General features: G+C 36.8%; 13 protein-coding genes and 1 long non-coding RNA gene across 35 annotated transcripts; 5 read left to right on the top strand and 9 right to left on the bottom strand.

The window, feature by feature from the left end:
* Positions 1-6,759: 6,759 nt before the first annotated feature.
* gdf7 (growth differentiation factor 7) lies at positions 6,760-15,586 on the bottom strand. The gene is made up of 2 exons (XM_048191544.1): positions 13,217-15,586; positions 6,760-9,331 (listed from the first exon to the last, which is right to left on the bottom strand). Exons 1-2 carry the CDS (start codon positions 13,524-13,526, stop codon positions 8,361-8,363), a joined length of 1,281 nt encoding a protein of 426 aa, XP_048047501.1. The 5' UTR covers positions 13,527-15,586; the 3' UTR covers positions 6,760-8,360.
* A 158-nt stretch (positions 15,587-15,744) lies between these two features.
* Positions 15,745-24,781, top strand: tpp1 (tripeptidyl peptidase I). Of its 2 annotated transcripts, none has more exons than XM_048191543.1 (13): positions 15,745-15,862; positions 16,158-16,229; positions 17,201-17,340; positions 17,419-17,569; positions 17,742-17,863; positions 18,986-19,164; positions 19,312-19,510; positions 19,933-20,121; positions 20,241-20,313; positions 20,410-20,530; positions 22,422-22,580; positions 23,276-23,401; positions 23,798-24,781. In XM_048191543.1, exons 1-13 carry the CDS (start codon positions 15,858-15,860, stop codon positions 23,933-23,935), a joined length of 1,674 nt encoding a protein of 557 aa, XP_048047500.1. In that variant the 5' UTR covers positions 15,745-15,857; the 3' UTR covers positions 23,936-24,781. The 2 variants fall into 2 exon arrangements, with proteins under 2 accessions (XP_048047500.1, XP_048047499.1); XM_048191542.1 differs by lacking the exon at positions 15,745-15,862 and adding an exon at positions 15,939-15,979.
* Positions 24,782-25,320: 539 nt separating this feature from the next.
* yy1a (YY1 transcription factor a) lies at positions 25,321-30,497 on the bottom strand. Its single transcript, XM_048191545.1, has 5 exons — positions 29,824-30,497; positions 28,215-28,377; positions 27,376-27,436; positions 27,018-27,176; positions 25,321-26,900 (listed from the first exon to the last, which is right to left on the bottom strand). The coding sequence occupies exons 1-5, from the start codon at positions 30,329-30,331 to the stop codon at positions 26,718-26,720; spliced, it is 1,074 nt and encodes a 357-aa protein (XP_048047502.1). The 5' UTR covers positions 30,332-30,497; the 3' UTR covers positions 25,321-26,717.
* Positions 30,498-32,945: 2,448 nt separating this feature from the next.
* Positions 32,946-39,479, top strand: degs2 (delta(4)-desaturase, sphingolipid 2). Its single transcript, XM_048191565.1, has 3 exons — positions 32,946-33,278; positions 36,969-37,711; positions 38,667-39,479. Exons 1-3 carry the CDS (start codon positions 33,197-33,199, stop codon positions 38,808-38,810), a joined length of 969 nt encoding a protein of 322 aa, XP_048047522.1. The 5' UTR covers positions 32,946-33,196; the 3' UTR covers positions 38,811-39,479.
* Positions 39,480-40,124: 645 nt separating this feature from the next.
* On the bottom strand, positions 40,125-83,296 carry evla (Enah/Vasp-like a). Of its 8 annotated transcripts, XM_048191557.1 has the most exons (15): positions 82,663-83,296; positions 70,981-71,025; positions 59,197-59,365; positions 58,737-58,914; positions 52,497-52,554; positions 51,751-51,812; positions 49,861-50,649; positions 47,812-48,056; positions 47,600-47,703; positions 47,467-47,503; positions 47,304-47,346; positions 43,378-43,438; positions 40,992-41,052; positions 40,838-40,895; positions 40,125-40,743 (listed from the first exon to the last, which is right to left on the bottom strand). In XM_048191557.1, the coding sequence occupies exons 2-15, from the start codon at positions 70,998-71,000 to the stop codon at positions 40,706-40,708; spliced, it is 1,923 nt and encodes a 640-aa protein (XP_048047514.1). In that variant the 5' UTR covers positions 71,001-71,025; positions 82,663-83,296; the 3' UTR covers positions 40,125-40,705. The 8 variants fall into 8 exon arrangements, with proteins under 8 accessions (XP_048047514.1, XP_048047518.1, XP_048047516.1 ...); XM_048191561.1 differs by lacking the exon at positions 70,981-71,025; XM_048191559.1 differs by lacking the exons at positions 70,981-71,025; positions 82,663-83,296 and adding an exon at positions 77,355-77,389.
* Positions 83,297-83,644: 348 nt separating this feature from the next.
* On the bottom strand, positions 83,645-148,502 carry eml1 (EMAP like 1). 9 transcript variants are annotated; one of them, XM_048191548.1, is made up of 24 exons: positions 148,340-148,502; positions 115,807-115,989; positions 115,448-115,501; positions 111,156-111,285; positions 106,384-106,518; positions 106,226-106,254; positions 105,050-105,076; positions 101,149-101,278; positions 100,153-100,302; positions 93,775-93,844; positions 93,445-93,552; positions 93,161-93,256; positions 92,914-93,048; positions 91,853-91,952; positions 91,385-91,536; positions 91,168-91,293; positions 89,640-89,771; positions 89,368-89,435; positions 88,994-89,082; positions 88,767-88,864; positions 87,685-87,772; positions 85,235-85,330; positions 84,908-85,038; positions 83,645-84,702 (listed from the first exon to the last, which is right to left on the bottom strand). In XM_048191548.1, exons 1-24 carry the CDS (start codon positions 148,494-148,496, stop codon positions 84,577-84,579), a joined length of 2,610 nt encoding a protein of 869 aa, XP_048047505.1. In that variant the 5' UTR covers positions 148,497-148,502; the 3' UTR covers positions 83,645-84,576. The 9 variants fall into 9 exon arrangements, with proteins under 9 accessions (XP_048047505.1, XP_048047503.1, XP_048047512.1 ...); XM_048191546.1 differs by having other exon boundaries at positions 93,445-93,555; XM_048191555.1 differs by lacking the exon at positions 148,340-148,502 and adding an exon at positions 145,580-145,706 and having other exon boundaries at positions 93,445-93,555.
* On the bottom strand, positions 139,084-142,988 carry LOC125268915. Its single transcript, XR_007185000.1, has 3 exons — positions 142,567-142,988; positions 142,422-142,480; positions 139,084-140,517 (listed from the first exon to the last, which is right to left on the bottom strand). It is a non-coding gene; the product is annotated as an uncharacterized LOC125268915 (long non-coding RNA).
* A 9,225-nt stretch (positions 148,503-157,727) lies between the features above and the next one.
* pkdccb (protein kinase domain containing, cytoplasmic b) lies at positions 157,728-164,141 on the bottom strand. The gene is made up of 7 exons (XM_048191566.1): positions 163,033-164,141; positions 162,781-162,897; positions 161,092-161,363; positions 160,756-160,835; positions 160,562-160,669; positions 159,780-159,956; positions 157,728-158,699 (listed from the first exon to the last, which is right to left on the bottom strand). The coding sequence occupies exons 1-7, from the start codon at positions 163,582-163,584 to the stop codon at positions 158,596-158,598; spliced, it is 1,410 nt and encodes a 469-aa protein (XP_048047523.1). The 5' UTR covers positions 163,585-164,141; the 3' UTR covers positions 157,728-158,595.
* An 8,379-nt stretch (positions 164,142-172,520) lies between these two features.
* Positions 172,521-187,235, top strand: disp2 (dispatched homolog 2 (Drosophila)). Of its 2 annotated transcripts, XM_048191568.1 has the most exons (9): positions 172,521-173,017; positions 178,115-178,528; positions 178,631-178,660; positions 178,791-178,844; positions 178,959-179,082; positions 181,590-181,717; positions 181,846-181,943; positions 182,048-182,145; positions 182,488-187,235. In XM_048191568.1, exons 1-9 carry the CDS (start codon positions 172,926-172,928, stop codon positions 185,959-185,961), a joined length of 4,512 nt encoding a protein of 1,503 aa, XP_048047525.1. In that variant the 5' UTR covers positions 172,521-172,925; the 3' UTR covers positions 185,962-187,235. The 2 variants fall into 2 exon arrangements, with proteins under 2 accessions (XP_048047525.1, XP_048047526.1); XM_048191569.1 differs by lacking the exon at positions 178,791-178,844 and having other exon boundaries at positions 172,522-173,017.
* A 213-nt stretch (positions 187,236-187,448) lies between these two features.
* rpusd2 (RNA pseudouridine synthase domain containing 2) lies at positions 187,449-191,790 on the bottom strand. The gene is made up of 3 exons (XM_048191570.1): positions 190,880-191,790; positions 190,497-190,793; positions 187,449-188,605 (listed from the first exon to the last, which is right to left on the bottom strand). The coding sequence occupies exons 1-3, from the start codon at positions 191,549-191,551 to the stop codon at positions 187,784-187,786; spliced, it is 1,791 nt and encodes a 596-aa protein (XP_048047527.1). The 5' UTR covers positions 191,552-191,790; the 3' UTR covers positions 187,449-187,783.
* Positions 191,791-191,930: 140 nt separating this feature from the next.
* pcmtl (l-isoaspartyl protein carboxyl methyltransferase, like) lies at positions 191,931-195,345 on the bottom strand. Of its 3 annotated transcripts, none has more exons than XM_048191571.1 (10): positions 195,257-195,345; positions 194,956-195,035; positions 194,438-194,572; positions 194,180-194,284; positions 194,035-194,066; positions 193,838-193,942; positions 193,135-193,255; positions 192,927-193,012; positions 192,680-192,849; positions 191,931-192,539 (listed from the first exon to the last, which is right to left on the bottom strand). In XM_048191571.1, the coding sequence occupies exons 3-10, from the start codon at positions 194,553-194,555 to the stop codon at positions 192,497-192,499; spliced, it is 780 nt and encodes a 259-aa protein (XP_048047528.1). In that variant the 5' UTR covers positions 194,556-194,572; positions 194,956-195,035; positions 195,257-195,345; the 3' UTR covers positions 191,931-192,496. The 3 variants fall into 3 exon arrangements, with proteins under 3 accessions (XP_048047528.1, XP_048047530.1, XP_048047529.1); XM_048191573.1 differs by having other exon boundaries at positions 191,931-192,575; XM_048191572.1 differs by lacking the exon at positions 194,956-195,035 and having other exon boundaries at positions 195,257-195,279.
* ccdc32 (coiled-coil domain containing 32) lies at positions 195,329-204,571 on the top strand. Its single transcript, XM_048191574.1, has 4 exons — positions 195,329-195,534; positions 195,774-196,000; positions 196,088-196,241; positions 203,755-204,571. The coding sequence occupies exons 2-4, from the start codon at positions 195,781-195,783 to the stop codon at positions 203,918-203,920; spliced, it is 540 nt and encodes a 179-aa protein (XP_048047531.1). The 5' UTR covers positions 195,329-195,534; positions 195,774-195,780; the 3' UTR covers positions 203,921-204,571.
* A 2,220-nt stretch (positions 204,572-206,791) lies between these two features.
* prlh2r (prolactin releasing hormone 2 receptor) lies at positions 206,792-212,772 on the top strand. Its single transcript, XM_048191576.1, has one exon. The coding sequence runs from the start codon at positions 208,281-208,283 to the stop codon at positions 209,385-209,387; it is 1,107 nt and encodes a 368-aa protein (XP_048047533.1). The 5' UTR covers positions 206,792-208,280; the 3' UTR covers positions 209,388-212,772.
* A 15,117-nt stretch (positions 212,773-227,889) lies between these two features.
* bahd1 (bromo adjacent homology domain containing 1) lies at positions 227,890-266,092 on the bottom strand. Of its 3 annotated transcripts, none has more exons than XM_048191577.1 (7): positions 265,799-266,092; positions 239,538-241,109; positions 234,221-234,594; positions 232,399-232,558; positions 231,001-231,080; positions 230,529-230,620; positions 227,890-230,434 (listed from the first exon to the last, which is right to left on the bottom strand). In XM_048191577.1, the coding sequence occupies exons 2-7, from the start codon at positions 241,087-241,089 to the stop codon at positions 230,251-230,253; spliced, it is 2,442 nt and encodes an 813-aa protein (XP_048047534.1). In that variant the 5' UTR covers positions 241,090-241,109; positions 265,799-266,092; the 3' UTR covers positions 227,890-230,250. The 3 variants fall into 3 exon arrangements, with proteins under 3 accessions (XP_048047534.1, XP_048047536.1, XP_048047535.1); XM_048191579.1 differs by lacking the exon at positions 265,799-266,092 and adding an exon at positions 244,528-245,447; XM_048191578.1 differs by lacking the exon at positions 265,799-266,092 and adding an exon at positions 244,368-244,519.
* Positions 266,093-270,354: the final 4,262 nt, after the last annotated feature.

Consider the following 270,354-nt stretch of genomic DNA (forward strand, 5'->3'; position numbering starts at 1 on the left):
TGAAATCACGTGACTTTGGTAGTTTGATACATTCTCCGAACCACTGATTCGAAACAAAAGATTCGTAAAGCTTCGAACCACTGTAGTCACATGAACTGTTTTAAATATGTCTTTAGTAGCTTTCTGGGCATCTGAAAGTGTTAATTATCTTGCTGTTAATGGAGGCCTCACTGAGCCATCGGATTTTATCAAAAATACCTTAATATGTGTTCCGAAGATGAACGAAGGTCTTACGGGTGTGGAACGACATGAGGGTGAGTCATTAATGACAGAACTTTCATTTTTGGGTGAACTAACCCTTTAAAGTCAGCATGAAACGGAAGTTGTGATGGTGTTTTCTTCCTTATTGTGACATATATTCGAGAGAAACGGCTTCTCGAACAAGTACAATTGTAGGGCGGAACTTGGTTTTGTCCATGGGGAATTGATTGGATTGTTGTGGTTTGCTATTGGTTGATCTTATTTGGGTGACAGATTGTCCCGCCCTTTCACCAGTAAACGCATCAACAGAAAAGAGAAGAGATGTCGCTGCAAGAGGGTGGGGAAGTTACTTTGATTGGCACATGAATTAAAAAAATAAAAAATAACGATGTGCACGGATTGAGCATTTATAATAAATAGCCTTCTGCAATATTCCATTAAAAAAAAATAAGAATTGTCCATTTTGATTTCCTGCTAAAAAGTAGTGGTGCAATGGTCAAAAATGCCAGTTAAGCACATTAAAAACATTAATGAAAAAGACAATGATGTGGAACACAAAGTCACATTATGTACATTCCAGCTCTTTTTTGGCATTTTGGAGCTTTCATTATATGGGAAAAAGTGGCAAGAACATTCTTCAGAAATTCACATTCAAGGTAACTAATTGATGACAGAATTTTTCATTTTTTTAGGTGAGATATTCCTTTAGAAAAGGGGAAAATAGGCTTTGGCACAACACCACACAGATCCTCGTCGAGTACTGACGCGTGGCCCATCCACACCAACTTGTTCAGTTGATTTGAAATCTGTCTTTCTCAGTACCAGGACGTCCTGTTTGTGGACCATTCCGGCAGTAATTGGTGCATCTTGTTGCCGAGCGGCTCAGCAAACTGAGAGTAAATATTTCCAGCTGATCTGTTTCCCGTTCTCTCTGAGAGTCGGGACTCTCCGTGTAAGCCCAGGTCTCTTTAATCTTCCTTTCCAGGCTTCTCAAAAAGAATGACAAAGCCCCTTAATTTGCTTATCCTTGATTTAAACCAGGAGGCAGGGCTAGTTCATAGAAGGAAATGGAGTAATCCTGCCCGGGTGGATTGAATTGTGGCAAAGCAAACAAGCTTTACTGTTTTACGTCTCCAGAGTGGTTTGGGTTCTCTTGTGGTGATGAAGAATCGTTCCAAAGACACTCTGGTATTTTCCTGCCAAATATCATCTGCAATAGATCATTTTCTTTTTCCCTGGTCTTTGTTATGTTTTGTTTTGACATTGCAATAGTTGCTCTTTGTTCCCCTCTCTCCCAATTTTTGTACCAACTTAACATCATCTGATATACGCTCTGATCTGGGGTTAAAATTGAAATCTTTTCTACTATAAGTTAACCTACTGTATTTGGTGCTGTTCTGAGATTTGTCTTCCAAAAAGGACTTTTCTTATTATAGCAGCGCAGATTCTATAGCTATTAACTATTCATATATATATAAATCAGGTCCTACATTCTCCTTCAATGACACAAACTGTGAGTGTAGGAAAAGCAAACAGTGCATCCCATCCCACAAGTCTGCTCTCACAGGAGTATTGAAAATGTTTTTCAGGTTGTGTAACTTACAGAGAGCCAGAATTGTCCCCCACGGTGGCCCATCATTGATTCGGTTTATAGGGGAATTAGATCAGTTTAAACATAGTATTTACATTAACATCAGAGTGTAATAGTGGAATCATGTGCTTTAAGAAGAAGTGAAGTGAAATACAATGAGCAGAAATGTATGAAAATCTTAATGGGAAAAACACACTAAAAGTCAAGCCAGCCAACCCTGAGTTTGATGCAATGAAACCTGCCTTTGCATTCAGCTATATTAAAGTGCTGATAACCATGTGCATGAAACCAGTTACTACTTTATGAGTCTTTAGTATTTTTTGGGCACCAGTTTCGTAATTACGTTCGGTGTAATGCTGTATAATACGTATCGTACATTCAGAAGGGACACATGAAACAGGTGTGACAAATTTGGCAAGCTGATTGCCCGTGCTGGAAAAGCTTTATGAAATAGTAAATGCCCAATTTTTTGAGAAAAGTCGTGAATTTTATTATGCAGTTCTAGTTTAAGTGCAAACCAAAATGTGTCCTGTTAGAGAACTGTTAGATGAATGGATGCAAACATTTATTTATTTAGTTGTTTGTTTGATATGTACTGTTACAACATGCACTGACACTATTATACACTAAAATATATTTCAATAAAAAATCATTTTAAAAGGATAAATGACATACAGTATAGGAATGCTGTCACTTATTAGCTAACTAAAAATGATATAAATGTCTTTTTTGTTTTAAAATTTTATTGTATCATACTGTATTTTGTATATTTTACAGTTTTTATTTTTTTTTCAGTGTTTTATTTTTGTATTTCAATTAAAAAAATAAAAATTTTTATTTATCGTGTTTTTTTATATTTCAATAAAAAGTTACAAAAATATTTGAGAAAATGTGTAGCAAAAGATTAGATGACTAAAACAATGTTGTGTTTATTTATAATATTTATTTTATTAATAAATGTAGCATATTTTATTTCTTTTATATCATTTTATGCATTCATCTTTAAAAATAGCATTGATACCCACTGTCAAGTGTCTAAATGAAAGATTCAGGCCAGTTGTTCCACAGAATCTGACTATATTTGTCCCAAGAAAACATTTGGTTGACAGCCTCATCATTTCCTCCATCTCAAACTGTTTATCAACTTTTTGACCTGAATGAGATTTTATATGGGCCAAAGTGGCTCTCAGGAAAAGACATCTGGACCGATGTCAAAGTCTGGACACTGCAGTGCTTTTTTTTTTTTTTTGGTCTCAGTTGTGATTCTTCGACATGATTCAATAAAAAAGAAACAAGCATGTTTAAAAAGATCTTTCCTCTCTTAAAGAAAAACTGTATCCCCTCTAGTCATTGACTCCAGGCAGTTGTTCAAATATGTGGGGGTCAGTGTTCATTTAAAACCATTCCTAAAAAATGGACTTGGTGAGGGGCCACCTATTCTCTGTCTCTAATAATTGTTTGATATACTGTATTATTGCAGCATCTGTAGACTCAACAAAGGAAATATTAGCGACCTTGATTCAGATTAGTTTCGCTATCCATCAAAAACAGATTAACAGACGGCATATACGTCTTTGAATAAGTTATCTCTGTTACTCCTTTTTAAATATTGGAGGTATTGTAATAAAAGTGAGTGATGATCCGTCTCCTCCGGTTGCTCTTGCATCATAACCTTCTCTGGACAAGTGCTCAATGGCAGGGCACAGTCATTCATTTCGTTAAAAAAAATACCTCCACAGGGACCCTCCACACATTAGCGTTTCCTGAAGTTCAGCACACAATGCCGCACGGCTCCCCTACCAGCTCTGGACAATAACGTATCCCCCTCTTCATCTTGTGTTGTGTGGAATTTAGAATCACCTGGAAACTTCCTGAATACTTTCTGGCAAAAAAATGAGACAAAATACAAACCCAATAATGATTCCGGAACCGTGGGTGAGTCAGACAGTCACCGAAGGTTCACTTTCATGTGGATGTCTGGGAAAGAAGATTTGCTGCGGGAGTGCGGGAGTGTTTTTTTTTTTTCCCATCAATACTTTTTATACAGTATATAAAATCATCTATACAAAAATGACAATGCGATATAGAAGTATGAAAAGATGCTAAGTGTGTTTACTTTTTACTTTTTAAATTTAAATTTGTTTATATATATTATACATATACTAATAAACATTGTTCAAAAAAAAAAGAAAAAAGAAAAAGAATCAATATATTGCAGATAATTTACAATTGAATTATGTACACGTCCTTATCTAACAGTATACATACTCTTACATACACAGTGCATTTACAATGGAAAGTCAATAATAACAACAACAAAAAAGACATTCTCCCTTTTTAAGACAGTTTTGGACATTATTCTTGGTTTGTACTTTAAAATGATCATTTTCGCAGCCAGTTAAATACATAACACTAAATGCATTAAATTAAGAAAAAAGTTTTTGGCATGTGTACAATAATTTACATTTATATTTTAAGCCTTTGTTCTAGTAATAAAAAAAAAAAAAAACTAGATCACGGCTTATTGTTCCCTCCATTTTTTTTTTTTTTGAGCAACATATATTTTACCAGCTTACAGTAAAATAAATCATATCAGTGAAGGTAAGTTAACATTGCTTAGCACTGATCAGAAAGTATATTCGAGGGGTGCCAAACCCCTCTACTGAACCATGACAATCCTGCAGGCTTTGCATTCATTTCTCTGAGAGCACTTGGCATGCTGAACTGAAACTCCTTCTCTACTAAATGTCTCCTAAGGCTTTTCACTTTAGTAAAATAGCGAGGCACAGCTGAAGTAACCCATGCAGCGCTTAAGCTGATAACCTCCAGACCTCCGAACAACAGAAGAGGCAACGGCACTCTTCATGCCTCTTTATCTCCTTGAAGCAAAGATGGCGTCCCGTAAAGTTAATCTGTTCCAGCTAGGTGTGCTATCGTGATCGTGTCAATAGTGAAAGAAAGACTGCTTATAAAAAGAATCAAATTGTTTGGAGAAACTGCCTTGAGAGGAATTAGATTAAGGAGCAAGCACATACAGTTGGGAATGTTTACAATGAAAGGAGATAGAGACTTCGAAAGAGGGATATCGCTTGAACTATCCTTGACTGGCCAGATGAAATTAATTTGTTTTTAAAGGTTTGAAATAGATTTTGCTTTATCTTTTCAAACAATCCTGAGTTCATTCTTGCAGTCTGCAGAACAAGATTTTGCCTCAGAACAAAAACAGATCAGCATGATTTGAATGGGAAGTGAAGAAATATTGTGAGGGATGCAACTTTTTTCCGACTTAATTTAACAAGAAACGGTAACTTGAAAGTTAGGAACATATTTCTGCCAAAGTACTTAAAAACAATCAAAACAACAAACTAGTACACCAACAGTCACGACAATAATGTACCATAAAACCACACAGGAAGTTTCCTTGAGAGTCGCACAGATTTCGTGCCATTATATTGTTCTGAACTGCACAGATGCTCTGGCTAATTTTTCTGTGGTCCGTTGATTTAGGAATGTAACTTTCATAATGCCACCGTGGACAATTTAGGTGATTATCATTCCCATTCAGTGAGACCAACATTGATTGAGGGGAATTACCATGGAGAAATGTCAAAAAAAAAGAAAAACAGTTGCTGTTATGAATTAAAATCTGCTTTGTATTTCTTCATAGAGGAAACAGTTGTTATATAAACAGTAAGCAGGCAAATATTTCTGCCTTGACACTGAGATTAATGAACACTGGAAGCTTTATTTTGATTTTGTTCTTATGACTTGATGTCATCTAAAAGTGGTTCTATATAAAACTTTCATATAAACTGAACTAAAATGAGTTTACAGGAATAGTTCATCCAAACTTTCTTTCTTCTGTGAAACATTAAAGATATTTCTGGCCAAACAATGGAAGTCAATGGTAACCAAAACTATTAGGTTACCAACGTTCTTCAAAACTTCTTCGTTTATGTTACGCTGAAGAAAGAAATTCATGCAGATTTGGAACGATTTTGGAAAGGTGAACTATCCCTTTAAATCTTTTAAGTTGGGCATAAATTAGGTCCTTTTTTGGTTTTTTGTTATACTTATGGTACAAGGCACTTTTTTTTACCTTGTGGCTTTCATTCATACATAAATGATTTAAATCAAACATTTGAGAAAATACTGCAGATTTGTATGATCATCCATAATAAGGCATGACATTAAAGCATAAAAGTAATCTAATCTCATTACCAGAGCAAGTAAACAAATCCTCTCAGTAAATGTAGGTGAACACTGAAAGTAGATCCTCAAACAGCCAAATCTAGTGTCAGGATAAAACGAAACAATCATTTTGATTTTGGCTCCACAGCGCCTTTCACAAAATAAGGTCTGAGGTCGCTCAAAGCAATGAAGTCATTTATCTTGCACATATTGCACACATCATGTACTATACTGCAGCATTATCATCCGACCGAAGCCAAATGTAGTGTCATCAACCTTTTTTTTTTTATTAAACACCTGGTTGTTTCTTCTCATTAAAAAGCTTAATTTTAGTTTGAATGTAAAATGATGTACTAAACCAAAGACTATAGAATAACACAAGACGTGTCACTCGTATTGTTTTGAATGGGAGAAAGTGTAACGCGCAATATGGCGGAATAAGTCCCGCCTTCTAAATAAGAGCCAATCGCCGACTGGTAAAGTCATCGCGTCACTTCAGCGGCCGTTAGAATCACCGGTTTCTATAGAAACAGTCAGACGCGCTTCCGAAGAGACGCGCATTTAGGTCTGCGCATGCGCATTAGCTTGATCCAGCATGAAAAAATAGTTTTTTTTGTCATGATTCGAGCGTTTAGAAACTAAATTTATGAGCCGGTTGTTGTTAGATTTCATTGGTGATTTCAAATATGAAATTTAATCGTAAGGTTGGCAAACAGTTTTGGAGAATTTGATGTTTCCCCATTCAAAGAGATTGCATGATGCCGAGGATGCCCGAGAGGCGTTTCAAAGATGGCCACCGAGTGAAATGACTTGTCTTAAAGGGACTTTGACTAAACACAATGCTATCTCACGACCAGTTTGTACGTATTTTACGAGGTGGCTAATTCGTACGAATTCACACGACCTCACTCATACCAATTCATGCGATTTGTCTAAACCCCAGTGACGGGTAGGTTTAGGGGCGGGGTTAGGGGTAGGTCATTCGTACGAATTCATAAGAATTTGGCAACTCGTAAAATACGTACAATTTAGCAAAAAACATATGAATTTGTACGAGTGAGGTCGTACGAATTCGTACGAATTAGCCACCTTGTAAAATACGTACGAATTGCTGGGAGATCGGGTTGGCTAAACAATGGCTAAACATAATCCTTTTTTTTTTTATGTGGGTCAATATAGAAAAAAGAAGCCTGATTTCCACCTTTGTACATCAAGTGTTGGTGGGTTGTCTTGATATAAAATTCAGAACTGTCGTGCTCAATTATTACATGTGTCTATTGGTTCTAGAAGCATCTAAAGTTCAAAAAAGGAAAACCGTACTGTGTATATATGATTAAGGAGGTCTAGGTACTAGGAGAAAGCTGTCAGTTAGTATGACAAGGCCTCTTAGAAGTATGCAATTTTAAATCTTTGTTCTGGACCCATAGTTTTTGAGCCAATCTCTTGAGCCATAAATGCCATGTGACTAATCACTCTAAAGCTGCAGGAAAATGATGTCATGACAATGTGACAAAGTGACTGATGGGATCACACATGCACAGTCCCAAATCCTTTACTAGTGATTATCCTAAAAATTGCCAGTTTTACACTTTAAAAAGTTTGGTATAACACCTGCTTTAATATAAATAAAGGTCTGTCATTTAAATGTTGCTTTTAAAAATGTGTTCAATTAGAATGTACAGCTTTTTTGAATGGCCGACAATTAAGAAAGCTGTTTTTGCAGCCACATAGTGTAATTATGACATCTACCAGCAGGAGCTAATGAGGCCATGCTAACCAGCTACACTTTGACCCCTTAGATTTAGAATGGAGTCAAAAGTTTTAACTTTCACTCAGTCAATGCCATATTTGATTAAGGCCACTAGACTCCTCAGAGAAACATTTTCAGAGGTACCATCGAAATCTTCAGAGCTTCATCTTGAATATAAGCTGACTGTCATGAGAAGCACCTTTACTGTTATATACTTTATAGCTGCGTGCTACCGCTGACAGATTCTCCGACTCTGAGTCTTAACGGGGCCAACATTTCTACGCCTGCTGCAAGGATACTTCAACACTCTATCACTGAGTTTACATTAACAGGATGTAAAATAATTTCTGGAAAGCCTAGGTTTTCACTCATTTTCTGTTGAGGAGTTGTTTATTTGGTGTTGTAAGGGAATTTGGAGCTGTTCGGCACACATGTCCTCCGCTCGCTTCTAAAACACAACTCAATGTCTTATCACCATCTGAACATACACACATGCTCTTTGTCACACATTTACACACCAGCTCTGACTGCTTCATCTTGCCCACAATGCAGTGCTTGGCCTCTGCGTATGAGGCAGCGGCAGCTTTCGGATAGGGTCCAGGGGTAGCTCACCCCTCGCTCACACTGCTACCTGCAACCACAACTCTCCACCACCATGTCCTCATACTGTTTATAAACTACGTTATTCCCCGAGTCAATGTACAGGATGCTGATGGGACTGAGTTTAGAAGGAACACAACAGCTCGGAGGGGTGGACTCTGGGTCCATGGAGTTCATGAGAGTCTGGATGATGGCGTGGTTGGTCGGTTCCAGGTGTGAGCGCAACGGGAAGTCACACAAACCCTCACAGTGATAAGCTTCGTAATCTAGTGGCGCAATAATCCAGTCGTCCCAACCCAGTTCTTTGAAGTTCACATGAAGTGGCTTCCGGCTGCAGCGCGTTCTCCGTCTGCCACCTCCCTTTCCTCCGCCGCCGCCACCGCCACCCCCAGTACCAGGTCCTACACCAGGACGGCCTGCTAGTGCTGTCCGTCTCCTCCGCCGATGCCTTGGATGACTTTTAATATCATGCTCCGGTGCAGGAAATTTACGACTTTTCATGGCCCTTATCTTCTCGCGAATCTCCCTAAAGAGGTTCTCCTTCCTCCGAGCTCGAGAAAAGGCTACCAGTAAGGCTCTTTCATGGGTCTGCTGATCCTCATGGCTCAGACCCAGCATTCCGGGATGCACAGCTTCATTATTTGAATCAGAAACGGCGGATATGCTGAAACACAATGGCCTGCTGCCTTCCACGGTCCTGTGCAACTTGAGATGGGTCTTCACGCTCACACCGACTTCAAACACATCCCATGTGGCTGAAGCGGTATCTAGAAGATCAATGGTCCTAGAGGTGAGGAGCAGAGGTTGGTGAAAGGATCCCGGGAGGGAGCAGGTGTGAAGGAGAAGTCGGTACAGGTTCCCACCACGGGAGAGTAAACTTAAGACATCAGGCGGTGGCCTCCTCAGAACCCGCAGCTCCACCTCCATCAGTTCGTCCAGTCTTGAGAGACTAGACAGGTCGAATGTGTACTGCTGATTGAACTTTAGGGAAGGCTCGTCTGAAGGTATAAGACAAAGAATGGATTAGCATTGAAATATGAAATATAAGTAAGAATTAATGCAGCAAGCTTACATGAGGCAAACACTAATGCCTTTCCTCACCTTACTATGAACAATCTTACATATGGCTTTTGTGAAAATGGCATAGACAAGCTGTCATTCCTTCAACTCAATGAGAATAACATTCAAGGGCCCGAATGATTTCTCCAAACACGAGGTGCAGCATGCTCACGGAGACCAGGTGGAGAGCATTTGGCTGACCTGTCAGACTGTGAAGGCCTTTGGCAGCATCTGCTAATTACACTGATTGAGTGAGAAGAAGGTTTGGCAGGACATTGGAAATGCTCAGCTCTCAGAGAAGCCCTCCTCCTTCCCCTATATGTCCTCAGGAGGATGTAGTAAATTTGAAAGGTGGGTGGCTTAAGGGTGTAATTAAATGTTAGGTAACATTTCAAGCTGAGGTGGACCTCAGTTTTCTGTGGCCACCATGAACTGGTCTTTCATTATTCGCACAGCTAACCTGAAATCGCTGCGGGGAAGAAAATCTCTGTCTGCAAGATGTTGTCCTCTCTTTTTCTTTGTCTGGAGGAAGAAATTAGCTAAAAGAATACATCCAATACTCAGTCTTATCCGTGACTGAGATGATGCAGAACCAAACTTTGCTAAGAGAGACCAGACTTTGCGCTCAGAGTAAAACAAGCTTCGATGTTGACGTCTTGACATACAGTTCAAAAATGGAACCCAGAGTACCATGCAACCTGATACAGAGACTGCAGTTTCATGGGTTACACATGAAGAGGATTCTTCCAATATGAGGTGGCTGCACAGAAACCCAAGGCCAGATTGGGACATGTCATATTGACGCTACACTATGAGAGAGGCCTTCAGAATGATAATTGCAAACTGTTTAAAGCTAGCAGACTTTTGGGGACTGGCCACAAATAATGTACCTGCCCTATGTTGCTACAAGAGTGCAAGGAGCACGCAAAAAGAGGTGTTCTGAAAGAAAAGCACTATACATTTATCTCCTGTCTGAGACAAAGGAATGCTATAAAAATGAAAGGTGAACAGAGGGGAGGGGTGTAGAGTAAAGCATCCTCCTCTGAGCTAATATCCGCTTGCCAGACTAAACAATGACATAACCTGGAAAATGAGCTGAGGCAGTCAGGGACTCAAGTTCCAGTACCTTGGGGTCTACAAATATTATCTGAATTTGCTCTTTTAAGTTTTTGGCTTCAGACAATGCAGAGTCATATTTGGGTTATACCTTTAATACTTTTGGTTTCATTACATAAATCATTTTGTTTGTTGGCATCATTTATTATGGGAACAGGTGGGACAATCTTCACAACGAGGCATGCTGCACTCCCAGGCCAGATTTGATGCAGAAACTCCACATATTCAAACCAACAAATCACAGTTGATGATTAGACCTGGTTTATGCACTTATACATACCAACAAAATTCCAAAAGCATCAGATGTGCATGTAATGTAAATATAAATTTAAATACACAAGTTCATTTTAGCACTTGAATTGGTCAGCAAGAATAATTGCTGCCTCATATCACTGTGTAACTTAGTTTTATGTCAGAAAAAGCGCTATTGAAAATGTGGTTTAAATGACTTTTGGGCATTACTGCTTAAAGGGTTAGTTCACCCAAAAATTCTGTCATTAATTACTCATCCTCATGTCGTTCCACACCCATAAGACCTTTGTTCATATTGATAAAATCTGATGGCTCAGTAAGGCCTGCATCGCCAGCAATAACACTCCCTTTTTCAATGCCCAGAAAGCTTCTAAAAACATATTTAAAACAGTTCATGTGACTACAGTGGTTAAACTTTAAAATTATAAAGCGACGAGAATACTTTTTGTGCACTAAAAATGACAAAATATTGACTTTATTCCACAATGTCTAGTGATAGGCGATTTCACTGCTTCATGAAGCGTCGGAGCTTTACGAATCTTTTGTTTCGATTCAGTGGTTCGAAGCGTGAATCAAACTGCCAAAGTCACGTGAACTATTGAAATTTCAAAACACTTATGACGTAACGAAGCCTCATTTACTGAAATCATGTGATTTTGGCACTCTGAACTACTAATTTGAAACAAATGATTCTAAAATCACATGATTTCAGTAAACGAAGGCTTTGTTACGTCATAAGTGTTTTGAAACTTCAATAGTTCACGTGACTTTGGCAGTTTGATTCACGCTTCGAACCACTGATTCGAAACAAAAGATTCGTAAAGCTTCGAAGCTTCATGAAGCAGTGTTTTGAAATCGCCCATCACTAGATATTGTTGAATAAAGTCGATATTTTGTTATTTTTGGCACACAAAAAGTATTCTCGTCACTTCATAACATTAAGGTTGAACCACTGTAGTCACATGAAAAAGGGACGCTGGCGATGCAGGCCTCACTGAGCCATCAGAATTCATCAAAAATATCTCAATTTGTGTTCCGAAGATGAACGAAGGTCTTACGGGTGTGGAACGACATGAGGATGAGTAATAAATGACATAATTTTCATATTTGGGTGAACTAACCCTTTAATTATTATTTATGATCTGTGCATTCGCCATTTCGTGACATCATCTTCACCACGGTCCCCCGATATTTTTTTAAAACAAAGAGACGCCCATTGTTTTTTATTTACTTTGTAAGAACACTGAGAGATCAAATCAAATTAGTTCACTCTTCATTTTTCACAAAATGTGGGAAAATATAAGGTGGAAATGTGATGCTTTGAATTATTACCCTCAATACCCTTAAACAAATGTGACATTGGGCACTTTTTTATTATTCAAAGGCTGTGGCCTCAAATGTAATAACTAGCCTGACAATGTATGATTGTGAATTCAATATATAGAACATTCAAGAACAGAAGAACCTCTTCAACTATACTAAAAAAAATGTTTTCACGCATATCTCCATTTGGTCGGGCGGAGAGCTGACACGCTGCATTTCACAAATTCTGTATTTTACGTGACAATCTTTATTGGAACATAAGTTTTAAATTAAAATGTTTCTCTATCTTTATCAGCAACACCTGGAGGAGAGAACGCGTGCCCTGTTTTAGATACTTTAGCTTAAGGTGCTGCTGAAGTTTATTTGTCACAGATGTTGGAAATTTGAGACATTTGACTTCATATTTCTTTTTTGGTATTATGTATTTCGAAAATATTATCGGAAAGTAGATGTTCATAAACAAAAAATGTAACTTGAGCTCCAAAAACATGGGATCACGCATGCGTAAACTACACATGTATAGTATAGCAATCCAAATCATATCACATTTAAAACCGAATCCAAATCACTGTAGCAGAGTATTTACTAAATTATTAATGTTCTTTTCAAGGTTAATTTCGCGTAACTCTAACACACGCAGAGCTGCGCATTTCTCTAATTAATTTATGCATAAACCAAATATATTTTAGTGCAATCAGTAATAATAATGTTTGTGGTTCGTAATTATAATAATTAAAAAATATTATTATTATTATTATTATTATTATTGTTAATCGGCAAAAAATTATCTGACATTATGAGCCAAAGCATCAGATTATTTCAAGGCTATATATCATGGGTGAAATATACCATTGGCCTACCGTCTTAATATATAAACTCTCAGTCATAGTCACAACGAGATCAATCATCTTACAGTGTCAGCTGTCATTTAGCCTTTAAGCTACGGCATGATTTATTACTGCAGCGTGTACCTTATACAATGCATTACAATTTTACGTGCCAAGTATAATATATCAAAATAAACAGACCAGGCTCAATCTGAATGTATGAAATCCGCACCAATGGCCTGAATGAGATCATCTTACACTCATCTATCTATCTGTCAGTCTCCCCGGCGGATCAATCACACTCACCTTGTCCCAGGTCCATGAAGCTGGTCACTGTGTTGGCATATCTCCTGGAGCGCGTCTGGCTGCCGTTGCCTCCCCGTCGGTCCAGTTCCGATAGAGTCCTGTACAGAGAGATCATGTAAGACGGAACATGAACAGATGTGGAGTCGTTCCGGGAGCTCGTGCTGGCTTCTGCAGGACCGCGCGCATCCAGATGTGAGTGAAGCCCGTTATCAGAGGGGTACTCCACCGATCCCAGCACCACTGCCTCAATAATATTCCCAAAGCAAAAGGAAAACCATAGGAAGGGAGCGGCAGTCTTCTTGGGAGTCATTTTCAGTGGTCTCTGGCCGAAAATGGCAAAGTTGGATGGACTTGATGACTTTGGAAACTCCCCTTTGCTCTTTAGATAGTGTTAATATCTTGTATGTGAGTAACACTGAATGCCTGTTGCTTAGTATTCAAAGAGCGCCCCCAGTTGGAAAGATATTTCGAAGCGGTAACGTTTGTTTCAAATCCCCAACACCAATGTCTGTGGACTAATATTATTGCCAGAATGCCATTTAATATAAATAAATTATGCAAAACCGAATGAGCTTAACTAACATTAAACAATGAAAGGTGTCCACTTATTCTGTTTTGCTAAGAATTTTCTTAGCAAAATTGTATTGTTATTTTTTTTTTATATGACAATGACAAATAGTCTTCTTCTAAATAAGAATAATAACATAAATAGACGAATTGGTGGTCAATAAGACCATTTTGATTTGAAGTTGGTTTTCATGCTGTACCATCTTTTGCACAATGGTCCCCCATTTAATGCGCGCGCACTGCCATCTACTGTTGAAAAGACCTCAAATGCTGTAAGTTTATGCAAAGTTATATTGCAACACAGTAGCCCTACTTTAACATGCTAAAAGTAAAATTAATTTTCACTATGCAGAAATAGTAGTCCATGCAGTTTGCTACAAATACTGCCCTTTTGCTTATACATTTAGGGGAGATTGAGGCTAGTTGTCCCTCATCTTACTCCAGTCAATAGCCTAATTCTCAGTGTAGTTTTCTTTTTGAACATGAACTTCTGTGTAAACACAAAAATATCAAATAATTGTTTTGGCCAAAAATACAACCTACGAAAAGATGACTATAAAGCTACTAAAGACATTCACTATGATATATGATAGTCCCTCAGCTGTGCAACCCATTAGTGAATGCATTCATGTAGATTATGAGATTTAGATCTGTTTCTTTCTTAATGCTATCCATTTTTCTACTAATTTACACCTTGTCATCTACCAAAAAATAAAGACTATCATATGCATCATCAGTCAAGCATATGGTTCTTTTCACTTGCCACTTACTGGAATCAAAGAGGGAACATAACAATCCATTATTATTTCATCACAGCCAACATGTGCTCAAGTTCTTAAGATGAAAATTGTATTTCAAAATGTCTAGCCTAAATTGTGGCATTCCATGGAGATTCAATCTTGGAGGTAAAAGCATATTTCCAATGTTACAACCTGAACACTTAATTTATATAACTTTACACTGCTGTACTGGGCCTGAAATAGATCATCCATGTCAACATGCAGCTGATTGTGTGTTGATTTGCTGTCTGGTTTAACCAACGCTAGGCTATAATATATAGGGATATCAGATTAAACTCTGGAAGTTTTGCCAGGAAGTACAATACTCATTCCTTTCCGACCTCATCCATATCTGTCACTAAAGTTCAGTAAAGACAACAAAGTAAATACATTCTAGTAGCCAAAGAAACATTTATTAAGCTCATGGTATGAGCTGTGTTGTCTTCATTCTGCATTTTGCACTCTTCCCATGACTGCTCAGTCAGATAAACAGATGTTATTCCATTAATGGCCTGAAAAGGGAGCCATGCTATCACAAAGAGGTGGACTGGAAAGTATTTTGGTGACAAAACCTTATTCTTACCCCTCAAAACAATGGAAATGTGTCAACATCCATAGTATGTACAATACAGTATTTTTCCACTCAACCATTTCTTGACTTGTGATCTAAACACCAGATACAGATCTTTTCTCATTTATGTCAACTTGCTGACGAGATTTGTCTGTGTAAATTTGTATTTTAAGAAGGAATGGACATGCTACAATGAGCAAACAGTGCAATTTTAAAGTTCAAAACATGTAACTACATCTATGTCCTCGTGATTATATATTTTAAAGTTGTTATATATTTATACATTAAAGATTATAGCCTCCCCGCCGCCTCCCAAACACACTGTGTAGAGGATCTTTATCCCCTCATAAGTAAATAAATTTCCCTCAACTCCATCAACCAATAACATCAACATCTATTAATGGGCAATATTTGCCAATGCATGACATTATATGGGGATAAACAAACAAATATGGGCGTTACTCCTAAAATACAATTATTCAAAATAATCAGTCTGCTCTTTTTTAATGCATTGTAACCAACTTAAACGTCTAGGTCTGAACCGACAAGAAAATAAGGCAAATAACACGTTGTAATGACACTTACTGAACATTAACTTCCTCAATCAAAATAAAAGATCAGCTGATGGTCACGTGACTATCACATGATCAGCACATAAAAACACAGGCATTGGCGTGGAGGTGATTTTCAGAATCAGATATCATAGTGCGTGAACGTGAAAACAATGCGGTGAGTACTTTGTTGTTTACCAAATGTTATTTTACCGTAGTCATAGTTTATTGATCGCATTTGCAGAGACTGTTTGTAAGTCTCACAGACTATGGTTCACCTCGACGAGGTCAGATGGTCAGTAAACGTGTTTCTTTGTTGGTTTGCTTTCTAACGTTAATTGTTTAAGTTGACTGTTGGAGTTGAAAAGACAAAAGTCAGTAAAAGTAACCTCTTGCTCTTGTGCATTGACCATAAAATTAATTGACTGTGCATCAGAGTGCGTTCTTAAAGTGACAGTGTTCTATTTTTACAGGAGTGCTGTTTTTGTGCTGAGCTTAATTTGGCTGGTCAGTGGGGAGCTGCTTGAAGCTGACCAAGATGCTTCGTAAGTCTAAACTATGAACTGCATTGGCCATTTTTTGTGACTTTTAAGTGACTGATATAAATGCAATATCTACATATTGCTTTACAATAGAAACAAGCCTTTAACAATAGCTGTTTCCATCTATCTCAGGGGTGTCCAATCCTGCTCCTGGAGGGCCACTGTCCTGCAGAGTTTCGCTCTAAGCCCAGTTAAACACCCCTGCTAATCAAGGTCTACTAAGCATACTAGAAACGTCCAGTCAGGTGTGTTGAGGCAAGTTGGAGCTAAACTTTGAAGGACAATGGCCCTCCAGGACCGAGTTTGGACACCCCGATCTACCTATTTTTATATGCATTTTAGGAAATCGCATACAAAACGCCGGATAGAGATGCAAAGATGCGCAAATTCTAAAAATGTTTTAAAAACTTGTGCGTTTTTTTTTTTTTTTATCTGATTAGAAGACGTGCATAAACCATGATGGAAACGCATGTACCGAATATATCCTCCGATGTGTAACAAAAACTCACTTGACTTTCCCTCAGCAGTGGATGTGATTGGATAACTGGACTAACTAGCAGATCAGTTTCTTTGCACATCATCTCAAATGTCGGTTTGGTCATTCTGAAGTGCCTGAGCCAAAGTCTGGCATCAGAATGATTTGGTATAATGAGCTCCCAGAAGTGTCTCTCATGATTGTTCCCAAACACCAGCATCCAAACGCCAGATAACATGACAGCGTTTAGTGCGGTTAGTCTACGTGTTCTAAGATGCAAGTCATTTATGATTTAGGAAAAAAAAGCCACAGTGACTTCCCTTTTTATTACAGATATTTTGCGCCAATTTCCCAGGAAGTGATTATTTGTTCTCTTGAACACATGGGATGGAAACACTGCTTTATTTGCAAATGTTATATGCGATATTTCAATTTTGTGCACAAGTTAAATTCAAAACTTTGGATGGAAACATGGCTAATGTTATTCCCAATGTTTTAGTGTGCCTGAGGACTGGCTTCTAGTTGAACGGGTTGGACCTTTGGAGGAAGTGGAACTTACATTTGCACTAAAGCAACAGAATGTTAACCAGATGGAAGAGTTACTGAAACTAGTGTCGGACCCAGATTCACATCAATATGGTATTGAGCTTCTCATTTGTTATAATGAAAAATGATCAAATAAAGAAATCAGTTCTCATTTTCTCATTTATATTTTAGGGAAGCATCTGAGTTTGGAAGAAGTAGCTGATCTTGTACAGCCATCTCAGCTGACGGAGAAAGTTGTGCAGAATTGGCTCCAGAGTCATGGGGTCAAAAACTGTCACACAGTTGTAACACGGGACTTTCTTCAGTGTGTCATGACTGTACAGTAAGCACAATTTGTGTGAACTTTACCATATAAATAGAAAAAAACCCACAAAAAAAATACTCTTTTCAGAAATTGTAAAAAATAAAATCTAGTTTGTTCTTCTTTTAATAAAGCATGGTCCAGTTCTTCTATATATTTACTTTTGATCTATCCATCCATCTATCTATCTTAGGGTGGCTGAAGCATTACTCCCCGGCTCTAAATTTCACCGCTACAGAAGAAATTCACAAACTCTTTTGAGGTCAACATCCCTATACTCCGTTCATGAAGATGTGCATCAGCATCTAGACTTTGGTGAGCAGCTGACACCATTCATCTCCATCTTCAGTCCCATAAGCCTACTGTATCATATTTGATCCATGAATTTCTAAGGCCTTTAAATTATGAACATTATTAAAACAAATATCTCACTGCATGCCTTCTGCTATCTGATTGGTTTTTAAGTGTAATTGTAAAGATGTCCTCCTTTAGGTTGTGGTACACGTCTTTTTGATGCAAAATTCTTAATGATTTTTAGTAAAGTAAACTTGAGAATAGCTTTGTTTTTAAACTGTTCTTAATATTTCAACATACACATTTATGGTACTGAAGCAACTTAGGTGTACTTTATTATCTATACATATTTTTTTATAAAATCATGATAAAATGTATGTATCAAATCTGATACAACAGGCTTTTTTTTTTTTTTTTTTTACGAATGTTTATTTGTACAATTTTCAGTGATCGTTGTATTGCATTTCATTACATGGTTTGCCCCCCCCCACACACATAAAACTAAGCATTTAAATATCTTACTAAGACATTATTAGGAGATATAGAGTGACAAATGATTTAATATGCATTTTTGTAAGTAGTCTGCTATACTGTTAAAAAGATTTCTTTGATTTACATTTCATCAGAATTTCAACTTATGTTTTGGTTATGTAAATATCAGCTAAAGCATCAAATTGCTTATTTTTGGTCAGTTTGGGCAAAAAATTTTTTTTTTTTTTTTTCCTCCTCGAGTGTGAGCTCCATAATCTCACTATTATTATGCTATATGGGTCATAAAAGCCTGATGTGTGAATTATGATACAAAACATAAAACTCTGCAAACTTTTTTTTATGTAGATATTTAGATATTTTAATTTTTTTGTAATAATTTTTGTAATAAGGTTCAATAAACTTTTTTTTTAAACTTCAATTTTTTTTTTCCCAGTATTATTTCATATGTATGGATTTACAGGGTTATAAGGACTTTAACAATAATCTGCATTCAACAATACTACATTATGTTTTGCATTACTTTTTAGTGACATGCATTATTTTATCCTAATGAACATGCACCTAGTATTAATGTTGCTAATGGAAAATCTTTGGTGTAATCACTCTCACATCTACGAAATGAAGCCTATTTATCATCTTTTTATTTTTTAGTGGGTGGTGTTCACCGTTTTCCACCAAAAGGAAAGGATATCAGTAAAGGCTGGGAAGGAGCAAGACAAGCAGCATTAGGCTTTCACTTGGGTGTCACCCCCTCAGTCATTAGGAGTCGCTACAACCTTACAGCAAAAGATGTGGGCACTGCCACTAACAACAGTCAGGCAGTGGCACAGGTACATTTCTCATACTCTCTACTTTACTGTTGAGATTTCACTGACTATGGTGTTAAAACTGTTAACTGTCATCATATGAATATTATTCTGTAATGTTCTTCATGGTTGTCGAGTATCTCCATTAACTTGAGGCTGTAAACTGGTTAGTTCTTGGAGCAGTACTACCATCCCGCTGACTTGGCTGAGTTTATGAGTCTGTTTGCTGGAGGATTCACGCACATGTCAGCTGTAGAGCGGGTCGTGGGCACTCAGGGAGGTGGGAAAGCTGGCATTGAGGCCAGTCTGGATGTGGAGTACATCATGAGCAGTGGAGCAAACATTTCTACATGGGTCTTCACAAATCCAGGTATGTGATCCTTGTCTGTGTTAATTAAGTATCCTTCAGATGCTATTCTACTTTTTATTAATATTTTTTTAAATTAGTTTTTTTTTTTTTCCTGTTTATTTTAATTGTAGTTAAAGTTGTAGTAATTTTGTCTTCTTTTTTTGTCATTTTTAATAGTTTACAGTTTGTTACTTTAGTATATGAGAAATATATTCAGACTATTTTAGACCAGGCAAGACGACAACCGCTGCAGAGTAGCCCAGTATCTTCGTGACTTGCCGTTTATATAAACAGAGAGAAGTAGCTCCAGCTACAATGTTTTTCCACAAGATGCATGCAGTTTTGTTTATTAACTGCTAGTGTGGCATTTTCATTGTGACTTAAAGGACCATGTGTTCTATGCATTGTAAAGATCACAAACTTTATTATGGTCTCTTCAACAGGTCGTCATGAGTCCCAGGAGCCATTCCTTCAGTGGATGCTGCTGCTCAGCAACATGTCTGCGGTTCCTTGGGTCCACACCATCAGCTATGGAGATGATGAGGACAGTCTTTCTGATGCCTATATGAACCGCATCAACAATGAGTTCATGAAGGCTGGCCTCAGAGGGATATCTATGCTCTTTGCATCCGGTAAGATACCTAAAGTCAAGAAATATGATTAACTGTTGGTTCCATCTCAATGGTACAAGATCTCAAAGAAGGCAACACTCTTTAATTAGATCTGTGTTTTTGTTTTTTGCTTTATTCAGGTGACAGTGGAGCAGGCTGTAGACACTTGACCAAGGAAAGAAATACTTTTAGGCCAAGTTTTCCTGCTTCCAGGTAGACATTGCTCTCTGGATAATCTGTGTAGTACTGATGTCTTTTAAATTGAAAATAACTGATGTGTGAATTTGAATGAATCTCTTGCCTATCTAGTCCCTATGTGACCACTGTGGGTGGAACTTCTTTCAAGGACCCCTTCAAACTCAGCTATGAGGTCACAGATTACATCAGTGGAGGTGGCTTCAGTAATGTGTTTGCAATGCCAGATTATCAGGTAACAATCCACAAGTCTGTACCCTTTGCTATGTTCTGAATGAAATACTGACTTGCTGCTTAATGAAAACAGCTCAGAATATGCTGTATACTGTATTATTTGCTCCGGATTAATATTGTTGGTGTTACAGGGCTTGAATTTCGGCGTGGGATTGCACGTATTGCGTATAATTTTACTCAGATTTAGCGCATAATTACCACAGATTTGGTGCTCACGCCCAAAGTGCACGCACATAAAGCCGCCTCTCAGCACTTAATCGAGTTCTTTTTTTCGCTGCTTGCTTAAAGGTGCCCAAGAATGCTTTTTCACAAGATGTAATATAAGTCTAAGGAGTCCCCTGAATGTGTCTGTGAAGTTTCAGCTCAAAATACCCCATAGATTTTTTTAAATTAAATTTTTTTAACTGCCTATTTTGGGGCATCATTAACTATGCACTGATTTTTTTCAGCGCACCGCCCCTTTAATTCGCGTGCTCCCTGCCACAGGAGCTCTCGATTATATTACAGCGCATTTACAAAGTTCACACAGCTAATATAACCCTCAAATGGATCTTTACAAGATGTTCGTCATGCATGCTGTATGCATGCTTCGAATTATGTGAGTAAAGTATTTATTTGGATGTTTATATTTGATTCTCTATGAGTTTGAGGCTATATACTCTGTGGCTAACGGCTAATGCTACACTGTTGGAGAGATTTATAAAGAATGAAGTTGTGTTTATGAATTATACAGACTGCAAGTGTTTAAAAATTAAAATAGCGACGGCTCTTGTCTCCGTGAATTCAGTAAGAAACGATGGTAACTTTAACCACATTTAACAGTACATTAGCAACATGTTAACGAAACATTTAGAAAGACAATTTACAAATATCACTAAAAATATCATGGATCATGTCAGTTATTATTGCTCCATCTGCCATTTTTCACTGTTGTTCTTGCTTGCTTACCTAGTCTGTTGATTCAGCTCTGCACAGATCCAGACGTTACTGCCTGCCCTTGTCTAATGCCTTTCATAATGTTGGGAACATGGGCCGGCATATGCAAATATTGGGGCGTACACCCCAACTGTTACGTAACAGTCGGTGTTGTGTTGAGATTCGCCTGTTCTTCGGAGGTCTTTTAAACAAATGAGATTTATATAAGAAGAAGGAAACAATGGAGTTTGAGACTCACTGTATATCTTTTCCATGTACTGAACTCTTGTTATTTAACTATGCCAAGATAAATTCAAATTTTGAATCTAGGGCACCTTTAAACAAAATAATGTCAAAATGCTGGTCTTGTCGAGTATTCACGTAAACACAGTCAGTTATGTTTGTAAAGTTATGTAAGTAAACCAAAACAGAGAAAGAAAATATATTTGTACTGTATAATGGGTTTGTGCATTAGGTCTTAAAGTGACAGCAGCCTAATATGACTGCTGCCAAATTGGCAGTTTTTCCCCTATCGATATCAAAATTGTGTCCAGTGAAAATGCTTTGTGGTTAGTAACTTTGGAAAACCACTTGCCACAGTGTCTGGTGAGGGAACTTTACAGTTGGTCTCATGACTTTACAGTTTTTGTCCCATGACCTTATGTCAGCAACTGGTGTGCAGTTATGATCTTGTGAATAGTTTATTTACAGTTTAGGAAGTATTCTGTTCTCAGTCAGAGATGTCTGTGTCAAAGTAATGTCCATATGGCAGTAATATACAGCTATAAGGCAAAAAAAATGTAGGTAAAAAATGCTATCATTTGGCATAATGATTTAAGAAAGAGATCATGGTTAAAAAAATAATTGCTTCTTTTACATATCACACTGGAAACCCATTTCCCATGCACTGTGGGATTCTGTATTCTGGGCAGTGCTGAATTGTCTTGACAAACAAGGTTGTGTTTTGTTCTCTATAGGTTGGTGCTGTTGGAAAGTATTTGAAGAGTGTTCAGCCTCTGCCTCCTCAGACATATTTCAACACCACTGGAAGAGCCTACCCAGACTTGGCAGCCCTGTCTGACAACTACTGGGTAGTCACCAACCGTGTGCCTGTACCATGGGTTTCTGGAACTTCGGTTAGTAAATAATAGATATAATGATATTACATTGTTGCTCATATTTATGATTTTTAATACAGAGAAACTGCAGTGTATAATACTAAGAATTTATATTGACTTAAAAAAATAATAGACTACACACTACCATTCAAAAGTTGGGGGTCAGCTAGATTTTTTTTTTTTTTTTTTTAAGAAATGTATTATTCAGTAAGGATATTAAATTGATCAAAAGTGACAGTAAGGACACTTATAAATTTATAGATGCTTTCTTTGTCAAATAAATGTCTTTTCTTTTTTGTTGTTGTTATTTTGAACTCTATTCATCAAAGATCCTTAATGTATCATGGTTTCCACAAAAATAATTAAGCTGCACACATTTTCATCATTTATTTGTTAAGAAATGTTAGGATGATTTCTGAAGGATCATGTGACACTCAGTTCTTGTCTGCCATTACAGGAATAAATTTCATTTCAAAATATATAAAAACGGACTAAGGCTATTGTTAAATTGTAATATTTCACAATGTTACTGTTTGTACTGTATTTTTGTTCAAATTAATACAAGCTGGGTGAGCACAACATTAAAAAATGTTACCAACCCCAAACTTTCGAACAGTAGTGTACAGTAGAAAATGCAAAAAATAAAAAAGTAACTTTTTATAGTACAGTACCCAGTGAAGTCTGACATTTTGCAATCTGGATGTTTTTCCAAGGCATCAACCCCAGTAGTGGGTGGAATTCTCTCCCTCATAAATGACAAGCGCTTCCTGAAGGGCCTTCCATCCTTAGGATTCATCAACCCTCGCCTTTACAAACTGCAAGGCAAAGGTCTTTATGATGTAAGTTTTATGAACAACTTTTTTTTTCTTTTTTTTTTTTTGGATGTTTGATAATAGTCACTCTCTTAGCCCTTAGCCTGTGTTCAGCTCATTTCTTTCTTCTAGTGGAAGTCTCAGAACTGAACTCAGGACACATCAGGACTGTTACACCATCAATATCCATATTTACAGTGTCAATGAAGTGATGTTTTAAAGTACAGTACATTAATAACTGAAAAGATCATTAAAAGCACTGTAGTGCCCCTTGTGGCACACTTTTCATAATGCAACAAATGTGTGAAATTGGGCTTGTGTAACTAGAAGGCAAAATAATTAACATTTAGTTCCCCTTTTCTAGTAACCATATCCTCGAAGCAATTTGTTGATTTTAATGGTGTTTTCTCCTCCTGCTTTTAGGTGACTGAGGGATGTCATCTGAGTTGTCTGGATGATAAAGTTGAAGGGAAAGGGTTCTGTGCCTCTCCTTCATGGGATCCAGTAACAGGATGGGGAACACCCAATTATCCTGTTCTTCTTGCATCTCTCATGGATTGAGCTGCAGCTGCTTTGTATTCCGAGAAACACACCGACATTGGTTTTTCCATTATTTTGCTGAAGCCTTTAAATGACAATGAATTATATAATCATATCAAGATTTCAGAGATGTCAATCATCTAAGAATCATTCTTGCAAAACAAAGTCGTTTCAATGTAAACTCAACCTTTGATGCCTGGTTGATTAACCTGTCCAACAGGTCATATCGCTTCAGTTCTTTCAGATGAGGTTGATTTGTCCCAGATGAGTTAAGGATCTGTGGATTCCAGGTATAGACCACAACCAAATGTTTAATAAGCTTCTTTGATTTAAACAAAACAGTTTGACAGAGAAAATATCTGTAATTTTATCTACTTCATATACCAAATGGATTTTTTTTTTTTTTTTTCCCCTAGAGATTGGTCAGTGAAGTGCAATAATCCCTAATAGTTCATTTCCTCTCTATGAATGCCAGTTCCTTTTAAAATACAATTTAAACAGGTCATTTTATCATAAACATTAGGTTTAAATGTAGCATGTAATGAAACCAGCCTAAATATTGAACATACTTGAGAGCTGCATAAACCTGTTTTTGTCGTCTTCTTTTTTTAAATGGGTTGAATTCAGTTATTAATGAGGTCCTCAGGGAATTAATTACTGAATAGATTTGTTCTGGAATTACTTGGTCACTGGAGAGATTTTTCTTCTAGACATCTTGTGCACTGAATGTTGTTTGAACAACTGGTCAAACTTGTTTTTTGAAAGATGCATTGCTTCCAGGATTCCCTCTGAAAAGTACATTAATATTTTGAAGATGATGTTTCTTTGCTGAAAAAATACAAATTAAAGGTTTTATTTTGAAATAAATGCTACCCTTGTGTACTTAAGTGTTGGATTCAAGTAGATTCAGATATTGTTCAAAAAAATACACCACAAATTGAGAAGGAATTACAAAAGCTTTAACTCTTGGAATTGGCATTTTAAGTTGAGATTTCTCAGGTCAATTAGATGAGCTCACAAAATATACATGGGGGGAAAAAACATATTCTGTTAATTTTTTTTTTTTTTTTTGGACATTGTTTAAATGCAAGCAAACATAAATTTAAAGGGACATTGCACCCAAAAATATAAATTGTCATATACTCACCCTCAAGTTGTTCCAAACCCGTATGAATTTTTCTTCTGCTGAACACAAAAGATATTTAGAATAATTTCAGTAACCAAACAGTTGATGGGACCCCACTGACGTCCTTATCAACCGTCTGGTTACCAACATTCTTCGAAATATCTTTTGTTCAACAGAAATAAATTCATACAGGTTTGTAACAACTTGAGTGAGTAAATGAAGTTTTCATTTTTGGGTGAACTATCCCTTTAAATCTATAGGGTGTAAGTGAGAAAATATGTTCAGATTAATAAAGTTTAATAAAATGATTTTTAGGGTTCTGCAAGGATCGCTAGTCTGTGATACACTGCAAATATTGGCAAAAGCAAGCAATCTTCATCACCAATAGCATACTAGTACATACAAATATTTAAAAAAGCATACATGTGTAACTTTATACAATTTATAACTGAATATTGTGCATATATTCATATACAAATTCCGAATATGGGACATCATACTTAGCCTCACGTTCACTCACTATTATTCTAAGTTAGGATGTTTTAATATTAGCTTGCAGTAATGCAATGTTAGAGCTGTGCTTTTTTTTTTTTGTTACTGCAACTCATAATTGTTAGGTACATGTTATGATTGATTTAAAAAAAAAAAATACATTTTCAAATTGTACATTCACTGCTGCTTGTAACTTGTCTACTAGATGCAGTAATACTTTTTACCATGAACCAGACCCATATCACTTTCAAGTGGTCATTTGTGAAATCAAATTAAAACAATTTTAAAAGCAAGGATTGTGCAGCTTTAAGTCAATTGAGGGCATTTAGCATACAACAGCATGATAAATTCAGGCTCTTGGCAACTGCACAAGGGAGTTTAGCTTTATTCCATATCATCAAATAAATTAGAGAATTCGATGGAAAATTGTATTTTCACATACTGAGTAGATTGTTACCGTGTTACAAAAGAAGGCATGTGTATGTAGTAGTACTTCCTGAAGCTGGATAAAACTTTTAATTGGTTAAACACAATCTAATCAACATATCTATTATCTACATGATTTCAAAACATTTATACAGGTCAGGTATACAAAATGAGATACCTGCACAGGATACCTCTCACAAAGAAAAGCTGTATTTACATTAAGAAAAAAAAAAAAGCTGAACGCCAACTCATTCTCCTTGAAGAAAAGCATTCACAGATTTTAAGTCTCAGGGACAACACACACACACACACACACACACACACATGCGCACGCACGCACACACACACACATTATGACAGCTCTACGCTCTAAAAAGTGTACAATATGCACACTTTGAAGACATCTAAAAAGCAGTCTTTGTCTTTGCAAACCGGTAGAAACAGACACACTGATGGACAATTTGCTTCTTTGGGCTCAGGATAATGAGCATCTTGTATGTGAATGAGGGTCCACAAAAACAATCACATCTTCGAAAGAAGAAACTCTCATAACCGGGAAGTTATTTAATTCAGGTCTATACCATGAGAAGGTTGACGGGATAGTTTGGTATCAGGTCCTCATTCACATTTCAAATCCCATCAAAATGTGTGCTGAGATTCTCTTAGAAAAGAATGGTTCTAGAAACGACATACAAAGTGGGTTTTGGAGCAGGAAGCTGTTGTCGGAGTCTTTAGGGAAACTTTCCTCAGCGAGCGATCTCACTGATTGTTTTTAGCTTTTGCGTGTGTCAAAATGTGAGACTTCAGGTTGGTGGACTGAGCAAATTTCTTGTTACAGCCATCAAACGGGCAAACATATGGTCTGTCTCCAGTGTGAATCCGCACATGTGTGCGCAAGTTAAAGTCCAAAGAAAAGCGCTTTCCACATCCTTCGAAAGTGCACTGTGGAGGAAAAGATGATAAAACATTAGGACATTTATTATTTATATTTCATGCAGTTCCACACTATTCTGAATAGCATCATCCATTTTTTTAAGCATTAACAAAAAATAATCTTACCTGGAAAGGTTTTTCACCAGTATGAACCAACTGATGTCGTTTTAGCTTGGAACTTTCCACAAACGCCTTCCCACATTCAGCACAGACATGAACCCGTGGCCCATGGGTGTGCAAGTGCTTTCTCATAGCGGAATTGTCCCGAAACATTTTTGTGCAACCCTATGATAAAGACAATGATGATAAACAACTAAAATCCTAAAAATCAAGATAAACTAGACATGAAATCATTAATAAATATTAAACAGTGATTCCATCTTGAAACTGAAGCACAATATCCTAAATCAGCACTTCTGCTACAGAAATTTAACAATTCTCACAAATGCTAAAAAAGAAAAAAGAAAAAAAAAGGCACACTCACTTTGTGGGGGCAGGCTATCGTCCTTGGAGAATCGTCTTCTTTTATTTTCCTCGGCTTCATTCTGTATTGTGAAAAATATTAAGGGCAATCATTTGCATGCGTGTTGTTTAATCTAGGAGTTCGGTAATAAAGGACATACATAAGTAGGGATGTGCACCGATTAATCATTTGCAAAATAAAAGTCTGTGTTTACGTAATATATGTGTGTTCTGTGTATAATAATTATGTATATATAAATACACACACATACATGTATAAATTTAAGAAATATATGCATGTTTAAATAAATATATATATTTATATAGATTTTATATTACATATATATATATATATATATATATATATATATATATATATATATATATATATTAACATTTTTCTTAAATATATACATGTATGTGTATGTATTTATATATACTGTATATATACATAATTATTATTCACAGAACACACATATATTACATAAACAGACTTATTTTGCAAACGATTAATCGCAATTAATCGTTGCACATCCCTATACGCAAGTAAAAAACTAAAATATAATATTGTATCTAAAACAACAGACTGAATTCGGAATTTAAACTTGTGATATCAGTTATATGTTTTTTTCAAACCACTACATAAAAATCAAATCAATGTAACAATAATGCAAACATACAATGAATTGATTTATTTGCTGGACCAATCGGTTTTAAAATCTGCAAACATAAATTCTCTCATGCATGACTGCTACTTATATAAGCTCGTACTGATGATTGACAGGACTGAATGATTAGGCTCCTACCAAACCTACATTTGAAATCTCATATAAATTTTCAATCTTTTTGCTGAATGCCCACCTTGCAAACTCTGCCAGCTGTTTTGGGTCTGAAAGGTCAATACCAGGTATGCCACCAGGGGGCAGTTTTTTGCCTGTCATATACTCGGAGTAATCAGGAGGAGAGTTTTCCCCAATGATCTGCTCCTCCACCACTGTTTCGTGATCGACATCTTTCTTATCATCTGTCAAAACACAAGATGAAACGTTTAACAAAGTACTTAATCAAATCACACACACACTGTATTCATAATGAGAAAAACGTTATAAGGACAGATATAGCAAACAAAAGCTAAATGCACTGATGACAGTCAACACTCTAGTCATGAATGATTCATCTTCAGGGTAAAATAAGTTATCTCTCCATTTTCATGAGCAATCAATATGCTGATTATACTATTGTGGTGTACTTTATATTTCAGTCAGGTATTCCGCACCCAAATATGATAATTTTGAGAATACAGAAATACAATGAAGTGCGCATTTCATGTCTTTTTCCCCCCGGTTAAGTACTGCGTTGTGTAAAACTGATGTTTCAAATAAACAGACGCCTGACGCGCATGCGCACTGTGATGGATTACCGCACACTTGTGAACGAACAAACACTTGAATCTGCACCCTATGCTCATGTTCTTTACTTTAATATTTAAGTAATGCTAAACATTTTGGTCGTTAGAGGCCAGACTCCCATAAAACGACGCACCAAAGTGTAAAACTTAAAAAACTAATGCATAATACCCACAACAACAATAACGAATATTACTAATGTAATGCAACATCCTGTAAAGCCGCTAGGCTCCAAACGTCGACGTAAAAGAACTGAAGTACTAGTAGTTTAAATATTTGCACGTGTTTCAGTATTTAAACAACACATTTTATTAAACTATTCCAAGTTCAAAGAGATTACATCTTTCTACACAAGTTCACACTGTCAATTACAATCGCCAAGATTTCACAGCTACAATAAATACTTCTACACAACTTGCTTTCCACCATAAATATATGAATATGTATTAGTAATAATAAATACGCAGCATCTTAAACATTAAATAGCATTTTAAAAATCAATGCGCAAAATGAACCTGTTTGTTAAACGCGTACTAATGCTAATCACGTCTTATTAAACTAAACTGAGGATTATCGGCACAAGAAACAGATAGCTAGATGTATCCTAATTTGTCAGTTACAACATTTAAATACGCGGTAACATTTGTTTATTGAGGGAATTAAGCGCCGTGAGACATAGTTTGCAGGCAAGCAGCAGATCGTGTGACTAGGTCCCTCCCCTTCTTCAAAATGAGCTGCGCCATTGCGGCCTGCAGCAGCGCGGCGGACTCACAGCGCCTCTCTCCGCTCCGGCCGCCATCTTTCCCCGCTCACACAACCGCCATGTTTCGGGGCCGCCGCCATAATGGTCTGGAGGAATATGGCGGCGCCCATCCACACTTAAAACATGGCTTCCCATCAAAACAAAAACATTTAGACCGGGGCCATCCTTATAAGTGGCTTTTCGGTCAGAAAATCGTTTCTGGCACTGGGCTATCTGGCAGCTTTATAACAGGCTCGAGAGGAAGAGGGCCCACACGAGGCCTTCGCGAGAACAAAGCACTTGATGTGATGTCAAAACTTACCAGATGCCCACATAGTGACGGAAAACTCCCCCTCCAGTGTTTTGATCTGCACTTGCTTCTGCTCCCATTTGCGTCCGCTCGCCTCGGCGGAGTTAAGGAAGCTCTTTTTGACCACTCTTTTCCCGCTGCCTCCTCCTTTCTTCATCCTACCCGACGGGTTCTTGCCAGACACGGTCACCAAAGTCTGCTCGATATATTCCTCCTCTGCCACCGGAACAGGGACGGGAATGAGGATCTGGTCCTCGAAGCTGTCGTCTGCGTGGAGGTCTGAATCATCGCAGCCAACGACCTCCTCGCGAGTTTGTACCAAAATCACCTCCTGATGGTTAACGTGGTTAGGATCGTCTGTAACCAGAGGCTGCAGAGCGATCATCGGCTGGTGCTCGTCGTCGTCTCCACCGACCACTGTAGTCTCGATGGTCTCAACTTCGATTTCGTGCAGCTCGACGATCTCGGCCGGCATCTCCGAGCCGTCGGTTTCAATGTACAGTGTCTCACCCGACGCCATTCTTGGCTCTCTTGCTCTCCGAACTGATTTCAAGCAAGCCCTGTGTCAAATCAACGACCCGCTCTCCCCCTCCTTCTCCACTAAACAACAGACAAAACTCCGTCCCACATTGACTGACTCCGTTCACGGACTCTGCCTGAGAGGATCAGCCAAGCGAAATCTCGCGAGATCTTGTTCTTCGTTTGACCTCATTCTCACCACTAAACTTTTGTAAATTAGTGATGTTTAGTTTTTAAATCTTCATTGGCACATAGTTTGAAGAACAGCTGATCAACTGCAATAATAAAATAAGTTTATTTTGTTCTGAAACGCGTAGTTTTAAGTTCAACATTGGTTACTCAAGTAGGCATATTTCTTTCATGGAAACTTTTTCATTGTATATATAAGCAAATATATTTTGGATTGACATAAAGAGGATTTATGTCAATAAACCTATAGATTTACAACTAAGTGGAAGTGATATACAATAAGGTGGAAGTGATATACTAAGTTCCATATATTCATTTTATACATAGCCTACAATGAAATGGATAGCCTACAAATATTTTACTTTAATGTATTGTTTTGTATTTGTTATGTAATGTAAAAGCAAAGAAATGTGATGAGAGCATGCAATGTTATTATTAGGTATTAATAGTGAAATGGCATACTTTTCATAATTTTGTTGTTATATATATATATATATATATATATATATATATATATATTTACAGTATATATACAGTATATACATATGCACAGCACAGCATAAATGAGTACACCCCCTCTGAACAAATACAAAAGATGTATTTTTTTATGATCACTAATACAATTCATGGATTGATGGCAAAGCTAAAATGTATTAAACATATACATAATAAAAACTGAGAAATATGTCATTAATAGCCATAAAATAGGTAAATTAGCCAATTTTGTTTAAATTAAGGATTGCAGAAATGAGTACACCCTAGATTTAATTCAACAAATGTATAATATTCTAGCACTTAGTATTCCCCTTCATAATTTTGAAAATACTGCTCTGACCTTTCTTGGCACGGAGTGTACAAGTTCATGACAAATTGTCACATCTGTCCTGTTTAACTCCTGGATGATGAGCTCTTTAAATGCCCTGATCTTTAATGGGGAGTGTTGCTCAACTCATCTCTACAGAATCCCCCACAGGCGCTCAAGAGTGTTATGATTGAGTGCAATACATGTCCACAGAAGGTTTTTCACCTTGGGAGAATGTATATCCTTATTGTCATGTTGAAAAAATGCCCAATAATGCAGGGAATGAGGAACGGGTAACATCTTCTGTTTCAAGTTTGTGCATTAAATTACACAGTGGTGTGGGAATTCATGACAGCATTGATAAAGCACAACTCCCTCACACCTTCAGCATTCATTCATCCCTATATAAGAGATTTACTACCACTGAACTTTACTGCAGGCACTTCTCACTGTACTCCTCCTCTAGCAACACAGTAACATTTTGGATGCTGTTAGATCCAAAATGATTGATTTGGTCTCATGAGACCAGCGTATTATTTCCCATAATCTATATTTTGTAAATATGGGCTTTGCAAATGGCTACATGACTTTATTGTGCTTTGGCTACAGTAGGTAGTTCCAGTGAGAACAACAACCATGCATGTCATTTCTGCAGGCTGCATCTTACTCTGTGAGATAAACAGTTACTCTTTTCATAGCTTTTCTGGCTCTGAGACACTTGCTTGGTATTTCTTCTGCTCTTTGTCTAACAAAAAAAAATCCCTCATCACTAAAAGAAAGCTTAAAATGAAAGCCTGATTATTTCAGGGGCCTTGTCACAAGTCCATTGTTTTTAAATTTCTATGTTACTTTTGCTATATTTTCACACTTAAAACAATGATTTGGTGATCCTCTTGTAGCACTGTCCTCTTTTGTGCTAAGAAATAAGTCTCCTGACAGTTCTCTCCCAAGTGCTTCCATTGTTGTCAGCATTAAGTCTGAGAATGAATTCAGTGGGCTATATAACTCTTATAATTACTTCTCTTTAAATGTTTTGGTTCAACATACTTACCTGTTGATCAAACATTGCCTTAAACTTACACCAGAAATTTTTTATTTAGTTTTATTTACTAACTTTTAAGTGGGTGTACTCATTTCTGCTACACAACATTTTATCACCTGGATAAGAAAATCTTATTTTCCTGAATCATTTTGACATGCTTCTTTGGTAATTGATTAAGCAGACTTGCTGGAACATTTTATTTCTAAAGAACCCTAACATGTCTTCTAAGTAACTGAGTAATTGCTGACTTAAGTGTATATCTGTATTTCGTTTTTTTTTTTTTTTTTTTTTTTTTCGTTTCTCTCATTAGGCCTTACTACATTAAATGAAACAAGCATCACATTACATCTAAATTTGTCTGTTATTAAATGCTCCTTAGACTATTTGATGGAGTAATAATATTAATAAACGCCCCCTCGCGGTAAGGTGACGTAAACCTGTCTAGACCAGAATTACAGGACTGTGACACAAGCTGAAGTATTTTATAAAGGGAAAAGAAAAAAAAAACTTTAAACTAACCTTTACTGTACAATACATATATTGCCACGCGTATATTTTAAATCAAATTGCCAAACATTCCACAGTTAACCGATTTGCGTCTGTGTGGCAAAATGTAATATTCTTATTGGGACAGAGCAAACTGTATGGGCTAGGTTGACAGCTTGATCTCGTCACTTCGTTAGGGTTTCGGTTGAAGTTAGTTACCGTTGGTAGGCTATAGACTCTCAGGCACACCTTCCATACCTGCCTTATCTAAGAGGGCGTGTCCGAAACGAGTCTAGTAAGCGAGGAATCACCTGAGCGCATTACAACAGCAGCACACAGGTGTGAAAATGGGGAAAGCAGTTGGACGCTGGGACTTTGAATGGGTTTATAATGAACAACCGCACACATGGAGAAGAAAAGAAATATTAGGTAAGTGTAAATCAAATAACAGAAATACAACTGTCAGTCAGCAGAATTCGTTAAACATGCTGTAGAAGTCATGTGGTTTTGGCTAGCCGACTGACTTAAATTGAGTTTAAATATCACTTAACCATTTGGGAGCGTGTTAAATTTTGTTATCTGGTTGAATAACTTGTGTTGACAAAGATATATATATATATATATATATATATATATATATATATATATATATATATAGCTCAAATGTGTACCAAGAAGCACTGTATCTCATCATGACTGCCTATCACGGCATAAATCAAAATAATCACTGATTATACAGAATCCGAACTAGTTTAACATTCTAAAAAGTATATTTGAAGTATTGTCAAATATAAGAAAAAAAAAAAAATCTCATATCTTCCCCGGAAGAGTGAGCGTGTGCCGGTGAGCCAGTGTGATTATGGGTGTGATTGTATGTATAAAGTGAGAATTTTCCAATTTTTTTATTTATCTCCCCCCCCCCTCCCCCCTTTACATACTCTGTCGTCTTGTGTTATATGCAAAATATTCTACTTGTATTTGAGGTCAAACACTGGCTGTATGTTTAGTTTAATGTAGCCTAGTTAGACAAGACAGCCTAGGTGTAGACAGGTGAAACATATAAATGTGTTTTTCCTGGATCTAACAGACAATGGCTTCAGGGGATGGTAATTTGTGTAAACTGATTCCAGGCATTATTGCCTCTATGGCAATGGGTCTTACTTGATGACAACATTCTAGTCTTATGACCATAACAGTAAAGATATCATGTCACAAGCTCAGTTCCCCTATAAAACACATTTATGAACAGCTTGGAGATTTCAACACAAAAATATAAATGCAAAAGGGATTTTTTTTTTTTTTTTTTGCACAGAAATAGGGAATTAAAAAGTTGATGCTTTTTCAACATACCTCATTGAACTGTAAGAACCTCCCCTTCACTGTAATTCTCCATCATTATCCCCCCCCAAAACACCTCTTGATATTGATAAGATATTGTGAAGTCACACGGATAGCTTTACACCTCAAGCTCTTTAAATATTAATAGTGTATTCTTCTATCATCTTTGGACCATTTCAGAAGGGATGATGACTCGGATACTATTTACAAACTTATATAAATATTTGATATATTTTCAGTAACATGAAATACTTTTAAAATATTATATAATATTTCTAATATTGTATACTGTACATTATTTTTATACAATATATTTAAAGCTGCAGTTCGTAACTTTTTTTGTGTTCAAAATTTACAAAAATTATATAATGAGAAAGTACAACATGAATCCATTTTCCAAGCCGTGTTTTTGTCTTACCCTGAATCATTATGGTACACTTATAATAAGTGTTTATATTCAGACTATTTCAGACCGGACTGGTAGGACCCGCCGCAGAGTATCACAGTAACTGCGTGACTCGCCAGAGACATACATGGAGAAAAGTAGCTCCGGCTACAATGTTCTTCCACAAGACGCGTGCAGTTCTGATTATTAACTGCTAGAGGGCCAAAATCATGGACTGCAGCTTTAAGTAACAGACAAATTTGGTGTTAAAAATTATTGGTGTCAGTGCAATGCAAATCCGTTTTTAAATTATTCTTGTTTTGCTTCAAGACCATTTAGTTATTTTTTTAATGCCAAAACGTGACTTTGGATTGTAATAGCATCTGGGAGTGGAGTTTGTGGTACCTTTATTTACACATTTTATGGTATCTGGTTATTCATTACATGGATGAACTTGTCCAATGTTCAGAAACACTGAATTCAGGTTTGAATACTTGAGGCTTGAATACGACTTACAGAAGCCAAAACACAAACACTTTGTTCAAAATAAACCTGTTTGTTCATTTATGTGACAATAAGCCATGACAGGTGTGATCTTGTTCAGATTACAGCAGAGACTCCAGGGGCAGGAAAAGGCGAATCCATCAATCTTTAACTGCATGTGTACACCTGCATGCTTTGTGAGCGCCATTTGTTTGACATATGTAAAATGCAAAGGCAAAACAAATACACAGATAATTTGACATGTGGAACTGAATCCAAGAACATGTCCATGTTTAATGGTGCCCATTTCATGATTATCACTGCTTGTGACTGTATTAGCCCTAGATAAAAAAACAAAAACAAAATATGATTCACATGTTACCATTCACTCGAGCATAAACCAGTTGAAAACCTAGCAATATGAACAGTTTGCATACAGACATTATGCAAATTGCATGGAAAAAAAAAAAGGTGTTATGTCAGATTTGCATGCAGGTCACATGTAATTGTACAGGTGAAAGTGGTCACTTTGAAATAGATGTTTGTAGAACTTAAATATTCTGCAGCAGTGGATGATAAACAGAACATTAGTAGGGTAAACAAATCTACTAATTAAAAAGGCACACTGTCGGGGGAGCATCTCCCGTGTGGGGAGAATTGGTAATAAGTTGACTACCTACGCAACATAGTGCCTTAACATGTTTAATAGGTTACCACTAGCAACTGTAATAGTCATAATATTTTTTGCAATGCTAAGTATAAATAACATGACCTTTTAAGATGTTTGTTAATAACATCGAATTAAGATGTTACTATAATAATATCTTAATTAAAAAAAGAATCAGCTTCAAAAGTGATGCAAGCATAATTATTTCAAGTGTTAATTTAATGAGGTTGTGAAGGCTTAATTTCAAGTACAACACATCCTTAAACATGAATAAGACTTCAATAAAAATCTATAATAATCCCTGTAACAAGAAACTAATTTCAAGAGCTCAAACAACAGTTTATATCCTTTGAAGGATTTTTTCTCTATTGCTGTCAATATAGGGACTGTAATGGAAAAGGATGTTGCTTGTGTTTTTTAGAAGAAAAAAAATCCTCATATTTTTAATGTTAAAGGGTTAGTTCACCCAAAAATGAAAATTCTGTCATTAATTACTCTCCCTCATGTCGTTCCTCACCCGTAAGACCTTCGTTCATCTTCAGAACACAAATTAAGATATTTTTAGAAAATACGATGGCTCAGTGAGGCCTGCATCGCCAACAAGAACAATTTTTCAATGCCCTGAAAGCTACTAAAAAGATATTTAAAACAGTTCATGAGACTACAGTGGTTCAACTTTAATATTATAAAGCGACAAGAATACTTTTTGTGCCAAAAATAACAAAATAGTGACTTTATTCCACAATATCTAGTGATGGGTGATTTCAAAACACTGCTTCATGAAGCTTCGAAGCTTTACTAATCTTTTGTTTCGAATCAGTGGTTCAGAGCGCCAAAATCACATGATTTCAGTAAACAAGGCTTCGTTACGTCATAAGTGTTTCGAAATTTCAATGGTTCATGTGACTTTGGCAGTTTGATTCACGCTCTGAAACACTGATTCGAAACAAATGAGTAATGACAATGTTAATTTTTGGGTGAACTAACCCTTTAACAAGACCCTGGTAGTTTTATGTCTCTCATATCACTCTGTGGTCTCTTTCTGCTGACATTATAAAAAATTCCCTCAGAGATGTATTTTTGTGGCCATTTGGTCATTTCAAATCTCTTTAGTGATACAATTCAGATCATATGTGTGTATATATATACACACACACACGTTTGTGTATATAAATGATAATAATAAAAAATGTAGCTTTTTTACTGTTTAAACTATTTTTATCTTGACATTGTTCTCTCTCTTCAGCAAAGTATCCTGAAATCAAGTCTTTGATGGGTCATGACCCCCAGCTGAAGTGGGTGGTGTCAGGGATGGTACTCACCCAGCTGCTGGCCTGTTACATGGTTCACGAGCTCTCCTGGAAGTGGGTGGTGTTTTGGGCGTATGCATTCGGTGGCTGCATCAACCACTCTCTGACCCTCGCCATCCATGACATTTCACACAACGTGGCCTTTGGCACTAAAAAGGCGCGCTGGAACCGCTGGTTTGCCATGTTCGCCAATCTCCCCATTGGCTTGCCTTACTCGGCATCCTTCAAGAAGTACCACATCGACCACCATCGGTATCTTGGAGGAGATGGCTTGGACGTGGATATTCCGACCGACCTTGAGGGCTGGTTCTTCTGCACCCCAGCCAGGAAGGTGCTCTGGCTCTTTCTCCAGCCTTTGTTCTACGCGCTCCGTCCCTTGGTCGTGAACCCCAAGCCTGTGACCAGGTTGGAAATGCTGAATGCAGTCGTGCAGTTTGTGGTAGATATTATCATCTACTATTTTTGGGGTCTCAAGCCTATAGTCTATCTTATTGCTGGCTCTATACTGTGCATGGGCCTGCATCCCATCTCTGGACATTTCATTGCTGAACACTACATGTTTATGAAAGGTCATGAAACCTACTCTTATTACGGCCCTCTCAACTTGATAACCTTCAATGTGGGATACCATATGGAGCACCATGATTTCCCCAGCATTCCTGGCAGCAAATTACCTGAGGTACGAGTCTGGCTGTATTCCATTATTTTTAGGCATGCACAATATTAAAATGATGATATAAGCTGATAATTATGGTAGAGATATTAAAATGTATACTTTTTTACGTCGCTTTTGCACTCTAAAAGTCAAATTCGCAACATTATAATGTACACAATGAAAATCATTCATGAATATTCAATATTGAATATTAATTCTGTGTTTTAAAGATGAAGGTTAGATGATGGCAAAGGTGATATAAATATAAAAACGAAGGAAATTCAATATCCAATACTGACTGATATTGTAAAAGATGCCAATATTGGCTGATAACCAATATTGTATTTAAATTGACACTTATCCAATAGGCATATACTGTATATAGAGTTGCTGCCTTGGTTTTTCTCACTCATGTAAGAGATTCTTATATGATATTCTTCACGCATAAGCTTATAGATGTGGTCCACTATGAAAATAAGCTGCCATTAACAGAAGGAGACCAGATTTTTAAATCTAAGTAAGTTTACTTTTCAGGCTAGTGCTCAAGTGGAGACGTCATGGAAATGTAATGCTCTGTATTGATTTTGACAGTTACTGATTAAGAGGAAGAATCTAACTTTTGGCATTTTGATACTAACTAGAAAGACAAATATTTGCTAAACTCTTTTTCATTCTTCATCAGTGTCCATAAAGACAATTTGATTGCGTTCATAGCTTACAGAAATCACACTTTCAGTGAAAAAGAACCAAGGCATGTCTGTAAACTGATTGCTTATGCATTACATTGTGTCTGTTAATGTTTAAACCATGTTAGCACTAGAGACAGGAAACCAGCGCTTCATCTACACTTTACAGTCTAGCTGCATTATTCTTCATTCATATTTCTTGGTTCACATAATGCATTGTCATACAAAGTATATAAATAGAAATTTTGTAAGTAATATTTATGATTTATTTATGCATCTTTCTCATTTTACAGGTCAAGAGGATTGCAGCAGAGTACTATGACTCACTCCCTCAACACACTTCCTGGATGCGAGTGCTCTGGGACTTTGTATTTGATGACACCATCGGCCCCTATGCCAGAATCAAGAGACAATACAAACTTGGCAAAAAGGAATAAATTGGGTATTAGACTACTGATCTAACCAAAGAGTACTACACAGATCTGCAAATGAAACATAACTGGCACTTGCAGGCAAAGGAACAAACCTTTTCACACATGAACCTGCAAACCTCTTCATTCTGTCACGGCATTTCATCATAGAGATCCATCTGAACAATATCCAAACTATTACTTCACATTCCCTGCAATTGGGACCATGTTACATGATTTGTAATTTACTGTTTCGGTGTATCAAAGCCCAGTTAACCATAAATTCATTCCTACCCAAGACGTGAAACTTTGTATTCGATTCTGATGTTGATCTTATGGTATATATATATATGAACAAAATGAATGCAGTTGTTTTGTGTATCATTGCCACTCAAGTCACTCAAATATACTCAACTTCTGAGATGCCAGTTAAGATGTACCTGAGGAAAGAAGTGCTGAGATGAAATGTGAGTTTAAGCAGATATGAAATTCCTTTTCATCAGTGAGGCCTTTTTGAAAATCTAATATTTTGTGCAATGTTGTGTAACTAGAAGAGTCTTTAAATTGTGTTTCATATGTTCTGTCGTTTGCACTGTGACAGTTTAACTCTGAACACCACTGTGATAAATATGCTGTGGAATATATTTGTTCAGCACACTGTAGTTCAATAAAATTCTCTTACAAGATGAATCTGAATAATGGCAGACGGATTTGTTGAATTTTCAATGAAAATGCAACATTTTTATAGAAGCATGAGACAAGACTTTTTTTTAAAAGGGGGGAAAGCTTTTAAAGTTCTTTTAATTCCATCAATCTCACACTCTCACCATGTGATTAATTTAATTGTAATTTTTGTGAAATATCAACATCAACTTTTAAAATCAGGATCAACCTAATTAAACCAGGATACATTGCACAATCAAACATTTCACCCAATTCTTTCAATTCATCTCACATTGTTGTTTGTGTATATATATATTTTTTTTCCATGTCCATCTCTTGAGCTCATCAAAAGAGTGTCTATATTTAACCTCATACCTCCGAATTAGTTTAAAACAAAGTTCTAGTGAACTTCTGGGGCCTCATTTATAAAATGTTGCATAGAAACCATCCTACGTTTAATCTAAGATCATTCTCAAATGTGCGTACGTGTGATTCAGAGAACGTACGCACAATATTACTATTAGCGCCTGCTTAGAACCTGATGGGGCGCTAAGCACTTTTCCACGTCAAAGACCGTTTATATAAATCTGCGAATGTTGGTGTGGATTTAAGCGTACGCACATTTTATAAATGATGCTCCAGCTTTGGCCAAAAAAACAACAACAACAACCACCAAAATGTCTCAAACTCTTTTAACTATAGTAGTTTGCTGACAGTTCACTAGCACAAATGTGCAGAGTTTGTACTTATTAAACCCAATGATTAAGAGCAGTAATATAAAATATAAAAGGCTGACAATAACTGTCGTGCAACTTTGTCTCTCTCTCATTTAATATAATACAATTCTTAACAATAATAACAATGACCGATGAAACAATATAAACTTAGAAAACAAAAATATCTTCATTAATTTCCAACTTGTTGACTTTAAGACTTGAAAGAGCGAGCGCAGTAAGCTGCACAGTGGACTGTCTCAACGTTCATACTGGAGGAAATAGAAAATTCAGTGTGAAGGTCTATATTTCCATCTGCTCATCCATACACACACTCACTCACTCACTAAATCCATCACTCCAATTCCTTCTGTTTCTCAGCTTTCCCTTGTCCTTCTCAGTAATTCCTTGTTTCTGCACAACATTTCTGCAACTGAATTTTCCGTACCATTGCAGACATGCTGCGAGAAGGTTTTCAAGTGCGCGTTCCTGTACTTCCCCGAACCTTCAGTCATTATCAGTCGTCGTCATTAAAATTTCATAAGACTATGTGGAGCCAATTCTCAGCAGTTCCCTTCTAATGGCTAAAAGAAAGAGAAAAACATGTAAATATACTGGAAAGATATGTACACGTTTGTTTTAAATGATCATGCATCTCACTGTTCCCCCGAAACTTACCATCAATGATTTCTTCTTTTACTTTCTGCAATTCTCGCACAACCTCCTCCAAGATCTCCTTTTGAACACAACAGATTTTATAATAGTTAGCAGACCAGTCCGTCTTCATTTTTTGCACAGTAATAATACTTTCTGAATGATATTCTGAACTAACCTGTTTCATTCTGTCAAAGTCAAATGATTCTGCATCACTGGTGCTTCCGATTGGTTTTGCCCTGTATAATGTCCATCATAAATATTTAAATACATTTTGAATGATCAAAATTTTACCTGAAAGTCATGTTTGCTGTAAAAAAAAATTCTGGATGTATTAAATATTAACATGGCTTTCTGATGTAATCTCAGTTTTTATAAAGGGTTCATTTTCAGAGTTCAAAGAGGTAATTTTGTGTGTGTTTACACAAACACTCAATGCTAGCTTACACAAAACATAAAACCTGCATTTTGCAGTTTTCAGAAAGCAAGCAGAACCGGCTTTGTTTGCATTTAGGTCATTCCAAGCTCAGGTTGCCCCGTGCTTTACTTCCTTAACATGAACATTTGTGTTGACAACCGAGGCATTTACTCACGTATGCAAACCCTAAACTTGATAAACTCATTCATTTCAGTGCTCTGGTGCAATCCGTCTTGGAATGCCTCAACGAATGTCAATATTAAAAGGAACCGCATGTTATAAAATAACAAGAAATGGTAACACTTTACAATATGGTTCATTAGTTAACTACATTAGTTAACATGAACTAATAATGAACTGCACTTATACAGAATGTATTAATCTTTGTTAATGTTAATTTCAACATTTACTAATATATACTTAAAATCTTGTTAACATTAGTTAAAGGCAGGGTAGGTAAGAAATTTTGTTCCAAATTTGTTTAAACTTTCTATATATATACATGCATAATTAAAATGTAAGAACTCTGGTAAAAAGAGTATAAAAATCGATGACTCTAGACCGTTTAATCTGTATTAAACACAGCTCATTATTTCCATCCGGGACGAAACATAGGATTGGCTTAGGCGGCTGTCACTCTCTCGCAACCATGGCAAACCACCCTTTTGCCACACATGACCTGCCCACTTGCGCGCGCACGTTTGATTTGGGGAATCCAAGAGGCACGGATCCTAGGAATACCAAAACAATGGCAGAGAAACAGCAAGCTAAATTCACAGTATCGGCCTATGCAGTTAGTGAAGGCAAACCAGGCAAAAAAAGGAAGACAGTAACAGTACAAGAAAAGGCAATGAACAAAAAGTCTTTGGATAAACAAAGAAATAAAACGCGAGTTAATATCGGCGTGGCTTTCCAGCGATGGCGAGAACTGAGGGAACTCAAGGGGCTGAAAAGTGACTCCTTGATGGCTTTATTTCTGCTGGACAGGTAAATCTTTCTTTTTGTATTTTGATCATACATATTTTTTTGTTTATTTTTTCATGAAGCATGTGTCATTAGCACACGTAGCTGCGTAATATAGCTAACATAACATTACTTAGCGAGCCGTAGTAGAGACGATAAATAATGATAGCTATAGTGTTGAATTGTGCATAATTTTACCCTCTGTCTAAGTCTTTTACCATGTTCACCTGCAAGTTTACCTGCACGTTTTTTTCGCCTTTGTTTTGTTTTTATATTCTCTACCTATGTTTACTGATGTCTTTATCTTGTATCTGTGTGTGTCGTAAATTTGTTGTATGTGTGTGTTATTATTTTGTGTCTGCAATGCAGTTGTGAGTTGAATTTGAGTGTATGTTACTCTGTTGATCTGTAGAACAACTTATGTTATGAATCTTACAGAAATTCTCTTCATCACAGTGTAAATGATGGTAATGGAAAAACTTATCATGCAACCTGTTTTTAGCTTTGCCTTATAGATAACTAGTCGTTGCGAATCAAAAAATATATATTTTAAACTTTACCAATATCAATATGCTAGCTTGATAGTGAGTACTAAAATACATCTTGTTTGTTTATCTTCATAATTTTAAAGTTATTTTTATTACATGTGATTCTGACATGATGTCACTACATCACTGTGCTCCTTCCTCTCCGCTCGTCTCAGGAAATAATGCTCTTCCAGCTCAGTGGTCGGAGTCACACGTTCATGCGTTTTGGGGGCGTGGCTTTGGAAGGAGCCCAGAAGGGAGGGGGTGGAGTGAATGGAAATAATGGCTGTCTTTAAAACAGTGTGAGAGGTTCAGACACTCGATTTTTATACTTTCTTTTTCAGAGTACTTACATTTTAATTATGTATTGATATATAAATAAAGTTTAACAAATTTTGAAAAAAAGTTTTTTATACATTTTTTTGCCTACCCTGCCTTTAATGCACTGTGAACTAACATGAACAAACAATGAACAACTGTATTTCCATTAACTAACATTAACAAAGATTAGTAAATACAGTAACAAATGTATTTCTCATGGTTAGTTCATGTTTAACTAATGAACCTTATTGTAAAGTGTTACCCAAGAAACTTTACAAGTCAGGAGACAAAGAAGAATTAAATGTTTACTGCACCATAAATCTGTTAAAACATACCTTGACACAGCTGAAGACTTGTCTGCAGAGTTTGCTCGTTCCCATGGCTTCTTCACAGGATCTAGGAAGAACATTTAAATAATGGATGATTCTTTTGCTCACCAAACCTCTATACACCTTATAATATATTTTTATATGTTAATTTTCTTTACAATTTTCTCTTTACAAATACATGCGGGTCAGTAGGATTTATTTTGAAAGAAATTAATACTTTTATTCAGCAACAACACATTCAATTGATCAAAGGCCCTGTTTACACCTGTTATTAAGATGCGTTTCGGTCGATCGGATCAAGTGTAAGACGCCAAATACAGGTGTAAACTAAAACGTTTTGAGCTTGTCCACTTTCGACCACATTATTTGACGACCACGTCATTTGATGACGCCAAATACAGGTGTAAACTAAAACGTTTTGAGCTTGTCCACTTTTGACCACTTCCAGAGGTAGTCGAAAACACATTAGACCGGATTAACTTTCTGTTAAACAAATTTTTTTACCGTAACATTTTTACAGTATTTTACCATTAAAATCACAATCATTTTTATAGACCGCCTAGGCGCCTACTCTCTGCCTGCTGACCTAATGTGTAAACATTATGGAAATCTTGCTAGCCAGACAGGATATAGACTGTCAGCTGGAGACCCAAGATTGGTCACCACGTTCAGCGTGGTCTTTGCGAATATTAGAGCATAAATGAATGCTGCTGCTCTCTGTATGTTTTTCTGTGTTTCGGTCGTGTTCATATGTAAACTGCGTAAGCTTATTTTGTCCATCAGATCGAAAGATCTGAAAAATCTCATACAATTACCCACCCATAGACCCACCCCTCGAAGAAATCAGGACAGAAGTGGTCGAAAGTAGATGAAAGAGATGGATTAAAACACCAGGTGTAAACGGGTATATGTCTCCCTCATTTACTTGTGATCCGATTGACAAAAACACATCTTAATACCAGGTGTAAACAGGACAAAAATTGACAGTACAACTAAATACAGTGCTTTTGAACTTTCTATTCTTCAAAAAAGATTTCCTCAAAACATGAAGCAGCACTCTGTTTTCAACGATAATGATAATAAAATGTTTGTTGAGGATGGTATCAGACCTGCGTGAAGTTGGCCCCCCACCCAACGCAAAACGTTGACAAAATAGTCTCAGTCGTTTGTGCTCCAAATTCACCCCAAATAGTCTTGTTTGTTTGTGCTTCGTTTGTGCTGGTAAAAGTTTTGTTTGTGCTGCTTTGGTTTTTAAAATTTTAAAAGAAAATGTATAGGTCATTCTGGGGTCACTCAGCCCCCCACATGCTCCAAATTCACCCCAAATAGTCTTGTTTGTTTGTGCTTCGTTTGTGCTGGTTTGTGCGGGTGAAATTGTCGTTTGTCCTTAGCCTGTAATCTTGCTGCTTGTCTTTTCAAATGTGATTATCTATCTGTCTTAGTTCATGCTGTGAGCGCTGCTCCACCTTTATAGTTTTCACAGCTTTCTTATTAGAAAATTATTTGAAGAATCAGAAATTATTTAGGCTATTTTAAGTCTTCAAGTAAAAGGTTAAAGAAATGTTTACTTTTAGCCTACTTACTTTACACTTGTGTATATAAAACACTTAGCTAAAAACGAAATAAGATTGATTAAATAAAAAACATCCGACTCTTTTATCTCATAATATATAAAGCCATAACAGTTTCATATTTAAAAGAAATATGGAATCATCACAGAAAATCACGCAGTTCATCTGATGTACTCTGCAAATTAGTTTTTTTGCAAATTAGTATTTTTTCTGTTTGGTTGTTTTATAAATTTCTTGCCAATGTACATTTCGTGCAGAGCACAACAACACACTTCTCTTGTCCGCGGAGGCGCCGGCGCGATCCCTTCCATTGTTTTCTGATATTTTGGGTTTTTCCCATGAAACACAAATTCTGTTGTTTAATTATTTATTTATTTATTTATTTTTATTCTGCTTGTAATAGTGAGTGAAACGTTGCATCTGAGGTTTTTCTTAAATAGGCCTTTTAAGAATAAAATAATTACAAAAGAAAAAATTTAAAAAAAATTCCTCAATGTTGTTTTAGATCACATAAAGCCAAAAGGGGTATTTTAGGGGCTGCCAACACATTCAAAACAAATATTAAAGCATAAACTAATGTTTTACCCAAGAACCAAAAATACAAAAAAACTCTTAAAGGGATAGTTCACCCAAAAATGAAAATTTGATGTTTATCTGCTTACCCCCAGCGCATCCAAGATGTAGGTGACTTTGTTTCTTTAGTAGAACACAAATGATGATTTTTAACTCCAACCGTTGCCGTCTGACAGTCTTATAATGCCAGTGAATGGTAACACAATTTATAAGAGTCAAAAAATATGCACAGACAAATCCAAATTAAACCCTGCGGCTCGTGACGGCACATTGATGACCTAAGACACGAAACGATCGGTTTGTGCAAGAAACCGAACATTATTTATATCATTTTTACCTCTAATACACCACTATGTTCAACTGCGTTCAGCACTCGCTTAGTGAGGTCTGATCACGCTCTGACAACGGCAGTGATGTCTTGCGCTTATACTTCAATGAGTGCTAGACATCACTTCTGTTGTCAGAGCGCGATCAGACCTCACTAAGCGAGTGCTGAACGAAAGTCACCTACATCTTGGATGCCCTGGGGATAAGCAGATAAACATCAAATTTTCATTTTTGGGTGAACTATCCCTTTAAGGCTAATTTTTCAGTTTTTTATATACAAAAAATATATAATATATTTCTTTTTAAGAAGAAAATCAAATTAAACGAATATCTTTATTTGTTTTTTCCTTTTGGTTTTGTTAGACAATGAAATAAGTATTTTTTTCCAAATGTAGGCTAATTAATTGAAGAAATTACACGGATTGATGCTGCACAACCTTCCGTTTCTGACACGCGCTTGTCACTGAGAAGGAGGAAATCAAACAGAGACTGAATTTAAAATTATATTGCTCTTACTATTTCTGTTAAATGTATAGGCTTTGGTATAAAGCCTAATACTATGAGTAGGCTAATATGCTTGTTTGCAATTTGCATTTGCAGCCGTTCAGTGTCATTCAATTCAATGCAATCAATGTCTAATATTTTAAAAACCGAAGCAGCACAAACGAATGTTTTTACGGCACAAACGAAGAACAAACAAACAAGACTATTTGGGGTGAATCTGGAGCATGTGGTGGGCTGACTGACCTCAGAATGACCTATAAATGTTCTTTTAATATTTTAAAAACCGAAGCAGCACAAATGAAAATTTCACTGGCACAAACCAGCACAAACGAAGCACAAACAAGACTATTTGGGGTGAATTTAGAGCATGTGGGGGACTGAGTGACGTCATCGCCAAAGACTAATATTTTAAAATCGGAAGCAGCACAAACAAAACTTTTACCAGCACAAACCAGCACAAATGAAGCACAAACGATTGAGACTATTTCGGTTGAAAATGGAACATTTTGGGGGGTGGCTGGTAGACCTCAGAATGACCTATAAATATTTTTGTAATATCTAAAAAACCAAAGCAGCACAAACAAAATTTTTTACGGCACAAACGATTAGAGACTATTTTGCTGACGTTTTGCACTGGGTGGGGGGCCAACTTCACGCAGGTCCAAAACCATTAGAATGAACCATATTAGAATGATTTCTAAAGGATCCCATGACACTGAAGACTGGAGTAATGATGCTGAAAACTCAGCTTTGCCGTCGCAGAAATAAATTTGATTTTAAAAATATATTAAAACAGAAAAGAGTTATTTTAAATCTTAATACTATTTTACAATATTTCTCTTTTTACTGTATTTTTGATTCAAAAAGAAGCATTGTTTTAGTGTTTTAAAAACGTTAAAAAATCTTACTGACCCCAAAATCAACAAAAAATAGGTTTTGTAATAAAAGAAACACCACCTGAATTTTGTCCACGGGAGGAAGGGGATCCATTAGAATCCTCCTGCAAGAAGGAGATATCAGACTGATGTGATGTGATATAAGAATAATCACAGAATAATAACAATACAATAATCAAACATTAAGAATTATGCAATCAATGAATAGTGTACAAAAATCATACATTTTGACTGTCTTCTGGTTTCTCTGAAGCCTTCCTCCTACAGAATGACCATATTTAACAATCAAAATTTGTATAAACACATGCCATGCATCATTAGTTATGAAAAAGAGACAGGAAATGGATGTGGTCTGACCTCCTTGCTAAAAGGGCATTCATTTCCTGCATGAGACCCTCTCCACCTCCTCCACTGCCACCACTAGAGCGATTGGCATCGTTTTTGCTACTGCTTTCCTCTGGCTAGAGAAGATAAAACATGGATTAATCAGGACACCCTTATTGGACTTACTGCATAAAAAAAGAATTATGTGAAACATGTTCAGGTCCAGGAAAGTTTGGGATAGATACCCGCTGAACTTTACGCAGCTTGGCACCAGCCAGAGCTGCAGCCAGGCCTGCCGGAGCAGGACCTCCACCAGCCGGCAGTGGAGGTGGGGCAGGAGGGGGCCCTGTGGCGGGCGGTGGAGGCCCTGGTGGTGGTGGCCCAGGAGGGGGCGGAGGGGCTGGTGGACCCGCCATGGATGCTGAGGTAGGGGGGTGAATGGGAGGGGTGGATGAGAGCATGGAGGGATGACCCGGTGGGATGGGAGGACCTGTTGGAAGAAAGAAAAGAATTACTGTTGTATTCTAGACCGAGTGCTTAAATACATATTCATTTGAAATGAAATAGACTGCAACAGTGAACATTTGCGTTGACTTAAAGGTGAAGTGTTTACGTTGAAATTGTAGAAACCGGAATTGCAAACAGGTTTCTGGTTCCGACCATCTGCTATTGGTCAGAAAAACAGATAGCCCCGCCCCAAACTCGCACCAGAAGACGCTCAAACAAACACTGCAAATGTTCTGATAGCATCACAGTGTTTACAGTTTTTGGGGAAATACATCTATAAATAGACTCAGCAGTAGGGTTCGGCCAGTTCTTCCAAAAGAATGACAAATTCTTATTTTTAGCTGCAGGGTTTTTTGTTTGTTTGTTTTTTACATTTTTCATTAAATTATATATGTTTTCTTTAACAATATGTTTCTTCAACATACACTACTGTTCAAAAGTGAGGGGTCAGTAAGATTTTTTTGGAAATAAATAAATACTTTTATTCAGAAAGGATGCTTAAAATTGATTAAACATTACATAAGATTTTTTATTTCAAATAGATACTGTTCTTTTGAATGCATCAAAGAATTCTGAGTTTCCGTACAAAAATAAAAAAATAATAAAAAAATAAAAATCCACAGAAACACTAACCAGTGCAACTGTTTTCAACATCGATAATAATAAGAAATGTTTCTTCAGCAGAAAATCAGGCAATCAGAATGATTTCTGAAGGATCATGTGACACTGAAGAAAGTAATGATGCTGAAAATTCAGCTTTAAATTACAGGAATGTAACAGGAATAAATTACATTTTAAAATATATTTAAATTCTAATAATATTTCACAATATTACTTTTTGTAACTGTTTTTGATGAAATAAATGCAGCCTCTGTAAGCATAAGAGATTTAAAAAATATAAAAATAAAAATCTTACTGTCCCCCAACTTTCACATAGTGAATATTGTTTCTGTATGAAAATAATTTCATAAGCATATTCACAAACACACTGCTGAAAAACAATGGCATGCAATACAATTCTGATTGGTTTGTAGTTTTCAAAAAAACAAAAAAACAAATCTGATGCCTGCAAGGCATTTCTGCAAATTTGACTAAACTTTATTTATGTCAGCCAGCTAGATAATATTAACTTGACAAATCAACAGAATTTGAATTTTAATACATCACAGAAAACCAAGCATTTAAATTTGCAAAGTGGATGTACAACAATGAACATTCAGTGGAACAAAAGAAAGAACAAATGACTGGTCTGTCAAATGGCCCAATTCTCTCTTGTTGAGCCCCATTTTATTGTTAACCAACCGTTTTAACATCAAACAACTGACACATTTCACTTTTATGATCTGCAAAGAACAAAAGCTCTGAGGAAAAAAAGGAACATGGGGTTAGTTTAAAGTGTGACGCATCGCTTAAACAATACGAACAAATCACCTTTGAGCAAACACAGATGAACCTCACTGTGATGTAGATAACTGTTTACCTTAAAATCTTAAATCATCCTTCCTCTATTCAGAACAAAGAAGGTGAGGCAGCTGCCATTTGTTCAAATGAGCTGCTGTGATTTTGTCGTATAACACATGTACAAAAGTCAACAGCCTCACTGACAATGCTGATGGGCCATTATTTGCATATGGTTTCAGTACAAAGACTGTACTGTTCTCTTTGGACAGCTTTTGAGATCAGCATGTCATCAGCCCAATTCCACTGGACAGGTGTGTGAAGTCTTTTGGTGGTGGGCAACTAATTACGGAGGGGGCAGCTGATGGGAGGCAGTCTGAAATACTTACTGCTGGAAGCTGTGGCGTTCTGATAAACAGGCGAAGGAGACGTCTTGGGCGTGGTGTGAGAGGTGGGTGTGGTGTCGAAAGGGGGTGTGGCCTGGTATAGCTGCTGTGGGTGGAGGGCGGGGCCTTGGATGGGCTGGCCAATGATTGGGGGTAGGGGGCAGGACGATTCTTGCATGGGATACTGTGGGTGCAGTACTGCTCCGGAGGTGACCTGCGTAGGAGGGTTTTGGTATGGGTAGTACTCCTCTGCCTGGCCATTGGATGACTGCTGGTGGTGTGTTACAGGCACCAAGTGGGAAGAGTTAGCGGGAGCTTTGGGGCCACAGGTTGGGCCGTTGTTTAGGGGTGGCAGGGGGAGGGCGACAGGCAGGGCAGGTTGTTTGACTGGCACTGCCATTACAACGGGGGCCGATGTAGCGGGTAATGGGGCATACATGTGGGCCGAGGACCAAGTGGCGTGTTTGGGGTCCAGTTGGGCTGTTGGAGGAGAAAGAGGGATTTGCTTGACATTGCGAGGTGGAGGGGCGACACCTGGCTGTACGGGGGAGAAAGCAGAAGCCAGAGAGGTGGAAAGCTGGGAAAGCTGCTGGGCCTTTTTTTGAGGGGAGTCCACCGTACGGTAGCCGCTCTCCCGTTCCTGGGAGGAAGAGGAGGTGTGGGAGGAAGGTGGCGTGGGGTTAAGGTGAGCATAGGAAGGGGGGAGAGTGTTAGCCCGATACTGTCTGAGGTCATGCAGAGCGGTTTCGGACTGAGAGGCAGATGCTGACACTTTAAACTGAAGGGTGGAGACTAAGAAACAGAGAAAGAGACAAACGGTTCAACACAAATGACAAACGAAAAGAGAGAAAATGTGAGAGTGACGAAAATCAAGCATCAAACTGTACAAAGCAACTGAAAAAGAATGATGAAATGTGAGCAAAATATAAGATTTTTAAAGCACGTTATATGCTACAGGTGAATCTCACAAAAACATCTACATGTAGGTCAGATTTCAGAAAAATAAAAAATGGAGAAATAACAGAAAATTAAGCATATTTTATGACCAAGATTTTGTTTCATTGTAACTCTATATTCATGACAATTACTGTAAATACCCCCTCCAAAATTTTCATTACAATAATTAATGGATGTGTATATTTTACTTTTGAGATTTTTTTAACAATATTAGTTATTCTCAAAGGTCTCATTCTCATTACTGTGATACAAAAGTACTAAAATGAATAAAAGTACTGAGTACATAAATGACAGACATTATTTCACAATTTTAATAACTAAATAAATAATACTAAATAACATATATATATATATATATATATATATATATATATATATATATATATACATATACACACACACATATATATATATATATATATATATATATATATATATATATATATATATATATATATATATTGTTATTTTGCATTAATGAAAATTTAAAGTGAGATCTGGATTAATTATCATGAAATAATGAACAAAGAAATCTTAATTGTCCTACAAAAGGCTTAATTTTCTTCAAGCAAAATGATTTCAACATGTTCTTGACATGTTTCATGAGATTCACCAAAACAGAACTCACAAATGCTGCTTATGGCATAGTGAAAAACAACTGTCTTGAACTGATTAATGCTTAAGCAGGTGCTGAAACAGAAAGAGAGCGTGTGTGTATGATAGAGGATGGGCAGTGTGTGTGTTGTTTGGAATTAGGATCTATTCTCCGGCCAGGGAATTTGATATTTCTCAGTGTTAACATTTGTCCAAGCAGACAATAAAGCCTGCAGGGTAACTCTGTGGTGGTTTTGTGAGTGTGTGTGTGTATGTGTGTTTTAATTGCACAGTATGTAGTCTCATATCATATTTCACAGTGATGTGGCATCCTTAGCCTACCTGCAGAGCCAGAGGTTCGTCGTTCCCTTTCCATCTGCATCTGATGCTGGTCCATCATTTGTCTAGAAACAAATGTTAACTCACTTAAAAGTAAAGTGAAATCTAAACACTCTCAATCCACTGTATGAACTGCTTACTGACATGCGCACTGGAAAATAAACATTTATGTGTGCTCACGCTTGTCACGTTTTGCTCATTAAATTTTAAAAATGCTAGATTGCAGGTTTGCATTTGACCACTAGAGGGCACAATCTAGACTTCATGTCATGACAGCAGTTCAGAAGTGTACTCAATCTTCATGACAGCAATATGTGAAAAATACTGAGTGTAAATGAGTAATTTCTAAAACAGTAATACACTGAGCACACTTTGACCTGTAAAGTTAAAAGTAAAGTGTGTAATTTCATTGCCTGTAGTGGCACTAAATGAAAATTCAGTTTTGATTTAGTTTCCCAAACACTCCTCATCTGCAATTGGTTGGGCAAAGCGATAGTCCCGCCCCATACTCAATCCATTGGTTGAGCCACTATCACAATGGTTGGGATGCTTAAACAAACAGGAATATTTTGAAAGTGCCACAGAGAAACAGTGTTTACGCCTTTCAGGGAAACCAGAAAAACATTACAGGCTTCACTTTAAAAAAGGAGCATATTCTGTAATTCAGGCCAATGTCCAATGTTTAAAAGCTTAATTAACATGTGACAGATGTCTCAGAAAGAATAAATGTCATTAGAGACGTTCCACACCTCCTTTGAGCCTCGGCGTCATCTGTCACCGGTCCATTCTGACGATGTGCTGCTGGACCTGAAGAAAAAGAAAATAATTGTACCTCATCATTTAGATATTTTATTTAAATGTCTCAGGAACTGTAAAATGCCTCTGATTGACTTAATATATCTTGACACCTTATGGCAGACTTGATTATTACAGTATTTTTCAATTGGTTTTGTTTCAGGACACAGATTTTGCATTGGGCAGCTGGTTTATGTCATCTGACACATCTTGGATTCTTCATTATATAGTATCATTTGGAAATGAAACATTTGACATTGGTCGGTACAAACCATGCTGCAGTTGAATCTATATTTGATACAGTATTGGTCATGCTTTTAGTTTTATTAGTGATTTTCACAAATCAGGGTATGTCACAAAAACCGGTTCATGTTCATCTGCTTACTTTGACTAGCTTCTACTAATTGACAATAAGTTGAATAATGATGAATAAGTTTGAATAAATGAATAAGTTTGATTGGACACATGGCCAATCAACATCAAAACAAAACAACATCAAAAGAGATATATATATATATATATATATATATATATATATATATATATATATATATATATGTAAGTGATAACTAATCAAACAATTACAGTCCAATAAATCCATCAGAACAAGCCATATTATGCCAAAACAACTATAAACATCAATAATGTCATGTCACAATTGCCCTCATACCCAACACCTCATTACTGGTAGACTTAGCAGTCGTTCTGAAGCCTCCATAATTGTTCTGTTGAATTTGTTAGGGTGTGAAGGAGCTCTGCTAATAATGGCAAACATGGATCTCAGGTTACTGAGATGATGACTATTTACGTCATATGACATTCAGGAACTCAGTATGGGGCATGGAAGCTCAAGGGAGTAAGGAAGGCCCTTCTGTTCAGAGAAAGGTCCTTAGTGTGGGCATATCTAATGTGGTTGATAATCTTTGGTTACTAGGCACCATCAAACATAATTGAGTTTAGCTCTATCTACTATGAAATTTAAGGTGGTGAAATAATGAGCTGTTCACACAGCTAGAGTATGCAGGGGGTCGCAAATCTTACAAAAAAATAAATTAAAATAAAACGCTAAAAAAATGCAATAGCCTGTTGTATAGAGAAAAACAATGGCCGTTCACACCAACGACGATAACTATAACTATAAAAAGTTTTGAGTTTTAATAACCATATCAATTCTAAGAGAATAGGAGTCTACACCACAGCTGATGAATGATAAAAACTCTGACAGCCAATCAGAATCCACCTTACTTTAAAGATCTTGAGAATTTAAAGTGGTAGATGATATATAAGTGTGCACTTATGAGAAATATAATATAGTTATCTTTATAATTATCATTATTGGCGATAACCGGGCTTAAAGGTGCTAAAGAGGATGTTTTGTTTTATACATTTTTGCAATATTACTTGAAACTGTCTTTACTAACTGATAAAAGACTATTTATTAGGTGGACTGAAAGGAATAATATTAATATACATCATCTCTGCAGGAGGTAGGGCCTTAAAAACATCAGCCAATCGTTTACGCGATCATCGCGTAAACGATTGGCCCTCTGGCTTGTCAATCACTGCCATGATGTTCCTTGTGAGAGACGTGCGCGGCTGCGCGCTCCAGTAACTTTCCACACTCTACAGGCGCCGCATGCAATGTTTTTGTCAGGAGACAGGAGTAACAACTGCAGATTATGAGTTACCTGCAGTGAGTTCGACATAATGAATCCACTAACACGACACAGCGAATGCCGGTGGTAAACACTCGTGTTCCAATACGAGTGTTTACGAGTTTTGGGAGGCATTCCTTCGAAGGAGGGGGGTTGTTCTTACGCATGCGCTCATTTCAAAAACTCAGTAACAGTCTTTGGTTTCTCAGTCGACGAAAAAATCCTCTCTATCACCTTTAAAGCCACTTTTTTAATTTTGTCTATTCAGTGATCTGCCACAATAATGTCATGTATTAACATTATCTTCTCAATTATACTTGTCAGCAAATATTGATTATAAGTTACATCATGTAATTCGATAAATTAAAATTTTAAATTTTACACAAATACCCCAGCCAGCATTTCAACATTTATTCTCCCATGAATCAGTATCATGGATCAAGAAAGAATCACTTTGGAATTTTGAAAACTGAATCAACATCAGTGTCGCAACATTTTAATTTTAGTACAGATCTTCAAATTTCAACAATGATTTCTAAATAATTTGTTAACCTTTTTATAACCATTTATCATCAAACATTGTTTCATTGCTATATCAGCATTACTTCAGCACTGAAACAACTGACAATATTGTGACTGCTTATGTTTTCTATTTTATACCTAATGAGACTGAAAGAACCACTGCATTTAAAGAGTTAACAATAAGGCAGCACTTCAGATTATCATAAACAGCAACTCCTCCGCAGCGCATGAAATACATATAATAAATACAGTTCTGCTTGATGAATAAGTAAGGGAGTAACATATGCCGTTTCTTTGAACAGTTATTGCAGATTGAGTAAATAAGCATGACAAACGAGACAGCTCGAAGACCTTGGCATTAGCAGTTGTCAGCAGGCTCAGTCTGGGTCTAAACAAGCTGCAGATGAAGCAGATGACAGGTGCGATTCTGCTTCCACATTTAATGATTAAATGATCCATGTCCTTAAGGTGATTATGGGAGCTAAAGTCTCACTGAATCACTCGCATTATGCAGCGTCATATTCTAAAACGCTCTTGATGATTTCCAAAAAAACCCCTCCTTCAATTTAATTCAAGATCCATATTTTAATGAGAGTACAAAAATATTCGTCATAAATCTCGGTGTAATAAAATGTGCTTATTTAGAAAAAGGAATAGCTATAATAAAGTATGTACTCGTGCTGATTCTAAGAGGGAAAACAGCTTGTCGTTAGCAAAAAAAAAACAAAAAAACAAAACTGAATAACTGCAGCAGGGCTGAATATCAAGTCCCTCAAGCAACAGGAATGGGAATATATTCGTACGTCACACGAAAGCAGCATTTCACACAGTGTCGCAAACATGCAATCCACCTGAGGTCCTGTCTACAGCAGATAGTCCCATTTCATCTGTCCCTAAATCACTGATTGACATTATAACAGACTGACATTATAATATTGAAAAGAAACATCACATACATCTTAAACTATAGGAAAAACTTCAAGTTAGCCAACTTTATAATATAACAAATTTGTCAATATATGATCTCCATAAATGGACCAACAGCATAAAAATCAGAGGATCAAGCTTACTTAGAATAAAACAAATATACAATATAATTTCACTGACAGAGCCTTACTGAATAAGACTGCGTCAGTACTATGAGAAACTTTTTTATGATAGGCTAGAGGCAGCCAGGGTAAAGAGGAAATTCAACAGAATTATGTATAGAGATTTATGAAATCTCAATCCCAAACCCTGCTGAGCATTTTGGGTAATGCCACATTGTCTCACTTCACCAATGGGCAAATATGTAAGTATCTTTTCTCTTGAGTTTGGCCCAAAAAGTGAATGAAATATCTTAATATGGACACTTCTCTAACAAAATATAATTCTGTGTGCGATTCAATCATAATGCTTGATATCACAGATGTGCACTGTGTAACCAGACATCATATAAAGCAAAGATATTACTCCTGATCACATATCCATCTCTGCTGCAGGTCGTGGCAGCTTAATACACTGTGTGATTTATTTCATGAACTCGAATTGAATCCCTTGCAATAGCAACATGCTGATAAATGGCTGCAGTATGAGGGTATTAAAATGGTTGGTGCGACTCATGCTGAATAAAGTTAATGGATTCTTAGTTTTAAGTGCTTCCCGAGAGTCAAATCTGGAGCTCTGGATTTTATTGTGATATATGGTCCAAGCTCTGTAGGAAAAACACTAAAAAATCTTATGATTAATTTGTGATGAAGTTTTTGGACAAGCTTTTGAAGTAAAGTATAGTCAATATTTACAGTGCTTTATGACGCACATACCATATCATTTGGTGGCTGCGTGCAGCAGCAGAGTCACTTTGTACCAAATACACATACCCTGGTGATCACTGAGCTGAAATGATGATGTCCACTGAGATAACATGAAGTGGAAAGACAGATACAATCTGATTGGATGAGGGGAACTACTTGTTTGATAAACCCTGCCATTTGTTTATAACACACCACTTGCATAATATAAATCTGTAGAGTATTTTAAAATGTTAACATAAAAAATAAATAAAATTAAAACTAAATTTAAGTGTTATATCAGGTAGAAATAGCTCCTTAAGGTAACAACTGGTGGTTACGTTTTTTTTTTAACTTTGCATTCAATTACTGAAACTGATCTAACAAGACACTCTTTTAGCAAATACAAGTATCTTGCATCAAATGTGTTTCTTCTGTCCTTCCAGGGCTTACCAGAACTTTAACTGAACTGAATAAACACTGTTTGCACATACATTTTATTTGATTTTCATATGGGTTTAATAAATGTTTTTCCTCAATTTAGGAAATGTTGAGATTTTTTTTTAAATGTTTTTTCAAAAGCTTGACAATATATTCAATGAAAGGATATTTGTAAGCTGTTAAAATAATTTTTGAAAATTTAGCAAATAATTAAAGTAACTTAAGTAACAACAATTGTAATAATCTTATTTTTTTGTATTATTATCAATGATATTATTAGTATTGTTTTTGTTGTTTATCATTGTTATTATTATTTTTAATTCATTTGCCTTTAATGTGACTGATTAATTTTTTGCCATAGCCTGACAAAACAATCGTATTATGATAATAAAACTACCAACAATATTAATTATGTTATATTTGCACTAATGATAGTCAAAAAATAGTCACAACAAACACACTAGATCCCAAACCCTCACACACCTCATCACGAGCTTCTGACAGGCACTGTGCCAAAAACCACTGAGCAGCTTCCACAACCCCATCCTCCATCAAAGGCAGCACAATGGCCCATCTGAGGCATCGCATCACATTAACACATGCAACTGAAACCTCCAGCCCTTCCTCTTAACAATACTTACTGCTGAGTTTTATTACCGTGGAGCTGATCCGTCGGATTGGCCCCGGGGAAAACTCCGGTCCAAGCATGGCTCTACAGCCCTCTTAGGTGACTTTAATCTATGTACAGATATCTATAATGGTGCAGTTTGAGCTCCACTACCAGGTGGGAACTGGTAATAACAGTCAGGACTCAGGACAGGTGAGTTCAGGCAGGTGAACACCAGCTTCTCTCTTCTGAGCATGCTAAGGTGCGAGTAGCACTTCTAAAAACCTTTGCAACTCTGTCTAGAAACATGTAGCACTCGTGGTCTGAGACTGTTTGGCTCCATGGATATTTTAACCAGGGCTATGACCCCCCCACATACATCTTATAAGTAGCAGCAGCCTGAAACTAGAGAGGCCCATGTGCTGTTCTTAAATAAGAATTATACTACACTTAAGAGTACCACGTATAAGACCCAAACAACAATATTTTCAGTGTGAATTTACACTATATTACAGACTACTAGTTGCCATTTTTGCAAGGAATTACAGTGAAATGATTGTAACACAGTAATTTATTTGTATGTTCATAAATACTTAAGCGATAAACACTGCAAACTACTTTTAAAAGATAAATGGGGGGGGGGGGGGGGTTAAGATATTTTTGATGAGAGCTACGTTCAGAATGTCAGAACGCTGGCTTATTATTGTCCGTGAGCAGCACGACGCATGCTTGTGATACTGACGCAGGAGCCGGCCAATAATGAGTCAGCGTCCTGACGCTGAACGTAAACAGCGTATGAGAATAACACAGAAGAGAAGATGTTGAATAAAGTTGCACACAAAAGTATTCTCGTTGATTCATAAAATTAAGGTTGAACCACTGCAGTCATATCAACTATTTTAACAACGTCTTTAGTACCTTTCTGGATCTTGAAAGTGGTGGTTAAATTGCTGTTTATGGAGGATTTCATCAAAAATATCTTAATTTGTGTTCCAAAGATGTACAAAAGTCTTACGGGTGTGGAAATTTCAAAAACTTACTTTGAATGCCTTTAAATTTATTATTCATATCAAGCTGATCTCTAAAAATGATAATAAATGACAGAAATAATCCAAGTAACACCTAATCAAACACCACGCAAGAATAATGCAGCAGAGTGTGGCACAGAGTTAAAAAAAAATACAAGGTCATGTAAATTACCTGCATCCTGAGAGCTCAGGACATTGAGCGCAAAGAGCATGGCAGTGGAGAAGGTGGTGGCCTCCTCTTTGCTGGCAAAATTCAGCCCGTAAACTTGTCGCGCATCACGCCATTGGTGAAAAGTTGGCGTGGCCTGGTTATATTTCAGACCTTTCACAATGGAGTAATTTATAACGACCTGGAAGAGTGGCGATATGTGGTTATGTATCTGCATCTGTGACATTTTCTCTGTAATCAAACTATTTCAAATGCTCTTCAAGCAAAGGGTCAATTATACATTCACAAAAATGGTGTTTTGGGAAACTACAGAAACAGAATTAGATGTTAAGATGTAAAATGACACAAACCGAATGGAAAGTTCACTGAAAGTGACTGTAAAACTAAAGCACACACTGTGTACGGTAAGATCATATCACACAGTCTCTTCTTTTTGTGTTGTTGTGCCATGTTCGTATCTCACCTGCTGGTCCTGCAGTTTGACTCCCACCACACGGAAGCTATTGTTGACAGTATTGTGGTAGATGTTGATGCGGCTGAAGCCTTGCTGGCCCGGTTTGACTGGCACCCATTTTTTGCTGGTGTCATCATAGATCATCACAGAGGCTCGGGCTTGACATATACTCTGTTCACTGTGAGGAAAAAACAGGGACGCTGGTTAAAAATTCACTCTGCTCAACAACAAAAACCACAATGATAAATTACAAAATGAGACAATGAAATACAGATGTCAGACAGAAAGTGTCTCTTAGCAACTAACAATGTTGCAACTTGATTTGTGCATAATATTTAGACTGTCAAAGAGTCAATGACATTACATACAACCCGTCAGCTAGTTATCAAAAGAAAGAGTTTGAAGAAATCCTGTAAAAGAATGTTTATTCCAGAAGACAAAAACATCCAAACCCTTGACAACCCCTTCAGAAATGTCCTTCGCCCTTACTGTGGCATTATGGCACAGTAATTGCCCCACTGAATTTGTTTGAAGACACTGAGCAAGAAGCTGGTTTGTCATCTAAACTAATTATATAGTGCAATAGGCAGCTAACGAGCGAGGCAGGAATGTAACCGTGTTGACTGCTTGATTTAAGACCACATTTTAATTAAACAAATGAGGTTTTCTGCTTCTTTTCTGCTTCTGTTGTCAGGGTGAACAACTAACACAAATAGAGAGTAAAAAGTGTGTACTGTATGATCAGCTTTGATTTACCTTGCTAGCTTACACACACAAACATAATTATTCATTATCCCATATATATTAATGGTCACACTTTAGTTTAGGGTCCAATTCTCACTATTAACTATGACTTTTGCCTCAATAAACTCTTAATTACTGCTTATTAATAGTTAGTAAGGTAGTTGTTAAGTTTAGGTATTGGGTTGCAAAATGTGGTCATGCAGAATAAGGCATTAATATGTATTTTTTAAGTACTAATAAACAGCCAATATCCTAGTAATATGAATACTAATAAGCAACTAGCCTAGTTAACAGTGAGAGTTAACAGTTCTTGTATAATACCCATAATACACACACATACATACATACATATACATTATGTATAATGCATATATATGTGTATGTGTGTGAATATTATATATATATATATATATATATATATATATATATATATACACATACATATTTAACTACCTACATACATATATATGCATTTTGTGCACATTAGATTGTAACATTGTGATCAGCACCTATAAATTACTGTATATTCAAACCTTTCGCAAACTTCAAAAATCTGCAGACTGAAATTAAGTATAAAAAAATAAAAAATACTACAGCCTTCGAACGGTTCACACAAAGAAGATCGGTTTCCTGTTGGTGCCAAATTAAGCTAGGCAGATTTCCACCATGACTTCTATACACCCTAAAACATACTGTACCACCACACCCATCTCCCACAAAAACACCCAAACCCAGCCACACGCGCCTTAAACCCAGCTGTATAACTGGAAGAGCAGCAGCACATGACCAAAGCAACTCTTACTGACACCAAAACCAACCGATAAAATACAGCCATTTGAAAATTGCTCTGAGAATTAAAGTAAGATGAATCAGACTCACCTGTTTTGTGACATTATGCCAAAATAGAAAATTCAATGCATAAATAGACTTTATATAGAGTTGATTAGTGGGGGCTGGACTACCGAGGAGAGAGAACTTAAAGAAACAAGCATTTATGAGAAGTGAAATAAGTGAGTTTCTTTCCATTTTTTTTTAAAGGATGTGTTTGTACACACTCAACTCAATTAAATATGGCTTTATATCTGCACGTTTGATTTTCAAAATTTGTATGTTTTACCAAGTCATGGATAGAGGACATGAAGTACTTTTGGAATCGATATACTCTATCTATATCTATTTTAAACAGTATTTTGTATTCATGCAGCTTTAATGAGCTCATACTAATTGTATTAAATATTTGAAAAAAAAAAAAAAAGAAGTAAATCTATTAAGTATTTGTCACGCTACAGGACAAACTAGTATAGAGGAAAAAGGTGATTAAAACTGATTAAAAAACAATAAAAATGGCCGATATATTTTTTCCCCATAATATTATTTAAATTTATTACTATATATTTTAAACTTAAAACATGATGTTAAAAAATAAAATAATAACGCATCAGCCACCCTCATACAATGTTACTCTTTAAAGATCGAAACCGGACATTTGCACATTTCATGCTTTCGCAACAACATTTTCTGTCATTCACTACTCTCGGTTCTTCATTCTCCGCTCTTTCATGCTTGCCTTACGACAGAGCCTATTTCTAGCATCCATCTGGGGTTAGAGGGCGGCACGGTAGATTCTTCCGTGTCCTCTTGGTTTCATTTCTCCCCCCCTAGAGCAAGTCTGAAATAAAGTACACAGTCTCTCCTCCACCGATGATGCTTGGTTGTCATAAATTACATCGTGACGGCTCTTTGCTTCTATAAACATCCAATATATTTAGACACCGGACTATCTCGGTTTACTTGTTCTAATAACACATCATGCAAGGCCTCTCTCTCTCTCTCTGACTATTTATGCATAAAAACATGGAAAAATGTTGTCTCAAATGGAACAAGAATAATTATCAAATAGAATCAGTATAATAAGACTTTCCAAAAAACCTGCACTTCTAAAGGGTCAGTGTCAGTAATAGCAAGCTATAAATATCAGAGTCAGACACATTTAAAACTTAGAAAGCTTTATAGTTAGTCTGTCCCAGAACTACAAAGACAGTAACTGAGCAGAGTTTTGATGTTCAAAATGTGAAACTTTTGGGATCTACCAGAGTAGGATTTCAGGAGATTGGAGCATGCAAAAAAAAAAAAAAAAAATTATATATATATATTACATATTTTACATTGTTGCAGCACCTCTCTCCCTAGCTTGTCAGTAACACTCTGTTTAGTTCTGGTCTCTATGAAGGCCCTCTTTGCAAAAAGTGCAACATGCTCTGATTGGTCGGCTAGACCAGTGTGTTGTGATTGGTCAACTGCTTTGAGGGTGGTTAGGAAATGTCCTGGGCCTTACCATAATTGGGAGTTTCAACAAACTACTAACACAACTCAATAAGGTCTCGCCCACTTTATTTTTTGTATGTTTTGGCCAATAATTATTTAAATTAAGAATATTGTGATGTTTTCGTTCCCGGAAGTAAATTCATGACTAATAGAGGCATTTCAGAAACAGTGCTGCTTACTGATATAGAGAAAAACTCTTTGGAGTGGACTTTGTGCTTTGTAACTTTGCAGAACTTGTTCATACTCAAACAGCAACATTACACACTAAATAAAGTTGAAAAAGTAAAAAAGCTTAATAGGACCACTTTAAAATCTCATGGGGTACTTAAAGCAAATATTTTAGGTCAAAGAGGTTCCCAAAAAAGTTTGTGAATCCCTGATTTAAGGGCACAGGTTAGAGCTACAATTATTTACAATATATGTCAATTTCAAGCTTTTCATTGTGTCTGAAAATCTATAATATCTCTGCTATTTTTGAATGGCTGTTAATAAAGAAAAATGGTGTGGCTATAGCATCTACCTGCAAACTTTGATTTTTTTTTTTTATTAAAAAATTCTTGTTTGTCATTTTAAAGCTGTCTAAATTTAGAGCAAAGAAATGTTATGAGTAACATGCTGCATTAAAATGTTTGTGGCTGCTTTGGTTCACTCGTACAGTGTAATACATTATTACATTAGACACAACAAAACCTTGCCAAATGAGAGCAGATATTTGATCACTGATAAAAATGCACTAAACAATCATTTTGCACTTGAGTAAATCTGCTACAGTGCCCAACAGACATTTGTGGCTGAAAGGAGGCCATGCTGAGAGTCTGAATACCGCACAGATCTAATGCTATTACTCCATAAAGCACCACTATGGGGCAGGGACCTCCTGAGCCTTCCAGCTATGACCCCATTAGCTGAATGCTCTCCAATGTGGATGAATGTGAGTAAATGTGTGCAACTGTTAGTGTGTGATAGAAAAAGCCACATGAGCCTGACTTTGTAAGGACACTACAAGACATGGATGTATGGTTGAATCTATACATAGTACTCGCATGTCACAGGCACAATATACTGTAAGAATGTTTTCTGATGGCTCACGGTTGCCATAGGAAAGTTTGGGAGAGATGAGTGTTGCTAAGCGATGACAGGGTCAGGACCAGGCCAGACTCCACCGTTTGTCCATTACACAGCACTTTGGTGCATAAAGAGTATTATTTGCTTTTTTATTATGAAATTGTTTGTTGAGCTCTAGACTGTTCTGCACACCCTGTGCAAGTTTAATCTGCATACTTTTAGTTAGTGGGAATTGGGAATTGTTCCAAGGAAATGAAAGAAAATATTTTTAAAAATAATAATGCACAGTGACTAGGTGATTAGTATAATTGACTCATTTTATATATATATATATATATATATATATATATATATATATATATATATATATATATATATATATATATATATACATCATACATATATACACAACACATATAAAAAAAAAAAATACAAATTTAAATATATTATAAACACTTTATACATTTATTTATTAATTTAATGCTAGTTAATTATTAATATCTGTCACAGAATCTCTTTAAAACCAATCAATAGTTGACTACTCAATCAGGCAACTCACCAAATACATTGAAAATATGTAGTTTTGCACATTCCAAGCCAAGATTCTTTGAATTCTTTCAAGACGGTATAAGAGGAGGGCGAGAAAATCTGTTATCAGCCTTAGACTCCCATTTGATAAGCTGCCATAATTAATAAAAGCTGCGAAAAGCCTGGCATTTCCCATTTGGCTTCTGCCATCCTCATCACACCCTCAGTGAACCTGGTCTCCGAGAGAGAGCTTGACAGGGCTAGGCTCCTTTTAATCTCATATAAAAAAAACATTTTGTCTTAGCTCAAGGCCAAACACAAGGTCCAACTCTGCTTATGTCTGGTCATAAGATCTTCAGTGCCTCGTTTGCCCAGATTTCAGAGGAAAATAACAGAATGTGCCTGAATTGGCTCTAAGCCTATAGTGTGCTTGTCTAGGCTGTGCATCTGGATATATGCCTGGATGTTACACTCTTCACCATCATTTGATCATCATTTAATGAAGAGCTGCTGCCACGATTAACAGATGTACATAAACATCTCTTTTAAATTAAATTACTTTTACCACCTGCTTTCTGCGAGTGGTAACAGCGCAGCATTAAAGGGATAGTTCACCCAAAAATGAAAATTCTATCATCATTTACTCACCCTCAAGTTGTTCCAAATCTGTATAAATTTCTTTGTTCTGTTGAACACAAAAGAGGATATTTTGAAGAAAGTTTGTAACCAGGCCACTTTGGGGCACCAATGACTTCCATAGTAGGAAAAAAACTACTATGGAAGTCAATGGTGCCCCAAAACAGTTCAGTTTAACACATTCTTCAAAATATTTTCTTTTGTGTTCAACAGAACAAAGAAAATTATACAGATTTGGAACAACTTGAGGGTGAGTAAATGATGACAGAATTTTCATTTTTGGGTGAACCATCCCTTTAATTGCACATAGCAAGTTTTGTAATTGGCACAATCTATAATAAGCCTAATTTACATAGAAATAAGCAGAGTTTGACATATATGACACTGAATTAATTTAAATACTCAAATGTCAGTGCTACTTCAGTGCACATAGCACCTAGTCAGTGAATAAAACCTATTTTGTTTTTGTTTTTCTGTGTTTGAAATAACACGCACACACAAGTATTTACTGTGAGACATTTTTGACGGAATGAAACACTGAGAAGTACACACTTAAAATTACAGTTAGGGTTATTTTTAGCTTATAGCAAAAATGCTACACACAAATGAGCCCCTTAAATGTTTCTAAAGCAAGTAAAATATGGAAGTCCCCTGTTATTAGAGTGTGGGAGGATGGATTTGAAACAAATGAGAGTTTGTAGGAAACGGGGAGGCATTTTTTAGCTTGTAACCCAGTAATCATTTTGGGAAGGGTGGGAACCAAGCTAAATCTCTGCCTATGAGGGACACTTCCCACTCACAGGGCTTCTGAGGCCTAAGGAACTGCATTACAGGCTGACTTCCAGCAAGATCTGGATTTAACGTCTCCTGCAACACAGTAATCTACATCAAGCAAGTAAATGTCACAGAGCACAGAGGGAAACAAGGAACATAGTCGGCCCCTACATAATCAGACTAGGGCTAGAATCAGAGACTACAGAATAACACAAGACGTGTCACTCGTATTGTTTTGAATGGGAGAAAGTGTAACGCGCAATATGGCGGAATAAGTCCCGCCTTCTAAATAAGAGCCAATCGCCGACTGGTAAAGTCATCGCGTCACTTCAGCGGCCGTTAGAATCACCGGTTTCTATCCGCTTGTTTAGTCGTGACGTAAGGAACGCCGTTTCCGGGTCCAAGCCTCGACTCGTTTCACTTGAGAATGCCATCGACGGCCGTTTATGAGCGCTATTTGTTCATATTAAACATCAAACATTTTAAAAAGTTGAACATTTTAAATACTTACAGTTTACACAACAGTCTCCATGCTCACAGTGTCACAGACATTAATATTTTAACTTTTTATAAAAGTCGAATCATTGTCTGGCCATCTAGAATTCTGGTATGGAGATAAAGGTTATGATTATAATTTTTTTGTAGTATTACACCACATCGTGTGTGTATATTAGCACCATTTGTTGTTTTCTTGTGGTAGGAAATAGTATTAAAAACAGAATACCACTATCTGGTTGGAAGAGTCACATTTACATTTTCATTTAGCGATGACTGAAGCCTTTTAAGTCTGAGGCATGACTTCTTTTCGTTGTATGACTGAGGTGTGAGGAAGTCCAAATATGAACACCGTACAGGGGTTTAGGGAAGAACATAAACAGTGCATAATCGATTACATCGACGCACTGTTTTCAGCCCAAATCAGACTAATTGTAATAGTTTTTTAGTTATTTCATGGTATGCAACGATGATAACAATAACAAGCTACACTTTTGAAATAACATACATTTATTTTATCAACCAAACATGATATTTAGCCAGATAGCTAACAAATATTGTGTTAAACTGACTCTTTTGATTAAATAAAAATCTGGCAGCCATGAAGGAAAGTCTCTTATTATCACCAAGGCTGCATTTATTTAATCAAAAATACAGCAAAAACAGCAATAACATAAAATATTACAATTTAATAGATTTTTTTTTGTAACATTATAAATGTCTTTACTGTCAAACTGATCTCTAAGTGCAAGTTAGTAAAGAAATCAAAAATCACATACTATTAACAATCATGAGAACACACTTTCCTTTACAGTGAAAACAATCCCAGAATGCATTGTACCAAGCTAAGTGGAAAAATAAATCCAAGGTGGGGCGAGCAAATTCTGAGTAGCATACCATACTATTACTAAAGCCAGCAACTGGTCTCAGAAATTATGCTAATGTAAATATAATCTTTTTTTATTATCTATTTTTAATAATATTAAACATTATAAAATCATGAATAAATAAAAACATTTTAATAATTAGCCTGTTATACAACTGCTGGGCCATAATGACACTATTAATGCAAAAAAAAATTAATGTTATTTATTTATTATAAAATTTGAAAAATAAAGGCAGCAATGGCCATTTATCCATATATATGTGTCAGCTCCTAAAGAACATCACTTAACTTCAATGTATGTCAGATTTACCCTCCCCCCCAAAATCCACATCCATACACACAGGCTTCACTAAAGCTACAATGGTAGAAAGCAGTGCTGATGGCCTAATGGTCTTTTTTTGCTTCTGAATTAATGTGCTTAAGTGCTCAGCTAAATGTTTCAGGCAGGGCTATGAGGTTTATAATGCTAGATTTATCCTGAACATTGACTGGCATTATCTGTCATTCTCTAAGGCGCACGCTTTCAAAAAACTTACATTTCAAAAAAGCTAAGATTACATTCAAATCTTGCTAATTTCACATATGGCTTTTGAGGGGAAAATTAAAACCTACATGTCATATGAGGTTTTGACTGAGAAGAAGATAATATCTAAAGAATATTCTCAATAAAGCTGGATAAGGTTAGACTGAGAGCTGGTGCATGTCTTGTGTTTTACTGCTGGAGGTACTACAGAAACACTCACCACATCTTTTTAAAAGAGTCACTGGACCGAAAGTGAACATCTCCCCTAAAGCAACTCTTTCTTTAATAACTGCATAAATTAAATATGGGCCCTCACAGAACATCTTCACAGTGTTTCCACATAAACCAACCCTCAATAATAATTCATCAGTGAGCATCACTAGGTCTGCAATTGCTTGAAATGGTTCACACTGGTGGCTAGCAAGTTAGCAACCCAAAATTGGGTTGCAATTTTGTTCTTAAAAAAAACACACTTCTAAATAGATAATAATAATATAAATAAATAACAGAAATATAATATAAAAATATATAATAGAAATATAAATAATAAATATTACAATTAAATAAATTAAAATACATTTAAGCAAGAATATTTAGGACATCTTAAGTGCACATTTAGGACAGGGAAATAAATAGGCTTATTAACTTTAAAGGGGAGGGGAAAAAACACATCCCATATCTTTTTTGTTGACATCAAAGGATATGCCTCCAATCAAACACTACAGTATTTTCTTAAACTACTAAAATTAGACAGGCGTCAGTATGGATAGGTTGCATACAGTGTGACATCCTTGAAAAACTTAAAACTACAAAACTATTAAATGTGTTCACTTGGAACAAGGACATACACAATTATATTTTATTATATTATTAAATATTAGTTCATTTTAATGTTTGTTCTTAAGGACTTATTTGTGTACAAAACTGTTGTGTACAAAACCACTTGATGTTCTGAAGCATTCCAGATTCATGCTAAACAATCAGGTTCCTTCTGTTTCTTTGTGCCAAAACAAACATCTTCAGACATGTTCTTCAAACATTTTAAAATGTTTAATAAACCTCACATTAAGTAGCTGATGTGAACAGGAAATCACACTGACCTTATTTTGCATCCACTCTTATGAAGACCAGAGTCACTCTGACTCTGTGGTAGGCAGAACTGGACAGAATGAGCATCCATCTCTCAAATACATCCACAAAACACACCTGTACTGCTCAACAGTGGATGTGAACCCTTAACCAAACCTGCTTTAATGTATCTCAAACACATATGTAAAATAGACCTGTTGTAGTACAGAACAACAAATGCGTACTTCAAACCAAACAAGCTTTAAATCATCTAGAGAGCCGTTCCAAGATTAAATAAGCAGTTTTAAACGTCATAATCCCATCATATCCTCAAAAAAAAAAAAAAAAAAAAAAAACAGGCAAATGACAATCTGTAAGGTTGTATGATCTCAACTGATGTGACAAAGTCAAGAGAAAGTAAAGCAAGGAAGAGAAACGGGGTCAACAGTGAATGAGTGGTCAAAGTAGGGTCACACTATCTAGCACCCGGGTGTCACAGGATCAGGTTTTCCCCTGTAAGAGGACGGCCTGACAGTGGATGTGTGTTGTTTTGTCTAACCCTGAGGGGGATTACCTCATAACACCCAACCCCCCATCCAGCTGTGACCGAGGAATTGAAAACGAGACAGTGCTTCATGATGCTACTGCTGCCAGTATATTACACAGTATGTTTTATTTACTATTTGTAGTAGGGTTGTCACAGTACCAAACTTTCAGTAGTTGGTACCAATAGTAGTAAAATGTTGCAGGTACTAATTTCAGTACCAGAGCAAAAATTGTTGAATTAAGTACTTTAAAATATTGTCTCTTTCTTCTCGTCCGTTGGTTATCACTGTCAATCACTGCAGTTTCTGATTCAATTGCGCATTTAAAGTTGCCAAATTCAAAGCAGTTGTCAATCCAGAAACTTCGCAGTGTACTTGGCAGCATGAAAAACTAAACTTGTATTCAGATTGTGAATAAGTAATAAACAGACAGCAAGAGAAGAGCCCTCCCTTTATAATCACTAAGGCTGTCAATCTCTAAAGTACAAGCTCACTAAATTCTGCTCTATCACAAAAACTCCCGTTATAATAAAAAAAGGCTGTCTTAAAGGGATAGTTGACCCAAAAATGAAAATTTGATGTTTATCTGCTTACCCCCAGGGCATCCAAGATGTAGGTGACTTTGTTTCTTCAGTAGAACACAAATTATGATTTTTAACTCCAACCGTTGCCGTCTGTCAGCTGTATAATGCGTGTCAATGGGAACTCCATCTATAAGAGTAAAAAAAAAAACACGCACAGACAAATCCAAATTAAACCCTGCGGCTCGTGACGACACATTGATGTCCTAAGACACGATCGGTTTGTGTGAGAAACCGAACAGTATTTATATCATTTATTACCTCTAATACACCACTATGTTCAACTGCGTTCAGTATCCGGTTAGTGAGGTCAAAAAATGCGTTCTGATGACGGAAGTGATGTCTCGCGCTTTGCTTCAATGAGTGCGAGACATTACTTCCGTTGTCAGAGCGCGTTCAGACCTCACTAACCGGATGTGGAGGGCAGTTGAACAGTGGTGTTTTAGAGGTAAAAAATAATATAAATACTGTTCGGTTTCTCACACAAACCGATCGTTTCGTGTCTTAGGACATCAATGTGTCGTCACGAGCCGCAGGGTTTAATTTGGATTTGTCTATGCATGTTTTTTTTACTCTTATAGATGAAGTTCCCATTGACACGCATTATACGTCTGACAGACGGCAACGGTTGTAGTTAAAAATCATCATTTGTGTTCTACTGAAGAAACAAAGTCACCTACATCTTGGATGCCCTGGGGGTAAGCAGATAAACATCAAATTTTTATTTGTGGGTGAACTATCCCTTTAATTGTACAACGAATCTTTAATTTACATCGCGTTTTACATCGGCTCGTGTTGAACAAAACAAAAATGTGTGTTTTTAGCAATGTTAAGCGGATTCTGACTTACTGACTAGCACCTCTGATTGGCCATTGTGTTCACACGCTCAACAGATATGATTGTGATTGGCTATGATGCTCAATGCTTGTAAAACACACTGTAAATAGAAACCTTTGATGCTCAGTAAGCGCTCAAACAAACACAAACGAAAGTGTTTGAAAGCAACATGTACAACAACTTGTAGCAAAGATGGCATACAATTAAAAACTAATGATGCGCTGAAATTTTCAGTTTCGGCCAAAACAGGTTTGGAGGGCCGAAATCATTTATCGAAATGGTGACATTTAATTAGAGCTTCTCCAATGATGCATCTTGACTGTGTATCAGTGTCTATTTAGAGCAAATGACGAGGATAAGCTACAACAAGTAAACCTGTTAGCTGTGAAGACGCTAGGGCTTGGTTAACAATATAAATTTTTTGTTTTGTTTTTCATCAATCTTCATTTTGATGAACCGAGATATTTTAGTATGCTGCTTTTAGTTGATGCGTGAACAAAACTTTACTACACATTATTTGTAGAGCACCTACCATCCAATAATCATAAACTTTGTGCTTTGTTACTTATGATATGAAACAAAGTCTGAGCTTTCAAATTCTGCCAATTATATTCTGAAATTCAAAGAATAAATATGATTTGGTGCTCTTTAATGTGGCATGACAGATCGCTATAGCCCCTTCAGATCATGTGAACTGATTATCTCTTCCTCTTTACTACTAGTTATAGCACGAAATAAACATGAATGAACACCAGAAGGAATTTTGAAAGAGACAGTACAACTTACTGAAATGTATCATGTCTCATGTACTCGCCAAATCAGTGTTTCAACCTAAGGAAGACATCAATAAAACAGCTTATAGACAATGTCACGTAATGTTACATTTACCTCAGGAAAGCCATTCAATGTCTGTATTTAGTCAGCTACAAAAAATAACTCTCCTCTAGAGAAGAATTTTGCCAAACATATGCACTATATTACATAATCATTATATTTTTACTTAATCTGTTGTCCTCACTATTTTATGTAATTTTGAATAAATCTGTCGTGGAAAATGTCGTGGTTATTATTACAGCCACCTTTTAAATATTTATATTTCAATAACAAATTGAAGTAGAAACAGAATTGTATCCTTAAAAAGTTTATAAAAACTGCCTTATGTGCAGTTTAAATGTTTATAATTCAACAGTTTTTGAGTGTTCATACTACATTTGATAAATTAATTGATTATTAAATCAACTATTTTTGGTTTCGGCATAGGGTTTTTGGCGTTTCAGTGTGTCAGTAAAAAAATCATTCACCAAATCATTTTGGTGAATCACTATTAAAAAAACTACTTAACCAATTGGATATGTATATGAAGAGTTTGGTTCCAAAACGCAATAATTCCATTTTGATTAATTTGAGTAAAAAGGTGTTTTCTTTACCAAGAAAGTGGCAAGATGAAAACCACTATTTTCTGTTTCAAACTTTCACATAGCATCTTTTGGTTATAAAAACATTAAAAGTTCAAATCTACATTTTGATTTTAAAAAGTTTATTATAAAAACATGTTATTTTTTTCCCCCAAAATGCAATAAATCCATGATACTTTTTTTTCAAAATGCAATTAATCCATCAATATAAAAGTTATTTTTCAAATTGAAAATACACAACAAAGTAAGTTGATTCACACATATATGACAGAGTCTAAACTTTGCCAATATTTATCTTATGTACAGACATTTTACTAAAAATACATTCAGCCGTCGCTCCCAAAATGAATTCAACGGGTCATCTTGTTAATGTTATAAATTATTTGTCATTACCGATTAAAGAGTATCTTGCGCCACCGCACTGTTAAATAAACACATTTGCCAAGTACATTGTTATTAAAATCGGCTTTTTAAAAAGCCTTCAATGTTTACAGTGGGTGGAATGGTGCGCTGTGATTGGTTGAGAGAGGATATATCGCGTTTTGGAGAAAAAGGAGACTGGCGTTTGTCGCATTTTGGAAAGAAAGGGAGGGAACATGACAGAATAACACGACGGATATCGCATTTTGCGCAAAATTAATAAATGACTTTTCAATACTGACCATACACAATACTGATTTTGGCGGAAACTCGATTTTTCGGAAAATGGCGTTTATCGCGTTTTGGAACAAAACTCTTCATATATTCATTTATAAATGCCTGGCAAAGTGCTATATCAAAAAAGATAGCAACTGCTTAGTGAATAAGAGGCAGGTTTATGCATTGTAATGGAGATACTTTTTGTGAATTATCTGTTCAAAAATCTCACACAGAACAAATGAATCTGGTGAGAGAGGAATGACAGTTTTACAGTACATTTACTACTTACTAGAAATGTCTGTGGCAGGTCACAAAAAGGACAGTCAGCCAGACTGTCACTGACACATTTAAAGTGAAACCAGAGGATATGCTAGCCAACATACATTGGTCAGCATTTTATCACACAAGAGTGACTTTCAAAGAACTGACAAAATGAGAGGGTTGAGCACTGGAAAATAGCTGTCCACTTTAAATGATGACAACAGTTCTCCCATTTTTCAGTGATCTTAAAGTTTGACTTACTAAAGCTGGCCAGCATTAATTCCAGAATGTTGAGGCTAAATGAGATATGGAAATATGAGATAAGGAAAAGTGCTATATTGTATTAACCCAGAAGGAAGATTGGAAATGGGCCATAATGGAAAAACAAACATGGACTTATGCTTCATTTTAAGTCTTTATTTTATGTAAATCTCTTTAATCTTTACAAATATCAAAATGAGTAAATTTATTGTAGTTATGATTAAATTTACTTGTAGCATTTACGTTTTTAGTATTTAAATATAACATTGGCCATTTATCAGTTATCAATTATAAAATTAATACGACTGACTTATCGCATCAGCCAGAATTTTAATGTTGGTGCATCCCTTGTTATTTTAACGAGCAAAAATTCATAAGAGCATAAGAGCAATGCAAAAGAAATTATAGGTGCTATAGATGTTGTGCAGTGATATGGTGAATGTTTTGTGTCATAGAAGCTATATTGTGGATTTCTGCAAGAAAAACTGTATTGAACAATCAGAAGGCAGGACTGGAACAATCCCTTTTATAAATGGCCTATATGACTCTCTTTATTCTTTGCAACATAATATATGTCTCAATGTTTGTTTGTTTTGTTTTTTTGGAATGTTTGTTTTGTCCATGCAGTAGATGTCAATTGGCTCCAATGTTCCAATTTTTCTTCTTCTTCAAAAAAAAAGAATTCTTCCGTTAAGTCACACAGGCTTAGAACAGCATTTTTAGGTGAACTAGCCCTTTAACCTACACTCTAAAAAAAGCTGGATTAAAAACAACCCAACAAACCCAGCAGTTGGGTTAAATGTTTGCCCAATGTGCTGGGTAATTTTATTTAACTCAACTATTGTTTAAAAATTACTGTATTGCTTACTTAAAATTAACCCAAAATATGTTGAAAATTAACATTTATCAATATGTTTAATAAATGAACATGTATTAAAGGTGCCCTAGATTCAAAATTTGAATTTACCTTGGCATAGTTGAATAACAAGAGTTCAGTACATGGAAAAGACATACAGTGACTTTCAAACTCCATTGCTTTCTCTTTCTTATGTAAATCTCATTTGTTTAAAAGACTTCCAGAAAACACGCGGATCTCAACATAACACTGACTGTTACGTAACAGTCGGGGTGTACGCCCCAATATTTGCATATGCCAGCCCATGTTCCCAACATTATGAAAGGCATTAGACAAGGGCAGCCAGTAACGTCTGGATCTGCACAGGTGAATCAACAGACTAGGTAAGCAAGAACAACAGCGAAAATGGCAGATGGAGCAATAATAACTGACATGATCCATGATAGCATGATATTTTTAGTGATATTTGTAAATTGTCTTTCTAAATGTTTCGTTAGCATGTTGCTAATGTACTGTTAAATGAGGTTAAAGTTACCATCGTTTCTTACTGAATTCACGGAGACAAGAGCCGTCGCTATTTTCATTTTTAAACACTTGCAGTCTGTATAATTCATAAACACAACTTCATTCTTTATAAATCTCTCCAACAGTGTAGCATTAGCCGTTAGCCACGGAGCACAGCCTCAAACTCATAGAGAATCAAATATAAACATCAAAATAAATACTTTACTCACATAATTCGAAGCATGCATACAGCATGCATGACAAACATCTTGTAAAGATCCATTTGAGGGTTATATTAGCTGTGTGAACTTTGTAAATGTGCTGTAATATAATCGAGAGCTCGTGTGGCAGGGAGCACGCGAATTAAAGGGGCGGCGCGCTGAAAAAAATCAGTGCATAGTTAATGATGCCCCAAAATAGGCAGTTAAAAAATTTTTAAAAAAATCTATGGGGTATTTTGAGCTGAAGCTTCACAGACACAGTCAGGAGACACCTTAGACTTATATTACATCTTGTGAAAAAGCATTCTTGGGCACCTTTAATAAGTTTAATGAATATTAAACTATAAACATTTACTAAATTGTTTATTAATAAATGTTCACCTTTCGTATTATTATTGATGCCTCTAGTAATTATGTGTCTGATTTTTAATTTCCAAACTATTTTTGGTTCATTTTAAGCCAGTCATACTTAATTTTTAAACAATAGTTGGGTTAAATAAAACTGCCTATGCAGCACATTGGGCAAACATTTAACCCAACTGCTGGGTTTGTCCATTTTCAACCCAACTTGGGTTGTTTTTAACCCATATTTTAGAGTGTACGGTTAAAAAAGACATGACCCAGGATTAAGTGTAGTGAAGAGCCTTGGATACTGCCTTTGCGTTCAAGAGCACAAAGATCGGCACTTGAATGGCCTCTTGTAGGATTCAAACCTATAACCTGGTTACATACCCAGATCCCTTTACAACCATATCCCCACCATCATTCCTACTGTACGGAATTAAACTTTAAATTGCATTTTAATGGCATTTTCTCTGATCAGACAGTTATCCAATCATGAAAAGTCCAGGTGTCAATGCCCTGGTGCTTTCGAGACAAACCACTTCAGGAGGTGGTTTGGGATGCATTTCAGATGAAACTGGCAAAGTGTAAAAGCCATGTATGCAAATTTTACAATACCCAAAATGTTAGAAAACAAATGTGAGAGTGTTATACTAGATCCCGGTAGCCAGATATGACAACGCTACCGCAACACACCTCGCCACAGATATGGCCCAAATATCTTGTCTTTTTTCAGCAAGCAGACTGCCACAAATTAAATTCAATGTTTGGCTTCACATTCTGAATACATTCACTATATTCTCTCACTAATGCTGACACAGCTCTCTCTCCTATTGCAGTCTTTGATCTTGAAATAAGCTGATGTTAAATAAATTGCAGCGCATATCTGTTGCTTTCGGTGACATGAACTCTGTTGTATTTGCATATAGCATGGGAATTGAAGACACATGTGGCCAAGTATATAAACAGTTAAAATAAAACAGTTGTAACAAATCCAATTTCTATCAGTAAAAACACATTAAGTGGAAAGTGTAAATAGGCCCTTAAAGGGGAGTAAAAAGACAGGCTTTTATCACTTTTAATTGTCAAAGCAATTTCTATGAGCAGTGAGATATCTTATGCATTAGAGAAACAAATGCAGTTAACTAGAATTAACCATTGACATCAGACCTTGGTATTGAGTTAGGAAGCAGTTTCCTTGGTGATGAGACAAGTGAACAAATGGCCCACACCCTTCCCCCACCTTCTGGTCATAGTACACCAGGTGCTGGACACTCTAACTAATCCTTATCCTTAAAGGCAAATCATTTGAATAACTAGTGCGCTAGCAATCAGAAGTGAAAATAGGTTCATATTAGGTTACAATTTTTTAGGAGACAAATATAGAAAGAAAACAGTCAGCGGCAGACAGAGTGAAAGAGGAAGGAGCTTGTAGTCAGTCTAGTTTCAACAAATCTTCAAGGATTGTTTTGCCTTCACTGCTTACTAATAGGTCACCATGTGTACGTCCTGTAATACCATGAGTATAACTAAAAGATTGTCTCGTCACTGTCAGTACATTCTAACCTTGCTGTCTCTGACGCAAAACGAAGAGCTTTAGTGAAGGAATTGTATGACAAAATTGGCTCTGCTTTGGAACAAATGCTCAAAAAGATTTCAAATTCGGGCTCAACCACACTGTTGTCCCTACATGGCACATGGCTTCACTGCCTGGAGTTCTTCCCAGTTGTGGGACATCACATTTTCATTTCCTGTAAACTATCTTGCCTAACTCAGTTCTTTTCCAGTTTTACATCTCCATTAAGCCAAAAATACTCAACATTTTCTGTCTTGAATTTCGAAGAACATTTCTTCCACATGCTCATCCACAACATCCATATTTATTACTACAAAAATGGTGTGCTATACTGTATACACTGTAAAAAAGAGCATCTAGTCCTAAAACAGTATGCAGTACACAAGTTGCAGGATAAAACTCTCAATGCTATAAAAAAACAGACTGAAAATTCCAATCCAGTGTCCTGGTTTCTTATTTAAACCCATGTTTTTCCAAAATGCTAAATGACTCAACAGTAAAACATGGAGTGGGTTTGGGACTCCTGCACTGTAGCTATTGAACCCAAGCATGTTTTTAAAGATTAATCAGTGCGTTCCACTGAGGGAACAGCTGGTGGGGGGGGGGGATCACTAAGTTAACATACTAAAAGGCACTTGGATCATTCGAAACCATTATGAAGTAAACAGTAAAAGTTTTTTTTAAGGCGAAATGTCCGTTATTCCTCAGAGGAACTAAAAAAATAGGGTTGCATCAAAAACCACAGCGGAAAGATTCTTACCCATAGTCATCAAAAGAATACATATTGGGAAGCTGGAGCTCCGAAGAAACCAAGGAGAAAGAAAATTCCTTACAGCTGGATGAAACAAAAAGAAAACAGGGAAAAGGCGGGGGGATCAAAGCGAGAAAAGTCTGTGCCTATTTCATCCCTCATCCTCTCAGCTAGGTAAAACAAGAAGTGCACTCATTTCTAAGATTCAATAATGCAAAAACAGGCAGTGTGCGAAAGAAAAAAGATACGAGGGAGGGTAGGAGAAGAAAACGAGAGAGAAAGAGAGAGAGAGAGAAGGAGAGAGGGAGACATGTGACAGATATGGACCAGTCACCTTGTCCTGCTCACATCCATTCTTATCCACTCAAAGGATTGGAAGGCGGTCTGTGCCTTAAAGAAGTCTCTTTCCACAACAGAAATTACAGCCGAGATACGGCCACATGATCCCTAGACACACATACACATACTCTAATTCATGCAGTTTGCTAGAAGGAGTTTAAATCACAGTTTAGTCCAACAAGCTTAATCAAGCATGTACATAGGAAACTGTAATTATATACGTATATATATTTTATAACATACATACATACACACTGTGTATATATATATATATATATATATATATATATATATATATATAAATAAATAATGCATTCAATGTAACATATTTGATTGCTTTTTTAAAATATAAATAACTATATTAATATGTAACCAACGATTAGCCTATATGTTAAGATATGTGACACGGTTAGTACATACAGGTGCTGGTCATATAATTAGAATATCGTGAAAAAGTTCATTTTTTTATTGTAAATTATTTTAAAAAATGAAACTTTCATATATTCTAGATTCCCTACATGTAAAGTAAAACATTTCAAAAGTTTTTTTTTTTTTTTTTAATTTTGATGATTAGAGCGTACAGCTCATGAAAGTCCAAAATCCAGTATCTCAAAATATTAGAATATTTCCTAAGATCAATTAAAAAAACAGAAAAGTTCAAGTTCTTTAAAGTATGTTCATTTGTACACTCAATACTTGGTCGGCAGCACATATTACAGCAAATGACTTGCTCCTAGCACAAATTACAGCATCAGTGAAGTGTGGCATGGAAGTGATCAGCCTGTGGCACTGCTGAGGCACTATTGAGCCTTCAGATCATCTGTATATTGTTGGATCGACTGTTTCTCATCTTTCTCTTGAAAATATCCCATAGATTCAGGGGTCAGGCACGTTGGCTGGCCAATAAAACACAGTAATATCATGGTCAGCAAACCACTTGGAAGTGGTTTTTGCACTGTGGGCAGGTGCTAAAGTCCTGCTGGAAAAGGAAATCGGCATCTCCATAAAGCTTGTCAGCAGATGGAAGCATAACGTGCTCCAAAATCTCCTGGAAGATGGCTGCATTGACTTTGCACTTGATAAAACACAATGGACCAACACCAGCATATGTCACGGCCCCCCCAAATCATTACTGACTTCAGAAACTTCCCACTAGACTTCAAGCAGCTTGGATTCTGTGCCTCTCCAGTTATCCTTCAGACACTGGGACCATGATTTCAACATGAAATGCAAAATTTATTTTTATATGAAAAGAGGACTTTCGACCACTGTTCACTGTCCAGTTCTTTTTCTCCTTAGCCCAGGTAAGATGCTTCTGACATTGTTTCTGTTTCAGAAGTGGCTTGGTAGTCCTTTTCCTGAAGATGTCTGAGTGTGGTGACTCTTGATGCGCTGACTCCGGCTTCATTCGACTCATTGTGAAGCTCTCCCAAGTGTCTGAATCGGCTTTACTTGACAGTATTCTCAAGCTTGTGGTCATCCCTGTTGCTTGTGCACCTTTGCCTACCCAATTTCTTCCTTCTAGTCAACTTTGCATTTAATATGCTTTGATACATCACTCTATAAACAGCCACCCCATTCAGTAATGACAATCTGTGACTTACTCTCTTTGTGGAGGGTGTCAATGATTGCCTCCTGGACCACTGCCAAGTCAGCAGTCGTCCCCATTAGTGTGGTTTCAAAGAACAAGAGATACCCGGAATTTATACTGTAGGGATGGTCATTTAATGAAACTCAAATGTAAATATTCTAATATTTTGAGATACTGGATTTTGGACTTTCATTAGCTGTACGCTCTAATCAACAAATTTAAAAAAAAAAAAAACTTTTGAAATGTTTTACTTTACATGTAAGGAATCTAGTATAAATGAAAGTTTCATTTTTTAAAATAATTTACAATAAAAAAATGAACTTTTTCACGATATTCTAATTATATGACCAGCACCTGTATAACACGGTAGCAGTTAGCATGGCAGGAGGTTAATTTTGATTCGGACATGAGTTAAAGTTATCATGACTTACGGTTCAATACTGAGTCAGATTGAGTCAGAACTGCTCTGGAAGATTCAGTGAATGATTCATTAGAATAATTCAAACTAATACATGAGTCTATTGGACAAATATAATCACATAAGTACGGACCCCACACATTACATGCAGAAAACAATTGAGGTCACAAATGAATAGTTACTTTCTATGACATATTAATTCGTGGTCATGTTTTATGAAGTAGTTCCCTCATTTCTGTTAAACTGTTGCCACATTTGAATAATCCTTTCCCTTGTTTTATGTGAATAATGGCCACATTGTAATAAGGTGTTCCCTTGTTTTAATCAAATTGTGGCAATGATTCAACTAAAACGAGGGAACAAAGTAATAAGTTGAGAGAACCGGGAACAAATTCTTAAGTCATGACCACAACATGGTTGGTTTGGTGGTTTTTTGTTGTCATGTGCAGGGCTCTGTATATTAGATTAATTTGTTTGTGAATCTGACAACAATAGTTGCATCATAACAAAACCTCCCAGAAGGAGTGAGTGATTGTTTTTACTTCCCCTCTAGAGGCCGTGCTTGTACTCCACTGGGTGCAACGGACAAAAAAAAATTGCAGATAACTGATATTTTGAAAGTTGATAAAGAAACGCATATACACTGTGGCTCAATAAAATATAGTGCCATGCTGTAGTAAAAATGGTTTGTGCTTGAAAATGAGTCTCTTGGCTCCTAGTAAATGACAGAATGATTCATGACAGCTGGATTTGATACATCTTCGGGGTCTCAGATAAATTACGCAAGAGGAAACACTTCCAGGAAATACATTTGCTTTAGCTCCACAAGTCAAAAATAACGAAAAGACATAAACAACAGCAAATATATTAAGCATAACTAGCAACTAGCAAAGCTGGCATAAGTGTTTCAACCTGAAGAGACCATTGGCATTTGTATCATTCCAATGTTTATCCAAAAACAGGATCTTCTACCTACTGTTGAACTTAGATACACAAAAACGAACACAATCCATGTGTCCATATGGTTCAGCTAATCAACAGATATCATAGCCAGTGAGTATAAAGAGCTCATTTTATATACTGCCTGCTGACAAATCAGGGCCAGGTCTAAGTGGGGTCTAAGATTCTTCTTGTGCTCCCCTCCCCATCACCACAGGATTTTGGGGAAAAAATAGTTACATGCACAAATTACTAGGGATATCATGCGCTGTATTTCTCTAGCCCACCTCATGGTGTGCTCTTACAGCTCTCCCTTACAAACACGCTCAGCACTTTCTAGCATTCCTGAATTGGATCAAGTCTGTGAAGTGAATGCCCTAACCTCTCCATAATGGAGCACTAGTGTTAAAAATAGCCTATATTGTGAAGTAAAGACTTCAGCTCAGAGAGTCAGGGGTTGAATAAATCATTCCACTGAACCAGTTCCTCAGTTTCCTGCTGGCGAGAACGCAACTCAGTCCAGCACAATTTAAGACTTCCTTCTAGTCCAGACAGAGAGAGAAGAAAGGAAAGGGAAAGCAGACACACGATGAAGACTAAAGAATAAATGCACTTATATGAAGATAATGACAAACTTATGTACATCATGTTGATGTTGATATTCTGTATGAACTTACTGTACATGCTTACTGTACAAAGTTAGTGATTTCACAATATTTTAAGGGACTAAAATCAACTGTAGAAATCACATTTTTATTTAAAACATCATGCGAAATGTCTGCTCACTACAGTAAACTATTTTCCCCTATAATTAGTACCATTTCATTAATAACTAAAACTATAAACAGAAGTCTTTTCTTCATTTTGAGAATTACAATTGTGAAGTGACAAACATCATGCGCACTCACTGTTATTTGTGATTTGATTACAGATGCATTTGTTTCCAAAACACAACTAATCCTGAATACAAGAATCATTATTACCAGATATACTCTGAACACACCCAGTGAATATCCACTGCACGGGTGGAGACAAGCGTTTGTACTGCTCCGTTCATTTTATGAATGATAAAATACTTTGTGCGGTCACGTTTATTGAATGAAAATCATCATGGCCGTTGACATCAATAGCCTACTCTGCATCTCGGTACACCGAATAAGCGATACACACCCCAAATACTGTCGCTATCACGGCTGATGTCAGCAGAACAGAAAACAGGTGAATAATCTGCTCTCTCATAAAGGGCCTCACCTCGAGCTTTCAGTGGCTGTGTGCCAAATCCTATGAGCTGACTACCCAGAAAGCTTTTCTGTGGATCGACTCCTGGGTGTGTCCTAATGATGGCTAGTGCTGTTTGATTTGTGAACTCATCAAAAATTTGAATTAATCTTTTCAATCGCTTCATGAACTGATTCATATTTTTAAATGCGAATATAGGGGCGGTAATGGCAATCAACCTCGCATTTATTTCGTTGGACTTTCAGAAGGTATGCTACTCTTACCATATCTTTCTATGGCAGAATTGGTAAGAGTAGTACACTTGCTGTTCCGAAGCTGTTTGAATCTGAACTAAATTTTGACCAGCTGAGATCTGGTGAAGAGCTTATAATATGTGTAAAGGAGTCAAACGAAGATCTGCTGCGAGGAGTCGCGGGTCCGATGCCTGTACCGAACTGTAACGCGCAACATTGTGACTATAAAGATGGTATACTTGAGCATTCTACCCTTTTTTGAGTCACATCTTGTGACATTTTGTCCTGTTTTTGGTACATTTACATGTCTTTTGTCTATGTTGCGTTTATATTTTAGTCGAACTGCACTAGAGTTCATTTGGAAGCGGGCCGAGACCCATATCTTTTCATTGGACTCAGTCCACTTGTTTGGTGCGCACCAGGGTTCGGATTGGCAGATCCGTAGTCAATACTGTATTAAAGGTTTATAAAGATTTATTTTGACTGTGTATGATTTATCATTTTTAAAGAATCGGTTGAGTGAATAATTCAACGATTCACATAACACATATAAGGGCATTCGCTTGTCGCCGCCTACTGGCGAAACGGTGAAACTTCTTTAAAAAAAAGGTGACTGAACAAATGAGTGAACAAATCTTTTTTAGTGAACGGATAGATTCAAGTCACTGGGATGAATCAAAATCCTCTAAATCTATTTAGGCCACCCAAAATGCTGTCTAGATAGGGAACTCACACGATTTGAAACAAACCCAATTAATAGCTGTGATTAACAGTGTCAAGTGCTATAAAATACATAAATATCTATAGCAGTACATTTATTTATATACACCAATGCATTTTAATGTACAATTTAATTTATACATGCAGTGTCAACACAGCTTACCTCATTTTCTGATGATATCCCCACGAATATGGATGTAATAAATAATTAAAAAGGTGAAGGGGAAAAAAACTTAGCAAAGCCACAGAGGCGAGCTGCTCTATGTAAAGATATCAGCGCATAAATATGTATTTTACTGAGTATTAATACAACACGTGTACTATTCCATAAAACAATGGTCAGCTTGAATGTTCAATGCTCATCCAGCGATGCAAAGCCGGTCCTCTGATCAGAAGCAATGCAGATGTCTCGAAAGATCTACAGCATATCGCTCTATGTCACCACAGCTGAATAAAACATATCCCATGTTTAGCTCATGGTCGCGCCTACAACATCGATCTGAATCGCGGACTGCAAACGCGCACTGGAGTTGCCATTTTCCTCCTCCGTGTAATGACAATGAGAAAGGAGCTTATCGGGATAGTGTAAAAACAAATATGAAGAACAGCGACCACTGGTGGCCAATATGTAGCACTGCAACTTCCTCTGAGCCCTGCCTCATTGGGTTACTGTTATTCCTCCTCTTCCTGTTATTCATGCTCATTTGGCTCTGTTGTATAAACAGGCAAAAACAAATGACTTATGTTTGAAGATGAATTATGTTTATGAATGCGTGTGCTGCTGGTCAGGGCTTCACTGTTTAGAGTGCAAGAGTTTAACAAACAGATGTAGAAACCACCATTTGTGTTTTCATGACCCTCTTGCTTTACCTGAGTGGATGGTTTTACAGGACATTGTTTTTTCAAGGTGAAACAACGGATTCTTTTTCCTTACTTTTCCCATTTTATTATACATTCATATACCGTGATATTGTCATGTGGCTGTGGATTTCCATTATCCGTCACACCAACCTTGATCCAAAAAGCCTATTTGGTCAAAAACACAGCTTTCAGAAAAGAACTAGCATTTTCCCCCTCTATTTTCGTGGCTATGCCATATATCTGACAATGAATATGGAAAATATGTTAGACAGTTACAAACAAGCTTGTGCATGCTTAGTTTTATTAATAATACTACAGTCAGTTGACTGTAACTGTTTGTTTTCTCAAGCGGAGGTTATGAAAATGGAGCTTAACTCTAATGTAAATGTGCACTACATTATGACATCCACTTAAGCTAGTTGATGCACAAAACAGATTTGATGTCAGACTGAGGATTAAACTAAATCAGAGATTGATGGCTGTAGTGATTGAACAAGTGAAAGTCATTGAAGGCCTTAATCTGTTTAACTCTGCAGTACAGTCACTTTGTTTCCCAAACTCATGCTTTTTTTCCCTTGAGAAGATTTTGATGGCTGATTAAAGTAAAAAAAAAAAAACTTTTTACATTTTCAATTCATGGAACACAATAAATATTTGAATACAGCAGAGGATAGAATGAAATCAACCGTGGGAAGGTGGCTGCAGTACCGCGACATACCAGACAGTGGCAGCAGAGGTTAAAAAAGATTATGGAGGCAGATTTTTTTTTTTTTACAAAATGATGGTTAACGTGCAATTTATCAAAACACAGTCAGTGTGATAGAGTAAAATTGATGGTATTTTTTAAGACTCTAAATGATACCTTTGAAGTTACCATGTTACAGTGTTAGTGCTTTGATCACATATATTGGTCTTATATATACTGGACTGAACTATTCATTCCAAATATGTTCCTCCATGTGCTTTGGCATCACATTTAACTTTGACCTTTAGAGCAGATTCTTTAGTTTGTTATTCAAAGACATCTCTTTCATAGCCTAGGGAGTGTGTGAGACAGTCAAAACAGAGAGTCACTTCAAATATTGGCGTCCTGAGATAACAATTAAAGGCAAATAAAGTCGAGACTCCACTTCGGTCTGTAGTCGATGGCCCCACTTTTGATTTCCCAAGCCACTTGATCCCAGAAAAAAGAAAGTTTAGTGTGACAGTGGTAGTTCTACACCACACGCCACTGCATTACGCTCATGTCCTTCCCTCCTGTAGAGACTAAGTGGCTGTCGTCAAACAAGAAGTTAACGTTGGTGACGTGGCTGCTGTGTCCACCGTAGATGTGACTAGGAGCCTGCAGAGGTAGATAGAGAGAAATAAGACCATATTTTAACATTACTTGGTGCTAAAATGAATAATATCTATCCAGGGCTGTCGCTAGAGGGGCGGAAGGTGGTGTCGATTCTAGGGGCCCACTGTGATTTCAACCCCCACCCCCGATACCCCAGCTACGGCCCTGTATCTATCTGATGTCTAAAAGATTTAGTTCTGTTTCTTACTCGAGACTGAGAGCAGGGGAATGCGAAGAGATGAACTTTGCCAAAGTCGTCTCCGGTGGCGAGCAGTCTCTTTGCATATGAACTGCACACAGCATTGATGTCCGTACCATCTGAGCCATCTGGCCACAGTCCTAAAGAGTAACACAAACAACATACATGACATTTTCGTATAGATTTATTGCTGTACACTTACATTTATAAAAAATAACATTACAAAAATAACACTATTGTGCAGTTATGCACAATATTAAACTGTAATGTAGAAATGTAGCCTAATATTTTTTATTATTTCACACTGCCATCCATGACATAAAACATTAACCTTACCAAAAACATGGAAGCCCAGAGTACAGGTGAAAGTGGCCCATTCAATATCCCGGGTGGTCTCCACACTCACAACTTGCTTGCACACAGAGGGAATCCCTGAAAGACAACAATAAATCTATAGTATAAATGGATGGATTTAACAACCAGGAGGCCGGGGTCCACTAGGGGGCCTCAAGATGACTTAAAACACTGATGGGTCGCAGAGTGTTTAGTCAAAGAAACCACAACAAAAACAAAAAAGGTCATTTTAAATGTTTTTCTTTATTTTGAAAGATGTGCATGAAAGAAAGACTATTCTGTCAGATGAGAAAGCTGTTGATTCAGTATCTGCTGTCAGATGAGATGTTGTCACTTGTCAGGCTATATGTCAGTGTCATTATTCGTAACTTGAAATAAAAAGACTTGCACCTCAAAAAATGAACTGTCCTGTCCTGTCAGACGTTATACTGTGTTCGCACACAAATGCAGAGGAGTGTGGTATATATCACTTCACTATATATAAAGACCAAATTAAATAACAAGCATGCAACGTCGTAGTTACCTTGTCCATTAGTAAATCATGAAATTACCCAAAAGTACCAATAAATTACATTACTGGTATGTCGTGTAGCTGGAAAAGATTTGCATGCAGGTATAATGCTCATTTTATTCATCAAGGTCAGTGTCCATGTTAGTTTTGTGTATTTACCAGTGTAACTGCATAAAGGTGCCCTAGAACATTTTTTTAAAAGATGTAATATAAGTCTAAGGTGTCCCCTGAATGTGTCTGTGAAGTTTCAGCTCAAAATACCCCATAGATTTTTTTTAATTCATTTTTTTAACTGCCTATTTTGGGGCATAATTAGAAATGAGCTGATTCATTGTGTGTGGCCCTTTAAATCTCATGCTCGACGCCCCAAATGCTCGCGCTTGCCTTAAACAACATAAAAAAAGTTCAAACAGCTAATATAACCCTCAAAATGGATCTTTACAAAGTGTTCGTCATGGAGCATGTCTAATTGCGCAAGTACAGTGTTTATTTTGATTGAGTTTGAGGCTATGCTCCGTGGCTAACGGCTAATGCTACACTGTTGGAGAGATTTATAAAGAATGAAGTTGTGTTTATGAATTATACAGACTGCAAGTGTTTAAAAATGAAAATAACGACGGCTCTTGTTTCCGTGAATACAGTAAGAAACGATGGTAACTTTAACCACATTTAACAGTACATTAGCAACATGCTAACGAAACATTTAGAAAGACAATTTACAAATATCACTAAAAATATCATGTTATCATGGATCATGTCAGTTATTATTGCTCCATCTGCCATTTTTTGCTATTGTCCTTGCTTGCTTACCTAGTCTGTTGATTCAGCTGTGCACAGATCCAGACGTTCTGCCCTTGTCTAATGCCTTTCATAATGTTGGGAACATGGGCTGGCATTATGCAAATATTGGGGCGTACACCCCGACTGTTACGTAACAGTCTGTGTTATGTTGAGATTCGCCTGTTCTTCAGAGGTCTTTTAAACAAATTAGATTTATATAAGAAGGAGGAAACAATGGAGTTTGAGACTCACTGTATGTCTTTTCCATGTACTGAACTCTTGTTATTTAACTATGCCGAGGTAAATTCAATTTTTGAATCTAGGGCACCTTTAAACCAAAATACCACTTTATTTTCACTTTGTGTTATTTTCTATATTTTTGATGACTGTGGTGGATTATACCAATTTACTAACTTTATTGTATTAACAAAAACTAATTTGGGACTGCTATTTAATAGCCTTAGCTTATACTGTATATTCATCAGTGTTAGTAATAAGTAAAGTGGGGCGGCACTTTTGTGTGTGTGTCAACCATTTTTGAGGAATAAATATGCTTGGCTTGACAATGGGAAAATGTGGGTCTCATGGCCAAACCAGTTGAGAATCACTAACTTAAAATGATTAAAATAAGAAAAACATTATCGGATAGAAATCACAGGTAAAAATACTTGTAAAAACCCTTATTCAGTAAATCTTGACTGGAAATATCAAGTAAATTCATTGGGATCCCTAAAGAACATTCAGCTCTTAAAACTTCTGGAATTAATTATAATTATTTTAGTTGGTTATTTTAATCCATATTGACATACACACACGCAAACTTTACAGAAAACCTATCAGCCTATATAAGGGGGTCTTTAAATATCATTGTGTACAATGGGGGGCCCTTGAGTCAAAAAGGTTAAGAACCATTGATTGAAGTTTAATACTGAGTATTTTCATGTAACTGTGTTTGGTATTTTCAGCCATACTGTATTCAAATGTATTGATTAAATGAATGTAACTATGGTTGTGGTCAAGTAATGAAGGAAAATAACTATGCTGAATGGCTAATATTGTCCTGAACATGATCAATAACATCTAGAAAGATGCAAAAAAAAAGTAGAAATAAAGTATCAGTCCTCACTGTAAAGATACTTACAGTAAAGGATCTCATAGTCTCCTGAGTTGGACACCAAGTACTGAGAATCCACAGACCAATCCAGATGGGTGATGAAACTAGAATGACCCTGTGAGCAAGAACAGACAGTGAGTACAAACATAAAAAAACAACATTAATTTGAGGAGAGAGGTGTGTTTGTTTATATGTGAACAGAAAAAATATATAATACGGCAGTGTTTAAACTATTAAAAATCATTTTCATTAATCAAAAAGCTGAAATAAACAGAAAATATAAAAATATATAGAATATAAAAATATTAATAAATACTATAATACTATATACATTAGGGTGACCAAACATCCTGTTTTCCCAGGACATGTCCTGTTTTCACGTCCTGTCCTGGCCATCCTGGTTGTTTTTTATAAAGTGATGAAAATGTCCTGGTTTTCATTGTTTTTCATTGGGCCATTAAATTTACCGGTGTTACGAGATTTTCGGTTTCCGAAGGCGGAGCATACATGAATATTAATGAGTTAATATTCATATATTAATAATGCACGTGCAACTGAGAATATTAGTTCACATTGTATCTCAAGACATTAGTGGATTATTCCATAAAGGTTACTATTTTCTCAGCGTCGCGGCTGACTTATGCCTAAACTACAGTTGTTTACTTCTAGGTAACAGTTTATATGTTTTCATTAGTATGCACGATTTGTGCAGTCGTCTGTAACTGAATAACAGATACTTCGTGTAACAGCAGAGCAACCTTCAGCTATCGTCTACTATGAGTTCAGCTCGTTGTGCTCTTCCTTTGTACCTTGTGATGTAACAGCTGACAGGCCTATATATTATTTCATTATTTCATTATATATTATACATTATTTCATTCGTTATTTTTGAAACTTGTCATAATAAAACATGTTGAGTAACCACTGAGAAGCCTATCTGAATTTGTGTCTTTGGTTATAGATAGTATTTTGTAATATAACAATTTTCTATCCATACAGAGGAGGCATAGGCCTACTTTAAATGTATTGAAATTATAAGGCATCTTTGAGTAAATTTCGAGTATCATTTGAGTATCTCAATTCATATTTTTGCATAAACGCATACTTACTGAGCACTTTCCAACTCTACTGTATTTCTTTCCATTTTCTGCCACAGCATAAATGTAGATGTAGTTGTCATGTGACCCAACTGCAAGGAAATTACCATCTGGAAGAAAAAACCGAGGGGTTTCAACTTAATCAATTGCAGAGATTTTAATAAGTGCTAGTTTCTGGCTAACTTCCTAATGTTTTCCCAGCAAGCAGTGAAAAAGCTGCTAGGAGAATTAACCCTAACCTGGAGAAAAGCGCATAACCGACAGCTGCTCGTTCCCATCCGTGTGCACCGTGACGAGATCCTTCGATTCAGTATCGAGAACAAGCCACCTGCATAGATTGATAATGAGTGAAAGGACAATATTAAACACACAGGTCTGAAGAAACTGAAACATAATAAAAGGTTAGACTCCTAGATGAGGTCTTCATCCAAAGCCTTTATTAGGAAATCAAAGATGGCTGAAGAATGCCGCTGGGATGGTATTGTGCTCCTGTGTGGCATTAGCATAATAATAAGTGTTTGAGTCTTTCATGTAACACTCTATTAGACCACTTTCCTGAATTGTAATGATGTGTCAGGGACCCCCATTGATGAAAAGAAATGGCTTGCCTCACCTGCCCATCTGTGTTCCTATAGCAACCGTTGCCCCAGAAGGGTGGAAGCCGGCCGATTGAGCGGCGTCCTGTCCGTGAGGGAAACACACATACATGCTCAATCAAACATCCTGTCAACACAAATGCGGTTACATCTCAGCCTAAGGAACAGCACAGCTCTTTTCATTATAGTTGCAGTAGTGACTTGTTTTCAATAACAAGAAACCCATGTGCAAGCTGTGAGATGACACTTACACTAATGCAAGTGAAACCTACAGAGGCAGGTCGCTCACCTCCAATGTTTTGGTCCAGATGGGCTGATGGGAGACAGAGTCCCACAGGCAGACATGCTTGTCATAGCCACAGGTGAGGAACTGATGCTTCAGCGGGTGTACAGTCAGGCCCCAGAGCTCATCTGTGTGGCCCTAACAATCAAACGGATGCGAACATTAAGAAAGTTTAAAACATCAGTTATATTCTGTATTAGATCCACAAATTGAATTACTCTTTTACATTAAAAAGATTAATTTTGCTTCAACATACAAGGGAATAAATGTTAAATTAAATACAATACATTTTACATACAATAAATTACTATGCCTAAATCATTTTAAAATAAAACTTCAAAAACAAAAATCAGTTGTTTTATATGCTACAAGTGAAAGTCGGACGGCATCACAACATTATCATGTAATTTTGAGATTTGCTGAAGATTAATTTAATAACACAGTTTAATGTATGTATTTAAATATTTTAATAGTATAAATATTACATATGTAACAATTTTAGAATTTCAATGTATCATATTTTTTAATATTTAAAGGTCTCATCTAAATGTAAAAATAGGGAGAAATTAGCATAATAAATATCCAGTATCCAATATTTATCAAATATTGACCAATAAAGATAAATTATTTTGTCTAAATCATTTAATTAAAAAAAAAAAAAAAAAATCAAAAGAGACTTTAGGCATCACAACAGTCTAATGCACAGTATGGAAAATGGATATTAATTATGATATTTGTTAAAGATTACATTAAACTGTGTTATTAAATTATTTATTTAAATATTTTAATAGTATAAATTTTATATATAATAATTTTATAATTTCAATGTATTATATTTTTAAATATCAGCATGATAAATCTTCTTAGCATAATAAATATACAGTATCCAATATATATAAAATATTGACAAATACAGATAAATAATTTTGTCTAAATAATTTCATTTAAAAATGCATTTAATTTAAAAATAAAACATCAAAAACAAAAATCCAAAGTGAGTTTAGGCATTGCAACATTATAATGCACAGTTTGGAAAATGGATATTAATTTAATTTTGAGATTTCGTAATGATTTAACATTTATTGTTATTAATCATTAACTGTTATTACATTAATAATATTAATATTTTAATAATTTAAATATTTTATAAATATGTGTGTGATATTTAAATATATAATAAAATATGTAATATTTAATATTTAAATTATTAGTTTTATTTTAAAATATAAACTAATTATTTTATAAAAAATGTATTACTGATAAGACAAATTTTAATTGAGTATTTGATGACAGCAAAGGTCTGAGAAATGAGCATGATAAATACCCAGTCTCCAATATATATCCAATATTGACTAGTATAGACACATTCTTCTCTAATAATTATTTAAGTAAATAATTAGATGTTATGTATATAATATATATCTTCTCAACAAACCCACTGAAGTATTTTAAGGACCCCAGCAAGCCATGGAAAATCTCAATTTTACTCTATATCATTTACTGTTGGGTATTGTACCTATACTAGTAAACTTACCTGGGTGATGGGTATAAACTCCCCATCCAAACTGCCTTGTAGGACATAGTTTTTGGTGGTGCCAATAAGAACCGTTTCTCCCCGTCCTTCAGCCACTGTTCGAATAGGGCCATATAACTCGGGGACCTGAAAGTAACATACAAAATTGGATGTAAATTATGGCTAATTGCTTGATTATGCTAAAAATGCATCAATATTATGTCTATGTATGCCTTACCTCCACCGTTTGAATTTTTTGATAATTTTCATCCCATGAGATGAGTTTACGGTCCTTCCCACCTGAGACCAGCGTCCCATTTCTCAACATGCAAAGTGCAAAGACGCTCGCCTCATGTGCTCCCTGAATGGCCAAGCTAATACGATTAGATCCTGTGAACCATGACCAGAAAACAAACATTATATAAACGGAAATCAGTTTAACAATCAAAGGTGTTCACAACCTACATGAAGAGTCTTATTGATTTCTGTAAAAATGGAGCACAATCTCTCTTTTATCATCATTAAATAAAGAATGTTTTGTCGGCAGCAGCAGGGTCGCCCTTAGATAACACACAGCTGTTATGCTTTACAACATTCATTATTGTATTTCATAAAGAAGATATTTTACAAAGTTCAATGGAGGTAGGCTTTTACAAAACATACAAATAAATCAATGAATAACTCAATAAACCTTTTATTCTTTTACCTTTGCCCCACACAAGTATATTTCCACTTGAGTCTCCAGTGATGGCGTCGCCATTTTCTGAAAAAGTCACACACAATACAAACTTGGGCTTCTCTTGTTTCTGCAAGAAACATAAATATGACTTTATTTTTAAAGCAGAAATGCAAAAGATGTATCACACACACAAAAACAGTGATAATACATGTGTTGGATATATTCTACAACTACACAGTGAAATGTTTGGACACATTTGATTGATTGATGTTTAGATAAAGGCTTATTTTTGAATGCTGGAAATTAGTTTTGGAGACAAATATAACATTTATGAAAGAATTTAATACTTTTATTCACCAAGGACACATTAAATTGATTAAAAAGACAAAATATTTCTATTTCAAATAAATTCTTCTTGTGAACACTTTCATTCATCAAAGAATCCAGAAAAAAATGTATCATGGTTTCCACAAAAATATATATTAAAAAAAATCAGTTTTCAACATTTATAACAAAAAGAAATGTTTCAAATCAGCATATTAGAATGATTTTTGAAGGATCGTGTGACACTGAAGACTGGAGTAATGATGCTGAAAATTCAGCTTTGCCATCACAGAAATAAATTACATTTAGAAATATATTCAAATAGAAAACAGTTATTTTAAATTGCAATAATATTTCACAATAATACTGTTTTTACTGTATTTTTAATTAAATAAATACAGCCTTGGTGAACATAAGAGACTTCTTTCAAAAAAAAAAATTACAAAATCTTATCGACCCCAGAGTTTTGAATGGCACTGTATACATTTCTTTACAAAAGTAAAATTTTAGTTCATTTTTTAGTTTATGCACCAGATGAAGCTAAACTTCAACTTTTTTGGTTACTACATAATATAAATTCATATCCTTCCATTTGTGTTGTTTTATAGTTTTGATGTGTCTAAACTTTTGACTGCTAGTGTACATAATGCACATGTTTTACCATATCTAAACATGCATCACACTATCATTTATCAAAAAATGAAATTTAAACAATGAAATGGAAAAGTTTCATTGAATTTGACCACAAACTTATGGGAGATTACCTCAAAAAGACCCTGCTTTTTCACAAGAGACCCTTTTTCTAACGACCAGAAGTAAAGATGCGACTTTCCACACGTGACGATTATATTGGCATCTGTCGGGTGGAAATCAGCAGCAAAGACTGACTCGTTGGAGCACTGTGAGAGCAGAGAAAGAGAAGTCGTAAAGATGTTGCCCTCGTTGACATACAAGGTACACATAAAAATAGACACTGCTGTCTGTCAATACACCACATTAGGAAGCACTCACCTTGACTTCAGCTAGTCTTTCTTCCCTCTGCCAGTCCCACACAGAGAGAATGTGGTCATTGGAGTCATCCACAACACACAACCAGCTTCCACCATTCTGAATGTTTTAAAAGACATTTTTATCATTCTAAAGCTCTCTCTTATATTCAAAGAAGAGAAAATACAGAAAGTATCACCCATCCAGTGCTTTTTATTTCATAAGAAAGAAAGAGAGCTACAGGCTGTATTTTGCAGTAGCACATGAGAATGTTTGTCTGGTAACAATGTAGAGTGACTGGCTCTTACCGACTTTGAGAAGGAGAGGCAGACCAGAGCTCGATCAAAGAAACCGGTTCCAAGGATGTGCAACGTGTTCAAACTCACAGAGTCCCACACTCGCACGTGAGGAGCCAACTGCTGCCAGACACAGACAGACTTACTGAGCATATTAGACCAATTAAACTTCTATTTGAAGCATTTGGATTTGAGATTGCACATTTGTTATGACAGACCCCTGAGGCACGTGTGATAATTAGGATATATCGCTAGCTCAAGCCTGTTGTATATTAGCAGTAAGCTATTAATGTGTACGATTGATATCGGTTTACAATATCTGGGCTGAATAACTAATCTTACTTTTCCATCTGAGGATGTGCCAGCCACTTGTCCTGTTGCTATGGTGATTTTATCAGGATGGACAGCGAGGCTGTAGGGGAAGAGAAAAGAGGTGAAAGATGTAGACAGCTGGGACTGTTGAAGAGGCGATGACACAGCAGTGAGAGGACAACACACATTTATATCATGTGAGCCAATGCCGTCACAACGGAATGACTTTGAGCATTATGAGTCACAGGAAACAGATCTACATCTTAATCACAGGTTTTTGGTTTCTGTTTATGCTTTTCTTGCTCAAGGGCTTTGACTTATAATGAATAATTTTGACATTCTGTAAATTCCTATAGAGTTGAAAAAGTATGAAGTTTTATGTGTTTAGAACAAAGTTTTCTGACAGTAGTTGCTGTAGCTGTGTGTCTATCAGCTGGAGGTCAAGTGGTAAAGTACTCGCTTTGTCATGTTTTTCTTTGTCTGTTTTTAAGTTTGGGGTCCCAGAGATGGCATTAATACACAGTACCATTCAAAAGTTTGCGGTCAGAAACATTTTTAAATGTTTTCGAAAGAAGTGTCTTATGTTTACTAAGGTTAATACAGCAATGATGTGAAATGCTGCTGTTAAATGCTAAACTGTTTTTTATTTTAATATATTTTAAAATTAATTTATTCCTGTGATGGCAAAGCTGAATTTTCAGCATCATTACTCCAGTCTTCATGAACCTTCAGAAATCATACTAATATGCTGATTAAATGCTGAAGAACTGCACAGCAGAAAATTAAACAGCACGGCTCAGAAATCCTTTATTCAGCATAGTTTTGAAATATTAAACTGCACAATATGCGAATAATAATTTAAAAAGCATTATGTTCTTTAAATATGGCTGTTTATTAAAATATTTAAAAGATACTGTACTAGTCCAATGATGGTAACACTTTATTGTGTCATTGTTACACATTACATGTAGTTACAGTAGTAATAACTAGAAATTATGTATAGTTACATGCAATTAACCCTAAACCAAACCCTCACCCTAACCTTAAACCTATAGTAAGTACATGCAGTTAATTATTATTACTCAGTGCTTAAATGTACACTGCTCAAAAAATTTAAAGGAACACTTTTTAATCAGAGAATAGCATCAAGTCAGTTAAACTCCTGGGATATTGATCTGGTCAGTTAAGTAGCAGAGGGGGTTATTAATCAGTTTCAGTTGCTTTGGTGTTAATGAAATTAACAACACAGGTGCACTAGATGGGCAACAATGAGAAGACCCCCAAAACAGAAATGGTTTTACAGGTGGAGGTGCACTGACATTTTTTCCCCTACTCATCTTTTCTGACTGTTTTTCACTAGTTTTGCATTTGGCTAGGGTCAGTGTCACTACTGGTAGCATGAGGCGATACAGAGTTTGCACAGGCAGTCTAACTCCTCCAGGATGGCACATCAATACGTGCCTTTGCCAGAAGGTTTGCTGTATCTCCCAGCACAGTCTCAAGAGCATGGAGAAGATTCCAGGAGGCAGGCAGTTACTCTAGAAGAGCTGGACAGGGCTGTAGAAGGTCCTTAACCCATCAGCAGGACTGGTATCTACTCCTTTGTGCAAGGAGGAACAGGATGATCACTGCCAGAGCCCTCAAAATGACCACCAGCAGGCCACTGGTGTGAATGTCTCCGACCAAACAATCAGAAACAGACTTCATGAGGATGGCCCGAGGGCCCGATGTCCTCTAGTGGGCCCTGTGCTCACTGCCCAGCACCGTGGAGCTTGATTGGCTTTTGCCATTGAACACCAGCATGTGGAGGCCATACAAATTACTGAATACCATTTTGAGTTGCTGCAATGAAATTTCAGCAAAATGGACTAGCCTGCTGCATTATTTTTTCACTTTGATTTTCGGGTGTTTTTGAATTCAGTCCTCTGTAGGTTAATAATTTTCATTTCCATCAAACGATGTGGCATCCTTTGGATCCTAACACATTACCCAATCCATACCAGTATAGATATACAGCATGATATATTTTTTTCCCCCATTGAGATCTGATGTGTTTTCAAAGTGTTCCTTTAATTTTTTTGAGCAGTGTATAAATTACACTGTTATACTGATACCTTAAAGGTGCCCTAGAATCAAAAATTTAATTTACCTTGGCATAGTTAAATAACAAGAGTTCAGTACATGGAAATGACATAGAGTGAGTCTCAAACTCCATTGTTTCCTCCTCCTTATGTAAATCTCATTTGTTTAAAAGACCTCCGAAGAACAGGCGAATCTCAACATAACACCGTTCATTAATATGTTCATTAATATGTATGCCCCCAATATTTGCATATGCCAGCCCATGTTCAAGGCATTAGACAAGGGCAGCCAGTATTAACGTCTGGATCTGTGCACAGCTGATTCATCAGACTAGGTAAGCAAGCAAGAACTGTCACGGGTGCACAAGAACAAGATGTAACAGATCCAAGTGCAGCATAAGTATTTATTGGGGAGTCCAGAAACGTAATCCAAGGCAGGCAAGAGGTCAAAATCCAGGTAATCAGTCCACAAAACAACAAGCCAGAGATATAAACAGTGCACGTAACAAATACAACGAACCACCACCAGGGACAGACACAACTGAGATTAAATAGACAAACACTAATTAACAAACACAAAACAGCTGGGTGCAATGATGAATGGTAATTAGTCCAGGGAGTGTATATGGGAAATGTAGTTCATGAAATGAGTGAAACAATGAGTCCGGGAAGGAGTGCCCTCTAGAGGCTGAAGGCACTCTCACAGGTGATCGTGACATTACCCCCTCAAAGGAGCGGCTACCAGACGCTCCACCAGACAAAAAACAAAAACACAAAAAAAAAAAAAACTCAGGAGGGAGGTGGACAGGAGGAGGATCAGGGGGAGGGATGGTGGGCCAGATCCAGGGTCCCCAACTGATAGCCAGGGTGGTGCTGGAGGAACTGACCAGGCTGGTTCCAGCGGTTCTAGAGTCCTGGCTGGGTGCCAGGGTGGTGCTGGAGGAACTGACCAGGCTGGTGCCAGCGCCTCTGGAATCCTGGCTGAGTGCCAGGGCGGTGCTGGCGGAACTGACCAGGCGGGTTCCAACGGTTCCAACGGCCGGGGCAGTGGCAGCAGGGCAGGAAGCCTGGACGACGGTGGCAGGACAGACGGCTTGGTTGACGGCGGCAGGACAGAAGATCTGGGCGGTGGCGGCAGAGCAGAAGGCTTGGACGGCGGCAGGGCAGTAGGCCAAGGGTGCTTCATGGCCATATCAGGGAGAGCGGACAGCTCGGTGACGGCCTCCGTGGCCGTATCAGAGAGAGCGGACAGCTCGGTGACGGCCTCCGTGGCCGTATCAAGGGGAGCGGACAGCTCGGTAACGGTCTCCGTGGCCGTATCAGGGAGAGCGGAGGACTCAGGGACGGCAGCGGGCTCAGACTGGGGCTGCTCTGGGACGGCAGCGTGCCCAGGCTGGGGCTGCTCTGGGACGGCAGCGTGCTCAGGCTGGGGCTGCTCTGGGACGGCAGCGTGCTCAAGCTGGGGCTGCTCTGGGACGGCAGCGTGCTCTGTAGTAGACTCACTGGCTGGAGCGGGCTCTGTAGTAGACTCACTGGCTGGAGCGGGCTCTGTAGTAGACTCACTGGCTGGAGCGGGCTCTGTAGTAGACTCACTGGCTGGAGCGGGCTCTGGAGTGGACTCACTGGCTGGAGCGGGCTCTGTAGTGGACTCACTGGCTGGAGCGGGCTCAGTAGTAGAGCCACTGGCTGGAGCGGGCTCAGTAGTAGAGCCACTGGCTGGAGCGGGCTCAGTAGTAGAGCCACTGGCTGGAGCGGACTCACTGGCTGGAGCGGACTCACTGGCTGGAGCGGACTCACTGGCTGGAGCGGACTCACTGGCTGGAGCGGGCTCTGGAGTGGACTCACTGACTGGAGCGGGCTCTGGAGTGGACTCACTGACTGGAGCGGGCTCTGGAGTGGACTCACTGGCTGGAGCGGGCTCTGGAGTGGACTCACTGGCTGGAGCGGACTCACTGACTGAAGCGGGCTCTGGAATGGACTCACTGACTGAAGCGGGCTCTGGAATGGACTCACTGACTGAAGCGGACTCACTGGCTGGAGTGGACTCACTGGCTGGAGTGGACTCACTGGCTGGAGTGGACTCACTGGCTGGAGTGGACTCACTGGCTGGAGTGGACTCACTGGCTGGAGTGGACTCACTGGCTGGAGTGGACTCACTGGCTGGAGTGGACTCACTGGCTGGAGTGGACTCACTGGCTGGAGTGGACTCACTGGCTGGAGTGGACTCACTGGCTGGAGTGGACTCACTGGCTGGAGTGGACTCACTGGCTGAAGCGGGCTCGGGCTGTTCTGAGTGCATCCTCCAGGCACGCAAGACAGCCAAAATATAAAAAGTGAAGACAGCCCTCCTGGCCATCACGGGACTGACAGGGAGAGCATGCGAGACTGGAGTGGACTCACTGGCTGGAGCGGGCTCTGGAGTGGACTCACTGGCTGGAGCGGGCTCTGGAGTGGACTCACTGGCTGGAGCGGGCTCTGGAGTGGACTCACTGGCTGGAGCGGGCTCTGGAGTGGACTCACTGGCTGGAGCGGGCTCTGGAGTGGACTCACTGGCTGGAGCGGGCTCTGGAGTGGACTCACTGGCTGGAGCGGGCTCTGGAGTGGACTCACTGGCTGGAGCGGGCTCTGGAGTGGACTCACTGGCTGGAGCGGGCTCTGGAGTGGACTCACTGGCTGGAGCGGGCTCTGGAGTGGACTCACTGGCTGGAGCGGGCTCTGGAGTGGACTCACTGGCTGGAGCGGGCTCTGGAGTGGACTCACTGGCTGGAGCGGGCTCTGGAGTGGACTCACTGGCTGGAACGGGCTCTGGAGTGGACTCACTGGCTGGAGCGGGCTCTGGAGTGGACTCACTGGCTGGAGCGGGCACACGGGCTGGAGCGGGTGCTGGAGGTAGTCGAAGCGGCCCATTCCCACGCAGATGCAGGTAATTGGAGAAATTCCAAAAGTTTAACCCCCTTACCAGCTCCATCTCCCACTGCGGCAGAGGTCTATCCAGACAGTTATTAATAGTGTCTTTGAGGACCGTATCAGAGAGACCATACCCCTCCGCCCGTGACCAGAACTTCTGGACGAATGCCCGCACTCCCATTCTCCTCTGGCGGAGAGTCGCCAAAAGGGCCTGAGCCTCCTCAGCCCCCACTGATGACCGGAGTCTCCTGCTGCTGGATCCTTGCATAGTGGTGGTTCGTTCTGTCACGGGTGCACAAGAACAAGATGTAACAGATCCAAGTGCAGCATAAGTATTTATTGGGGAGTCCAGAAACGTAATCCAAGGCAGGCAAGAGGTCAAAATCCAGGTAATCAGTCCACAAAACAACAAGCCAGAGATATAAACAGTGCACGTAACAAATACAACGAACCACCACCAGGGACAGACACAACTGAGATTAAATAGACAAACACTAATTAACAAACACAAAACAGCTGGGTGCAATGATGAATGGTAATTAGTCCAGGGAGTGTATATGGGAAATGTAGTTCATGAAATGAGTGAAACAATGAGTCCGGGAAGGAGTGCCCTCTAGAGGCTGAAGGCACTCTCACAGGTGATCGTGACAAGAACAATAGCGAAAAATGGCAGATGGAGCAATAATAACTTTCATGATCCATGATATCATGATATTTTTAGTGATATTTGTAAATTGTCTTTCTAAATGTTTCGTTAGCATGTTGCTAATGTACTGTTAAATGTGGTTAACATTACCATCGTTTCTTACTGTATTCACGGAGACAAGAGAGCCATCGCTATTTTCATTTTTAAACACTTGCTGTCTGTATAATGCATAAACACAACTTCATTCTTTATAAATCTCTCCAACAGTGTGTAATGTTAGCTTTAGCCACGGAGCATACTATCAAACTCATTCAGAATCAAATGTAAACATCCAAATAAATACTATACTCACATGATCCGACGCATGCATGCAGTATGCATGACAACATTTTGTAAAGATCCATTTGAGGGTTATATTAGCTGTGTGAACTTTGTAAATGCACTGTATTATAGTCGAGAGCTCGGGGGGGGCAGGGAGCGCGTGATTTAAAGGGGCCGCAGCCTGAATTGGTGCATAGTCGTTAACTCGTCATTTGATGCTTTAAAATAGGCAGTTAAAAAAAATTAATTAAAAAAATCTATGGGGTATTTTGAGCTGAAACTTCAGACATATTCAGGGGACACCTTAGACTTATATTACATCTTGTAAAAACTGGTTCTAGGGCACCTTTAAAATAAAGTGTAACCCCAATGATCTTACAGAGTGTGAGATCAGTGCATGCTATAATGACCACATGGACAATGACATAATACATACAGAAGTTTAAGTCTTACCACTTGATATCATCAGTATGTCCAGTGTAGTGTCTTTGCAGTTGCTCATCCACATTATACAGCACGACCACAGAGGCAATGAAGTAAACCGTTTCCCCTGTCGGGAGCAAGTACAGGTTGGATCGACAGTCGCGGCCCCGGTAACCATAACTGGGTCATAGTTAAAGTCATCATGAAATTGACAATTCTTGTTTTTTATGGAATACTGCAGTATTTATTATAAAAGATGTATCCGTGCACATCACTCGTAATATTTAATCAAAGTAACTTCCCTTCCCTATTGCAGCGACATTTCTTCTCTTCTGTGATGACGTGTTTACAGGCATGAGGGCGGGACAACCTGTCACTCACAGCAATAGCAAACCACAACCATCCAATCAATTCCTGATGGACAAAATCAAGTCCCACCCTTTCCCCCCACTCTTGTTTGACAAGCCATTTCACTTGGATATGTGTAACAATAGGGAAGAAAAGACTATGGCAACTTCCGTTTCATGCCGACTTTACTCTATATGAGCTTAACAAAGAACAAACCTCAGCTCTGAAGGGCTTTTTCTGTGAAAGAGAAAAAGCTTTACATTTTTATTTTTGGTGAAGTTCCAGCTGACCACTAAATATTTTCTTTAATTGTTATGTTTCATAGATTTCTCAGTTCTGTCTAACAAAGTCCTTTTCAGAGAACGTACCAGTGCATTAAGATGTGCAGAAAATATCCCACTCTGACAGGCTGCAGTGCTCAGCAGAGCCAGAGAGAAACCAGGGTATAGACATCATTCATGCTTCAAAATTCAGCAACTTTGAAATGTGAATATGGAATTAGTACAACACAATGAATTATACCCCATACATTTTGACCATGACATTTTTTACCAGCTTTCTGTGCAATAATAAATCACAGTTTAATTCAATCTTACAGCAATGAGCGTTCAATACAAGAATCAATCCAAATGCAATTCCATTTCTATTTCTATTTCACATGCAGCAATAAAAGGATACACCCAGTCTAGTTTCAGTTTTTTTGGAGGCAAGTCAGCCTTTGTTTCCAGGCAATATGTGTCCACCAGGTCTTTGGGCATGTACATGGTGATGGGTCGTCCCTTCAAATACATTTTGACATACCCTTCATCTAGAAAAAGCAACACAGATTTTTAGAGCAAGAAAATGCATGGGTCTGTGAAGGATTGCTGTGATCTGTTGTGGTTAATGTCACAAGATTTTGATTGAGATAGAATAGTTAATTTGATTCAGATATAATGAAGACTACTGTTCAAAAGTTTGGGGTCAGGGACTTTTTTTTTTTGTTTTTTTGGAAGAACTATACTTTTATTCAGCAAGGATGCATTAAATTGATCAAAGTGACAATAAAGATATTTGTAATAATGTACATGTTTTAGCATCAACTAAAAAGCTTTAAAATGAACTTTGAACTTTCTATTCATCAAAGAATCCTGAAAAAATGTCTCATGGTTTTTACAAAAATATTAAGCAACACAACTGCTTATGTTTGATCAAATAAATGCAGCTTTGGTAAACATAAGAGACTTCTTTCAAACACATAAAAAAAATTGTACCGACCCCAAACTTTATTAAATGTTAATTCAAGATAAAATAATAGGAATTTTATCCCAAAAGGAGGATTAGAAGCAATTGCAACATAGTGTTTAGAATAATATATATTATGTTCTGAAAATAATAAAATAGGTCAGTGAGATTTAAAAGGAAATGCTTTGATACATTTTATTAAGTACAGTATTTGAGATACAGTCCATTTAAATGTAAAGACAATGCAAAGTCAAATGCAGAAGCAAGTGAATATAGCATTTTCATGGTTTGATAAATTAGTCATAGAGAAAATAAAGTCACAGATAGGCATGCATGCAAACACAAAGGAAAAGGAAATGTACAGTTAATAAAATGCACACTTAAACAAAACAAACCTATCCAAAAGCAAAAAGACAAAAGTGTGAACATGCAGCTTAACATAAAGACAATCAAAACAAAAAGAACAAAACAGAACAAAAGAATCATAAAGATCCTTAAAAACACCTGACTATGGCTAATATTACAGCTGTTTTGATCAGTAACAGATTTGAAAATACTGGCTGGGAGATTTGATCGGGCTCCTGTAAGTGGTCATATCTAAGGGCGTGTGGACTGACTGAGAAGTACACTTCCTCAGAGGAAGGGTAAACGGAGGGATCTTTTGGCTTCCAAGCCGGGCTGCTCTGTCAGGCAAAATCTTGGCCTCTGGTGGGGTGTTCGCAGACTGCGAGGGCACGGCTGACGTGGATTTGGGGGGCTCGGTAGATCCGGTCCTTTTTGACGGTCGGTGCAGGTAGATCTGCACGGTTACTAGGTGAAGTGGTCAAATTGGACAGGGCAGGTGCAGGGGAGGGTGGAGAGGTGAAGTATAATCATGATCAGACATGGTCCAACAGCTTTAGATTCCACCATACTAACAAGATGACAAGGCTTCCACAATACTAAGAAACCACACTGCAAAAAATTCTTTTTCAGAATCAGTATTTTTGTCTTGTTTTCCAGCAACATATCCAAGATCAATTTAGCAAATACGTGTAAGATAATTTTCAGACAATATCTCGAATTAAGAAGCTTATTACGGCAAATTATTATTTTTTCTTCTTGTTTTGAGAGAACAAGATAAGAAAAATAAATCAAAAAATTATTTAAAAAAATATATATTATTTTTGTATCTGGTTTTATAATATTATATATATATATATATATATATATATATATATATATATATATATATATTATTTTTTTTTTTTTTTTTTTATTCTTTCTGGAAAGCAAGCCAAAAATGCTGATTTACGAGAATGACTTTTACAGTGGGTAGGGGAGGCGCATGGGAATCTATTATCCTAGGGGAAAACCAGAAATACTGGAAACAAACTGATAAAACTTATTCTGAAGAAACATTACTCTAATGTCCTAATTATGGCATTTTAATTTGTTTGCCTTACAAGTTTTTTGTGACTTTAAAACACAATGAGTCATTCACCAGATGTTGCATCAACATCGAAGACTAGTTTGGGGAAAATAATTTCCACTTAGTGACACACTGCACACAGACCTGCATGTGTTTGACATTTAATTTCAGATTTCTGATAAACACCAAACACTACAGTTTCAGAGCGGGGAAAAAAAAAAAAAATAGAAGAGCTGGTTGGCGCAGAATGATAAATGCCCTTACCGGGACGGAAAGAACAAACAAGTGTGCGTGGAGCAAAAAGTGGCATTAAACTACTGGACTAAAAACCATCCAGCGAGCTGCTGTGTGACTGCAGGAAACTGTTGTGTTCCCATGGTGCATGTGGAAAAACAAGTGCCATGAGCAGTGAGCAAAACACCCAGGAGCTGTCAGAGCAGCGTAACTCAAGAGTTAACAGCTTGTGTTTTAGCACCACTGCAATCAACCACAGGTTGGCATCACTCAGAAGGGTTGTTACAGAGAGTGCGCATTAGTTTATTGGGAAGGGTGGCATTTCTGGAGCAAGGGTGGGAACTTCTATCACACACGCATTTGTCTAATCAATCCCTTTATGCAAGTCAGCTCTGTGGATGCTGATTCTTTCATAATATGAAGCCAGAGCTGTCAAAGTCAGACAGATTACTGTCCCATAGCAGTATAAACTGTATAAATGGACATTTTACAGCAGAAACAATCAATGTAAAAGAGTAAGAAATCTCTAAAAGACCCCTAAAAATCACAGGTTTGTGGCAAAAATCACTTAGTTTAAAAGACATATAACAAAAATGTACTCTTTTTATTAGTGTTGGAATCATATGGTTTTAAAAAAAAACATCTATCCCATTTTCAAAAACGTTTACATTAATGAAAAATATGTTCCTGAAGCCCAAAGTATAGTTCACTTTTTACACATACGGAAGGGTCTGCGTACAGTGCGCGTAACGCGAATTTCGTCATCGGAAGAGTACGCGCACCACCAGATTTTTGTAACTGTACGTACTTGTATGCGCAGGTAGCACATGCACATTTAATTTTTTATTTTTTTTCAGTAATTAGTTTATCCACAAGGTGGCAACCATGCCCTGGGGGCATCAATTCACAAGGTAGTTGAAGAAAAAACGCATAAACAGAACAGATCGGAACGCATGCAAGCTACAGTGAAAATGGAGGCCTACATAGATTAGAGATTGTGTGAAGAGGTTAGAAAAAAACTTTGTATGTACAACACTAGCATGAAAGAATACAAAGATGTTTACATGGCTGTAACTTGTGGCAAGAGATTGCTCAAAACTGCGCGTGCATCGAACGCCTGTGTATGAGTCAAATGAAGTATACTTAGCAAGGCTGTACATTCGACACTAGCGTACACGTTAAAAAAAACGAAGTATACCCAGGGCTTTAGACCTTATATACATGTGAGTGTGCACATCCTAATTATTATTTTCAAAATAGGTTTTAAATGTTTTTTCAGAGTAAATTTTTTTTTTTTTTTTTTTTACAAATAACATTAATAATCATAATTTGTTTGAGTTAAACCACATGACATTTTACCACCTGCACTAACCTTGCCTTGTCATAAAAAGCTCAAATTATCTAATATTTTAAGCAATTTACTGACCTTGACACACAGCCATGAGTCTGCAGATGCCCCCTCTATGATGTAATTTCCTGTCATATCAAACACTGGTTGTTCACGGGGTCTTTATTAAAATAATTTTACAGTATCTGGCACTTCATAAATAATTATTCTCCACTCCACCAGCTGTCATTGCATGTGTAAGCAGAGTTGTAATTGCCTTCTTTATTTGTTGAAGTGATATAAATAACTTCCCTCTGGCTTTGAGAACCAAGTTTTATCCACAGAGCTGCTCACACAAGGGGCAGTTGACAAACAGCGCCTACCTTTGCAGTGCGTCACACGTCGCATCCCTTTGTAAACGTACAGAGACAGAGACAATCATGTAAGATGGAAGAAGAAGGCTCATGGTAAGACAGATCCCTTTTCATAAGATCCCAGGTTGCCATGTCTGGGTAATTACTCTACAAGCTCCTCCAGGAAAGTTGTTTCATTTATCAAGCGCTCTATTTAACCAATCTCCACTGGTGTTTGATTAATTTGGTGTGCTGTATATTTAACATCTGGAATTGCTGTCTTGATGACTTCAATTAAATCACAGTATTTGGCACAGTTAAATACAGCAACTGGGTCAAATGTACAGTAAGGAACATGCAAATCCAGCCTTCAGGCAGAACAGCTAGTTTTATTTAGGACGCTCTGCTTTTACACTGACACCAAATCAAATTTGTTCTGACATTCCCAAGAACTGCTCCTGCTCCTTTGTATTCTTTAAAAAAAAAAATGAAGCCTGCACAGCTTCTGACCAGAACTGATGTATAATAGATAAACACAATGACTATAAACGGCTATTGGACCTTGAAGATTTCAAGCTTCTTTTGTTTGAAAAAGACCCTGTACTCTACAGAATTATGTTAATTACTCTCTCAGTGCAGTTTCTATGCATAATAACTATACTTACTACGGTAAAAAGTTTCTATTATTAAGTATTATTTTATTATAAATTTGACACTAAAAATAAAATTGAATAAATATAAAAACGCAAAATATAAGTACACAAACATAAAAATGAGAAAAAGTGAAAATGTTTTTGATAAGAGATGATGTTACTGATAAAATAATAGCAGGTAATTGAACTGTGAAATGAACTGAAAAAGACTGTACAGCACCATATAGACCAATGCAGTGACAGTGAACTTCATGAGCAATGACTGGAGAGCACGCAAGCAGAAGCAAGAAACCTTTTTTTCCCCTTCAATTCCTGTCCCTCATTACAACATCTGTCCACCTTCTAAATGAGCTGTATTGCTGCTAAACAAAAGAGCTTCTGGGTGGTCAGCCATTCATTTAATGGACATGTGGTTTACCAGAGCTAGCAAAGTCTGCACTTTTTGGAATGTCCAGTCAAAAAGAGAAATTACAGTATAACCGTTGCTTTGTTTGTGACTGATCCAGTCATGGTTCATACTCTATCACATTGGAACAGGGCACCCGACTCTTACCTGCGCTGAAAACAGGCTCCCTCTGTTTGCTGCAGGGAGTGAGAAAGGAAACAAAGTCACCCAAATGTGCTTGTCTATGTGTGTGTGCAATGTTTGATTGTTTGAGTCATTCCCATATCACATGGGTACAAAGTCAAAATATATATTCATTTCCATACTTTTCTGTGGCTTTCTTGCCACTGGAGTTGCTCCCTGTGGAACCAGTGCGTGTGCGGTTGTTTTTGGAGTCCACGCCACTGTCTTTCCTGTTGTTGGGGCCGACATGCTCAGATGAACTTGTTCTCTTCACAGTGCTATGGATGATAGAAAGCAAGATATTAACATAATTTTGGTCATTACCCAAGAAAAGGCACACCAAAACACCAACACTTGACAATGCTAAAATATTCCTGAAATGAAACATACTAGTGAATGGGAAAATAGGGTGTTTGCTTTTTTTAATATGACATACAAAATGTTAGATTTGAAGATACTGCTTGAATTATTCATTTTAGAATTTATTTTAGAATTGTTAAAAACACACACACACTAGTGTTAAAAAGTTTGGGGCAACAGTTATTTGATGAAAAATACAGGAAATAACCATTAAAACATTTTTACAAATTAAAATACCTGTTATTGCTGTGATGGCAAAGCATCCTTCAGAAATCACTCTATTATGCTGATTTGATTATTAATCTATGGCCTGGTTTCCAAAACAGACAGGGCTTCGATTAAGCCAGGATCAGGCCTTTTTCAATTAGGACATTTATGTAGCTTTTATAAATGTGCCTTAGAAAGAAACAACAATGGTACTGTTTATTTTAAGATATGTCTGTGCATTTTGTTTTCAGTTAAGACAGCTCAGACACGCATTTTAGTCTGGAACCAGGCTTAAGAAACCAGGGGTATATGTTTCCATCCAAAGTTGCAAATTTAACTTGTGTGCAAAATTGGATTATCGCATAAAACATTTGGGAATAAAGCAGCATTTCCATCCCATGTGTTAAAGAGAAAAAAAAAATTCTCACTTCCTGGGAAATTGGCGCAAAATATCTGTAATAAAAATGCAAGTTGCTGCAATCAGGGAAGAAACTGTGACTCTTGTTATCTTGCGTTTGGACGCTGGTGTTTGGGAACGCAATCATGGGAGACGCTTATGGGAGGTCATTATACCAAATCATTCTGATGACAGACTTTTGACAAATACTTTTGTCAGATAAATACCTTAACCAAGTTTAGAGTTTTGTTCTTCCCTCATATTTAGAATAACACGGTTTAATCAAACTTGTAGGTTCATTAAAAACAAATCCCCAAATATATATATATTTGTGTATTTGCAATATTTTACTTGTATCTAAATATCTTTTATAAAGCCTAATTTTCCTACATTAGCCTATACCTTAAAGAGAAACATTTACACAGAAAAAAATAAATAAATAGCAAAGTAGAAATAATACTAGCCAATCCCAGCCAATTATGACAGACACCCAGCAACGGCCATCCACAAAGACGCACAACAAACACATAAAAGACAAACAACCAAAAGAAATGTTTTTTATTTGTTTAATTTTTTTTTTTTTTTCCCTCTCTCTGTGATGTTCATGCCCTGATTTGCTATGTCTTTGTGCATTAGAAAGGAGTGAATTGAGCCTGGGTGCCCTTTAAAACTTGTCAACAAAAGAAAAGTCCCCATCAGCAGTCCACTGGTTGCCAGGCTCAAGTCTAATCCAGACAGCAGGGCTAAAGTTCATTTGGCCCAGCCATTGGCGGATGGTGTTATCCCATGTTAAATAGGCTGCAGGATCTTCATGCTTTGTGAAGCTTTTTGTCAATAATGGCACTTCAGGCATACAAGCAAGTGGGTATAGAGTTAGTCTATGGCCTGCACAGGGCTCTCGCTTCAAGGCATGATGGGAATAGAAGCTTTACAGGCTGCATTGAAAGAGAGCCTGAAGAGAAGCTAAGAGGAAAAAAAACACATGTCCAAGCCAAATAGTGCCCAGTTTCACAAGAATCAAAGCAAAGCTTATCTCCCAGTGCAGTGGTACTTCCTGTGGGATCCCCAAACTTTCACAGACTCAGTTTGCTAGGGTTTTAAGCCGTTCTCAAATAATGGTTTAAAAACAGGCCCTTAAAGCATTTTTGTTATACAATATCAGAAGCCCACAGCACTTTTGAGAAGATTGCAGATCCTTTTGGCAAAAAAAACCTCTCACCTGTAAGGTGGCCTTAGAAGAAACCTGGGCAGATGGGACAGACTAGAACATGCAACAGATAGGAAGAAGGGAAGGGGACAGAAAGGTCTCACAGGATGACAAATACATGTGACAGACAGTTGGCACTCACAAACAAAGACACTTAGGGGAAAGCAGCAGTCGTCAACTGGGTTGTGTCTCATAATAATAAACGTCTGTTTATTCATTAATTCGACTACACGATGTGGGTATTTATTAAACAAAGAAACATTGTTGTTGCACAGCTGGAGAATTCATGAGAGTGACTGTTTCACGAATACTGTTTTTATTGTCATTTTGATTACCATTCAAAAGTTTGGGGCCAGTACGCTGATTTCTTTTTTTGAAATAAATGAATACTTTTATTTATCAAGGTAGCATTAAAATTATCAAAAGTGACAGTAAAGACATGTATAGTGTTACAAAAGATTTCCATAAAAAAAAAAAAAAAAAAACTTTCTCTATCTGTTACCTAATTTAAACCTGTTCTTTATCATCTAAAACCGAGTTGCCCTGCATTCCTTCCTACATCAAAGATGACTCACTTGAGAACCAGTTTCCTTCAGGTTTAGCTTCTTTTTTATCATGAACTAATAAAGACATGAGCTGACCTTTATAAGACAAAACCATGCACTGTTATCTTTCTATTTGCATGCACTGGATGAAATGTCTATTATATTGAAAGCTCTGTACAGCAAAACAATACAGACAATTTCATCTCCACTAAAGTAAAAGGACTGATTTTAACAATTTTATCTTTATTTCTAAAATAAAAAGGAGCTTAAACTAAGCCTTAGGTCATTTATGGATTAACCAGACAAAGATAACACAAATATTTGTTGTTTGAGCAATGATGAATTGACTAGACGAAATGATTTGATGTGGTAGACATACAGAGGGGTCTGATAGACAAAGTAGTCCTGAGTCTTAGGTGCTAAAGAGGATGTTTTGTTGTATACATTTTTGCAATATTACTTGAAACTGTCTTTACTAACTTTACTAACTTACTAACTAGACTAAAAACACATCTCTTTGCTCTTGCATACACATAACACATTATCAATACATTAACATTTTTCAAATCCGTTAAAGGATTGTTACACTGCAATAATTAGGTCGGCCGGAACCGAGAACATTTCCTATAACACTAGATATACCTGTACATCAGAATAAGAATGGCATCTACGCTAATATCAGTCTCTCTGCTTATCCTGAGGTTTGCCGGGTGCTGGATCCAGGCCGTATCCAGATCAGATGGAGAACCTGTGTCTGGACCTGACTACAACGTAGCCCAGGAGACAATGGGCCTACAGATCCAGTTCTGGCTGCATCTATAATTCAGATTTTTAAATCTCCGTATCCGCTTACATATATTAATATATAATCTATTTTTAATATCTATAATAAAAATGTATAATTCAGATTTTGATCTCCATATCCATTTACATATATTATATATATCTTCCAAGGGGTTTTTTCCCTCCTAGGACTTTTTTCCCAGTGTTAGCACGCTGGGTTTTTCTCCTAGGGGTTTTTTTCCACCCCTGGGAGTCAGCCGACATTGGCTTAATGTAGCACCATCTTGTATATGTTACATATTACCACGCTTGCTTGTACAGCTTATTTTTAACCACTTCTCTTTTTTCTGTGCTCCTAATATGTAAAGCTGCTTTGAAACAATTACCAATTGTAAAAAGCGCTATATAAATAAATTTGACTTGACTTGACTTGACTAACTGATAAAAGACTATTTATCAGGTGCACTGAAAGGAATAATATTAATATACATCATCTGTGCACGAGGTAGGGCCTTAAAAACATCAGTGTTAATCTCAAGCCCTCTGGCTTGTCAATCACTGCCGTGACGTTCCTTGTGAGAGACGTGCGCGGATTGGCCCTCTGGCTTGTCAATCACTGCCATGACGTTCCTTGTGAGAGACGAGTGCGGCTGCGCGCTCCAGTAACTTTCCACACTCTACAGGCGCCGCATGCAATGTTTTTGTCAGGAGACAGGAGTAACAACTGCAGATTATGAGTTACCTGCGGTGAGTCCAACATAATGAATCCACTAACACGACACAGCGAATGCCGGTGGTAAACACTCGTGTTCCAATACTCATGCACGAGTTTTGGGAGGCGTTCCCACGAAAGCAGGGGGGGTTGTTCTTATGCATGCGCTCATTTCAAAAACTCAGTAACAGTCTTTGGTTTCTCAGTCGACGAAAAGATCCTCTTTAGCACCTTTAAGGCAGGAATACACTACACCATGTTTAAAATATGAACTGATTTCAAAACACTAGGCATCATACACTTGCTGACTTAATAGTTACAGAGAAAAGCTAGGCATCATACACTAAACAACTGAGGGTCACACACTACCAGATTTTCGAGTCATTCCGAACACACAAACTCATGCAGAAACATGCACCTCGCTGCTAGGAGACTCATGACAACTGAAAACAATGTTCTAATATCGTCTCAAAATATCAAGCATGTTTGATATCCTCCAACTGGATGAAATCAAAGTCTGAAGCTAGTCTGTGCCCATCATAAGTGATTTTTTGAGGAATCTGTCTACTCTTCACCCACTCAAAAGGTGCATGGAATAAATCAAATAAATACATTTTTTGCCAACTACATCAACTCCTCCAGACTGCAAATTGGGTTAGGGACAAAAATCTGGACAAAGTGTATTCCAGCCTTTAGTCTCTTACCTTTTGGTTGCTGGTGAGTTGTTGTCCTTCTTGGAGCCTGAGGGTGATGGCAGTGTGCCACCCTTCTTTGACAGGACAGTACCGTTATTGACCGTGGGTCTCAGGGGCAGGGCTGCAATCATCGGTCTAGCTGAAAGATGGAACGACACATGGGCAGAATTACACACAGTACTGCAGTCAGATGATCACTGTCTGTTGTTTCTGTTCTTTTTGTAAACTAGCTCTAGTTCACAGTATGTCAAGCTTTTAATAGCCAATTTTACATTCTCAAAGGCCCCATTAAATTACTGTGTGTGACATATTTACTATTGAAACAGGAAGTTTGGCAAGTTTGTCCAATAGGCTTATTCATGTCATAGTGATGAACAATCATTTGATACTTGCTAGATGAATGTGATAATAGGGACATTCTCATTCTAGAGAGCATCTGATTGGACAAAAATTTGTGTAGTGCAGGATGAGTCATCAATATTCTCTGGTGTCCCAAAAGATAAATGTTACCCTGGACCACAAAGCCAGTCATAAGTCGCACTGGTATATTTGTAGCAATAGCCAACAATACATTGTATGGAAATTAAGTAAAGATAATGTTCCATGAAGATTTTTGTAAATATCCTACTGTAAATATATCAAAATTTATTTTCTAAGTAATATGCATTGCTAAGGACTTCATTTGGACAACTTTAAAGGGGATTTTCTCAATATTTTTATGTTTTTGCACCCTCAGATACCATACCATACATAAATGGAAAGCTTATTTAATCAGCTTTCAGATGATGTATAAATCTCAATTTCGAAAACTGACCCTTACGACTGGTTTTGTGGTCCAGGGTGACAAATATAGTGTATTTAAAGTGAATTTTGAGTGAAAAAAGTGAATTTTGAGTATTTTTTAAGTAAGTCACAGAATTCTCATTTTAATTTCAATTGAGCTTTAAAAGAAGTTATTTTTTATACACTATCTTTTGAAAATTTGGGTTCAGTAAGAATTTTTCATGTTTTTAAGTATGATGATTTGGTGATAAAGACAAATTTCTTACTGTTGAAAACAGTTGTGCAGCCTAATATTTTTGTATAAACTGATATTTTTTTTCTTTCAGGATTCTTTGATGAATAGAAGGTTCAAAAGAAAAACAGAAATCCTTTGTAACAATTTCAGTGTGTTTTACTGACACTTTTGATCAATTCAGTGCATCCTTGGTGAATAAAACTATTAATTTCTTTACAAAAAGAATCCTACTGTCTCCAAACTTATGAATGGTGTGTATATATTAAATAATAAATAAACCTCACAGTAAACATTTTCAGATGTCAAATTCAATCAGGAATTTAGGAAGAACCAGAATAGAACAATAACCACAGAATTCCTGGGCTGTTTTTTTCCAGCTTCCTCAGTCTGTCCTGCAAGAGGCTGAGCCATGAATAGACTCCATTAAAATGCATTTGTGGTTCACAAAAGTCTTGGATGGCGAATGTCCTTTTGTGCAATTCAAGTACTTAATAGTGCATCCACACCTGCAGTCTAACTGCTGATGGCATAGATTTTGGAGAGCCTTTATTTATTTTATCCTATGAGTCTGCATTATTAAATATTCATCACAGCAGAGCTGCTTGAATGTGTGATGAATGTGTAGGCAGTGACACAGAGACAGTAGAAAAAAATAAAAGAAAGAATGAGGCAAAAGTGTAAGTGAGAAACAGAGGAGAATTTTTTTTTGTTTTAAAGATATCAGCCTGCAGAGAGCGTGAAGGATTTTGCAGAAGCATAGCATGACTCATCTTGCACACCCTTGCAAACAGGCAGAGGAATGGATAAACTGAACATAAGCTAGCCAAAGTACAACTAACTAAGCGTTTCTTTAGCGGTTTAATGGAGGAGTCTTGGACCCCAGGTTGACATTTGGTAGCACAAATGCAGTCTGGCTAATTAATTAGTGTCTGACACCAAAGCAGAAGTGTGTTTCAAACCTTTTAGACGGTAAAGACATGTGACTTTAAGTATCCACTTTATCCTAGAGTTCAAAGGATTATGTGGATGTAGGAAAGCTTTGTTAATCAAAAAAAAAAAAAAAAAAAAAAATCCAGACACTCAAGGCAACAAACCACTTTTCATGTCTGTTAGACCAAAAGTGAGAGATATTAAAATATGGATGTGGAAAATCGTCAGTCGAGCATTAAATGTGATCAGGACTGAGAGTTTGTTAACAAGCATCTTATAGTGTTAATCTCATTAAACTCACAAGAACTCTAGACATTTAAGTCAGGGCTTTATGTCACACATGCTGGAGTGAAATTAGGGATGCACAATATATCAATGATATTAAGAGTGTCAGCCAATATCTGTGTTTTTTAATTGTCTGATAAGGTTGACACTCAAAGAAATACCTTAAGTTCCACTCTTTTCCTGAGCCTAGTTTTAAAAAGTATTTTTACCATTTATTTTATTTTACTTAATTTTTCTACTGTACTTTATGATGATTTTATCAATGATTTCACTTACATGAAAGTTTATTCACTTAAAGGTGCCCTAGAACTTTTTTTTAAAAGATGTAATATAAGTCTAAGGTGTCCCCTGAATGTGTCTGTGAAGTTTCAGCTCAAAATACCCCATAGATTTTTTTTTATTCATTTTTTTAACTGCCTATTTTGGGGCATAATTAGAAATGAGCCGATTCAGGGTGTGTGGCCCTTTCAATCTCGTGCTCCACGCCCCAAGAGCTCGCGCTTGCCTTAAACAACATAAAAGAAGTTCAAACAGCTAATATAACCCTCAAAATGGATCTTTACAAAGTGTTTGTCATGCAGCATGTCTAATCGCGTAAGTATGGTATTTATTTTGATGTTTACATTGATTCTGAATGAGTTTGAGGCTATGCTCCGTGGCTAATGCCTAATGCTACACTGTTGGAGAGATTTATAAAGAATGAAGTTGTGTTTATGCATTATACAGACTGCAAGTGTTTAAAAATGAAAATAGCGACGGCTCTTGTCTCCATGAATACAGTAAGAAACGATGGTAACTTTAACCACATTTAACAGTACATTAGCAACATGCTAACGAAACATTTAGAAAGACAATTTACAAATATCACTAAAAATATCATGATATCATGGATCATGTCAGTTATTATTGCTCCATCTACCATTTTTAGGGCCCGAGCACCGATGGTGTGAGGACCCTATTGGAATTGCTCCGTTTATTTGCTATTGTCCTTGCTTGCTTACCTAGTCTGATGATTCAGCTGTGCACAGATCCAGACGTTCTGCCCTTGTCTAATGCCTTTCATAATGTTGGGAACATGGGCTGACATATGCAAATATTGGGGGCGTACACCCCGACTGTTATGTAACAGTCGGTGTTATGTTGAGATTCGCCTGTTCTTCGGAGGTCTTTTAAACAAATGAGATTTATATAAGAAGGAGGAAACAATGGAGTTTGAGACTCACTGTATGTCTTTTCCATGTACTGAACTCTTGTTATTTACTATGCCAAGATAAATTAAATTTTTGAATCTAGGGCACCTTTAAAGGACTAGTCCATTCAAATATGAAAACTTTGTCATCATTTATTCACTCTCATGTCATTCCAAACCTGTATAACTTCAACGGAACACAAAAGAAGATATTTTGTAGAATGTTGGTAACCAAACAGTGTTGGTTGGAATGGGAACCAAAACCAACATTCTTACCAAATTACCAACATTCTTCAAAATACTTTCTTTTACCTTCCACAGAAGAAAGGAAGTCATACAAGTTTAGAATGACATGATGGCGAGTAATTTTGAGTGGACTGTCCCTTTAATTGAAATTTAGTGTGAATGCTATATCATATTGTTTATCAGACATAACACAAAAATTAATTAAAATTAAAACAATTATTTAATACATTTGAAAAGAATTTAGTATGATATAAATTATTAAGCATCTTTAAACTGAAGCCAGTAGATTAAGATTTAATCTCTCTACAGGATTCCTGTTACATAACTCATGATTTATGCATGTGAGTTGAACTTAAACGGAGTCACTCAAATACTCTTTGTATACTCATTGTATAATATTATAATAAACATCAGCTTGAAAATTCACTTTGCAAGTTTGCATATTAATTAACATGCTGTAATTACAAAATAAAAGATTATGGACTATCAATATCAGCCAAAATGTCTATATCAGTGCATCCCCAAGTGAAATATAACTAATATAAAACTCATTTCTCAGTGGTCATGCGTTTTGAAGCATGGTGAAGAACACAGTTCCAGTGACGCGACTGAGACACGAGCCCCACTCCCTACCTGGCTTCCCAACACTGCTGTCAGAGGAGGGAGAGTCTCTCCTCACTGCTGCTTCTAAACACATTCACAGTATGAGAGAACAGTTGAAAGAGTATAGGAAAGTAGAGAAGATAGGAAATGAAGAGCAACGTGAGAGAAAACTGCAGCCGGAACATGGATGGGATTGAGATGAAAACAAGAAATGGCCCACAGGTGTTTCTGTAGAGAACTGTTTTCCAGCGAGGCTTATAACAAACACTGAATACTTTCTAGCAAAGCAGGTGAGATAGAATGCAAAGCCGAAATAAACAAACAGCACAGTCTGGAAACTCTAGATGAGGTGACAATGAGTCCAGTCTTGTGTGAAGGCCTTGTGGTACCTTTGGTTGGTCCTTTCCTGTTGAGCATGGCCTGCTGCTCCTCTGAGATGTTCAGTCTCCTCACCACGTCAGCCAGCGCAGACTTGAGCAGCTGAATTTCATCCTCCTGCATCTGAACCCGCTGTTCCAGAGAGGCGATCCTGTCTGTCACCTCCATACTGCTCGCTGCCGAGGCACTGTCATCTATAACAAACACAAAAAACTCAAATATATGGAAAAGCAATGCTGAATAAATTCTACATTTTATCCAGTGTATCTACCAAATTCATAACAGTTATTAGTAAGTACCAACGTTAAAGTCAGTGTAATGAGAAAAAACGTGGGCTATGACTGGGGCTAGGGAATTGACTGGATTATAGGAAGATGGGAGTTGCTAACTAAATGGAGGCAGATCAGAATATCAGTTTGGAGTCAGTTGTGGAAGATATTTAGTCCCACCCTCTGCCAAGGGTGGGACTAAATGAAGAGAACAGATGCCGTTTTGAGGGGGAGGTTAACATTTTTGATTAAAGATTTCAAGTGCACATAAATTAATGGTTATTTAAATATAATGTTGGACCCCAAAACCCAGTTTTAAAAACCTTATCAGTACGTAATATTAATAGAACAATAAATGTTCTGTGCATCTTAAAAAGGTTCTCGAATGGCATTAGGCTAACTGAAACCTGAAATGTCAAAGAAAAGCTAAAGCTAAAAATGTCAAACAAAGTAGACATCACACATCCCACATTATTAATAATGCAGTCCATTCCTGTTTATTTGTACCATATGTGACCATTAAATTTTAAGCCAAAAGCTTAATTCAGTAGAGTGCTTTTGAAAGAGTCAGTGAAGGATGGCCTAACATCTTCATCACATACAAACATGCTGATGGTTTTTGTAGCACCCTTATCTAATGGCTGCTAACCCTAATAAAACACACACTCTCTCTCACACACACACACACACACACACACACACACACACACACACACACACACACACACACACATAAAAGAGCAGCTACATTTTTACTAGGTGATTAGGAAGCTTTGTAAAATCAGTGGTATGAAACATTTATGAAAATTAGTGCTTTCAACTCTTCCTTGAGAATAACATCTTCATTAATAATTATACACTGACTGAGAGAAAGCAGCTGGTAATTAAAGTAATAAAAAAAGAGCTATAACATGGTACTTTTTTAATATTTAGAATGAAGCCATTCATTTAATTGGGTGTTTTAGTATATATATATACTAAAACACCCAATTAAATGAATGGCTTCATTCTAAATATTAAAAAAGTACCATGTTATAGCTCTTTTTTTATTTTTTTATTTTTTTTATTTTTAAATATGTGGGTAACGCATTTTAACAGTTAATGAATCACGAATGAACATGAATTACCAATGAACAATAGTGTATTTATAAATTAACAATAATCTAGATTAATAAATGCTGTAAAAAAAATGTTTCTTGTTTTTCTTAATACCTAATGCATTAACTAATGTTAACAAATTGAACGTTGTTGTAAAGTGTTACCAGCAATTGGTTAATAATAATTTACACTAAAAAGTCTTGGCTTTGAATTAACATTTAGTAATAGTGTTTGAATTTATAGAGAGTGTGACCTGAATTATAAAAATGCAAACTATGAGTCATATTAGCATGAGTAACTGGCAGATGGGAAGCTTCAGGCAAAATAAAAAAAGGATAGTTTTGAAACTGAAATTTAGATAAGTACCTTTCACTGCAAACATTCAATCACTCAATGTTTCCTTTCCCCAGCTGAGCTGGATAATTATACACTAACACACACACACACACACACACACACACACACATCAGCTCAGCACATCTAATGGCCTCCAGCCATTTCACTTAAAATGCAGTTGCTCGCCCTGCAAAAACTATCATAGTCATTAATGTTCAGTGGTGATTAATCACCTCCTGAAGATAAGCCTCTTTATGCAACACTATTTCACCCTGTCAGGATATTCAGATCCCTTAGATTTATACCTACCTGCAAAAACCAGCACACCTTACCCCTGTGTATTGGGAAAACCATCCCAATATCGCAACATTCAAAAGGTTCCTGTTGCTGGATCACTGAAGGCTGCACTAAAGCTTTTTATGAGTGCATCACGAACAAAGGAACATACAATGTGAATCTCTACATACGCACACACGTGCATCAACAGCAAAACAAAACCTTATAAAAAATGACTACTAATAATTAGAGCCACAAATCATGCTGTTTGCATTGAAATTGCCTCTTTGATGGATGAAATTAATCACTGATTGAAGCCTTCCCACAGCTTCGTCTTTTCAAAAGCTCCATGGGGAGATTATTCAGTCTTTACTCTGAGCACAAACCCAGTTTGCAATCGTTCTGAAGCCGCTGGTGGCATAATGCTAATAACCTGCACAATAAATGACTGTCACATCTGCTCAAAGGCTGAAAGTGCTTCCTGTTCATTTGACAATTTCACAAAATTATACCGCACTCTACAAAATTGCACCTGAATGGTCAGAGATAGAATATGTAAACATACATTTATTTAATACACATATTTAATTATATTCCTTGTAAACGCTAATGCTCTCCAGTGAACTTCTCAGCTACGCATGACTGCAGATGAACATCAGGGAGCGTGCACTTCGACCACAATAAAAAGCATTAGCGAGAATATATCAGTGCAGCATGAACGGACACAAATTGCAATTCTTGTTGCTGTTCGTTTTGTAAAAACAGTAGGATTGGCAGACATCCATATCTGCTAATGTGTTTCAGAAATCAAATTAACTGCTAAGACTGGGGATGCACTTCCCTTGCCATTGTCTCTCTATCTCTTTTTCTCCCACTTCCCCTGAATTCAATCTCGTTTTGTTTCATTGTGATTGGATTGGACGTTGGCCCATCTCTAGCTTTATGTTCCGCTGGAAATGACTGTGTTCATTAGATAGCGCATCACTATCCTAGCTAGATCTCCTTCTAACTTCTGTTAGTTAAACTGAACAACTCATCTCAAACTATTATCTGGTGATCATAGAAGATCACACACAAAAAAAACTGAAAAGTTAAAAAAAAAAAAAAAAAGAAGAGATTATTCTCTGAAAATCTTGACATATGTCCTAGATGAGAAAAACAGCAATGTTCTAAGATTCTTTTTCCTTTTTCAAATATTACCTTTCATGCAGTGTGTAATATAGCTGTTTGTGAATGTAAAAAGTCTGCAAAGTTTTAAAGATCAAAGTGCATGACAAAAAGTTATTGTCTCCTAAAGAAAGAATTGATTCTGAACTGCTGAAATAAACAATTCCTGTCTTACTTCCTGTTACATACCTATGTAAATGTAACAAATTTTTATAATGCCAGCCTATGTCTTCACTTACTGCACAGCAAATTTGACCCGCCCTCAAATACTGTAGTTGTAGCTGAGGCCTGGAAGAGTTTGGGTCGTGTTGTTGACCGTTTCTGAATCTACTTTGCATGCACTTCAAACGGATAAGGACTCAATATTGAATTAATAAGGAAAAGCCAATGGCATCGCTATTATTGAGTATCTTGTGCTGAGGAAGGCTCTGGAGCTGAAATTCAGACATGGTAATAGGCGTTTCGTTTCCCACATGCACTGTAAGCATTAGACCAATCACAACAGACTGGGCCGTCTGACCAATCAAAATGGAGTAGGCACATGGAAAAGAGGGGTTTAGAGAGACTGAATCTTTGAATTAACTGTTTTCAGACACTTTGAGAAATTAGGTGATTATTATAAGAAAATGAAAGTGTTTTTTGACCTTGGATGCATGTAAACCTATTGTAGGAGACCTCCAAAACAAAATTAGGAACCTTTAAAATAGCATAATAGGGTCACTTTAATTAACTAGTTGATCCAGCTTACAAAATTAGTCATTATTATAGATAGAAAAAGAGTGGCAAGGTCTTTAGAAACTTCATTTGTGTTAATATCAGCATAAGATTGTGTTGTCAGAGATGGTCTACTGGATTTTACAGCCAGATTCGTCACTAGGAACAGCTCAATCCTACTTTGCTTCAGACAGTTTGGTGCATGAATTGAAGTCAGATACAATACCTGTCCATCTTATTTTCTATCCTCTTAAGAAAAAGACGCAGAACTGATTTTATACAGATAGACTGCTCTTACTGCACACAAAATGAGATGGAAACTGAAGTCCAATTCGCGACCTACTGCCCTGACTAGGCACAGACATTCCTTCCCTGTTTTAAAACCATTGCAAAGAAATGAAATTGAATGCACATTGCTAGGAAAAAGTCCAGGAAGTGCAATATTAGCTGCAAGAAATGTAAATCTGCTATAAAGTAACAAGTGGGGCACAAACTCTAAAATCTGCACATAAAATACTAAAGAAATATAAATTCATATCAGGTATTTAGCAGAAAACTAAATGTAATGTAAAACCATTTAGAAACTAGAAAAACTGAAACTTAACTAAAAGATTGTCATTGCTCAAAAATCACCTAAAATAAGTTAAAAAAAATTATTATATTTAGTTTCAGTTTTGATACAATACAATAAAATAAAGATAACTTTAAACCTTTAAAGTTTGCCAGCTACTTATTGCTCTTCAACAAATAAAACAGAAAAGAATGAAACAGCTGTATTAAATATTTTTAAATTAATTTGAATTAAGTAAATGTGTTAACTTCTAAATAAACTTCTGAACAGTTCTAAACATGTTTTAATTAATGTAAGATAACAAAACTTTGAAAAACGTTGTAAACTAAAAACATATATATAAAACCTAAAACTACTAGAATTACAAAGTAAGAATTTACATTTAAAAACTATAACTGTTCTGATACACATCAGTGTGCAAAGTCACAATCTGACATTCAAAAAATAATGCCAATAAAGCTGCTTTCAATCTGTGAATAATATTAGCATTAATATTAGCATATTTAACTACATAAAAAACAGAAGGGCAAGGTAGAAAATGTTCATAGATTATCAAAGCAAAGCGGACTCCCTTTAATGTCTCCCTCAAAGCGCTAGGGCTGATTAATAATGCATATCTCTGGTCTCTCTCCGAGTCTGAACCTACTAGCTGACTCACTCAAACCCTGTATCTGCCCATAAATGAGTCTCAACAGAAGCAGGGTGCAAAGATTTGTAAGGATTATCATTACGCTGACATTGAATGTGATCATGTTTCTTCACATTGGAGGCTTGTCTAACCATAAAAGGAAGGCAAATCTAGACTATCCCATATCATGCTTATGAGCTCCAATACAATGCATGTCACATTGTATATTTCTAAGGCCTAGTGAGCTTACTTACGCTGCCTTCTAAGATACCATATTTTAACCAAATTCTAATCCCAAAATGCACTGTGACAAGCTCATTGAGAAATAAGTCCAAGATAGTGAATATGGTTTTAAAAACATATATTTCATTCAATACTGAAAAGTACAGCTACACGATTAATCATTAAAGGTGCCATAGAACGCTTTTTCACAAGATGTAAAATAAGTCTTAAGTGTCCCCTGAATGTGTCTGAAGTTTCAGCTCAAAATACCCCATAGGTTTTTTTTTATTCATTTTTTTAACTGCCTATTTTGGGGCATCATTATAAATGCACTGATTCAGGCTGCGGCCCCTTTAATCCTCGTCTCTGTGAATACAGTAATAAACGATGGTAACTTTAACCACACTTAACAGTACCATAGCAAAATGCTAACGAAACATTTAGAAAGACAATTTACAAATATCACTAAAAATATCATGATATCATGGATCATATTATTGCTCCATCTGCCATTTTTCGCTGTTGTCCTTGCTTGCTTACCTGCATAACGTCTGATGATTTGGCTGTGCAGCTCCAGATGTTAATACTGGCTTGTCTAATGCCTTGAACATGGGCTGGTATATGCAAATATTAGGGGCACACATATTAATGATCCCGACTGTTGTGTCACAGTCGGTGTTATGTTGAGATTCGCCTGTTCTTCAGAGGTCTTTTAAACAAATGAGATTTACATAAGAAGGAGGAAACAATGGCGTTTGAGACTCACTGTATGTCATTTCCATGTACTGAACTCTTGTTGTTCAACTATGCCAAGGTAAATTCAATTTTCAATTCTATGGCACCTTTAAAAGATTGCAATCTCGATTCAAACACCCCTGCGATCTTATTCCTAAATGATCACGATTCGCCTTTGTCTATTAAACATTTGACAAAATCACATTTCTGTCTTCTAATAATTCAAATTAATCACAGAGGTACTGGGATAAAAGTTTATAGTTTGGATATAAACACTGCTGTCTACAGAAACAATAAAAATACAGCAAATTTTGAAAGTAACATGGCACTTCAAATAATGACTGTATTGATGACATTGTTACACCAGTAGGGGGCGACAAATGACTGTTAAAAAAATTTATTCATCATTGAATCATTCATTCAAGAGATTCGTTCACAACAGTAATAAAACAAGTGAAATCTTTATGAGTAAATCATTGAATCATTCCTTCACACTATTTTTTTTTTAAATAATTCAAATTAATTAAACATTTTTAAATTTACTGCAACAACTGATAATTTGTCAGAACCTCTAGTAAATTATTTTGTTTAGTTGTCTGTTCAGAATCATGGGAATCAATCTCTTTTTGAATCATGGGAATCAATCTCTTTTTGAAACAAAAATTATTTCGTGATTCTCAATTTACCCAGAATCGTGCAGCTCTACTAAAAAAGTATTGATTGTATGGATTAAAAATTAGCACACTGTAGTTAATCAAAATAGGCATTTAAAGGGCACCTATTATGCCCCTTATTACAAAATGTAATATTGGTCTTGGGTGTCCCCAGAATGTATTTGTGAAGTTTCAGCACAAAATACCCCACAGTTAATTTATTATAACCATTTGAAAATGTCATTTTTGGGGCCTGTTTTAAAAAGAGCTGTTTTGGTGTGTACCACCTTAAATATAAATGAGCTGCATATCCCCGCCCTGCCTTTGGATGAGGGCGTAACTTGCATACCTATGGCAATAAACAGTCGTTAGAAGCAGAATGGCTGAGAGTGAGAGACCCGCTGTTTTGTATGGCATTCAGCCGTACATGTTTGAACCGGAATCAGACCCAGATGATGAAGAGACTCCGGCAGAAGAAACACAATTGAGAATGGAGCAGGACGTCTCTGAATGGTTATTTGATACATTTATGTACTTATAGAGTTTTAATCGCGTCCCCTTTGCAATTATGGATGTGCAACACACACACACACACTGTGATAACGTTCGCGCAATTTTTTGAAACTACAAACACAAATACTGTGATAACGTTTGCTAAGTAAACATACACAGTTTTTAATACAATATCTTTAAAAAAAAAATATATATATATATATACACGTGTGGATACACACTATACAAACCAGGTTTAAATTATATACACAGACATTCTACGACGACGACAACAACTTTAGACACATTTGTTATTGAATTGGCTGACATCGACTGAAATGACTATTTGCTCAAAAAACATTAAATACACTTACTTCTTCTGGAGGTGACGTTGGATCGCGAACAGTAGGCAACGATCCACACTTGAGGATTAACTTTGAAGCAAGACCTGCTTTGAATTGACCCTCGTTCTCAAAACAGTCAGTCAAAAAATGATTTGCGCAGACATAAACGTATTTTGGAATTTTGAGTGGCGCCTTTCCTTCGTAAATAAAATCCATCCACTGCGTTTTCAGTGGCTCTGATGTCGGAAGTAAGTGAAAACTACTATGTTCATTATTACATCCCACAACAGAACAATTATGTTTCTTAGGAGACATTACCGGCTGTCGTTGAAACAATGGAGGATGGTTGACAGATCACCGAGGTCGGGGTCTATGCCAAAACCAGATTGTCAATCAAACCACGTGGGTGGGGCTTAGCGCAATTCTACGTCACAGTGAGAGCAATCTTAGAACACGGCGTTCTGAGACAGTGCTTATGAATTATTGAGATTGTAAAAAAAACCACTGGGTGGATTTTTCTCATTCTAGGGTGGTTTTGCTCACACACTGCCAACACACATTTATGGTCAAACACCATGTAAAAGTGAATTTTGCATAATAGGTGCCCTTTAAGGCATGTATTTTTATGCTTAAGAATATTGTGCAGGTAGCTTAGCAACAATGGCAAACTTAAAGCTTATGTAGGCAGTAAGCCCCGTTTGACAAAAGACTTTTTCCTGAAAATTTATTTCAATTATTCTAAATAGCCTTTATGTTGTGAACAGCACGGCTTAAGGAAATACATATTTTAAAGTTAAAATATTTTTAATTTAAATCTTAAATGCCAAAATATATTACAAAACATATGTCATAAATACATTACCAATCATAAAATACACTTTGGGTAAATGCAAATGTATTTTAAAAACATTTTGGACAAAATAATTATAGACCAAAAAGATTTGATAAATATACATAATTTAGTTTGAGTTTAAAATATTTATGTAACAATATTGTGGCTATTTTTGTATATATATATATATATATATATATATATATATATATATATATATATATATATATATATATATATATATATATATATATATATATATATATATATATATATATATATATATATATATATATATATATACTTTTTTTTTTTTTTTTTTTGCCTAATGGGGCAGCTCACTAGGTTTTATAACAGCCTTCACCTAAACAAAATGCATCTGGTCTCAGTGAGTAATAGTATCAAAGTGAATCCTCCCAGAGCTTTTCACAAACAATTCTCATCAACGAATTGGCCTTTGAGATTGGCCTCTTACATAAAGAGTTCACGCTGAGAGACACAGGGAGGGTCTATGAGAGAAAGTGAGTAAAAGGTTTGTGTGCGCTTTAAGAGGATTACAACCGCCTGCTTTCCCCAACCGCTTTGTTTTAGCAACCTGAGGTCATAGATCCAAGGTCAGTCCTTTGAGGACCCATCTGGAACTCTGGTGATAGTAATACAGTGTGCTGTCTCGAGGTGTCAGTGATTCAGAGATGGTGACTGGACTGTTATATAATCCAGCACAGACACAAACGAAGTGAAAGAATAGTGTGCTGCCAAGCTATTTCCCAGATTACAGGTATACAATGCGGAAAAAAGATGGCCTTTACTAAATAAATAGGACTTAGGAGATAAAAATAGACACATGAGATCATCCCAGAAACCTCACTCGTGACCTCTGGCACGGAAAGAATAGGAGAAAGAGGCGAGGAGGAGGAGAAAGCAGGGAAGAGGTGATGAGCAGAGCCAAATTGTCCCCATGAGAGAGCCAGAGTTTCAATCCACCTAAGATCAGCAAAATCTTCCCTCAGGTCAAGCTGTAATCAACCTATTAAAGCCGACACCTTCTCTATTCTGTGTTTAAATCCCTCATTAGGTTTTTATTGTGCTGCTATTTGGTTTCTACAGTATTCTGAGTTTTAAAGTGTTGTTATGCAGTTGCTGGAGGGGGAGGGGCAGTTGACAACATCTTAAAAACATGTCACTCATGACGTAAAATGCTAAAAAAAAAAAAAAAAAAAAAAAACGAGACTCATCACAATAGTCAAAGACTTCCATCTAGTGCATATTTAAAGTCAACATAAAAATGAAAATTCACCCTATCAATCTTCTAAATGTCAATTTTCAATGATTCAAGCATATGTTTGACCTGTCAAAAATGTCATAACTCAATCTTCTGCTGAAACAACAGTCTTCTCTCTGGTAACATTTAGTCTGCTTAAACTCCGCCCCTTTCTAATAACCGACTTCAAGCTCGCATTCTGATCTGCCTCCATCCAATCAACAACTGATGGGCAGAACCAAGTCCAGCCCTACATTCTTTTCAATCCCTTTCACTTGGATGTATATGACAACACGGAAGAAAAGCTCTGTCGCTACTTCCATCACATTGTGACTTTTATAACAATTTGAAAAGCAGCGCAGACAGATTCAAGAACATGAATGGCCCCTTAGCAAGCACCGCTAATGAGAGTATGTTGGGAATTATAAAAGAGGACATAGAGGAGAGGGCTTGCCAAATGACTTGATGGGAATTTAGAGTACATTTTTCTATCGTTCTCCCTCTCTTTCACGCACTGCTTACTAAAACAAGCCTACAGACGCGGTTATCATGCCGCCAGCACGTGTAAACAGGCGGCAGTAGCTATATGTGTTTACATGTGTGTTCATTAATCACACCAGCCTCCATCCCCACAGAGAGACTCCAGACAGGACCGAGTCAGTGACAAGTGATGCGGAGATGCCCGCAGTGTTGTTCCCTGTTAATCTCCTCTAGGCAGTCAGGGAAGCAGAGAAAACAACTTTGTGTGAACCGCAGAGGCAGGGTGTTTTCCACCCCCCTGATACCACCCTGCTCACTGGCTTAAAACCAAAGAGGGTGGTTTTTTAGAGACGACGGCGCTCGAGCCCCAAGCCTCGCTGTTGGGATGCAGGAAGTGGTTGGGCTAAGAGAGGATTAAAGGGATACTGAGCCGACCTGATCAGCGGTTATCCCTGAGCCCAGGGAGAAAGTGCACTGGCTTAACACGCTCCGATGTATGGGTGCATGAGACTATTGAAAACAGAGCTTGTGTGTTGTTTTGGGATCAAACCAGACATATGTTGGTGTCCTACAAATGAGTTGCTGGCCAGAGATGAGATGTGGCTTTGCGGTTTAATATGAACATGGCCAAATATCATCGGATTAATAATTTTGGCCTGGGCTGCTTTTTCCCAAAAGCATCTTCAGCCCAAGTTGGTCATAAAGACCACTGCCACCAATATGCTCTACGATCTTCTTTATAGCTCACGTCACAATGCTTTTGAGAAACGCAGCCCTGACCGATATACCGGTTTATCACTCGTAATTGTACAAACTACTTAACACGGCAGTCTAAGGGGCCGTTCACACAGAACACGTCTTTGCATCTAAAAACGCGAGACGCAGCGCTCAGGAGTGGTTTTAAAAAAAGCGCAGCATAGAACGCGAGAGTCTCGAGACGCGCCTTTGAGACGTGATGCAATAACGACAATAACGGAAATAATAGAAATAGGCAAACTGCAGAATTTACAGATACAAGTTTTGACGTGGAAAAAAAGAAAAAAAGATAATAATGAGCGCCTCCTCCGCCATGTTGCCATTATATAAAACAGTTGTCATGCCAACTCGTAATGCTCGTAACGCCTCCAAGTTATTCCGATTGGTCCACTGTTTTGGAACTGACATTGATGAGCGGCGCTGCGTGTAAAAGTTGAAATTCTTTTAACTTGACACGGCATCTTAAAAACGCGGTGCTCATGTGTGAGGCGCTGCAAAAGACGCGAGACACGAGCGTAGCGGTCATGCACGTCCGTCAAACACGTTTACATAGAAAAACAATGGGAAAGTAGCACATTGGAAAAGAAAAACGCGTTCTGTGTGAACGGCCCCTAACACTGTCGTTCAAAAGTTTGGGTTCATTTTTGAAAGAAGTCTTTTATGCTCACGAAAACATTTGATCAGAAATTCCTATCATTTTACACATTTTTTAAAAACATTGAACAAGATAAAGCATGACAAACATATCTATCCTTTTTTATGCTAATTTTGGGATACTGAGTCAAAATCTGCAAAGGGGTAATTAATTATAACAAATCATGTAAAAATGTTTCTTTTATTGGAAAATTGAAAAAGACAAAAAAAAAAAAAATCTAATTTTGATAATTGCCTTAATCCTTTAAACAACTGACAAGATAGTGATCAAACTACATTTTATAAAAATCACCTGTCACGCATAGTTTGTGCATAAAAAATGTCCGTCAAAACAACACAGAACAATGTTCACTAACCCGGCAAACTAGATTTTTTTCTTTAGTATACAGTGTGAATTATTTCACTTAATTCCCTGAGCATTCTGATTCAATTTCAAAAAGTGAAGAACAAATGTATACTCGCATGCGTTATGTATTAGGTACATTATCGCCTCTGACAGACAGCATGGTTGAAGCCGCTCAGGCTTTTTCCCCTCTTCTCATGAATACTAACATGTATTGTGCATGTTATTTTTTGACAGACATCGATGTTGAAATATTCAAATTATGTGGATTTGAAAACAGATGGATCGTAAGGTAATAATTGTTTATTTCTTAGCCAGCAAGTTTATTTCTTGCCCATGAATGTGTTATGTCGATCTTTTTAGTTATATTATTCCAACCAACAACCAGCCTAAATTTTTGACAGATGTGATAAAGTGTATAAGAAATGAATTTTTGGGTAATTATAAAACATTCAAAATGCTTTTTGCGTAGTTCATTTTACGTATTTTACGGAATGAAGTTTATTTCGTGGCTTAAATAAATTACATATTACTCAAAGACTGACATGTTTGGCTTGTCAAAAATGTTACATTCTGCTGTCACAAATATGTTGACTTTTGAAAATTAAGTTCATTTTAACCAGGAAAGGAGTGGTTTTGATGCATAAAGTTGTTTTTTATTGTCTCTTATAACAAAAATCTTGGTCCCACTTTATATTAAGTGGCCTTAACTACTATGTACTTACATCAAAAAATAAGTACAATGTACTTACTGGGTTCATATTGAATTGCAAAACACTTTTGCTGCTATTGAGGTGGAATACGGGTAAGGTTAGGGAAAGCTTTGGTGGTAAGGGTATGTTTAAGGGTAGGGGTAAGGGTTAAGGGATGGGTCAACAGTGTAATTATAAATGTAATTACAGAAATTAATTACAGATGTAATTACATGCAGGTGTTTTTAAGATATAAGTACAATGTAAAAACATGTATGTACACAATAAGTGCATTGTATCAAATGATTCATTTAAATGTAAGTACATTGTAGTTAAGGCCACTTAATATAAAGTGGGTCCAAAATCTTTTATTTAAACCCATGAAAATGCAGATCTTGTAAATAATGGTGAAAAATCACTTTTTAAAACTGTTGTTCCATTATTACCCCTTAGCAGATTTTGACTGTACTACATACAAAAAAAAAGTGCTGGATGAAAATGCCAAGATGTGTATTAATTAGAAAAATGTGCATAAAAAAACTTGTGCGCTCAATCAAGGCAGATTATTTTTTTCCCCATAAGACATTTACCAAATAAATCCCTCGATGCACAACAAAAACTCACAGAACTTTGCCTCAACAGAGGATGTGACTGGATAACTGGACGAACCAACTGACCATCTCAAATGTTGGTTTGGTCATTCTGAAATGCCTGTGCAAAGAGTAAATCCCTTCCAAGTGTCTCACATGACTGCTTTTCAAACTCCAGGCATTCACCTCTGAATGCAAGATAACATGACAGCATTTATTGCGTTTAGTTTGCGTGCTCTAAGGCACAAATCATTTATGACATAAAAAAAAGAGCCACAGTGGATTGCTGCAACTTTCAATTTTATTACAGATATTTTGTGCTAATTTCCCTGGAAGTGACGATATTGTTTTTTGAACACATGGGATGGAAACGGTGCTTTATTCGCAAATGTTTTATGCGATATTGCAATTTTGCACATAAGTTAAATTCACAACTTGTAGCATGTAGCATAATAGCATGTTTCCAGACAAGAAAACACACTAGACAATATAAAGCAAGCTCCAAATGTCATGCTCCCAACCACCCACATGCTCCTTGAACTCCATTTCAACATACTAGTCAATGAAGAAAGCCCACTCGCTCAGTCAAAAGTGACCTTACTGTCAACTACAGTGAGGAACGGCACAGACAAATCCTCCAAACAACAAAACACTTATCTGTTTCCATGTTTAATCAGCCAAGGCCTCCGTTCATGGGACCCTCCCTGCGGCAGACCCTCTAAGTCCAGCACAGTCACCATAGAGATGAAAACACAAAACTGACCTGGAAAAGGCACGCTGGAGTAGAGCAGTAACTGTGGGTTGTGCTGACTCATGCTCTCCTGAGAAATGGCATAAACTGTGGGGAGCTCTGGTGGCAAACAAGGCAAGGAAGGAGGAAAGGAGAATTTTGAAGGAGTCGCAGAGGGTCTGACTGAGAAAAGTAGGGCAGCATTAACTCATGGCTGGCTCCGCTTCTCTGACACAATGCTCTTTTCAGTGTGTTTGAAAGCCAGGGCTTTCTTCTCCTGCAGAACCCAGGGCATTGTGCACACATAACAAACAGCCCAGAACAGTGGGTGGGTGGGTGTTTTAAATAAACTGAAGTGTTGTTGTTAGGGTGGGTTGCGGATGCCGTGCAGTAATGACACTGGATGTTACATGCGGAAAATCATATGTCAAGCCTCTGCGCAGCACAACTGAGTTGATGGAAAACAGAAAGCGTGTCAGTGCTGTTATTGTTAACTTAAACTAAAGATTATGTTGCTTTGGCAATTAACTGAAGTATTTAAAAAATAATAAGAAAAACTAAAAAAACTAAATTGAAAATTTAAAAACAAAAGCAAATACTATAATAAAAATACTATTGTAAAAAAATTTTTTTACAAGCTTCTGCTTTTGTGTGTGTGTGTGTGTGTGTGTGTGTGTGTGTGTGTGTGTGTGTGTGTGTGTGTGTGTGTGTGTGTGTGTGTGAGTGTGAGAGAGTGAGAGAGTGTATAATCTGTTCTGAATAAAAGTACAATGGGAAAGGCTTGCCATGGCTCTCACTTTCCCTGTGCTACAACTTACAGTTCTAAAATTTCCTTTGGATAATAGACATTCAAACAACAAATACTGAAAAATGCAAATACTTTATACAGAAGGCCTTTTGGTTGGACTTATTCTGGTCAACACAACACACACGCAATTTATGAAAGAAATGCACCATGTTTTGCCATTGCAAAGCATTAGCATATTTTGAAGCAAAATTTGAATAATCCTGTCTGCTTGACACCCTTACAAAGGACTCTTTGTTTTGGAAGCCCTTGAGGGTGAATGAGCGAGTGGAATATTCCAAAAACCTCCTTAATGTACGAAAATAGCACAATACTACGCCTTCAGCGCGACATGTGTGCTTCAGATATGACACCTTCAACACGGCATTGCTCATGACTGAAAGGCCCAATGCAGCAAAGACATCTTTTGGTAAGTCACAAACGTTTTACGATAATGAATTTGATCATGACTTAATAGTTTAGAAATTATGAAAGCATACTCCTGCCTCAGAGTGAAAATTAAAAAATAAATAAATAAATAATATATATATATATATATATATATATATATATATATATATATATATATATATATATATATATATATATATATATATATATATATATATATATATATATATGCTGTTATTTTGAACATTATATGTTCCTATTTTTTACTTTATATTTTCCTATCTTCCTATTTAAGAAAAGATAAAGACATGTTTCTTGAGCAGCAAATCAGCACATTAGAATGATTTCTGAAGGATCATGTGACACTGAAGACTGGAGTAATGATGCTGAAAATTCAGCTATGACTTTCCAGGAATAAATACATATAAATTAATTACATAAATAAATTAATAAATAACATTTTAAAATAAATTAAAACTGTTATTTTGAATAAAATATCAATAATTATTCAAATATTATACAACAATATTACTGTGTTTACTATTTTGATAAAATAAATGCAGCCTTGGTGAACATAAGAGACTCTTTCAAAAACAAAAAAAATCTTACTGACACCAAACTTTCGAACGGAAGAGTATTTAGAAAAAGCAAAACATACGAGAGAGAGAGAGAGAGAGAGAGAGAGACAGAGACAGAGAGAGAGAGAGAGAGAGAGACAGAGACAGAGACAGAGACAGAGAGAGAGAGAGAGAGAGTAGCACTAATAGTTTTGGTCTTTCAGAAGGCCCGGCAGATGGTTTCAGAATGTTATCAGTAGAGTAATGGCAGAGTGCACCAGATAAAGAACCAATGCAAGTCATCTGGGGTCTGCTACATAACAGACAAACAACGGCCATGTCAATATCTCCCATTTAGGGGAAGATGACTTTTATCCCTCAGTCTGCAATTTTTTACGAGACAGGTCAATGAATAACAGCAGAAGTGCCATAATACTAAAGGAAATCAATGGCTAGCTTTAACAAATCGACAGCGTGGAAGAGTTATTTTCTCTGTTTCAATATTTACCTCCAAATTCAAGTGGCAGCTTTGTAAGGTCAATGAGGAAATGAAAAATAAATGGTTTCCTTAACCTGTGGCGCTTATGAATTGCATTAGGATTTTGCATTCTTACTGCCAAGGTTGTGAAGAGCTCAAGTATAGAGGCAAGTGGAAGCTTTTGTTCATGACATTCATTCTTACTCGCTTTGAGTTTTCTTGTCTAGTTTGGTAGGTAACGTGAGCAGGTCTTTAATCCTAATCCTGTTGCACATGCATCCATCAGTGGCTCAAAGGACAGCCAATAAGAAGAGAGAGCTGAGTGCCAAGAACACTTCTTTGGCAGCAGAGGCTGAATGAGACAACAGCAGTCAGAAAGACTGGGACGTCTGGTAGAGGTTTAGATGCCAGAACACCAGATATCCCATTACTCCCTTTGCCAGAACTCACCGCCAATGTTTAATCTGAGTAAGGACATGAGGTTATTTTCCCCCTAGAATCCCTTTAGGAAATAGCCAAGATGATGGTCACATTTTGGCTGAATGAAAACAATCATTTAAAGGTTGATCTTAAAGGTACAGTTCAAAGGAAGATTTTTTTTTTTTAAAGTTATATTTATGGGCTTTTTGTGCCTTTATTCAGAGAGGACAGTAGAGAGCAGACAGGAAAGCATTGGGTGGAGAGAGGGGGACGGGATCGGCAAAGGACCTCGAGACAGGAATCAAACTCGGGTCGCCATGAACGCATTTGCGCCATATGTCGGCACACTAACCACTAGGCTATCGTGCCAACAAAGGAAGATATTTTAAACCATTTTTATCACTACAATGAAAGTCAAAAGGAGGCCAAAACAATATCAGACCCCATTGACTTTAACTGTATTGACGCCAAGACATTTTTCAAAATATATTCTCAAAATGTATTATTACATTTTTGTGTTTCATGGAAGAAAGTCAGACATGTTTGAAATGACATGAAGGTGAATAAATTATGTATATTTTTCATTTTTGATTTAACAAACCCTTTACGATAAACATTTAAATGGCCATCTTCTTGGTTATTTTCTAAACAATTATAGAGGTAATATAACCTAATATCCTTAAAAATATAAATTTTTGGGTGAACTATCCCTTTACGTGTCTATCTTTTCTTCAAAAAACAGTAAGCAGATGAGTCTGAGGCTGTGAACTCTTGTAATGCCTATAGAATCTGCCTAGGAAATTGGTTTGCTGACCCAGTATTCCTACATTAGTGTGGCTGGCTGATCAGAAACTCTCGAAGCGTTTAAGAACAAATGACTTCATAGCAGATCCAGAGCTTCGGCTGAGCACTGTACTGCCGGATGACCTCACCGCAGCGCTCTCCAGCACACCCTCTTTCAATTACCCACAGTCCTACACTGGCCTGACAAGCCAGAATACAGGCCAGCCATCACAGCAACTCTCACTCTCATTCAGCCAAACAGACAGAAAAGCAGAGGGATTGTCTTTTTTTCATTTAAGAAACTGTAAAACACAACGTTTAGATGTGTAACTGATGAATGAGGCATACAGCAGATTAAAGGTGTTTTAGATGCAGAATAGAAGACTTCTTATAGGCTACACGTCTTTCAAGATGATGAAAGATCACACAATGCTTTGGGATGTCACCACAACCACACAATCATATCATACTCCAACTCCAGTGTAAACTCAAGTTAGTAACCTCCGGTGATCTCAATAGCCGCCCAAGCGCACACATGGTAGATACACAGCTGTGCCACATGACCCCAGAAAAAAATTCAAACTAAAATATGAGCTTTAAAAGGAGTTTTTGGAGAGAGCACACTAGAGATGCACCGATATTTAAATTCATAAGCTGATAATTATTTTCGTGGTTATGGCAGATAACCAATTAATAGTCAATATTACAATTCAATCCTATTTTGTCTATAATAAATGAATAACAAAATACTATAAAATTAATATTAATCATTTCAAATGCTACAAGTGAATTCAGGCATCACAGCAATAAAATTTAGAGTATTAAAAAATTGATATTCTTTTTAAGGTTTTGCTGAATATTACCATAAAATTATTATAATATTAATTAATAATAGCACATTTGAATATTAAATTAAATTTAAATTATTCACAATAATTTTTAAAAAATTATAATACATTTAAAAAATAATTTTAAGAGAGTGATGATGATGAAAAATCTAAATGTAAAAATCTAAATGTAAAAAAAAATAGCATAAATATCCCATTTCATCATATATGTGTACTGTATCCATTAATAAATGATAAAAGTCTGTAACTGATAACGTTCAAATGGCATAAATCCTGACCAATAAAGGGTTAAACTACAGTTCAGTAAAACATCTAATGTAGAAACTCATGCAACAGCATAGCATCACATTGTACATAAGAGCAGGGAGAACTTCACTTTTAACTGCTTTCTTGAGCGCTGTTATGTCATATGTGGTCCCTTTTTGCAAGAGATTAATGGTGTTTGACAGAACAGTGAGACACACTTTTATTCATCCTGGAACAAGGAAATCCCTAACTACCCTCCCACCTCTCTTTCTTCTCTTCTTTTATCATCAGCCCTTACCCAAAAGCCTTGAAGCACCAGCCAGAATACATACACATGACTATAGATCATAATCAGGATGGCAGAACAACAAAAACACCCTAAAAAATGTCATCCTCATTCTTTCTCTTGTCGGAAATGTCTTAAGTTTCATTTTCAGTGTAGAATGGTCTGATGTAATAAGGGGTAAGAGACTTTTTACTGCATTGTTTCATTCAAAACAAATCTGTCTCTCTCAAAATAACATCAAACACCTTCAACCTCAGGAGTGACTAATATGTTACAGCTTATCTAAAAGCTGTAAGAATCTTGAAAACATGACATTTTGAGAGATTTCCTTATAGAATCATTTGCTTTGGGATCATATCAGCTAGAAGCCTGAAAGAAAACTGTAAACTAGTATCAATCCTTTTGAAATGATCCATCACAGTCAAGAGGATTGAAAATCTTTGTGCCAAAGTTGAGGGAATAAAGAAGGACAAAAAGGTTAAGAGCAGCACTTGAGGCACCCCCGTCTAACTCCAGGCAACATGTTTACCTGAACTTGAAGAGATACAGATCATAAGATGGACAAGTTGTCAGATTAAAGACAAAAAAAAACGTGATGGGTTTACCATTGCAGAACTGCAGCAGTGAGGAGGTGTCATAGAGACTGCTGTAGCTGGAGAAGCCGTCCTCCATTCTCTTCCTCTCTTCTTCCCTTTCTCCGATAACTCCCTGTTACTTTCGCTGGTTGGCCACTGCAGCTCTCTGTCCATTCAACATCCAGTCTTCTTCTGGGGTCAGCCTGCCAGTGTCAGTCACCATGACAACCCATTCACCTAATGCTCGAGTCACACTAACTCAGACGCTCTCCTTGAATAGGACTCCAAAAAAAGAAAGTGAAAAAATTTATGAAGTTACAAAATGTGGTTCTTCTTGTGCACTTTTTCTTCCCTGATCCTTTCTGTGCTGTGTTCCTGTTAGAAATCTCCAGAAGAAAAATAAGCCAGTACAGGGCTTGAGCTCTCAGAGGAGTGCGTGCGAGTGTTGAGAGAGTGTGAGTGTTTGTGTAATGTCGAGGACTCTCCGTTGAGCTTGTCTGTGAGTCCCGGTCTGACAGTGGGGAATGGACCAATCAGAGCGCAGGGGGTGGAGCCTCTCTCAAAACATAAACCCTCCCCCTCCAGCTGACTGAGACTCCACTCTGATGCTGTAGGAAACAGAAACTAAGCCAGAAAAGATGACTTTTTTATTGCACTAGATATGTTCCTAAAATTGGGACACAAGTTGGTTTGAATTGATATTTAGAGTTCGTAAAGTGCTACTATTGATTAAATGTATTTGCGTGTGTTGTTTGGACACAGATTCAGAAATTCAGTTGTACTTAAATCGTACACTGGAGTAAAGAGGATTATGACTGTGTTGTTTGTGGGTGAGGCTAAATTTAAGCTTTCACGTTTCATGGAAGCAGAAAAGACGCGGTTCTGTGAAACACATAAGGCTTTGCTACTATTCAAATGTATAAATCTACACTACCATTGAAAATTTTGGGGTCGATAAGATTTTTAAAGTAGATTTTTAAAAATGTTTTTGAAAGAATCTCTTATGCTCAGAAAGGCTACATTAATTTGATCAAAAATACACAAACAGTAATGTTGTGAAATGTTATTACAATTTAAATATAAAAAAAATTCATTTTAGTAAAATATACAAATATTATATACTGAATTTTCAGTAGTCATTATTCCAGTCTTCAGTGTCACATGATCCTTCAGAAATAATTCTAATATGCTGATTTGGTGAAATATTTCTTATTATTAATGTTGAAAAGAGTCGTGCTGTTTAATATTTTTATGGAAACCGTGAGGCATTGTTTTCAGGATTCTTTGATGAATAGAACAGAATTTATTTGAAAAATATATTTTTTATAACAAAACATTTTAATCAATTGAATCCATCCTCAAACAAAATCGTACTAACCTCAAACTTTTGAACAGTAGTGAACATATAAAATTATACACATATGCATATGTAAATGCTTATTATAATAAAAAAAAAACTTATTTACATTATGTGATTTTTTTTTTAAGTCGTGTACATTTTGGGACTTTATTTAGAAAACAAAAAGGGTCTATCCATAAAGGAGCATGGAATGCAAAAACTTTGAAGCTCAATATCTCAAAGCTGCTCAGAATGCAGACAGAAACTTATAATTTCAAAGTGGCGATATGACGACCTCAAAGCTGACAGCCTTTTACTGTTAAACTTTTATTTTGAACACAAGCAACAAACAAGTTAGTCAGTTAAATACATTGAAGCAACTGTATATGGAAGTATCTTTAAAAAAATATGTTTTTTTTTTTTGTTTGCAAATAGAACAATATATACTGGCACAAAAACAAAAACCCACTAAAATGGGTACATGACCACTAAAAACAACCAATTAAAGGTCCTCTAAGTGATGCCACGCATTTTTAGGCCAAAACATTTTTTGTCACATACAGCAAACATCTCCTCACTATCCGCTAGCTGCCTGTCCCCTGAACACACTGTAAAAAACACGGTCTCTGTAGTCGCCACAAGCTCCAAAAACAGCAACAAAAACAAACTGGTGCAGCCTGGACCACGAAACATAATAAACATGCTCCAGCCAATAACCGACAAGAATGATTTTAAATGCGCGTTCATGACTGTTTCAGGAAGCACGGATGGGAGGGGAGGAGGCGGCGGAGGGAGGGTCTAGCTAGCCTCTGTTTTGTTTGACAACACTTCGAACGTCAACAGGAAGTTACTCCGCTCAGGATCGCTTAGAGAACCTTTAAGTTAAAAAGAACCACAATTTATACAACAGAGTGACAAAATAGTGATTAATGACAACATTTAACTAAATATATTGCAGTTAGTTACCCCAACACTGCAGACAATAAAGAAATAAAGCAGTGCTTTCCTCATGAGGAGTAAGTTTTTTGGGGACTTTTCCACATATGAGACAATACATGACCTCACACTTTCCACCCATTATTCCACAATCCAAACTTGTAGTGTAAAATCAGAGCTAAGCATTGACTATGCAAACCTTATCAGCCTTCAGACAGACAAAGCTGTCTGGAACACCATCAAAGAGAAACCAATGTTGGCAGAAAGAGAATGAGAGTGTATCTCAGTTTTGACTCTGGGTCATCACAGGGGAAAACCTTTTTAAATTATTCAGGAGGCAGGCGCATACGGTAGAATATGCATGAATTCGACGACGTGGCCTATATTTACACGTCTTCAAACAAACAAAACAGTCGAAATGAAAAAAAAAGCACAGAAAAACTAGAAGAGCCTCTTTAAAGATTATTCTCCTGACCCCATCCCCCAACATGAAATAATGGCAAGTGGATGAGAGCTGTGTGTTAAATTGGATTTCTGGGGTTTCTGTGTCCAATTTGGCCATGGCTTCACCTCAGAAGCCGAAAAAAATTAAATGATCCAAGGTGATGAGACATTTTCATGTCCCATTGGTGTCTCTTTCTTTCTCTTGTCCTGAGGTCAGCAGTGCTTCTTGAATCTGGCATCAGAAAGCCTATAGTGTTTATTCTTAGGCCCTATAACAGTGCTGACACAGACACTTTTCTGTTCGCTAAAGATCAAATCAAGGATTAGGCCCAGAAGGCGACCATCCATTTTTTTCCAGCATTTTTCACACGATGTGGTCTCTTGAATGCGATGAACGCGTAAACGATTGGCTGATGTTTTTAAGGCCCTACCTCGTGCACAGATGATGTATATTTATATTATTCCTTTCAGTGCACCTAATAAATAGTCTTTTATTAGTTAGTAAAGACAGTTTCAAGTAATATTGCAAAAATGTATAAAACAAAACATCCTATTTAGCACCTTTAATTAACCGAAAAAACTAAGTGTGGATTGTTGGACAGTTCATGCACTCAATTGTCGCAGCTTTAAAGGGTTAGTTCACCCAAAAATGAAAATTCTGTCATTTATTACTCACCCTCATGCCGTTTAACACCCGTAAGACCTTCGTTCATCTTCAGAACACAAATTAAGATATTTTAGTTGAAATCTGATGGCTCCATGAGGCCTCCATAGGGAGCAATGACACTTCCTCTCTCAAGATCCATAAAGGTACTAAAAACATATTTAAATCAGTTCATGTGAGTACAGCGGTTCAATATTAATATTATAAAGCGACAAGAATATTTTTGGAGCGCCAAAAAAACTAAATAACGACTTATTTAGTGATGGCTGGTTTCAAAACACTGCTTCAGGAAGCATCGGAGCACAGATGAATCAGTGTGTCGAATCTGCTGTTCGGAGCGCCAAAGTCACGTGATTTCAGCCGTTGGCAGTTTGACATGCGATCCAAATCATGATTCGACACACTGATTCATCTGTGCTCCGATGCTTCATGAAGCAGTGTTTTGAAATTAGTTTTAAAAAATATTCTCGTCGCTTTATAATATTAACATTGAACCACTGTACTCACATGAACTGATTTAAATATGTTTTTAGTACCTTTATGGATCTTGAGAGAGGAAGTGTCATTGCTCCCTATGGAGGCCTCACGGAGCCATCGGATTTCAACTAAAATATCTTAATTTGTGTTCTGAAGATTAACTAAGGTCTTACGGGTGTGGAACGGCATGAGGGTAAGTAATAAATGACAGAATTTTCATTTTTAGGTGAACTAACCCTTTAAGGTCTTTGCACACTGAGTCCGAAATTCGCGTCCGAAATTTTTGCATGTTAAAAAATAAATACCACCTCATGTTGTGTCAATCACTTTTACACACTGTCTACGAAACTTTCGTCTGTCATAAAAAATAAAAAAAATCAGATTAGGTTCAATTTTCTGTGTTTTTAACATCCGTAGCAAGCATTTTGAGAGGTGTTTTGACAATTCAGAGCCACCGTACAAGCAAATGCCAAAATCCAGAATGGCGTCTGACAAGTTGACCCACTTCGTCTCGCAGCACAAAACACTGTATGACAAAGTGCGGAATACAAACAGACGGAATGTAAAAGATTTTATGACTATGTATAACACCTACAGTGATTTCAGGATAACTCCGCAGCTCCTTGATCCAATATTTCCTCTTTCTTTTTCTCTTTTTAAGAAGAGAAAGGACAGCAAAATCATCCTTACTGCTTAAAGACTCCATTTTGTATTGTTTTGCAAAATTTCTTCGCAACGGATTAATTAATACACATTCAAGGTTGTGCAAGGTTTCTATACGTGACAAATATTTAGGATAACGAATACGAAAATTTCGGACTCAGTGTGCAAAGACCTTTACTTGTGTATCGGAGGGGGAGGGGGTAACAGACTGATACTGAATGACAAAATAACCGTATAAAATTCATACACTACACGGTTGAGTACACAGTGCATAAGTACATAGTGTATAAGTGCATAGTGTATAAGTGCATAGTGTATAGTGCGTCATTTGGGATGCAACTTTTGTTTTATAACGTAATTAAATAGAGACAATGTTGAGCATGTTCATGAAGGATTTCTGGTTCAATTTTTATTTAGTTAGAAATGAATTATTGAGCCAAGTGCACAACATTTTTTTTACATCAGTTTTGCCTCTGCACCATGCTTCACGTACGGATGAATCTGATGATTTGACAGTTTCCTGTGATCACAATATCAGAGCAGCAGTGACAGCTGAGAATATAAATAATTATTGTAGGCAATAATGCAGCAACATTCTTATTTTACATTAAAAGTAATAGCGAAAATATTAGGAAAAACCTTGATTAAATTTCACTCTATTCCATATTTCCTTTTCCAAATTTGACTTTTACTAGTGACATTATCATTTTGCTACAGAACAGCAAAGCTCTTTTTGATTATTTTTTGGCATTGCCTGTGTGTTAATCGAGGCCCAGGGCAAACAGAGGCAAATATAGTACAGTGGTGGTGCTGTGAGATTAAAGCCCCCTGGAGAGAGACACCAGCTGGGGGAAGGGAGAGAGGCTGGGAGAAGCACTTCATCATCTCTGTGTAAGTCTGGGGATCCCTCGGGTGGCAGCTGGACAGAGCTACACCCTCCCATTGTTCACCAATTATGCTGGCTGCACCTTATTCACACAAACACATCATGATACACAAAATGATATCACAAACACAAAATGATACATAAATATACAGCATAGGGGCTTGTTGGGAATCAGTTATAGTCTGCTTTAGTTTTTTGTGAAGGAAATTATACAGTATATTTCAAAGACTGCTACATTAACATTCCTGCACATCCACAGAAGCTTATATTCACAGCACTTTATAACTAAGGAAGAATTGCCTCTAAACTATAGTGAGTCTAGATTGAACATATTATTTTATTTTCCTTTTTTAATTTTTTATTTTTTTTAAGGGGTGATAAAGTTTTAATTTAAAATAATTTGCCAGGTAACCTACATATGTGAAACCGCATGGCCTTTTCTTTTACATTAAGTTCAAGCTGTTGTTAAATAACAGTACACAATAATATGCCTACTGTACATGAAAAAGGGCATTAATGTTTGTAATCAGCTGATATTTTTCCTCCACCAGTAGTACAACTGCTTTAATGGCATGTCATAAGCAATGTCAGGAGGTCGTGCTGATAATCTCAGGGTAATAGACCATGTCAGCGCCAGAGGTTTAGACTAAAATAGCATCTGCAGCATTCTCTGCTCCAATGCCTATTAATGAATTAACATTTATATGAACCACAGACTCAACCAGCTCATTAAAAATGTTTACATATGCAAGCTTCTTATTATATAACAACTTATAAACATACATGCTGTGAATGAATGAATGACTCTTTGTGAAGGGATGACATAATCCCTAGCGACACTGAAATTTATATACAGGACAATTAAAAAAATAAATAAATAAAACCCTGGTCTAATGAAGTCGAAGCTTTCTGAATCACTTCTTAGTCTTTGAAATTAAACTCTGATCTGTGCTAATGTTGGATACTGGATAATCTCATGTTAGATTAGTGATGTTTATTATGACTGTCACCAACAGCGTCGGCCACACAGCATTCACACAACCATCAGTCTGAACACTTGCTTACTTCTAATATTTCATAACCAACAATTTTACACTATAATGCATAATAGACCATTAGTTGTCTTGACTGGCAATAAAATGGCCCGCAGCTAAAAATGGGTAGCAATGTCTAGCAGTATTTAGATTGAAATACTGATATACAGTTTAATTTTTGTTTAAGGGTTAATTCACTCAAAAATTAAATTCTGTCATTAATTACACACCCTCATGTCGTTCCACACCCGTAAGACCTTCGTTCATCTTCGGAACACAAATGAAGATATTTTTGATGAAATCCGAGAGGTTTTTTATCCCCCATAGAAAGCAACATGTTGTTGAAATTGTTGAATAAAGTCGTTATTTTTGTTTTGTTTTTGCGCACAAAAAGCATACTCGTTGTTTCATAACATTAAGGTTGAACAACTGTAGTCACGTTGACCATTTTAACAATGTCTTTAGTACTTTTCTGGATCTTAAATATGGTAATTATGTTGCTCTCTATGGGGGATGAAAAAAAACTCATGGATTTCATCAAAAATATCTTAATTTGTGTTCCAAAGAACGAAGGTCTTACGGGTGTGGAACGACATTAGGGTGAGTAATTAATGACAACTTTGCAATCATACAAATAAATGTATTAATATATTTTAAAAAATATTTAAACAGAAAATAGTTACTTTAAACTGTAATAATATTTCACAATATTACTGTTTTTACTGTATTTTTATCAATTAAATGCAGGCTTGGTAAGCATAAGGGACTTAAAGCTGTGCAAAGGGCTTTAAGGGTGCAAAGACCTTAAAGCTGCGACAATTGAGTGCATGAACTGTCCAACAATCCACACTTAGTTTTTTCGGTTAATTAAGTGCATCATCTGTGCATCATAGTGCATTTTCTATTTGGAATTTTCAAAAAAAAAAGTTTTAAAAAAAAATTTGTACCAAACCTTAACTTTTTGAATGGCAACAACGAAGCATCGCTATGAATCTGGGATTCTTGTATATCCTATAAAACACACAATTCTGTCATTTCTCTAATTCATGTTTCTTTAAATGACTCTCTCTGTCTCACATTCATTCTTTCTATCTTACAGTTATCTGCCCCTGAACAGGGATCATCTGCTTTAGGGACTGAAATAGCACTCATGATGATCCTCCAGGCTGTGAAAAGATGTTAGTTCAAATCCAGAATTAACCGAGAAACCAGACGTCAAATTACAGAATTGCAGACGTGTTCAATATGTGTGTGTCCAACTTAACACTGCTCTAAGCTAATCAGTTAACATCATTATGAGTCAAACAATGATAGTCAAGCCACAGTGACATCATTTAAATGACATCATACACAACTGCAGTTAATTTGCCCAATAAAAAAGTACAGATCAGTGGAAAGAAACAGATCAGCAAAATGAGCAAAAACAGCTTTTAAACATTACACATGAATATTGTCACAGATCCATATACTCATAACAAACAAACACAAGGTCAGTCCACCCAGATTGAAAATCATGATCTGCATTTCCCAAAGCTTTTACTTCCGGCCCGTTTGGACTCGTGAAACAGCTGGTGTGGGTGGGAACCTGGGCAATCAGCCATGCGGACTCCCCTGTGGCATTATTCTCTACAAAACCCGGACCACCACCTGGTCAAGGCCCTGCTTGCATCACCCCTGTAGTCTGGATGGACCAACAGGCAGGCAAATGGGGAGAGGGAGCAGGGACATCAGGGACAACATGAGTATGCCACCCCCTACTGTTCCCATTCAGATGATGATGTCATTAAAGCTTACATCAGCGCTCATAAATTCACTCCAGCACCATTACACCAAATCAGCTGCAATCCCCAAATATGATACGTCATCATATGACAAACACAATCAAATATTCCAGACAGACATGTAGCAAATATCTGAAAATTAACTATAAATATACTGTGGCTGTTGTTTTTATTAAAATATATGTGATCTATGTGGGTTATATATGACACACGTCATGTGATTGAACTGTTCTTTCCTTTGTGATGATTATATAAGGCTCTCCTGCTTACAGCTCCGTATTCTGTGAAGCAGGGAAACATTAATCATATCTGACTTAGCTGCTAGCAACAAGGAACCCCCCTCCCCCCTCCCATCCTACAGTTACTATATTAGGAAGAACATACATAATGTTCTATTTAGATCTATACAACAGAGCTCTTTCAAAACGCACATATTCTTTCTCATATAATATACATCATGATCTCGGATCCAGAAGAGTTTTGAGTGGTAGTATATGGTTTCAGGTCATTATTAATAATGACGGCACTGCACTGTAAAATGGCAAATTGTTATCTTCAGGATCTATTTCTACCTGCTCTGACTATTAAAAATGACCTTCATTGCTTTAAGCCAATAGTGAGGTTGATTAAGTCACAAAAAATAATATATTTGACCAGTTTATTCAGACAGTACCACATGAAGTACATTTTTAGGTTATTTTTAGTAATGTGCTGATATTAAGAGTCTGTCTGAAACAACAAGCTGATAAGCAAATCTTTTTTTCTTTTCTTTTTTTTAAATCAACCCATTCAGTTTATACAGTACAAAACACTGTTACAAGTGAATTTAGGCATCAAAACACTATAATGAACAGTATTAAAAATTAATATTCATTAAAAGATTACATAAAGATTACATTTACCATTTAAGTTGATTGCAAATGTGATCTTGATGTAAAAAAAATGGTAAACTGAGCATGCACAAATAAATATCCAATATATTTTCAATAAATAAATAAAATTTAAAAAAAAAAAACAGCCCATACAGTACTAATATATCATGCATCCTTAGTTATTTTGGAAAAAGGTTATATTCTGTAAATTATATAGTCCTCACAGACTTACACCTTAATTGTATAATGTTACAGTATATCTAAATCCAATAACATGACTAGTTCACTGGTCAAACCAATTAGTGTCCAGTTCAAAAAAAGGGCTCATAAATCACGTTGCTCTAATGGGATAGAACAAAAGTAGGTGTGCACTTGCTTTTACTAGGCCCTTACATTACCAGTCTCAGACAGTCAGGATTTCTCTGGTCGATCAATATGCCATCTTGAATAACTCTGCCCGCCAGCACTAAGATGCTGAAATTGCATTATGGGTGGAAATGCTCCTCCCCAGACCAGATGAGTGCAGTCATTAATCTCTCTTGCAATGGAAAATACAGCACACTTTTCAACATGAAAATACAGTTACCTTCTAATGCAGCATAGACGAACATGGATCATGCCATGACAGATGTTTGCACTGTAAATTGTAACTGTACAAACTGCACTACTTAGCGATTCTCCATGTATGAAATGATTTTTTGTTATTTCACATTCCATATGACAATAGAAACCAGGGTGGAGCAGTAAAACAATGAGAAATGCTTAATCTCTAGTCTGTCAAAATATACACAAATGAAGGCTGCTGTCTAGACTAGTATATTAAGAGTATCATACTATACTAGTCTGATTATATCAGGTATCAGTATGGCACAAAGTTAAACTAAACACAACTAACTGTCAAACATAATTCTCCCTTGTTATGAATTACCTGGCCTTGAAGCAGGTGGGCGTACTGTGTGAACTGTTTTAAATGGCTGTACAGTGACACCTTGTGGTTCATTTACAGTAAGCACGTGTAAGAAATTTCCCCTTGGTTCAACTATTATGCGAGAAAAGTTTGAAGTATACTGTTCTTAGTTAACAAATCATCGATGTTCCTTCAACTATGAGCACTTTTGTCCCTAGGACTACAAATAAACTCTCTAAAAACACACACTGTCGCTAGCTTGTTTGTTCACTAGCAATGGCAACAATGAATAGAGAGAGGAATTATCTTCTTTTTTTAACCATCAGTATATCAACTTATTAAGCGTTTAATAGCATTCCGTGGATGAAATGACACTGTAATCATTTTTAGGGGGAAATGACCCACCTTGCTAACGCTAATTCGTATAGCTAACAATTTATTTACCCGAATTAAAGTACAGCATTAGAAATATTTCCACGCTTTTTGCGTAATTGAACAACATTATTTCTTCACTGGAAATTACATGTAATAAAATAAAAGTGAAATTTACCTTGACTGTTCTTTGTATTTCCACAGATACCTTGTCATATCTAATCTCATGCTCTTCAATGACACGTTTTCTCCTTGTCCTTGGTAACCTACACTAACTTTCAAAAAAACTTTATTGAGGCAAAATTGTTTGCTGTGGGACAGTCGTATTTATAAAAATAAATTAATACATTTAATAAATAGTTTTCACATGTAAATGTTTTTCACTTGTTTAGATATAGTTTTAAACGAATAATTTATATTTGTATATTTATTGTACAATTGAATATTGAAAGTCTTGGTATTGGCAAGCATGAAGCAATACAATTAAAAGTCTTTCAAAAATATGCAAAAATAAATAATAAAGTCTTGTTAAAAATACAGCTTTGTGTGAGGTTTATCAAACAAACAAAAAAAAAAGTTAATTTTAATTAAAAAGTCAACTCAGGGCCAAACAGAACACTCTCCACAAGTTTTAAGTAATTTTTTTTGGACTGCATTGCTTTTAATTATAACTAAGAAATAACAATTACAATGGCATTAAAGGTGCCCTAGAATCAAAAACTGAATTTACATTGGCACAGTTGAATAACAAGAGTTCAGTACATGGAAATGACATACAATGAGTCTCAAACACCATTGTTTCCTCCTTCTTGTGTAAATTTCATTTGTTTAAAAGACCACCGAAGAACAGGCGAATCTCAACACAACACCGACTGTTACGTAACAGTCAGGATCATTAATATGTATGACCACAATATTTGCATATGCCAGCTCATGTTCAAGGCATTAGACAAGGGCAGCCAGTATTAACGTCTGGATCTGTGCACAGCTGAATCATCAGACTAGGTAAGCAAGCAAGAACAATAGCGAAAAATGGCAGATGGAGCGATAATAACTGACATGATCCATGATATCATGATATTTTTAGTGATATTTGTAAATTGTCTTTATAAATGTTTCGTTAGCATGTTGCTAATGTACTGTTAAATGTGGTTAAAGTTACCATCATCGTTTCTTACTGTATTCACGGAGACAAGAGAGCCGTCGCTATTTTCATTTTTAAACACTTGCAGTCTGTATAATGCATAAACACATCTTCATTCTTTATAAATCTCATACTTATAAAGTATGCATGACGAACATCTTGTAAAGATCCGTTTGAGGGTTACATTAGCTGTGTGAACTTTGTAAATGCACTGTATTATAGTCGAGAGCTCAGGGGGCAGGGAGCACGCGATTTAAAGGGGCCACAGCCTGAATCGGTGCATAGTTAATGATGCCCCAAAATAGGCAGTTAAAAAAAATTAATAAAAAAAAATCTGTGGTATTTTGAGCTGAAACTTCACAGACACATTCAGGGGACACCTTAGACTTATATTACATCTTGTAAAAACTGGTTCTAGGGCACCTTTAAATCAGATTATTTATTTAGTGCCAGGCCTGCAGTTAATTTGGGACATTTAAAGATTCAGCGGGTGGAAATCAAATGGCCTTCTGTTACAGAGTGACTCAATAGTTATACAAAGTGGGTTCATTAAACAAAGACGTTCTTCACAATTATGAAAGAGATTCCAAAGTGCAGTATAATTAATTAGTTCTGTAAACAGCTCAAGGTTATCTGTTTATGTGCTGTCTCATGACTGGAACTACTGCACAATTTCTCCCAAGAGATATAATAACAAACAGAGTTACAGTATAGTGAAATAGTGAAAGTATTATTATTAGCTCATCTTAATTTCCTGAACAATACAATGTAAATGGGAAAACAAAAATATGTTCAATGACTGCTGCACAAACAGCTTTACTAAAAATCACTGATAGACTGATCACATATATACAGAAAGTCTATAGATGTACAGTTCTAGCACACTCAGTAACAATCTAGAAGCACACTAATACTTATCTGAACATACATTTTCAAACTCTGATGTATGCGAATACCAACGCATGGCAGATTCCTAACAAAACATAACGCTGGCCTTGGTAAACACGTAACAGCCATGAATTATTACATGTGGATACTGATAACACCCACAGAGATTTGGAAGAGAATGCATTGACTTCATTCCCATAACAAACCTTCAAATATTAAACATTCTATTATGGCATAATCTTCATACCTGGAGGCATTCATGGCAAATCAGAAGGATGCGAACCATTTCAATTCAAATCATTTGCAATTTAACATTAATATCCTTAAGTTTATTATGTAACAGAACAGAGAGGCATTTTACATGAGCCAGGCTAGTATAATGCATGAGGAGGTCAAATGCCTAAACAGTACTGTTCCTTGCACCAGGAGAGAAGGTCTATTTATATCTGATTGTTTTCACTGTGCAAACAGCCAGCTAACGTTCAGACTTTCCTAGACCCTACTCTATGTGAGGGAAATGATCCCTTCAAGCGTGGCTTATGTTTATGTGTTATAAATGTACTGCCATGAAGAAACCCATGCGGGAAGCACGTAACAACTCGTTATAAATAACAGCTGCATAGATGCTCAGCTGTGATGTATGATCCAGATAAATTATTTGTGGAGACTATAACACGTACTTTGCAACAGAAACACACATAGAGCTGAAGTGCATTTGTAAAATGATAGTCTCTCTCTTAAGATGTCCAATGATAGAGACGGTCAGTCCGAGAGCAGCCATATATGGCTAAAACCTTTGCACTCTCATCAAGCAGAATATGAGAACATATTTGCGGGATGAGTTGTCAGCATGGAGCCAAGCCAAAAACAGGATAAATCCAAAATTCTCTGACACTGGATACTCACCCATTGGAAGCCCCTCACAGTCTGACATTATGGAGTAAAGTGGAAAACTCTCTCTGAATGGATGGTGTCCAAGACAAAACTCTGACGATGAAACAAACAGCTCTTTGAGATTGCGTACACCATCAGACCTCCCTGCTTCTGTCCTGCTGAGAACCATGGGATGCAAAGAATGCATATCAAGCACTCGTGGCCCTGGCCACTATTGGACGATAAATATGTTTACACCCTCCCTCTTCCCGCTGGAGGCAATCCATTTAATCTAACCGGGCCTGCTAGTGCTACACCGAGAGGCTCCATTACAGGATACAAATCCTGTCACTCTAGCTATTTTGAAGCCAGCTCGAAACTTGAACACCTCGAAATTTACTTGTGGCTACAAATGAGTGACAGCAATTTGAAGTTTAATTTCTTGTTCAAAAGACAAAAAGAAATTGTTTATGTAATGACTGTGTTGTTGTATCAATGTCACATGTGTCACAATAATATTAAGTTCAGAATTTATAGGTAACCATACAATAAATCGCTGTTATAAGGGGAATATTTTATTGTTTATATTGTTTTAATTAATATTATGTTGGCTGCCACTTTCCTTTATTTACTTTAGTACATAAAGATATTCACCACTGTTAGCAAGAAAGAAAGAAAGAAAGAAAGAAAGAAAGAAAGAAAGAAAGAAAAAAGATTATATGTTCTGAATAGCTTTTGCTAAATGCTTAAAACATAAAATTAATGGAAACTGCTGCTGTTAGAGAGAGGGAGACTCTATAGTAGATCTAGGCAGGTGGTGCTGGGGAGGTGGAGGGCTAGAATAATAATTAGCATAGCGTGCAAAGATAGTGTATTCGTTTGGATGTGTTGTGGTTATAAAAGGGAAATGGTAATAAATATGTGAAATTGATTGGCTGAGAATGTTACATTGAACTAACCAATCGGAAAGAATAGAGTTTCATGGCTGAACTATTCATATTTACAAGTATCACTGTTAAATTGTGATATTTTATTGTTTGAATATTCTATTGCTTGCATTATTAAATTTCAGTATTTATATTATAATCATCACATTATTTTTATAATTATTATTATCATTATTATTATTACTACATAAGACTCAAAATGTGTTTCTTGGTCAAAATGACTCAAAATAATGAAGAAAGAATGAAAGAAAGAAAGAAAGAAAGAAAGAAAGAAAGAAAGAAAGAAAGAAAGAAAGAAAGAAAGAAAGAAAGTCCTTGTGACACATTATGATACCACATTCATACAGTGGGTGCATTGGGACAGTTTGTAAGCACACCGCCAGGTGGCACTGTTGTAGTAAAGTTAGATTTGAGAGCTCTATTAATTATTTGGTTGTTTGAATCTGTGCTTGAAATGGAAAATATGATGCACTTAGAATCAACTTTATTCAGCTAAGGGAATTAATAGATTATTCTCTACGTTTTAAGTAATATAATGTACAGTACAGTCCAAAAGTTTGGAACCACTAAGATTTTTAATGTTTTTAAAAGAAGTTTCGTCTGCTCACCAAGGCTACATTTATTTAATTAAAAATACAGTAAAAAACAGTAATATTGTGAAATATTATTACAATTTAAAATAACTGTTTTCTATTGGAATATATTTGACAAAGTAATTTATTCCTGTGATGGCAAAGCTGAATTTTCAGCATCATTACTCCAGTCTTCAGTGTACTTCAGTTTACTCCATTACTCCACATGATCCTTCAGAAATCATTCTAATATGCTGATCTGCTGCTCAAGAAACATTTAATGTGTACAATTGTACAAAATATTTGTGTACAATATTTTTTTTCAGGATTATTTGATGAATAGAAAGTTCAAAAGAACAGTGTTTATCTGAAATCTAATCTTTTGTAACATTATAAATGTCTTTACTGCCACTTTTGATTGATTTAATGCATCCTTGCTGAATAAAAGTATTCATTTCTTTAATTTCTTTTCAAAAAAATAAAAATAAAAATTCTTACTGACCCCAAACTTTTGAACGGTAGTGTATAATGCTACGGAAGCTTTGTATTTCAGATAAATGCTGTTCTTTTGAACTTTCTATTCATCAAGGAATCCTGAAAAAAAAAGTACACAACTGTTTTCAACATTGAAAATAATCATAAATGTTTCTTGAGCAGCAAATCAGCATATTAGAATGATTTCTGAAGGATCATGTGACACTGAAGACTGGAGTAACGATGCTGAAAATTCAGCTTTGCATCACAGGAATAAATTACTTTGTCAAATATATTTAAATAGTACACAGTTATTTTAAATTGTAATAATATTTCACAATATTACTGTTTTTTACTGTATTTTTTATTAAATAAATGTAGCCTTGGTGAGCAGACGAAACTTCTTTTAAAAACATTAAAAATCTTAGTGGTTCCAAACTTTTGGACTGTAAGGGAATTAGTCCAGTGTTTCCCAGCCGTTTTTGACTTATGTACCACCACAACCCTATCAACACCCTTCATTAGCACAAACCTGAAATGTGTTTCTTTCATCATATTATTATTGGCATCAGTTAGCATTATCTTTAATGTTAATTAAAAGTATTGCAATTCTGTGAGTAAAACTGACTCAACACATTTATAAAACTTTTTTTCTCTCTCTCTCCTTAAAAACAGACTATTGTTTTTCTGTTCACAAAGCAAGAGCAAAATTACTTCTTGGAACCTTCTTTAGTCCCCCTGCTGTATATGGACCCCTGGTTAGAAATCACTGGATTAACTGACATAATGCAGTATTGACCTTATCATTTGGAAGCTTTTAATAGGTTTATATATATATTTGCCTAACTGATCATCATCATCAAATGTATTTTAAATTTTAGAGAGTTCATGATAGGTTACAGTAAAGTGTTTGACTTTCAAAAATATGTTTGCTTTAGGTGAGTCTCTCTGAAAACACTGAAGGTCAATCTTAGGTCCCCATCAACACCATGGTAGGTTTTAGCATAGGGTTTTTTTTAGAGATGTCAGATCACTTTTGAGTTCTTTCTGTATTGTTTAAGCTGTGGATATTGTCAGGAACCTACACAAGAAAGTCATTCACATGGCTCTGAATCAGTGCTCTTTGCCTCAGTCCCCATTCTCTGCTGGACTTCTGTAAATCCTTTGAAACCACCACATGGTTGAATCCTTATTTGCAAAAGAGCATGGGGGGCTCACTCTCTCCAAACATAACTTCACCCGCAACCTCTGAACATAACCTCAACCCCCACCTCCAACAGCAACCCCTCCAGCCTCTCAGAGTTTGGATCAGTCCAGCTTGTTTTCTCGGAGCAATCACTGAAAATTACTTTTACTGCCCTAATGTACTCCTGAAACACACAAAATTGGTTCCCATTATCACAAATTGATCGTAAAAAGTCTGAGAGTCACGCTAAACAGTGTTTAAAGAGGACCTTGCACACATGACAAAATTTACAACACCAAAGATTACACGTCTTTACATATTAAGTGTAATTAAAAAAGAAGGTGGACATTTCACCTTAGCTGCAGCCTTGCCAGAACCTCCCATACAGGAATGACAGAAAGCCAGTTTCGTGACTCGTTAGTCCATTTGGCTGTGATTTGCATTTAATTAATATTCCTGAAAGAAATGTACTGGCTCTATTGTAACAATGCTGACTAATGGACTCCTAATGGTGTCAAATTTAACAGTCTTCTCACTGATTCCTTAACTGTTTTATGGATATTGGGGCAATCTGCTAATTACAGTAGAGACTTAACACATTGTGTCGGTGTCTGGACGTTTTATGCAAACTGTGATAATAAGACTATTGAATAAACAACCCAGGATATCTGGACTCTGTTACAGTCAAAAGAAATAAACAACAGTTCTTGTATTTGATTTGACAAATAGATGTAAATCAGTAACAGTATGATAATGTAGAGCTGGAACCTCAGGAGTAACTTGATATAATTGTAAATATGAATTAAAATAATGTATTAAAAAGTATTCTTATTTTTATTAAAAAATGTATTTATTAAAATTCATCTATATTTGGTCAAAAATGCTATTTAAGTATTTAATTTAAATATATTAATAAAGGTAAAACGTTATTGATCTTTATTAAAGCATTTTATTAAAAATGAATCTTTATTTTGTCAAGGTTGCTACTGAACTTTTTGATTTAGTTAAAATTTTATGAATCTTTATTAAAATGCTTAATTAAAAATGAATCTTTATTTTATCATGGCTGCCACTGAATGTTTTGATTCAGCTAAAAGGTCATCTTTAAAAAAATAAAAATTACAAATAAATCTTTACTCTGTCAGAGCTGCTATTGAACTTCAAAAGTCACATTGTCTAGTAAGACTGAAGAAACAAGTGCCAATAATATATAATAATCAATAAAAATGAAAAATAAAATGTATATATTAAGGTATATTTTTCTCAGACATACAGATTGAACTAAAAAAAAAAAGCTTTAAATGATTTATCTTCAGTGAATTTCTGTTGATGTCAAAGACATAAAATAAGCATGTCAAGTCCCCTGAGAGACACAAGGTTAGAAGGCCTTCAGAAACAAAAGGCTTCCAACCTTTGATTTCTCTACCAGCTGGCCCAGCACCAGAACCAGAGCCTCCAGCTCTCTGCCTGCGTCTCTAGCCCCGAGCACTCAGGGCAGCCAGACCGAGAATGATTTACAGAAGCTATGTGTCAGTCCACAACAGTGAAAAGGAGACCTGGTGGACCCACTATGATGGATGACCCTTAACTGTGGCACGACTTAAAGGCATTTGAGGAGGACAGGGAGGAGGAGGGGGTTTCAAACACAAAGCACATGAAGCGCTTCAAGTGGGAGTACAAGCAGATATCTCGAGACTTTGCTGTGTTTCTGAATTTGAAATGCATAAATCTTGAGGGTGCAAACAAAAAGAATGAGATATAGGGGTTAACTGTTAAAGATGTATATAATCAATTGTAGAGTGAACTTTAGAAGAGATCATCTTTCTTGTCTAATCTCATTTGAATCTGATTAGGGAAGCAGATCTAAACGCCACTACAATTAGAAACACTTAATATGGTGGAGCATTAACTAGACGAGCCTGAAAAACGATTTTAATTTCACATAACTGCGACGTTGCGTCATGATCTTAAATTCTTTTGCGCTTTTGAAGCGATATACAGCGCGTCGCCGCATTTGCGCGTGCAATTGAAGAGTGCACGCTAAGAGCACAGCGGCTGACAGGACAGGAAAGTTCGTTGTTCTGAGGTGAGACTGAGAGACCTTTTATTTAGTAACAGGTTATGAAAATAAAAATTAAAATATTGACACTGACATATAGCCTGATATCACACTTTACTAAACTGCATCTGAAGTGTCAACAGTTTTCACGCACGTCTTTCAAAATAAAAGTCTCGCATCAGAAAAACATTGGCCCGGTTTCACAGACTGGGCTTACATTAAAGGAGTAGTTCACTTTCAAATTAAAATTTCCTGATAATTTACTCACCCCCCATGTCATCCAAGATGTCCATGTCCCTCTTTCTTCAGTCGAAAAGAAATTAAGGTTTTTGATGAAAACATTCCAGGATTCTTTTCTCCATATAGTGGACTTCAATGGACCCTAAACAGAAGAAGGTCAAAATTAGTTTTAGTGCAGCTTCAAAGCATTCTACACAATCCTAGACAAGGAATAAGGGTCTTATCTAGAGAAACCATTGCTCATTTTCTAAAATTGTTCCACAGGTCAATGTTTGAACTAGTTGTTATATACTTGCATATTGTATATGAGAATTTAGTTCAAACATTAGTTCAAACTAGTTCAAAGCTAGTTCAAGATGAGCATTTATGGTTAAAATGTATACAATTTTTGTATAAAATTTTTCTTTTCTTTTTTTTTAGAAAATGAGCGATGGTTTCTCTAGATAAGACCCTTATTTCTCGTCTGAGATCGCGTAGAATGCTTTGAAGCTGCACTGAAACTGTAATTTTGACCTTCAACCGTTTGGGGTCCATTGAAGTCCACTATATGGAGAAAAATCCTGGAATGTTTTCATCAAAAATCTTAATTTCTTTTCGACTGAAGAAAGAAGGACATGGACATCTTGGTTGAAGTGGGTAGGTAAATTATCAGGAAATTTTCATTTGAAAGTGAACTAATCCTTTAAAGGTGCCCTAGATTCAAAAATTGAATTTACCTTGGCATAGTTAAATAACAAGAGTTCAGTACATGGAAAAGACATACAGTGAAGTCTCAAACACCATTGTTTCCTCCTTCTTATGTAAATCTCATTTGTTTAAACGACCTCCAAAGAACAGGCGAATCTCAACATAACACCGACTGTTACGTAACAGTCGGGGTGTACGCCCCAATATTTGCATAATGCCAGCCCATGTTCCCAACATTATAAAAGGGATTACACAAGGGCAGCCAGTTAACGTCTGGAGCAGCACAGCCGAATCATCAGACTAGGTAAGCAAGAACAACAGCGAAAAATGGCAGATGGAGCAATAATAACTGACATAATCCATGATAGCATGATATTTTACTGATATTTGTAAATTGTCTTTCTAAATGTTTCGTTAGCATGTTGCTAATGTACTGTTAAATGAGGTTAAATTTACCATCGTTTCTTACTGTATTCACGGAGACAAGAGCCGTTGCTATTTTCATTTTTTAAACACTTGCAGTCTGTATAATGCATAAACACAACTTCATTCTTTATAAATCTCTCCAACAGTGTAGCATTAGCCGTTAGCCACGGAGGACAGCCTCAAATTCACTCAGAATAAAACTTTAACATCCAAATAAATACTTTACTCACATAATTCGAAGCATGCATACAGCATGCATGACGAACATCTTGTAAAGATCCATTTGAGGGTTATATTAGCTGTGTGAACTTTGTAAATGCGCTGTAATATAGTCGACAACTCATGTGGCAGGGAGCACGCGATTTAAGGGGGCGGCGCCGAGTGTAAATCAGTGCATTGTTAATGATGCCCCAAAATAGACAGTTAAAAAAAATTAATTAAAAAAAATCTATGGGGTATTTTGAGCTGAAACTTCACAGACACATTCAGGAGACACTTTAGACTTATATTACATCTTGTGAAAAAGCATTCTTGGGCACCTTAAGCCAGGATTATAGGCCTTTGTTCAATTAGGGTATTTAAGTAGCTTTTATAAACATGCCTTAAGAAAAACTACTTGCGTGCATCTGGAGACAAAACAATGGCACTATTTTATGATATGTCAGTGCAAGTTGATTTCATTTAAGACTGCTCAAACATCCATTTTAGTCTGGGACTAGGCTCAAGCCTTGTCTGTGAAACCGGGGGATTGTTTCTTTCACTTTAGCACTCTGCGACCCATTCATAATGATCTTGCGACCCTCTTTTTGGTCAGGATCCACCAGTTGACAAACACTGGGCTAAATGATAACATTGATGTCAAATTTTATTGCTTATTTCATATTCATATTTTATTAAAACATGGTCTTGACAATCCAGTCTTTCCTCATTCAAGTAGAAAGGAGCTGTAACCAAAAAGACATAACCAAAATGGCCAAGTGAACTGCATTAAAAGGACTGTAGTTATGCTCTCAAAACTGGGACTGCTGAAGCTTATCCTGTATTAGCAGAGAACTGAATCCTCACGGCTTTACAAACACAAATGCAACATATTTCTAAGCCACAAGCACTGGCTTGCTTTTGGGCTACATATCATTTCCAGATGGAGGTCATGAATAAGAGTGATAGAAATAAGTTGAGTGAAACAGGAAACTACAGAAACAAAATGGCAGGGAAAGAGCAGGGCACAATAACAACGCCACACAACTGCCCGGCTGTCAGGTAAAACCACAGCAGCATAGAGCCCCACTATGAGACACTGGGAGGTAAGGACGACTGGAATCTCTATGTATCCTTACACTAAAACAAACAGCAGAAATGTACTGTACATTTTGTAACACATGATGTGGTGTGGGCGACGCAACTGTGATTCAGACTTCGATTCAAGAGCCAACACAAATAAAGAAGAAAAAAAAGCCATAAGTTGCCAACATGTTTTTTCATTCTTGACATTGTAAAACATATGTAGTGCTTTTCAAAAAGCCTAGAGTGTGTTTTAGACACTGTAGTGTTTCCATCTGTGTGCTGTGATGCATGGTTTTGTGAGTTTGGCCAAAAACAGCTACAAGTCTCGTCTGCCATTACCGTGTCAGTGTACAAGCCAAGAAAAACACACCAGAATCCAGAAATTTAATTGTGGGTTAAAAGGTTGCAAACCCCATTTGATGATCATTGCATTTTTTTAGACTTTAAAAACAGACTGGAAGCCACTGGAAGGGTCATTGACAAATAAAAGTGTACTTGATAAAGAAAAAAATATGTTAAAAATATGGTACTGAAAAACTTTTGTAGCATTTAAAAAAAAAGTACTCTAATAGCTCCAAAAGTCTTTTACACGTTAATGAGTGTACAACTAAATTTGTAACAAATCTTTTTTTGTCCTATACACTTTTTATGTCAATGACCCTTATAGTGAAGTCACCACATTAATTTTATGGCTTCCACTGTGTTTTTAAAGTATGAAGAAAAAAATAAAATAAAAATACAATGACAAATATGTTGTGTTTTACAACATAAACTAACCTTGTCTTGTGATAAAACGGTCTAATTATTTATCTAAATTATGCATCTATCTAATTATTTTAGATTTATTGACCTTAACACAACCACAAGGGCCTGCAGGGGTCCTCTCTATGATGTCATTTCCTTTTATTATTTTTTTCTGCATGTTGGTCACACCCTACAGTCTCTGTATATCAGGACAGCTGTATCACCCTGACATTGTTTATGTCCTCAAAAATATAAAAAGAAAAAATGGAAATGAACAAATATGCTCATAAAAAAGGTGTATTCAAGTCATTTTAATGTATTTACGATTGAATTATTAGATCCAAACCAAAAATGAGCGAGTCATTGACCCGTAAACCACCTCACATCATCCAACAGTTTGCATGGTGGTGGGTAAAACTTTGGATAATTCCATCACTGCTGATTTACTCTACATTAAGTCATTGTCATGTCAAGTGTTTCAGATAATGTAAAATAATCGCATAAGATCTTATCAGTGGTCAAACCCCAGGAGCACCAGGGGAATGCAAGAGGTACAATGGCTTCCACCTAAACATTCCCTGCCCCTGAAACCATAGCTGGGCTTATCTGTGCATATCTATGTAGTCATGAATGGAAACCCCTAACTAGGGCAGATGGTAGCCCCATTCGTGTGCTAACAGCAGATTTACTTTAATTGTTCCTAATGCTCTTTTGTTTTTGGGCTTCTCCATGAGAAAGGGGCCCCAAACAAGCTGCATTTACATGTAACAATTAAACTATAATGACCTTGCAAGTGATTTATTGGCATGCGGTGGAAAAGTTTTGTGTAAACTTTGTGCTTGGAGGTCTCCTCAGAAATGGTTGCTAAAACGCAAGCAGGGGAGAATGGAAAGGTCGACGGTTGATTTCACACCTGAAAAGTGAATTAACAGAATGTACTGATAACATTGAAAGTAGTTATGGCAAAAAGGTTTCTGTTAACATGATCAGAAATACTAAACTGTCCTTATAGTAATGAAACACAAAGACAAACTGTTTTTTTTTTACTTAGTTTGTATTAAAAACGAATAAAGCAAAACACAGAGTGTAGAACGAACATATCCACACAAATAATAACATTAATATCTCTTTCTCTGAAAGAACAAGAAAATGGACACACCCATGGGATGAAGTATGGCATACCTCTGATAAATCTAGATATATATCCGTTAATACAGGAAGGACAATGGCTCCTACTAAACATTCCTGCACTTTTGTGGTTTCAGCACTTTTCCGCCTATTGACACGATTCTCGGCACACACTGCCATCCAGCAAAACGCTACAAACTTCTGGCCTCATTAACATCAAAGTAAATCTGTGAAAGAGCTTGTTTTCTTTTTCCTCCTGCAGGCATTAGCCAGTGTAAAACAGGCTCAATGTCCTTCCAGTGGACCATGCCATGTGAACGTAAGACAGGAGGAAAAGTTAGAAGGCTGTATTTTTCTTTCTGCTTTTTTTTTTCCCCTTCAGGTTAATTATACCTGAAGGGAAATCCTTTTAAACGCTCCTTGGCAGCGTGTAGGATTGGCAGGGAGATCAAACAGCCATTGAGTACGATGCCTATAAATATAACACATTCATTTGTCTCGAATCTTTCCCCTTCCCCCCAGTTCTTCTGGCTTTTTCTTTCTCAAAGCACTGCTCCCGAGGCTTTAACCCTCCTCATGTACACTGCTGAGTTCACATCTGGAACCAGATGGCTGAAGCCACTTCTGAAAGAGGCAAGAAGTCGACCTGCAGACAAGTAAAGGCAAAGAGAGCCCTTGGGTTAGACACAATCTGTTCCAAACAGATCACAACAGTCATGTTTTCAGATGATTTATAATACTGAACAGAGGTAGTCGCCGCTTTATTGAAGGCCTGCTCATTGGATAGATATTTATTTGATGTTTCAGAGGTTTTTGTGCTGTGTTTTTCCAAAGCGAGATGAGGATTTATTGCTACCATTTTTCCTTATAAAACACATTCTTTCTAAAATAACACACTGCGAAAATCATTCTTTTAATCATTAGTTTTGGTTTACTTTAGAAGAAAATTTATGAGATATTAAGAATATATTTTCAGAGAGTACACGTGGTATTTTGAGTTACACGTGGCTTTAATTTATTTTAAACTCAAAGAAAAAAAAAAGATTGTTTTTGGTTTGAGAAAATATATCGTTAAAGGGTTAGTTCACCCAAAAATGAAAATTCTGTCATTAATTACTCAACCTCATGTCGTTCCACACCCGTAAGACCTTTGTTCATCTTCGGAACACAAATTAAGATATTTTTGATCAAATCCGATGGCTCAGTGAGGCCTGCATTGCCAGCAAGATAATTAACACTTGCCCAGAAAGATACTAAAAACATATTTAAAACAGTTCACGTGACTACAGTAGTTCAACCTTAATGTTATGAAGCGACAAGAATACTTTTTGCACGCCAAAAAACAAAACAAAATAATGACTTTTTTCAACAATATCTAGTGATTTCAAAACACTGCTTCATGAAGCTTTACAAATCTTTTGTTTTGAATCTGTGGTTCGGAGCGTGTATCAAAACTGCCAAAGTCACGTGAACCATTGAAATTGTCTTTAGTAGCTTTCTGGGCATTGAATGTGTTAATTGTCTTGCTGTCAATGGAGGCCTCACTGAGCCATAGGATTTTATCAAAAATATCTTAATTTGTGTTCATTTTCATTTTTGGGTGAACTAACCTTTTAAGTTTTATGTGTCACTTTACACCAAAGAACAAAACCTGATTGTACTGTAAAAGCTACTTAAAACAGCTAATGATGTAAATGTAATCTAATAATCCAAAGCAAACACTGACCTGTCCAAGTTCTTTCACTGCTGAGGGAGAAGCTTGTACACTGTGGATGAGAATTGCAGATGAGCACCGCCTCTCTGGCACTGTGCACAGACAGAACGCAGCCCTGCTGGTTGTATGACAGCCTGCATCTGTATTCCATATTTCCACCACTCCTCACTCCTTTCAGGACAGCATAATCTGCACAAAGAGAAAAAATATGCATCAAAATCATTCCAGGATTCACTCAACACTGTTGTAACACCCATCTGTAAAATATTATCATGTTCAGAGACTTTAAGAGAAAAGAGTTCTCTCACAGTAGAGGTGGCAGAATCTCATGTTACTAAATGTGTGTGCGCACATGTGGGGACAACAAAAGACACACATACTGCAACAGTGGCTCTGCCAAAATCTCAAAATACAGGAGAAAGTGTGGAAACTTTTTAAAAAGGGTTGTTGTGAACACGTTTGGCCATTAGATTTGAAATTTTTTTGACAATACTTGGCTGTTTTAATGCCTCTGTGCAGTTTTATTGTGGCCATGTGATTGATTTATGGGTGTCAAAGCGCACATAGAGGGAGTGAGAAAGTCTTACGGGGTACAAAACTTGCCCTTGAAGATGGATTGAGTTACACAAGTTTTATGACCAAAGTACATCTTCTTAAAGGTGCAGATGGAGACACATCATGCTGAGAGCACTGCATATATCTGGAATTTTTTCAGTCGTAATGATTGAATATGTATGTAATGGGAGCTGAAAATGGTTAAGCAGTATAATTCATCACTGAAATCAATGCATTACCTCTTGTTATTGATGGCGGCAAATTCTCCAGGTGCAGACCAGATTTGTACGTATGCAAAACCTCTTCAAAGGCGGCCAGGGTTTCATTAATGCTTTGCTTCAAATCCCCTGTGATAAGAATGTAAAATTAAGCTTCCATTCTGCTGTGATAGCCAGGCTGAGTTCATCAAGATGAATTTCACAGCAAAACTCACCTGTGGAGTTCATTATTTGGTGAATGAGAGGTTTTAGCAGTGGGGGAGACTGATGAGGCAGCAGGTAGGTGAGAAAATACCTGGGGAGGAAAATAATGAATTCATATAATTCATCGGAAACTCTGGCAAGAACAGCAGAGGGGCAATTCACGCTGTGAGATCAATATGCTACAACTGATGCCCTGACACTCAGCATGGTGGAGAATTAATCATAACAGGCAAAGGAGAGGAGAAGCTGTCCTGAAACTCCCCGCACCGACCATGCCGGATTCTTGTACAACATCTTTTTTTATTATCTGCCGCAGACAATAAAGACGGAATGTGGGAAGTACTCACCTGTAGGCATTGTAGAGGTTCCTCATCTCGTTCAAGCCTTCACAGATTCTGGAGGGGGAGCATCGAAGGGTGAAATTGCGCAGCGGAAACTGCAGCAGGCAGTCCGAGTCCTCCTTACAGGCTGGTTCTTGAATACTTGCATCATCCAAGTCTGTTAACTTGAGTTCTCCTGACACCATAACAAACTGTCGAGGCTGGAAATCCAGCAGGGCTACCGATCCCAGCGGTGAGTGCGTCAGATATTGAAGAAGCCGCACTAAACCAAGACAGACCTGAGTGCAAATACAATCAATTGTTAATACAACTGGCAAAAGCAAAGACTGTCATTGAATAATTTGTGAATGTCGATCAGTGCTTATGTAACAAATTTTATATACCGGTAAAACCTAATAAAAAAATAGTAGTATATATAGTATATAATATTGTACTGTGTATATTTATTATGTATATATAAATACACACACATACATGTATTTAAGAAATATTTACATGTATATATATATATATATATATATATATATATATATATATATATATATATATTTGTGTTAAATTTATACATGCATGTGTGTGTGTATTTATATATACATAATAAATATACACAGTACACGTTATGTAAACAGACTTTTATATATATATATATATATATATATATATATATATATATATATATATATATATATAAAAATTATACTTGAAATATAATTTACTATTTTTTTTTTCCGATTATTCACTTGTGAATGTCAGTCAAATTATAGTGTTACCAATTTCATGTACCTAATTTTTATTTGATATTATATAATTATTTTATAACTATATTCATTTTATTATATACTTATTTCACAGTCTTTCTGACTTAGATACATTTATTTATACATTTTAGAGAGTTGTTCATTTGTTCATACCTTAAAAGTGAATTAAAAAACATGATATTTGCATTGTGAATAGTATTGATTTTTTAGTACCTACATTTGATGTATTGTTTTACATCCGAATTTCCCTCTGGCATCAATAAAATAAGTTGATCTTTCTATATGCTATCTTAAATTGTGTAAATTTGTAAATATGATGTGTAGTTTTACTAACTATTCTTCACCACATCCATTGTTTTTTCTTTCATACTTATATAATGTTTTGACACTGGAGAGCATAGCAATGGTATTAAATCACCTTTGAATAAGAGGGCATAGCCACAGCTCTTCAAAAACAGAGGTGGATGAAACCAAACACCTTTTGAATAACTCTCAACCACGTGTTAAGGCATTTCAGAGAAGGTAAGGATGTCAAAGAGACACTCGATTACAGCCCTTTAGCTTAAACTCATTTGTCATCATCTGAACCTATCAAAAATCAAAGGCTCAGAGTATCAGCACCTGCTTCTTGTATACCAAAGTGAACGTGAAAGAAAATACTCTCTCGCCTCGTGAAACTCGGTATCACCCGCTCCCTCAAACGGTGCAGAGAAATTATCAGGGTAAAGAAGAGTGAAAGGATGGACATCTGAGACAGACATCTGTCCCTCGGTACTATTTGATCAGGCTCAGTTGGTATGGAGATGGGGTTCCAGTTAATCCACCCAAACCGAAAGAATCCCATCCACCCCCACCTCAGGTATGCCCTGTGGGGGAACTGTGGGTGGGGAATCTCTGATTAACACTCCATAGGAGGCCTGGGGGGTGGTGCTCTTACCCGAAAGCGCTCTTCCCAGGGGCTCTGCAGGAGCTGTATCATCTGAAGTGGCATCCCCTGCTCCAGAACTGCTGTGATGCCACCAACCAGAGCGCTGTCCTGACATTGACCTTTCAGCTGGAATGAACACAAAAAGTTTAGTGGATAAACTGGTGCAAAATGCAATGTGTGGCACATATTAATCCTTTGAACTATCTCTTACATAACAACAGCACAACCTGGAGAGCTATTGCATAAGGGTGTTTTTCTTACCTCTACAATATTGGGGTGCTGCAGTCTCTGCAATAACACAATCTCCTTCCTCAGTTTGAAAGAAACCAGCTCATGACAACCCTGTGAATCTTGAAATTCGTCCATGCACAATCTCATGTCAGTGCCTTGATGGTTTACGGATTTCAGTGCCACAAACAATCCTTGCGACAACTCCGCTTTTAACACTGTTTTAGTGTAACCTGAACCAAGAAAGTCAACAGCCTTCATGCCACTAAGTTCTTCACAACCAATATCAGTTGTAGCATTGATATAGTTCACACTGTGATTTGTGGATAAATGTAGATCCCTAAACCCTTCTGATGATTGTATATTATCAAATGTGATGTCCAGGAGCTCAAGTTCTTGTTGTCTTTCCTTAAGTTGTTGGAGCAATCTGTCGCGCTCTGGAGTTAAACCATCTGGGCGGGCAGCATCACCAAAAGGTTTGTTCTCCTGGAGACCAAAGTGCCATTTTTTCAGAATAACTGTTAAAGAAAAAAACAACAAAGCAAAAAGGAAAAAAGTGCAAAAGGGATTCCTTGAGAAAGTCATGGTAAGATCTTGTAGGTCCAGTCTGCACTGTCAAACTCCAACACGGTCTCTTCGGTCATACTTCTCTCTGGCACACACAGTACGTGCGCACTGTAATTTTGTGTAGTATCTGTGATCTGTGGTAACACCCCTTGGGCGTGTCCTACTGCTCATGGCCAAATAATCACCTCCCACACAATGCATCCTCGATTGACACACACACACAAAAGAGGCTCTGTGTTTTTACCATTTCATTGACCCTTTGAAGGATGTATGTAAAAGATAATAAACATTCAGTCGGCCATTATCGCAAAATAAACCCTTACAGGATCCAAGACGTGAACTGACTGTATCGTGCTTACACGGTTAGTGAATAAATAAATAAAACACACTGACATGACACAACATTAATTACCCGAGTTAAAATTATTAGATTATTACAGCACTGAATACATTACCACAAAATAAATGTAGGCTATGTATTGTTTTTATTAATCTGCAATCAAAGTTGCTGTTTACTGTTAACTAGCTAGCAAGTTTATTTAGCTACAATGTAACATCTTCTGTTTTTGTTTTGTTTTTTTCATTCAGCTTATGGCTCTTACCCGTTTGTTGTTCTTCTGAGAGATGCGTTCGTTTTCTTGCTTTAACTGGATACTCTTAGCATTTAGCCAACTGTTTTACTCTTACTATAAAATAAACTTTGTCCTCCACGGAATTTTTTATTACTGTCGCAAGACGGCGCCAATGAGCTATTATAACTTGCGTTAGATGAGGATCACACGTAACGCTTGTACATATCCGATCGCGATTGACCAATAAGAATTAAGTAAATAAAATAATTTATTTTATAATAATTAAAAATAATTTTAGTTGGGCCTTTTTCTAATATTTTGCTATGAAGCAACATTGCAGAAAGAAATTACAAAAAAATAGATATTATTATTATTATTAAATTATTTTAATATACTATTTTGCACTAAAATGCTACATGACTAATAGAATTAAGTTCTGCTGTCTAAATTGACCTAAATTAAACTTAAATGGTAAGTAAACAGGCTACTGAAACTTAATGAACACACACACACACATTATATATTTTATATATATATATATATATATATATATATATATATATATATATATATATATATATATATATATATATATATATATATATATATATATATATATATATATATATATATATATATATATACATACACACACACACACACACACACACACACACATGCATATGTATGTGTGTATGTGTGTATTAAGCAATTCCTCGTAACAAACATTATTTGACTTTTTTACTTACAAATTTGAACAATATTTTTAAGGGATGAATAATGAATAAAAATGCTGAGGCAGTTCTCAAGAGCAAAATTGTGGAACCTCCACAAAGTGCACCATGCCAGAAAAAGATAAGGAAAAAGATTTCTTCCTGTTATTCAAAACAATTCATTCCTTCATTATTAATGCCACAGTATATGCACCATGTGCTTGAAAAGGGAGGAAAAATGGTGTGCTACACAGAGACAACATGATGCAAAAGAGGGTTACTGTGTATCACTTAGAAACTGCAAGGTGAGCTTACCTCTTTATGTCAGTAGGTGGTAGCAAAGTATATGTAGGCCCACCGTGTATTGTTGGTATTAACTTCTTGGGTGATTCTATCACAAATGATCAGCTGAGACACATTACCGTTTACAAATTAACATATATTTCCTGTGAGATCAGATTTCATCATGAGGACTGAGGGTCTCATTCATTTCAAGGTTCAAAAGAGGGTGAAAATCCCAAAACATATTGATGTAATAAAGTCAGACACAGTTAATGTCTTATTTAACACATTAGATATAATTGTGATCCAATTTTTGTCGTGAATTAGTCTTAAAAATGAACACTTCCTCCACTCTCTATAGTGTCTGACGAAGTGTGAACTACTTGTGATCTATAAATGCAGTATTATTGAAAGCGTTTTTATATTCTATAAAACTATTATTGGAATAATGTGCAAAACCACACATAGTGACACTTACACCAATCAAACCCACCCGGTACACATTATTTTCAAACCAAACACAGTTTAGAAACACAGCATAGAAATGTTATTTCACTCATACATCTCTTGCCACTGGGAGCCTTTGATACTGCTTTTTTATTAAGGAAATGTGTCTTTCTGTCTTGAAATACACCATGGAAATAAAACAACAATATATACACTCACTGGGAGAAATGTGCCACTAGAGATTACTATGAGTGCCGATACAGAAACAGCCATGATCTGAAGCAAACATGCTCGAATGGATTCCAGAGGCAACTGTGGGCTTAACACATATCATGTCAAAACTCGTTGAGTTAAGGCGCATGTGAGAAAGTCTTTTTCTAGTACTCTGTAGAGAATAGCGAGTCATAATAATAAATAATATATTACTTCGGTGCCATTTCAATTTGTAATGAATTTCATTATAGTCTCATCTCAGCTCAATGTGTATGCTATTCCCTTTGCATACTGTCAAATATAGAATCCATAATGTAAAATAATGTTGCCTTTCTCACAGTCAAATAACACTATAAATATATGGTCGTTTATATATAAAATGGCTATTCTACCAGCAGGATCTGATATAAATGGCTGTATCGCTTATATTATTCAGGATCTGCTGGACCAAGATCATTTGTAGCTTTTGAAACAACAGAAACATTTTCACCATTATTAGCAAGGAAGAAGTTATCTAAAGGGGAGCTGCCATTAAATAGCACAGTTTTTTCTTATAGCAAATTTAACTGGTAAAAATAAAATAAAAATAATTAATAAATTGTAGGAGTGCCCTTGAGAACACTTGCTAGGAAATCTACCTTGACTCTTGTCTGATTGTATACTAGTATGGCTTTACTGAGTTTTGTTTTTTTCCCCAACACTATAGCAAAAACAGGATTTTGTATTTTAGAATTCAGAAAAAAAATATTGTAAATTATTTATCCATGTAGATCATTATATTATTTTTTATTTTTTTTTTAATTCATGTGCTCTCGTAATCTTTAATCAAAGTAACTTCCCCTCCCTCTTGCAGTGACATCTATTCTCTTGTGACGTGTTTACTGGCGCTAGGGAGGGGCAACCTGTCACTCATATGAGAACACAGCAATATCTAACCACAACCATCTAATCAATTCCCAATGGACAAAATCAAGTCCAGCCCTAGTTATCTTGTTCGAGAAGCTGTTTCACTTGGATTTACCTACAAATAAGGAAGAAAAGACAACTTCCGTTTAGTTGTTGCTAAATGTTTGAAACCAACATAGCTAAATAAAAAGTAGGGCTGCACAACGATTAATCGCAATTAATCGTTTGCAAAATAAAAGTCTTTGTTACGTAATATATGTGTGTGTTCTGTGTACATTAATTATGTATATATAAATACATGCACATACATGTATATATTTAAGAAAAAATATATATTTATATATAAAATATTTATATTTATATGTAATCTAAAATATATATAAAAATATGTATATTTATTTATACATGTATATATTTTTTACATTTATACATGTATGTGCATGTATTTATATATACATAATTATTATACACAGAACACACATATATTACGTAAACACAGACTTTTATTTTGCAAATGATTAATCGCGATTAATCGTTGTGCAGCCCTAATAAAAAGCATTTTTGTGAAGGCTAATTGAACCCTTGATTCAAAATGCGGCCACGACGTGAAGCACACCTCGGGTCAATTATTCCGCTTATGCTACGGTTACCACACCTCAAGACACTGTTCTGATGTTGTATTTCAAGACATTTTTGAGGTTTTTGTAATTAAAACACTCTTGTGTGTGGGACTAATTTCTTACACATCTCATCCCAAGCCTCCATTGCTAATTCCAAAATGTCATTTCAGAACAAGTAACGAAGGCTTGAGTCTTGATAGCAGAATAATACCGTTGATAGAGTTATTAACACAGTTGAGTGAGAGAGAGAGAAAGAGAGCAGCAAATGTGAGCCTACCTGAGTCTGTGAGTTTCTAATGGCAGCAGTGTCTCTACTAATAGCGAAACTATACGTTTATCTACTAAGAAACGCAGTTATTACCTCGCTGGTGAGTATCTTTTAAAGGTGCCCTAGAATTTAAAATTGAATTTACCTTGGCATAGTTGAATAATTAGTGTTCTGTACATGGAAATGACATACAGTGAGTCTCAAACACCATTGTTTCCTCCTTATGTAAATTTGATTTGTGCAAAAGACCCCCGAATCTCAACATAACACCAACTGTGACGCAACAGTTGGGATCATTAATATGTACGCCCCCAACTTTTGCATATGCCAGCCCATGTTCAAGGCATTAGACAAGCCAGTATTAACGTCTGGAGCTGCACAGCCGAATCATCAGAAGTTCTGCAGGTATTGTGAAGCAAGCAAGGACAATAGCGAAAATGGCAGATGGATCGATAATAGCTGCTCATGAACCATAATATCATGATGTATTTAGTGATATTTGTAAATTGTCTTTCTAAATGTTTCGTTAGCATGTTGCTAATGTACTGTTAAATGTGGTTAAAGTTACCATTGTTTCTTACTGTATTCAAGGAGACCAGAGCCGTCGTTATTTTCATTTTTAAACGCTTGCCGTCTGTATAAACGCATCTCTCAGACAGTATGCGATCAGTTCTCCTCGTGCCTGAATGGTCAAATGCACACATAGTTGTCAAAATGTCCATCGTGTGGATTATCTCACGTAAATGCAGTCAGTTATGGCTTAAGTGGATGTAAACATTTGGGTGAAAACAGGATGTGTGTTAGTATCCATGGATTCGGTCTTAAAGGGACCGTAGCCTATTTGTCATTAATCTTAATAAAACAACAAAATATGTTAAAGGTGCCATAGAACATGTTTTCAAAATATGTAATATAAGTCTAAGGTGTCCTCTGAATGTGTCTGAAGTTTCAGCTCAAAATACCCCATAGATTTTTTTTTATTAACTTTTTTAACTGCCCATTTTGGGGCATCATTAAATATGCGCCGATTCAGGCTACGGCCCCTTTAAATTCTCATGCTTCCTGCCCTCAAGCTCGCGACTGCCTTAAACAGCATAAACAAAGTTCACACAGCTAATATAACCCTCAAAATGGATCTTTACAAAGTGTTCGTCATGCAACATGTCTAATCGCGTAAGTATGGTATTTATTTGGATGTTTACATTTGATTCTGAATGAGTTTGATAGTGCTCCGTGGCTAAAGCTAACATTACACACTGTTGGAGAGATTTATAAAGAATGAAGTTGTGTTTATAAATTATACAGACTGCAAGTGTATAAAAAATAAAAATAGCGACGGCTCTTGTCTCCGTGAATACAGTAATAAACGAAGGTAACTTTAATCACATTTAACAGTACATTAGCAACATGCCAACATGGCATTTAGAAAGACAATTTACAAATATCACTACAAATATCATGGATCATGTCAGTTATTATCGCTCCATCTGCCATTTTTCGCTGTTGTCCTTGCTTGCTTACCTAGTCTGATGATTCAGCTGTTCACATCCAGACGTCCTGCCCTTGTGTAATGCCTTGAACATGAGCTGGCATATGCAAATATTGGGGTCATACATATTAATGATCCTGACTGTTACGTAACAGTCGGTGTTATGTTGAGATTCGCCTGTTCTTCAGAGGTCTTTTAAACAAATGAGATTTAAGAAGGATAAGGATAAGTACTGAACTCTTGTTATTCAACTATGCTAAGGTAAATTCAATTTTCAATTCTAGGGCACCTTTAAATATTTGTAGACATGGTAAATAAACCTACTGTATCTGAAAAACAAGTTCATTTAATTTTTATCTCTATAGTATTTGTTGTGTTGTTTGTAATTTGTTTGTAAATTTCTTTTTTATGTAACAACAATTAGCCTATATATATATTGGTTATTATGCCCTTTGAAGGTTATTGGACACTGTGACATTTTTGTTCTTTAAGTTTGTGGCAAGCACATAAAAATTATTACTTTTTCATTAGAGTAATAATAAAGAAGCTGTCCTACATTCATTAGTCTCACTGTGTTGTGCTTGGAAAACTGCAACATCACCAAAAAGAGAGAGAGAGAGAAATTAATAAATGTATAGGCATCGGTATCGGCGAGTACTAGAAAAAAGTATCGGTACTCGTACTCGGTACTCGTAGGGATGCACCAATACCAAAAAAATGGTATCGGTGCATCCCTAATAAATACCATACTTACATGATCTGATATGCTGCATCACGAACACTTTGTAAAGATCCATTTTGAGGGTTATATTAGGTGTGAACTTTGTTTATTCAATGTATTATAGAGTTGCGAGCATGGGGCGGGCATCATGAGCATTTAAAGGGGACATGCACTGAATCGGCGCATTTTTAATTACGCCCCAAAATAGGCAGTTTAAACATTGTATAATTAAAAAATCTGTGGGGTATTTTGAGCTGAAACTTCACAGACACATTCTGGGGACACCTTAGACTTATATTACACCTTGTGAAATAGGGTTCTGGGGCACCTTTTGTTACAGACAGTAGAACGTAGATGGATGTTTATTTTAACAAACAGCAGGGTAGACACAATGAATGCAGGTGAGTGGGTAGAAGATGTAATCTTAGTGAAGTGGTAGCTGAACACGGATACAGTCCTTTGTCTTACTGGTTTGCAGATAGTGGATGGATGACAGGATGAACACACATTGAAGGTGGGTAGATTCACACACAGATGACAATGAAGCATGGATAGTGGCTTGGTAAGCTTGGAGCTAAACATGGAAATGCATGCGAGGCAAGTGCACTAACAATGACACTCAAAACACCTTATTCTCTGACGGAATGCGAGTGGATGTCTCTTTATCACAGCTGACGCGCAATAAAATGCTTCACGAAAAATAAAGCGCAGTTGATGAATGAACGACAAAGAAGCACAAAAAATGAACATACAGTACACAAGAGTAAATACAAACGAGAGTTCGTTGTTAGTCGCCAACAGAACAGCAGCTCCAGACAATCAAAACCCAGTGTTACTTACATGAAAAGGAATCACAGCAGTTTTCAGGCCTTCCCTCTTAGCTCTCTCCAGTGCTGGAAAGCTTTTCTAACATAACCGGGTCCTAAAGCGCTTGCCCAGTCATAAACCTTCATTCCAGTGATATTCTTTTGAGCTGTTTTGTATTGTGTCCCATTTCTCGTTCTGCAGTTTTTTTCTTATTATTTTCAAATCTCCCTCTCGTCCTCTCTCCTCTATCACTGAGTCCCCCTTTAAGAGTGCTTTCTACGAGCGAGATTACGAACGCTCGCCGCAATTCCACGAGCGTTTCCCAAATATGCACTTAACATGAACGTGCGAGAATGCGTTCTACATGCAACTTAAGAGTCACTGTCCGTTTCTCAAGCGCTGAAATATTACCTTAATCGTATCCTTTAAAGCGGAACTCAGTAAGATTTGCGAAGCTCCCCCTACAGGTTCCTTCAGTGAATTACACTGTCGTAAATACTCCAAGCGCAGCTCTGGACTACAACGACTACAACGCTCACCAGCGCAGTAGTTTTGCAAATACAGTACAAGAAATCTCGATGGAGGTGGGTAATTTTCGAAATTGTCTTATAAAGTCAATATATGTACATTGTTTTTGAATTACCGTAAAGCATTTTGTCACTCTTGCGTGAACGTGAACATGAGGCGAGATTGTGTCAGGTCGGCGCAGCTCAACTTGCAAGTGCTGTTTTTTGGCGTAGACGTGCCAGAGGGGGTATGGGCACGCCTCAAACACACCACTACAAGTCAATTAACCATCCTAAGGACTTAGAAAACTATTTATGAAGGTAAAAAAAGTTTAACCTCATCCAGTCTTCAGTGTCACATGATCCTTCAGAAATCATTCTAATATGCTGATTTGCTGCTCAAGAAACATTTATGATTATTTTCAATGTTGAAAACAGTTGTGTACTTTTTTTTTCAGGATTTCTTGATGAATAGAAAGTTCAAAAGAACAGCATTTATCTAAAATACAAAGCTTCTGTAGCATTATACACTACCGTTCAAAAGTTTGGGGTCAGTAAGAATTTTTATTTTTATTTTTTTGAAAAGAAATTAAAGAAATGAATACTTTTATTCAGCAAGGATGCATTAAATCAATCAAAAGTGGCAGTAAAGACATTTATAATGTTACAAAAGATTAGATTTCAGATAAACACTGTTCTTTTGAACATTCTATTCATCAAATAATCCTGAAAAAAAATATTGTACACAAATATACACATTAAATGTTTCTTGAGCAGCAGATCCTCATAGAATGATTTCTGAAGGATCATGTGACACTGAAGACTGGAGTAATGATGCTGAAAATTCAGCTTTGCATCACAGGAATAAATTACTTTGTCAAATATATTCAAATAGAAAACAGTTATTTTAAATTGTAATAATATTTCACAATATTACTGTTTTTTACTGTATTTTTAATTAAATAAATGTAGCCTTGGTGAGCAGACGAAACTTCTTTTAAAAACATTAAAAATCTTAGTGGTTCCAAACTTTTGGACTGTACTGTATATATATATATATATATATATATATATATATAATTAGGTTAAACTTTATTTTACCTTCATAAATACATATATATATATATATATATATATATATATATATATATATATATATATATATATATAATGGTGTTTCTCTGTAGAACTTTATATATATACAGTCAAACCAAAATGTATTCAGACACCTTGAACATTTCATTCATTAATACAGTTTATTCTCTATAGTTAAAAAAAATGGTGATAAAATATGACAAGATCTCAGAGTTAAACTATGTCAGAAAAAAATAATCTTAATTAGGCCTTACACTTAAGCAAAACATCCGGTCAAAGTGTCTAAATAATTTTTTGTTCCCAAAATTTTTGGTTTTTTATAGTCCACTGTATTAAACATATAGGCTAGGCTAATGAGAACGGTCATGGACATATTGCTTTGAATGCAGCAAATTATTGCGGTCAGCTACCGGGTAATATGACTTTGGAAAAGAATACCAAATGATTTCCAATTTCGATATGGCTTTGGCTACACACCCTTGCAGTGTTAACGTTATGTGGTTTTGTTCTCCAGCACCACCCTCGGGTGAACAGCGCGCGCTTAACTCACTGTCAACAACACCTCAGATCACAGCGCCACAATGAAGCAGCCTCCGTACACTCACTAACGCAGGCTTTGCCTTCAACAGCACGAGCACAACCCGATTCGATTGCATTTCTGCACAGAATCATTGCCAACAGCATCTAATAGTGACAGGCGGATATTAAAGACACCAAAGTATGGATACCGTGTCCATTTCTAGAGAGCGTGATGATGCTGAAATCACAGATTCAGCCACGACAGAGGGACCTTCTCAGGAAGCACCTCAAAGGTACGTATACGCTCTTATGTTGTTATCAAGGTTTATAAGGATAATTGTAAGAGCAAGTGTGCCTGTGGGCGAATGTATGTCATTTAAATGGATGCTTTTGCGAATAAAAAGGAATAGCCTAATGAACGTGTCTCTTTTTAAGGTATCTGCCGATCAGACCCACTTTGGCTTTTGTTTACAAGGGAAAATACAATTCTCCGAGGATAACAAAAACCGAGCAATAGATTGAAAGTACAAGACTATCACGTGTAAATACTACTACTACTAAATACTATAATTTATTGAGTTGGCGCGTATCTTATCCATAAACTGACACGACCGCTGATCTTGATGATACAGCTGACGTTTGGGTCACAAAAGCCAGTATGAATTAATTTTTGGGGCAAAAACCATGTTAATTTATATTTGACCTACAGTGCCCCTGCCATTCAAACGGACACATGGGAAATCTTCTTTAAATTCCTGCGATGAATGACAAAATAATGTTCTGCAGCATCTGCTGTCACATGGAAATTGAACTTAAGAAGCACATTACTTATGTCATTTTTAATTTTATTACACATTATAATATAATCAAGACATTTCTGTTCTGCAGTACAATCTTTAGCTCTTTAACTTGATAAAAAAAATGAATGCTTGAATAGTAAAATTAAGGAAGTATTTCTGTAATATCATAAATGTGCTCTGGTCATCTAAACTTTATTAATTATAGCTTGTGAATTATAGCTATAAGTTAAGTACTGTAATGTTATTGGATGTAATGTTTTGAAGCGAGATATGTGTATGCGGATGTGACCTTGGCTCCGATCCTGGAGATACTTTGGTTCATCTTTATGTTTTGGTTCAGAAAATATTAACACAGTTTCTTTTGTTATATTTACATGAATATTTATCTATGTAAATATAAATATATTTATTATATTAGCTAATAATTAAGGGCAAAATCCATGTTAATTTGCATTTGTTCTAAAAAAAACCTACAGTACAATCTGAAGAAATATTCCATTTATTTTAGTGAATTCCAAAACAAAAAAGGAGGAAATCTTTTCTTTCTAATTAGGCAGTCATGTTTCTTTTTGCCTGGAGTAATTCTAATAATGAACTACACGGGGATCTAGGACTCTAAATGGAGGTGTTAGACGACTGACTCTGAAAATGTTAATAACATGGCTCATTTGTTACCCTGACTTAGACATTTTGCTTCAGCATAACTAGGTGTAGATTCCCTGTTCTGCTAACATCAACAATGATTAACTTTAATGACGAAATCTTTCTGAAGATCAAAGTATGAGCAGATGGTGAGATGCGTTCTCCAGCTTTGGTGGAGAAGATCCAGCTGAATCTGCAGTGACTCATGTTTGAGCATGACCCTCTCAGGAGAATCCTTGTCTTTATATTCCAATGCGATCCGCACACATAGGCCTCTCTTACCAGCATTTGATTTGTTAATAAAAGGTTTTGTTCCATGTTATTATCTGTTGTTTATGTTGCTTAAAATGGCTGCACACGATCCTACACACAAAAGCAAGTGCTTCATCTCCCAAAACTGTCACAAACAGCCTGGGAGATTTTATAGTCTGGTGGCAACGGCATTAATCTGAATCTTTTGTTAAAGAATTACATTACTGAGATGACAGTCAATCATTTTTTCCACTTGTAAATGAAATGCTACTCACATCAAGTTTCATTCAGCCTGCATCTGTTCATAGAAAGTATGGATTTTAGGATTAGTAATTCAAATTTAGACTGATTTAAAATCAAATTGGTTATTAAAAATACGATTTTCGCCAATGTATACAGCAGAAACTTTGAAATCTGCATGCAATAAGATGTGCCTATGAGCAGTGTCACTTGATTCACCCTGGTGAATCGGTCTAATTATTTTTGATCTAGACTGAGTCACCATGTATCAGTGGCCTGAAGTAAATCTCATGCAGTGTAAGTGTCCATTATACTGCATGATGTTAGTCAGTGTTTGTAAGCCAACATGGCTGATATACTGTACCACTGAAATGCTGAGGGCATTTGTTCAATATATTCAGTTTCTGTTACATTTCTGGCATTTTAATTCCAGATCATGACTCCTACCATGTAAGTTCCTCAGAGTATTAAAAGTTTGAATGAGATGTGAATATAAAATAAGCAACGTTTTTTTGCAGAATATTTATATGCACATCATATGCTCATAAGATTTAGTGCAAATGGAGCAAACAAATTAAGTATTTTAGTAAACATTTATGCTTGCTCCACTAAATATTTAAGCTGACTGTAGTTAAATAGGCCATTTTATGAGCAAATTTGCTCTGGATCATATCCATTAAGCTTAGTTTTCCGTATACCTTGAGGTATTCAGAGTGCAAGATTTCTGGTGTCTTTCCTTGTCTACTGATGAACTGATTTGACCCTTACAGTCTGACAGGCCACAACAATCACTTCTGCGTCCTGGCAGTGCAGACCGCCAGACACGACGTACCAGCTGCAGAGCTGTCAAATCAAATTAAGCCTGTGTTCCTTTTGATAGCCATCAGAACATCTGCAGTGTGCGCACAACCAAAACCCATGATCCTCATCAGATGCTGAATGGTTACTGTTTTTTATTAACATATGTAGAAATTTGTAACATTATCTGGAGAATGCCTTGTAATAAGAACCTGCTAAGTGAGTTCATCATACATTATATAGCATTATCAAATTTCCTGATGCTATTTTTGCAGCTCTGCGTTTAGCAGTTGATATACAGCAAAGATTGCCATGTTTTGTTGCAGGCTAATCCTAAAGATGGAGTTAATGGAGATGAAGCGGCTCACATCCAAATACGCATTGTGTCAAGAAACATTTTAAGCATTTAGGCCACCCAAGATTCAAGGATTCAAGGATTTTTTATTGCCATTCCATAACATGAGTACAGGGAGGAACGCAACGAAGTACTGAGGTCATAAGATTTAAAAGATGTTTGTAATGGGAGATAGAAAAGGCTTAAGGGTCAAGGCTGTTTAATCTAGCATTTCAAGTCATTTTATTTTTCTTGCATATGATTTATCTTGGTTGTTTATTTTGTCAACGGCTAAATGGGATCAGTCTTGCGTATTTTAATCTGCCCAATTTAGTTTGCACATTTAAAGCAGCCAAAAAAGCTTATTTGTTGCTTGAACACATTTATACACTTGACCAGCAGTCATTTGTTTGTTCCAGTGTTTGCATAGCTTGTCACCTTGGTAATACTAAGAGTCAGCTAGTGTGCATCTGTGTAGAAACAAGCTTTTTGAAAGCAAATAACTTAAATCTTCATTGTTATTAGGAGCTGTTAATGTTAAATGTTTTCTCACACGAGTCACACCAAACTTGCCACTTTAGTTGAAATATTAAAGAGGGATAAATAGAAATATGGTTTATATTATGATGACACATTATTTGATCAATAAAGCTAATACTGTACACATTAACATTTCAGCACAGTAAGATCTGATTTTTATTCCCTATAAAGAGCCACAATAAATGTTCATAATTAGTACTGTAATTAAATGAATAGACCTACTGAATCTTAAGCTTTGGTTCTTCAAGATGCTCTACATTATTCAGCAGTACATTTTAAACAGTTTTCAAAAACAAAAAAGAGTTGTCGCATTCTCATATTTACTTCCTGAGCAGTTGAGCTGTAAGTATTAGTGAGCCTTTTTATCTCATCTCAATAGGCCTTTTATGAGTTTGACAGGGTAATCTGATGGAGTCCCTCCCTCTTGGCCTAATCGGGCCTTCAAGCATTTCGCTGATACATTTTTTAGACATCATTGCTTATCTAATATACAGTATGTTGTCAGAAACTCGCCTAAAAGTAAACTATGTTAGAGGCACATTGTTCAGACAAAACAAGACAAGCATATTGTTTTGTACACTCAAGTATTTGTGGGACAACTACATTTTTTTTTTTACAATTTACATTAAACATTCTGTTTTTTGGTTAATATGATGGATTCAGGCATTCAATATGCATGATTTGCATATTTGATCACAAACATGTCTGATGCTAGCAAACAATTAAATATTCAATATCAAGTAATCAAGTTACCAAATAAAGTGTGTATACAAACAAGTGAAGTCAACAGCAAAATATAATGTTAAGGGATAGTTCAGACAAAAATGAAAATTGTCATCATTCACACTCATGTTGTTGTAAACCTGCATGAATTTCTTTCTTCTGCTAAACAAAAAAGAAGATATTTGGAAGAATGTTGGTAACCAAATAGTTCATGGACCCCATTGATTTCCATAGTATATTTTTCCATACTATGGAAGTTAGTGGGGATCATCAACTGTTTTTTAACCCATATTCTTCAAAATATCTTCTTTTGTGTACAGCAGAAGAATGAAATTCATACAGGTTTGGAACAACTTTTGGGTTTTAATTTTTGGGTGAACTGTCCCTTTAAATGCAATAAGCACAAACACATTGTGCTCTCAAAACAACCCTTTTAGCACATAAACAACTTACAGTCAATCATAACCTAAATATGATTTCCATTTACTAACCAATTTGCAAAATGTGTCATGATATAAGTTATTTTTCGCCTCATCAGCCAAATTTTCCACATACTCGAGCACTTAAGATCAAATTAATCCCAGTCTCAGTTGAATATCTAAGTTGAAAAATACAAATTCTGTTATAGCTGTGAACTGAAGACTCAGTCCGACTGTATCAGTAAGCTCGACAACTGCAACTTATTATATAAGAATCGCCTAAAAAAAATATTCGCAATTTATCATTGCGTCTCGTAGCATGTTTCGATTTCCTATGTTGAAACAACTAGGGAATGCATGTTTTTTCCCGCTGAAATGTTGTGGAGTACAAAGTTATGTGCTGAAATGTAGTGAAGTAAAAATAAATAATTTCCCAAAATGACTTGCTCAACCAGATCATGGAATTAATTATTCTGTTAGTTTCTAACTCAAGAACGACAGTAACTGCATCAGTCCAACTGATGAATTATCAGATTGGTGAAACGACTGGTACACTGAAAAGGTAGTGGTGTGAAAGTATGGCTACAGACCAGCACAGTAATGGAGTAAAATCATCTGATAATGTGATTCTTTTATTTGCAGTGAAATCCCTGAGGTTTCACTGTGTCCTCCAGACAATGACAGCACAGAATCTCAGATGTGTCCGGTCAAGATAGAAGAGAATCAAGCAGACAACTGCAGTCCGTTCAAATCACACTCCTCTACTCAACTCCATCGTCAAGTCTCACAGGGCTCTCATCAGGGCTATCATTCACTACAACGCAAAAGATGCCCCTGCTGTGGCCACCAGCAGTTGAATCAAAGCAATGTATGTCCAGGTCAAATGAATGCTTACCATCAATCAGACTCGCATTCAGCGAGTCCTGTTAAGACTGTCCATAGCTGCAGTCCATCACGTCTGCCTTCGTGTCACAATAAAATGCAGTGCCAGTGGCTTCATGGATCTCATGATGGCAGCAACCACAAGCCTGTGCAGCGTCACATGGTGACAGTGAGGTCCAGACCCTTTTTCTATTATAAATATCATTCTAATGGACATACATCTAGTTGATTGTAAACATTTAAATATGTTAATCTTTATGCCTGTCTGCTCGGTAGGAATGACGGCCTGCATAGGATACCGAGGAGGTGAGATGCTTTTATAGTAAATGATGATAAAGATTTATTTGTTTATAATAACATCACATGAAATTCATTATTAAGATTATTATTTACAATAATAAAGTAGTGCACATGAACATAGCTTTATGTTCTATAGAGTTCAAGATTTAGAAGGAATTGGGAAGAAGCATTCAAGCATTAAGCCAACATGGTAATGTAATTTGAAAATGCAGTGTGGGAAATACCAGTAGTGTATAATGCAAGTTAATGTGCCATTCAGCAATTAGATTAAATTTGACCATTTGAACACCATTGATTTTTACAGCTATTCCCAGGTTATAGTGGAGTACCCGATGACTGTACTCATTTCATGCACACTACTTCTGTTTGCCTGTTCCCTCGCTGGGATTTTGACTGGTCCTCAGCCAGACTTTTCAGACCCTTTGTTGGTGAGTATTTGCATGCATGTAATATAGAAAGAATGTAGTGTATTGCTTCATGTTAATGTATCCGTTTATTAGGGCTGTGTATCACCAACAATGTCACGATACGATACGCATCACGATACTAAAGCCACGATACGATACGTATCACGATATGGTTCAATTTAGAATTTAAATTTATTTTGAGCAGAGTTTAGTAACAGTAATATGTGTTTATTGAATAACCAGTGTTATAACAGTCGTGATAACTGAAAAACTATTTTGTTTTTGTCATTAAAAAAAAACAATGATTTAAATTAAATATAAAAAAATTGTCACAAAAAAGCTTCTTTTAAAAGCTTGCTTTTAAAGTCACTCCCTCAGTAACTGAATTGACAATTATAGTGACACTGAAGCATATCAACAAAGCTCAATGACTAATTTCACTTGCAACAGTAAGTTGACTGTTAGAAAACTAAGTTGGTTAATTATATTGGCTATAATATTATAATAATGTCTATACTGCCTGTTTTTTTTTCCATCTGTAAAAATGATTTTTTTTGGATATCAACTCAAAATATGTTCTAGAACAACATTTTTTTTATTAACGTGGTCTACAAAATATGGGCTACATGAGTTTACAATACACACTTAACAATAAGGTTCATTTATTAAACATCAGATAATGTATTAACATGAACTAACCATGAGCAATACATACTGTATTAGTTCATCTTTGTTAATGTTAGTTATTAAAAAATACAGTTGTTGATTGTTTGTTCATGTTGGTTTACAGTGCATTAACTAATGTTAACAAGATTTAAATGATGCGATGTGACCGCAAAGGGCACTTTCACTTTCACGATCAAAGTGCACGCCACTTATAAGCATTGTAAATGCAGTATTACAGTATACACATACCAATTAAATGCGCAGGTCTCCTCTCGTGCGTCCTCCCCACTGGACGAGGCCAATATCACTTTCGTTTCACTTTCAGATATCTCTATTATATATGTCATCACTGCTTTTACCTTTCTAGATGTAATTACCGAAATCAAAACAGTCCATAAACTATATCCTCACGAAAACTTAAGTCAAGCCAGCTCGCGCGTCAACCTGAGAGATCGGCCTCCAAATTTCTCGGTTTCTAAATGGACGGTTTGGCTTGATTGACAAACGCTAACGTTCGGGCATGATTTATATACCATCGACCTGTCCTAAAACGTTAGCACGCTTTGATCGATGACTTGGAGATCGCGTGTTTCTCCGTTCGAGAGCGCATTTCCTGTTCACATTCGCGATAAAACAGCTGATTATTTACGAATGAAAGCTCACAGAAACGTGAATGTCTGCTTGCATTGCTTGCTAGCGTCAATTGACATCACGTGATTGGCTAGATTTAAAAGCAAGACAGACTCGATACGGCAGCTGCTGTATCGATACGCGCATCGTCAGGAGTTCATGACGATGTATCGTTGTATCGATATTCTGAGCACAGCCCTACCGTTTATACTAAAAAAAGAAAAGAAATTCAATTAAACATACTAAAGTGATGTAAAAAAAGAAGTAAATTTGGAGTAAAAAATAAAATAAATAATTGTCAGATTAAAGGATTAGTTCACTTTCAAATTAAAATTTCCTGATAATTTACTCACCCCCATGTCATCCAAGATGTCCATGTCCTTCTTTCTTCAGTCGAAAAGAAATTAAGGTTTTGGTGAAAACATTCCAGGATTATTCTCCTTATAGTGGACTTCAATTGGCCCCAAACGGTTGAATGTCAAAATTACAGTTTCAGTGCGGCTTCAAAGGGCTTTAAACGATATACCAGACGAGGAATAAGGGTTTTATCTAGTGAAACGATCTGTCATTTTTGAAAAGAAAAAAAAATGTATATGCTTTATAAACACAAACAATCGCCTAGCAAGTGCTTCTGCCAGACCGCCTTCCGTATTATTCAAAAAGCTTATGCTGTATGTCCTACAACTTCCCTACTCAAATTACGGAAAAAACGGAACTGGCGCCACATTAGTTCCTTAAGTTGAATAGGGAATTTTTTTTTAGATAATGACTGATCGATTTGCTAGATAAGACCCTTATTCCTCGTCTGGTATCATTTAAAGCCAATTGAAGCCGCTCTGAAACTAATTTTGACCTTCAACCGTTTGGGGTCCGTTGAAGTCCATTATAAGGAGAATAATCCTGGAATATTTTCATCAAAAACCTTAATTTCTTTTCAACTGAAGAAAGAAGGACATGGACATCTTGGATGACATAAATTATCAGGAAATTTTAATTTGAAAGTGAACTAATTCTTTATGTTTAAAACAAGCAACAGTTACAACTGAGATATATAAAGTAAAGACATTTTTACATTAAGAGTGCTTGAATACATTTCTGAGAATAAACTGGCCAACACTGGACTTTCATCATTAGAATTGTAAATTGGCCTCTCAAATGACTTCAATTAATTTTTATAATGACTTCAAAGAGTTTCCGACTACACTTCATGTGTCTTTGATTGGATCTCACAGGGATTTGAACCTCGTGGAACAGACATCAGTATCCGTCTAGCAACCTGGATGAGGTTACAGCAAAACACTGGGCCTGGAAAATCATTGTCCCCAGTTCCATGGCAACTCACAGAAAGAACAACGGCAGGGTATTTCTTGGCGATCATATGATATTAAACATACTTTAAATTTCTACTACTGATATTTTCACTAAATCAGACTTGCTTTTAATACCAAAGCATTGTATGCTGTTTATATTGAAAAAATTGTCTTACAGAGAGGACACAATTAGATCTGAACCTCAGTTAAGAGAACGACCAAGGAGAATGTTGCACAGAGATTACACGGAGCACAACTTTTTTTGTAATGCCCCAGGTGAGATTTTATCAGGTATTTCCTAACCTAATAAATCAGTAAATAGAGCACACAGCATGTTTTATGTGATGCTGTTTTCTGTCACCCAATCTGTGGTTCTGTAGGAGAGCGCTATGCTCAGCTGGTCTTCCGCTCTGGAAACTCTGCCAGTCTCTGGAGTCTAAAGGCAATTTACTCCATGTGCCAGATGGAACAGACACAGGTAAACCAAGGACTCTATATTTTGCCAAAAGGATAATATTCTTAGGTTCTCAAGAAGAAATTAAACATTCAATGCAGTGTTTTAATGGATATGTGATAGAATCTATACAGTGTGTGTTAATAATCAGATTCATATATTACAGAATTGAATATAATCTCATTAGTAATCATAGGTATTTGTACAGGTTCTGGCACACATACTTGTTTATACAAATAAAAAACTACAATTTAAACAAAAGATTTGTAAATATTTTATATTTCAGCATATATACAAATAAATATGCAAATTGTTTTTACAAATTTGTCATTTTGAATGCAAGTAATTTTTTCATTATCATTTTAGATCCGTTCAGGGACACAATTTGATCAACTCTGCCAAGTCAGATCAGAGTTATACGGCTCCACAGTGGAAAATGAGTGCTGTCCAAGTTGGTCTCTGGGAAACTACTTGGCTCTTCTCAACAACGTTTCTTCCTGCTTTAGTCTGACTGCACAGCAGGTTTCTGAAAGCCTTGGTCTGCTCAGATTCTGTGCCCCTTACTACCACGACAGAAGCCTGGTTGCATCATGTACTGAGAGGAGTAAATTTGGCCGTTGTGCATCTGTCCCACACCGCTGTAAACTGTCAAGCATCTTCCAGATTCTTCATTACCTTGTGGACAAGGACTTCCTGGGGCCACAGACTGTTGAATACAAGGTCCCGTCTCTAAAATATAGCGTAGTGTTTCTACCAGTGGAAAAAGGTGATCCACTGATGAAAGTTTATTTGGACCATCTAGAGGGTCGCGAGCTCACCTATAACAACACCACCATAACAGGAATGGATTTGGGAATTAAACAAAAACTTTTTAAATATTATTTGGCATGGGACTCTATCTATCCTGTTCTTGCAGCTCTTGCACTTTTGTTCACAATGGGACTATATCTCAAATCACCATTTATAGCAGTGATGTCACTGGTTGCTGTCATTTTATCACTTTCCACCTCATATTTTTTCTACAAATTCGCATTTCGCTTGACATTTTTTCCACTCCTCAATCTAGCATCAGTCCTTGTGCTTTTGGGAAGTTGCCTAAATCAAGCCCTGACTTTTGTTGATTTCTGGAAGCTACAGCTAAGCCACAACCCTCCAGCTGTGCCTGAGAAGAGAATGAACCGGGTTTTACAGGAAATAGGATACTTGATATTAGTGTCAGGTCTGACATCTAGCATCACGTTTTACTCTGGCTACATAAGTAGCATCACTGCCGTGAGATGTTTCGCTGTATATCTTGGCAGTGCTTCATTAATAAACACATTTTTTGCTCTTGTTTGGCTTCCTTGCACCCTCATTTTGCAGGAACGCTATACTGAGCTTTCTTCAAACCCTGTTGCAAAGGCAGCATGGAAGCCCTGTTGCGCGAAAAATACAGGTGGATTCTGGGAGACAAGTTCAAGAAAGAGATGTTTGTTTACCGTGAGGCAGAAGCTTCGGACGTTAGGCCGAGGGTTTTCAGACACATCAAACCTGCTTTTTTTAAAGATCCTGCCTTGTGGAGTAGTGAAATTCCGATACATATGGATCTGTTGGTTTGCAGTGCTCGCAGTCGGTGGAACGTACATATCATGCGTAGACCCTGGCATGAAACTGCCAACTTCGGACAGCAGGACAACTCAGCTGTTCCGTTCCAGCCATCCCTTTGAGAGATACGATGCCGAATATCGCCATCAGTTCATGTTTGAGCGAATGAAACAGGGTGAAGATGAACCCATGACGCTGACTCTAATTTGGGGCATCGTTCCATCAGACGATGGTGACCACTTTGATCCAAAAAGTAATGGATCTTTAGCTCTTGATCCAGGGTTCAATATGAGCAGTCCCCAAGCCCAACTGTGGTTGCGGGATCTGTGTGGAAAAATTCAAAACCAGAGCTTCTATTCTCCATTATCACCTGACCAAGAAACAGTAGAAGACAATGTGTGTTTTGTTGAACGTTTGATTCACTGGGTTTCTATACGCCGCTGTTCCGAAAGCGATGATGCATTTAGCTTTTGCTGCAATAATATTCCCTTTCCTTACCCACCAAGTGTTTTCGAGCAGTGCCTTAGCATGATGTTGGCAGAACAGTATGCAGAGGGGCGCTTAACCAGTGGTGGAGGCCTAAGGTTTGATTCGGAGGGTCGAATTGCTGCCCTTGTACTAATATTCAAAACTGTACAACTTTACAGCTTCAACTTCAGCAGAATGTCACAGTTCTATCAAGAGATCTTATCATGGTTTAATGGGGAAATCTCCAAGGCTCCAGTGGGACTGCAGAAAGGATGGTTTGTAAGCCAGCTAGGCTTATATGACTTCCAGCACTGCTTGAGTTCAGAGACATTGGAGGTGGCAGGCTTTTCAGTAGCTCTCACATTTGCACTGCTGTTACTCACGACGTGGAATATTCCATTAAGTGTGTATGTGTCCGCTGCGGTGGGAGGGAGTGTGTTTGCTACTGTTGGTCTCCTTGTGCTTTTAGAATGGCAGTTAAATGGTGTGGAAGCACTCTTAATTTCAGCAGCTGCAGGTCTTTCTGTTGACTTTGTGGCCAATTACTGCATTTCATACAGCCTGGCCCCACACAGTGACAGACTGGGCAGGGTTGCACATTCCCTGAAGAGAATGGGTTACCCGGTAGCTACAGGTGCTGGGGCACATTTTTGTGTGGGCATTATTATGTTACCCGCAACTGCATTGCTTTTCAGGAAGCTTGGGATCTTCCTCCTGCTTGTGAAGTGTGTTGCATGTGGCTTCGCCACTTTCTTCTTCCAGTCATTGTGTTGCTTCTTCGGCCCCCAAAAGAACTGTGGGAGAATAACCCTACCGTGTGTTAAAAAGCAAGCCACTGAAAATATATTGTCATCCTGTTCGGCTACAGAACCAGGGACCACCAATCCGGCAGCTAATGGGGCATTTGGCTGTGGCACGGGTTCTCGGGTTCAAAGAAGTTTTAATAAAGAAAGCGAAGGCTTTCTTTGCCCCAATCAGCAGCACCATAGAAAGCGCCAACCGATGGGAGGACGGGAGCCAGAACAGTACGAGCTGCAGCCACTTGCTTGCCAGTTGAGCGACAGCTTTGAGAATAGCACTTGCACCAGCAAGCTGTCCAACAGACCTTCTGTCCTTTCCGATGACATTCAGTTCTGTGGGCTTAGTCCAAGGCAAGACTATGATCGAGTCAGCAGTGAGGCTGACAGCACAGAAATGTGTAGCAGGCACCTCAAGGGTTGCAACCCACCTCCAGCCCTCCAGACCTCATCCCCGTACAAAGAGAACACGTTGTGTCCTGTAGTTGCTCTTCCACAAGATGCGCCTAAGGAAAAGGTTTTGTGCAAGAAATGCCGAGGTGGGCTCCAACTTTGGAATGTGTCTTTATCATCTTCCTCAAGCATGGAAGAAATCATGATCACTCAGACTACAGACATTGTCAATGAAAGGTCACTCTCAATAGATGAAGCCGCTAGCTGTCAGCTACATAAACGGCTTTTGTCATGTCAATCTCAGAGTTCCATGGAGGGACTCGAAGACTCCAATGAGACTTGCTTAAGTGAGGTAGAACCTGCAATCTTAGTCTCTCAAGCTGTTAAGATCGAGGAAGAGTTACAACCTGGCCACCTTAATGGCAGGAGAGACACTTTACGTCTGTCCTTGAAGGAGACTGTATATGACCTTGCCTCCCCGGGGTCTGGTAGGGTGAGGACCACCCAAAGTGAGGTGCCTGTAATATTGCCCAACAGCAAACCCGATATGCCCGATGTCTGGATCAAAAGGGAAGGAAAAGGTGAAGGTGGCAGCTGATCAATATTGTCAACACACTGAGCAAATCTAAACCACAGAATGGCAAGAACTTTATATGGTGGGCTGAACTTTTGTACTCAGCAGCATATTACATTTCTGAAAAAAAAAAAAGAGTACTAAACAATGTTTTGCAAACACCAATTAATTGTTTGTAAGTATGCATAGTGCTTACAAAAATTTGAAAAGAAGGTTTTTTTAGCATGATTCCTTGCATGTCATGTAAATATACACTGAATGTGCACCCACAATAGCCTTTGAAAAAGCCTTTCTTCAGGGGCCTTGAACTGCAAACTTACAAACACTTAAAGAACAATTGTGCCTGATCTTTTACACAACCAAGCCATGAACTAATCTCTATCATTCTGTTAAGGTCACAATCATTATCAATTTCTTTAATGGACTCAACAACCAATTAAGTTGTCCAAATGATTTGATTATACACAAATTATTAAGCATTGAAATAACCCACTACAGTAATTTTACACTTAACTTATGCCAGGAACACTTGGCATAGATGTGCTTTCTACTGTGGCTATAACTGTTTCACACATGAATACCTTTTATTGCATGTTTATGTTATGAAATATTTTCAGACCTGAAAGCTTAAGGAAACATAATTTTGTTTTTGCAGAGCCATGAAAGTACCTCTTTTTTAAAAAAAAAAAAGACAATGACTGCCCATCAGAATATAGGCTAATTACAACAGTGTGCTTTAGTAGAATGCTTCAGTGTGTGGACATGTTTCACTAATGCCCCAGATTTATAAGTCCCTGCAATACGACCTTTGAACTCTATACAAGACTCTGAGTGTTACCTCTGTGTTCAGTATGTATTTGAAAGATACGCATTAATCAGAATGCAACAGACTGTATGTAATAATAAGTGGTGTTTTGTGATGTGCACAAAGATGTCAGTCCTTTATAAAACTGGAATCAAAGGTCAGTTAAACTGGTTATACTGCAAAATGATGTTTTACTAAAGAACATTTCTATTTTATATTCAGATTGATTTGATGTTACTTCATTAAGGCCAGCAGATGTGTCCTTGACATTATCAAAGCATCTTAAACTACAAAGTGCTACAAAGTGCCAAAATGTAAGAATGATTTGTGCCAAAAGTTTTTTTCCCCCTGAAATTATGCAGCTGTATCATAAAACTTGCTGGTGTGGAACTACTGTTGTTGATAGCCTGTGTGTAAAGTCAGATTTGAAGTTGTCAGAAGATAAACTATGATGAAGTTAAATAAAAAATAAAAATATTTTTAATTGAGGTTACACTGCAATCTATCTCTGACTTTCTAGGAAGGTGAATTAAAGAAAGCAATTAAAAATGTGTCATTTCTATGCATAACATGGCATTTTGCAAGAGACATTTTAATTAAAATTACTCTCACCTCACCTGTATAATATAAAACACACATATATATATATATATATATATATATATATATATATATATATATATATATATATAAAAAACATGCTTCATTTTCATTCCCACAAAAAGTCTGTTTTATTGCTGCATGTTAACGTCAGATGAAATGTTGTCCTTTTCAAATACAAGGAATTGAAAAACAAAACAAAACAAAAAAACACAAAAGCACAAAAAAAAAAAAAAAAAAAAAAAACTGTACAGACAGACTAATAAATTCACCAATTTAAATTAAAAGAAATTAAAAAGGAGTTATTCTGAATTCACACGGAATATATTCAGTAATGAGTGTTTTTTTGATTTGTTTTTTTAAACCCAATCTTTGTAAACTCATGAGCAGTAATATTAGGTAACAAATGTTACCTGTTGCATGAATACATCTGATTTTAGTTTAATCCTGAAGCCAGTCTTCTTTGGCCCAGTCAGGCAGTTGGGTTGAGTATTCAAAGTCAGGTCCTTTGTAGCGTAATGCATGTAGATACATTATCAAATCCTTCTCTGTTGGGTCAGGGCGCACAATTTTACATTCGCCACATAAATTATCTCTGACAAAAGAATTTGATTTTGCAGTTCTGGGGGCTTCATCTGAGAACAAATTCTTTTCTTTTTGAGCACCATTCATCTCACCCTCAGACTCAACTGCAGATGTGCTCTTGTGAAGTTCTTGGCTGAGTTCTGCCTTCACTTCACCCAGAGGCACTTCACAGGAACTGTCATCACATGCACCACTGCTTGACTCAAGCACCGTTACTTGGTCACTGTGTTCTTGAGCACTGACCTTACACTCTGTCTTTAGCCCATGTTTTCCTGAGACCTCTTCATCAGGCAAATCCAACAAGTGCAGACTCTCCTTTGAACGATGTTCTTCTATAAGAGCTTCTAGGAGCTCCTCATCACTCATACCCACCAGCCCTCCTTTGGCTCTATTCGGACCCCATGCAGAAGACCCATATATGGGATCATTGAGGATTGGGAAGCCAAGGAACTGAAGATGAACACGAATCTGGTGAGTACGTCCTGTGAGAGGCAGACAGCGGACCACACTAGAACGTCCATTATAGCTCAGTCTCTGGAAGACTGTGCGGGATTCTTTGCCTTTGGGATCCACTCTGCAAAGGCCCACCCGGAAGGACACTACCAGGATGGGTTCCTCACACACTACCTCACCCTCTGGAAACTCCCCGTCCACACGACACACATATTCCTTTTCTAACTGTGAAAAACAAAAGAAAGCATGGTTAAAATCTGCATAAAAAGAAAACTCACCCTAAAATTTATGATTTTTTAAGACCAAGTAAAGAAAAATTGAAGAATAAATTGAATGTAACATAATACATCAATATGTAAATGTCTCAAGAGCACACGAGTTGTATTAGCAGCAATGCTTCAAAGTTTGAAAATACTTCACAGATATCCATAACTTTTTAATTGAATTTTTGCAAAAAATTACAAATACTTTCACTGTTCCTTCTGATAATGCTGCAAAAAAGTGATCCTCTGTATTTTTGTGTCTAAAAATTAAATCAAGGTACATTAGAAAAATTACATAAGATAAGTCTTGTTTTCTGGGTGATAAAATAAACCTGAGTTTATGATTAAAATGAGCAAATATCTGCCAATGAGAAAACAATTTCATACCCAATTGACATTTGTTCTTGTTTTAAGCATAAAATCACTTTCAAAAAACAAGATTTCATATAATTAGAAAATATATTTTGATTTAAGGATGTTTAGATATGGGAAAAAACAAAAATACTGAGGAAGATATTCCTATTTTGCAATGCATGCAACATTTAATGGCACTTCATGAGTTTTAGATTTTCTGCTCCGATTTAAGATTTGTTGAAGGGTGAATTGAGACCCGCAGAAAACCTGTCTATTGTTCTGATTTGAATACGTTTTTTAAAAGAAACTTAAGTATAATTTTAAATGTGATTAAATGTTCACTTTTATAATTAAACACAAATTAACATTTTAAAGCATAGTTTATGTCGGGTTCTCACATCTTATTAAACAATGAATTTGCATTTATTTTCTATGACTTTTGAGTATTCCAGTCATATGTTATTGGATAATAAAAGGTTTTTAAAAATCACTTTTAGAGATTGCATAAACAGTTTAATTTCTAACCAATTAAAAATTTTAGTACAGAGAAATGTCACACAATTACAAGATATATTGGCACCATTAAACTAAATTAAAACAGAGGAACAAATTACTAAAACAAGGCCATTAATTAAGTAATTGGAAGCAGAATCTTAATTTGCACAAGAAAACACAATATCTGTGTTTTCTTGTGCATATCATGTGCAGGGCTCCGTATTTTATAGCTGAGCATACTTAGAAAAAAAACTGTACTGAAAATAGACACTTCCATGACGTTTCCAGGCCTAGAAATAATAATTTCAGAAATTCCAGATTTAATGACCAGATTTAATTTAGGCATTTATTCACATTTAAACATTGATCAGCCAACATGAACAAAAGCTCAACCTAACTTAAATAACGCACAAGAACCTCAAACGTGCAACACACAAGAATGAACCTCATTGGTTCTCATGTGTCAAGCAAACATAATTGAGCTTCTGTTTACCACAACTGATGTGTGAGCTGATGCATGTTTTTATGTGAATATAAGCCAAAATTGAATCTGTTCATCATATAAAGTGATCCTGTCTCTTCAGAAAATTTGGACTAAACTGCTCAATACATATGGATTAGTTTTATGATTTCTTTATAAACTTTTTGCAGAGACAAAGTGGTAGTTACGTAGCTGTCAATGGAGGGACGGAAAGCTCTCAGATGTCATCAAAAAGATCTTAATTTGTGTTCAAAAGATGAACAAAAATCTTGGAACGACATGTGGGTAAGAATTTAATGACATCATTTTATTTTTTAAGTGTACTTACTATTGCCAGTAGTTTGGGATAAACAATTTTCCAAAGCTCAGGAATGAGTCAAAGTAATTTTCTGTGATGACAGAGTTTTTCTTTTACTTAACCCACAATTCCGTTAGAAAATGTGTAGGGGGTAACAAACAGAATGCAGAAATTTCAATAATGTAAACCAAATAGGTGTTGTTCAGAATGTAGGCCATGTCATACCTGTCTCTCACGAACCATTTCGTCCAGTTTTTTGGAAACCTCGAGTGTACGAGCAAACAGCAGCACACCTGAGGTGAGGCGGTCCAGTCGGTGTACTGTGTGGAGGCCACTAAGGCCTTTCTCCTTCCCCAGAATGAAGATGACAGTATTGTGACGGTAGCGCCCACAGGGATGCACAGGAAGTGAGGCGGGTTTATCCACAACCACCACCTCACCATCATCCACCAGAACCTCCAAGGGCTGCGCGCTCACAGGGGGCTCATGACGATGCACTGTGTTCCTCAAAAAGTCATTGTTCTAGAGAGCAAAAGAGATACAAAACAATTAAACAAGACCACATACAAAGAGACAGTAGGTGAGTAGTCAGTCACGTGATCTCTTACCTTTAGTGTTATATTCAGGTCATCCACAGGCGTTTCATTCAGTTTAATCCGCCCCTCTTTGACAGCCTTATTGTAGTAGTCCAAAGACTCCGCACGAAATTCACTCTTGAAAACGTCTAGTAGAGTTTTACCAACCCAGCGTCCCTTACAGTAAGTCTTAAAATCAAAATAATAAGGATGCACTTTGCGAAGACCGCCTTCAAAATAATAGGATGTTTCCGCAAAATGTTCTTGGCTGAAACTCACACCTGGGTTGCGTTTCTGTGGCGGAGGCACGTACCGCTCTCCGGCACGCAGCTGTTTTCCGCCCCTCTTTCGCTTCTTACCTCTGCCTTGTCTTGCTGTCTCATCGGTCTCCTCATTTTTACGTTTACCGCAGTTTGTTCTGACAGTGCTGTCCGTATCGCAGCTGTCTTCTTCCATGGTCGCCCCTTTAGTCTCCATGTCGTTTAACTGTGTGTAGCGCTGTTGTTTTGTGAAGTTCAAACGTATAAAGGAGACTTGTGCACTATTTCTCCAAACATTTAACGCTGTTCGTAGCGTTCCCAGAGTTTTAACACTCACGTTTTTGTTCTGATACAAGTGTCTCAGAAAATTGTTTTCTCTTTTTCCAACGCAAAGTAATGAATTTACACCTGATACCTTCCCCTTCACACACGTGAACCATGCCATCCAGCGGTTCAGTGACAATATTATTTCCGTCGTGGGTTGATGACATCATTGTGACATCACGTGTTTACAACTTTTTTGCATATTATTGTCGTAAAATTAGCTTTTATTCTACTTACTTTTCTGAGCCTAATGAAATTTACCATATAAATATTATTCCTAGCTATTTTTGCCCAAAATACTGATTGCTTCTTTTTTATTCAATGGCAATAGTCATAACTAATTTCATATCTCTTAACACGAGATATGTGTTAAGATTTTTAATGCAATGCTATGTATTCATATATTTCTTGGCCAAATTAAAAATAGTTTATATGACTAGAAAATCACATAGCATAGTATTCTGACGGCTTTAACAATTTGTGAAAAAACCCACAAGGTCTTGCATTATGTTTACATTTAATTCTGTACATTTAACATGTAGTTTACTACAACATTTCTTAGATTAATTAAAGTTTTAAATCGAATTACACAGCTGATTAGACAACAGCAACACTTCAACTAAAAATCTGACTCCATGCACAGAATTAGAAAGAAAAAGAGAACATGTTTTTAAACTCATTCTTAATTTCAATAGCTAAAGGTATTTTTGTTTCCCATATATTTAAGCCTTTGCATATAACTTAGTAGTGAGACATGAAAATGATTCATCAAAAGGTAGCATGGTAGCAGTTACATTTAAAACTGTACCCTATTTTGATTGCTTCTTGCTGTATAGTATGTTAAAGCTGAACACATGGCCACTTATAAGCATACTGAGATCACAAGCCCTAGAAATGGAAGTTTTTGCTCCCACAGTTTAAGTATGTGAAGGGACACCTCCTCAGAAATTACATCATTGATTTCAATCCACTGCTGCATTTGAAGTTCAGTTTTAAGTCAAGAATCCGAATGATCCAGACAAGTGTGTTGCTAGGCAGCAGGTCAGATGGGATGAGGGGCCTTTCCTTAGCCCTGAGGGCTTACTGAACCACAGCACCAGCGCCATCTCCTGCAGGGGCAACCATACTGCAATCAGAGCTCATCACTGGGAAGAGAAACAAATCAACAGCCACACAGTTGTGATGAATTACTGTACACTACAATATAAATCACTGCGCTCTGATTCATCTCATACAGACTAATACATACCTTGGCCACTGGTGGTGTTTGTCTGTCAGTGGGACATAAACTACACCCATCAGTGCTTTCCTGAGGAAAGTACCATCGCTCTGACGGTCATATTGCTCGAGAACTTGGCTTCCACCCTCCGGGCCCACAGGCAAAACAAGTCTCCCACCTGGTTTCAACTGTTCCAGGAGCTGTTGATGCACATGTTTAAATCAGACCACTGAAGGCTATATAAACAACAATTAAATCAAATGCTTAATGCACATACAGCTTTAGGGAGTGTAGGAGCAGCTGCTCCAACATGAATGGCGTCATAGGGGGCTTCATCAGGAAAACCTAACCGTCCATCACCCACTGCAAAAAAGGCACAACACAAAAAAAATGTAATATGTAGACAAACAAGTAAAATGACAATGTTTATGCTTCATCGTATAAGAAAAAACACTTTATTTTAATGAACTATTTTAATCCCTCACCCACTAATTTAATTCGTCCAGAGGCAAGCAATTCTGGATCGTCCGCCTGGACATTTTTCACAGAGGTTTGCACCAGCTCATCTATGTGGTCAATTCCCACTACCTTTCCAGAAGGCCCTACCTGCAGTATAAACATAGTAAAACATATTGAAAAACGTGTGTGTGTGTGTGTGTGTGTGTGTGTGTGTGTGTGTGTGTATATATATATATATATATGTGTGTGTGTGTGTATACATATATATATATATATTATATATATTGGGAGTATACCTGCATTTCTTCTTTTTCTGATTATTTGCAACAAATATTTGTTTTTCCTTTATTTTAAATCTTACATTGTCTGCATAGTTGGTGTGGTGTGTAATTATGGTGTGGGATTATTATTAACAGCTGTTCATACTCTAAACGAGGTGTTCTTAATTTTGCTGCTACTTGCATGTCGTAAGTCTATGGAAGGTCGATTGATCGAAATTTTTCTAATAAAAAACATTATTGTGATAAGGCAAGTTTAAATGTTGTGTGTGATTTATGTATATGTTTCTAGTTTATATTGTACTCTCAACACACACACCTACTGATGATTCAGGTGTGTGGCAACAGTGTCATTATATTTTTTGTTTAGAAAAAAATGTGGGGAAAAAAATAAACAAAAATATTTTATATTAAAAACTTGCATGACATGCTGAAACAAAACTGCACTCACCATTCTGGCAAAGCATGCAGTGAGATATCCACTTCCTGAACCCACATCCAGGGCAGAGGCTCCTTCTATTAACTTGTCACTGAGAACCTCAAGAGCATGTGCATGCTAGACAAACAATCATTCATTAGAACATTTTAAATATGAAAATATTACATATGACAGTAACATCTACTTTTAGACGCGTTTGTCCGACCTACCATATGAGGGGCACTGATTGTAGCCTTGTATCCTTTGCAGAGAAAAAAAACAATGTCTGAGTGAAAAAAATGGCTCTGCAGTCAGCACTCTTTTCAGTTTACTTCATGTATTGAAACCAATATGCCTGGTGTTGTAAGAAATCACCTATGGACTGAGGAGAGTCAGCATAAGGGCGGTCTCTGGAATAAATCCCTCTATCGGTGGCAAGCATCGCATTAAACACTCTGTCACTGTGGATGACTCCATGATCTGTCACAGAAAGACACATTAAAATCTATACTAGGGAATATATATCCATTAAATTGCATAAATCTCTGTATTGACATATGTACAATAAAGTATTGTTTTTAGTATCTATCTATTTAGTACCTATTTAGTATATCTATCTATCTATCTACTAACCTCTCAAGCGAGTGATGAGTTCTATATGTGTTTTGCCACTAGAGATCCATGCCATGGTTCTGGAGAGCAGCAAACCCATAGGGACCGCTACTGCTGCCAGCCTGAGCACAGTCTGCATTGCCTAACTAGCACGGCCTGCAACAAATGACATTTTTATTTCTTGATCATTCCACAAAAATAACCGGCATGTTCGGACAGTCTGTAAATTCACTCTGAAATACACCTCTCATGAGTCTTCAGTTATTACCATGCTGAAAAAATAACTAACTTAAACCACTTATACTTTGCCAGGCTGGTCTCCAAAGTCTATAAAACCCTCCAGCCAACAGAACAGCCTCACCAAGCTGGGGGGGAAAAGCAGCAAACCTAGGCTGTTTTCCACCACAGCAGGGTACACTGAAACAGTTATGAAGTTATGCATGATTTGTGTGTAAATTAAAAACTATGTGAGTAATTGAATTTGTGATGCTTGTTATACTGTGTTTGATCATGTTAACAGCTTTAATATCTGGATCTACCTGTCTTTAGACCTCAGACCACTGATGCGTCCAACATGCGTCCTTGATTCAGATCAACAAACGTGAGAATCGGATCTGACCTAAATGTTACATGCCAGACAGCAAACAGACAGTGCAATAACATAATATTATTCTCTACGCAACAAACTGGGCTTTAAAATGTTATACGTAGTTTTCATATCGCACAACCGAGCAATAAAAAGAACAATATGCAGCGCCTCAAGTACAAGTTTGCATAATATTGTTTTAAAATGTTAGATAGACAAAGTACATAACTGTCAACACAGAACAAATATCTTACTTGTAAAATTCGACGTGATGTCAACGTGCTTGAGGAAGTAAACGGAAATAGCGTTTCCAAACATTTCTCTTCGACCAATAGCATTCACGAAATTATTGACGGACATGTGTGACGGCCAATCAAATTCGATGGATAATCCCTGCCGGTTACGTGCATCTCAGTAGCAGTGAAGGCAAAGCAATCAGAATTATGAGTTTTACATGCTAATGCTTGTATTTACTTCTCTTTTTAATATGCCATTTTAGATCTGTGCTGCGCTGAAAGCATTGTACTTTAAGGTAAGGACCACTACTCTAGTTTTAGGACTGATAATGTTCTACAGCTTCATTATACGGGCTTGCTAAAGAGCTAGTAATGTCAACAGTCGTTAAGATTTTTTTTTTTTTTACCGTATGTGAACAGCATTATTTATTCACAGACAGACCTGTCTTTTTTATTTTAAAATATATCATTTTGATATCTCATGTATAACACGCGAGTCTCCCCAGACTGTTTATAACTGATTTTTTATTATCAGAAACGTGATGATTGACGACTTTGAAACCCATTCGGTCCGATCTAGTGGAGACCTGTGGTCTGAGATCTGCTCAAGTCTGCCAGAGCCTCAGGAACAGGATGGTGGACAATTTACAGACTCATTTGAGCCTTCCTCTCCAGGAAACCCGCAGACAAACACCCCCAGAGTTGCTTCTTTCAGCCCCTGGGAACCAATGGCTGACTCTGAGGTTTACATTGCCAGTTTAGGTACTGGGAATTACATTTGATGATCATGTTATTTAAATATGGCTTGTTGATTTGTTGTCTTGAGTATGTTATGTTGCTACTTTACAGAAAATAGATTGAAGAGGATCAAGGGACAATCAAATGAAGTAACATCAAGGGAAATGCTCCGTTCCTTGTCTCAGGCTAAAAAGGAATGCTGGGATAGATTCCTCCATGATGCCCAAACCTCAGAACTGTTCCAAGAAGGAAACTTCGATCAGAGGTTAGGATGAGGCATTCGTCTTCAACTTATATAATTCAGCTCACTTTAATTGTAGATTATAACCCATTTGAGTAACATCTCTTTGTTAATTACAATTTGAAATAAATTATTACTTTAATCCAGCAAGGATGCATTAAATAAATAAATAAATAAATAAATAAAAAGAGCTACAAAGCACAACAGAATGTCAAATGCCAGTCTTGGCAAGTATTCACATAAAACACAGTCACATATGCTTTAAAGTATTAGTTCACTTTCAAATGAAAATTAGCCCAAGCTTTACTCACCCTCAAGCCATCCTAGGTGTATATGACTTTCTTCTTTCTGATGAACACAATCGGAGAAATATCAATAGATATCCTGACGCATCCGAGCTTTATAATGGCAATAAGCATTACCAAACGAGTATGAGCTGAAGAAAGTGTTTCCATCCACATCCATCCATCATAAACCTACTCCACGTGGCCTAATAAAGTCCTTCTGAAGCGAAATAATGCGTTTGTGTAAAAAAAAACAAAAAAAACAAAACAAAAAAAACTATATTTAACAAGTTATGAAGTAAAATATCTAGCTTCCACCAGACCGCCTTCCGTATTCAAGTAACGAAGAAAGTGTAAACTGCCGTCGCGTCAGTTACACTTTTTCCGTAAGTTGAATAGGGAAGGCATAGGATGTAGTGTAAACTTTGTGAACTGCTAGAGTTTCACACTTTCTTCATAAGCTGAATATGGAAGGCGGTCTGGCGGAAGCTAGATATTTTACTTCATAACTTGTTAAATATGGATTTTTTTACACACACGCATCGCTTCACTTCAGAATTCCTTTATTAACCCCCCACAGCCGTGTGGAATATGTTTATAATGGATGGATGTGGATGGAGACACTTTCTTCAGCTCATACTCGTTTGGTAATGCTTATTGCCATTCTAAAGCTTGGATGTGTCAGGATATTTATTAAAATATCTCTGATTATGTTCATCAGAAAGAAGAAAGTCGTATAAACCTATATGGCTTGAGAGTGAGTAAAGCTTGGGCTAATTTTCATTTGAAAGTGAACTAATCCTTTAAAGCCACGCACACACTTAATGATTGTAAGGCAGATTATGAATGTAAATTGATACTTATGACTGATCGCACTCAAACGCGTCCAGTCAGAGCCAATCTGCGATTACAGTCGGTGTTTCAATTTCCATGTGTGAGTATATAAATCGGCTCCAGTCGAAGGAAACAATCGGTATGTGTGTTCAGTTCAGTCTTAGAATGTTTCAGCTAATCGTTAGGTGTGTCCCCGGCTTAAGTGAAGGTAAGCAGCTGGGGAAAAAATCACATGTGTATTAGTATATTCAAAGTATTTGGTATATTATACTCATGCAGTAGGCTTAAAGTGTCATTAATGTTAATCAAACAACAAAAGTAAATGAGAAAATCATTTAGTATCTTTAATAAAGATCAATGTGTATTTGATTCATACAGTGAAGACAATGCATTTTACTTTTATATTTCATCATTTCTGTAGTATTTCTTACTAACTGCTGGCCTGGCACTGCTGGCCTAAAACCACAGTCACATATGGTGCTGTGGTTCTGCAAAACTAACTTCCGGTCTGGATACTAGTGCTGCGTCCGAAATCTTAAAAATGCTGCCTTTGTAGGATGCATTGCAAGGTAGGAAGGCATCAAGGCATGTCCAAATCCAATGTTGGCTTTACTTCCTGCCTCCTGAGATACAGTCGGGTCCATAAATATTGGGACATCGACACAACCACCACAATGGATTTGAAATGAAACGAACAAGATGTGCTTTAACTGCAGACTTTCAGCTTTAATTTGAGGGTATTTACATCCAAATCAGGTGAACGGTGTAGGAATTACAACAGTTTATATATGTGCCTCCCACTTTTTAAGGGACCAAAAGTAATGGGACAATTGGCTGCTCAGCTGTTCCATGGCCAGGTGTGTGTTATTCCCTCATTATCCCATTTACAAGGAGCAGATAAAAGGTTCAGAGTTCATTTCAAGTGTGCTATTTGCATTTGGAAACTTGCTGTCAACTCTCAATATGAGATCCAAAGAGCTGTCACTATCAGTGAAGCAAGCCATCATTAGGCTGAAAAAACAAAACAAACCCATCAGAGAGATAGCAAAACTTTAGGTGTGGCCAAATCAACTGTTTGGAACATCCTTAAAAAGAAAGAATGCACCGGTGAGCTCAGCAACACCAAAAGACCCGGAAGACCACGGAAAACAACTGTGGTGGATGACCGAAGAATTCTTTCCCTGGTGAAGAAAACACCCTTCACAACAGTTGGCCAGATCAAGAACACTCTCCAGGATGTAGGTGTATGTGTGTCAAAGTCAACAATCAAGAGAAGACTTCACCAGAGTGAATACAGAGGGTTCACCACAAGATGTAAACCATTGATGAGCCTTAAAAACAGGAAGGCCAGATTAGAGTTTGCCAAACAACATCTAAAAAAAGCCTTCACAGTTCTGGAACAACATCCTATGGACAGATGAGACCAAGATCAACTTGTACTAGAGTGATGGGAAGAGAAGAGTATGGAGAAGGAAAGGAACTGCTCATGATCCACAGCATACCACCTCATCAGTGAAGCATGGTGGTGGTAGTGTCATGGCGTGGGCATGTATGGCTGCCAATGGAACTGGTTCTCTTGTATTTATTGATGATGTGACTGCTGACAAAAGCAGCAGGATGAATTCTGAAGTGTTTCGGGCAATATTATCTGCTCATATTCAGCCAAATGCTTCAGAACTCATTGGACGGCGCTTCACAGTGCAGATGGACAATGACCCGAAGCATACTGTGAAAGCAACCAAAGAGTTTTTTAAGGGAAAGAAGTGGAATGTTATGCAATGGCCAAGTCAATCACCTGACCTGAATCCGATTGAGCATGCATTTCACTTGCTGAAGACAAAACTGAAGGGAAAATGCCCCAAGAACAAGCAGGAACTGAAGACAGTTGCAGTAGAGGCCTGGCAGAGCATCACCAGGGATGAAACCCAGCATCTGGTGATGTCTATGCCTTCCAGACTTCAGGCTGTAATTGACTGCAAAGGATTTGCAACCAAGTATTAAAAAGTGAAAGTTTGATTTATGATTGTTAATCTGTCCCATTACTTTTGGTCCCTTAAAAAGTGGGAGGCACATATACAAACTGTTGTAATTCCTACACCGTTCACCTGATTTGGATGTAAAAACCCTCAAATTAAAGCTGAAAGTCTGCAGTTAAAGCACATCTTGTTTGTTTCATTTCAAATCCATTGTGGTGGTGTATAGAGCCAAAAAGATTAGAATTGTGTCGATGTCCCAATATTTATGGACCTGACTGTACCTTCATCATAATTGTGTCCTTCGCTGCCTTTGATATCCCACAATCCTGTGCATTGCATTCTGTGACAGTTGAGCGAAAAAAGAAAGATGTCATCTGAAATTTGAGGTTGGTGGTTGGTTTGTGTGTAAATGTATGTTTTTGACCAATGGTTTCCACTTTTGATTTAATTTCTTAAAGGAATTTAAGTACTGCTTCCATGGTAATGCAATGTCCGATTTCAAAGTGGTTTTCACAGGATGAACATTAATGTTGGAAGCTTTTGAATGATACCAAATATGATGATTAATAAAGTACGTGATAAGAAAAAAAGCCAATAAAAAAAGATCGCCACTGTATTCCAGTGCAAGTATTGCTGCTTAAATTAATAAATAAAACAAAAGAATTTTAAGTTCCATGTTCTGTCATCTATTATTCAGTTAGTTTTCCTTGTATTCAATATTGGTATCAAGATATATTTACAAACCCGATTCCAAAAAAGTTGGGACAGTGTACAAATTGTGAATAAAAAAGGAAAGCAATAATTTACAAATCTTATAAACTTATATTTTATTCACAATAGAATATAGATAACATATCAAATGTTGAAAGTGAGACATTTTGAAATGTCATGCCAAATGTTGTCTCATTTTGGATTTCATGAGAGCTACACATTCCAAAAAAGTTGGGACAGGTAGCAATAAGAGGCCGGAAAAGTTAAATGTACATATAAGGAACAGCTGGAGGACCAATTTGCAACTTATTAGGTCAATTGGCAACATGATTGGGTATAAAAAGAGCCTCTCAGAGTGACAGTGTCTCTCAGAAGTCAAGATGGGCAGAGGATCACCAATTCCCCCAATGCTGCGGCGAAAAATAGTGGAGCAATATCAGAAAGGAGTTTCTCAGAGAAAAATTGCAAAGCGTTTGAAGTTATCATCTTCTACAGTACATAATATCATCCAAAGATTCAGAGAATCTGGAACAATCTCTGTGCGTAAGGGTCAAGGCCGGAAAACCATACTGGATGCCCGTGATCTTCGGGCCCTTAGACGGCACTGCATCACATACAGGAATGATACTGCAATGGAAATCACAACATGGGCTCAGGAATACTTTCATAAAACATTGTCGGTGAACACAATCCACCGTGCCATTCGCCATTGCCGGCTAAAACTCTATAGGTCAAAAAAGAAGCCATATCTAAACATGATCCAGAAGTGCAGGCGTTTTCTCTGGGCCAAGGCTCATTTAAAATGGACTGTGGCAAAGTGGAAAACTGTTCTGTGGTCAGATGAATCAAAATTTGAAGTTCTTTTTGGAAAACTGGGACGCCATGTCATCCGGACTAAAGAGGACAAGGACAACCCAAGTTGTTATCAGCGCTCAGTTCAGAAGCCTGCATCTCTGATGGTATGGGGTTGCATGAGTGCGTGTGGCATGGGCAGGAAAGGAAAGGCACCATCAATGCTGAAAGGTATATCCAAGTTCTAGAACAACATATGCTCCCATCCAGACGTCGTCTCTTTCAGGGAAGACCTTGCATTTTCCAACATGATAATGCCAGACCACATACTGCATCAATTACAACATCATGGCTGCGTAGAAGAAGGATCTGGGTACTGAAATGGCCAGCCTGCAGTCCAGATCTTTCACCCATAGAAAACATTTGGCGCATCATAAAGAGGAATATCGAAAAAGAAGACCTAAGACAGAGAGCAACTAGAAGCCTGTATTAGACAAGAATGGAACATCATTCCTATTCCTAAACTTGAGCAACCTGTCTCCTCAGTCCCCAGACGTTTGCAGACTGTTATAAAAAGAAGAGGGGATGCCACACAGTGGTAAACATGGCCTTGCCCCAACTTTTTTGAGATGTGTTGATGCCATGAAATTTAAAATCAACTTATTTTTCCCTTAAAATGATACATTTTCTCAGTTTAAACATTTGATATGTCATCTATGTTGTATTCTGAATAAAATATTGAAATTTGAAACTTCCACATTATTGCATTCTGATTTTATTCACAATTTGTAGTGTCCCAACTTTTTTGGAATCGGGTTTGTAATTGTCACAATACCTAAATTACGACTTTGATACGATATCTGATATCAAAGTGATAATTTTGGTATTGTAACAACACTACTTCAAGGGGGGTGTAATGCTATTTCATGCATTCTGACTTATTTACACTGTTAAACAGTTGCATTCTCATGCTAAACATGGCCAAAGTTTCAAAACACAAGTTGGACATATGATGGAGTATTTCTGTGCCAAATCCACTACTTCCGGTTTCGGTACAGGATTCAGAGTGTTTTTTTATTTTGAGTGTGTCCTGTATGACGTCAAAAGAGAGCGGAATTCCTTGTATAGGCACTTCTCCCTGATAATCGTGCGCACACCCATTACCCAGAGTAAGAGCCCATCGACGCGTTTCGTCCGGGATACGGAAGCCGAGATATTTTTCAACAATGGCTGTGTCCCAATTCAGGGGCTGCACCCTTTGAAGGCTGCATCATCGAGGCAGTCTCATTTAAGAAAAATAACCTTTAGATTGCAACGTAAGAAAGAAATTACAGTATTTTACACCTTACAATGTATATCAGTCAATTTTATTATGGTTACTTTTCTTAAATATGACATCCTTGATAAATTATTCAGCCTTCAAATGCGACCTCTGGAGGACACAGCCTCCGAAATGAGACGCAGCTCCTGTCACTGAAGGAGTGTGTTTTTGGTTGTGAGGGAAAGATTACATTTTCAGCTTCCCAAAGAACCCAGCGTTAAGGGAACAGAGGATGAAGTTTGTTTTTCCGGGGCAGCAACGGAGTTGTGCATGTATGTTTGTTCGTTCCCGGGAATTCGGTGATGAATACTTTGTAAACAAGTCCCAGTTCGGTGCTGGATTTGCTGATCACGGGTCGTGAGTAAAGCTGCATCAGATATCTGTGTTTTGTTGGCAATCAGCGCGCAAGTGCATGTAATGCATATAATAACACGAATGTTTTTGTTCCCTTTTTATTTATAATGATGTTGCAGCTAGCATGCCATCTCTAGGCAGAAACTGTGCACGCTCACGACTCTTTAGCTCCGCCCACGGCACTGATGGCAGATACGCCTCCAGGATCTCGTCTTTTTTCGGAAAGACTCGGTATAGCGTAATCTATTTTTATAAATATGACAAAACTAAAGACTTTGGTGATATGAAGGATGCATTGTTACTCTATATGTACTCAAGATTAATATAAGATTGGCAGAAACTGTGTGTGATACCCCCTTTAAGACTAGAGTAATGCCTTATTTTTAATATTCTGAAATGGAAAACTGAAATGGAAAACTGTTTTTAAACATAATAGTGTTTCATAATATATCTGTTTTTAAATGTTTTTTTTTTTGTTTTTTTTATCATATAAACGCAGCCTTGGTGAACATGTGACAGTGAGCATTGCTTTAAACATTAAAAATCTTACCAGACCCAAACTTTTGAACTAAAAAATGAACAAATCACAAACAAATCTTTTACTGAGAAAAGGCATGATGTTGATTATAACCTCTGCATATTTACACTTTTTATAGGGCTATTTTTCCATACCAGACTGTTTCAGCATATATAATTTCTTGAATTTCTCACTAGAATGGTCTACTTTAGATTACACAGTAACATGTCAGGGGAAGGTCAGGACTCTGACCTGGCCAATCTAAAAACTGAATTTATTCAGCTTTAACCACTCTGTTTTTGACTTTCTCTTGGATTGAGTCTGTGACCCAACATCGTGTCTGCAAAATATGTTTGGCAGCTACTTAGCCAGATAAGATTCCCACATTGGTGGAAGTAGCAAATGGTGTTGATGCCAATTAGCAGATGGTCCTAAAAAATACTTTTGTAATCAGTTCTGTGATTAGAAGTCCATTAAAGTTGGAATATTTTTAATTAGAATATTATTATCCTTGAGATTCACAAATTTTTCCATCAATGACCTTGATTTTTTTAACTATTAGTTTTATAGTGATATGTTGTTCATCACGAGAGCCTGTTTTATTAATAATTATGACTTGGGGCAAGATTTTAGGAGCCATTCACTCAGAAATCTGATTATGTTGAACAAATGCCATGTATTTCTATGGTGAAATGATTTAATCATCAACTGGTATGCATGTAATTATCCTGCATTGTCTTTCTTGCAGTGCTTTGGAGCAGTTCAAACGCTGGATGTCTCCAGAAAGGGTGGCTATCAATGCAGAAGAGCTGGAGTATCTTCTTTTGCCCACACAGAACAGTGAGGCTCTTGCTAGCCCAACCCAAACTGAAAAGCCACATGAGGAGGAAGAGTGCCCCAGCCCAGAGAAATAACCATATCACAGCGATAAACCTGTTTGCTGTACTGACCAGCAGTGTTAAGAGTAAATGGGGTAGTGTTGTGGAAAGCAATGAAATATTATGATCCATTTAACGGGATCATTTGCTTCACAGAGATAAATGAAGGTGTCCTTGGTTGTGTGTCTATCAATCCAGTTTTTTAATTCAAGGTGCATTATTGTATCCTCATATTGAAAGAAATACGAGTAAAAAAAAAAAAAAAAAAAAAAATCTCTTTATCGGAGACATTTCAGAAGTACATGTATATTCTGAACAAAGAAAAAAAAACAGCAAGAAGAACTTCACTACATTATCATGAAACATTCCATTTATGTATCATTAAATGAATTTCATTATTTACTTGTGAATTTTTTGCTATTTACTCCTTTCCTGTCGTATTGAAACTGATGCTCTTATACACTAATCCATACACAAACATTACATTTTTAAACTATTTCATTTATGTATGAATTGATAATCTAATTTCTGTCAGGTGAGCATTCTCCTGAATTCAAATGTGTAGGTCATTGACTAAATTAAACATTAGTAGAGAAAGTTAAGTGTGATAAGGCCATTGTTTCTAATCATGTTAGTAACTGTTCGTTTTATTCAAAAAGGATAATAAAAGCTATGAAGGAGTCATAATGACATTCTTGTGTGACCTTTGTAGTGATGCATACTGATATGTTTGCCCAGCAGTAACCAATAGATGTCACTATTGTTGAATATGGATGAGGCACCTCTTCAGGGCATTCCTGTCATTATATTCTGGAAGCATCATTGCTTTGTTTCACAGCTGGCCTATGTAATTACATACAAAATGTTATTCATATTATGTGTGTAAAATTGTCCATTCTTTATTGCATGAGTGCTATATTTAGGCTACTTTGAAATTTTATAATTAAAATCTATGTTTTCCGCTTCCAGTTTCTTCCTCAACATCATAAGTTGAGTTAGTTTACGATATTTTGATCAGGCGCAGTATTTCTGTCGCCTTGCTCGATACGTTAATGAAGATGAAAAAAAAAAAAAAAAAAAACAACATTTGTCAATGTGTCGCTTGACGTCTGTTTTCAGTGTGTTATTTATTTGCAATGGTAGTTCTTGCATTACTAATAAGAAAACTTTATAGTTGTGTCTCAAAACCTCGTAAACTGACTGTTGGACATTGGAACTCGAGTTGTTCAAACGGAGCTATGAGGTCCAAAGGATGTCTTGGCAGGCAGCTCAAACTGTATTTGTAATTAAATGCGTTAATTTTTAATTACATGATTTTTTATCTATTTTTCTTATTTGTATCGATTTGAATTCGTTTTATTTGGTTAATTCTATTAATTTAGCAGAATTGTATCATTCACAGCATTACGTGAGCAGGCTGGTCGTTACTGAAGGTTCCTCACACTTGTGCGCATTGACGTGTGGAGGGAAATCTCCAGGCATCTGTGCGCGTGGCTGGTGTCGATGTTCGCGCTGAATGTAGCCTACACAAGTTGTGAAGCTTTTAAGGAGGAAATGTTCTCGGGTCGTATTTAATAAAGACAACATAGTGATTTACTAAGTCTTACCTGTATCCTTTTATAAAGTGCTTTTGGATCATGCCTCATCCACTGAAGAAGTGATCAACAGGACAAAGGTGGGCAATTTATCTTTATTGAAATAGCGCGGTGTGTGTATCGCAATAATGTTTTAATTAGAAAGCTAATTCAATTGAATGGGCATACTGAATAATCAGACAAAGCTAGTAGAGAATTATAGCTTAATCAGTAAATCAATGTACATATGAGTGTCTGTAAATGCAAATATGCAGAATTGCAGTCCTATCTTAATTGTAAGAATTGTTGAAATTGGAAACATGCATTTGATGGATGTTAGATTAATAATTGTTCCTTAATCATTATGATTTCATTCATCCAAAAAAGCGCTATACAAATAAATGTGAATTGAATTGAATTGAATCCAAAGGAGTGTATAAACTCCTCATTTATCATCAGAGGAAAACAAGTCAAGTTTGGCTCTCATTGCTTGTTTCGCACTCTTGAGATGCTGAGTTACAGTATTGAATCTGTCTTTTAGGTTTGTGGGCAATGACTCCACCATTACAACTGTTAAATTACCTCTCTGGTGCTGAGGAGAGAAGGATCTTAGTAATGTAACTGCTGTCTTCTTCATTTAGACTTGAGGTGTACTGCTATTCATACAGTTTGGTGGGAAGCAGCAGCATTCTGTGATGATCCAACTGATCACAAATCAGTGTATTCTAATTGACAGAGAGCAACAAACAGGACTTTGCCAGTCTCAAAATGTTCTCGTCATGTTCAGAGAGGTCACAGTTCATTAATAATATAGAGAACCACTTAAATGCGCAAAACGAATGCATTAGGTGAACTAATCGACAAAGGCCATTTATCTTTTTTTCCCTTATATTTATTCAGAAGATATTTCATTAGAACAGCTCTTCGATTATATACTTTTATATTAACATTCCCAATATAGTGCGCATGGTCACACTATGCGGGGTAAGTTGGAGTTCCACAATGGAAACTGCCATTAAATCAAGTGTTAATGGCTTTATTAAATTTGCCTAAAAGTAATAAGCCGTTTCAACAGCAGGATTTGATGTTTTTTTTTTTTTTTTCTATTATTTCTCCTTATTCTATCCTTTACAGTGGACACTTGTAAGTCTGAGCATCTAACATCTTGTAAGGGTCCTCTAACAGATAGAAGCCAAAATGTCTGCTGAAGTTATTCAGGCAGCCAATTTTAGAGTCTTCTTGTTCACAAGTACGTACAAATTGCTGTTCATGGAATTTTATTTCAAAGAGATAAAAGTGGTTCCTCGCCGGTACACCTAATGCACTGGAAAATGAAGAAAGCCTTAAACGTTTGCTATCTCTTGCGTAGAATCTTGCAATAATTGAAGTCAAAAATAATAAAACACTGTCATGAATCATTTCAAGTGGATATTTGTATAGCTTGTCACTCCTGTGAGGTTAGAGAACCGATCAAAGAGATTTACTTCCTATGTTTTCTGCTTTGTACACCTTGGTCTGTTCATTTATCAGTTTGTATGGAAGTTGTGGATTACTTTGGCATGTAAGTGTTTCCTTTATATGGAAGATTAGGAATGTTCTTGTTCTAGAGACACAGAGTACAAGACCTCTCCACTTTAAATTACACACAAATAATCCAAGTGGACATCCAATCTAGACCGGCATTGTGTAGTGATCTGTGCTTCTGTAACAGTGCCACTGAAGTTAAATCAGTTTTCTGAGCCCAAATGCAGTTTATTTCATGATTGTACAAAAAGCATACAAACAAAGCAATAACTTGAAAATAAACATAATCTTGACTAGGTAAAGCATGGCATTAACATGAACCTCACAACAGTGGACTACAGCATCAAAAGATGACAAAGCTAGACCAAGACACATGGCAATATGAGAGCTATAAATACGCAGATTACTGATGACGAGCAAATGAGCAACACCTGAATGCAATAAAAAAATACCAATGAGAAATACCTAACACAAATGAAAATAAAAGCTCATGACATGAACACAGGGGAAATGTGGGAATCACATGACATAAAAAACCCGAAAGATCTCAACAAAATCTGTTGCTTTAGCAATAACGCACATTTATTGTAATTCACTATTGGTTCTCAAAAATGGGTCGCAGATCTGTTCTGACAAAACTATGTAAGGTTAAAGAAAATACAAGCCAGACTAAATTAAATGAGTTTACATGTTTAGAGCTGACCACAATTGTGTGATGAATTATTAGCTGCAAACAGCATGAAAACATTGAAATTCAAGACATTTACAAATACATTTTTCCTATTAAAAATGCCTAAGCAATATCTAAAATAATGAATATCAATAATGATAATTTTAATAATGTTGTACATCCTTTTACCTAGGCAATAAAGTACATCATATTTCATAGATCATAGTGTGATGGTGTGATGTATATCATAATTTATTCCTGTGATGGCAAAGCTGAATTTTCAGCATCATTGCTCCAGTCTTGTGTCACATGATCCTCAGATCTTTATTCTAATACACTGATTTCATGCTCAAAAAAAAACCCAAAAACATTTCTTATTATTATCAATGTTGAAATCAGTTGTGCTGCCTAAAATGTTGTGGAAACTGTTTTATCTGGATTCTTTGATGAATAGAATGTTTAAAAGAATAGCATTTATTTGAAACATTATACATATACCCCTAACACATACCTCAAAATTCCAAATGAGTGTATATACAATATATATTCATTTTTATATATACACATTATTTACATTTCAATTTATTTCAAACAGGTATCTGCTTGCTGTCATCACGCCTTGACAGACATGGACTATCTCCATAACGAATCGTGGATAAACATGTCTTTAGATGCATCTGCGTCATCGTTCAGTGGACTCCAGCTCCTGATGGACCTGAAGCCACTCTTCATCCCTCTGTATGCCATGCTAGTCCTGGTAGCGTGCTCTGGAAATCTTCTCCTCCTCACCCACATCGGACTGAACAAGAAACTTCACAGCACTACAAACTTCCTCATTGGAAACCTGGCCCTGGTTGACCTGGTTATGTGCCTGTTCTGTGTTCCCCTGACCGCGTTTTACGCCTTTGATGAGCGTGGTTGGGTTTTTGGCAAGTTCATGTGTCACTTTGTTACCCTGATGCAGACTGCGACTGCGTTTGCTGCAGTCCTGTCATTAACCGCCATTGCGGTGGACCGATATGTGGTGGTCGCCTATCCTATTCGGCGCCGAGGAGGTCGTTCCTTCTGCACCTGGTTGGTGGTCAGCGTATGGCTCTGCGCTTTGGCAATGTCCACCCCCACGGCTTTTCATACGGTGTACCTGGATCTGAGCGCAACTGGCCATGAAATGGCAGTTTGTGAGGAGTTCTGGAATGGGCAGGAGCTCAGTCGACTAATATATTCATGTTTCTTCCTGCTCCTTTCCTATTTTGTTCCTCTAGCAGCAGTTTCCATTTCCTACTGTGCAATCTCCTGCCACCTGCAGCACAGAGCTACACCTCGGCTCATGGCCGCTACACCTTCCAACCAGGAGAAGTGGGGGCGCAAGAGGCGCAAGACTTTTCGTCTCCTACTGGTGTCTGTTCTGTCATTCGCGTTCTCCTGGCTCCCCTTGCAGGTAGTCAACCTCATTCGTGACCTGGACACCGACTTCGCCATCCTGAGCAAGAATCACGTCAATGTGATACAGGTGTCGTGCCACTTGTTAGCCATGAGCTCGGCTTGCTACAACCCCTTCATTTATGCTTCTCTTCACAAAAAGTTCCTGTCATATCTATGCCAGAACATATTTCAAAGAAGAAAACCTCATCGTACTCAGAGCAGCATCACAACCTCCAGCCGAATCCTCCGCTTGAATACTTCTAGTACTCTAGCTGACATTCCCATGGCCATTAGTAAGATTTCACAAGACTGAATCTTCTCCCCACCACACGGATGTTGCTTCTTTAGATTCTAGAACTGAACAGCCCGACGGCAAATTCTGTACCATCACAGCTGATTTGTTAAACCAACGAATCTTTTCTTAAAGCTAAATATGAAAGGCTTGAACCCTGAAGGAAAATGTATGTATCTGCTTGAATGTTAAACATTTGAACCAAATCTAAGAAGACCAGTCTTGTGATTTTTGGTCCAAAGCCCTGGGTATACTTCGTTTTTTTACATGTACGCTAGAGTCGAACACACAGCCCCTTGCAAAGTTTACTTCACTTGACTCGTACGCGTACACAGGCGTTCGTATGCATATGCGCCACGAGTTACAACACATATTTGTATTCTTTCATGCTAAAGTTGTATAAAATTAAGGTACTTTCTAACCTCTTCGCACATTGCCACTGTAGCTTGCATGCGTTCCGCTCTGTTCTGTTTATGCAGGTTTTCTTCGACTACCTTGTGAATCGACGCCCCAGGGCATGGTTGTCACCTTGTGGAAAAAACGAATTACTGCAAAAATAAAAAATTAAAAAATTAAAAGCGCATGTGCAACCTGCGCGTACAAAGTACAATTCATGAGTTCACACTTACAAATAATCAGATAATAAGTAGCATGTGTAACAGTATGTGTATTTGGCATGCTGTCCGAGGAGAGGGCTCTGAGCTCGGTGTTTGGCCCGAATCCAGAGTACTCTCTGTGTATTTCTGGTGAGGAAGTAACCAGGTGAGTGTGAGGCGACGGGGTTGTGGAGGGATGCTGGAAAACACTGTTGAGGAATATGGCTGAGACGACTGTTTTTATATTCAGGCCTTCACTCATGCTGAGTGGGTAGATATGTTGATTGTTGACAGCCGGCTGAAATGACGTGATGATTAGTCTGATTATTTGAACGTTGCTCCTCCCGAATTTTGTTATTAAAACATAATTTCGCGTCATGCACACTGTAAGTTGACCCTCACGTATGTGTAAAAAGTGAAGTATACTTTGGGCTTAACTGTTCAGTAGCAAAAATGTCCTTTTTTCATATCTCTCGACCAGTAGATGGCGCTGTGTCAAAGCTACTCATGTACCTTCAGGCCATGCTTGTGATGACTTGTACTTGTAAGTTGTGTCTGAGTATGCTAAAGCCTTGCAGAGATATAACATCATGTCCATTTTGGCCTGATTTATTTGTGTGCTATTTGTACTTGAATTCAATAACTTTTTTGTTTCAGCTTGGTCTGAAGGTTATGAAAATCAAAGCATGTTTAAAAATGTTTACATTTTTTTTTTCTTACTGTTTGTCAGAATGATGTGATGTCTAAAATGATCCTACAAGGACTTATTCCAACTATAAATACACACTGGTGGTATAAATGAAAAAAAAGCTACTGTTCACTAATTGCGCTTCTGTATTAATTTAGTGGCATTGTAAGGCAATATTAATTATGCATGTCCATTTGTTTAATGTGAAGTACTGCACTTAAGTGTCCATTAGAGGTTTACTTAAAACAAAAACCCCTCTGTAATACAATATAATGTAATACATTACATAATAAATTCAATGCAATAAAGGTGTAGCAAGCACAGTATGCATTCTCAGTATATTCTTTGACAATACACATTACGTATTCTCTTTTTAAAATATTGGTAACACATCAACAAGGCTCCATTTGCTAACATTAGTTAACTACATTAGTTAACATTAAAAATGTAAAAATGTAGTTTATGTCCATTTCAGCATTTACCAATACATTATTAAAATCAAAAGTTGTATTTGTGAATATTACTTAATGGACCTGAGCTAACAAACTAATGTGAACTTACAATGAATTAAGTTGTATTTTCATTTACTGTTGTTACTGAAGATTATTAAGTAATTCAAATTAAATAATAATGCATTAACTAATGGGACCTTATGGTAAAGTGCTACCAAAATATTTTATATAAAAAATATTAAAATGATTTTGTCAGTGTTTTAGCAGTTTGGTATTTGTTTAATGATTCTTTATGCAGGTTACATCATTTTGAGACAAGTGCCTGTCTTCACGAGTAAGTTCGTTAAACCGATTCATAAAAAATTTCAGATTCATTCAGGAATGGAGCATGTGATAGTTTTTATGAGTGAGTCTTAATATTATTTATTCAGTCCATTCATTCAAAAACACTGATGCTGCATTTCACAAACAAAACCACTGTGTTGCTTGCCAGTCTCTGTGGTGGCTTTGTTTAGAATTATTTGCTTTGGCAGAGCAAAAACGGACAAAATAATTGGCAATACTGTCAAATATTGCAAAATGTAAGTTTGCTCAACATTCAATTTGTGTTTATTGAACTGTATAAAATTGGCTATATAACACAGTTTTTTTCCTCAAATATCAGCATGGCTGTGATTTCCTGCGGCATGAGCTTGCTTGTGTGATATATTTTCATATATATTTTCAGATTTTAAATATATTTTCATCTATTTATATAGATTTTTTCAAATGTCTTGATATCAAAGAATTAAATAAATAACATGTTCTATTTCTTGCATATGAATATTGTATTCATTTGGCTTTGGTTCAGCAGATGGTAAATGAACCAAATGCAAATGACCTAATAAACATCCTGCATTTAAAATGATCATGGAGCACATTGCTGTAACAGCATTACAAGCAGTCATGACCTTACATAAATCATAGCCAATTAGATTACAATAATTTCTAATAAATGCAATTATGCTTGTTATACTATAAACAAAAAGCTATAGCGAATACATATAATAGTGTAATTTAACTTAGATTTATTACGCATGGAAGTGCACGAGGAGTCTAGTGTGCACCCAAAGATCTTGTAGTGTAGTGTGGTTTGTGTTTTGTACATGGCACGGTATTTAGGTATTACTGCTCACCATCTTCAAAAGAAAATGCACAAAACACTGTCAGGCTGCATAAAAGGCCATGGACTCTCTAATACTGTATTATGAAAGTACTTTCATCTGCTGCACCTTCTGTTCATTTTTCCCCCCTTTTTGTTTTATTCACTTGGCTGCTTTCATATTGTTATGCATCAGAAAACAGACGAAGCGTAAGTGTTAGACCACTGATGGTTTTTCTAATGTCTGAAGACCTTTTAGTGCTTTATTTTTAGTTTTCCTTTAAGTCGCCTGTGCCTCGAGACTTACGTTTATTAATTTTGCACTGAAATCAGCAGGATGTTGAAAATAATGTGCATAGTTTCATTTGTGTTTTGGTCTAAATGGTGTAATTATGCACTTTTAGATTTTTTTTAAAACTTGTCTCTATAGTGTCTCTAATTTAGAATCTTAGACTTATAAAATTATGCCTTTGGTCAAGAAAACTACAGGAGTATAAGGGTTTAAAAAACACACTTTAACAAGATGAGAGATTATTTCAGAGCCCTTCTGCCAAGTACATGCTTGAGCTTTGCTAAATCAGACAGCAATTAAGAGGGAATTAAATCTCTATCAGCCAGGTGTTCCATAACATATTCATTGCATTCATTCTCTAATAACACAAAAATGCAGTCTCGAAAATGCGCATGTCTTAAACAACTCTGAATTCATAAATGTACCATTTAACACCAATCAAATGTTTGTACATTTACATATTTGAAAATGCACTGTAAAGCACTCAACATAAAAGTCTACACTGGTAAATGTTCTGCGACGTTTTAGTCTCCCAGACTCAGTAGACTGAATAATTCAATCCAAAAGTGCAAAACTGTAAAACAAACAAAAAAAAGAAATAAAACAAATAATAAAAAATGGCAGCACATGGCATTAGTAGGGGTGTAAAAACAGAGCTGCTGACGATGATTACTCATGGGCACCAAACTATTAAATATTTACCTTTATAAAAATACACTTCTTTGGGATTTGATAAATAATGTCTCTTGGTACGAGGTAAGAAAGAGATTTCTCAGATTTAGAGAATGATTAAGGATTTTTAAGACTCCTTGTGCTTATTTGTTCCAATACACTACATTTTAGTCATGCTGTCCAACTAGTAGGCCTAAATAGTGGGTACTGTAACAATTGCCTTAAATAAAATGGATAGTTTACTTACCCTCATGTCATTTCAAACCTATACCTACCTACCTGCCTCCCAGGCAGCTTCAATAGAACCCAAGAAGAATGTCTTAAACTATTGCATAATACTTTCATGTTTAGCAAGTTATTTCATTTTTTCCAGTGATTAAGTATGTTTACGAGATGTTTAATTCATAAAATTGAATCAAAATAAAAAACGAATTAAAACAAAATTAATTAATTAAAACTAAGTCCATAACATGATCCCATGATGGGAATGCCTAAAAGGTTCTATAGAACCTTTTCTTCTAAGAGTGTAGAAAAGAGCAGTGTGAACATCCTTCTAAACATCTCCTTCAGTGTTTCAGTAAGAAAGAAAACCACGGAGGTTCGACATGATATGAGGGTGAGTAAATGATGGCACATTTGAAATCTCTTGTGTAATCAGAAACGCTTCAGAAGAAATGAGAACCAGACTCATCAGAATGGCACGTTTATGGATGAATATTCAAAGGGAGTGTGGGCTGCATATTGAGAGCGCTGGAAAATTGATTCAAAGCTAATTACAAGAAAACAGAGAAGGTCCTTGTGTGCTTTTTGTAGAGTCCGACTAAAAGATGAAAAGTAAATTGGCATCTGACAAAGTGAGGAACAAGCCTCTCAACAAAGATGCTCACCAGCAAAAGGGCATCAATTATGTTCCATCTAAAGTGCTCTCTCTCCCTTCACCTCCAAGTTTCCCATCTGCCGATATCCTGCATCATGCATCTGGAGCTTGTTCTACACATTCTAATTCCAGGTCTTTCTGCTAGATTGCTAACATTGTGATTATATGTCTGCGTGAGATTTATTTTAATAATACACTCTAAAAAAGATGGTTCTTTAAAGGTTCTTCACACAACAGTTCTATTTAGAAAAGGTTCTTTGTGTTAGAGTTTAGAGTTCTTTATTCCCGCCTTTTTGTTTTTCAAATCTGTAACTGCCAAAGCCACTACTCATTACTGATTTTCTGGAGCTCAGCTATACAACTATAGATTGTCAACACACTCTCAATAGGTAGGCTAAATGATGTCTTTCTTAAAATGTCTATAATTTTTTACTTTAAATCTTGTAACTGGCTTCCAACAAATCATGTCTTTTTCTCTTTTTAGTTTAACAGAACATGCAAGTGTGAGCAGCTCTGTTCAGTTAATACTCATCTTCTCTTCTCCACAAAGTAAGTAACAGAGATATTGAATTTACGATCCTACGATGTCTTTAGATTTTTTTTTTATTACTTAAAAATGCTGCCAAATTTAATTTCTGTATTTAACAAAGGGTTATGACACTTACACGTTTTGTCTATCAAGATAATCTTTACAAGGTAACACAACATTTATAAATTTTGAAGCCTAAATAAAGTCGTCAGATATAAAAAGCTAACAGTAGGCTATAAATGGACTACAGCACACCATGGTCACGGATCAACGTCACCACCACCAAGCTTCCTCAAACTTTATTTAAAAAAACTACTTTATTTAAAAAAAACATGCTCGCTGATTATGATCTGCGCTGTGTATGAATACTTATCCACTTTTTCATGAGAATTGCTGTCCAAATGTCCTGTTTGTGATGATGACATCTAAAGTCCCTGCCAAAGGAAGTAGTCCCTTTTAGCAGCTTGTTAGCAACCACCATTTTTAAGACACAATAAAGGTTTTAAAAAATCAAGTGGGTTATAACTGGTGTTTATATTTAGAGGCTTTGTTAACCACAGACCTAAAACCCATAGACTTTAGGGCGATGGAACCAGAAGTCCTAAAATGGTAACTTGCCTCCGGGTTTTGCATACAAAAACACATCATCCCTGAGGTACTCTATATGCAGAATCACTGAACATGCGTCCTCACGTCCTCGGGAGTTTGTTCTCCTGAGTCGAACTTGCCAAGCCCGAACTACCAAGGACGCAAGTCCGAACTTTGCGTACTTAGTATTGAGAAATGCCTGAATCGTTCTAATTAATGACTCAATGACTTACTTACTTCTGCTTTGTTCCTGAATGAATCAGTCTTTTTGAACAAATCGTTTGACTGAATGATTCAATGACTCATTCATAACTCATTAAGACAATGATTTGCTGCCACCTACTTGCGGTTTTAATATAATTTCATTTTAGCTGAGGAACTGAGGGACAAACATTGACTGCTGTTTTTGTTTTCAGTCGTGATTGTAACAATAGTTCTGGTTAAAGAGATATAATACGTTTATACATAGACTATTCAGAGCGAAATATGAAATCGCATTGTAAATATAACAGAGATAAAGTAATTGCAGTTACATTCCATACAATGTTTTTGTCTGTCTTTTTTTCCTCTTGGGCGCAGGGTTTGCTCTGTCTGTTTCTTTGAATCGGGCCTCCAAATTAAAATGCCCGTCTCTGTTTATGCCTAAATGTACCCAGTAAAACATTAAAGCTATCCCATGACTTTATATCACTTTCCTTTTAACACAGTAAAGCTCACATACTGTCCATTTTTGCTCATTTTGGTCTTCATAAACATAATTGTTTTATTGAATATACACTATTATTAAAAAGATTATTTATAACACCATTAAAGGGATAGTTCACCCAAAAATGAAAATTTGCTGTTTATCTGCTTACTCCCAGGGCATCCAAGATGTAGGTGACTTTGTTTCTTCAGTAGAACACAAATGATGATTTTTAACTCCAGCCGTTGCCATCTGTCAGTCTTATAATGCATGTCAATAGGAACTCCATCTATAAGAGTAAAAAAAAAACCATGCACAGACAAATCCAAATTAAACCCTGCGACTCATGACAACACACTGATGTCCTAAGACACGAAACGATCGGTTTGTGCGATTGGCGTAGTTTAAACATGGTGCCTGTAGTACAACAGTTGTTATACAAATGTAAGTAAACCACTAAAAAACATGGTTTTATTACATCAAAACTTCATTTTATTGTGTTACTTTTCGTAAGGGCAGCTTTACAAATAAAAATGACACATACAAAGATCTTGTTCACATACCTCAGTTGGATGTGGAAAAACCATAGGCACAGCAGATGGTTTAAGTCGTACATGATCCTCTCCTGGGTATGTAAAATCATCAGGGGAAAAATTATCTCTGCAGACCCTCAACAACTTTAGTACATAATGGGTGTGTTGATATCCAGCCACCATATCACCACTCCCGAATGAGTTCGCGCGAGAGAATGTAATCTTTTAGTTTTAAGTCGGTTTGAACAATCCGGATAAGCACAAGTAAGTAGCCTACTACTTTGATTAGCCGTCATACCTACAATGTTTTTTTTTTGTCATACCTACAATGTTTGTGCACTGTGTAAACAATGAGTGACGTATACGCGCGAGAGATCCCTTCCGGCGTTGCGTAAACTACGCCAGAGGGCGTACACACTTCACGCACCGGATAACGTGCGCGCGCTCAAGGCAGTTGGACATACTGATATTAGAGGTAAAAAAATGATATACCCTGCGTCTCAATCAGCTCCCTAGTTCCCTAGGTCGTGAACCAGTATATCATGCAAGTGAATGTGGCTGATTCCCTGATCAGTGCCCTGACTACTGAACTAGGGAGCTGATTGAGACACACGGATAAATACTGTTCGGTTTCTCGCACAAACCAATCATTTTGTGTCTTAGGACATCAATGTGTCGTCACGAGCCGCAGGGTTTAATTTAGATTTGTTTGTGCATATATTTTGTTACCACTGACATGCATTATACGACTGACAGACTGCAACGGCTGGAGTTAAAAATCATCATTTGTGTTCTACTGAAGAAACAAAGTCACCTACATCTTGGATGCCCTGGGAGTAAGCAGATAAACATCAAATTTTCATTTTTGGGTGAACTTCATATTTTAGCCAGCTGAAAACGCTAGGCGCTCTGCTGAAAACGCGTGTCTCTGTGAGCGCTTGAGAGCGCTTCTGCAGCGCAGCGTTTTTTTCCGTTGAGACGCTTTGTTGCTATGATACGGAATATCCGCGGCACTGTTACTTATAACGGATTTTGCAGGTAATTTGTTTCAGGCTAAAAATGTTCACACAATGTAGAATTACTTGCTATGTATGTTCGGAGACCAGCAATATTAATTTATCATCCATTTTGTTTCTGTTTGTTGATGTCGCTGTTAGTGCCGCGTTAAGCCTTCACTGGGCCCTGGGCTAACGAACGCAAAGGCCCCCCTCCCCCTGGACATCCATAATCGCGCGTCTTATGCGAATGAGTCCCAAGATTTTAATAAGATATTATCAATTTAAAACATGCAGACAAAAATAGTAAAAACATTTCTAGGACTGACAACAACAGTTGCCTACTACAGTAGGATCATATGCGCTCCTCCATCGTTATGACTTTGCATTGCCGATCTATAAAATGTAAAAAAATTCAAATTAAAATTAAAAAAAGGCTTTTTAACAAGTCCCAGTTTAAATTCGACCGATTCGACTCTGGCTTTGGAATCCATCACGCAATTTCCATCACGTTTTATGTGCATTATTTCGTTGAATAAAAAGTATCCACTCCAACGAGTGTACGAGTTACATTTATTCACATCTCGTGCAGTATCTTAAAATGTGCAGACGTAGCCTTTTTTTTTTTTTTTTTTTTTCAGAAAACCAATATGACTCATTTAAAGTTCTGTACTACTGGCATTACTGCATGCATAAGTTTCAGAAAGCCACTTTAAAAATGACGGTCAAATCTTCGTTAAGACATGGCATGAACCCTTTCTTTGTCCATTTATTCAGCTTCTTAATGATTTTAGTAGTAACATTTAACATAGATAGGCTTTAGCAAGTTTTTGACAACATTATTTCTATTATACTTTTTATGAACATATGTACACAGCTTCTGTCTCGCGCACAGACGCGCGTGCGAGCATTTAAAAGTATTTGGCTGTGGAAAGATGCGTTCGGCATGTGCACTGTGCACTATCTAGTGGACTTTTGTTTTCAAGCACTCAATTCACTTTCGCATGGGCTATTGTACAGTACACATACGGTCCGTGCCATCACAAAAATTGGGCTGCACGCGGACGTCCGCGAACCCTCCTGATGACGAAAATTGCGCGATGCGAACGTCCGAAGTATACCTTGGTGTTGAGCCCGTAATAGCGGGCAACCAACGTGCATACCTGGTTGTATTCCTGCGTGCGTGTCCGCTGCGCCTGCAACTCTTGATTCGGGTGTGACGACAATGCGTTTTAAAACGCAAAAGAGGATTGTCTTGGGGCCCCCCCAGTGTTCGGGGCCCTGGGCTGCAGCCCATGTTGCCCATTAGGATAACGCGGCCCTGGTCGCTGTACAGCAAGAATGTGACAGTTGGCCGGTGTTGTATTTGTCCCGCCCCTCCTCCACTCTGATTGGACGGCTGGCTAAAAAGTGACAGTGATGAGCGCAGCGTTTTACTCAAAGTTGAACATTCTTCAACTCGAGGCGACCAGTAAAAAACGCCCAGCTCTCAGCGCTTGAGCGTGAAAAAGACGCTCAGCGCCTCTCTCCTGGCGTTTAGAAAACGCGGCGCTCCCATTGAAAACAATTGAAAAAGTACGCTAGCAGCTGGAAAAAACGCTCTGGTGGACACACTTTCAAACCATGTTTCTTTATGGAACCTCATAAAAAGAGTTCTATTTAGCACCGAAAAGGGTTCTGCTATTGTTACAAGCCAAGGAAGAGTGTAGTTAAAACTGCATAAGGAGCTTTCACATATTTTTTCCCCCATAATATGCATGGTGCTGGATTTAATAGAACTGAGTAAAAATTTGGATAATTGGATGAATAACCAGTAACTGCAGTACTCTCATGTTCATTTCCACATGGATGGACATGCAATCAAAGATTCATGGGCGCCAAGTTTGCCTTAATCACTGCTAGCTGAAACAACTATTTGCTTGTTTGTCCATGCAGAAATAGAAAAAAGGACTAAACTACTGCAATTGTTTATTCTTATTTCAAATAGTTTATTTATTTTCTATTTCCAATGTGCTTAATATGACTCATCAAATGAGAAAAGAAGAGTAACCAAATTACTTCCCGAAACTGAACTTAATATACATCTTAAGGGCACTTCCTCTGCTCTCACAGGTAATTGCACCTTAGAGATGATAATGCTAAATGTAAGTGTTTCTTGGGTCTATTATGTAGCACTATTAAGTAAACATAAGGGTGTATTTTAGTTTTATTTAATTATTTATTAAATCAGTTGTTGTTGTGTTATGTGTGGTCACAATAACATCATTAACAGAGAACATTGCAGTTCCTTTATTAGTAAATACATTTTTGGTGGATTTTTTTCTATCTCCAAAAAGTTTCAATTTGCTTCAAAGTCATTTTATAAATGTAAGATAAAATGTTTACCAAGATGTTTTGCTCATTTTTTCTTATGTATATGTAATCATCCCTGTAAAATTATTAAGTGTACTATACACTATATCAGTCATTCAAAAGTATTATCTTTATAATAAAATATTACATCAAATACACATACATTTTTTTTCCACATTGCAATTTTCTCCAAAAAAAGTGTCTAAACTTGACCATATTTCTGAGAACTTGGCGCTCCCTTCACTCTTAACAATAAAGGTTCCAAAAGGTTTTTTTCAGAGCGATGACGTGGAAGAACCATTTTGGGTTCCTCGGTGAACAGTTTATAAAAGAAGCAATAAAGAACCTTTATTTTTAAGAGCGTTATATAAATACTCCATAAAATTACAACACAAACATATACATTTTTAAATTACATTTTCCTGCATAACAGGAATGAGCCACCTGCCACTCATGCAGTGCACAGCAGTATAAACACATTTAATTGAAGCATTTCAGTCCATTCTCATGTCATATTACACTCTGCTAGACAAAATGCATTACTGTCTTTTCACCAAATACACTGTCCACTTGAGAGACATAGGCCAGTCCCTGCAAATCCCCATATGCAAATGAGGCCTTCAGTGTGCTTCTGAAAGCATTTCAACTTCCATTTCTGACCAGCCCCACTTTGTCAGCAGTGCGAAGCAGCTTTTATTACCATGTTTCGTTCCTGCTTCACAAGCTTTAGTCTTGATGAATCCCTTCTCATACCAATTACACTGTCTCTACTTGGCAGTCAGTCCCTCAGATTCAAGAAAAGGTCTCCATAATGGCTTCAGATTAAGACCTGATCTCTAGGAAAAGCAATGAGCGCCTGAGCTCCAGTGGCTAACCCATTTATGCCGACTCGTTATCTGCAGCGGCTGGAGGCAGCTCTAATGAGTAGCCCATAGTTGGCTGAGAGAAGGAGAGGGTGACCAGAGGCAGGAGGCAATGCTTATCAATCAACACTTATTTGAATTAGTCACTCGCTGAGCAGCAGAGGTTGATACTTTAAAGCATGCAATGCCACTGAGCTGAACTGATAACTATAAATTGCACTAGGTCAAAATTGCATTGTTGAGAAAGAAAAAAATTAGGTGGGTCACACAGTGTACAAGTCATATTTTGGAAAATACAGACAGCCCTAGATAAAATGAAACCTTTACAAATAAACAATATAAACATGTATTTTAGTTCCCCTCACTCCACAACAAATCCTTTCACTTTATCAGTATTCAGAACAGAATAGAATGAACAGAATGAAAATGATAAAGAACCTTTATTTTTTAGAGTAAAAATAAAAATAACCCAAAACGATAACTAAAAACATAACTATAACAATATCTGCATCCACACCAATGCACAATAATGGTGATAATTATAAGTGCGCCTGCCACTTTAAATGCACAAGTTCTTTAATGTCAGATGGATTCTGATTGGCTGTCAATGTTTTTATCATTCATCAGCTGGGGAAAAAATTTCTTAAAGTGCTTCCTGTATATATATATTATATATATATATATATATATATATATATATATATATATATATATATATATATACATATACATACATACATACATACATACAGTACAGTCCAAAAGTTTGGAACCACTAAGATATTTAATGTTTTTAAAAGAAGTTTCATCTGCTCACCAAGGCTACATTTATTTAATTAAAAATACAGTAAAAAACAGTAATATTGTGAAATATTATTACAATTTAAAATAACTGTGTACTATTTAAATATATTTGACAAAGTAATTTATTCCTGTGATGCAAAGCTGAATTTTCAGCATCATTACTCCAGTCTTCAGTGTCACATGATCCTTCAGAAATCATTCTAATATGCTGATTTGCTGCTCAATAAACATTTATGATTATTTTCAATGTTGAAAACAGTTGTGTACTTTTTTTTCAGGATTCCTTGATGAATAGAAAGTTCAAAAGAACAGCATTTATCTGAAATACAAAGCTTCTGTAGCATTATACACTACCGTTCAAAAGTTTGGGGTCAGTAAGAATTTTTATTTTTATTTTTTTGAAAAGAAATTAAAGAAATGAATACTTTTATTCAGCAAGGATGCATTAAATCAATCAAAAGTGGCAGTAAAGACATTTATAATGTTACAAAAGATTCGATTTCAGATAAACACTGTTCTTTTGAACTTTCTATTCATCAAATAATCCTGAAAAAAAATATTGTACACAAATATTTTGTACAATTGTACACATTAAATGTTTCTTGAGCAGCAGATCATATTAGAATGATTTCTGAAGGATCATGTGACACTGAAGACTGGAGTAATGATGCTGAAAATTCAGCTTTGCCATCACAGGAATAAATTACTTTGTGAAATATATTCAAATAGAAAACAGTTATTTTAAATTGTAATAATATTTCACAATATTACTGTTTTTACTGTATTTTTAATTAAATAAATTAAGCCTTGGTGAGCAGATGAAACTTCTTTTAAAAACATTAAAAATCTTAGTGGTTCCAAACTTTTGGACTGTACTGTATATATATATATATATATATATATATATATATATATATACACGTCGACTGTCAATGATGTCATATCCGTGCTACCATTTCCTCCCATAGAAACCATGGAAACACCAAAGACGCTTTAATAAATTATGCATTTAATTAGACATGTGAGCAACTGTTTGGATAACTTTATCAACAGAAAACTAATCATTGTTATATGTCTTATTGTTTGAATCTCTCGTTTTCTTGATTTACTGCGAGTAACATGTTTGTACCATGCCTCAGAGACAACACTATTTTGTCAAGTGGCTTTATTGGTAACACTTTACAATAAGGTTAACATTAATTAACTACATTAGTTAACATGAACTAATAATAAACTGCACTTTACAGCATTTATTAATCTTTGTTAATGTTAATTTCAACATTTAATACATTATTAAAATCTTGTTAACATTAGTTAATGCACTGTAAACTAATATGAACAAACAATGAACAACTGTATTTTCATTAACTAACTTTAAAGATTAGCAAATACAGTAACAAATGTATTGCTCATGGTTAGTTCATGTTAGTTAATATACATTAACTAATGAACCTTATTGTAAAGTGTTACCGCTTTATTTGTAGTAACAGTAATAAAGCATTTTATCCACCATACAATATATTTTTAAATTAATTGCTAGCCATTTAGCAACACAAGTCATTCAGCTTTTATGGTGGACGTTAAACGTAACTTTAATCTTAATAAACATAAGCAACAAAATGAAAGGAGTGGCAGCGGCCGACTGCAGCATATAAGCATAAAAAAAACCCAGCAAGTTAAAATGTCCCAGGCTCTCGGTCCCGCCCTGCGTCTTACCAAAGTAACATTAATAAAACTTTAATACATTAGCTCACCCATGAACATGACTTTTGCCTGAGTCCCGTCGGATTGTTTCCATTGGCTGTGGATGTGAAGACGACAACTCCCATGATTCCACACTCCTCCTTTGTAATTGTTCTGAATAAGCAACCTCTAGCGGCGACTGCACCTTTAATTAGTCACTTTGGAATACTAGTAAAAAAAAAAAAAACACTTGACTCCAGAAAATACAGTAGTTTTTAAAATGCCAACCCATGATACCTGAAATCAGAAAAGGATGGAGAATGTAAGGCTATTATATAACAGGAATTTTCTTATAAATGCAAAATGGAGCTCACCAACCGGGCACCCATGACACATTGGTTGTTAAGTAGAATTGAGAGCATTGATGCATACAAAGGCATTGTCCCCTCTTTGTGATCAACAGCGGGGTAAGGTAAAATGAAATGAAAAAGGTCTGTTAGTATTTTTTCATTACTATTCAAATGCATGATTCATAAGAGTTCAGTGACCTCCAGCATTATGTTCAATGCAGAGTTGCTACTGGATGGAGATCTCATTTTCATGCTGCACCAGAGAACAGTGTCTGGTTTACAAACACTCTCCTTCTCATGGGATGAGGTAAGAAGAAGTCAGCATGGAGAAATGCTTTAAATGTATTTTTCACAGGGAAAAGAATGTACTGAGTAGTATCACTTCCATTGAAGGTGACAAATAAAAACAATGATATGAGAAAACACCATTACACTTTTGATAGATTCCCTTTTCCACAAACAAATAAATGCATGGACATGAAATATTGATTTCAGTCAAATTAATTTTATAAACATACCTGTATTTTATCTTAAAGCATCCGCTAATAAACAAAATCCACTGCAAAATACAAAACAATTTGTTGCAACAAGACAAATACTGCAACAATGTTATAGTGATATAAATACTGACGTCCTCTTAGGTCATTTTTGCTACAATCAGTAACTAAGATGGAAGAATTGATACCGCTTGTTTTGAAAGTGACTTTGTTGTGAGCTGCGTCTCATTCATCGCTATGCTACTGACAATAGACAGTGGACCTTGATTTTTTGCAGTATGCTGCACCCTATCTGGCAACATTTTGTTTGCAAAATCCAATAATTTCAATAAGAATCTGTGTAATCAGAAAAAGAAAAAGCTGCCTGAAAAGCTGCTTGGTGTGAAAGTGACTTCTAGGCGACTACACTAATGACTATTGATCTTTTTTGCTTGCAAAAGTTAGCTGAAATTTTGCTAATGTCACCTTGATACAAGAAACATGAAAGTATTGGCGGTTAATAAGCAGTCGAATTCTATTTATTTTCAAGAAAGTTGTTATCTAAATTCGAATGTTTTAAAGAACTCTAAAAGTGCTTGCAAGATTCTTTTTGGTGAGGTTGGTGAGGATAATTAGTTATTTATATATTTAGTTTATTGCCTTTATGTTTGTAAATGATGTTCTTTTGTGCAAAAAAATGGCCACTTTTTATGATCAAATTCCCATCTCACAATTTTTCGTGTTTAAATATATTTCTCATCACAATCTGGAAGTAAAATGGATTGTGAAAGACAATATCTGATTACTTTAAAGTAGTTTTAGTAAATTTAGTGTTTATCTGTATACCTATCATTTAGTATTTTGTACATCATTTTGTACATGTGTTCAGATGAACAGTGGGCCACTTTCAGATTTAGACATTAGTATGGCTTTCATGCGTCATGCTTCAGAACTAAGACAGGTGCTGTATATCTAGAGTAAAACAGCTGCAAGTCATTTCCTCCCTGGCAACATCCATCATATCGTTCAATGACACTCCCCCCTGAGTTTTGCTTATAGTAAGCATTGGAAGATTTAGTACTTTAATATGGTCAAATTCAAATCATACCAAAAACAAAAACTGATATTATGATTATTTTCAGGCTTTTATCAGGCTTTTATTGCTAATTTTTAAATTGTTGAAATGTGGTAAATCACTACTCACCAAACACTCATCTTAAAGATCACCATTCAAAACTATGTGGGTAATGAATATCAGGTGGGTTAACCATTGTTTTTGCCTTTTTAACATAGTTAATACTGTATACAGCAACGACAACACCAAACAACAATAGCCAGAAGGGATTCAGCTAATGACAATGTTAATTATCATCCTATAGAAGTTTAAAACATTACATTTGTTGATTAGGCTAATTTTAGGAGAGATGTCAAGAAACATCTGTGTAAGCAAAAGGAAGTGGTGGAACCTTACCTTCAACATATTTAATCTACCTTTTGGGTTACACAACTGTATTCAAAGGGAAAAAACATGCGGGTAAAAGAGGCCAAGAAAAGAGTCTTATTGTCCTTGTTTGTGCGTTCTGGACAGACAAACAGTCTGTGCGTTGGTTGGGATTTTTAGTGACTCATTCTGCAGGTTACATCGTTAAAAATAGGTGGCGACAAGTGACTGTCTATATGAGCGAGTCATTGAATAATTCAACCAATTCATTCAAAATACTGATTCATTCAGGAATTAAACGGAACTGCCGTTACAAGAGAATCATTGAATCATTTATTTATCTGATTCTCTCAAAACACTGATTGCTCAGAAATTAAAAAAAAAAAAATGGTTGATTCTTCTTTGACACTGTTGGAGCAAAAATAGATGGAAACTAACTGACCATACTGGGTCAAACATAATTTACTCACTATTAAATTATTGTTTTTTTTAACTGTTCTATCAACAATATCATATGATTTTTACATTTACATTAGAAGGTTTGAAATCAGTTTGTGGCAACTTTATATTAATAGAATTTAGTTAAAATTAGCTAAAATGCTGTTTGTTTACAGAGAAATAAACACAAAAAGAAAGAGTATTTTTGTCCCGATACATCTGCCGCTTTCTCCGAAATATTATGTGTAATATAATTATATTTCTTTGACTGACATTAAAAGGCTGAGGTGGGAATGATGATATTCTATCCGAAAAAAAGAGGAAAAATGCATATGAATGTAAATTATACATGTCATCATAAATAGCCTGTAAAGAAGAACAGACAGAAGTAAACACCTCTCCTTGTTGATTTCATTTACTCTCCCATTCATATGCAAAGCTGCTAGTGTGAGCAATGGGTATATTGGCATATTTCTTTTTTTTTTTTTTTTGAGTCACTCACTGATCTCATTTGGGAGGACTGAGGAAAAGGTGCACCATCTCAGTCTCTCACAGCGATAAGTGATATGGAATACAAGGACTGATATGCGAATAAATCAGACGCCTCATAAATATTTATAATGCTGCTTACCTGCTCAATTAATTTACAGATTTAAATGCCAAGGAAACATTTTGAATTTCTCTAGCAGTGTGCATTTGGTTGATAAGGGATGAGTTGCAAAAATTTGATTTTGTTTCCTTTCGTTATCTAAGATTTGATAACAGCTCTGAAATTGTTTGTAAATTTGTTTATATTTTGGACTGAGAATAAATAATACATCTGTATAGGTTCTGCATTATAAACATCTGCATTTTATAATGATTTGGTTCCCTGCTATGAATAGATTTTAAAAATTCTTAATTCATAAGCCAGTCTAGATATTTACCTGTGCATAAACCTAAGAACATTTTATTGTTAAAATGTATTAATTATTTTCTGCATCTCCAGACCCAAATAGAACTTTGACATGTCTATATGATTTCAAATAATCTAGTAAAATGATTAAAATAGCAAGCAACAGTTTGCTCTTTAGGGTAAACAGCAATCATTCTATAAATGTAGGCATGAACCATTAAAAGCACTTGTTCATTGGACAGATGGCAACATCAAAATGTGCTCATCTTACAACATTAGCATAACCGAAGAACCAAAAATATCATTATTGCTTCCAGTACATCAACATCATTTTTCACATGGATCATTAATAATGCAAATAAAAGATTGCAGAAGAATCTAATTTAGCTCATGGCGTGAGCTTCATTCAAGCCGTCTGCTGCACTCAGGTATATTAATGAACAGAAATGTTCAGAATTTACCAAAAGCACACATATTTGTACACAAAATACATATCAAATGCCAAATAAGACCTGTTGTATATGGCTGTTGCATATCCATATTTCTGTAATGTCAGCAGCATGGTAATTCTATTTAGTAAAGCGTTTGCGGGGCATCGATTTGCATTATAATGCGATGTGGCAAAGCTTATTAAGTATTTGCAATAGCTAGTAGTGCTTGATTTCTCTAAATAAGACAGAGTTGGTGTTGTTGGGCAGAAGAGGGTCAAGGTAGGTTCAGCATGACACCCTGTGGCAACTCTGCTCCAGTGCAGCTTGAGTTCTTTAAACTATATAAAATATAAACCAAAATGTCTTTTGTACAATCAGTCTTAATTATACATTGAAAAAGATTTTCTCCCTCATGTAACAATTTGACTAATAATGTTAGTAATACACAATGTAATTTTAAATGAACATTGATTTAATGCAAGTCACAGCAATACACAAAGCCTTCAGGAAAAATATACAAACATCTGAGGAAAACTTCATTATGTAATATGGATTTTTTTTTTTATATATACTTTTTTTTTGACAGATGCCTCAGGATGGCTTCAAGAAGCTTTGTTAACACTGCTCACAACCAGTGTTAAATATGTAATTATGTGCTTTATGGTTTGTTTGGATCGACATCAATACATCAGAAGTCAAGGAACTATATTCGTAAAGTAGAACAAACAAACAAGACAAAGAATTTGATGCTCATATATTATTTATTCCTTTTAAATATTTTCCTCTTATAATATACATTTCTATCTTAAATAATACAAATGCGCTGTGCTAGATCTATTATTTCAAAGAATGCCCAGTACTTCCATGCTGCACTGAAATATATATATTTGTATAGACACGCTCGCCCACATACACACAAACAGCCATTCATCAAAGGAGCAAAGAGCTTGGAATTCATGGTCAGTTTTGTATACAGAGGAATGAACGTAATCCTCTCCCTCTCTCTCTTCATTTTGGTACACAATATGTTGTATTTGCCATCCAGAACATTCTGCTAGAGAAGTATACATTTCAAAAATACGCAATTTTCACACAAACAGCAACCATTAAGGAGTCTACTCAACCACACCGCCAACCAAAGCAAAACGATCTCTTAAAATGTTCCGCGAAACCGCTATGGCATTAACACGTCTAAACTGGCTTATATGACGCTAGGAGATAACGTTAACTGAGACAAAAAACAAAACAAAAACAGAACGGAACGGAAGATCAGGACAAGATTATTATTTCACTTCTGTTTTTGTATATTTTGGTATTTATTTATAACCATTAAGGAGTCTACTCAACCACACCGCCAACCAAAACAAAACGAGCTCTGCTTAAATGTTCCGCGAAACCTCTATGGCATTAACACATCTAAACTGGCTGATCTGACGCAAGGAGATAACATTAACTGAGGAAAAAAAAAAGAAACAGAGTGGAAGATCAGGACAAGATTATTTCACTTCTGTTTTTGTATATATATATATATATATATATATATATATGCAAAGGCCGAAGTCGTATCTTCATATCTCAACTTCATCACAATGACATAATTACTCATTACTTCCGACTGATTAACATTTACTCATAATGTGAAAGGAATGGTTTTAAGAATACCTCAACAAAGCACATCTGAACTTAAAAAAGGTTGTTAACCTAAGACAAATAGTCTTTATGTAAAGAAAAGAAAAAAAAAAAAAAACAGGTCTCCTCAGTCATCAGAGGTTGACCTTTTTAGGAGACCTTGTGAGTACAATACCACTCTTTAACTCATCCATCTTATGTAAAGTCCTCTTGTTTTTGATTCTTGAAAAAGTCCAAAATAGGGAAGTGTGAAGGTCAGCATAGTGCGATCTTATCAATGCTTTTTAGCATGGATAACAATGTGGTGCAAAACAAGCAGGCCAAAAATGTGAAGAGGCTTAAGGGAAAAACAAAACCAACCAACCAGTATTTCTTCACATAGCAGACTGTCAACTATTTAAAGGCACAAACAGACCATATAAAACAGCTTTCTCATATCATAATTAGCGATCTTGTAACAAAACTACCATGTAGGACGAGAAGCAAAGGGCACACGTTGAAAGCAGGCCTGTGCGCGCGAGATAAAGTTTGTCCATTCACATTTGTAACTAACAGTTAGCGAGTTCTCTCATATCTCTTTGTACACGTACAACAAATACACAGTATTTTCCTGCATTGGAGATCAGTAGCAGGTGACGTTTGGAACTGAGTCAAACTGCTGACTCGGTGAATGAGAAGTTTTAGTGCAAACTAATGGAGTTGCGAAGGTGGATGTTAAGGAGTGGCGTGATAACCTTTGGTTTGCTGGGAAGGCAGAAAACGGGAAAACTCGGTGTAGGATATAAGGCAAGTCATGATGGGCGACGGGAGGACGAAAGCTCATTACACATTGGTCAGAATGGCAAGTTGGTTAACCAAATGCATTCTGGGATATTTGGTCCGCCACAATAAATCTGTGATCCCCCACACCCTGTTATGACGACTGAATGAATGATTGGCCAGTGTGCTGTGGATCAAACTGATTGGTGCCTCCTAAAAGATGGAGCTTGTGTTCAATTTATCTAAAAATAAATATTTTTAACCTTCCATCTACAGATAATTAGTTTAATAAGGGTGCGTTTACTACCAAAAAGAGAATATTAGAGCTCTATTCCATAATTCAAGGTCATTGTTAATGTACCTGCATTAATTTTTCTTCTTCTTTTTACACTCATTCAGCAAATATAAAAGATAACTGCAAAAATAAATACTCAAATTCATGGAGTGAAAAATCACATTTTGGCGATCGGTACCTTTGAACTCAAGGTAGTTGTGCTCAGAATGCCGTTATATAAAGTCACAAGGGATAATAGCTGAAAGAAACTGGTAGTTTTTTCAGGAGTGCTACACCGAGAGCATTTATCCTAAAGGAAAAAAAAAAAAAAAAAGGAAAACAACAACAATTCCCTAAAGACTTGTGGCCATCCAGTTGATAGGACTTTGATTGTGTCATAACGTTTTGGATTCTGGTTTCAGTGTATGGCTCCATTCAGACCTACTGCAGGTTTTTCAGCAGACGGCCGTAGCGGAAGTCGTAAACGTGGCGGCAGACGAACACCAGGTCGGGATCGATGTCGTTGGGCACGCAACGATGAGCTGGAATTACATAGTCGGAGGGAGGGACCAGGGGGCTACGTCTGCGTAAGCCCTCCTCATGACACTTCACCAAGGCACAAAATCTGAAACATTAAAGATCAGATCAAATTTGTAGAAAGGAAAGGAGGTGATGATACATTTGACACTTGCAATGAGGCGATAAATACGATCGCTTACCTACAGTACTGTGCTAATGTCAACACATAGCACTTATCCTCGATACATGCCACACTGTTTTCATCCTGATGCCGAGATGCGAAAATCTCATTCTGGAAAAGTTCACGCAGCATTAATATTTTACATTCAACTTAAGGGAATTCATGCTGTAACTGTACTAAATAAATACTGCAACAAATACCATGTGAAATAAAAAATACAGATACATATTGAATCAAATGCATGAAGGATGGAAGATGCAGGCCTGTTAAAATGTTCAATATTCCCTTCATGAATTATAATAGATATAATGTGTTTGGGAGTGCTGGGAGTCATTTGTTTGTCCAGTGTCCCTATTTCAGTAGTTTACTGAACACAGGAAACTTGTGCTGCCTACTTCCTCTATGAAACTCATAATCAAAGGAAGTCAAATGTTGACATTGCTGGTTCCCGGAGGACCACACTGCTGTGCCATGAGCAATTCTAGACTCACCTCACAGTGCATGCTGGGATTGCGACCCCCCTGAGTGTGCTCTGGGCGGTAGTACCAAAACAAGCTCATCATCAGCTCCCCTAAAAGAAGGATTCAAGTATTGTGAACTCTTCTGCGACTTTCATTGATGTATTAAACCGCATTTCCACTGAACAATTTGTCCCAGGAACATTTTTCCCAGAAACTTTTTCACCCCAGACCTGTTGCTGTCTGCGTTTCCATCGCGATCTAAAGTACCGCGAAGATTAGGCAAATTAGTCCGGTGACGTAGGACTGTGTGCAGCTTTCCAGTTCTCGCTGGATTTCGTCCTCCACATAGAAGCTTAATAAAGCCTGAACCTCGTCGTCGGTCCATCGGCCGTATTTTTTGTTGATTCGAATAGCAATTTGCACGCACCGCAACAGACTTTTAAAAATGGTGGTTGAAATAAAATGCTCCGTGGGTCAACCAATCAAAATGCTGCATGAACTTAAAGGGTTAGTTCACCCAAAAATGAAAATTCTGTCATTAATTACTTACCCTCATGTCGTTTCACACCCATAAGACCTTCGTTAATCTTCAGAACACAAATTAAGATATTTTAGTTGAAATCCGATGGCTCCGTGAGGTCTGCATAGGGAGCAATGACACTTCCTCTCTCAAGATCCATAAAGGTACTAAAAACATATTTAAATCAGTTCATGTGAGTACAGTGGTTCAATATTAATATTATAAAGCGACGAGAATATTTTTGGTGCGCCAAAAAAAACTAAATAATGACTTATATAGTGATGGCCGATTTCAAAACACTGCTTCAGAAAGCATCGGAGCATAATGAATCAGTGTGTCGAATCAGCTGTTCGGAGCGCCAAAGTCACGTGATTTCAGCAGTTTGATTGTTTGACACGCGATCTGAATCATGATTCGATACGCTGATTCATAATGCTCCGAAGCTTCCTGAAGCAGTGTTTTGAAATCGGCCATCACTAAATAAGTCGTTATTTTGTTTTTTTCGCTTTATAATATTAATATTGAACCACTGTACTCACATGAACTGATTTAAATATGTTTTTAGTACCAAGATTACTGAATTAATCTTTTAGTACCTGAAGATTAACGAAGGTCTTACTGTGTTGAACGGCATGAGGGTGAGTAATAAATGACAGAATTTTCATTTTTGGCTGAACCAATCAGCATGTTCAGCACCCAAGTTACACCCCCAAAAGTTCCTGAACTTTGAAAAAGTACTACTTCGTGAGCAGGGACTTTCTGAAGGGGAAATTTTTACCTGGAACTTTATTTAGACCGTGGTTCCTGTGGTCAAAACACACCGAGAACCACCCCAAAGTCCCTAGTTCCTGGGAAAAGTTCCTTTGGTGGAAATGCTCTGTGAAAATAGTGATTAGAGGAAGACTTACCTGACTCAGGGTCTTCCCAGAAGGCAGAGACTTTGGCCACATAAGGCAGGGACTTCTTCCTGGGACCTGAGCGCAGTAGCACGGTGTCTCTGACCTTGATCACCTCTCCATCTCTCTGCACTCCTTCATAGCACCTGCGCAGGGATGTTGATTCCTCGCCCTTAAATCAAATGAAAAATACAGAGTTCTACATTTTCTCTCATTATACACGTGTAAGACTTTTAAAAAAACCTTGAAACCAGCCTGATTATTTAAAGCTTTTCTTATGATAGATTAATCAAGTAGTGGGTGGGTTGGGTTGTCTGAATGACTAGTCTCTAAACGCATTTAAAAAATTGCACTAAATTTTACTTGACACACTGTCTTACAAATGCAACATGGAGTGCTGTATACGACTGTGAAAGAGGTGCCTGAAAGGAGATTAATTTTTAAAGGACCCTTTAAATAGGTGCTTACCATAAAAACTGTCTATCAGCTCAAGCACAGCATGCCGTTAACATGCTAACTGAGAGCACTACCGCTAAAAATATCTAAACTAATATATGGATTTAATGCTGAAAAATTTCTACACTACCATTCAAGTTTTAGGTTAGATTTTTTTAATGTTTTTGAAAGAAGTCTCTTTTGCTCACCAAGGCTGCATTTATTTAATCAAAAACACAGTAAAACAGTGAAATATTATTACAATTTAAAAATGTTAAGCTTCACTTTATTTTAAGGTGTCTTTGTTACAGTGTACATGTACTTAATATAGGGTTAGGATTAGGGTTTGGTTTGGTTTAGTTGCTTGTAATTCTACATCATTTATAGTTATTACTAGAGTAACTACATGTAACATTTGTAACAATGACACTGTAAAATAAAGTGATACCAAATTTTGTTTCCATTTACTTTAAAACGTAATTTTTTCCTGTAATTTGTATTCAGTTTTGTATTTCTGTGGCAAAGCTGTATTTTCAGCAGCCATTACTCCAGTCTTCAATGTCACATGATCCTTCAGAAATTATTCATTGGTGACCAGAAACATTTATTATTATCAAACCTTGATACATTTTTTTTTTTCAGGATTCTGTAAAAGTAAAATTGACCGTCACTTTTGATGAACTTAATGCATCCTTGCTGAATAAAAATTACCTTTGAAAGTATATATGGAAATTTTGCACAGATACTGATGATACTAAGAGTAAAAATATATCTACCATGATTACACAGTAGAGTCTTTCATTAATTAAAATGACTTGTTTTTAGTACTCTATTTGGCAAGGGTAAGACTAGTATCCAAATTCCTATAGAGCAGCCCAAAGACTTAGTAAAGACATGACTCAGCAATGTGATGGATTAAATAGATCTTCCACTGAATCCTGAAATGCTGTGTGTAAACTTTACAGAAACTCTCATTTAATACAGATGTCCCAGTTCTTAAAGACACTAAAATGGAGAATAAAACAGCAGCATGATGCAAGTGTTTTTTTTTGTTTGTTTTTTTAAAAACACAACCGCTCATTGTCTTAGGTTTGCCCACTGGCTATTTACAATATGTTGCTTGTTTAAAATACTTGTTTGAAAGTACCTCACTGGAATTTAATAATCATGTCCTTTCCAATGAACGCAATACAATGTTTACTACTGACATTTTGTAACAGCTGTTCTAAGGAAATTGCCTGGGGCATCATTTTGTAATTTGCCAGGAATAAATGCAACATCTTTCAATGAATCGCTGCTTTAAGTCTTGCTCTGGGCACCTATATGTCTTTTTTAGGAAACTTGCAATACACCGGTCTGTGTTGACACCATCCCAGGACAGGGCAACTCGAGTACGTACCACGATGAATACTTCCTTTTCTGTTGCCACACCAACAGGCAGCCAGCCGTTTGTTGCCCGGCGACGGCTGATCTTAGGCTGCTTGGCAGAGCCGCTGCCATGGCCTGCTCCCAGCTGGCCATCCTTAATGTGGGGGCAGACAGCAGAGTCCCGCACCCCAGAACGAGAGCCACTGGGCGGCTTGGCCCTCTGAGGGCATTCCCGTCCCACTCTAATCTGCACCTGGGGTCGACTGGCGTCGGAAAGAGGCGTCTGCAGGTGGGGCACTGACTGGGTGGGTGGAGGCACACTGGAGATGGGGCAGATGGACAGAGGCATGGCAGAAGGCATTGTGATGGATGAGCTGTGGTCATCCAGAGGGTAAGAGTAGTCTTCTACAGAGTGGAGAGAGCAAAAATCATTGATTCATAAAATGCTCAACATGCATTTATGATGATAAACAAACACCATATTGCATGTAATACAACACAGCAGACTAATGCAGTCATAAATGAGTCAGTGTGCCAGATGCTGCGTGGTCAGATGCAAAGCTAAGAGCCTGTAACCACAATTATATACAACCTTGAGGGATTGGGTTTTATGACAGGAACTACATATCAATTTAGAAATGTAGAAACATAGAGGCACTTGATTATTAATTCATAATTGAACTTCCAACAAAACAATGACAGTGCATTATCATTTCAATAACATTCAATTGCTGTGATCCAAGGGTGCCGTAAAGGTTGTGTGGGCAAAAAAAAAACGCATGAACAAATTTCAGAGTGGATGAGCCAATCTTGGGAAACCTCCTGTCAATTGTCTATGCAGTTCCCATAGTGATGAAGAAATTTGAGGTGTGAGCCTGTACATGTGATGCATTCTTCTGGTAATGCATAAAAAGAGACAAGAAATGTGCATTTTTTTAACCCCAGAAATTAAATTCTGTCACGATTTGTTCCAAAGCTGTACTTTTTATCTGTGGAGCACAAAAGGTTAATTTTTTTTCTTCATGTCTTGATCTTTCTTTTTCCCCCCATACAATGATAAGTTCATTGTGACCACAGACTCAAGTTCCAAAAAATAAAACAAAGCACACACAGTACGTTTCATCCACTAAATAATTCCTTATGATTAAATTTTGTATGGAAAAGGATATGCATTTGACACGACATGAGGGCGAGAGAATATATTTCATCACTGGTTGATCTATCTCTTTAAAATTGAACTTGTCTAGAAATGCATACTTGTTATTTTTCATGCATTACCCAGAAGAATGTATTTTTGGGTGAACTATTTCTTTAAACTGGATGTGGGACTAACTGTGGGAAACGAATCTGTGAAACTACAAGAAATGAAAAGTGCATAGCTGGGAAATGTCAAATTAGGAAGAAAATCCATTAACTTAGTTTGAATACAATTTTAAGTTTTATACTTCATAAATCGCCAGATGTGCCAGATGCTGCGTGGTCAGATGCAAAGCTAAGAGCCTGTAACCACAATTATATACAACCTTGAGGGGATTGGATTTTATGACAGGAACTACATGTCAATTTAGAAATGTGAAAACAGTGAAACACTTGTTAAACTACCAGAAATCAAAAGTGCATAGTTGGAAACTGTCAAATTAAGAGGAAAAAACATTAACTTTGAGTACAATTTTAAGTTTTATACTTTAAATTTAAATAAACAACAAAGAACACATACATTTACTGATAAAACGTATCAAAAACATTGACATTCTGATTAAAGAAAATGTGTCCCTCACTCTATTGCTGCTTGAACCATCTAATATTCAAGACTTTCAAATATTTTCTAAATAAAATCACAAGTCTTCCATTTTTAAATTAAATTGAAAATCTTGTGAGGCTGCTGAGATTTATTTTCAGTCATTTAAATACGGTTTAGTCTATACGCATGGTCAAATCAGCACAGGGTCAGAGGTCAGTGAGTGAAGACACTGAGTGACTTATCTGAAATCAATTATCTCTTTTGAATTACTGTGTTACTAGCCAATTCACCATTGCAAAAAAAAGGGAAGAGGAATGACTCTTTAATAGCTGAATAACAAGTCTGCAGCCAGGCTGACTCCTTCAGGGACCTCTCGTCCAAAAGATCAGGGCTATCAGCCCTATCACCCTACCCGTCCCTGAGGTTTGACATCAATGAATAGCAAATCTAAAAAATCTAATAGAAACAACAAGCGTAAATTGAACACCAAATCTGACCAAATCAAACAGCCCTCAGACTAAGTGCACACAATGACATGAGGTTGGAGTGGTAATCACACTCTGTCTACACAAATAATGGATAACAATACTTAAGATAACCCTGTTCACAGCGCTAGGTCTCTGCGGATCGAGTCTGGGTAAGCGTGTAAGGAAAAACGCAGTCATTGTACATTCACTCAAGCATGAAGTGTTGCATTATTGGAGGAAAACTTCACATTTCCCTGCAGTATATAGACAGCTTTAATAAATTTGCACTCTCCTAATACTCAGTTTTTAGCGCACACATTATCGACCGGTTCAATAAAGCACTTTGTGTATGTGTAAAGCTTTGCACTCTGCAAAATTACACAATTTCCACATCCGTTTAATAGCAAACCAAATATATCAACTTTACAGTAATACTAAAATGCCTCTGCTTTCCTTGTTTGTCTTGTCAAGGTAAAAGTCATGCTGTACCTAAAGAGAAACCCACAGAGAGTCAGATTACTGTCTCATTAACGGAGATTACGGCGAGTGAAAAATTACATTGTATAACCCAGCCGTGTAGTTAAAAACCAACAAGGGAGCATGTCTGCGGAGGTCTCCGCCTGTGCCGAGGTTCACAGGCGGCTGCGAGACCGCAGCTGCCACCTCACAATGAACAGACAGTTCAAGTCTCCTGCCAACAAAAATAACCAGCACCCTCCCCACCTGTGGCAATTACTCATATGCAAACCAACAGACTGCAGGGAACATGTCACAGTGACGTGGCTGGGGAAGGGGATTTCATTTCATTTGTCTCCTACTCCTACTTTTCACAAGTCCTTGATGCAACCTCGATGGGGTTTCTCTTGACACCTTTTAATGTCACTGTATTTGTTGTGTACACCTTTAGACCTTTAGATCAATCAGTTTAGAGACTGTGTGCGCTCATTCATAAAGACGTCTACTGCTGAGACTGGGTCAAGGCTGAGGATACATACATGGTATAGTAGAATGAATGTGAAAATCACTCCGGAGATACATTTTACATCTAGTCCAATGTTCTCCTCCAGACAACGTGTATAGTCATGAACACACATATATGTATACTGTGCGTGTTATTAATTTAAAATAAGTGTTTTCTATTTTAGTTTATTTTAAAATGTAATTCATTCATTCATTCATTCATTCCAGTTTTTAGAGTCACATAATGCTGATTGCATTGGTGCTCAATAAACATTTCTTATTATTATCTGAATAAAAGTATCTTTCAAAAAAAAAAAAAAGAAAAGTTTACATTAAAAATGTTCCTAATGTTCCATTAACAAACAAAACACAACTTTGTCCATAGCTTTAAAGTTTTCAAAGGACATCTTTAAATCACTAAATTATAAAGGATAACATCATCTTTAAGGGATAATAAATTCCCTTTTTCTTACAGTTACATTTACTCATTACTTGGTACATAATAGGATTAAGCATGGTCAAATTTAAACCTAAATTAACCTTTAATATTACAACAAAATGTATATTTTAGTCAACCTTATTGCACTTCCTATCGGTTGGGTTGTCTGTTTGACGTGCATATCACTTGCTTTATGAAGTACTTAAAGTTTAACATCGTCTTGCTTGCTTGCAGTTTCTTAAATGTTATCAAATGAAGCCCTACTTAAATATAAACTGTGGCACAAGGGCTTTTCACACTGTGCTTAACCCTGGGTTATCATCGTTCTAAACACCGTTTTTAACCCCGGGTTAAGGAGCGTTTCACATTTGTAATTTAGAAGCGGGTCAGCACCTTTTTTTACCCAAACTTCTACAGTGTGAAACGATGCGGTGTTAGAATGTTATAACTAGATGCTTAGCAACCGACAACCAATCACGTGCCTTATATTCACGTGCTTTGGCCAGTCACTGAAACACCGCTGGATGTATAAACGGTCGTTTCTGCGTATGATAGGAAAAATGTTACACAGCAATGAAAAACTTGACAATTGGAGTGAAGAAGAGACCGTCTCATTCTTACCTTTATAGTTCAAAAAGTTCACTCAGAAAAACTTGATATTACAGTCAGCAATGTGTAATATGAGGACGCGCAATGCTAGAGCCTTTATATAAACAGGTCACGTGCTGCGTTTTTCCAGTCAGTAACACTGACACCGCAAATATTCAAATAGGTCTTTAGCTCGGGGTTTAGGAGTGTGCAGTGTGAAACGGCAGTTTATGAATACAGGATTAGGTCAAAGGATTAACTGTAAACCCCGGGTATAGTATGAGCAGTATGAAATGTGAATTACAATAACCCAGGATTCTGTTTATCCGGGGTTTAGAATGACCCAGGGTTAACCATTTCAAGTATGAAAAGCCCTACGGTTTACCAATTCTCACTCTCTCCTCCACACTTCAATCACAATCACAAGAACAGAAGGCAAACTGTGTCAAGTTAAAAAATTATCAAACATCCTAGGCCTGTTTCCACCTGGTATTAAGATGCGCTTTGGTCGATCGGATCACAAGTGGACGACGCTAAATACAGGTGTAAAACGTTTTGAGCTAGTCCACTTTCAACCACTTCCAGAGGTAGTCAAAAACGCATTCGACTAGATTGTTTTCATATTGGAAATGCTCATGTGGTTGAATGCGTTCGAACAGCCACGAAAGACCGGCCTACTCTCCGCCTACTGACCTAATGCATAAACAGGGATTTAAACTTTGGTGGCTGAAGACCCAAGTTTGGTTTGAAGACCAAAAATGTACCAAGCACAATGTTCTCTCACCATTCCTGAGCAGAAACGAAAGTGGCTGCTCTCCGTATGTTTTTCCGTCATCTCAGGGCAAGTTCATATGTAAACTGCACGAGCTTATTTTGTCTATTATATTGAAAGATCTGAAAAAAACCCTTACATTTGCCCGCCTATAGACCCTCCCCTAAAAGAAATCAGGACAGAAGTGGTTGAAAGTGGACAAAAGGGATGGATTAAAATACCAGGTGTAAATGAGTATGCGTCTCCCTCATCCACTTGTGATCCGATCGACCAAAACGCATCTTAATACCAGGTGTAAACAGGGCCCTAGTGGATACAGTTATGGAGCTAGTCGGACAAAGGGTGAGACATTTTTTTCTTTCATTCCATTTCCCATCCTACCTTTTTCCATTTTGTGCATGCAGCTGGAGCATCCTGCATTGTACGAGCAGCCCCTGCTAGCGATGGGTTGCGTGGGTCTGTAGGCATAGCTGTTGAGCCTGCAGGCTTCTCCGTAGCAGGTGCCCACAGAATTACAGTACGCCGGATGAGGGATCCCTGTAGGATGGGAAACCGAAGAGGGCAGCAATTTTGGTCTCTGGACCCCACTAGTGCGCATCGCCAGCGGGGGTACGGACGAGGGCGCGTGGCTTCCTGGATTTGAGCTTACGGGAAGCGCCGGAGTCCCGTGATGGGCAATGTGCACATAGTACCCAGGGTAACAGGGATAGGAATGGGCACCGATGGGCATAGCTGGATGTGTCAGCGTGTGAGGGGAAGGAAGAAATCCCTTCAGAGAATGTTCATCGGTTTCCGGGAAGGTTTTCTGGCCGAGGAACAGGGCTAGTCTATGGCAGTACTCCACTGATCTCTCCTGGGAACAGCAGTAATATGATTTCACATCAGTCTCTGTTTTCTCTTCCTTCACAGGCTTCAGGGGAAAGCTGAGCATGGATCTGCACTGATATCTGGGGGTAATAAAGCCATGGCTTCCTGTGCTCCCGTCCCACAATGCCTCAGTGTGGAGGGCTTGTTTCTCGCAGAGGCTGCAGCATTGGTGCGCTACTTTTAACTTGGACTGACAGGCCAAATTGTGCTGCTGTTTACGTGATTTAGACTGTAGCGGTTTCCCTCGCACTCCTCCGCCAGTCGGTTTGCCATCTGTTTTACCTCTGCGCTTCACTCCAGAGGACGTGCTGGTCAGCTTGAGTAGGGCGGCCGCATTTAAACCGGCCAGGCGCTTGGGAGCAGGACTGTTTAGAGTCTGTAGATCAATAGCGCCAGCCTCCGTCTTCGCTTTTTTGTGGTTTCGACATTGTTCCGACTCTCCGGTACATGTGCGTTTTCGGTTGTCTTGGACTTTTCTTGAACAATCATTATCTTTCGCTGTGTCTTTAGAGAGAGAAGTGTCTCCTTTTGTCTGTTGCTGCTTTTTTGAGAGTTTTGATGCCTGTTGGGGGTCCTCTCTGTCCAACAGCAGACTGTTAACGGCCTCTGCATTCAGAGAGGCCAGCCGTCTCTGACGAGGTTCAAGGACGAATTCTGTGTATAAGGCAGATTTATCCGGTTTCACTTTGCTTTTTGGTTCGGGCGCTGACCGGCAAGTCTTACATGTTTTCTTGCGACACTTGCAGATTTTCGCCTTCACCTGCATTTCCTTCTCCTTGCCCTTCATGCTGTTCCTACACGTTTCGCTCTCGTCCAAGCGCGTCAGTACGACACAGCAGTTAAGCGCGCTCACTTCACCCAATCCATGTCGTCCCCTGAGGGGGTACAGCTTCCGGTCTCTCTCTGTGCTCTTCCCTTTTATTTCCTTAACTTTTCCTCTTTGGGTAGAGCATTTTTTAGCCTTCTTTTCTGGCCAAGTTCTGTCCATAGTTGTCTGACAGCTCACCTGGTCCGCAGATTCACTCTTATATCCACATAAAGAGTTCCTCTGCCGTGCATGGGTCATCACACTCTGTCATGCAAAACCTATAAAAGAAAATATAAAGCATTGTTAATTACCAATTTTCAAAGCTGTAACTGCTATGATTAAATATATAATGTGTACAGGAAATTAGGGATTACATAACCTTTACTAATTAATATTAATGCAACGACCATGTAAACTAAAGATGAAAAATCAGCACAAATGTGGCCTTATGTGCCACCCTAATCAGGTTTCTGTTCTGGCAAGAGTCTAAAGATTTTTAATTGGGAAGGGACAAACATGATTACTAAACGGCGTAGGTGCAATAAACTATTTTTTAATGAGCAAATGTCGTTTTGGCCTGTAAATTCACACAATGCATAACATTCTTTTAATATTTTATGTTAGCAGGCTAGTTACACTTCTGAGATTTGACCTAAATCATTCCTTTAGCACATACTGGCGACACAGGCTTCAAGAACTGATTATATTCGACTCTAATAGACCTGGAACACTGCCATAATTAGCCTATGTCCATTATTCAAATGAATGAAGAAGTAATTGCTAAAACATATACAGAGAGACCACAAAACGTAATATTATGACATTGTGTGTTATGATTGATGTGATAGTACCACCATGTCTGAAACTTAGGTCAGCTATTCTTATTTACATATTGCATTATTTAAAGGGATATTTCACCCAAAAATGAACATTCTGTCATCGTTCATTCACCCTTGTGTTGGAAATCGTATCACTTTCTTTCTTCTGCAAATTACAAAAACATGTTTAACATGCCCTTTGTCATGTAAGTACAATGACTGGACCTTTCAATAGCTTTAAAACAACATGATAAGTAACTTATGACAGGATATTGCTTTAAGAGATACAGTGACACCTGATCTGTAAATCTGCTTCTAATAGTTTCTTAAATGTGCCCATTAAATTGTTGCTCTCCAAATAAAACAAAAGTTTTATTTAGAATTTTGTGGTACATAAAGTTAAATACTTATAAACTCAAATGTCAGATGACAAATGAATGCAACAAATATTCAAACACATCAATATTTCCTCACTATGAGAAGATCTTTCTGATGACATCCTGGAGATTTAACATGTCCAACATGTTTCCCCAAGACCTACTGATTAACTGAAAGGCAAGTCAGGGGGTCAAACACACACAGAGACATATGACAGTAATTGGGCTCCATATGAAACTTAACACTAACTGACACAAAACACTAACTGCTTTGACCTATTGACAAGTTCCTCTTTCTTTAAAAGGAACAGAAGTCCTTGAGGCTTTCCAGCTGACTCTGAAGTTAGCTATTATTAGTCAAAGACATCTTTTAATCTTTGATGCATCGCTTTAGTTTAAATATGATTTTGAGTTTTATGTTCTGTATTATTAGTATCACTGTGCTCCACCATGAAAGGCAGAGGAGCTTTGAAAAAGTATGAATGCTACAGGCTTGCTTGGATTGTGTGAAAAGATTCATTTATTCATGTGCTCGGTTATTAAGTTTGACAGCTGCTGTATTCGAATCTCCATCTGTCAAATAAAAGAGGTCATCATAACCATCAGTCAACCTCAGACGCATGCAGTGCTCTCCTTTACAACGCATAGAGTAAGTTCAGCACCCATGAAAGAAACATTTTTATGTTTCATACTCCCAAAACCACACTGGACACAAAAAGGGATCTACAATAATTGACAACTGTAGCATTCTCTCATTTCAGCAGCAATCCTCTTCAGCTGTCCTACTGCTCAACCATTTAAATTCATTCAGCCGTGCCAGATAAAAAGGGGAATCATTCCTTAGTCCTAACCACAAAAGGGACTATGTTAACTGAACAGGTTATGCTAAAAGTAAAATATCCAAACATACACATTTACAGTAGACATCAATATTTATCTTTACAATATTATTATTAAAATATTCATTATGTAGCTTATATTAAGTTTTGTTGTTGTAGTCTAATGATTACCACTGTATAATCATTAAATAGTTAAAAATATTAAATATTGGATTTGGTTATTAGATTGTATAATATACATGTAAAACAAACATCTAAAAATCTCCAATTTACGAAGAATCAGCATTAACACAGAAAAAATAAAAATATAGGATGAAAGCATACAACTTCTCTTCTGTTGCTTTATAAAGTTATTTAAAGATTACAGCAATTACAACCTACAGTGTGTTCACAAATGTTAAAAGCTTTAAGTGCCACTAAAAGCTAAATCAACAGTCTGTAATTCTTTGAATGTCACAAGTTATTGATCTGGAGAGATGTGTGGCTCATAAAATAATACACTAACTGCTGGTCATGTCCAATTGAGTGACACAACACAAACTCTCCAGTGGAAGGTAGCTGGAGGATGAATTTTTGGCACGATGTTGTGGAAAATTAGAGGTTCCCTTTCTAGTTTCAGGAGGGGTGAAGGGAAATGGGCTACTGCCCATAATTAACCACCATTCCGGGTGTTTTTTCGGGTTGAGGCATCAGCCCGACTTTCTGGCAAATAACTGGATAGCCATCTGGCCTTTCGGGCGTAAAACGAAAACGTTAAAGATAATGTATGTATCCAGTGCGCGCTTTAATAGTGGGGTTAATGCGGTTTAACGTGATATCTGACATGAAGAGAGGAAATAAGTTGTTCTTTCCTTCGTGCAATTTGAAATTCACCCCTCACTGTACACAAATTTAGATGTTGTTCTTTTTTCCTCCTACACTGCAGATACGGAGAAGGGGAAGGTGTGGATTTGGAAAAAAACTGAAAGAAAGGAGGAAGCACATCAGAGTGAAATGTACAGCGCGATTAAAGTAATCCGGGATAAAGGCGGCAAGCGCGTGCTGGAGGTGTATGATGATGAGAGGAGCTCGCGCGGCTCATAGGGCGTATCACACACACTAAAAAAACAGCGCTGTTCGCCTCACATCCTACGGTTTCTGCCACCGCATACCTCCCAACAGCGAAACCGAACCAGCACGGTAAACTCGAAACCGAGCAATTAATGTCAGTGCTGAAAATGCCACTAAACGGCCAACCGTGAGAATCAAACGCCGAAGCGTGTAGCGCTCGGTCGGTCCCTGCCGAAATCTCCGAGCTTCGCGATGGTATCCTGAGCACGATGAAAGAACAGTTTTCGCAAGTCTAACTAAAAAGCGTCTCTCGAACCGAATTCATACAGCAATGATTACGAATCATGTCATATTTCAGGCTATTTCCCCACCAGAGAGAGAGCGCGCAAGAGAGCGAGCGCGAGAGAAAAGCGCATAACCAAGATAAAACAGATTAGTAATCCTTCATTTACCTCGTCATCCACTCACTCCGCTGAATTCCCGATCAAATAATCACATTCCGCGAGCAACGAGGGTCCTGTTGTTGGGCTATTACAACAATATCGATGTTCAACAGTGAAATGAAACGAGGGGAGCACACAGCTGACAAGACACGTTTAATCGGTGACCTACTTCCGAAGTAGCGTGCTGCTCGAGATAATATTCATGCGCTGCATTCGTGAAAGCCGCTGCTGCGCTGGGACGAGGTCTCGTTGGCATCACTCAGGTAGTTGAGTGATGAAAAATGCAAAAATGACAAGCATCTGCTGAGATTTAGACCCCCTTCGCTCCGTAAAACTCACTGTTGGTCAGTGCTTGGTCTCACGCAGTGAGCAAGTGCCTTGGATCAACAGCTATTACATAATGGACAGCCTTGGACTATCTCATCATCAGCAATACTCAGAAACTAGATAATGAAATAATTGCCAAAGGGAAAAAGTTTGCATGAGGTTATCTGAGCTGTCTAGGCACCACTTCTAATTTTAAAAGATTATAATTGCTCACATATAGTGCTATTGATTCCTTTATTCCTAATACTTCCAGGAACAAGCCCTACTTCCCCATTCAAATCTAATTCAAACTGGTTGGTTTTTGACCTTCTCATTACAGAATGTTTGTCAAGCCTCTTTAATGTGAGATGCATGTGAAAACCTCAGGCTAATATAAATAAATTCATAAATTACACTGTAAAAGCACTACAATCCTATTTTATGGGTTTAGAACACAATTTTAACTGAATAATGATTTAGTGTCCCTAAATGTTACTTAAACACTCACTGATGTTTGTTTAAAGAACACACCTAAATGCCTTTCATTTGCATAATGTTATAGATTTATGGATTTCAGTTTGAGAAAAAAAAGTGTTGCTATGTTTAGTTTGTTCAGCACTACTAGGCTACTTCCACATAATTAGTAATAGCCCCATAAAACAAAACTAAAACAAGTCAAATTCACAAATAATGTTTTGTTAAACAACTTAATAGATTGAATAGTGTGTTAGACAATAATAAATTCAAAATCTAAATTTCCAACATACACTCTAAGAAAAGTCCATAATATAAGGAACTTATTTTACTGTATTTTAAATTACTGCATTCATCATTGCATTGTGTTTATTTTAGGGTTGAAGGAAATGTTGCCAAACTTGATGGAAAAAGTACTGGTAATCTTCAGCCAGGATATTATCTGTTTTTCTAGAGAATTTTTTCTTACGATAGACTTCTTACTTGTTCCACGAATTCCAATATGAACTGAACTGGCAAAAATGTACAAGATGTTAATGTCTTGAAAAGAAATTAAGGTTTTTGAGGAAAACATTCCAGGATTTTTCTCCATATTGTGAACTTCAGTGGGGCACACTGGAAGGTCCAAATTGCATTGAGTGCAGCTTCAAAGGGCTCTAGACTATCCCAGCCGAGGAATAAGGGTCTTATCTAGCAAAACGATCGGTCACTTTCTAAAAAAAAAAAAAAAAAAAATGTATATACTTTTTAACCACAAATGCTCGTCTTGCACTGCTCTGTGATCCGCCGTGCATGACGTAATCACATTAGAAAGGTCGTGACGAAGGCAGAAGTGCCGCGATAGGGTGAAAAACTCTATAAAATCATTCAATATTGTTGTTTTACCTTTTATTTTATAATGGCCGTTTGGCTTAATCTTTGCACGTTCGCTTTGTAGACACTAGACCTGTACTTTCACCTATGTCATGCATGACCTTTGTAAAGTGATTACGTCACGCGTGGCACATTGCAGAGCCAGTGCAAGACTGAAATTTGTGGTTAAAAAGTTTTAATTTTTAAATTGTTTTTAGAAAATTATCGTTTCGCTCGATAAGACCCTTATTCCTCGGCTGGGATCGTGTAGAGCGCTTTATAGCTGCACTGAAACTGCAATTTGGACTCAATAATAGAAGAATGAAGGAAAATGGAGCAAGACCACACTGTAAATTGATGAGGAAGAAGGCCTATATCAAGTTTTACAGCTGCAGCCTGATCTCCTTGTCAAACGAAATACTATTTTTCTAAGATATAATACAGAAGTAGGATATTTACACTCAGCTTTAAGTTAGATAAACAACACTTAATGATTTAAGCTTCACATACACAAAAGTGTGAATGTAATGAAGATATGTCTTAGAGAAGTGGCTGTGGATAAATATATTAGTTTATATTATTATATAATAAATATAATAGTTTACATACAGTTAAGAATACACTTGGGTGTGAGTATATGAAGCTACAAAGTTGATATGCTTGAGAGCTCTTTGAGCAATCCATAATGATAATCATGTATAGATAGAATCAGTACAGACATAGGAGGACAAAAGCTTCAAGGTCCTACAAAGCTTAATCTGAGAGAGAAACGTCGCAAAATACTCAAAAGCTTCTTTTTTTTTTTTTTACATATAAATTGATGTTTAATACCACTCAGAAAAAATGATGTTTAATTTAGGAAAAATGAATGGAATTTGCATACTTAGACCAATAAGCTCAACAGATCAAACAGATAAGCACTTCGAAATCTTAATAAAACTTGCTCGAGGCCAGATCTTAACACACACAATGAAACATCAATTAGGATCTTCTGCTCTTCTTCCTCTGAGGCTGCCATGTCTCATATAAGAGTATCAAATAGACATTGTTAAACGGACCCTAAAATGTCTGGTTATCCTGTTGATTATGCAGTTTTAATCAGGGAGCCTTTAAAACACACACTGCATGTGGCAGGATGGCAAACACAGCCTAAGCTATTACATACATTTTAGCAATAAAAAGTGGGTGGAAATATTAGACCCTACTAACAAGCCCATTAGTATCTTGAGTGGAAAAAGCTTTAGAAAGTGAAATTTTCTGCTTTACGAACCAATCATGATAAAAGCAAAGCAAATGTCTGTGTCATCTCAAATTTCTGTCTGTCTTTTAAAACAGAAAACTAACTAAAAACAAATGAACAGAGGTAGCAATTAACACTGCAAGCAAAGCTCATTTTACACTGACACAAGCTCACAGCATAAACCTCAAAGTAGAGATGTTTTTCCAGCAGATCAGCCTTCAGCTTGACCTTCTCATGAACGCGAGTATCTTACGCTACTATGCTGATTTAACGAGAGAGAGAAAAACATTTGAAATAGGCTATTTAACTCACATAATTCAGCCTCATTTAACAGATGCTCACTGCTTTTATAGATCAGATGGTAAAGCAAAGCATTATGATTAAAGCTTGGTATGTCATTGATGCCAACATGAGGAAATTACTCTTTTGAATTTCCCTACGAAGGTCGATAAAGTTCTGCCTAGACAATTGGTAAACACAATTCAAATACAAAAAAATAATTGAAGTTTTAATTTAAATTATTGATAATTTAAGTAGCCTAACATTAGTTTGTTTTAGTATTTTTCTATGTGCACAGGTGTTGAGGTTATACTTGAGTGGCTACTATTGTACTTTTTGCCCCTGTATATCCAAATACTACAGACTACATTATTAAGCCTGCTTTTCAAATTTACATGATAGGAGTTACACATCAGCTGTTATGAGAACTACAAAAATGCTCAAAAGAACCCCTTCAAATGAAGCTCTGTCAGCTCAGGTGGCCATGAGCACACTGGTACCATGGGTTCATTTGCACACTGGCATTTGAAAAGCAGAGAATTCACTGACAAGAGGCTGAAAAAGCGTTAATGTAAACCCACTGCGTCATCACACCAAGAGTGCAGAGGCACAGTCTGATACTGACACTAACTTGTCCAAGAGTTCACTGTCCACTGCGCGGCCTTCTGCCAGTTTAGCGACTCGGAGTAACCAATTTACTCCATTTCAATGCACTAAAGTGAAGCTTTTGGATAAATTGCTTCCTAAATTTGCTTCAGCTGCTCCTCTCTGATAACTTCCCCATCAATGCAAGATTTGTAAGTATACTGTATAATTGGTATATACTGTGTATAGTGGCATTCACGGAAGAGATTGAGCTGTCATGAACTGCCAGACGTACTTAGCAACGCTCATTTAAATCAAAGATTAATATACCTATTTTTACATTTTATGCAGGACTTAATAAAAACATCTTTAAAAAGGAAAGCACAATTAAATGAGTGAAATCATTGTTTATCAAAATTCAGAGGAGTTTTACAGGTTATCTATAAAGACCAATAAAGCCCCAACCAGTTCTGCTTCTAAAAGCAATTATTGTAGAGAAAAAGCCACTTTCAGATAAATTGATTAAACCAAAAGAATGGCAAAGTGAGCACTGAGCTTTCAAGCTTTACTGCCTGGATACGGCTGTAAGCTGCCAGTGGATCTCCTGTTGATGACAAACGCCTTTTGCAAAGACTATTCTAATTTTGTTTTGTTTACTTTTTAGATAATTAGCATTATTACTGTTCATTACTGCAGATTTTAAAATGATGTTTAAACAACAAACCAATAAAACAATGGAGCATCTCTCGAACACATGTGGGATAGAACAGATTAGTTACATTTTGAAATACTGCAAGCTTTTCCTAAATGCTTTCTGTGCAGCAGTTCTACAGTCAAAGTACTTGAAGATTTACAAGATGCGCTGCCTGGCCAGGGGGGTAACACATTTATCTTTTACAAATATCTTAATAATGATCTTGATAACATTACAGCAATGGTCTCTTATGACATCAGCATAAGACAAGCATAAGGGGCAAACTGAACAAAAGGAACATAAATCCAAGGGTTTCACAGGACGACGACTTGATGTCCAATAATATCTAATAAAATCAAATTGTCTTATTAATAATGTATAATAACACTCAAATGAGAAAAGCTGAAGAAGGGTCCTAATAAAAAGATGGCATCTAGCCCTCCAACTACCCCTCTTCACTACTGATGTGAAAATTAAGCAAGCTTTAATATCAGTGGCTCTAATAATTTGGCTCTCTAAATTAACAACATGTCCTGTAACCAGATTTGTTAATATTCGGTCCCACTAAAGCATGACTAAAAATGCTTGTAATTTTTACAGGAAAAAAGTAAAAAAAATGTTACAGTAAAAGCCTGTTAATAGGTTACCATATATGATGAAAAACTGTATATTAATATATTAACATTATATATAATTTTACTGTAACATACTATCAAATGTATGGTTTTTGCAAATAAAAACATGAATTGCCATTCAATTTGTTGAAAAACAGTAAAAGGACGTTCCCAGAAGTCCCTGTGTGACATCAAATATGATTAAAGTTTAAATAAATAATTTAAATCTTCTCATTTTTGTTATCAGTAATGTACATTAGGGTGTTTTGTGTCACATCTTCTGTTAATGTTTGTTACCCTGATGGCGTTTTGTTGACTCTGTGCACCATTTCTGTACAAATATTGGCCATTTTTTATGGACAGGCTATACTTACAATGATTCCTAATGTGGTTTTCTATTGTACCACCTTTATTATTATGGTTATTAGTATACATTTTAAAGTAAAAAGCAAATTTTGATAATCAAGTAGATTCGTATATTAACATTATCTAATGAAATGCAGTTAAAAGTGGTACAATATTAGGTACCAACATGCTTTTTGTTACTGCTGTTTTTTATCATACATTTAATAAACATTAATTTTTTTTTTAAAGAGAATGTTTCTTAAATCCAGAGAGATATTACATATCTCAAAAATTATTGTTGCTGTAAATAAATTTACTTAGTTAAAATGAACATTGTTCAGTTTCCAATTCATTAGTTAATTTCTGTCATTAATTACTCAACCTCATGTTGTTCCACACCCATAAGACCTTCGTTCATCTTCGGAACACAAATTAAGATATTTTTGATGAAATCCGAGAGCTCTCTGTCTATGCCGGAGGTCGGCAACCCACGGCTCTAGAGCTGCATGCGGCTCTTTAGCGCTCCCCTAGTAGCTCCCTGGAGCTTTTTCAAAATTGTATGAAAATGGAAAAAGATGGGTATGGTTTCATATGGTTTCTGTAGGAGGACAATGCTGTAAAAATGTGTATAATAAATATTAAATTTCAACATTTCTGTCAACGAAGATTTGCGTCATAGCCTGCAACACGTTTCAGCGCGGCGCAAGGGTATGCATCGACGTAACTTTCCCGCCGAAAGCGTGCTCCCTCAGCTGGACTGAGTGGCAAAAGAACTGCTGCGTGACTAGATTTAATAGGGGAAACTGCAATTACGTGAGTAAAACAAACGAATTACACTAAAGGTTGGACTCGAAAGTGTTTCTTACAACTTGTCAAATAAACCTAATCCATGGATATTGACATGCAGCCTGGAGTCGTGTTTCCTGACATTTATATGTGCCTGATTTGACGCCGGGGAAATACATAAAAGCAAATCTGCCTGTGAATATTTTATATAACTACAATATAGGTAGGTTTAAATCCGAGTAATCACTTATATCAATGTTATATCCAGCCCAATGTTGTCCAGCCCTAAAACATATAGTTTTATAGTAACGTTATAGTTTTTGTCAGTGTTTATTTTAAAACACACAATTATGCAGAATATAAGATGGAAAATTATTTAATTTATGATTTGTCAACATAATATATAACAATACAATAGATATGGAATGATTTTACCTAAAAATCCAACAATTTGACACAAAATGATAACTGCAAATCCATGTTTCTCTGCCTGGAGTCCAGCTGTTTCTGTGAATTGCACCGATCCATTTGCTTCTTTTTTCTGTAGCTTTCAGCAGTTTTTAAATATATATCTCGGGAATACCTCATTATGTATTTGTAGCCTACTTAGTCATTTTGATAGTAGGCTAATATAGCTAATATACACTTACAGCCTGTGTTGCCTTCATATAAGGCTTATATAAGGCTTTTAATTTTTTTGCGGCTCCAGACAGATTTGTTTTTTGTTTTTTTGGTCCAATATGGCTCTTTGAACATTTTGGGTTGCCGACCCCTGGTCTATGCTGTTCTCAGCTCCAGTTTCGCAATTTAGCACCCCCTAGTGAAGACATGCCTATATTTAAGCAGAGCATGTGCTGTTCAGCCATTTTGTGTGAGATGTTTGAAAGTGCACTCAGACGATACCAATCTCCATCCACACTTCGTTTATTCTTGGAAAAGGCATTGTCTGTAAGTGTTTTTTAAATGAATGTTTTTTGGTATTTTGTTAGATCATGGTGTATTTGGAGACGTTAGATGAGTGTACATGTGTATATACAAGACTATCAAGTACTCCTTAGCTTGTTGGATTCATGTTGTAATCTGGTATTCATTGTCAAGAATCTTTCAATGATCTATTTTGAAGCTTGTGTGAACATTTGCATACTAAGGGAAATGTAAGCTGTGTTCCCTGTAATGTCGTTTATGCTATTGCTATGTATGCTGTGCTATTTATTATTAGAAGTTGCTTATGCTTATCTATACTTCTACTGTTGTCTTTTGCAGTTTTACACCGCTTCCATTAAATTGCACTTGGATTCAAGTCTTTTTTGGAGGAGTGTTAAGCTTGCTGCATAGCTATGTCTGCCTACACATAGTGAGGGCAGTAAACTGACTCCTCCATAGTCCTATGCTGTTGACATAGTAAGCACAGTGCAGCGGTCCCTTGTTTACGTCTGAACACCGACTCAGTATTGGCCGGCTCCTGTGTCTGCATCACACGCATGCGTTGTGCTGATCACGTGAACAGCGTCGGCCAATACTGAGCCGGCGTTTGGACGTAAACACGGAAGCGCTGCACGGTGACAACTACGTCAACAGCGTATGAGACTGACAAGGAAGAGAAGAGATTGTTGAATAAAGTAATTTTTTTTGCACACAAAAAGTATTCTCGTCACTTCATAAAATTAAGGTTGAACCACTGTAGTTACGTTGACTATTTTAACAATGTCTTTAGTACTTTTCTGGGCCTTGACAGTGGTTGGTAATTAAATTGCTGTCTATGGAGTCAGAGAGCATTAGGATTTTATCAAAAATATCATAATTTGTGTTTCGAAGATGAATGAAGGTCTTACGGGTGTGGAACAACATGAGGGAGAGAAATTAATGACAGAATTTACATTTTTGGCTGAACTAACCCTTTAAGATCAGTTATGTTAAAGTCAGCATGAAATGGAAGTTACGATAGTCTTTTCTTCCCTATTGTGATGTTTATCTGAGTGAAACAGCGTCTCAAGCTAAAAAAAGTAGGGCGGGATTCGATTTTGTTCATGGGGAACTGATTGGATGGTTGTGGTTTGCTATTGCTGTGATCTCATGTGAGTGACAGGTTGTCCCGCCCTCATGTCAGTAAACACGTCATGAGAGAAGAGATGATGTTGCAAGAGGGAGGGGAAGTTATTTTGATTAGGGCACTTGAATTTAAAAAAAAAGATGTGCAAGGATAAGTCATTTATAATCAATACTGCAATATTCCATAAAAAATGATTTCATGGTGACTTTAAGGAAACCAATTTCCACTATGCATTATTGCCATGAAAAGCGCGTAAAAGATCTTTCAATACATCTAAAGAAAGCTTAAAGGGACCTTGGATGTACACAGCAAGCATGTTAATTTGTTTGCTCGTGTTAGTTCAGACTCTCAGATGACAGTTTGTTGCCACTGAACTGACAGAACACAGGAAGTCAAACTCTTGTTAGTTGTTAAGGAGTCTGTCTTCAAAAGCATGAAAGACACAGGGCAAAGTGCCCAGGAAAGCGCAAGGGATTTTTTTTTTTTTTCTCTCAGAATACACTCTTATGATAAATCTTGTTAAGATTATAGTGAAGAATCGACACCGTTAGATGCTTTCTGAGATAAAAATCAACAAAAGTTTGACTGGATTTCCAGCTGTGTAGTAATGACCAGCACAAACAACAATAGAGGCTCAATCTTGTGTTCTCGCACGCTGGGTGTTGCCATCTGTGATTCTGAAGACCATGTGCTCTACAAGCTTCAGGGGAAGCCTGAGGTCTGGCTTGGAAGATTTTAGCTTGGCTCATAAACAGGCTTTACTGTCCTTTTAGAATAAACATTTTAGTAGTGATAATAGACCAGAGCTTCAACCCCTTCACGTCGACCACAGCTGCAAACCTGCAAACAGCTGAATCTGGTTTCGGTGGCCACTCTTACCCCCAGTTCTCTCCTCGAACACACCAGTAAATTTCACAGCTGTGGCTCTGGCACGGGACCAGGCCCTGTCTGATGGGTTTAAGATTAGCCACATGAAACGACTCTTCCCCCGTCAAGCATATGTGAGCTGGAAATCTATGGGACACATGTCCTGAAGGTAATGAAGAACATTCCACAGTGTCTTCATTCAAATAGAAATACTGTAATCAAAGTACTTTTGATGCAGCCTGAAAAATGTCTTGCCTTTGGGGATTTCATCTAGGATGAAAAGAAGGGACATTTGAGCCTTTGTGAGTCTGTAACTGACATAACTCCAATCTCACCCTAATTATCCTAATAAACATGATACATTTGTTTCATATAGTGTCACTAGTGGGATACTGCATCTCTATAGGTTTCCTTGAACAGCGTACAGTACTCTGCACTCAAGGAAAAACAACAATTAGTCATCCCTGATTAGTCAGCTGACATTTGGTACACATTTTGGTACATGTAATAATTCAAAGAACTGTTGAATTCTTAAATATGATATGCATGTGGAGGAAGATGACTCAAACATTTGAAACAAAGCATAAAGAGATTGTTTATCTGGTCAGATTATATGTTTTCAGTGCAAAATTAAACTTTCCAGTCAGTTAAACACATTTAACAGTTTTGACGTTTTCATGGTCAGAACTAGGGATGTGCGATATGCTTCACGATACTGGTTTCACGATACGATTTTCTCATGACTTTTTTTTTAACAAAATAAGATTTAAGACAAATTATAAATGAGAAATTTTCTTTTTATTATTTTTCAGACAAAATGCTGCATATTTCTTTGTCAAATTGAAATATCTTTATAACAAATCTAAATTTAAATTTTAAAATAAATCCTAATTCAAATAAATAAATGTGAGCACACGAACAAGATGTTTATATGCCCTATACAGGCTGAACTATCTGTAGCCCTTTAAAAATAGAGGCAACCACTGCATACATGCAGCATGAGCAGTTTTTGATTTAAAGGGGATCTATTATGCCCTATTTTACAAGATGTAAAATAAGTATCTGATGTCCCCAGAGTGTGTATGTGAAGTTTTAGCTCAAAATACCCCACAGATAATTTTTTATAGCATGTTAAAATTGCCACTTTTTGGGGTTGAGCAAAAAAAACGCCATTTCAGTGTGGGCCCTTTAAATGCAAATGAGCTGCTGCGCTCGGCCTAAGAGGGCAGAGTTTCAAGAGCTGATTCTCCATCAGGAGTCAGTCAGGACGCACTATAATGTCAGAAACTGCAAACACATGCTGCATTGAGATAGAACAGGTATAGTTTAGTTCAATTATGGTTATAACTTATATTGTCTTCTTCCACTATATTAGTACAAGCCTGTTGTACCGGACCTCATCCGAATGATGGGCAAAACTTTACAGATGTGTTTTATGATGTTTATTGTACTTCACACAAAAGATGAAGCGTCTGTTTTCACTCTAGAAAAATCACTGTAAGAGCTTAATAAAACAGTGAAAGTATACATTAAAATATTATCCATCAACTCTCTCTCTCCCTTGCATTATCATCAACATACATAGCGAATTACACAGAAACACGCGCTACAACTAACAGTAAACAAATATATAAAGACCTTATGCCTTTTGGGTGGTGCTTAATAAACTGGTAAACTTTATACCCATAAATCAACTCCGATGAACTGTAATAAAGTGTTCTAACCTTCATTACTGCTGTATCCAGTATCACTCTGGAGTAGAGGTCTGCGCAGGACTGTTTTTTTCGTCCTGCTTCCGCCCGCTCCCGCCTAAAATTCACTCTGTGTTCACCCGCCATCCACATATAGTGATTTTCTTCCTGACCCGACGGGTCCCACTAAAGATCGTTTCCAGAATCTCGCGTTTAAACTTCCCGTAAGAAAGAGAGTGATTGGGGATAACAAATATAAAATGTTGCATATACAAGATTTGTATTTGTTATTTGTCTATGATGCTGTCAACACCCTAAAAAATGTCAGAGAAATAATGTCACAAAGAATAATAGGCTAAATATCACAGAGAAAAATAGGCTAAATTAAATGGCCTACAACATGTCCCTCAAAACTATAGGCTAAGCCAAAATTACATAAATAAACTGTTGGCTTACTAGCTATACTGCAAAGTGAAATCTTTTTTAACATCCACTCAAGAACATAATGACGCTGACTGACGACCGTTTCAGAACGTCTCTCCTCCAAAATCCGATCACAAAGGTTGAATGTTCTCTAAAGGTGTACTCACACAGACCTCTAATGCAAAGAACATATCTTGCCAGGTTTCTCAAGACAGGGAACTGGTGACTGTGTGAGCGCCACCACTGCAGAAAGTTTTGTTCACTTCAAGTTCAAGCACAGATGCGCTGATGTCAAAGCATCTCGGAAGCGACCGGGTTATTGTAAGACTGCCCGCTCCTGCCTAAAGTACACTATAGTTACCGACCGCAATCCGCCTTTCATTCAAAATTTAATCCTGCGCAGCAAGAAATCTTATCAGGTCCCGCGGTTCCCGCGGGAGACCCACGGGAATGCAGACCTCTACTCTGGAGGCTGTAAGCTGGATCACGAACAGTTTACTGATCTATCCTTGAGTAACACATTTTTAGCACAACCTCTGTATTGTATTGTCCCTTTGTAAAACAAAGAAGTCTGGTGTGAAATGATTTGCGTAGACATAAATTTCGGTAGAGTTGAGGGAGCATTTTCTTCTAAAACAAAATAAAAACACCTCGTCTTCAGCAGCTCAGATTTAGGGAGTAAATGGAGAGAGCTATGTGGATTGATCCATCGAGCTACAGAACACCTAAAACGCTTGGGAGACATTCAGTGCAGCAATGGCAGTCTCTGTATAGCTCACTGTGAACTCGCTCAGGGCGGTTCTATGTTAAAACGGCAGTGTCTGTCAACATTCGTGGGCGGGGCCTGTGGCTAATGTGACATCACACTGCCAGGGATCTGGAAACAGCTTGTTCTGAGACACTGCTTATGATTTATGGGTATTAAAAAAAAAGAAGGAGTGGTTGGATTTTTATCATTATAGGGTGGTTGTGTACACACACTGCCAACACACGTTTATAGCCAAACACCATGCAAAAGTGAATTTTGCATAATAGGTCCCCTTTAAATTAGACTGTATAAAAGCAAAAACCAAATGGTCTGACTTTAGCTTTGTGAAATTATGCTACATAAAACTTAGCAGAGGGGCTGCATGAGAATGCAAATACTCCGTCTAACAGCAGGTGGCGCTTATGGAACAGCGCAATACAGCACTTCCTTGGTTACCGCTGTAAACAAAGCAGTGCTGCAAGCTTAAAAACATTACTTTAAAATGCTTTGTACGCAGGAAAGATGCCAAGAAAATACCATCTAAACTTTTCTGAAGACAGTTAGTTCCCCTCAGCACTGATACTAAAGTTCTGGCTGATTTGATAAGGCAATAATTATCTGATGTTATGACGAGAACTAGCCTAATAAACAGATCAATTCGGCAGTTGTTTGTCTAAAACTCTAAATACATTAAAAAACTACAGTTTAAATGGGTCATTACATGGATTTTTTTTTAAATTACTATTTTAATGTTCCTTGAGGTTTACTTATAATGTTAATGTTTTTTGCACAAAAAAACCAAATATAAAAAAGGGGCGGCTCCTTTAAGGCTTGTCAGTAAAGGGCCACTGTTATGATTGGTTATGATCACTGTATAGGAAACTCTATCAACGGCCACTCGCGTACAATTGTAGTAAGTGTTGTGAAAACAATATCCATATAAAACCATCATTTACGGACAAAGAATGTTGAATTCAAGCACATGAAAATCATCAGAAAGTGAATGGGCATCTGTTTACTGTATCCAGTGTAGACATCGTCAGTGATTATAATAATGGATTCTAAGCGACTGAACACCAGTGGACGGGGCCTATGGTGCGATGATGTAAAACTATTTGTCTATACTAGGCTTGTTTGACTTCATGCAGTGCTGCAAAGGCCGATCGGCGGCTGACTTGAAGCAGTGCATGCCGGTAGGAAATTTTGGCCGACGACATGTGACTGTGACATATGGCTTCAAAGAACCGCGAGAGTGATTCTAGAGCAGCCGACTGAGTCAGCCAGCGCAGTTTCTCAAGAGCAGCTGCACGAGCTCTGATGACGACACAGCTGTTCCACAATTGGCCGGATTCACCGCATGACAACGATCACATGTGTTTCGTGCTTATTCTCACACCTTCAGCGCTGCACAGTCAAAAATCAGTTAAAGCTCTTTTCATGTAGTCGCGATGTTATATTGTGTCATGTTTATCAAAATAAAACTGATAAAAAACGTAGAACCCACTACATTGGTATTTAAATAATATATGCTTATATTGAACTTTATAAAGCATTGAATGAAAATGTCTTTGAAACATCTGTGTATTAGTCAAATATTGCATTTATTTCACTTCAGCTGTGATAAAGTATGCAAACTTTAACCAGAAAGTGTCAGACTTCATGTCTCTGTTTTCAGCTCCACCTCGCCTGTATGCGGCTACTCTCCGCCGATTGGTTGTATCCGATGTCGAACACACCTAGTAGGCTTGTTCGAGATGCATCGGCACTGCGCAGACCGATCGACGTATGACATTAAAGTACCGCGAGAGCGATTCAAAAGCATAAGGAGTCGTATGCTCTCCATTCGCTCTCGTGGTACTTTGTCACACGGCGGTTGATCTGCGCAGCGTCGATGCATCTCGAACAAGCCTAATGTCTTGATCTGGGGGCAGGCATATGCAAATATATTTGCCTGTGTGACATCACATCCAAACAAGCCATTTTTGGAGCTTGATTAATCTTTCACACATAAGTTTTAAAAATTCTAGCTGCAGGGCCCCGTTATTTTAGAATGTATCGTCTTATTATTTAAATGGCGATGCATCATGCTTGTTACATGACACACTGCAGCCACAATAGCGCTGTATAACTGATGTATATTGCTTTTATTTCATTTTTCCTTTTTTCTTCAAAATATTCACAAACTTGTTAACTATGTCATCTACTATCTAATATTCCAATTCTCAAATACGTGTAAGTGAATGAGTTTTGTCATTTAAACAACTTAAAGTCCCTGTAAAGCAATATCAAAATATGTGTTCTGAGTTTCACAGCACAGAAAAATGTGTTATTAACCACCCAGCCAAATTTGAATGATTAAAAAAAACGGCAAGTAAGTAAAATAAGCAGTGTTCTCTGCTCTCAAACGCTGGAGGTGTGTCCGCTGTCGGAGCTGAAACCACGCTTACTCACGAGAAAGATGCGTTCTCTCTCAACTTACTTGTCTAATGAGTCAAACTGATGCATATAAACAAAAGAATCACCTTAAAGGGTTGCAAAATTTAGTAGCGTTACTGTGGACTACCTACTAATTATAATATTAAGCACACAAGGCAACTTACACTCATTGGTGGGCACGTACTGCAGACTGTGGCACCAGATGTCGGCGCCGCGAGACTGGAAGATGAAGGCCAGGATGGGAGATAGTCGGTTCGGCCCATATCATCGGTTGTCGGAGGGACGGGAGGATGAAGGCCGAGGCGGGAGATAGTCTCTCTTAGTCTGTTCAGCCCCATTCACCAATAACAGCGGATTATCAGTGAATCTATCTGGTGTTAAAGGTGTCATCGAATGTTTTTTTACAAGATGTAATAAAAGTCTAAGGTGTCCCCTGAATGTGTCTGTGAAGTTTCAGCTCAAAATACTCCATAGATTTTTTTAAATTATTTTTTTAACTGCCTATTTTGGGGCATAATTAGAAATGCGCCGATTCAGGTTGCGGCCCCTTTAAATCACGCGCTCTCCGCCCCCGGAGCTTGCGCTTGCCTTAAACAGTGCATAAACAAAGTTTACACAGCTCCTCAAAATGGATCTTTACAAAGTGTTCGTCATGCATCGGATTATGTGAGTATTGTATTTACTTGGATGTTTACATTTGATTCTGAATGAATTTGAGGCTGTCCTCCGTGGCTAACGGCTAATGCTACACTGTTGGAGAGATTTATAAAGAATGAAGTTGTTTATGAATTATACAGACTGCAAGTGTTTAAAAATGAAAATAGCGACGGCTCTTGTCTCCGTGATTACAGTAAGAAACAATGGTAACTTTAACCACATTTAACAGTACATTAGCAACATGCTAACGAAACATTTAGAAAGACAGTTTACAAATATCACTAAAAATATCATGTTATCATGAATCATGTCAGTTATTATTGCTCCATCTGCCATTTTTCGCCTTGCTTGCTTACCTAGTCATGATGATTCAGCTGTGCACATCCAGACGTTAATACTGGCTACCCTTGTGTAATGCCTCGATCATGGGCTGACATATGCAAATATTGGGGGCGTACATATTAATGATCCCGACTGTTAGCCTACATAACAGTCGGTGTTATGTTGAGATTCGCCTGTTCTTCGGAGGTCTTTTAAACAAATAAGATTTATATAAGAAGGAGGAAACAATGGTGTTTGAGACTCACTGTATGTCATTTCCATGTACTGAACTCTTGTTATTCAACTATGCCAAGATAAATTCAATTTTTAATTCTAGGGCACCTTTAAATTATCACTGAAGAGGCGGGTGTTGGTGGTGATTGACAGCTCTCCATCAAGATGGCTCTTCACAAAATTAATCCACCTCTTCTTCATATCATCATTTTTAGAAAATTTAAAAAAAATTTGATACTGAGCTGTTTTGTATATTATAGCAACCTGGTAATATGCATTTGTGTGACGAAAGCATGGCTAGCTAGCAAAATGTAGGCTGTAGTAACTAAAAGTAATGACAGTAACTCACAGGCGAGCCATTGCAGTGAGAGGGGCGGGGCCATGCTCGGTGGCTCTAGCGCGTCATCAAAACACAGTTTTAGCCACGCCCAAAAATACTGAACACAGAATTGGTGAAAAACAGTTTAATGGTCTAACTCCACAATTCAATACTACATAGTTCACATTATTTGTAATGTGTTTCAGAAATACATTTGTAACATTTATAATGTGTTTAGAAACAATTCTCAGTATTGACTTTACAGGGACTTTAACTTATAATGATCTTGTTAATTAGCCTAATCTAACATGTGATGGTCGCCACCATGTTAATTGCCTTGCAATTCAGATAATCGGATCTGTGGGATTTAAGTAAGTGGACGTTGAACTGGGAGAAAAATAGAGTAAACTTTATAGTTACCTAGACCAGTGTTGGGTAAGTTACTCTAAAAAAGTAATTAATTACTAGTTACTAATTACATCTTCAATAGTGTAATTAGATTACTGTATAAATTGCTCTTTCCAAAAAGAATTTAATTACTTATTACTTTCTAAGTCCTATATCAACCTTGACGAGTTAATAAATGATACAAGGATAGTCATGAAACGCCCTTTTTAATTCTTTCAAATAAATAATATAAAACTACATAAATTATTCTGGTCACATTTTAGATTAGGGTCAAATTCTCACTATTAACTAACTATTAACTATGACTTTTGCCTCAAACTCCTAATTACTGCTTATTAATACTTGGTAAAGTAGTTGTTAAGTTTAAGTATAGGGTAGGATTAAGGGATGTAGAATAAGGTCATGCAGAATAAGGCATTAATATGTGCTTTTTAAGTACTAATAAACAGTCAATATCCCATTAATATTCATGCTAATAACTAGTTAATAGTGAGAAATGGATACTAAAGTGTTACCATACTGTGTTCTGTAGTTAGTTACTAAATTCAGTTACTTAGTAACTAGTAACTTAGTAACTAGTTCCACCCAACACTGACCTAGACAATGTGTATCTGATATGAATAAAACACATCATTATATTATAATTGAAAAGATTGTTATTGCCACTTACATAGACATTAGTGTGTATTTTACAAACTAGAAATGTATTTTTTGCTAGTACCTTCATGTATATAAATGTTGGAAACCTAAAATAAACATTATGTGATTGAAAACACTGAATAGTTGTGATATATGACAAGCGATAGCTACACAATAGATATACAAAAACGGCGCACTCCTACTCCTAATGAATGGGAGAAACTGCAACGCACAATATAGGGGAATACGCCCCACCTTCTAAATAAAAGAACCAATTGCTGATTGGTAAAGTCATTGCATCACTGCAGCTGCTGTTAGAAGCTCCGGTTCCCATAGAGTATTAGAAAGTATTAGAAACCTGAGACGCTTAGAATGGCACACGTGCATTTGGCTGGTCAAGCCTTTAACACTATTTGAGCCCAAGAAACAACGACAGATTTTATTTCTGATTTGAAATATGTTATTAAATTGTGAGTTTGGCAAGCAGTGTTTGAGATTTCAGGATTCACCCATTCAAATAGATAGGACTTGATCTTGGATGCCCTAAATAGCTGCCCAGAGGCATTACAAAGATGGCTGCTGAGTGAACAGACTTTCCTTGAAAGGGACTTAATTTGTCAATTAATCACGTGATGCATTTAATGTTCTAATCACACCGGTGTGATCATACGCTCCAGGGACCAGATTAGAGTGATCACACTGGTGTGACCGTGAAACTTATGAAACTTGCAGGATGTTTTAATGGTACAATGACCTCTCATATGTCAAAAGATCAAGGCATATTTGATTTCTCATGTTATTATAACCCCTTTAAGATCAACCATTTTAAATTAAACACATGAATTTAGGCTTCACAACATTATAACAGTGTTATTAAATGTTTTACATCATAACATTTAGCAGTGCTATTAAATTATTAGTGTTTTTACAGATTAGCTTTAGGCTTTAGGTAAACTGCATTTACAATTAAATAGACAATATCAAAATTAAAGTAATTAAATCTCTAAATCATTAAAGAACTGATAAGCTACCAATATATATTATGTGAATTTGGAGGCTCTGCTTGATTCAAATTCTGTCAGTGGCTTTGTCCCTGAGTCCCAATGGAAGATGTTTATATTACTACTGGCAGACTTTATTAAATCAATAGAGGCTATTATTTTATATCTTGTTTGTATCAGCAAAAGAATCAATGCTTTAAAGATAAACTAGCGTACACCCTGTATCTCCACTTGTAATACATTGTAATACAGTGAAGCCGTTGTGTAATCATTACAACTTTGTCTTTTTAAATCCAATTCTCCATGTCAAATTTTTAGATTTGATGTGCAACGAGTGGAGACGAGGCGGCCCTGTTATACTCCATGTTGTACAAATTTGGTAAAACGGGGTTATGGACCATTAATCTAAAAGTCAATTTGCTTCACATAAGCTGCCGTCTGTAATGGGATATCACTGATGATCTGCTCAGTGAAAAATCCTAATCATGCATACATGTTTGATGGATTTCTTTTTCCCAAGAGGTGATAATTCATGCTAAACATGAGCTGAATTGATTAAGTAAGAGACGGATCTGTACTAAGCGCACTTGACAATGAAAATAGGATGAGTGCAAAAGGAAACTCTTTCTATATCTGAAAAATGTTTGACATTTATTCATGATATAGCTGTACCTATCAGTTACTGGCAATATTTCATACATATTTAGATTAGGTTTAGATTAATTTAATGCCTACAATTTCAACTCTACAACATTAATTTCATATAACTGTTAAATGTAATCTTTAGCAAATTTCAAAATGAATATCTATTTTTCATAGTGTACATTATAAGGTTGTGATGCCTAACTTCACTCTTAGAATTTGAAATGATGTTTAAAATACTGCATTGAATTGTATTATCTGCCATTATCAGCATTGGCCAGAATTTCAATATCAAGTGCATCTCTAATAATTCCTTTGGCAATTTCTGAAATGAACAGAGAGATTTTAGAGAAACATGAGATTTTATATTAATTTCCATGACCTGTAACCTTATTACAGTCTTATACAGTCATTATTTCATGCTATACTGAAAACATAAAAACATTCTCTATCCAGTTGTTTCATATAAATCTGTTAAACTGAGGAGTATACCACTGAAAAAAGGTGTATGATTTACTTTGAAACATTTTTTTTACTCAGAAATTGCTAGTAAATTTCAAAGATTGAAAGATTTTAATGGTATAAAATGTTCTCCAATATTATTCGTTTTATTTACAGCTTTGAAAAATCTAGTTTCCTACACATAAAAATACTCTACAAAATGCTTTGCTGTAAAATGCCAGCAGTTATTTCAACTTTTTAAGCATTTTAAGGCCTCTCGTTGCTTCCTTTATATCAATCCTAATATTTACAAGGAAGGTAATACTCTTGTGGACCACATACCCTGAACCCCTAAACAGGGAATAAAAACCTTTTTCATTTTTATTCATACGGCTTGATTCTTTTCCCTCAGCTTCAGCTTTAAGCTTTCATCTAAGTAATACCATAATTACAGTCACTTTATATTCAGCAGACCTGAACGCTATTTATATCCTCTTCTGATAGTAGCATTTAGACCTTAGGTTATATTTTACCTTGTCAGTTTAATCAAAACATTTCACCTTTAGCTGACTGTTTTGGACGGTTGGTAGGAAATGTTTTTGAGCACACTGCCTTGTAAGTGTATTAAGGCATTTAGGTCAAACAAAACCAATGAAACATAAAAACAAAACAATCATCACAAAATTATTTTTACAAAGAATTCAGGCACTTAAAAAGGGCAGCCTAAAGGAATGTGAATAAAGCCACACTGAACATCAGACTACATAACCCAACATCATTCAAAAATCCTATAATTGGATCATAAAATAGGACAACAGAACATACGCTTGCTCTCAAACATGGCAAGGAGGATCTAGATAATAATGGCATAAAACCTTTAAACTAGCTGACCAGACCAACTACTAACTGAAAATTCAAACAAATATGAAAAATACTACAAACAGAATATATCTTAAAATAAAAAATAAAGTATATCTTCCATACCAGCTTGCTTGTCATGTCTTTTGTGTGTTAACATAAATTAAACCTGTGCTTCAGCATATAAAATAAAATACCTATATTCACAATAATGCCTTTTCATACGATATAATATATATATAAAGTCTGGGTATTATGAACTTAACTTAGAGATGGTTCACCAAAAAAATGAAAATTCTCTTATTGTTTACTCACCCTCAAGTTTTTCCGTACCGTTATGAGTATATCTAACCTGTTTCTTTCTTCTGTAGAACACAAAAGATGATATTTTGAAGAATGTTGGAAACCAAACAGTTGATGGAACCCATTGACTTCCATAGTATTTTTTCCCCATACTATGGAAGTCAATGGGGTCCATCAACTGTTTGATAAACCATATTCTTCAAAATATCTTGTGTTCAACAGAAGAAAGAAATTCATACAGGTTTGGAACAACTTGAGGGTGAGTAATTGATTTTTAGGTGAACTATCCCTTTTATTTGAAAAAGCTAATTACAATTAACATGTCAAACATGTTTCATTTTAGGCTAAACATTTTTCAATAAATAAGCAAAACCAAAAAGTCTTACAATTCTGTTTTTGATGAAAACAAAACTGTAGATAGCACTTGAAAGATAGCTAGCTGGCCAGGTAAGTAAACAGCAGTATGACTCTTTAATCAATCTTTATCGACAGAAACAAACGTTTCAACTAGTACTGTCACATCCCAAAGCACAGCAATATGGTGACACCGTCATAAAGTCATGTCATGAAACATAAATAGCCCATTGTATAAAGTCTAAACTCTCTTAAGTATTAAAAATGCTTTTGGTTGTGTGACACTCCAAAATGAATTTACCTCATTAAAGCCTTTGAAGAATCAATAAAATGCAGTATACAAGAAGCAAATGAATCAAGTCGGCAATCAATGTCGGTACAATAACAACATTTTCTAAACTTCACTCTTCACTCTTCACAAAAAAACAGACCATTGACTTTTATACTCGAATAAAAGTCAGACAATGTGAACAGAGCAAAAATATCAGTTTCAATTTCCAGTGTTTTCGACAGGGAACAACCAGTGCAAAGACTACAACCCGTGATTGCGTTACAAACAAACAAAAGATTAGACAAACAACTGCGAGCGACGCGACGCGACAAACTAGGACGCTCCCTTTATATTCTACCGTAAAAGTTTTCGGACAAATTACTTGATTATATTGGGAGCGTTCTAGTGATGCGTCGCGTCGGAATGTGATGTAGAAGCATAACAAGCCTGTCATTATGAATAACGAAACTAAACGACTAATTATCAAAAAGCCCTCTTAATTACTTTACAGAGAGACGGGCTTAGAAGAAACTAGGAAAGCACGCTAAAAAAAAATTCGACTTATGCCAAAAAAAACTTATTTAAACGCAAGATTATCTTACCTTTAGTGGTGTCGTGGACTTAAATGACATACTTTATAGGTAACACACAGTGCTGGTCCGCTGTTGTTTCTCTCTTGGGTTTGATCTCTTGAATACATGGGAAGAGAAGCTCACAGTCCTGTCATCCTGAGGATAACACCTGGAATAGAGCAGACTCATGCAGAACTGACACAAACACTTTTGCCATGGAGTTTACGTAACACCACCATCCGCTGTTAATGGCGGTGTCCCAAATCCTAGTGATCTGCCTGCCTAGACAGCATTTTTATGCATCACAGTCAACTGAACCGACACACAACACGCCTCTGAGTCTCTGAACATGCTGCGCCCACTTTTCATTCTCGAAAATGCGGGTGAGGAACGCTCCCAATGTGTCTATGATCCTGTCTAGGTAGGTAGCCCACTAAGTTTTGGGACACGGCCAGTGTGTTGACGTATGGCATGCTGGGACACCATGGAGTTTCTTAAAGGGCCATGGGCACATGTGAAACCCTAAAAGCATTTAGACACTTGAGCTTATGAATGTATGAACTTCACTTCATCAGACATATATATCAAACAAGTGAAATCCGCGAGTAAATGATGCTACTTTTCTGATGTTCACTTTTCTGAGACAATTTTAAAAGTGACTTTTTAATGATTTTAGTGGATGTATGTGTAACACTTTACAATGAGGTCTCACTTGTTAACATTAATGTATTAACTAACATGAACTAGCAATGAGCGATACATTTGTTACAGCATTTTGTTGTTAATAAAAAATAGTCATTCATCGTTTGTTCATGTTAGTTCACAGTGCATTAAATAATGTTAACATATACAACTTTTGATTATAATAATGTATTAGTAAACATTAAATTAACTAAGGTTAATAAATGTTGTAGAAGTATTGTTCGTTCTTAGTTCATAACTAAAGTGTTGCCGATGTATGAAGTCAGTTACAGGTGTTATCACATCCACTGACATGGACATGACATGGACATTTGACAAGCAGAATGTGTCAGAATACTTTGTTATAAACCACAGTCTTTTCTCTAGCAGTGTTTTTATTTTAACAGTTTATTCAACAGCGAATTCAACAAAGCCTTTAAAGGGTTAATCCACCTAAAAATGAAAATTCTGTCATTTATTACTCACCTTCTTGTCGGTCCACACCCGTAAGACCTTTGTTCATCTTCAGAACACAAATTAAGAGATTTTTGTTGAAATCCGATGGCTCAGCGAGGCCTGCATCATCAGCAATGGTACTTCCTCTCTCAAGATCCATAAAGGTACTAAAAACATATTTAAATCAGTTCATGTGAGTACAGTGGTTCAATCTCTATATTATAAAGTGACGAGAATATTTTTTGTGCACCAAAAAAAAAAAAAACCAATATCTTGTGATGGCCAATTGCAAAAAACTGCTTCTTGAAGCTTCGGAGCTTTACGAATCGAATCAGTGGTTCGGAGCCAAAGTCACGTGATTTCAGCAATTTGGCGGTGTGACACGCAATCTGAATCACTGGTTCGACACAAAAGATTTGTAACACTCCTTCAATTTCCATTATTTATAATTAAATGTCCAATCTGGCATTTTCTTCTCTAAATAACATTAAGAGAGCTTGGGAGGAAGACCTTGACAGACCACTTTCTGAAGACACTGTATTCTGTATTCTCTGTATTGCTTGGCATTCACTTATACAGTTCAAAGTAGTACACAGAGCTCATATATCCAAAGTTAAACTAGCTCAAATGTTTCCTGGTACTAGCCCCACGCAATAGATGTAAATGTGATGAGGGATCATTAATTCACATGTTCTGGACATGCCCCAAATTAGAGCGTTTCTGGCGATCAATATTTCACACCCTTTCGGCGGTTCTTAAACACAGTTTAGAGTCAGAACCTCTGGTGGCATTATTTGGAGTAGCTCCAGAGGAGTCATTGGCTTTCAGCATCTATGCATAAAGTCCTTGCTTTCTCTTCCTTGTTAGCATGTAGAGCGATACTATTAAAGTGGAAAGATCCCTTCCCACACACCCACCCATACTCAATGGATTAGTGATATGATGTCTTGTCTCTCCTTTGAAAAAATGAGGTATTCATTAAGAGGGTCGGAAAAATTTTTTTTTAGGATGTGGCACCCATTTATTGACTAAATTGATAAGTCTGTTTAAATAGTGCCCTGCGATTGGCTTTTTTAAATCTGAATTAATGGACAGTATGGACGCTACTCTAGATATTTGATGGTGAGGGTTGGGGATTGTTATATGTGATTTATAATGTAAATATCAATAAAAATTTTTTGAAAGAAAACATTTGCAATGCTGCGAAGCAGTGTTTTGAAATCGGCCATCACTAGATATTGTTAAAAAGTCGTTATTTTGTTTTTTTGGTGCACAAAAAGTATTCTTGTCACTTTATAATATTAAGATTGAACCACTGTACTCACATGAACTGATTTAAATATGTTTTTAGTACCTTTATGGATCTTGAGAGAGGAAGTACCATTGCTGTCTATGCAGGCCTCACTGAGCCATCGGATTTCAACAAAAATATCTTAATTTGTGTTCCGAAGATGAACGAAGGTCTTACGGGTGTAGAACGGCATGAGCGTGAGTAATAAATGACAGAATTTTCATTTTTTGGTGAATTAACCCTTTAAACAACAATTCCAATATTGACATTTATGTAACTGCTCTTAAATAAAGGAACCAACTTGTTTCTTAGGCTATCGGGGCAAGTTGTCACAGAATATCAATGGATGTTCAATGAACTGCATCTACAAAACGTTTTTAAAAATGTGTTCTAACTACTCTATAATCATTTTATTAACTCTAACAATTATGTATAAAGAATATTAAGTATGATAATGAAGTAAGCTATATCCTGAATAGATTATATGAAATAAATATATTATGAGAAAAGAAAAGAAATAATTCTATTTGTAATGAAGAGTCATTGTTCAGTAATTTTCCACAACACCTGCTCAAAAAATAAACCAGATGTTTAACATATAGGCTCTGTAAATATCACTATTGTGTATAAGTTCTCAATTTCAACAATTAAAGGTGTACTAATAATAGAAATAGTGAACAGCTCTACAAAGCATCTTTTTCCATTTCAAGTAGAAAATAAGACAGTAAATAACACTGTTACTGTTAACTAAAACCATTAAAAATGGTTTTCGTTAAATGAAGTAAAGATACAAGAAAATACAATAAAATATTAATATTAGATGATCAAACAACTTGATTAGAAATGTTATTAAAATTAAAACTAATTAAAATGACAAGCACATCACAAAACTACTAAAACTAAAATTAAAATGAAAAATATAAAAAAGCTAATAATAAAATATTAATAAATAATATACAGTGCCCTCCACAAATATTGGCACCCTTGGTAAATATGAGCAAAGGCGGCTGTGAAAATAAATCTGCATTGTTTATCGTTTTGATCTTAAGTTAAAAAAATTCGAACCTTTCATTTAAGTAAAACAACTGAAAATTGGGGAAAAAATTTCATTATGAAATAAATGTTTTTCTCTAGTTCATGTTGGCCACAGTTATTGGCACCCAATTATTGCAACCTCATTTCCCCAAGATAACAGCTCTGAGTCTTCTTCTATAATGCCTGATGAGTTTGGAGAACACCTGACAAGAGATCAGAGACCATTCCTTCATGCAGAATGTCTCCAGATCCTTCAGATTCCCAGCTCCATGTTGGTGCTTCTTCTCTTCAGTTCACTCCACTCATTTTCTTTAGGGTTCAGGTCAGGGGACTGGGATGACTATGGCAGAAGCTTCATTTTGTGCTCAGTGACACATTTTTGTGTTGGTTTTGATGTTTGTTTTGGATCACTGTCCTGATGGAAGATCCAACCACAGCCCATTATTGGATTTCTAGCAGAAGCGGTCAAGTTTTGATTTTTTTATCTGTTTGTATTTGATAGAATCCATAATTTCCATGTATCTGAACAAGATGTCCAGGACCTCCAGCAGAAAAATAGGCCATGGGGTACTTTTTATCCCTGTTTGCATCAAACCCATCTGGTGGGTTTGCTGCCAAAAAGCTCTTTTTTTAAAGGTCCCGTTTTTCGTGGTTTTTTGAAGCTTTGATTGTGTTTATAGTGCGCAATATAACATGTGTTCATGTTTCGCGTGTAAAAAAACACAGTATTTTTCACATAATTTACTTATCTGTATACCGCTGTTTCCACTGTCATAAAAACGGGCTGATGACTTCCTTGTTCTATGAAGTCCCTCCTTCAGAAATACGTAACGAGTTCTGATTGTGCCAGCGGTTCCTGTGTTGTGATTCGACAGCTCTGAGCGCACCGTGCCTGGAAAAATCACGCCTCTTACCATAACGTGTAGATGCAAGCGCTCAGTGTTATTGTAAACATGTCTTTAATTTTACCCTATCAATTTGAGCCGGAATCAGACCCGGTGATTGGACTGCGGGATGAAAATAACAGCGTTTCGACGACATGGCGACAAACACACTCTACAAACGCAACTCTTGTGTATTCCTGTGGGCGGAGGTTAGTCAAAAAACTGTTTTAGTGACTTCA

Source organism: Megalobrama amblycephala, linkage group LG5 (assembly GCF_018812025.1).
Source record: "Megalobrama amblycephala isolate DHTTF-2021 linkage group LG5, ASM1881202v1, whole genome shotgun sequence".
NCBI classification, from domain to species: domain Eukaryota; kingdom Metazoa; phylum Chordata; class Actinopteri; order Cypriniformes; family Xenocyprididae; genus Megalobrama; species Megalobrama amblycephala.

Coding starts and splice junctions, on each gene's coding strand:
- gdf7 (XM_048191544.1), bottom strand. CDS start 13,526: ATGACTCCCAAGAAGACTGCCGCTCCCTTCCTATGGTTTTCCTTTTGC. Junction 9,332..13,216: donor CTTCATGGACCTGGGACAAG/GTGAGTGTGATT, acceptor TTATACCTTCAG/ACGAGCCTTCCCTAAAGTTC.
- tpp1 (XM_048191542.1), top strand. CDS start 15,954: ATGGTTCACCTCGACGAGGTCAGATG. Junction 20,122..20,240: donor ATCTATGCTCTTTGCATCCG/GTAAGATACCTA, acceptor TGCTTTATTCAG/GTGACAGTGGAGCAGGCTGT. Junction 22,581..23,275: donor CATGGGTTTCTGGAACTTCG/GTTAGTAAATAA, acceptor TGTTTTTCCAAG/GCATCAACCCCAGTAGTGGG.
- yy1a (XM_048191545.1), bottom strand. CDS start 30,331: ATGGCGTCGGGTGAGACACTGTACATTGAAACCGACGGCTCGGAGATG. Junction 27,437..28,214: donor CAGCTGGCAGAGTTTGCAAG/GTGGGCATTCAG, acceptor TTCACAATACAG/AATGAAGCCGAGGAAAATAA. Junction 26,901..27,017: donor CTGGTGAAAAACCTTTCCAG/GTAAGATTATTT, acceptor TTTCCTCCACAG/TGCACTTTCGAAGGATGTGG.
- degs2 (XM_048191565.1), top strand. CDS start 33,197: ATGGGGAAAGCAGTTGGACGCTGGGACTTTGAATGGGTTTATAATGAA. Junction 33,279..36,968: donor GAGAAGAAAAGAAATATTAG/GTAAGTGTAAAT, acceptor CTCTCTCTTCAG/CAAAGTATCCTGAAATCAAG. Junction 37,712..38,666: donor CTGGCAGCAAATTACCTGAG/GTACGAGTCTGG, acceptor CTCATTTTACAG/GTCAAGAGGATTGCAGCAGA.
- evla (XM_048191556.1), bottom strand. CDS start 77,052: ATGTATTCTTTTGATGACTATGG. Junction 51,813..52,496: donor GACGCCGAGGCTCAAAGGAG/GTGTGGAACGTC, acceptor ATTTGTTTCTAG/ACAAATGATGGACCAGCATC. Junction 47,347..47,466: donor AACCAGAAGACAGTCAAAAT/GTATGATTTTTG, acceptor TCCTTCTTGCAG/GAGGATTCTAATGGATCCCC.
- eml1 (XM_048191546.1), bottom strand. CDS start 148,496: ATGGTTCTCAGCAGGACAGAAGCAGGGAGGTCTGATGGTGTACGCAAT. Junction 111,286..115,447: donor CAGCAGTGTTGGGAAGCCAG/GTAGGGAGTGGG, acceptor TCCATCTTTCAG/CTAGACCGATGATTGCAGCC. Junction 93,257..93,444: donor GCCTCTCCTTCTCAAAGTCG/GTAAGAGCCAGT, acceptor TAAAACATTCAG/AATGGTGGAAGCTGGTTGTG.
- pkdccb (XM_048191566.1), bottom strand. CDS start 163,584: ATGACTTTCTCAAGGAATCCCTTTTGCACTTTTTTCCTTTTTGCTTTG. Junction 162,898..163,032: donor AGCACCCCAATATTGTAGAG/GTAAGAAAAACA, acceptor TGTTCATTCCAG/CTGAAAGGTCAATGTCAGGA. Junction 160,836..161,091: donor AACCTCTACAATGCCTACAG/GTGAGTACTTCC, acceptor TTTCCTCCCCAG/GTATTTTCTCACCTACCTGC.
- disp2 (XM_048191568.1), top strand. CDS start 172,926: ATGGATACCGTGTCCATTTCTAGAGAGCGTGATGATGCTGAAATCACA. Junction 178,529..178,630: donor CGTCACATGGTGACAGTGAG/GTCCAGACCCTT, acceptor TCTGCTCGGTAG/GAATGACGGCCTGCATAGGA. Junction 181,944..182,047: donor CTTTTTTTGTAATGCCCCAG/GTGAGATTTTAT, acceptor GTGGTTCTGTAG/GAGAGCGCTATGCTCAGCTG.
- rpusd2 (XM_048191570.1), bottom strand. CDS start 191,551: ATGGCATGGTTCACGTGTGTGAAGGGGAAGGTATCAGGTGTAAATTCA. Junction 190,794..190,879: donor ACCTGAATATAACACTAAAG/GTAAGAGATCAC, acceptor TTTGCTCTCTAG/AACAATGACTTTTTGAGGAA. Junction 188,606..190,496: donor AAATGGTTCGTGAGAGACAG/GTATGACATGGC, acceptor TGTTTTTCACAG/TTAGAAAAGGAATATGTGTG.
- pcmtl (XM_048191571.1), bottom strand. CDS start 194,555: ATGCAGACTGTGCTCAGGCTGGCAGCAGTAGCGGTCCCTATGGGTTTG. Junction 194,067..194,179: donor TGACTCTCCTCAGTCCATAG/GTGATTTCTTAC, acceptor TTCTCTGCAAAG/GATACAAGGCTACAATCAGT. Junction 193,256..193,837: donor CTGCATGCTTTGCCAGAATG/GTGAGTGCAGTT, acceptor TTTATACTGCAG/GTAGGGCCTTCTGGAAAGGT.
- ccdc32 (XM_048191574.1), top strand. CDS start 195,781: ATGATTGACGACTTTGAAACCCATTCGGTCCGATCTAGTGGAGACCTG. Junction 196,001..196,087: donor GGTTTACATTGCCAGTTTAG/GTACTGGGAATT, acceptor GCTACTTTACAG/AAAATAGATTGAAGAGGATC. Junction 196,242..203,754: donor GAAGGAAACTTCGATCAGAG/GTTAGGATGAGG, acceptor TCTTTCTTGCAG/TGCTTTGGAGCAGTTCAAAC.
- prlh2r (XM_048191576.1), top strand. CDS start 208,281: ATGGACTATCTCCATAACGAATCGTGGATAAACATGTCTTTAGATGCA.
- bahd1 (XM_048191577.1), bottom strand. CDS start 241,089: ATGACCCATGCACGGCAGAGGAACTCTTTATGTGGATATAAGAGTGAA. Junction 230,621..231,000: donor ATCCCAGCATGCACTGTGAG/GTGAGTCTAGAA, acceptor GAACTTTTCCAG/AATGAGATTTTCGCATCTCG. Junction 230,435..230,528: donor ACATTAGCACAGTACTGTAG/GTAAGCGATCGT, acceptor TTAATGTTTCAG/ATTTTGTGCCTTGGTGAAGT.